The sequence below is a fragment of the Anabrus simplex genome, chromosome 4 (assembly GCF_040414725.1).
Source record: "Anabrus simplex isolate iqAnaSimp1 chromosome 4, ASM4041472v1, whole genome shotgun sequence".
NCBI lineage: Eukaryota > Metazoa > Arthropoda > Insecta > Orthoptera > Tettigoniidae > Anabrus > Anabrus simplex.
Window position 1 is genome coordinate 226058898 of NC_090268.1, and position 288358 is coordinate 226347255.

Below are 288358 nucleotides of genomic sequence, written 5' to 3' on the forward strand. Positions count from 1 at the left end.
CCGATGACCTTCGATGTTAGGCCCCTTAAAACAACAAGCAAAAATAATAATAATAAGAAGAAGAAGAAGAAGAAGAAGAAGAACAGTGTACAAGTAGAAGGTAGTGCGGGAAATTCATCACAAGTTATTGTGATAAAGCTTTTAGTGGTGGTGGTGCTGGTGGTTGTTATAAATCGTAACTACTGAATTATAAGAGGACTTCACCGTCGTGTTCACAATATCACGTTTATTATTCAACAACAATGCATATACGTCACAGAGTAAAGAAGGCAACTATACATATACAAAGAATACATAGATATTTCGATGTTGACGTAACCAATGTCAATCCGCGACATCCTCCCCACCCTGGTCTATCTCCAAAGGGATGACCAGCTGCACTGGCCGAGTAATGAGCGTGTTGTCAGGCTGCCGCAGAACGACCGTTCTTGCATGTCCGTCTCTTCCTGGGCGCATCTCTTCTATCCTCGCTTTCTTCCACATGTGGCGAGGTCTGACGTCTTCTTGGAGGAGGACGATGTCTCCGATATTGGGCAAATGTGTATTGGTCTTTTGATTTTTGACCTCATGGTGACTTCTCAGTTGAAGCAGATACTCCTTTTTCCAGCGTCGTGAAAAGTCCCCCAAGACCTTTTGTCGTAATCTGTATTCCTTTACGAGATTTTTCCTCGTGCTCGGTTCTGGCCCTTCTGGGATGGACGTTAGTTTTCTTCCAACTAAAAAATGGGATGGTGTCAGGAGATCTCCCGTGTCTGTGGCCTGGGTGATTGGCCTGCTATTGAGGGTGGCTTCAACACTTGTCAATACTGTATTGAGACTTTCTTCGTTCAGCTGGGAATGGCCGAGTACCTTTCTTAGACATCTTTTTACAGAGCCAACCATTCTCTCCCAAAAGCCTCCCCACCAAGCCGCCCTTGGTGCGATAAACTTCCAACGAATACCATTGTGAGCACAGTGGTGGTGCACCTTGGTGTCTGTCATAATCTTATTGAGTTCCATAAGTTCGTTATGAGCAGTGAGGAAGGTCTGAGCGTTGTCAGAATATATGGTGTGCGGCACACCTCGTCTGCTGACAAACCTCTGCATGGCCATCAAGAATCTATCCGTAGACATATCCGTAGATAGCTCGAGATGGATAGCACGGGTGGTGGCACAAGTGAAAAGAATGATGTACGATTTGTTAACATTGCTGCCACATCTAACGTACAGGGGTCCAGCGAAGTCGATCCCAATCACAGAGAAGGGTTGTGTCAACTGTAGGCGGTCTGCTGGTAGTGGCGCCTCAATCACCACTGGTCTGCTGTTGTGCGCTAATTTGCACGGTAGACAAGAATGCAGAATCTTCTTAGTTATTTGTCTAGCTCGCAGAATCCAGAATTCTTCACGTAGTTCTGCCAGTACTATGCGTACTCCAAGATGGTGAAGTTTGATGTGGGTCTCTTGAATGATTAACTCGGTGAACCTGTGACGGCCGTCCAGAATTGTTGGGTGTTTCTCAGTTTGAGACAAATTTGAGAATTGTAGTCTGCCACCAAGTCGGATGATACCTTCATGTAGAAATGGGTTAAATCTAGCAATCTGTGAAGTGCCTGGTAATTGTTCACCATTTCGCAATGCAGCTAGTTCAATAGTGAACCGTTCCTCTTGAACCCTTTTGATCCAGTATGTGCGTGACGCACGTAGCTCTTCAGCCGTTAGTGCATTGGGGTGTTTTGTGTTCTTGCTCAACATACTGACGAAACGAAGTACCCAAGCTGTGACATGTAGCAATTTCCAGTATGAGCTATACCTCGAGATATCCAGTAGAGGTTCCGCTATAGTGATCGTGAGAACTTGTTGCGTCTTCCTGGCTTCTGGCAACTGCGTGCAGGTGGGTGTTGGGTCACGTGGCCATGCGCCTCTGTCTTTGATGAGCCAGCGAGGACCATGCCACCATGTTTCTAAGGAGGCTAGCTGATCTGCGTATACTCCTCGAGTGAGGTGATCTGCAGGGTTCTGATCTCCAGGACAGTGTCTCCATTGACTGGGGTTTACGTGATTATGTATTTCTGTCACGCGGTTGCAGACAAAGGCCTTCCACTTATTCGGATCGTTGCGAATCCATCCAAGTGCAACAGTAGAATCGCTCCACAGCTGAGCCTTCGTGATGTCACAGCCAGTCTCTTGGCAGAAGTAGTGAAGAAGGCGTGTACCAGCAAGTGCGGCTAGCAGCTCTAGTCTTGGTAGAGTTAACTTCTTCACGGGTGCTAGTCTGTTTTTGCTGCAGACAAGTTTTGTGACCGGAGTGTCGTTAAGCGTTGACTTCGTGTAGACGACAAATGGATAATTATCTTGACGCAGTGTTGCCAGTTCCCTAAGACTAGCGGACAGAAGAAATGGACTCGAAGTAAGTCCAAATGGCAAACGTTTGAAACGGTAGGCTATGACCTCGTCAGTGAAATTGTACGCATCATCTCCTGTATTCTCGGTGCGATACCACAGGAACCGCGTGAGGTCTCTGTCGTTTTCGTCTAACGCTAACTGCAAAAATGCTTGGTGACCATCACATGCGATAGCCTTCGGATGGCTCCTGAAACGTAGCAGGGTTCCCAATATTTCAGGGAGCAAGTTAGGACCTATTTCCAGTGTGTCGTTCAGTGAAGGCAAGTCTGGTTCATGTGACGACGCGTCGAAGACAATTCTGTACTTTGTGATGTCACCCCTTTGTTTCTTTACAATGTGGTGTGGCATATAGTAAACATTATAAGGAGTGACGTCCTCGGGTGCAACTTCCACGTGCTCTTGCCTTATGTAGTCCCACATGTGATTGTAGTAGATGTGTTTCAAGTCTTTGTTTCTCTGCAGTTTAGCCTCTAACAGGGAGAATCGTTTTTCAGCGGTGGTGCGATTGTCAGTTAAGGGAATGCCCACCTTTCGAGGTAATGATACAACTCTCCGTCCATGTTCGATGTGGTAAGAGTCGCGAAACTCTTGAAAAATAGTGTTTTCTTTAATGGATAATTTTCGCTCTTGGTTATCCACAATTCCAATAGTTTCTAAGTCCCAGAACCGTCGCACGCTTTCATCAGTTATCTGATCCGTTGTGAGTGAGACATGATGGACCATTATTTGGTTGATCGTAGTGCCAGATCTACTTCCGCTGAGAACGTAACCGAAGATAGTAGGAAGAAGAACCAGTGATGTTGTTACTCGGATAGGTTCCTTCATTGTTACTATCCTCCAGTATGAATCCGCACCTATAAGTACCTCGATCGGAAGATCTTTGTCAAGCTCGTCACTCGGATCAGCCAGCTTCATCTTCCTTAGCGATGCTAGAGCGGTTATGTCTTGGGGTGCAGTTGGTTGAAAAGTGTAGGAGCTGTGACTTTCAAAGGCGGTAATCGAGACTTGAGCTCTGGTTGAGTAGCCCATAATGTCGAAACAAACCTTCCGTCTAATATCATACATAGTGGAAGGTGATTCAAACGTGCTTATCTCAAGAGTCTTGCGATCAGTAACATTAAGCTGCAGCGCATCAATCAGAGAATTGTGGATGAAGCTCGATTGACTCCCTGCATCCAGGATACAACGAGTTAGTCTTTTTCGCCCTGTCGGCCCCTTGATCCATACACGGGCCGTTTGCAGATGTGTGAAATCGGACGTGATGACCCCTATCTTGCCCACGGAAGTGTGTTGACTGCTGCCCTCGGTACAAATGGATACATGGTGTGACCCTCGACATTTGTTGCAGGATGCCTTCCCCTTCTTAAAACACTGTGTCTTGTTGTGCCCACGGCGTAGGCAAAGAAAGCACCGGTTTGTGGCTTTCAGTCTCTCAACTCTCACCTGGGGATCCTTCATCTGTTGACAGTCCTGACCCCAGTGACCACGGTTTTCGCAGTACACACAAAACGGGTCTGGTGGAGGTGTCTGCTTCCCCTTTTGTTTGTTTGGTTTTGTGTTTACGTGAAGAGTGGCTGCTGTGGGTAATGAAGAGGTCGTTAATGGGGCGTCACCCCGTATCTTTTGAGCGTTAAGAGCTCCTTCCACTTCTTCGTTAAGGAACGCCATTAGTCGGGTAGTGTCCCCTTCTTGTATGCCTAGTCTTTTAGAGTGGACGAGCCAACGGCGACAGATGTCCTCTGGAAAGGCTCGTAATAGTTTGGGTGCTAAAATTCGACCATATGCGTCGACGTCTTCCCCTAGTGCTCTCAATGCTTGTATCCGGCGATGGCATTCAATGTAGGTCGTGTTTAATACTTCGGGGGCCTCCGAGACTGCAACTTCGAGATTTTCCAAGTAATCGAGGTGAGACTGAATAATCCTGTTCTTATCACCATATCGTGCTATCAGAATTTGTTTAGTTTGTTCATATGTGTCTGCCGTTATAGATATACCGTCTACAAGACGCCTTGGTTCTCCCTCTAAGTACCCACGGAGAAATACGTGTTTGTTTACGACGGACACCGACGAATTTTTGTCAATGGAGGACTCGAACTGCTCCCAGAATCCCGGCCATTCTTCTACGTTCCCTGAGAATGACTGCAGTTTAATGGTAGGAAGCTTTATCTCCGCTGTAGTCGTGGGTTGAACAAGGACACTCGGATACGTAGTGGTAGAGTCGGCCTCATTCCTCGCGCTTTTTTGTTGTATGAGGCCCGTGGCCTTTCTAATCGCCCGTTTGGAGTTGTCCAGATATTCTTCACAGGCTGCCACGTCGTCTTCGTACTCCGCGTCATCGAGTAAATCTTGGATACTGTCATTTAACGTATTTAAGGACGCTAACGTTTCCCGTAGACGCTCGCGGATATGCTCTATTTCGTCTAAGTCCGTGGATTGATTGAACGAATGAATCTGATTAATAAAGCGCGTAGCGTTCGAACGTTGAGTTACTCGTCTACGTTTCAATTTCGTGAGCTGATTCGCTGTACTGCCTTCCATAATGTCTCCTACTAGTAAATTAATTCTTCACTGATCTGAAAAGTATTACTCCTTGAAATATTCAGACAAAAAAATAAACATGTGGAATGATTGCGCGGCTCAACGTTACGTCATACACTATTGTCAATGAATGGTTGCCAGAGATGTCTTATTAAAAGTTAAAGATCATAGCTTAGTTACTCCCTTTTTACAACAGACAGCGCTAGTGTTTTACTCGAGTGTTGCATGCATAGATATCTTTGGAATGGAAGCCATTACGGATATTTTGACGTAGGTGGGGTTATATTTCTTGTTACGAGCAATATTGAAATTCCGTCAAACTTCTATGCATTAAATGTTCAGAAAAAATTACCAGTCTACGGTCAACACTACGTATAGGTGTAATTGTGTTTCGTCTTATCTGTTGGTTTGAACTTGTAGCTAGTTCTGCGTTGGTAATCCTTTCTTCTCCTCAGAGATGCGTAGATAACCTATGTCGAGATTTAAGTCGCTCAACATACGTGTCCGTGGTGTGAAAATCCTCTTCTGTTCTCTCGTGTCGCGTTGAACTCGTAATATTCCCGGGTTTCGGCACCAAGATTTTGTGTTATAAATCGTAACTACTGAATTATAAGAGGACTTCACCGTCGTGTTCACAATATCACGTTTATTATTCAACAACAATACATATACGTCACAGAGTAAAGAAGGCAACTATACATATACAAAGAATACATAGATATTTCGATGTTGACGTAACCAATGTCAATCCGCGACAGTGGTGGTGGTGGTGATTATTGTTTCAAGAGGAAATACAACTAGGCAACCATCCTCCACATAACACTAATCAGAAGGAAAAATGGAAGGGATCCGACACTTCGAAAAATGAAGACATCAGCCAAAGAAAGACAAGGGCCACGGAGGAAATGAAAACGAGACTCCCTAGGCCTCGCATGCTCTAACACTGTCGGGGTCAAGAAAAGAACAAGTGTTGACCAAGGGAGGTCGGATAGGATAGATGAAAGTGGGGAGCCTGACACAAGTAAGTAGAAGCAATGCCAAGACTCAGTTGAGGGCCCCGTGGTCGCCACCCACGCTCCCAAGTTGAGAGCCCTAGGGCCCCTTCTAGTCGCCTCTTACAACAGACAGGGGAAACCGTGGGTGCCATTCTACCTCCCCACCCACAGGGGGAAAATAAACCGTTTACCGATATTGAACATGAATATTTCTGAAGCAAAAAAGTAGTATAATCTACTTCATCTTCAGTGCCGTGAAATGAAATTGTTACTTCAGCTAACTTTCAGTTCCGCGGAAAGGAAGAAAGACCATCAGAAGTTTAAAAAAAAAAAAACCTTCAGTGTGTATTTGATCCAGGAAATTGGCCAGAATTTGTCGATAAACATTTGAGAATAGCGTTAATTAAGGAAGATATCTGTGCTAAGAACGTGATATTTCCTACAGACAAAGAAACTAAACGTTGTTTTTGTGTATAGGCCCCCACCACTGGTTTCGCTGGCATCCAAATGATGAAACGGTAAAGCGTATTTACAGTACAAGGGTTATTAAGCTAAAATGTCCACCTCAAATAACTCGTGAACCGTTGAAGATATCGACATTTTGGTTTCACTTCCAGTGAGCTAGTTGTTGACAAAGAAATGTAAAATTTAACCCCTTTAATATCGCCATACGTAAAGGAAAAGCAGATATGCGATGGGTTTGTTTTCTATCCGGCTTCCCTTCTTCTTTTCTGATCCCGATCCAGATAGATTTCTTTTTCTGTACGGCTTTTAGTGCCGGGAATGTCCGAGGACAGGTTCGGCTCGCCAGGTGTAGGTCTTCTATTTGACCCCCATAGGCGACTTGCGCGTTTCGATGTGGGATGATGACGATACTAATAATAATGTAGTGAGAGGGTGAAACCCGGTGTCGGCACGTAGCCTACTCCTGTCGAATAACACCAGGGGGTCTGCTCAAAACTTTACGTCTCCATCCGACGGACGAATCACCATCAACAGCGTCATATACCTTCACTCCACATGAGCACTGAGGAGAGGTTTGGAATGTAATCCAGGCTTTTGGCACGTAATCTAGTGATTAGAAATTGTATGCTACCACCTCTTGCCGGCCAGCATTCTCATGGTGAAAATTTTTTCGACCAAAGGGACTTGAACCGGCTAACAACGCCTTGACGATCATGGCCACCAGGCGGGCTATCCCGACGGTATTAGGTTGGCGAAGCCTAGGGAGTCTTTCATTTTCACGGCCTTAGAGGCCGTTCTCTTCTTCTGTTCCCAATTCGAAGAATCGAACCACTTCTGATTACGGTGAAGAAGGGGTGATCGCCCAGTTGTAGGTCTACTACTTTTTAAAATCTATATATATAAAGTAATTTGTCCTGACTGACTGACTGCCTGACTGATTCATCATCGCCGAGCCAAAACTACTGGACATAAAGAAATGAAATTTTGAGGATATATTCATACTAAGATGTAGGTGCTCACTAAGAGAGGGTTTTTGGATATTCCGTCGCTAAGGGGGTGAAAAGGGGGGTTAACTTTTAAAATGAGTGTATCTATATCTCAAAACTTTAAAAGTTTACACATGTAAAAATTGGTATTTAGAATCTTCATTAAGAATAAGGAAACACGTATTTTTTTGTTTTCAGAAAATCCCAATAGGAGGGGTAAAAAAGGGTGAAAAATTGTTTGAATGCCTTTAATAAGGATTCCGGTTCTTATATCTCAGAAACTGAAGATATTACAGACCTGAAAATTGGTACTTTTGATCTCTTTTAAAAATAAAGAAACAAGTATCCTTTTGTTTTTGGAAAAACCAATTAATGGGAGGGTGAAAAGGGGGTGGAATTTTTAAAATGAGTGCATCTATATCTCAAAACTTTGAAAGTTTACAAATGTAAAAATTGGTATTTAGAATCTCCATTAAAAATTAAGAAACACGTATTTTTTTGTTTTCGAAAAATCTCAATAGGAGGGGTGAATAGGGGTGAAGAAGGGGTTGAATGTCCTTAATGCGGATACTTATATCTCAGAAACTGAAGATATAACAGACCTGAAAATTGGTGTTTGGGATTTCCTTTAAAAATAACGAAACACGTATTTTTTGTTTTTGGAAAATCCAATTAATGGGGGGTTGAAAAGGGGGTAAATTATTAAAATGAGTGTATCTATATCTCAAAACTTTTAAAGTATATAGATGTAAAAATTGGTATTTAGAATCTCCTTTAAAAATAAAGAGACATGTATTTTTTTGTTTTCGGAAAATCCCAATAGGAAGGGTGGAAAAGGGTGAAAAAGTGGTTGAATGCCTTTAATGAGGATACTTATATTTCAGAACCTGAAGATATTACAGACCTGAAAATTGGTGTTTGGGATCTCCTTTAAGAATAAAGAAACACGTACTTTTTGTTTTTGGAAAATCTAATTAATGGAGGGGTGAAAAGGGGGTGAATTTTTAAAATGAGTATATCTATATCTCAAAACTTTTAAAGATTATAGATGTAAGAATTGGTATTTAGAATCTCCTTTAAAAATAAAGAAACACGTTTTTTTTGTTTTCAGAAAATCCCAATAGGAAGGGTGGAAAAGGGTGAAAAATGGGTTGAATGCTTTTAATGAGGCTACTTATATTTCAGAACCTGAAGATATTACAGACCTGCAAATTGGTATTTTTGGGATCTACTTTAAAAATAAAGAAACAGGTATTTTTTTCATTTTTGGAAAATCCTAATAATGGGGGTTGAAAAGGGGGGTGAATTTTTAAAATGAGTGTGTCTACATCTTAAAACTTTAAAAGTTTACAGATGTAAAAAATTGGTATTTAGAATCTCCTTTAAAAATAAAGGAACACATATTTTTTTGTTTTCCGAAAATCGCAATAGGAGGGTTGTAAAAGTGTGAATAATGGGTTGAATGCATTTAATGAGGATACATACATCTCAGAAACTGAAGATATTACAGAACTGAAAATTTGAATATGGGATCTCCTTTCAAAATAAAGAAATACGTATTTTTTGTTTTTGGAAAATCCAATTAATGGCGGTTAAACAGGAGTGACAAATTGGGGTGAATTTTTTGAAAGACTATATCTACAGAATATCTGAGAAACGTAAAATGTTACAGACGTAAAAAGTGTGTATTTGGAATCTCCTGTAAATGTAAAGAAACATAGGCGATTTATTTTTGGAAACTCTATTTAAGGGGAACTAAAAAGGGGTGAAATTTTAAAATGAGAATTTCTACAGTATCTCAAAAAACTCAATACGTTACAGAAGTAAAGATATGGTATTTTTAATCTCTATTAAAAATAAAGAAACGTGTATTTTTAGTTTTTGGAAATAACACTTGGGTGGAGGGGGGGTTAACTGTGACTGAAAATGGTGATGAATTCTTTTAATTAGGCTACTGATATCTCAAAAATGAATATGTTACAGACGTGAAATTTGATATTTGGAATCTGCTTTAAAAGTAAAGAAACACGTATTCTCGGAAAATCCAATGAAAGGGGGGGGGGGGAGGGAGTGAAAGAATTGAAAGTTAATTGACTTAACTGTATAAGAATACATACATCTAATAAAAACTAAAGTTGTTACAGACGTGACCATTGGTATTTGGATCCCTCAAAACCCGTTTTGGGGGGAACCTATCTTGGGAGCGGGAGTGAGAAAAAAGTTGAATTCCTTTCATGACGACACATAAATCAAAAACTGAAGAAGAAGTTAGAGTCGTGATAATTGGTATTTAGAATATCCTTTACTATTAAAGAAACAAGTATTTTTTGCCGGTTAATTCACTTGGGGGGGGGGGGGGAGTGTGAAAGGAAGTGAAAGAAGGTGAATTATTTTTATGGGGATACTTATATCTCAAAACTGAAGGTAATAGACGTGATCATTGGTGTTTGGAATCTCCTTTAAACATAAAGAAACACGCCTTCTTTTAATTTTTTTTTGGGGGGGGGGGGGGGTGGCGGTGGGGTGTAAAAGGAGGTGACACCAATTCATTTTACTGTTCATAATGTACTTATGAGGAGCCTCCGTTGCTCAGGCGGCAGCGCGCCGGCCTATCACAGCTGGGTTCCATGGTTCAAATCCCGGTCACTCCATGTGACATTCGTGCTGGACAAAGCTGAGGCGGGACATTTTTCTCCGTTTACTCCGATGTTTCCTGTCATCATTCATTCCAGCAACACTGTCCAATATTTCATTTCATTTGTCATTCATCGATCATTGCTCCAGAGGAGTGCCTCGGCAGCCGGCACAATTCCTATTGTCGCCGCTAGATGGGGCTTTATCATTCCATTTCTGACTCTGTCGAATGACTGGAAACAGGCTGTAGATTTTCGATGTACTTATTCTGATGATAAATCGATCATTTTTAATCTTTCTTAGGTTCGTTTTCAACAGCCATCTTTTCCTTCGGAGAACGTTCTTAGATTACAGTAGATTCTCCTACCATATAAATAAAAATGTAAACACATTTGAAATAAACGATAGGAATGCGATTGACCGTCAAATTGTTCACCTCTATAATAAGGTCAATAATGCACGGAAGTCGGTCATTCGTATCGTCAGAAATTTCGCACACTTGCCTACCCGCGACAATGGTGCTGGTCACATTGTCAACAATGACAATGGCAGCAGATGTAATTTACCGCCAAGTAGCGGTCTTGCATCTTGAATAATAATAATAATAATAATAATAATAATAATAATAATAATAATAATAATAATAATAATAATAATAATAATAATAATAATAATAATAATGTTCTGGACCGTCGTCAAATGTGCTGACCGCGCTGGAAACGGGTCCTGGACGGGTAATGACTAAGAATGCAGTCCGGCTGCGGGTTCAGTACCGTCAATGCACCCAAGACGACACCACGCCGGATCTCCTGAAGGATTTGTTCCATATTAAAAATGCATATACGAAAAGATGGCAAAGATTTAGGGACCCAACTGACCGGGTGGAATACCTGGATCTAGCCCGAGAAGTACGAAATCGATTTCTGGAAAGAAAGATTGAAAAATGGGAGGAAACTTGCCGTAATCTATTAGAAAACGAGTCAGATCGAGAATTTTGGCCGATTAGCGCAGAAAACGAGTCAGATCGCGAATTTCGGCGGATTATATATCTAAAACAATAAGCATTTAGTTATAAATTTCAGTATAATACCGTAGCGAAGCACGGGTATCTTGCTAGTATTTTAATATTTAAATATTTTAAATATGACTTTCAGACATTCAGTGTAATGTTAACTAGGCCTTTCTTTCTTTTTGTTTATTAATGTTTCTCCTTTCTCTGCCACTCTTCCCACAGCCTGGTGGAGATGTGATTGCATGTGGATATGACCCAGTTTTACGGTCAGATGTCCTTTCTGACATGAACCACGCATGGTTCTCTTTTTTCTTCTTGTTGTTCACATTAACTCAGGTGGGATTTGGCGACGATAGGACGCTGTGAAGGCAGCGGCTATGGCCTAAATTAAAATACAACCTGGTGTGAAAATGACAAACCACGGAAAACCATTTTCAGGGCTACCAATGATGAGGTTCGAACCTACCATCTCCCGCACGTAAGCTATCAGCTACGCGGCGCGTGCCGCGTAGCTAGATCGTTCGGTCTTGTGTGGTTTAATGTCACGTCAGGGTAATAATATTGTCCCTTAGAAGCCGTTGCATATCCATTCTTCCTTTATCTCTTACCTATGGCGATATAAAAGATGTTAAATCATACAATTTATCATAGTGTGTGTATTTATGGGAACAGTAGAGCGAATACGCAACTGACAGAAGAAGGTAAAGGAATTCTGTATATCAACAGCTAGCAGAAGTTTCATACGTAGCGCGAATCAAACAGGGCAGGCCCTGGCTGGCAAAAGAAGCACATTTGAATACACTGTATTTTCTCGAGAAGTACTTGTCCAATTTTCAAAATAACTGCGGCGATATGTTCATAATATTCGTGTAGAAAATAGTGTAGTTACATTTGACAAAACAAAGTACTATTATCTCAGAAGCATGATCAGCATGAAACAGTTCTTTTATAATCTTTGTTAATTGTTACATTAAAAGAACATTCCGCCTCTGTAGTGTAGTGGTTAGTGTAATTAGCTGCCACCCCCAGATGTATCCAAATCCCGTGTCACCTCCCACAGTTGACTCACACCTGATTACCTGCTGCATTCACAGCTGCCTTATCACATGGGAGTTGCTCTTTTAATTCAAACACAATAGGTCCATTTCGTCCGAATTAAGAAATTTTCCCTTTCCGCTCACAGCAAGTGATCTCCTGAACGCTCTTTTTCTGAATAATTCTACATAGTTGTAATTCTTCATTATTCAGAAAGTTATTAAGATAAATCTTAAGACAAAATATCAAGTGGATTTCACGTGTAACATGCCTTTACGAACAAGAGATGTCTCATGCTCCAAGATGCATAGTTTTGCCTTTTCCACGATTTGGACAATATGTTCTTAACAATGTGTTGTTAATTGTGTGTATCTATGAAACCTGTACTTTGTGTGTATTTTAATCTTGAACTATGAACACGGCTGAAGATGTTTTCAAAAGAAAACGAAACATGTACCTTTTTTCTAAATAGAGTAATGTTCTTTTAATGTAAGAATAATCAAAGATTATTTAAGTGGTGGAAAGGTGGAATTTTTTTAACTTGTTGAGTTTATATATATGAAGTTTATAACATGTAACGTAGAGTAAGTCGGCACTATTACTGAAAGTGAAAAGAGAGTGCGGATATCTTTAATGGTTCACGAGTTAATTGTGGTGGACATCTTGCCTAAATAACCCTGTATAGGTACTTAGAAGAAAGGATGTAGTTTTTGAAACTAAGTTAATGGTGGCAACTTATGTAATGATCTGAACATTCAGTACTGTGATAGGTTCGGTTACATTGATCTAGGGTAAACAAATGTGGGCCCCAAAATTCCTTCAACCGGCCCTGATCACTAGTTACTTCAAACCACTGCCTTCGTGATGTACAGGCCGTACTGTACCTCCGATGACGTCACGCAAAGAGGCGAACTGTTTCTTCCGTCCAACCCGTGTAATGCAAGGACATGATGCGTCTGTACATGGTAATTATGAAATATTCACAAAAGTTGTATTAATATTGCAGGCAAGATCACTAAAACCTGAAATCGCATCATAACTCGTAAGTCAGGTCTATGTAATTTTGGGAGAAGTAGTTTTGAAGTGCGATCTACGCGGTTAAAGCTTCAGTGTTTTACTCGTCAATGTACCCAACAAATAATTAGCCTATTATGCATTAATACAAATATGGAGACAACAGACGTGCAATAATAAACTGTACTTTCATACCTCAAGATGGCCATAAATAGTTACCGGTACTTCCCACATTCACGGAAAATGCCGAGGAATGGCTTTTACTCGCATTCATTTTGGGGAGAAAAGGCAGCGTGTACTCAACATTACGAACCCAAGAAATAACGATATGTAGGTTCCATTGGTTACTGTCCACTTTTATACTTTTTCTGTCTCAACAAAAAATGTTCTGCTGTAAATCTGTGTAACAAGAAAGTCAAAAGCAGAACTCATCATCAGTTCCGGAAAATGACTGAAACATACACCTTTATTCTTCGTAACAGGTATTTTTGGTTGGTAGTTTCGTTTTTCATAAAGGTAACCTGCCCCCATACGAAGAAAATGAAAATATTAATGCATTTTTACTTGTATAGTTGTATTTCGGCGTGGTACGCACAAGTTCTTAGCATTGTGACAAATGTGAACTTTCACACACTGTATTTAAATTTGTAGCACATTATATTTCCGCAAAAACGTCTTATACGATAACAATTAAATGAATAAATTACACGAGAATTATTACGACCCTTGAATTTATAATACTCACCACGTCTAGATACCATGCCTAACCTAAACTATGAGGTCTCGTTATTTTAATAACAGCTGTTTACGTAAATCCCGATGTGATATATTAAAAAAAAACATGCAATATAATTAAATATAAATGTTTGTCTCTCAACGGTCATAATTATTCTAAGACTGCCCCCAATCCTTATGGATTACATTCACAACATTCACATGTACAATTTGTAACGTTCTCTTAGCTCGCCTCAATTGTTCAGCTGATTGGCTCGGCGCGCTTTCTACAGTACGGCCTCTACATTACGAAGGCAGTGTTCAAACCGTTGCCTACGCTACAATGCAAGGCCTTGAAACGCACTAATGGAAACGGGTGGCATCCTGATTCACCATTCAGCCGCAAGGATCGCGTTCTTGCCCCCTATTATTAGCATGGCCGCATATATGTCGATAAGTAAATTACATCCTAAATAAAAAGAACTGAATGTTTTTGCGAGTATTGGCAGTACTTTGTTTATAGAGCGGTGTTGCATTGGCTTGGATATGCCATTGAAGTTTCAAAACTTTCCTTTTGAGGGACTTCTTACCAAGTTTCAAAACTTTCTCTCTTCTACTTGAGTGGCTCGAAGCAATGTTACCTAAAAAAGGTCTCAGAAATTTTCATAGTAGAAAAAGAGGTGGTTTGTCGTCTTTATACTTTCTACATTTAATTTCACTGTTGAACTTGTCTTTCGAAAAGAAAAAGTGCACCTTTTAGTAACTCTCTTCGGGGCAAGTACTGCATAACGGAAGTGACAAATTCCGTCGTTCACTGCAGAAGTGCGACAGACGATGATTTTCGGTATCTGAGGGCTCCTCGACCTTGAAAACGAATAAGACACAATATTGGACTTTGAGTAGCTGGAGAAGGGATATGTTCTAAATAGCCTTTACAGTCTGCTTGTTCTTCTGCCACACGAACCATAATGCCATTTTATTCCGCTTGGCATCTTAGGTAGCTGACGAAGGGCTCTATGTCATTGCTTGTCAAGTTCCTCGTCAATGCATAATGCAAAATAATGTATACTTAAAGAGGTATTTTACGCAAGCCACAGTGGACTGGGTAGTCAAGATCTATGCCTAATACATTTCCCTCACGAATCTTTTTTACTTTCTCTGAATGCATTTGAATTTTCTTAATATATGGCAGGAAATCGTTAATTAACCAACTGAGGCGTTCATCTTCAGTACTAAAAGATGCTCGTTTGTTCTCGTTCCTGGAATATGTCCCATGTGAGGTGTTGCATCGAACAACTTCATAAAATGCTCCATAAAACAAATGGTTTATTTTAAACTGTATTTAATGCTCTCGGGACAAACCACCTCCATACTTTTCAAACTAGAGATTGTTTCAGGGGAAAATACAATATTTTTAGCTCTTGCTACATTCATTTTCTCCAAATTTGTTGGGCAAATTATTTTTCTGGTTGGTTTCTTAATTTAAGATTTCTGAGTTTGAAGAGGCCTCTCAAATGATCGCCGGTCACGGCAGCATTGTTTACAAAAATACCTAGTGAAAAATGTTGGGATCGCCCGATTCTTATGACGTAACTCAGATCAAATCTTAGGAACAGAGGCCTAATTTCATCAGCTTAAAGTCGTACCTCATGCGTAATACTTCCTTTGTATAATGTTTAGAACATTGAACATTCAATGGAAACTTGTGAAACGAAATTCCACTACCTTTAATTTCTCGTGAATAAACCATGAGTGGAAATGCGAAAGCTTAACATCAGACGAATACATAATACATTCACAACCAACTCAGTTAATAAACACGTTTAAAGGCGCGAACCTGGTACACGGGGGGCAAGAAAGCGATCCTAGCGGCCCGGCATTGAACTTCAGTGTGACCACTTCGATAGCGTTTTACGGGCTCTATTTCCAGGCCTTGTATTATAACGTAGGCAACGGTTCAAACACGTCCAGCATGGAACAGTCAAAATCGGCGCACGCCATGACTTCACGCTACGCGGCTTTCTGATTTTTTTACTGAATATGGCGTTGCCTACGCTATAATACAAGGCCTTGAAATGCACTTGTGGAAACGGGTTGCTTCCTAGTTCACCATTCAGCCGCTAGGATCGCGGTCTTGCCCCCTTGTATTCGCATGGCCGTATATGTCAATAAGAAAAGTATATCCTAAATAAACAGAACTGAATATTTTTGCGAGTATTGACAGTACTTTATTTATAGAGCGGTGCTGCATTGGCTTGGATATGTCATTGAAGTTTCAAAACTTTCCTTCTGAGGGGCTTCTTATCAAGTTTCAAAACTTTCCCTCTTCTACTTGAGTGGCTCAAAGCAATGTTGTCTAACAGAGGTCTCAGAAATTTTCATAGTAGAAAAAGAGGTGGTTTGTCGCCTTTACACTTTCCACACTTAATTTCACTCTTGAACATGTCTTTCGAAAAAATAAACGTACACCTTTTAGTAACTCCCTTCGGGACACGTACTGCGTAGCGGAAGTGACAAATTCCGTCGTTCACTGCAGAAGTGCCACAGACGATTTTCGGTATCTGAGGGCTCCTCGATCTTGAAAACGAATAAGACACAATGTTGGACTTTGAGTAGCTGGAGAACAGATATGTTCTACACAGCCTTCACAGCCTGTTTTTTTCTTTTGCCACACGAACCATGTCATTGTATTCCGCTTGGCGTCTTGGGTAGCTGAAGAAGAACCCGATGCCATAGCTCGTTAGGTTCCTCATCAATGCATAATGCAAATGTTTACTTATGAGGTATTTTACGCAGGCCACAGTGGACTGGGTAGTCAAGATCTATGCCTGATACATTTCTCTCATGATTCTTTTTTACTTTCTCTGAATGCATTTTAAGTTTCTTAATATATGACAGGAAATCATTAATTAACCAACTGAGGAGTACATCTTCAGTACTAAAATATGCTTTTTTTTTTTGCTAGTGACTTTACATCCCACCGACACAGATAGGTATTATGGCGACGATGGGATAGGAAAGTCCTAGGAGTTGGAAGGAAGCGGCCGTGGCCTTAATTAAGGTACAGCCCCAGCATTTGCCTGGTGTCAAAATGGGAAACCATGGAAAACCATCTTCAGGGCTGCCGACAGTGGGACTCGAACCCACTATCTCCCGGATGCAAGCTCACAGCCGCGCGCCCCTAACCGTACGACCAACTCACCCGGTTAAATGATGCTCGTTTGTTCTCGTTCCTGAATATGTCCCATGTGAGGTGTTGCAGACGTTATGCGCATTGAACAAAATAATTGAATAAGCATTGAATAAAATGCTCCGTAAAACAAATGGCTTCTTCTTCTTCTTCTTCTTCTTCCGAATTTGGCCAACTGTGGACCGCATAGAACTTAAGGCTTGTTGGCCTTTCTTCTCTTCTCTTCCCAGAACCTTTTCATTCTCTCGCTTCGTATTTTTCTCTCCTCCTCAGAGATTATCCGGTTGGGCTTCTTTTTAAGTGGTTTGTCCTCAAAAAATTTCTTTTTTTAAACTGTATTTAATGCTCTCGGGACAAACCACCTACATAGTTTACAAACCAGAGATTGTTTCAGGGGAAAATACAATATTTTTAGCTCTTGCTACATTCATTTTCGTGAAATTTGTTAGGCAAATTATTTTCCTCGTTGGTTTCCTAATTTAAGACTTCTGAGTTTGAAGATGCCTCTCAAATGATTGCCGATCACGGTAGCATAGTTTAAAAAAAGTCCAGTGACAAATTTTGGGATTGCCCGATTCTTATGACGTAACTCGGATCAAAACTTAGGAACAGAGGCCTACTTCGATCAGCTTGAAGTCGTATCTCATGCGTAATACTTCCTCTGTATAATGTTTCGAACATTGAACATTCACTGGAAACTTGTGAAACGAAATTCCACTACCATTGATTTCTCGTGAATAAACCATGACTGGAACTGCGAATGCTTAACATCAGACAAATACATAATACACTGACTGACAGAGCAAATGCAACACCAAGAAGGAGTGGTCAGAACTTTATGCCAATTGCAGGGTAGACTGACGTCACTGATGTATGCACATGATGTGAAATGCGCCGCTGTGCTGCGCACGTAGCGAACGATAAATGGGACACGGCGTTGGCGAATGGCCCACTTCGTACCGTGATTTCTCAGCCGACAGTCATTGTAGAACGTGTTGTCGTGTGCCACAGGACACGTGTATAGCTAAGAATGCCAGGCCGCCGTCAACGGAGGCATTTCCAGCAGACAGACGACTTTACGAGGGGTATGGTGATCGGGCTGAGAAGGGCAGGTTGGTCGCTTCGTCAAATCGCAGCCGATACCCATAGGGATGTGTCCACGGTGCAGCGCCTGTGGCGAAGATGGTTGGCGCAGGGACATGTGGCACGTGCGAGGGGTCCAGGCGCAGCCCGAGTGACGTCAGCACGCGAGGATCGGCGCATCCGCCGCCAAGCGGTGGCAGCCCCGCACGCCGCACGCCACGTCAACCGCCATTCTTCAGCATGTGCAAGACACTCTGGCTGTTCCAATATCGACCAGAACAATTTCCCGTCGATTGGTTGAAGGAGGCCTGCACTCCCGGCGTCCGCTCAGAAGACTACCATTGACTCCACAGCATAGACGTGCACGCCTGGCATGGTGCCGGGCTAGAGCGACTTGGATGAGGGAATGGCGGAACGTCGTGTTCTCCGATGAGTCACGCTTCTGTTCTGTCAGTGATAGTCACCGCAGACGAGTGTGGCGTCGGCGTGGAGAAAGGTCAAATCCGGCAGTAACTGTGGAGCGCCCTACCGCTAGACAACGCGGCATCATGGTTTGGGGCGCTATTGCGTATGATTCCACGTCACCTCTAGTGCGTATTCAAGGCACGTTAAATGCCCACCGCTACGTGCAGCATGTGCTGCGGCCGGTGGCACTCCCGTACTTTCAGGGGCTGCCCAATGCTCTGTTTCAGCAGGATAATGCCCGCCCACACACTGCTCGCATCTCCCAACAGGCTCTACGAGATGTACAGATGCTTCCGTGGCCAGCGTACTCTCCGGATCGCTCACCAATCGAACACGTGTGGGATCTCATTGGACGCCGTTTGCAAACTCTGCCCCAGCCTCGTACGGACGACCAACTGTGGCAAATGGTTGACAGAGAATGGAGAACCATCCCTCAGGACACCATCCGCACTCTTATTGACTCTGTACCTCGACGTGTTTCTGCGTGCATCGCCGCTCGCGGTGGTCCTACATCCTACTGAGTCGATGCCGTGCGCATTGTGTAACCTGCATATCGGTTTGAAATAAACATCAATTATTCGTCCGTGCCGTCTCTGTTTTTTCCCCAACTTTCATCCCTTTCGAACCACTCTTTCCTGGTGTTGCATTTGCTCTGTCAGTCAGTGTACATTCACAACCAACTCAGTTAATGAACACGTTTAAAGGCGAGCCTGGTAGACAGGGGGCAAGATAGCGATCCTAGCGGCCCGGCTGTAACCACTTCCATAGTGTTTTACGGGCTCTATTTCCAGGCCTTGTATTACAGCGTAGGCAACGGAATATGGCAACCCTCGACAGGAGACAATAGGAAAATAGTCATCAAAACAAGCCAATAACAACACAGAAAATGGCCGTATTGCTCATATTTACACAGTCCCTGTTTTAAGGACTTGTGGATCCCTGGCAGTCATACAGGAAGGACAATATCTCCTCTCTAATACTTCAGGTATCGTTTCACATCATTTGTCTATGTTTTTTCTCACGCGAATGTTCAACGGAAGTGTCACTGATAGAAAAAAATAAAAATAAAACTACGTCAACTGATGGTCGTTTCCTCATCAAAAGAAGAACCCAAGCTTACCGCTATGGACTGCCTCGCGAAGCGAGCAACAGGCGAGTAAATCTACACGTGGCTAATGTTCGTCGTAGGTCACTTTGAAACAGTGGTGCAACCAGGAATTAGATCCGGGGAGGGTTAACTGCTTCATATCATATGAAATCAAATAAGCTGTCACCTAGAAGCAGATGGAATATAGGTATGTTTATGATTTCTGGTGTTTTCAAGCCAATCCTATTCAAGCAATACTTATTATTAGCGATGGGGATGGACAATGCTCTCACTCGAGACTGACCTCATAGATCTCGAGCCTCTCGCAAGAATCTCGAGACCGATTCTCTTGTTCTGCGATCTGTGCGACGTCCCAGTAACTACGAGCGTAAGCTCGATAGTATATCATCAGCGGTTATTGCGTAAAATAGCATTCTCTTGTGGGAACGTGTGTGTCGATAAATTTTGTCAAAAGCCTGGAAAATACTGAATGTTCAACTATGAGTCCCTTAATACCATTAACGAAAGTAAAAACAGAATGTCAGTATCTTGAACGATTCACGAGTTATTTGAGGTGGACATCTTAGCTGAATAACCCTGCATAATTTATGAATAACTGTAGATAGGCTGTACACCTACCTGGATATCTCGCAATTGTTGTCGACAGGGTAGTTTCTTGTGATGCAGATCGTGCTGCAGGTGTTCTCTGTGACGACTCCCCTTCAGTGATATGTATCTTTAAGTGCCGGATCATCCCAGAAGTATTTCGGCTGACGTATTTCACTTCTTTTGAACAAACAACACAATGGACTGTGCTATGTGGCATCTCTTCAAAACAATGCCACGTTCACGACTTACGTTGCGATTCGGACATCGTCTTTAAGTTGTCACGTAAAATTAGACACAATTACGCCTACACATTGCACCGTCATATACAGAAGTACCTAATTATGACGCGAATACTTTATAACATCGTAACGAATTTCCTTCGTCACCATAATGTCGGTAAACACGAACACTGCTCAAACGGATATTACACGTGGAGCCTGATAAATTATGAGTGATAACGATGAACACCTATAATAGCCCTCAGTTTTTGTACTTAGCCTGCTCATTCGTGTATTTACCGCTGCATACAATGCCATAATACGTATCCTTCACAATTGTTATACTGCGTCAAATTAGACCTCGGTAAAAATGAAAGAAACGAACGCCCTAGTCGCTTGTTGACACGTCTTTGCGGAATGGAGAAGATCCGTGGTTTGCTATTCGCATACTCGGCACAAACAACGTTCAGCTCCGTCACCTTGTAGGCCTACGACACGCTGCACAATGCAGGGACAACGCTCTCCAGATCGTCTCAGACTGACGTTGTTCTTTTTTTCTCCTTATTCTACCACTTGTTCCCACACCTTCTGGGGTCGCGGGTGCTGAGTAGCACATGTAGATTTGGCCTTGTTTTACGGCCGGATGCCCTTCCTGACGCCAACCCGATATGGAGGGATGTAATCTATTGCGTGTTTCTGTGGTGGTGGTTGTTAGTGTGGTGTATTGTGTGAATATGAAGAGGAATGTGTTGGGACAGACACAGGCAGCCAGTCCCCAAGCCAGAATAATTAATCGAACCCGGGACCCTCTGAACCAAAGGGCAGTACGCTGACCATTCAGCCAACGAGTCGGGCCCTTCTTAGACTGACCATCACTACTAATTATAGCTATTCTTAAACAAGATCTCGTTCATATCAGATACGCTTAAAAATAATCGCATATTTAAAATCAACTACTGCATTAATGATACCGTAAACCACAGGCGGGTACAATTCGGCTCAATGAGCAGCATTCCAGTTCAGGCAGGTAAAGCAGCCGAGAGTAGCCTATCAGCTGCTTGCACGGCTCTCAGTTACAACTACTATAGGCTCCGTGCGCTGCTGGGAAAAATGCACCGCTGCGCTGCGAGTGGCGAACATTGTAAGTTAATGCGATCACCGCGCACATCTCTCTGTCGTTTCACAGCGTGTTGCTATGGCCGACTAAATAATAACAGTGGGATTTCAAAGTGTTTTATGCAACAACAATCGGCCAAATTATTCCAAACTTCAAGAAAGTGGTCATGTATTAAATTTACAAGAAAAACTGTTCGCAGGAAATACCAACAGAGCGAATAACTGCAAATATAAGAGAAAAACGTTGGTTCAGTAGAGAGACTACCATTTCACGATAGAGACAACATAGTACCGTAATGTATGTATTATTTGTGGTGATAACGAGATTAATTTTCATGTACACATTAACCAATGCTGTCTCCAGAAAAATATATTTGGCCTATCTCTAATACGATATCATGTTAGCGTAGGTTAATGTTGCGAGGGAGGCCTTGGTAAAATAATAACAATATTTCCATGAAATGTAAGCCTATTTCTGCTGTTATTTTACAGTTTACTCAGAACTTGTCACCTCGTGTACCGATCAACCCTGTGAATTGTCTGGACCTCGCAGCTAAATACAACAAGGAGAAGAGCTTATAGAGGAACTTTTTCCGATAAAAAGGCACAGGTTTGATGTTGGACCAGTTGAAAATATCAGAATATCTTAACGTTGCCAATAAATTATTGTGTCTGTATTTATAATATGATCGCGACCACCTCTGTAATATAACGGTTAGCGCTACTAGTTTCCTTCGTCGGGGGCCCGGACTGGATTCCCGATACAGACAGAAATTTAAGATTGACATGAGGTTACATGCAGCTCATGTTCATTAGGGGTTGCTTGAAAAGAGTTGCACCACCTCCGGGCGACAACAGAACTTGACGTATGTAAAATGCGGTATTTCTGTGAGCTATTGATATTGTGTAATGGAGGCCAATTTCTATAATTACAGTATATTTGTCCACTGTCTTTTTAAATCCATTTCGTGAGGTTGTGACAGAATACTCTAAAATTTCACATTGTGGTCTGTAGTACGGTATGTTATTATTATTATTATTATTATTATTATTATTTATTTTGCACACTTTCGTGGTAATGATAGTCAAGCAATTGTAGAGATTTTAGGAAATCAAAGCAGAATAAACCTTAATGTAAACTACAGTTTTACGTAGAATTTGAACCCATAAATTTCCGTACAATTCCAGTCGTGGCAATGACCACAGTCTTCTGCATGGTCTTGTAGATGTTGGTGTTGACGTCCAACTTCTTCAATAATTTGTTTGTAATTATTAACCTTTGCATTATGTTAAGAGTAACTGTGTATTAAATACTGTAAATGTACAAATCCGGAATAACTTCCTGCGATTTACTACTAAGATCCACCGTCTTTTCAAATCCATTTCGTGAGGTCGTGAATGAAAGCTCTGTATTACTGTATCTACTAATGCAGCCAAGAACAAGCACATCATTCTGTCAGAACGTTGTGACATTAAAAATCATCATCTGAAGACAGCACTGTAAAATAATTGAATAAATGCATGTAAACGTCACACACATTCCAGCTTCTTATGTTGATGAAGATGACTACGTAGTTCTCGTAGTATCCACCCGCAGCAGCACAGTGCTATACGCACGGAGCCTATAGTCTACGCTTCACAGATATTGCGCTGACTCCGTCAGACTGTGCCGTGAACTTCTGATTTCTGTTCGCTTCAAACAGCTGCACCGAGCGTAAATTAACAGAATAAATTAACACAATAACCAACGCACACATAAAAAAAAAGCTCGCATAGTGACTTTATAACCAAAAGAAATATTTTCTTTCCAGGTTAGATGCCAAATCAATGATTTGACCGCCGAAATAACACTTCAACCTGCGAGATGGGTTACCATTGGAAGGCTGGCTGTCTCGGAACTCGATATGAAACGACTCTTGGAGACAAAGTCACACGGGGTAGAAAATGTGAGAATTTCTTCATTTCACTTCCGAGTGATAATTCCAACCCATGGTGTATGTATCACCTGAAAGTGACGGTACCATAGCGGTACGGCAACTAGGGCAGAACTTAAAAGGTGTACGAAATTCTGTAAACAACCAAATGTTGGCTAGGCGACAAGCCAGATAAGTTAGTTAGGTGTAACATAACTGACGTAAAGGTAAAATTAGCTGATAGAACGAGACATTGGTCATAATAAAACAAAGTTTAAATCTCTAGATACGCGTATCTACTACTAAACAAGTTTTCATTCCGTCCCTGAAGGGGACAGCGTCCTCCTGGACGGTAACACCGTCTCTCAGGCCAGGGAAATTCGATACGGTTAAGAAGATGCTCCGAGCAAGTGAGAGGGTTGGCGGCGATGGCCTATACTAGGAACTTGCGCGGCATTCGCTTTAGTGCAGGAGAATGGAAAACCACTCTCAGGACAGCCGACAGTAGGGGACCACCACCTCTCCGACTCCCGAATACAGAGGCGTAGAACCACGGTAGAATCCTCTGCTCGGTTGGTCGGACGGAATGCAGAGCTGTCGGACCACGGACCAGCCGTGGCCCCTGGTGTAAGCGCAGATGGTAGGGGTGAAACTGCTGAGTATGCAATATCCGCAAAACAGACGCCCGGATGATATTCATCTCCTATGCAATGGCCCGTTGCTAGTGTGAGGGTTTTGACAGATAGCGTCTACTGTACAACCTCTTCATTGTGAGCAGACGTCATGGGACGATCTCAGACATGCAGTGTCCTTCCCACGAACGCAGTAGCCCGCATAAGTCTTTTCACACTCCAAAATATCATACCTGTCGGTTGTTGTCTATCTGGATAGCGTTCTTGATACCAGCACTGTGCCTAGTTTCTCCATAGATTAGTAACACATCCACATACTCGTCGCTGGAATACATCGCAGGCAGTTCGCATAGCTACATACCTACCTACCATCACATCGTTCCAATGGGGCACACTTTGCCCCACCTGTGGTCAATGAGGTTTGGAACATCTATGATGTAGCTAAACCATTGCCTCTCTCTTAGCCACAGACAATTATCTCCTCATCCTTGTCCAACCCAGCTCCATACCCTATGCAATTATACTTACGGCCCTTTACAGGGCCAAATAAACAAATCAGTCTGTGGAAGCTATCAAGTATGTAATGTTACCACCTTCCAGGCAATTAATGAAAAGAACTTGCGCAGGCTTGACACATAAGACCACAGTTCCCAGCCTATAAATACCTGCTCCTGGTCTGTGTGTGCACCTCCTGTTGTAAGCTGCGTGTTCTTAGTATCAGTGCTCGTTTTACAGGTTCATTCAAGGTACCCATAACGAATTAATAGTGGTGCTCACGATTTCTGCTATCTTCCAGCACGTAACCACATATCTTGTAATACCTTGGTTTAGGGAGAGAGATCAATGTATTTGAGAATTGTAAGAATGGCGGGATGCATACAACTGGATTGCAAGTGGCTAATACGGTGCGGGGATACATTTTTACATATTCATTATAGACTTATACCTTTCAGCACTCAGTCTGCAAGTCTCTATGAATTTACTAAACGCTGCCACAATCCTCTATTTGTAACTAGTTCTGTGGACTTGTTTAGTTCTATATTCCTTAAATCGGAAACTGAGTCTAACCATTGTCTTCTTGGTCTCCCTCTACTTCTCTTGCACTCAATTGTTTCCAAGCAGTCCCTCATCTGTCAAATGGGAGTGGGACTCTTGTTACTCCCATAGATCCAAGGCTTGCTTAAAACACTGAGTGTGCTCAGTAAGGAAATCTCCTCTAACGGGTTAAGGACTACCAGTGGATTGTATAGTCGTAGCTGCCTGAGCACAAGGAGGGCCATGACTCAGAATATGTCCGAGATGCCCACTTCCATTCCATAGTAACTGGTATCCTGACTCTCAGGACCACTTACTAGGCCACTCAGCCGTTGTCCATGGCTAATGAACTACGATGTGACTACAGTAACCTACACCACGAGCCATAAGGAGATAAATTTATATGGCATGTTTTTATGGCTGGATGCCCTTCCTGATGCCAACCTTAGTAGAGAGCTAATTCAGATCAGACTGATCATCAGAATGATGGTAAATGGAATTGGGTACGGGAGTGAAAGGAATTGGCTGTGGCCTATGAAAGGAACTGTCCCGGCATTTGCCTGGAAGTGAAAATGGGAACCACAGGAAACCATTCTAGGAGAGCCGACTTTGGGGCTTGAACCCACTCGTCTCCCGAATGCAGAGCTTAACTCCATAGCCGTAGCTCATTAAAGCGTGGCAACTCTACTCAATTCAACAACTGCACTATGTCGTGGCAAATTCACTTGCTATCCAGTAAGTGATTTCTGTGTAGTGTAAGGCTTGCTATCGCGAGAGTGCGCCAACAGTGAATGTGTAGGAGCAAAGCGGAGCATTGTTTGTAGGTGGAGGTGAGTTTCAGATACAAATAACGTAATCAAATAAAAAACTTTTTATTTTATTCTACATTTGTACAGATCTGATTCCTCTGCAAAAGAAGAATCAGTGACACCATTTCACTTATACACAGTATACACACACATCTCTGATTTGGTACAACCAAGCCATATCTTTTCTTTAAAGAAAATAACCTTTCCAAACCAAACACTTGCGACGAGTTACAAAAAAACTCACTAGGAACCTACAATTCTTAAACTATACTGACCAGAATAACTCAAGAACTCATTTGAATGTGGACGAGCGGAATAACGTGGCAACTTCATTTACGACAACAAGCCTCTCACACCGTCCGCTCACTATGTAACACTTAAACTTGCGAAGCAATCATTCCAAGATAATCTTGACCCTACTTCACTAGCTTCCTTGGAAGTGAACGTTTCTTCGATGCCTAGCCCAGTAAAAAGATAATAAAGAAATAAAAATAAATGTTCTACTATCACAAGTTGCATTAACATTCTCCGAACATCACAATGGACACTTGACGTTCCATATGTGGCAAACAAACAAAAACTAAACCAACATGTTTTCTAGAAGGAAATTTCCAAGTTAGAAAAACACAGGTTTAAAAGCTCAATGGTTCTACACTGTCTTAAATGCGTATGAAAAAATATATTAGTATAAATATTATTTTTGTGTCAAATCCTATGTACACCACGCATGCATACGCACACATAAAAGTGTGTTTACTATTTCAATTTACTTATATTATAAGTATATAATATTGCACGAATATATTTACAAAGCTCGGTTGCGGGAATCGATTAATATCAACACACAAAATTGCGCCAAGCTAGAAAACGATTAAAAAAATTCAACAGTTTAAGAAGACTTCATAATTCAAGTACAAAAATCTATATTTAATAAATGTGTACCCCACATATCAAGCAGAGGGGGCACTACTATCACACTAACTTACAATTACAATAACAAAGTAAGAAAGCCAACTAGATCATGACAAAATCACAGGCTTCAAAGAAAATAACACTACACTGTTGTTTTAATTCATCACAGCCCTACTAACTGCTTTCAATACACTCAGATAGATCCAGAATATATTATGTGTGATTCTACAAATAAGGGAGTCCATTCTTTTAAAAATATTTTATATAGAATAAGTCAGATCTTGGAATTACCGAGAGAAGAATAGGTACTTAGTGATGTGTCTTTTGTGATTGATCTTTCATTCAATGTTCCACTTTCAAGGCAACTGTGGCCATCTAGCTTGTCATTCATATCAAGTGTCAAATATTATAAAAATGCTGAAAATTTACCTCTAATGTTAAATATAAAACTACAATCTGATCTCTGTTGGGAATAATGGACCTTAAAACTTTAGAAAATAAGTCAGGGAAACCTTGTTAATTCATCTAATTGAAGACGGAGATTCTTAAACCATTGCCTGAAACATGCACAGCCATTCCCTAGCAATGGCTTAATTAAATCTGCTATTTGAGTGAAGAACACACACTCGCTGCCAAGCGTGGGCGTATAAATTCTTTGCAGGTTGTGTGTAGTGCTGAGTATCTGACAGGCACTGTGAATCTGTTAGAAACCTAGGCAACCAGTCAAATATTTCTCTTTCAGTTTAGTGTCATCATGGTTTAAAACCAGCTGATCAGCTCAAAAGTGTGGTAAATGAAATTTGTGCAGATGACAAAGGTGGTGATGAAATTATCATTTGCTGGGAGCTTACATTCAGGAGATCGTGAGTTCCAACCTCATCATCGGCAGCCCTGAAGATGGTTTTTCCTGGTTTCTCATCCTTTTTCTTTGCAGTCCATTTCACTTTCAACCTGTGTCCAAAAATCTTTTAAAAGTTTTTCTTCTTTCTCAAATGATTTCTTCTGGAATGTCACGCGGTAAACTTGCCTTTGATTTCCATTCCTGACATTACCAATTATTCTGAGTTTACCACTAACAAAATACAATACTCTTACCTTTTCTGAGACATCACGGCACATCCAGTGAATGCAAAGCCAAACACTTTGCGAATTTATGATAATGACTACTATTCTGTGTGTATGGTGTGAAACTGGCCAGGACAGATATAGAAACATCAAGTAGGTTCAAATACCTATGATCAATTATCCAACAAGGTGGCAGGCTGATGGAAGAGACTGATTGGTGCTGTGTGGCATGGTCGAGGTATTTCTATTTAACACCCTTGGGGGGCCTGCACATCTGGGTGTATGAGGAAGATCAAGGCTTTACATCCGCATCATCATCATCATCATCAACAGTGTCAAATGCCCTCACTCCATACGATCAATGCGGAGAAGTTTGAAATTTAATCCAGGTTTTTGGCATGCAATCTAGTGATTAGATATTGTACACCAACACCTGTCCTATCTTATGTCAGCCAACATTCTGATGTGACTTTTTTTTTTCCACCAATGGAATTTGAACCGGCTAACCACGGTGTCAGACCATATAAACTTGATGCCTTAACAATCATGGCCGAAAGAATACTAACAGGATGCCTGAACTGGAGTAAGTGCACCAAATGGTAGATCAGCAAAGACAAGGCAGTTAACAAAATGGGAAGTTAATTTGAAAGTAGCCAAGATAAGAATGTTACTAGTGGATGCACAACAATAGACAAAGTAAAAAATGAAGTGGTGAGAGAAAGGCTTAAGGTGGGCAAAAAATATTGCTGAAAGTAAAAGAAGCTCGGTTCAGGTGGTAGAAGTAAACACATGATGACCAAAGAGACTATGAATAGACAGTATAAGGGAACATAGGAAGCAAAGAGGCCTCAGAAGGCTGGATGATTGTTTCTTGTCAAGTCCATGAGGAGTAACTTGCAATATCTTGTTGTAACGTTATTACATACAGTATTTCATAGGTTCGATATAAATAATTTGGGTGCTAAGGAACTCACAATGTAAAACTCAATCAAGTCATAAAATAAATATGACGTGAGCAGCAACTTAAGCAAACACTGCACTCCAGGGGAAAAAAAAAAAAGGAACCTGACAATACTGCTTCCTTCTCTTCCCATCCCACTCACTTTGAGGTGCCAGTTGTTAAACTACAGAGAAGCACAATAATATACTGTACTGTATTGTAGACAATAGAGAACGAGTAGGGACACCACTACTCGTGTCGGCAAGAATTCTCAGAGAAGGCTATAAAAATGTTGGGCAATAGTTTATTTTTGGCTGCTTCTGTGAAAGCTCAGGAATATGGGTTTACAGTCCCCAAGGCTAATGTCCTAATCATACTCTGTTTCCTTGCGGTAGGGAATTTGAGCAGACAACAGAAATGCTGACCTACAGCATAGTGAAATAAGTTACTGAATCTCTACAATACGAATATCACTACTAAAGAGTTTCCTTTTCGAGGACGTGCCCTAAACTGGACTAAAGTGATGGGAAGAGAAATTTAACAAATTTGTATTTAAAACCAGTTAAACCAAATGAGTATGTCTGGTGATGAGCCAAGGATGTGAAGCAGTCAATTTAAGACTTGGACAGCATGAAACTGAAAAGGCTGAACACTTCAAGTACCTCAGTAACGTTCTGTCGACCAACAACAGAGTTGTGTATGAAATTAAAGCAGCTGCAGTCTTCTACAATTCTGTTTCCCAACTATTACGGGACAAAAGCTTTGGAGCGGTGAGAAGGTGATGGCTCGTTCATTGTCACACCCAGCCTGCTAGAGTGGGGTATCATCGACTCTTAGGATGTACCAAGTTATATCCTAATCTGCAGTATGTCTGTCTGCTTTTGTATTTAAACCTTATTACTCTATATTAACAAGGCTTCCCTGTTTCTCATTTGCAGAATATCACCTTTTTCAACTAGTAACAAAAGAATCATCTGCCAGTCAAGTCATTAAATATTTAGAAAACAATGTATGTGCACAGAAGTCTTATCCTGCTATACCGGGAAAAAGTGAGTTAACAGCTACGACAATACATGCCAGTACACCTAGTCTACACTTTAGAAGAGATTCTGCAAGATGCAAGAGACTTCGACATAAGATATATCCTATACTATGTGCAATCAAAAACGTCACACCTAGCTTAAACACTAAATATACCGAACGACCGCTTTCTAGAGATCGAAAAGAAGTCTTACATTATGATTGAGACAGTGGAAGGACTGAGTGAGGATCCAGCCTCGTTCTCATGACAGAGAAAGAGCACACTTATCTTACATTAAGAAAATACTTAAAAAAAATTATCACAACAGCAATCATAGTGGATGGAAATAAAATTACAATAACATGTGAAGACGCACAATATGTCTGCTGTATAAAACATGCGAATAAAATATTCCAGTACCAGAACAGTCAAGCTGGTATCAGTCCACAGAGAATGAAACAAAAGAAAGAACAAGGGAAACTGTACATCATTCCATCAAACTCTGAGACTGATGGAAATAGTAGGCACAGGATAAGTAAAAAGCTTACGCAGATAATTTAATACGAACACTGATTACAAAAGAAAGGTCTTCCACATTCTGTGCACATAACAATACAACCCTTCTTTCCTTGTTTCATTCTTTTTAAAATTAAATTTCAACAACATACTGATATGGTTTGAACTAAAAATTCATCCTTCCAATACATCATTTTTTCCTCTGTGAACACGCTAGCAATTTCTTGGAACAGGGTTTGATGTAGCACTGCTGGATGCTATAGGCTGCTGGTGCTGCTGCTGTTGTTGCTGCTGCTGCTGGTGGTGGTGGTGATGGTGGTGGTGCTGGCTGCGGAGAAGCAGCGACTCCTTCTGCAACGGCCGTACTTTGACACGATAGAACTTGGTCCCCTTCGGTACACGATAACGATTTCCAGGCTGCGAACAACGTATTACAAAATTTAGGTTAACAGAGAGAACATTTACACTGAAGTCAAACAAAGTAGGATGGCAGAGATGGAGCTACAAGTTAAGAGAGGAAAGCTGCTGGAATCGAAGAATTCGAAGTAGAAATGTTAAAAGCTGTTAATGTTAATAATAGTATTAATAAGAACAGTAGAAGTCAGAGAAAAATGTACTCGCTATAGTGGATCGTCGTTATATGAGAAATTTAGTAAAAGTCAGAGGGAAAAAACAATACAACTAATCGGTATGGAACGGCAATCGGTATGGAACGGCAATCAGTTTGTTCAAAACTCGTGTTTTCGCAGATGATTTCCATACTCTGGCTTACTCGTCAGTTACCATATTTACCCGAATAATCCCCGCCGCCAAATAATGCCCGCACCCTCATGTTAAGGCGGCTCATTTTGAAAAAAATGAAATGGACTAAAATTCCTTCCATCGAAAGAGTAACGTAGGCATAAACAAATATTTCGTATCACTCCGCGAGGTCCATGTGGTCTTTACGCAAATATCACTGCTACGAAATATATTTTCTAAGAAAATGAGCAAGTAAGCTTACTTGCATGACAGGTATTTCATTAACCTGAACTTGCAAGAGGCTCGATTCCCTGTAGATGGGAAGATTCGTTGTCTCTTGCATCACTAGAATCCTCTCCTAAATTACAAGTTCGTGGAGTTGGCTTTTATCTTAGTTTAATGCTACGTAATCCAAGATAACAGTTAAGTTTGTATTCACCAACAACATTATCTCGGATAACGAGTATTATCTCGGTTTAAAATTTTACCGGAGATTGGTTAGCAGGGAAAATGGGAAATCCAAGATGGCTACTCGTAGACGGCTGGAATGACTAATTGCTAGAGAAAATCACAGCGACAAGTAATATGATCAAGATTATGCAACGTCTTAGAGGGATGCAAGTATGTGCGGCATATTTTGAAGATTACGACGACCAGACACATTTTAGGTTATCTAAAGCTTCGACACTGTCAGTATGATCGAACACAAGATGGAATTCCCAACACAGATAAGCCTAAAATGAAGTCTTGATTATATCTTGTACGGTATGCGACTGGGTGACTTTTAAATAAAGAACGAAGAAATACTGCCTTATAATTTGAGTGAAATATACAATGGGTAGGCCATAATTTATTTCTTATTATCTTTGTTAATGCTTTCTGCCACCAGATTTAATAAGACGCGTTCTATTGTGACGCGGAGAAATTTTGAATTTAAATTACTCTGTAAAATACGGTACTATTAAAAAAAATATAAACTCAGTTTAGAATTAAAAGTCTGAATTGTTTTCCGTTTAAATATGACATACGGAGACAGTTTTCTTCCATCTACGGTTGCACAAAGCATAACTGTACACTCAGCATCAAAAACTAGATGAGCCAAGAGCGTGTTGGCAACCTTGACGCAAATAAAACCCGCACCCCAATTTCGTGCCTCAAAATTTTTTTAAAAATATGCGGGGATTACCATTAGACCATTTTTCACAAACTTAAAACTTACTCTGTTAGAATATCATAAAATACAGAATCTTTGGAGACATGCCTTAATTACATGTGCTTAATAGGAAAGATACATTAAAATTGTGGAAGAATGAGTTCTAAAATATTTAAAACAAGTAGCATGTCTAAAATCTTAGAAAGACATGAAAATCAATCTTAAGAGCTAAATTTGAAGATTTTCTTGGCAATGAGATCTGGTAAAAATGTTTTTTATCCCTTGTGGATAAGAGTCTATAAAGATTAAAAAATCTCGTCAATTTGAAAATTGAACTTGTGATGGGATGAATGTTGGTCTTCAAGAAATTTAAATGCTTGTTGTCATTTGACCTCGGTGAATGCTGTTGAATAAATATGCTCTTGTTGACGTCAGTGACCATACGTTGAAATAATGGATTTAATAAGGCATGATTAAATCGACGATCGTATTTAAAAGTTGTTGGGTAGTTTATCTTGTTGTATGCCCTCCAATTGCTGTTTGTCAGTTTGGTGTTATCCGAGGTTATGTGGTGTGCAGTCACAAAATTAACTAAAATTTGGCCATACTTCACCCAGCAGAGATTCAGTTTACCCTTCTATCCGGTGAAGTAAAATAATGTTGAAATTGATGAGCAGGTCACTTAAATAGTATCAGATACACATTCCTGCACAGAGTATCTAAAGCCATATAATTATTATTACTGTTGAGGTTGTATATATATAAATATATAAATAGAGAGAGAGAGAGAGAAGGAACACACAATAGGATGAAGACGAGTGTGGGAAGAGGGAGCGACAGATGAGGGAGACAAGGACAAATATGAAAACACAAAAGGACAAGGTCAATATCGAGATATTCATACACTGCAGTCTTTTAATAGATATTCTCTCTCCGTAGCAATCTCAGTTTTCGTACATCCATCTCTTCTCAGCCTCCGATGAACTCGTTTCTGCTTCCCCCTTGTTTGTTCCTTTCCAATACTGTAGAAGTCCGCTATAGCAAGGATGGCATATAGCAAGAACTCCGTTCTAATAACAGTATTTTTCTGACCGTTGAAAATTCCTATATCCAACTGTGTATTATCCTTTGGTTACAGCAAGAACCCTATCACTGATGCATCAGTTATTATGAGTGATTAAGCTCGAGTTATTTTTTCTGTTATTGATATTTTTTCACTCCCGCAATTATACTGAATGCAATTGATCATCTTTGGTATCGTTTCTCTCCACGTGCAGTAGCGAGCTCTTTCGTCGACATGCAAAGGTACGGTGGGTTCAAAAGCTATTTCATCACTATTTTTGTGGCGATTGGATCACTTTTCTCCACCAGACTTTCAAGTAACTGTGACTGACTCTGGGATCCAAGCAGTGTTTGATGACAACCCAAAAATAATTGATTTTTCTAAAAACTTTTGTGCCAGCGAGTCTGTGCAGCTGGTTGAATAAATCGGTATCACAACCGGTGGAAAACATTTAAGCTTCCACCACATTCCAGGTTTAGATAGTATTTTAAAATATCAACTTATGTACTTGTAAGGAGTTACATGTATTAGTTGCGTACAGATTTTAGGAAATAATTTTATTTCGGGCTCTTTACTGTGCATAAAGATGATGTACACACAGGCACAAAAGTGTAATTTTGTCTTCTCTCAAAGTAATATTGAACATAAGTGTAGGATTTTCTGTTTGCATTTTGATTGATAAGAATCAACATTAATAAACATTTTAAGGTAATCACCCCACTGATAAGTTAAAATTTGAGGATTCTACAATTTTTTTCACATACGAATAAAAAAAACTCAGCACTGAGGTACCAAACAGTCAACTGGTAACTCAGCACTTAACAGGTTAAGAGTGTATGAAAAAAAAAAAAAAAAAAAAAAAAAACAACTGTGTGTGTGTGTGTATATATATATATATATATATATGCTAATTTTAGGAGAATATTGGTTTTAATTTGTGTTTTATTTACAGTGAATTAATCCTACATAATTATGTCTCCAGAACTGAATAAAATATACATTTATTTTAAGAAACACATCATATCTTCACATGTTGTTGCACAAAGCATCCAGGATTCTACCTTCAATAGCACAAGTGATATAACATTTTAATCAATTTAATGAAATGTGTGCAATAAAATATTAAAGTCAATACAGTAACTGCATGCTCCCATACTTCTGCTCATCATAACAAGCAGAAGAATCACATATATCGCCGCCATCTTCCTATGGAGCGTCACTCTCAGCTCCGCCAAGTGAATAGTGCTGTCCAACCTCGGTCTGTGTGGCCCACGACACAGCACATTCATTACGCTGTCGCAAAGGTGGCAGATTTTCTATCAACTGTTTAACTAGTCTTTTCAAATAAGTCCTTTTCTTATGAATGAATATTTTCCCAATTAGTGCTCATGAATTCCAACTTCATCTTTTTCCACATGAACAGTACTAAAAGTCAATAAATACGAGACTGCATTAGGATCGTTATACAGCTCCTGGTGTTTTTAGCGAGCACATGTAGGAGCTATATATTGCTTGTTGCCACTCTAAGGCTTCATCATCATCCCACTCCAGTCACCCAGGTGTGGTTACTCCAAGGCTTAATGCTGAATAATTATATTAGTTTTATGTCCCACTAAATACCTTTTAAGATTTTTTGGAGATTCTGAAGTACCAGAATGTTGTCCCACAGGAGTTCTTTTGTGTGGCACATGTACCGGCACAAGGCTGATTTATCTAAGCACCTTCAAATACCACTGGACTGAAGTAGAACCAAATCCGCGAGCTTGAGTTCAGATGGCCAGTGTTCTACCATCTGAGTTACTCAGCCTGGCAGGGGAGGGTTAATATAACAGATCTCAATTTTCAGTTCTATTCAACAACTACACTGTATAGCTTCTGGATGTAGAAATAAACAACCTGAATCGGCGTTGCCAGCAGAGTGTTTCTGACATAAAATCATCTCGAGTTTTAAGTGCCTGGTACTGCTTTACAGTGACGAAGGATAAACACTAAAAACTTTTGCCAACACACCGACTGCAGTCCTTTGAAGTGCGGTTAGATTGCAGGATGTTCAAGATGACACGCATAGACCATGTCTTGCATGTAATGAACTTCCTGGTTCGCCCGTATTGAAAACTGTATATATAAATTTGAAACAATGAAGTTTATTGAAGTGGTCAACCTATTCAATACAATTATAAATAATTGTGGTTAACCCATTCAATACTATTATAAATAACTGTATTGAATAGGCTGACCACTTCAATAAACTTAGTTGTTTCAAATTTACAGACCATGTCTGTCGAGCCACGAAATCACGCAAAGTTAAAATGGACTACTCTCTGTCATGTCTTCCTAAATGACAAGCACAGTCTGATACAACTGATCACAGCATGGACAGAGAAGATTACCCTGGATGTGGGATCTGGACAACTCTGGTGTGGGACACACTTAATATGAAAACTTACTCCACGATGCCTGCCAAACCCAATCACTTCCTTTCAACACCAGTTACAGCAATCCTGAGTATCTCAAGATGTGTCCAACCAATGTCTCTCTTCCCCTTATCGTTGTCTCGCTAACTTCAATCAGTATCTCTTCACTTCTTCTGTAACACCACGTCTCAAAAGCTGCTATTCTTTTACTTTCTATGCCAGTAACTGTCCATAAAAAATGGCATGTAACCACCGAAGAGGCCTGGTGCAGGTCTTTCGAGCTGACTCCATAAAGGCGACCTGCACGTCTGTAAGGATGGGACCCTACCCAAGATGATTTATGATGTCAAAGATGGCAGCCCCCGAGCCACAGGAATTAACTAATGAAATTTTAAGTCCCCGACCTGGCCAGGAATCGAACCTGGGACACCTGTGACCAAAGACCAGAATACTAACCATTTAGCAACCCATTCTCCCAAGTTAAAAGCCCTTGCTTTTATTAATGTGATATTTAATGAAGTCGAAACATGGACAGTTACTGTATTATTTATATGGAGGTAGATTGTTTATTGCCTTAATTGAAGCAGTTGAGGTTAAATGGATAAAAATATATATATATATATATGGAAGATGTATCTCATATTGAAAGCATAGATATTGATCCGCAGGTTGAATTTACTGAAAGATGGGATGAATTGTGCGTCAATAGGAGTTATATTTAAATGTGTTTCGTCGGATATATGAGGTGAATAAGTGAATAGGAATGTGTGGTGATATACGGTGATATGAAGGAAAGGTTGAATAAATAATGATAATGTTGCAATGATATAGATAAAATGAAGGAAATGGTGATAGATAAAAGAATTTATTGACGCAGACATGGATCTATAATATGTTACTGAGGCAATAACAATACTTATATGGTGAATTATCCATAGTATGATAAAGGGCAGCATAAATATGATACTTAAGGAACAATGATAGGGCATTACCTACAATTATTTGATTTAAGGTACATTTCAATGACATATTCATACTCTTACCTTGTAGTAGTTGATTATAACAAGCAATGGAAGACAGTTATTGACATATATATATATATATGCTTTCAATATAATATGCCTTCAGAAACATTTCATGGCTGAATAACTTAGGATTTTCATCTATAATATTCCCTATACTTGATATTAACTGAGTTTCACAAAGTTACATGTTGGAATAATTATTCAATTGAGAAGCTACCCCAATCATTTTCCACGTAGCATTGACATTAATGTAATACTGTTAGATAATAATTAGTTAATTTTAAATAAACCGTAGCCATTGAAAGCTACACAGGGAGAAACTACTGTATTTTTATTTTTCATAATGTCTAACTTAAGAAAACTTTTCATTATCGTGATACAGAAAATAGATTATAATTACAATGAAAGACATTATCATCTACAACACCATATAATTAATTTAAATTATTCCTACCCATGAAAATCTGTAAATATTCATTAATTTATTCATTATTTCTTTTCATGGCAAGGCGAAATTAAATTAAATATCCTGCTCAAAGATGATTATGTAAAGTTATGCAATTTTAAAAGGATTACATATGAATAATTCAACAATAATTTTCAGATTTAATTAATTAATTTGGGATTTTTCAATTAAGACTAACAAATTTCTTTCTTAATCATATTAATTTATTTTTTCTCTTGAATAAACATTAGTTTTTAAGATAAACCTTGACATTATTTATAGATCGTTGGTATAGTATGCAAGTTTAGTTTAAGACAATTACATTTTGAATAATCATAGTTACATTTGGATATTGGTGGAGACGTCCATCAAATGCGTTTGAACTAAGGTGTGAGTAATTGTATCTCTCTCATATTTGGATCCACTTAAAAAAAATATGTATATATATATAAATCTGAAAAGTAATGGTGGAACAAAATCTGAACTGAAAAGTGCAAAGTTCATTCGTGGAACAGGCCCCAGGTTGATAGAATTCAAATGGTGAAAATATCTTTGGAATAGTTACTTTTAAACACCTGTACTGTCCCTGTAACCGCGATGTCCATTTCATATTGACTGAAAAATCTTAACCTAAAAGCAGCCTTTAAACATTATTGGGTGCGAATTTCAGTGTTCCGAATGTTCCTTCACGTTCCGTCCAGCTTTACGCTGACCGCAACTACACGCAGCACGTCCGGTACAGGCACATTCCTGCTGTCATGTAGCATGACATGTTGCCTCGCAAATTTATCTTTTCCGTGCAGTTACAATTCCATGTGTCGCGTGCCGGCACAGTGTACTGAAACACTCCACCTCAAGCTCCTAATATTTTGGAACAGCTGACTTAACGGTCTGCCCAACCCTTACTGGCGAGCAGAGGAATACCAACACATACTTCGTGATCTTGGCCTGTCTGGAAGAACCTTAACAGAATAAGAACTGGAATGCCTGGAACCAAAGCTACACTAAAAAGATGGGGTTATACACAGAATGCTGATTGTGACTGTGGTGCAACTCAAGATCCTGAACATCCATTTCACTGTCCAAACTGCCCTGTGGAAACTCAGCTTGAAGAATTCATTAGTCAGCGATAAAGCTATTGTGACTGCTTCCTACTGGAGAGCTTCCAACATTTGAGGATACTTGGATACGATCAACATAGTCACCTCAAAACTTTGCGAATACATCCGTGAGAATATTGACAAACAACATGATACAACTGAGGGCAGAGTCTGCAGGAAACTGCTAGTTCAAGCTAAATGCAATGGGGGACACCTGATGAAATCTAATGCAGATCATTGATTATGGAACACCACATACTGAATTAACAAAGATCCTCAACAATCTCCCATTAGCAACAAGCTCGGTGACCTCATTTAGTTCCATACCTCCCTCAGAGCAATGAACAAAAAGACCAGGAAAGGCAAGATTAAAAACGAAGCAAACAGGAAGGAGGCTGTGAAATCGGTCAGCGAAAGGAATGTCAAGTGGGAAGACGTAGAACAACAGAAACGAGGCCTATACTTTGACAGGAAGAAGTGGCAAGTGCTTGTACACCACACCCGGGGAAAATGGAGCTGGGAAATGATGACGACGACCTCCCTCTATCTGCCTTACACTTCATGGTCAAGTCCATTCTCCTCCATTCACCTTACATGACCAGCCTCTAAAGCTACCGTATTTACTCGCGTAGTTTTCCCTCCCAGATTTTTTTATTTTTTTTATTTTTGCTAGTTGCTTTACGTCGCACCGACACGGATAGGTCTTATGGCGACGATGGGACAGGAAAGGGCTAGGAGTGGAAAGGAAGCGGCCGTGGCCTTAATTAAGGTACAGCCCCCCCAGCATTTGCCTGGTGTGAAAATGGGAAACCACGGAAAACCATTTTCAGGGCTGCCGACAGTGGGGTTCAAACCTACTATCTCCCAAATACTGGATACTGGCCGCACTTAAGCGACTGCAGCTATCGAGCTCGGTCCTCCCAGATTTTTAGAACGAAAGTTTTGAAAATATACCTGCATATTTCCCCACCTTGTTTTATCTACGGTTTCCACTAGTTGCAAACCACAGACTTATCTAGTCTTTGTGATTCATGCCAATGTATGGAAATCGGGAACTCGTTTGGAAATTCCAGTTCATGTTTCCCATACTAGGAGAGTGAGGAAGTGACTGATTAACTCAACATTCCAGCGCACGGGACCAGAACACACCAGTGACTGCTAGCCATAACTCGCCCTTGTTATCAGCTGTAACTCGTACGCATACAGTAATCGCTTTCACAGTGTTGCTACGTGTGAATTGTTGTGCGAAGTGTTTGTTAGTGATGTGATGCGAAAGAAAAACAGTAATAGAATTTGCAAAAAAAAAAAAAGTAATCGTGCTGCATCTCGTGAATTTTCCGTAGCACCATCACATGTGCATTACTGGTGGAAGCAGAAAGAAGAATTACAGTGTACCAAGAAAGAAACTATCATTTTGGGGGACCAAAGACCTGGAAGCATCCAGAAATTGAAAAGGAAGTTGTTTCTTATGTAAATCAATTGAGAAATGATGGCTTTTCAGTTTCCCACGAGATGCTCCAGTTAAAGGTTGTAGAAGTAGTAAAAACCTTGAAAATTCCTGATTTTAAAGCAAGCTACTACTACTACTACTACTACTACTACAACTAGCTATTTGCTTTTATGTCACACCGACAGAGACAGGTCTTATGGTGATGATGAGAGAGGAAAGGCCTAGGAGTGGGAAGGAAGCGACCGTAGCCTTCTTTAAGGTATAGCCCCAGCATTTGCCTGGTGTGAAAATGGGAAATCATGGAAAACTAATCTTTAGGGCTGCCGACAGTGGGGTTCGAACCCACTATCTCCCGGCTGCAAGCTCAAAGCCACGCGCTCCTAACCGCACGGCCAACTCGCCCAGTTTTAAAGCAAGCAGAGGGTGGCTTTGTTGGTTCATGAAAAGGAACAATCTTTCTCTTCGAAGGAGGACATCTCTACCCCAGCGACTTCCGAAGGACCATAGTGAAAAAATGGTCCAGTTTCATAGATTTGCAGGATAGGGAGATGGAAGTGATTCATCGCAGACGATTTTGGAAGAAAGTGACGATGAGTGACATTGTAAGTCTATTTCTTTGAAGTGAAATAAATATTAGTGTAGGCAATTTTACAGATTTTACCCTAATACAGAATTCTCATTTATTTCAGGTATCTGGCGCCTATCTTAAGTGAATACTTGCGTGACATTAAAAGACGACGGTTTTCGTATAATTATTGCTAGGGAACGTATTATTGATTGGCTATGATTTTTTATTAAAATTAATTAGGACTAAATACATTTTGTAACTTAAGTCAATTATGTTTGAGTTTTTAATTTCCATTTTTAATTTACATTCACATAATTTTCCCCTCCCCATTTTTGAGGTAGAAGAAAAAGGGTGGGGGGAATTTCGTGAGTAAATATGGTAATCGAAAAAAGGGATACAATCGTTTCGGAAAAAAGCGGAATCAGAGAAGAGATATTCCGCCGTGGCTTAAACCTTTAATTGCTGAACACACTTCTGCTCCAACATTAACTGTGAAAGAATATTATGCAATTTTGCCTCAACTGAAGTTCTTTGTATTTCTATTCCATTTCAACTGTGTTCCACATATCACCTTTCTAAATTGGGTGTTCCATAGACATAAATGATTTTGAAATCATTCCATTAAACATAAAACACGTTTGAGAGTCCACTGCAGTATTCACTGCTTAGTGCAAGATGTGTCCACAATGAACCAGGCCTTCCTTTGGACACCTGTCATGTCGTCGCCTTTCCATCAGAAACTAACTGGGCACACTTATATCAGCACAGCATATTTCACTGCAATTTTTTGAGGCACATCCAACAAAATTGTGCCCATACAGTGTGCTGCAACATTGTGACCTATAATATTACAAGAAGCATTTACAGAGAGGCTGGAGGAAGAAGCATTGCACTTGCTATAAAAAATTCTGCATTCCTTTTTCCTTCACTTTGCTCTGGCTCACTTATTCATTCGTTCAAACTCCCATGTTCTGTTGTACATAACTCAGAAAAGAGAGGTTTGGCAACCACAAGCAACACAAGTCGAAAATCAGGTTTAACTCCATAGCAACCGCAGTGGGGTCCACCCACGTTTTTATGGTAACCATACCCCTACTCTCTTCTCCATACCCAGGCAAGCAGGACCTCTCCCTAAGAACTGCCAGAACACATCTTTCAATATTACAACTATAGTGTGGATGCGCCTTTAGATTACAGGAGGTTTTCAGCATAGTCTGCCTTTAGGACCATTATGTCACCATACGCTAAGCCGCTTGCTCCACCCAAGTGATTCCCTCCCTGCCATTTTATACCTTTCAGAAAAAGGTGCATATAAACTACTAGCAGTTACCCGTGGGCTCCGCTCACAATGCATCACATTGCGCTTGTTCCAAATTTGCAAAGTTTTGAGCTAACGGAATAATATGCACATAACGAGAACCCCATTGTAACAACAGCTTTTGTCTGTCCCTTCAAAATTCTTACATTAAACTGTGTATTATCCTTCCGTTACAGCGAGAGCCATATCACTGACGCATCCGTCATTACGAGCGATTAAGCGTGCAGATTTGTCCGTTACCGATATTTATCCACCCAGCGATTATATTGCATGCGATTGATAATCTTCAGCATCACTTCCTCGCTATGTCCACTAGCCAGCTTTCTCATTGACATTCAAAGGCGATGTTGGAGTCAATTAGTAATACCTGTCGGCTGCTGTTCCGTAAAGAAAAATGGAAATGAAAGGGAACATGTTTTCATAATAAATGAACTCATTAAAAATAAAGGCTGAGGCAAACGATCGCTTAATTTTAATGCTAAATACTGAAATTAAGTAAGAATAGGATACACCTCAAGATATGGCAGAATCCACCATTGATTTCAGAGGTTAGTTTATATTTTCTCGCATCTGGTTAAATTTCGGAAAGGCTTTTATCATGTAAATTTATAGCGAGAAGGTTGTCATTTCTCTACTGGCGCTTGAAATGTTTTTATGATATATACATAGTACATTTAGGTTAAATGTTGCTGTTTGAATAAGAAAGGAAATGTCTGCCACAAAATGCAATCGACCATCTTCGGTACGGTACCGTTTTCTTGCTATGTGCACTTGTGAGCTGTTGTCGACATTCCAAAGCGATTAGTAAAACCCGTGATCTGCTGTTTTAAAAAGAAAATCAGAAATGAAAGAGAACAACATGATTTCGTAATAAATATGTAATAACATGACTGATAGCAGTTTAACTTGTGAGAAATAAAGGCTAAGTAAATGATCGCTTAATTTTAAAATTCTACACTGAAATTAAGTAAGAATGCAGATATAGCAGAACGCATCACTGATTTCAGAGGTTGGATTATATTTTCTCGTGTCTGGTTATATTTCGGAGGGGTTACTCCCATGTAAATTTATAGCGAGAATGTTATCATTTCTTAACTGGTGCTTGGAATATGTTTTCATGATAAATATAGTACGGTTAAGTTAGGTTAGGTGACGCTATTTGAACAAGAAAACTGAAACATTTACTACAAAATGCAATCGATCATCTCTGATACTATATCAATTTTCTCGCTATGTACATTTGCGAGCTCTCTCTCGTCGATTTTCGAAGACAATGTCGGAGTCTATCAGTAATACCCGTCGACTGCTGTTTTCTAAAAGAAAATTCAAAATATATGAGAATAACACGTTTCCGTAATAAATGCATAAATAACATAACCCATAGCAGTTGTTAACTCGTTAGAAATAAAAGCTGAAGTAAATGATCGCTTAATTTTAATGTTATATACTGAAATTAAGTAAGAATACGATATATATATATATATATCTCAAGATATAGCAGAGTACATCACCGATTTCAGAGGACATTTTATATTTTCTCACATCTAGTTAAATTTTGGAAAAGCTATTCCGATGTAAATTTGTAGTGAGGGGGTTAATGTTTTCATGATTTGTACACGGTTAGGTTAGGTGACGCTGTTTGAAGAAGAAAACTGAGCCATTTGCCACAGCCACCTCCAAAGTAATACTATAATATTTTTAGAATGAAATTAATCATATACTTTCATGTAGTATCAGATTTTGAAAAATAACAAACAAGCCGTAGTGTGTATATCATCCGCAAAAACGCAAGTTTTGAACAAAATGATAGCCGTTTCATACCAATTTTAATATTTGTGCCCCCCACTTTTATAAAAAATTGGATATAACGTCAATCCGCTATAGCAAATAAATTTTTCACTATAACGGACTTCTAATGTATATCAAAAATGAAAATGGTATTGAATTTCTTTCTCTGCAGTTTTTGAAATTAACAGTATTGCAAATTATTGATATTTATTCATAATTTTATACATTTTTCCAGACTGTGAAATTATTAACCACTGCTGAATGATAACAAACATCATGTCTCGCAGTACTTGGAGTGTAAATGTATAAATTTCTTGGAGTTCCAACCCTGGAGCAAGCTACATATAATTGACCGTGAGAGAAACACTGAGTTTCCAATTTAATCCATGCTATGATTTCCCTTTATGATGGAGCTGAGGCAAAAGATTCAGATCAGACTTTCTAATTGTTGCCATGTACGGCTGTGGTAAAGATATTGTCAAGAGGAAATAATTGCAGGATTACTTTGAATGTTACTTACATGAGTTCAGAATTCAATTTTGAAGGTAATCTGGTTGCAAATCGGTTGATTTATTCACTTACAAATGACAATAAATTACAAAAGTATGATGCGCATAAGCAATCATCTGATACTCATTTATGGGATTGAGGTTAATTTTCCAGAGAATAAATCACTAGATTGTATCATAGACATTACTTGATATTTTAGGTTCAATGCTACTCATTTGTCCAGTCTATCTGTAAAAGAGTTTTGGTATAAAAAATGGTATTTTATTAAATCCATGATGATATAACTACCTCTATGGCCTGTTTGAATGCCTCATAAGCCTTGGTGCAAATTTTCCTACTGATTGCTGGAGGTGTGTAGATCTGTATAACAAACAAACTTACTTTTGATTTTATAGATATTGATGAAAAAAAAAAAAAAAAAAACCGGTGAAATATTACAGCCTTCCTCATCGTCGTCGGCGGCTGCAACTCATCTGAGTAAACATATTCTTCAGCATTTTACATATTCACACTGCGCCCGTTTTCAATACGAGCTCATTGAAAGCGTATCCTGGCATCAAGTATATTTATTCTCTAAAGAATAGACAAGGAAATAAATCTTATACAGCGAACAGAGAAAGAACCCTGGGTTGACGTGCAAGTGTTTTCGACAAGAGGTTAAAATGCCAACCCTGCCATAAATTCTCACGAGGACTGACCGGAAAGAACAACAGGGGGTTGGGAGCGAGGAAAAACAATTGACCAGGAGGAAACAATACACTCGATATCCAGCTTCACGGTAAAAAGTTGTGACGGAAGTGTCATAAAAACAATTGAAAAGTAACGCAATTGAGCCCAAGTGATACATTCACAACAGATCTGAACTAACGTCAAAAATACAAAGTGGAGGCCTAGAAAATATGACCAAGCTCGTACAATAGTAGAAAGTTTAACCCAAGCCTGCACAAACAGGGGAAGAATCGAATTCAGTGCAAGGAATCACCACGAACCAGCCAATGAGGAAAAGCGTCATGTAAATTATCCCTGTAGGATTGGTTAAAGGCAAGAGAAACCAAAATGAAGAATACACTGGAGGGAGAAAACCGAGTTGATAAATTTAGCCGCGCAAGACATGGAAAGGCACTCTTTAATCCTGAGTGGTATCGTAATCGCAGTTGTAGTCTTATCGACATCAGAATTCTTAGTAATATCGGTCTTAGCATCATTCGTCGAACAGTTTATTTCTCGTTCATAGATTGTCAGACTCTTGTACTTGTGAATCGGCACGCGAGTTCGTGTTACTTTGAACGTCTCACTGGTACACTCTACATATTGACTGGTGACGTTCGTATTTACAGACAGATGCATTGAGACACTGTTATGTCATAGTAATATTTAGATATCACTTTACCTCGTGTCAGAGAGTTGTCTAGGTACTCTGAATCAAAGTTAGGGAACGCAGTTATCTGAACTTATAAGAAAATAATAACCAGAGAAACAGTTATTTTAATCAGAGTTATCATTTTACAATCGAGTCCATTGGAACATGCGCGACGGTGGAAGGCTACTGTTCACCGCATAAAGTGACTAACGGGGCTTGACCGACGTCGAAGTCCAAATCGTGTCCCGGAAATACAGAACAGTGTTAATTGGCAGTGCGGGAAATGTTCTGTCGGGCGACCGCGCCGCGGATGAACGGGTAAACCCAAGAACTGTGAGCAGAGGGAGAGACAGACAATGTTAGCACCTCAATTTTATAACATTACAAATTCTAGGATGCTATAGTAGCCACACAAACTCAGGAGCTCAGTTACACATAGCTCATAAGGTGACTGTAATTTTATAGTGTCACTAGGCTACCGACAAGACAGCAGTGCACGAGATATTCTGGAGACGCAGCCTCAGGAGCGACCTATCCAGGACGAGGGCGCGACAATGAAGAACCGCAGCTGGACCACAGGGGAGACGGAACTGAGATCTGGACATCCTACGCCCACTACAATGATGGCTTAAACAGGATGGGGCCATCCGATCCGAAGCAAGGAGTGACCTGAAGGCTGAGTAGCAAACATACCATTTTAATCATGTAGCACTTTACGTAGATATTTAGAGGGATATGTAAATAGTAGTTTTAATTTGTAAAATTTTGTATTTTCAAAGAGGCAATCGCCAGTAACGTAAGAGTAAAAGCTAGAATTGGTAAATGAATCGACCCATTTCATCTCATTTCATCTTGTTTAGTGTGGGAGTTTAACGTAAGGATGCATGTCATTTGGAAATAAAATGTAAATAAGGGTCAAATTAAATATAATGTCAGGTCTAGTGTAATCTAGTAGTATGCATGCTTTGAAACGAATGAGGACATGCGTGGGTATGCGTGATTTTCTACGTATGCTAGAGAATGAATGTGATCGTTACATGCATGTTGTCAATTCTTCGATCCTAATTAAGAGGAGAATCATCGAGAGAATTCAAAGTGTTAAATTAAATTAGTGAAATGTTCGGCCGTCAAATGTGTGTTGAGGTGTGTTAAAATTCAGCATCTAGGAATGAACCAAGTACTCAGATGTAAATTTCAGGGAATGATTCCTGTTGTCGTAGGGAGAGTCCATATTTACAGGTATTCGTATTATAGAATGGTCTAACTAAACGTGGATAGAGTCTTCATTGTAATGACACGGTAGTCATGTGGAATCAGACTATAGTGTACAGACAGGCCTTGAGAAGTGTAATTCCTCAAGTTATAGAAATAGTGAGATTGAGAAGTGTAATTCCTCAAGCTATAGAGATAGTGAGATTGAGAAGTGTAATTCCTCAAGTTATAGAGATAGTGAGATTGAGAAGTGTAATTCCTCGAGTTATAGAGATTAGGGAGCGTGTGTGATCTCCCAGTGTGTAAATTCCGCCAGGGCTAGTGTGGTCGGGCGAAGCGAATAGTTAATACCCCAGGGATTGTCATAAACGAAGGCCCATGCGCATTCATCACCCACAGTTTTATTTAATGAGTTAGACAGTGCTTTCGGTAAGTGACCTGGGAAGGGCATATGCTAGGTTCATTTCAGAGATAATCATCGTTGGTATGAATGACAGGCGAACAGTGTTCATGGCTGAATGATATTATTATGTATTTTGGTTTGTATGTGAGACTGACATTATGTTTACAGGTGTTGTGAGTGCGTCGTGTGTTTAATTTATGTTGTGAATAATGTGTGTCCGTGGTAAATTGAAATCCACGTGAGGGATGATATAAGTGATTTGATAATACTGTTTGTGCATAAGTAATTGATCCTTGCGATTCATTTTACCAAGTTTTAGAGTTAGTGTTAGTCATCCCTTAAATATTTACGTAGAGGTCGGATAGGATTTCACCACAATGTTTGTGGGCATGAAATTTAGCTACTCACGCCATTCAACGAGAAATAAAATACAAGCACAGTTTCCTTTTGCGTCAACATTAAAGAATTAAATCCACGAGTGTAATGCGGTATATTCGTGTTCATTAGATATAGGACTTTGGACGTTCATATACGCAATGAATTTTACAGTTATTGAATCCAGGAATGTTTAATTTGTTTTGTTTAATTTGCCTTGCTATTTATGTGTTTATTTTGAATAAATTAGGATCTGTTTTAAATCAACTGTTGCCCATTATTCAGTAGATAGCTTCACCATTATACAATGTCTGTTTATCGAAGTATATGTTCCCAAAATCTGAAATAGCGGTGTGAGTTCGAATTTTTCATAGAGGGTTAGGACCGGACACGCCTGAGTGGCTGGCTAGTTGGGGCATCACCAGATTTTGGTGGCTATATGGGGACAACACTTGCAATGCTTTGTGAATATGTTTCATATGACTTAGTAGCTCCATCTTGGCATGAAACATACATCCACACCAATCACATGGAATGGCAAGGGGAAAGCAGGGCTAAGCTCAACGGATCTTTTGTGCTTGTTGTTTAGCCCTTTCATGTCTACGTCATCCCTCTTCAAAGACAGTAACTAATGTAGAAACAGTGTGGCGCCAAAGTGTACGATTTCCAGCAAGCATATCCCAGGTTGAGAGTTAATTCTAGCTCTCTTCATAGTATCCTTAAGGTGATTGTTGAAACACCTAAAAGGAGTTCCATGAAGTCTTGTGCCGGAGCAGAGTTTACCATACAGGAGTTAACGAGGAAGCTTGGTATCACTCATGCGACGCACGTAACCTACAGCTTTTGATATCCTGATGGTAGAGTGTCCCAAGTTTCACAACCGTACAGCAGAGTCGATATGACAATAGCATGGTAAATCATTATCTTGGATATACATTGTAAAGTCCTTATTCATGAAAACACGGCGGGATAAATGTCTGAATGCTGAGTAGGCAGCACCAATTCTCCCATCCAAATCTTCCGAGCAGTTAGCATTTGTTGAGAGGATACTTCCTATATATAAAAGGGGGTCGACCTGCTCCAGTGTAGTACCCGCAATGGAGATATTGAAAGCTGGGAGGTTCGAACCAAGTGCAAGCTGTGTGAGTACTTTGGTTTTCTGAACATTAATGGAGAGACCAAAACGGTCGGAAGCACAACTGACTGACTGTTGCAGCTCCTCAGGTATGAGCGCAGGTGGAGCAGTGTCATCTGCATATTGCCTTACTAAAGCACGCATAAATGTTAGAGACGGACCAGATCTGACCTAGAACACAGACAACTCAACTTACCTTCTTAGCATGACAATATTCTTTCTCGATCACTTCACCAGTAGTGTAGTGTTTCCGTGGGGAACCATCTGCAAAGGAAAAGAAGCAAATGCCAAGGTATAAGATGCACATAACTACAGCCAAAGTCAGTATTAAAGAAATTCATGGAGAAAAAAATAAAAATAAATACCGGAGCTTGGCCGCAGTCCCAAGGTGTCCAAACAGTCCGAATTTAAGAAGTAGAGTGTGGTTGTCTCCTGTAGGATGGTGTAGTTATGGTGCTCTTCATCCCAAACAACCAACACAGCGTCACCAATGTTGCACCTGCACAAGAAAACAGAGCCATGTTAAGAGCAGAATTGTTACAATATAAAAATAAGATTTTCCCCATTCTCCAGACACACAAATGCTTTTTGACAGCTCTTCAAGTTCAAATACTTAACGTGTCTAATGTCCAAATAGTAGTAACAGAGGCAAAAAATTAAGAAGTACAGTTGAAACTGGTTAAGATGTCCCTCTCTAGCGCGTTTCCCTGATTATTACACCATTATTTCAAAGTCCCAGGACCTGTCCTATTAAATACATGCTAAAGAAACCTGGATAGCACATTTACATCACTCTTCAGTACGTTCGTAACTCCCACCATAAGAAATTTAAATTAGCGTTCCCGGTCACCTGCGCACGACAGGTCAGCAATAACTGGGCTGGGTAAGGATTTGGTAGAGAACTTAATTTCATGGTGCCGGAGCGTGGTTGCGTGTCGCCCTACAGCTGCAGGGAGCGTCAGTCCCAAGCAAGTCTTATTATCTTTGCATCTGACATGTTGGTGCTTAAATTTAAGTTCGTGAGGCCTCTGTCGAACAGCGTGGGTTCAACCCACTTCCGCGCTTAGCTGCCGGTCTGCCTAGGTCTGAACTAAGAACTAACTGTTGAAAGAGAATCTTTCAGATGATGCGTAAGCAGAAAGAACAGTGCGAGGGATAAACGTTTGAGTGGGCAGCCCATGGTGAGTTGCGGTTCCACGCCCACAGTAACTTGTTATTGGACACAAGTTTTTATGTATATCATCATGCACAGCGGATCAGCCGTGCTCACGACATCAGTACTGCGATCTGTATCAGAACCCGACAGTTTACCTATAGGGAAGTAGAAATGGATTTAGACGATAAACACAAATAGGTCCGCTTTCACCCATTTGACATATTTCTCATTTTCAATTTAATGTGGTTTGTCTTCTCCTGTGTGATTTACAGTGGTTATTATGGAACCCAAAATAGACACTGAGAACTTAGCTTTAATGTCGGAAATACCAGTCGCCTGGTGTTTGAGAAAGCGTGACATTATTTAGAACCGTTATTGAAAGAGCATCCTCAAAATTGTACGAAATGTGAAGAATATAACATGCATGAACTATTTTTATATTTTCTTAAATGTAGAAGGTAAATGAAGACTATGATGGTCCATATTTATTACACACACTGAAAAGTGTGTTGAAAAGGATCTGCTGGAAAGTGCGGGGAGTTTTGCACTACTCATCCCGCTGTGTGTGTAAGAGTCAGCGGAAGCAGGTGAACCCGTGCATACAAGAGTGCATTTTACTCCTGAGCCGTCTGAAAGAGGCCCGAGTGTGTAACAACGTATGTAAATTAGGCCTATTGTTCTTACTTATACAGCTGTCATGTTGGTGCTTAATTTTATGTTCGTAAATGAATTTGTAACAACGTACATAATAGGCCTACTGTATTTACAGATAGTGGTTTGCAGGACATTCAGTTATGGAGAAGAAGAAAGCTAGGCAGTTTATAAATGATGAAAAATTAAAGTTTATTGAGAAAGTGGATGCTAAACCACACATGAAACGTGAAACATAGATTTTCCTGTTCATTGTCAGCAAAGTGTATAGTTTGCGTTTCGAAGAATGTTTTTCCTTGAAGTTTTACTAGATTAGTGTTCTTAAAATGTATTATTTTATGTTGGTGTTCTTAAAATGTATTATTTATTTATTTCATTAATTACAATTGTAAACACTTCTTTCTTTGATTTCATCGAAATGGTTTTTCAATTTTTAGCACGTTCCCTCTTTATGACTCTTTTTTCGGTCCCCATGAAAACGTCATAACCAGTTTTAACTGTACATAGGAACATACAATGTGATAAACACAATGACCGATTGGGCTACATTTCTCCTATGTTTTTAGTCTCTTAATATCAGTATTCATCTTTATCTTTCTCTTCTTCCTTCTCCCATGTTTATCCAGGTTTTTTCACACCCTATACACCCCCATGAAGACAAGCTCTGTCAAGATGAGCTGCCCACCATCCTCTCCTCCCCTGATGAAGCGGAGAAGCACAAAAGAGCTTGTCCGGGTCCGAGAAGATATGGATGTAGCAGAACTCTGATTGACAAAGAGAGAAAATCTATCTGAAGATGGCAATGAATGGGGAAGAGTGCCTGAGAATTTACAACTTAAATTTACTTTGGTTCAGAGAGGAACACAGAAGATCACACTGCAATTTTATCTTCTTCCTTTGTATACATAACTTGTTTTCATATGTTAGATATTGTAATAACAATATCAAAGGCCTGATTGATCAATTGTATGTGACCTCCAAAAAGGCTTGTTGTAAGTCTTTCTATATGACAATTTTTAATTTCGTGTGGCTATTTCTAGCTGAGTGCAGCCCTTGTAAGGCAGACCCTCCGATGAGGGTGGGCGGCATCTGCCATTTGTAGGTAACTGCATGTTATTGTGGTGGAGGTAGTGTTGTGTGTGGTGTGCGAGTTGCAGGGATGTTGGGGACAGCACAAACACCCAGCCCCCAGGCCATTGGAATTAACCGATGAAGGTTAAAATCCCCGACCCGGCCGGGAATCGAACCCGGGACCCTCTGAACCGAAGGCCAGTACGCTGACCATTCAGCCAACGAGTCGGACTATATGACAATGCAAAGGGTGTATTATGACGATTGTAAAGAGGTAAAAGGACGAAACCTGGTGTCAGCATGAAGGCTTAACTTGCCCGCTTGATAGAGGCATCACCATTAACAGTGTAATATGCACTTACTACACTGCGAAGAGATTTGGATTTGAACAATGCTTCTGCCACGCAATCTAGTGATCAGAAATTGTATACAACACACCTCCTATCCTGCCGGCCACTATTCTGACGGTGAAATTTTTATTCCACCAAAAGGACTTGAACGAGCTAACCACAGTGTCGGATCTTAAAGACATCATGCCATAACAATCATGGCCACCTGGTGGGTTATAATAATAATTTATTGCAGTTAAACAGGGCAGTCAAGCCCATGGCAGAAGACAAGGCATACAAAAATCGAGCAAATCGACGCAGGCCTTCTGAAGTAGTGCCATCTAGGCAGCTTGCTGATCAATTTCAACATTCCAATCATGCTGCTGTATAGCAACGGAAGCTGAATTCTACTGGAAAGGATACTACATCAGAATTAATGTAATTTTGTCAGGTGACACCGACTGCCAACAACATGAAGTGCTTCAAAAATGAGTACCTTAGCTGGGATCAATCCCAAACTTGATATCTACTGAAGTAGCTACACACTGTAAGAGCATCTCCCTACAAACCACTTTAATCCCATACAGACTGGTTCCTTGGATGGTCAGTGTTGCATTCAGAGGGCCCCGGATTTCATTCCTGGCCTGCTCAAGAATGTTAATTTTAAGCAATTACTATATCCGAATAATCCACACACCCTAATTTTAACAGATACTTTTTTTTAAACTGCCTATTATTTGCATTTTATTTACAAGAAATTAATCCTACGTAATGACATACTCCTAAATTGAATAAAATGAAGAGGTGGATTCCAAAATGCGCTAAGTGGTTTTCTGCAATTTTTCAGGAAATATAAAAAATAAACTAAGAAGGTAAATATAGTAACATGTTTACATTGCTTTAAAGATCTTAGGCAACTATTAATGTTATTTATTTGTTCATATGTAATAATCTAATTTTCAATAAATTATTTTGAATTGTTTTATTCAAAAGGGCACTAAGTCATTTGATTTAGCACTTCTTGGGAAAACACTTAAAAGGTTTCGTTAAGTTATTTAAAAGAAACTCAGTTTGTTTAAATACAAATATTTTTTAGTCAAGAAACATTTTAAACAATACATTTGCAATATTTAAAAAAACAGTATTTGAAGAATGTACCCTATGTCTATAAGCAATTTTAAAAAATTACCAGCTACCGTATAATGCCAAATACCACACGCACATTTTCCCCAAAAATATTGGTTCTGAATCTTGGGTGCGGGTCATATTCAAGCCGCTCATTACAAGATATTATAATCATTCCGTATTGACGGTTTTCACTTTACAAAGGTGAAAAATAAAAGGTGAAAAATTTTTCATCTTTGTAAAGCCGTTCATTCTCGTAAATATTTACTACGTTTACATGGAGTATTGAAATAGATTTGACTGCGGTTACCGTACTCAATATACCACATGTAAATGGGCATTCAGGTATTATTGTGTTTTAGTTGCGTTCTAGAAAACAAGATCAATTTTTTTTCTCAATGCGGTTGCAGTGGCATGTAAACGCAAAATGTAAGGTAATGAAACACGGTAAATCAGAGAATATGGGTAAATATGAAAGCCGCTGCTGCGGGTGCTCGACCGTCATTTGTTTCACAAGTGTTGCTGGCAAGCTGGGTGCGCGAATAGCTGATCTCGCGGGATATTGTACTTTGCGAGAGTCGAGTCTGTTGGTTACAGAAGTCTACCTCGCTCACATTCGAGTTCCTTATCTGACCCGTAAAAGTGCTGTCTCGATAGTAAATGATGGATTCAAAACTGCATCTGCGATCATTTACTGTGCGTGAGAAACTTGTTGTAAGCGAAGCTGAAATATGCGGAAATCGTGCCGTTGGCAGAAAGTACTTGATGAATCGTGTATTTGTGATTGGCAGAAGGAAAAACTTCTAAAAGTAACGGCGATCGCAGAGCGTTCCATGGGCGGAGTGCAGTGTTTCCAGAAATTGAAGGAAGACTCCAAAAATTTGTGATAGAAAAACGTGAGTTTGGATATGGTGTTTCGAGTGAAATGTGTCAATTGAAAGCACTAGAGATCTCAAAAGAACTTGAAACGCAGGGTTTTACTGCAAGCCGCAGATGGATCCAAAACTTTCATCGGAGAAAGGGATTATGCATTTGGAGATGTACGTCTATTTCACAACGTCTCCCTGGGGCATTAGAAGAAAAATTAACGGCCTTTCAGCGTCACATTATTCATTTGAGGAAGCAAAATTCTTATTTGCTGTCGCAAATTGGGAATGCTGACCAGACAGCTGTCTATTTCGAAATGCCGTTGGAAAATACAGTGGATGCGAAGGGTTCTAAAAGTGTAACCATCAGAACACCTGGTAACAAAAAGCAAGAATGCACGGTAATGTGTATATTAGGGGATGGAACCAAACTCCCTCCGTATGTGGTTCTGAAAAGGAAAACTCTCCTGAAAGGAAACTTGCCGTCGGGTGTTACTGTTAGAACACAAGAGTCCAGCTGGATGGACAGTGCGTTAGTTGAGGACTGGGTGAAGTGCGTTTGGCAACGTCGCCTGGGTGCTTTGTTACTAAAACGAAACATGCTTGTGTTAGACAGTTACCGAGGGCATAAAACTGATGCCTAAAAGATATGATGAGGAAAGGAAAAACCGATCTTGCGATAATTCCCGGAGGACTCACTTCTATTCTACAGCCGTTGGATGTGTGCATGAGCCAGCCTTTCCATAATGCAATGAAACAGTTGTACACCAAATGGATGTCTGATGGTGATCACGCGTTAACACCAACTGGACGAGTGAAGAGGCCTGAAGGGGGACTAATATGCAGCTGGATCAAGACCGCATGGGCGCACATTCCCAACGATCTAGTGTCCAAAAGCTTTAAGAAATGTGGAATTTCATATTCAGTCGGAGGTAGTGAGGACGACTATTTGTGGAAAGATACAAGCGACAAAAGTTCCTATGGTGACACTTCAGATTACGACGGTGAATTGTGAATTATATGAGTATTGGACCGATTTTATGATTTTTGTGATGATTTTATTAATTGTAAGTTGTTTGAATTTATATTTGTGGTATATTGGAAGAAAATTAAATAGGTATGCAAGTAATTATATTTTTTATTTTTTTCCGTATTTTACTGTCTCAAATTTAGGGTGTGGGTCTTATTCGGTGCGGGTGGCATTCGGGATTATACAGTATTATGTACAAAATCATTGATGGTTTTACAAAAAAGGTGTCATACAAACGTTCATTATCACCACCCTGTCCTGTTGGATATTTCAAGGCTTCTTCATAAAACTGACTTCTGGATTGTGACTGACAAATTTGAAGAGTTTGCTAACATCTTTCTGCTTTTCTTTGATGATGCAATTTTTGGATTGAACTCTTGAAATGTTTTTGTAGACGTCCACAAGATTACATTCCTTTTTTTTTTTTAACATCGTACCGAGGATAATCACCATTATATGTACATTTGCAACCTACCTTTTTGCATTGGCCTACTTTGGAAAATACAAAAACTGTTTGTTCTCTTAGTTTGAATGGAAATTCTTTTTTTGAACATGTTGGCTGAACACAACATATAGTCAAATACATACCAATCTTTAACCAACACTTTTACATTACCATATTTTTCATAAATTTCCAAGTTTTCTGCTGGGCTTTCAATAACTAGAAAAGCAGCTGGAATTGGTGAGGTTTTGGGGGATATACTAAAGACAAAAAGGTATTGGACAGGGATTAATAAAAATGATCATGGCAATGTATAAGGAATGTTGTAGTTGCGTGCAAACACAAGCTGGCAGGACAAGTTGGTTCAAAATAACTAGTGGGCTGAGACAGGGAAGTGTTCTGTCACCAATCCTGTTTACAATAGTACAGTAATGGATGACATCATGAGAACAGCAAAAGCAGCATATGGAGGAAGAGAAATGAACATGATGTTATTTGCAGAAGATATTGTGATTTGGGGAGAAGACGACAGGAAGGTTCAAGAACAGTTGAATGTGGTGAATGGGAAGATTGAAGAATGTGGATTGAAAATAAGTGTAGAAAAGAGTAAAACTCTTGTTATGACTAGAGGGGAGAAAGAAGGGAAAGGTCAGATTAGACTTGCAGACAAGCCCCTGGAAGTAGTGGAAACGTTTAAATACCTGGGGAGTGAATTAATGGAGAATGCTCGACTGGATGCTGAGATTAGTAAAAGGATTCAAGCTGGAAGTTGTTTCTATCATAGTGTAAGAAATATGTTATGGGACAAAGATGTGCCAATGGAAGCAAAGGATACTATGTACAAGATGTATTACGTACCCATAACAACTTACGGAGCAGAAACTTGGACAATGACAAAGAAGGATGAGAGTCGAATACAGGCAGCCGAAATGAAATTCTTGAGGAGTATGATACAGAAGAGTAGACGAGACAAAATAAGGAATGAGAAAATCCGGGAAGAAATTGGAGTGGAAAAAATGAATGATAAAATAGAGAAGAGCCGACTAAGATGGTTTGGGCACATAAAGCGAATGAGCGATGAAAGAATGCCAAAAAAGGTGATGGAAATGCAAATCCAAGGAAGGAGAGGCCGTGGACGACCACGATTGAGATGGAAGGATACCATCCAACGCAACATTATAGAAAGAAACCTGGACTGGGACACAGTGTTGGAGGAGGAGTGGTGGAAAGACCGAAGAAAGTGGAGAGGAACCATATTTGCCCCTACCCGGCTACAGCTGGATAAAGGGAAATGATGATGATGATGATGATGATGACGATGATGATGATGACTAAAGACAATAGGTTGGGGTAGTACCATATCTGAAGTACTTATTCGACTGTTTGCATGAAGGAGCTATACCAAATGAAGAGTTGCTATAGTAGCCCCTGTGTATGAAGGAAAGAGTGATGGACATAAAGCTGAAAATTACAGGCCAGTCAGTTTGACATGCATTGCATGTAAGCTTTCTTTCTGATATTAGACATGTTTGCAAAATTAATAACTGGTTTGATACAAGGCAATTTGGGTTTAGGAATGGTTATTCCACTGGAGCTCAACTTGTAGGATTCCAGCAAGATATAGCAGACATCCTGGATTGAGGTCAAATGGACTGTATCGTGATTGACCTAAGGTATTTGATAGGTTAGATCATGGGAGACTACTGGCAAAATTGAGTGCAATTGGACTTGACCAAAGAGTGACTGAATGAGTGGCTATGATTTTAGAAAATAGAACTCAGAGAATTAGAGTAGGCGAAGCTATATCTGCCCTGTAATAATTAAGAGGGGAATTCCTCACGGCAGTATTATTGGACCTTTATGTTTTCTTATATATCAATGATGTGTAAAAAAGTGTAATCAGAGATAAGGCTTTTTGCAGACGATGTTATTCTGCACAGAGTAATAAATAAATTACAAGATTGTGAGCAACTGCAAAATGACCTCGATAATGTTGTGAGATGGACAGTAGGCAATGGTATAATGATAAACAGGGTTAAAAGTCAGGATGTGAGTTTCACAAACAGGAAATGTCCTCTCAGTTTTATTTACTGTGTTGATGGGGTGAAAGTTCCCTTTGGGGATCACTGTAAGTACCTAGGTGTTAATATAAGGAAAGATCTTCATTTGGGTAATCACATAAATATGACTGTAAATAAAAGGTACAGATCTCTGCACATGGTTATGAGGGTATTTAGGGGTTGTAGTAAGGATGTAAAGGAGAGGGAATATAAGTCTCTGGTAAGACCCCAACAAGAGTATGGTTCCAGTGTATGGGACCCTCACCAGGATTACTTGGTTCAAGAACTGGAAAAAATCCAAAGAAAAGCAACTCGATTTGTTCTGGGTGATTTCCAACAAAAGAGTAGTGTTACAAAAATGTTGCAAAGTTTGGACTGGGAAGACTTGGGAGAAAGGACACAAGCTGCTCAACTAAGTGGTAGGTTAAAGTCAAAGTAATATTAATGCTTATTACTCCACTTGGAGTAATCAATAACACTTTTCTTCGTTATTATTCTAAAGATTAAGCTGTTTAAGCTCTAAGCTTATTTTTTACAGAACATCTTGCAACAAGGTTCAATTCAACGCAGCAATAATTGTGTTTTAGAACTACTAATATGCAACTTATCACATTTTTAGACAAGGACATTCATAAAAGTATATAAATTAAGACTGTTTGTACGGCTTTATTATATGAATATTTTAACTACTGTCACCCTTCTCGCTCATTTTTTGACGCATGTGCCTACAACATCATTCCTCACATTATAATTGTTCTTAATAAAGTACAATTAAGAGCATTCAGGGTCCTGATTTATTATCTTTCAGGTTTGATATTAAGGCTGAAGATGCCCTTACAAAAGGGTAAAACATGTCCCTATAGTTTACTTCATAAGTTTTAATTCTTAATTAAAATTACTCTATGTATTGAATAGGTGGAATTTAATAGACATTAATATTTCTTTGACTTTAATGTACAATTCAATACGGACCAAACTATGAGAATTATAACATGTTAAGTGGTATGTTCCGAGCTGTCAGTGGAGAGATGCTGTGGAATGACATCAGTAGACGAATAAGTTTTGAGTGGTGTCTTTAAAAGTAGGAAAGATCACAACATGAAGATAAAGTTGGAATTCAAGAGGACAAATTGGGGCAAATATTTGTTTATAGAAAGGGGAGTTACGGATTGAAGTAACTTACCAATGGCGATGTTGATAAATTTCCAAAATCTTTGCAATCATTTAAGAAAAGGCTAGGGAAACAACGGACAGGGAATCTGCCACCAGGGCTAAATGCAGATTAGTAGTGACTGATTGATGGAACTTGATTTTTTAGAAACTCTTGTTCCATCTGACCAACGACTGTCACGAAGCATGTAAGTATGACCATGAATCAGAAAATAATGCTCTACAGTAGAGAAAAATTATTGACATAATTGAACAAACTGCCCTTAACAGTTCGATTGTTGTTCTGGCCACAGAATGAATCCGAAAACAAGCTATTTGTTGGTTTGTCAGGATTTTCTTTAAATTTGTTTTCAAGAACTTCAATGAAGTTCATTAGTGCAGAACAAACTTCGTTCGAACCTCTAGGGGACTGGTTTGCGGTCCATGTGTAAATATACACATTTTCCTTATCGTTGGTAGTTCCATGAATAACAAGTCAAATTAAACGTACAAATTTGTCATGAATAGTAGACTTCACCAACAATTTCGGCAAGGGTTGATTTTGTTGCATATCAAAAGATACGCAAGCAGTATCAGGAACATCACTTCCTACTAATTCAAAAAACTTTTTGTCGTGCAATTTGTGTAACCTTAGTTTGGTCATGGTTTCAAGTTTAATTTTGGTACAAGTTGCCGATTTAACAGTATGTCTACATTCCTCACAAAATGAGCATACGTCTGTTTTTGGATTATCAAAGGCTAGATTGAAATGGAAATTGAATAATATATTTACTTAAATCTCTTAGTCTCTCTGTCCAACTTGTGATATAGAGCAAAATGTTTTGGTACACACTTTAACAATAGGCCCATTAGCTTTGCGGATGAAATATACCACAACATTACGGCACCTAGGATTTTCCTTTCTAGGTCGTCTTGTTTGAGGGTGAGAAGTATGAATATATTTCATGAAAAAATTATCTTGTACTGCTTGAGATTTAAATTTGTGTATCTTGTTGAAAAAATCAATAATGTCATCTTCTGATAAAGCAGCAGCTGAACTGCCATGTTTAAGGTTATGTTTACAATCAATAGTAGGCTTACGTTTAGAGGATGAACTGTTATTAGCATATTTGCGCCGACTTTTGTCCCAGTTTACGTCATCTCTGATTCTCTTCCTTCCTCTCTTATGGCACACTAATATTTGTATTGTTTTCTACTAATGATACTAAGCTGCTATCACACATTTTTATACACTTGAAATAACAAATGTGGAACCTCGATTCTCCCTTTTTGGAGGGACCATGGAAAAAAAACATACAGCACAGGAAAATGGAAAATCTGGGAATGAACCATCAACAATTTGACTAAGCATCACAAAAATGAAATACGGTATGTATAATAATAATCCTACAAACACTCCTAAACCAAACCAAACTACAGCCGCAGTGGGCCTTCCGCCTACCAAGCGACCGCTACTCAGCCTGAAGGCCTGCAGATTACAAGGTGACGCATGATCAGTGTGACAAATTCTCTCAGCCATTATTCCTGGCTCTCTAGACCGGGGTCACCATCTCATCATTCGATAGATCCTCAATTAAAGGTAAATGTAGAGTGAGTGAACCTGGAACCAGCCCTCATATCCTGGTAAAAATGCCTGACCTGGCCAGGAGTCGAACCCGGGCCCTCCGGGTGAGAGGCAGGCAAGTTAGACCGCGGGGATGGCTTCAAACACTAATTACTGGTACGGGACTTAAAACTCTCGAAACTTCACATTCAGTTTTACTGAATGCAATGCTAAGATGGTCTCTTATGCAAGTTCACCGCCGATCGCTTTTCCAGTACTGGTTACAGTTTCTTGAAAAATGCGTGATTGAGGATTTAAAGTTGATTGGACTGATATTTCCGGATGGATGATCAGGGAAATGGTTTCTTCGAGGAAGGATAAAGCAGGATTTTTACAACATGACTTAAATTAGGATGCTTGCGGAACCACGCAATTTAGACGAACAATACAGGAAAATGTAGTTTCCGGGAATGTATAATAGTGCAGATTGCTTGATTTTTTAAGCAATCAAACCTAGCAGTTTTTGGTATCAAAACAAATTTATATAAAAATTAGCATTTAATCATGAAATCAGAAACAATAGTTGATTGGATTATGGTGTTTACATATTTCACAAAAAGTTTTTTGTTTTACTAATTAACTGTGGCTATACAGCAAATAAATGTAAACTTAAAAAAGGTTTTCAGTCAGCCGAACACATAATTTCAATATAAATATTACACTATAACATACCCATAAAAAAACACATTATTAAACAAGGAATAAAGTAGTAGTAGTAGTAGTAAAGCAAAAGGAAAGATTCCAGCCTCAAACCCCTGTCCAAAACTGAAATAGAGTCAATGTATCTCCAGTGGCTAAATAAAGTAGTAAAGTAGTATTTTATTCCTTGTTTAATAATGTGTTCTTTTACAGATATGTTATAGTGCATTATTTATATTGTATGTACGGCAGATTAGAAAGCTTTTAAGTTTACATTTAAAGTGAGTACACACTGAAAAGTATGGCTTCATTCTTAAAAAAAAGAAAGCATAGAGCAAATATTAGAGCTTAGACAAGAGGGCTCTGATTCAGGTAAGGTACCACAATAAGACTGAGACAAATTGTTTGATTAGAACAAAATAGCAGATACTTACGAACCAATGCTGATCTTCCCTTGTTGGATTAGCGAAGTGGCACTCTTCGTCTGCAAGGAAAGGAAACATAAGTTTTATAAAATACTTCTAATGAGTAAAAAGAAATCTAAAAAAGAAAAAACACATACTGAATGATGGAAAATCACAGTGTGGAATTTTCACCAGGAACACCACATGGCATCAGGAAAGGTTCCAGCCTCAAACCCATGTCCAAAACTGAAATTGAGCCAATGTATCTCCAGTGACTAAATAACAGAGATAAGCTGAAGCAAGCTAAATTATGAGGGTCAGCTCAAAACTAACGCATGACATTCCTTTTACAAAGCCCTACACCTTAACTATTTATAGGGTATATAGAAGCACCCTTACCACCTGTATTCAAATTCAGTTCAACCAGTTCTCATGCAGCCGGGCTGAGTGGCTCAGGCGGTTAAGGCACTGGTCTTCTGACCCCAACTTGGCAGGTTCGATCCTGGCTCAGTCCGGTGGTATTTGAAGGTGCTCAAATACGTCAGCCTCGTGTCGGTAGATTTACTGGCACGTAAAAGAACTCCTGCGGGACTAAATTCCGGTACCTCGGCGTCTCCGAAAACCGTAAAAGAGTAGTTAGTGGGACGTAAAACAAATAGCATTATTATTAGTTCTCATGCACGGTGTAACCGTAACATTCACTCAAGATGATTATTGAGCTTGATGTCTGTCAATCGCAATGTGAGTTTCTCTGTTGTGAGAATTAGTCCAAGGTTCATTCACAACAGATTGAAACGAGAGTAACAGTGTCGACTGCAGCACAGAAAGTCACCGGGCAGACAGATTTAGTGGCCAACAAAAGAGTTACTGACGACAAACATGCAACAAAAAACGAAATGATACATCGACTGGGAACTGGGGGAAGCAAGTGTATGCAGAATATTATAACAGATGGGGTTGAAAAATCTTTGCTCTGGGTGGGGTCAGAGGATGTTGACAGCTGCTCATAAGGAAACAAGAAAGACTGTGCAACAAACTCTTCACTTTGTATGAGAATAGTGCAGATGAAACATGGCTGCAATATTCTGAACTGAAGACAAAGAGGCAATCAATGGAGTGATCTAAAAGAAACGTGTAACCTGACCAAATGTCACGCCAAGTTCTTATAGCGTGTGAAGTGTTAGACAAGCTCGGCTTGCAGTGCTACACTGCTTAGTATAAGAGCATGCAGTTCAAATCCTAACCCACAGATGTCCCCAGTATACATTCTGAAATTAATTGTGGACTTGCGATTATGGAAATTCCTGAACCAAACTCACACCCCACACATCCTGTTCAAACAACTAGAGTTTATTTGTGGCGTCTTCCTTCACATTCTTTCGTGACCACAGATGCCATCATGGCACCAAAAGGTGGTCATTTGCGCAAATGAACATGAGATAAGAAATCCCCTAGAAAGTGATTCTGAAGGCAGCAATTTCACTGAAGACACTTGTAAAGATAACTCTGATGATACAGGGAGGGAAGAAATCAAAGTAAACAATGGCAACGTACTGGATCCAGGGAAGTGCATTCGCATGGCGACACAAAGGTGAAAGAACGACTGAAACTGGATAAAAAATGACAATGATATTTACCAAGTATAGTGGAGGCTACTGAATAAAATTGAAATGGAAACACAATCCAAACATCAGATTTTTCTTAAATACATGAAACCACCTCCTTCTTCCCCTTCTTTCCTGGCCGTATACATACCTGTAAAGTGGGCAATCCATAGCTCACTTAGGGTTGGCTCATGTGACTCTGAGCCATGGGACCACCAGTTTTACGTGACTGACGATATTATGTTTATAGTCATGGGAACACAAGTTTTACATGGCTGTTGATACCGTGTTCACTGCGGTGGGACCACCAGTAATATGTGCCTATTGATATCATGATCATACCCATTGGACCACGACTTTTATGCGACTGTTCATATAGTTAATTTATAACCGTTAGGCTCTTCAGTTTGCGAAACTAACTTTGAGTAAATCAATTTATAAAACATAAGGTAACAGTATTTCACCGGCAAAAGAAACAACTTAATAAAAACAACTTAACTGAAATCTGGAACTTATCTTAATGATGTCCTACTTTGTCTCTACTCCAGCATGCAGCAGTACAGCAGATAAGTTCCAGATTTCAAATTCTTAAGTATTTAAACTGAAACAAACAAATATTTGAGTGTGATTTTATAGAATCTGATTATGATTTTTCAAGAACAAAACTTGTCATTCTATTTTAATTAAGCTGTTTCTTCGTCAGATGTAATACTGTTACCCTATGTTTTCTCCTTCTACTCAAAGTTAGTTTCGGCAAACTGAAGAGTCTGACAGTTATAAATTAACTGAGTCAAAACTTAAAAGAGATAGCTTCAGATATTACAAAATATTGACATTGTGATCACAGCTGTGAGAAGTCCCGTTTTATGAGGATTTGGAACTGCAGGTGCATGACTTACCATTTGAAAAGCCCCAGATACATTGGCCAGGATCCAAACTGCAGTTGCCTATGTGAGAAGCTAGGGACTGTGTCATTTTGCTCTCATGTCCTGTGATTCACAGAAAGCGAGGCAAAATCAATGTGTTCTTTAAAAAATGTAGTGAACGTTTTTACTAACCAGCTTCTCCCTCAAGTGTTCTTCATGCAGGCTGCGATGAAGTGGTTCTGGGCTCGTAGCAACATCACGACTAGTACCTGTGTCCCTGTAATAAGGTAATGATTATACTCACGAGTGCAAATACAGACGATAAAGATCAAAATGATAAGAAAAGAGTTATTAAACCAGAGTGGTTTCAGAGAACTCCTAATTTTGAAAGGTTAAACACACTGTCTATTTGCCTGTTGCCAAGATCAGTAACTCAGTAAAGACCTTACGAATTAACTGTTTGGTAAAGGAAAAACTGACAAACATTGATCCACTAAGTGATTTATGAAAGAAATTTTGGTTTAGTTTTTTTTTTTTCCCCCCCCTGGAAAAAGAGAAATATTATCTGCCAGTTAATGGACACTTCTTGACACATGAACTCCTCGATACAAGTATGACCATAATGAAGGAGCATACAACTGAGTAGATTTCAACTACGCAAGTTTTTTGGTAAAGTATGTTTTGGACAAATGTATATTGAAAGGTATGACAAATACCGTATTTAGTAGTGTATTAGACCCCCCTGGCTTTTTGAGATGACGAAAATGAAAAAATAAATCTTACATATAAGAACCCCCAACGTAATTAATCAGAGAAGAACAACAATTCTGCTTCGAAGCAGGTACAAGTCCTATCGCAGCTCTGATGACATCGCACAAATTTGTGAACTGTTTCGTCCGTACGACCCACACAAAGAAAACACACGTCAAAGTCATGCGGTACATCTGTGTTTCGTAGTTAAGAAATGTCCGCCTCTGTAGTGTAGGCCTACTACAGCTCTGATGACGTGGCACAAATAGGTGAATAGTTTCTTGTCTGATCCGCGCATTGCAAGCATGCATCAGTCATGTTATATGTCTGTGTTTTGTAGTTAAGAATGTCCGCCAGCGTAATGCCGTTCTCAGGAGTCTGAGTTAGAGTCCCGATAGCATAATGCCAGAGATTTATGAATGGCAGAAAGGTTGATATGCGGTAAAAATGGTACATGAATCTCCCCACCACAGGGGGTGTGTCTATAAAGAGCTGCACCATCTTGGAATGAGGAAACGAGTTTACTTTAGTTGAGAAATATTCACTGCCATTGCTATTAATATAGCAGGTGAGATCATTAACAAGGTGATTGTTTAATATCTCGAGACTTGGGCTAATATAGTGTAGGTAATTTTTTGAGAGAAGTAAATTTAAAACGTGATAAAAACTATCCAATCATAATGACTGTTTTACTCGCCAATGTACCTAAGAAATAACAATAATAATATTGATTTTATGTCCCCACTTTTAACAATTTTCGGAGACGCTAAACAAAACATACTAGGGTATGCGTTAATAAAATAATGGAGGCAATATACAAAATTAAACATTATGATAATAAAACGCATTAATGCATTACTGCCACACCCATACATATCCATGAATGCGGCAAACTTTCCTGTTATATATTTTTATTCTTTCCGTCGTGGAACGTTTGGCACTATCCAGGCGATAGCATACCTGCCCTAAACAACGCGGTCTCTCTTATCTCATTTACAGCTGTTTAGGTAAATCCTGATGTGATAAATGTAGAGATCAAGCATGAAATATACTTAAAAACAAGGGCCTGGCTTTCAACAGCCACAGTTATCAAAAGAATGCTTCCAGTTACTAAGTATTACATTCGGAAGTACCACTCGTAACATACGCTAGTTATCAGCTGGTGGTTTGGCATGCTTTCTACAGCATGGCTCTATTCGGAAGGAGTGGCTCCTGTTACACAAACACCAACTGGGAATAACAGAGACCATCTCCAGAAACTAATTGGGAACTGTTTCAGGAATGAAACTATTTTTGAAAGGTTAAAAAAGACGGGAACTTGAATGCTCTCGATTGCTGTGCATGGCTGACGAGATGGCGGTGAAGATGACGTCATTTGGAATGACGACATGCCAGTAGCAGGGAAATGACTGGCTGTTCTTTTGTATCAATATTGCATAACATGATAATAGGATAACCTTATCCCCTTTCTCTACGGAGTGAGTATGAAGTGACATGAATCTTTGTAGCGAGTTTTTGCGATCATATGCCCTTCCTCATGTCAACCTCATCAGAGGAATTAATGAGATGAAATGAATGACATGATATGAGTAACTAAAACTGACTATATTTACTTTATATGTAGTTCTAAATGTTATGTTCACCACTTGTCTTTTTACACTTAGAAATACTGCCTTCCAACGAAAATAGCCCAGTATAACTCAAATACATTCATAAGTTTGTTAAAGAATAGTGTAGAATGTTTAGATGTACAATTTATAGCTCTTTATAGCCCAGAAGTCGTGTTCACTGCACGAAATTTGAGGTTATCGCATACTGCACCCCCCTTTACTTTTTTTGGCTGTAAAAGTGGGGAAAAAAGGGGTCTAATACACGAGTAAATACAGTATTTTATTAACAAATAAGAAGTACTCAAGCTCTTAGGGTGGATCATTGATCAAATTACCAGCGTTTTGCTCCAGTGTGGCTTCGAGCTGTATGCCATTGACACTCCACTGCAAGCCTTCTTTGAAGCACACTGCAGTTACAGTGTGCTAGGAGAGCTGTGGATTTCTACTTGCCATAAATGCCTGCCTTTGGCTTTCATATCAAAAAATTAAGTTCCAGCAGTGAACCATAATTTAACTTCACCAATTGTAAATAAAATGCATGGAGATTCACTGTATCGACAAGGACAGAAATAAATTAAAATAGGTGTCGGGAAAAGCAAGACAATGGTATTCACCAGAGAAGAAAGAAGGAGAAGGTGCTAATAAAACTGTGTGAGAAATCCTTGCAATTGTGGAACGCATGAAGTACCGGTACTTGAAAAGTAAACTGATGCAGGATTTGACAATGAGATGAGTAAAAGGATACAACAAGGAAATCTATTTTACTGGAGTGTGAGGAAGACGGACTTACCAAGGAAGTGTAAAGAGGTGAGGAATATGTGTACTTTTTCCCTATGCAGCAGAGACCTAGACACTAACAAAAAGACAGGAGAGTGAAATTAACCAGGCTAGTGAGATTAAATTTTTAACAAGTATGATAGTAAAGGCAATAGAGGATGTCAGGAAGGAAATCAGAGTAGAAAAGCGTTCAGACACAATGAGATGATTGGACAAGCTAAAGGATGGAAGAAGGAAACATAACGAAGCAGATGAAGGCTAAGACTCAAGACCCAGACTAAGGTGGCTGGACTCGATCAAGAACAGCATAGTAAGAAAGAAATGGACTGGAACACAGTAAAGGAGCATTAATGGTCAATGGATAGAGGACAATGGAAAGGTGCCATTATGTTATTACCATCCTAGCCTAGCTGGAGATGAAAAAGAGAAACTGTTGATGAGAATGATGATGACGATGATGAAGGATCTGCAATGGAAAAGTTGTACCTGCTTACTTATCGCATGGCTTTTTAGTGATATAGATGTTTATTCCCATTGGGAACCTGAAATACTTTTTGTGCCAGGAGTGTTTGAGGACATGTTGGGCTCGCCTGGTGCAGATCCTTCTGACGTCCATACAAGACCTGTGCATCTGGATGTGGGATGATAATGACGAAATGAAGTAGGGAAATGGTGAAATCGAGTCGGCAAGTAGCCTACTCGTGTTGAGTAACACCAAGGGGTCTGCTTAAAGGTTTACGTTCCCATCCGACAGATGAATCACCATCAACAGCGTCATATGCCCTCACTCCATGCGAGCACTGTGGAGAGGTTCGGGATTAAATCCAGGCTTCTGGGACACAATCTAGTTATTAGAAATTGTATACCACCACCTCTCCTACCCTGCAGGCCAACATTCTGATTGTCAAAATCTTTTCGACCAACAGGACTCGAACTGGTTAACAATGGTGTCAGACCACATAGATGCCTTAACGATCATGACCACAAGGCGGGTGGAAAAGTTGGAATATCATTTAATATTGCTGAAAGCATGTCAGTTCGTATGTATCTTTATGCTGAGTAGGTGAAGATAGAGTTTCATGAACACCTCGCAAGAAGGATGACCAAAAATCAGCTTGCAAGGGCTGAATCTGCCAATCTGTCCTATTTGAGGAAAACAAGGAAACAGCAAATAACAGCAGGTTTGCGACAGAATAAAGATAAAATATACCAACAAGTGGGAAGAGATGGGGATATAGAAACTCTGATATCTAGTTAAGGGGCGAGATACAATATCGCAAATAGGACAGTTTCACAAAAAGCGATGAGCGGGTCTGCTCTAACCTTCTATGCTCTTGTGTTAATATTTTGGCTCTGCCATATTCCACTGTTTCAGTCATTTATAGGGCTGCTAGAAGGCACAGGATAGTGACAGTAACTTTAAGCATTAGTTTGTATTTTACTTACCAAATTAATCAAAGAGACATAAGAAGTATTTTCAACAAATGAAATCTGTTGCCTGTAAATGTGACACTTCAAAGTTGTCACTGTGTGGATCTGTTATTGTTTTGCTTACAAATATGTTAATTTGTTTTTTGTTATAGGTTTATTTTACTTCACTGATATTTCAAGGTTAAACTGTTCTCCCCCAAATATATGTTTATTCTTGCGCGCTTCTGTCTGTTCTTATTTAAATATTTGGACAAAGTTCAAGGCTGAATGATTCTGAAGGTCTTGAATATTTAGACGTTGTCGGCAATGATAGCAACTTTATTGCCAAAAGCAATTCCGACTATACGAAGTTATGTCCCTACTCCTGAATATACCCTTACAGCCGCAGCTGGTTACAGTGAAGAAGACTAGTCCGATGAAAGTGACCTGACCAATGAATATCATCCTCCTCCTTCCCAATTATCCAGCTCCTGCCTGTCAGGGCACTTATGGCACTTCTCCACCTTCCTCTCTCCTTTCACTATTCCTCCTCCATTTTGTACCTGCCCGGTTTCTTCTTGCACTCCTCTTTATTGAATCGATCCAACCTGGTTCTAAATATCTCTCTCTCTCTCTCCCACTCTTTTTTCCCCCCTCAAACATCATCTCCATCATCTGCTTTGATATTCTTTTGCTTGTTGTTTTAAGAGGCCTAACATTGAAGGTCATCGGCCCGGTATTCTTTTCTGCTCCATCCTCTTTACATGTAAAAACCATCTTAGTTCAGTCAATAGCTCATTTCTCTCATTTAGGTTTTCCATTCCAACCTTGTTTCTCATATCTTCATTTCTCAGTCTGTTTTTCTTTGCCCTTCCTATCATACTTTTTAGGTAATTCATTTTGCTGGCTTCAATTCTACTCACCTCTGTACTCATCATTGTCCACGTCTCAGCTGCATACATTTTGTACACTATCTCTTTACACTTTCTTGGTACTTCCTTATTCCAGACAAGGTTTCTTACACTCTGGTAGAATGCAATATCCTGTTGCACCCTCTTGCTAATCTCCATGACCACCTTGTATCCTGCATTAATTCACTCCGTAGGTATTTGAAACTGTCAACAATTTCAAGGCTTTGACCACCAATTTTCACGATGCCTGAGCAATGAATAACTTGAACTGCCATAATTCATGAGAGAACTGCAGAACACAAATCATAAAACCAAACCAAATCCCATGGTACAACACCCCTGAAGGGCCATACCCTGCCAAGCGTCAGCTTCTCAGCCTGAAGGCCTGCAGATTACGAGATCTCGTTTGGTCCGCACGGAGAATCCTCTCGGACATTATTCTTGACTATCACTATCTAGACTCGGACTGCTATCTCACTGCCAGGGCGCTCCTCAACTGAACACAAATCATACTGGTACCAAATTATTCATATTCTTTCTTTCAGATATGACAGACAAGAAATCTGACAAAATAATGAGTGATATTTCTGTCATTGAAAACAGACTTCTTTTCAAAACTTACTATTTTGTATCTGTCTGAGCTCCTTCAAGAGGATCCCTCCAGATTGACAGAGAACGTGAGCACACAAGACAGGAAAGCATCTTTGAACTCGCTGGTGATAAATGTATTTCAGAGGTCAAGAAATGCAAGTCAATTTTTAGAGATTTTGGGGTTCTGGTATTGTAAGAAATCAATATGAAAGCATACAGTGGTAAGCCATTAAAGGTTGTAAAAAGGAAGCCCTGCCTGTGATATCACTCAGTGGTATAGAATCATATAATTATACAAATATTAAGTCCTAACTATGAACCAGTTAATAAGCAGGCAACAAAGTGTTTTTTTCCTCTCCTAAAACGTCTGAGAATTGATTCTTGACCTCTGATGAACAGAAATAAAGTTTTGCTGCAACTGAGTTGCAAGCACATAACATCAAATAGATAATTAATTAACAATGAATACTAACTGCACAACAGCCACGGATGAGCTCATTTCAGCGCTGCTGCTGGGTTTCTGTTCGTCTCCGCCTTCTAAAGCAGCAGTCTCGGACAGAGTTCTAGACTTCCTGTTGCGCTCTTTCATCAACTCCACCTCCAGTCTCCTTCTCTCAGTCTCAAGTCGCTCCATGCGGTCCAGAAGAGGCCAAATTGTGGCACCAGCCACAGTGGAATCTAAACTTCTGAAAGAATAAATGACTCTTTAAAGGCCACCTTACATTACCTGACTAGAATTGACGACTGTATTGTAATTGTAAGTTGAAAAAATATTCAGTTACCTGAATTTGATTCCATATCCTTGCACACTGTCACAAACACAAAATTTATATTAGAAGATAACTCCAGCTACATGAACTAGCAATACCAAAACCTCACAATTATTCTAGGAAGTGCACACAAAGAATTTCAGGACATCTTTACACAAGAAATGTAACAAATACCATTGCTGCCAGAGGAAAAGCTCCTGTGTGACTGAGTAGCTCAGACAGTAGACAGCTGGCCTTTGGAACCAAAGTTGGTGGATTTGATCCTGAGTCAGTCCAGTGGGATTGAAGAGGACAGAGCCAATCTATCTGAAGATGGCAGTGAATGAAGTTGCACAGATTATCCTTCTCCCTTCAACTTTTCTTTTTATTGCTCATTTTTCCCACAATGCATTATCCTATAATGTGTTCCTTTTCTGTCTTCACATATTCGATACAAGTATCCAAATGAGTAACTTATTTCCAGCCATAAAGCAGTAATCTAGTTGTTTTACACGACTTGATATACTGACCATTGCAACAGAAGCTAGGACCTACAAGAAGCTATCTGAGTGCAAGATATGCAGACCTCGCAAGTCACTGTGACTGGTGACTTCTTATTTGTGTAGAGCTCTGTGCGACAAGTCTCGCCAGCTGCTCCCAGACTTACGAACTGTTTCAATTGGATTTCTTCTCGCGTGCGAGCAGGAATAATGTTGTCCTCAAAAACATGGTCCAAGGAGGAAACCATGGAGCTTATACAACCGTATGAGTGTTATGAAGAGTTGTGGGATGTGGTATCTGTCAGTTACAAAAATCGTCTGAAAAAAAATCGAGTGCAACAAGCATTCTTGCAAATCATTTTAAAACCAGTGATGAAATAATTAGGAAACTCTATAACATCACAAACCAAATGTGCCATGAATTAAAGAAGATAAAATCAGTGGCAGTTGAGCAGAAGACTTCTTCCTGAGGAGATGGGCTGCATTGCTATGAAGTTCATCACATCAGGAGTGGCCTGCTGATCAACAACGATGTGTTTAGTTGTTAGCCTGTACATCAGCATTCTTGGTTTAGATGTAATGATTATTTTATTAGTACCATTCCTCTGAATCATAACACACCAAATATTGTCTTACCTTATCTAATTACTGCAATACAGTACAAGTCCGTTATACCGAGTAAGGCATATAAAGAGAACCCTGTTATGTCATTTTTTGTCAGTCCCTTCAAAAATCCTAAATTAAACTGTGTATTATTCTTCAGTTACAACGACAGCCTTATCACTGACACATCCATTATTATGAGTGATGAAGCGTGCGCGATTATCTTCTGTTACCAATATTTATGCACCCGGTGATTATATTGCACGCGATCGATCATTTTCGGCAACGTTTCATCACTATGTCCACTGTGAGCTCTCTCATCAACATTCCAAGGCAATTTTGGAGTCTATTAGTACTGCCCGTCAACTGCTGTTCCGTAAAGAAAAATGGAAATGAAAGAGGAGAACAAGTTTTTGTAATAAATTCCGATAGCAGTTGTTAACTTGTTAAAAATAAAGGCTGAAGTAAACGATTGCTTAATTCTAATGCTAAATACTGCATTTAAGTAAGAATGGTATACATCTCAAAATATAGCAGAGTGCATCATTGATTTCAGAGGTTAGTTTATTTTTCTCATGTCTTGGTAAATTTCGGAAAAGCTATTATATTGTAAATTCAAAGTGAGAAAGTTATAATATCTGAACTGGCGCTTGAAATAGGTTTTCATGATGCATATAATTTGGTTAAGTTAGGTCAGGTGATGCTGTTTGAATAAGAAAACAAACATTTGCCACAAAATGTGATAAATCATCTTAGGTACAGTTGAGTTTTCTCGTTATGTGCACTTGCAAGCTCTCTCATTGACACTCGAAGGCGATGCTGGAGTCGATTAGCAATACCCGTCAGCTGATGTTCCGTAAAGAAAATCAGAAATGAATGAGATCATAAATACGTAAATAACGTGGCCGATAGCAGCTGTTAACTCGTTAGAAATAAAGGCAAAGTAAACGATAACTTAATTTTAATAATCTACACTGAAATTAAGTAAGAATGTCATACCTCAAGATATGGCAGAGCGCATCACTGATTTAGGAGGTTAGTTTATATTTTCTCATGTCCGGTTAAATTTCGGAGAGGTTATTCCCATTTAAATTTGTAGCAAGAATGTTATCATTTCTCTACTGTGCTTGGAATAAGTTTTCGTGATACATATAGTACGGTGATGCTGTTTGAATAACAAAATTGAAATATTTGCCACAAAAAGCGATATCATCTTTGGTACCACACTGCTTTCTTGCTATGTACAATTGTGAGCTATCTCATCAACATTCAAAGGCAAAGGCAATGTCAGAGTCGATTAGCAATAGCCGCCGTCTGCTGTTCTCTAAAAGAATATTCAAAATGAAAGAGGGCAACATGTTTTATATTTAAAAAAAAACCATGGCCAATAGCAATTGTTACTTCGAATTACACGATTTCAAATTAACCGCCAACACGTACTTCGGAAATGCCAACCCTTGCGGTGTCATAATATACTCTATGACCCATTAGTGCATGCATTTAACTCTTTGAAGCATGGTGGTATGAAATATATACCACCTTTTCAATTCATTCTGGGGACGTGGCATGATGGTAAATTTCCACTACCACCACATAGTGCTGTTCTGCTAGTTCTCTGCTTTGCGGATAGAGTGAGCGCTATGCTCCGTTGTTCTTATTGGCTGCAGAGAAATGAGCATCGGAGCGTCACCTGTTGTTATTTACCGGATTGTGGCTGTAGAAACCTACATTTGTGCGGTTGATTTCTGCTGAGCATTTCACTACATATTAGAGCTAAGGTATATGAAAATCACTTTACTGTACTTTTGAATGTCCATGTTCCTCGCTTGGGAATAGTAGCTGGTATGTTATATTTACCACCATGCCTTTATTGCCCAAGCATGGACCGTGAATGCTATAACCAAACTTACCCCTATTCTGTTGTCATGGATGTTATTTCAATGAGTTTTTAGGCTCCAACGTCAATTTCTAACGGAATTTCATATAATTCTGATTGAAGGATGAATGACGAAGCAAAAAGACAGTGAAATAGAGACAATTTTGTGTGAGGTTCTATCCGATAAAGAGTCTGTAGTGGACAACAAGTTCCGTTGTGCCTCAGTGAAAACAGAACGTTTCCATGATTTTCACAAACTTTAGGACAGTGTTGCTGGTAATTACAGAAGCAATGTAATGTTTCTGTAAGGACATTTTCTTTTGTTTGTTTTGATATTTTATTTGTGTGTTTTGTTTCTTTCCTTTTTTGCAATAAATGAACATAATTTTATCAAATTGATCATTGTGTTAATTAAATAAATACATAATAGTAAATAAGTAATAGTAAAATATGGTATATTTGTAATTTTTAGCATATATATAGGTTGAAATTTTTAGAGACCTACTGGCATGGTGGTATGCTATTTATACCACCTCATACCACTCACACCAAAACACTAAGAGTTTCAAAATCACTCTTATGATACTATTCTAAGTGCATAGAGAAGAAATAAACATGTTATGAACATTTTCATTACAAATGCACATATTGTGCTTCCAAGAGTTAACCTCGATTCACAGTTTAAAGCTCTCAAATGCCATGGAAAAAACTATTTCCAAAATGTATCCAACAAGGTGCATTTATAGTATCCAAATAATGCACTTGGATAACTCATCGCCAAACATAACCTCACGCAATTAAATCGAAAGAAAGAAAACATGATTCAAAGACGAGGAGAAATCTATACTGGCTCCCCTGTGCAAGTGCTTTATTCATTGGATTACCGTACTGTATGCATTTTAGATGCCTTGTGCTTGCACAATGTACCTGATGCCCTTAAAAGAACTTTCCTATGACGAGGGGAGAAAGTCTTTTACATCCGTCCACATTACAACAACAGTACAGTGACTATACTTGTACAATTTCCTGCCATGGCACTTCTACAACCCATTAATGCATCCAGTCACCTTGATTCCCAGTTTAAACTTTTCAAATGCCATGGAAAACACTATTTCAGAAATTTACCCAACAAGTTGCATTTACATTATTCAAACAATGATCTTGTATAAAACAATGACAAACATAACTTCACGCAATGAAAGGAAGAAAAAAACGATTCAAAGACGAGGAAAAATTATGCTGGCTCCCCTGTGTAAAAGCTTTATCTTTTGGATTACTGTACTGTCTGCATTTTTAGCTGCCTTGTACTGGCATGGGAAGTGCCCGACGCCCTTAAAACATCATGGCTTTTCAAACTTTCCTATGACAGGGGAATGAAGTCTCTCGCTTCCGTGTGCAGTGTGCACTGCATAGCAAAACAGTACATATCCCGGCTGGCAATTCTCTCCTTTAAAACCATACGTCCGTTTGGCCTCAGCATTACAAAAATTATAAAACAAACAAACAATGCAGTTTCATCGGCACTGACAATATTGTTTGGTGCGTAGGAATTGATTATAGGCTATACGCCACGCTTTTTCTCCAACTGTCAGCATCGCCAGTGTTTGCAAATTCTACCTCTCCGCACACTGCCTGCTACGTGATAGTGCGGCGTCCTAAAAACGCCGAATACAAAATAATTACGATTCCGCTCGAACATAGCAAATATGAAGCACACTGTAGACACGCCGAAGTAGGCGAAAGTGCGCAAAGTTACCCCTCCATATTCCGAAATACGCGTTCTTTCATGACACGGAGAAAATTCAATTTTAAATTACTCTGTAAAATACTATTTTTTTTTCCAAAATGTAAAGGCAGTTTCGAATTAAAAGTATGAATTTCAGTAACGGAACCGACATTGTTCTTCGAATTACGAATTATCTGTATTTCGAATTAAGCGATTTAAATAAATGCAAAACCGTACCTCATGTTTCCGGGAACGAGAGCTGCTTCGAATCAGGCAAGATTTTATATTAACCGATTTTGAATTATCAAGGTTTACTGTATACAGTTAGGTTACCCGACACTGTTTGAAGAAGAAAACTGAAACATTTGCGCCAGAGGCCTCTGAAGTGATACTATCTTTTTTTTTTTTTTTTTTTCAGAATGAAATTGAACACACTCTTTCACATAATATCGGATTTTGAAAAATATAACTAACGAGTAAGGCGTAGTGTGGATATTATCTGCAAAAATGCAAGTTTTGAAAAAACTGATCGCCGTTTTATACCGATTTTAATGTGCAAAGGTTGTTTTTTTTTCCATACTTCTACGAAAAAGTGGATATAACGATAATCCACTATAGAAAACAAATTTTTGGCCGTTATGAATTCTTGCTACAACGGACTTCTACTGTACAATATTTGTAATGTATGGGTTACACGACTTCTTGCATGTAACAACACACGCTTTATCTTGCTTATTTACAATACTGTAACAATATACTAACGTTTAATCCAGTAAACTAACAGATAAAATATTAATAGGATGGTTTTTTATTTGTTTATGACAATCTGTAACTTGTAAGGACATGAATGTGGTTATAGTAAAATAAACTAGTTAGAATGAGTATTTTGAATTCAAAGCTGTATTAGTTTCCTTTTCGATTTTCACATTTAGTTCTCATGCATTCTCAGTTGTCTCAGTCTAGTATTGCATGTGTTATTACGTTTATATGCCTATGTCATACTTGAGTAATTACCTCAAATTACAGGGGGTCTACTGAACATAAATATGGTAAAATATAAATATGGTAGGTTACAGCATTAACAGATCTTGAACAAACTAAGCACCTATTCAAGGTTTATGATCACTTTGACTTATAGGTCAAAAGTTGCAAAGTTCTTGAGGTATGGATTAAAACCACTGAAAAATAAGGCTGCAACTGTCTGAAGTTCACATAGTGACTTCTTAAATAACCACATCTTGGAGAAGGACAGCTTCGCCAATGGAGATATACCTGTGGCAGACCCTGGACCTGTCATATACTTCAGGCACTGCCATAGCACAAAATAGAATAAAATCAATACTTCACCTTTCATTAGTCCGATGTCTTTGAAGCAAAAGTATAAGGGAAAATAGGAATATGTTTTAAAATACAGCATACGGAAACACTTTTCCAAAATATTGAATCAACACATCACCAGTGAGCAAATGTAACAACCGGGTGAGTTGGCCATGCGGTTAGAGGTGCGCGGCTGTGAGCTTGCATCCGGGAGATAGTGGGTTCGAATCCCACTGTTGGCAGCCCTGAAGATGGCTTTCCGTGGTTTCCCATTTTCACACCATGCAAATGCTGGGGCTGTACCTTAATTAAGGCCACGGCCGCTTCCTTCCAACTCTAGGCCTTTCCTATCCCATCGTCGCCATAAGACCTATCTGTGTCGGTGCCACTAGCAAATGTAACAACATTAAAAACAAATTTCTACCAATATACAGTGATAAAATACAGATATTCAATAATAATTAAATAAGCTGCATCTTGTGATTTTTAGAGGAATTTCCTCTCTATTTCTGAGGTGAGGAAACAGATAACACACAAACCTCGGAGCGCCTACGGCGTCTCTGTCGTCAGTCAACCTGCGGATGGTATCCTGGTGTCTCTGACACTCTGCTACCAACGATGCTTCTCTTGCTCGCAAAGCCTCTACCTGGCGCTCCTTTTCGCCAACAACTCTGCGCATAGCTTCATTAAACCACACCTGCAAGAACAAAACAAGTGAAAGAATGAAAGCTGCAAAACAAATTGAATAACATCATGACTGCATTTATAACCAAAGAAAAATACCATAACATTTTCCGTAACTTGTGATGTCAGTATCTTCTTCCAGTGTCATGAGTAACCATTGTGTTAGTTCCCAGGTTGTTGCTTGGTGATGCCTGTTGATTCGTTTTGTGAAATGAACGTTCAATGACAATTAAGAATTTTGAAATTTTTCATTTGAAACACTATCATAAGGGGTATACGAAGGTCCAATTATTCAATACCAATTAGATTGATTTTATCTTCTATGACGTTATATGCTCTTTTTTCCTTTCTATTCTTCCAGTATTTCTTCATTCTACCTGATTTTCATTTTCGTTCTTCTTCTGAAAATACTCTTTTAGTTGTTTCTCTTTTAACAACTTTTGGTAGGAATCTAATTTTACTATTCTTCAATTTATTTACTTCGTTTGATTTAGTCTTGAAATCTTCCATGTCTTCTTTTATTTCTTTTATCCAGACAGGTTGCTGTTTTTGTTTCGAAAGCTTCTCAAAAATTCTGTGCATTAACCTGTCTTGAGGTGTTCTCAACAGATGACCAAAGAATATTATTCTCTTCTTTCTTATGAGATCTGTTATAGGTTCTATTTCCTGATATAATGCTGCATTTGGAATGATACACCAGTCTCCTCCATTTCAATACTTCTTATTAATGCACGTTCTTGCTATTCTTCTTCTTCTTCTTCTTCTTCTTCTTCTTCTTATTATTATTATTATTATTTTCAAAGTTTTGTCTATGTTTTTCTTTTGCCTTAGTTTAAATAATGTTTGACTTCCATAAGTTGTTTTAGGTTGAACTACAGTCTTAGGTTTCAAGTTTGTATTTATTGACAAACATTTCTTGTTGTATGTATTTCTGGTTACTTTCTGGGCTCTGGATAATTTATTCGTTGTCTCTGCCCAAGAAATATTTTCATTTAAATTGTATGTTATCTTTATTAAATACTGGAACTAGTTTCAACCCTATTATATTGGGTCATCTACAGTCATAATCATATAATAGAAAAAAATAACATGCAGATACAATCACCAATAAAATATTACAGTTGGTATGTCTTGAACTTTTTGACATGTTCAGAAACACATGAGTCTTAATTAAGTTGACGTTCTACAAATGCATCCAGCATTTAATGGGGTAACTTGACCTCGCTGGAAACTAGAGTCTTAATATAAAGCAATATAGAAGAATGCAAACACTGCACAAGTAAAAATGAAGTTAAAATAACACATTAAACAAACTGTTTCTTCTGATATTGCATAATTATTAAGATGTCCCTTGAAATGGTTTCTAAGTCTTAAATTTGTCTGGGTTTTAGATAACATGTATGTGGTGGATGTATTTGATTCAAAAGGTGTGTCTTAATGGATAAAGTATACAAGCTAACAATTTTCTATAGCGCTCAAGGGGATATTTACAACTTGAATATGTGGCCTTCCGATCAGATGAAGTGATCTGTCAAAACATTTGGTGTGAAGTGAATATCTGGAAAATAAAAATAAAAGGAAGTGAAAATTTGAAGGAAAAAAGAAAAGGAAGGTCTCATGCTCAACATTTTTGAGAAATGTTAGATTCATCTTGAACAGAATTTCAACCCTAATTTTAACATTAACAAAATTAATGAGAAACCCAAAATTCTTTTTGACATAATCATCCCCTATGGGAATCAACATATCATCTGATGGCCAAGCAGGCATCAATTTTTGGTAATGAAGCAAAGTCTCCTCTAGTGCATTGGCACTGCCAGTGGTTCCAATTAGCCTAGGGAGTGGCCTCCACGGTGTGCACTATCCATGCTTCTTGGTGGGTGTGCTAAGTACCAATTGATGAGCCCAACTTAGCACACAGGGGCGAAACGCTGGCAACCAGGAATGAGTTAGCTGGAAAATTTATAATGTCCAATGACGGACCATTTATATTGGTATTATAAATTTACTCATTCGGGACATTCTGGTGATGCACCAGGGAATGGACGGTGGCCCATTCCCGTGGAAGTTTTTGATGAAGTTGGTGCAGCACATACCTCAAATTCTGTAAGCAGTGCTTGAATTGTGACGTGAATTGTCTCCGCTGCTCAAGAGTTTGCAAGATTTTGTGATGAATTTTAGGCTGGTATGTCTGTAAAATTCACACTGTGCATCAATTGTAACCCCTAGATATTCCACAATGCCATGCGTTTGCCCTTCAGTTTTAGGCAAGCATGGAAGTGGAGAACATCTAGTCCTGGAATATTCTGTGCCTGACAAGGAACATTTTACTCTAGACGGTGCAATGAACAAACACAACTGTCGAATATGGGGTTCAACTTATCCACGTGTTGCAGGAACAACCATTGCACTCAGCTGTGACTGACGTACTGGTGTGGCTTCACAAGCTCCCTCATTCTTGGTCCATTTTTCTTTGAGGAGATGACATATTGCGGGACTGTTGGGTGTACAGTGAACTCTGCACTTTAGGATTTCCTTGTGATTTCACCTTTGCAAGAATCCAACTGTGACCACACTATTATTTTCATGCAAGATGGGGAAACACAACGTTGCTTGTCAGAAGTGAAAGATTTGCTATAAGAAACCTTCAGTGATGACTGCATCATCTCTAGACAATTTCCACCTAAATCCATGTGACTTCTGGTTGTGGGGATATTTGAAAGAACGTGTCTATCAAGGACATATTCGGTCTCTGCCTGATGTAACGGCTACCATATGACATGATACTCTTATTTCACTAGATATGCTGCGAGCAATTGCCAACCATGCCGTGTTACGGATGCAGCAAGTTGCCGAGTTGGGAGGCCATATTCAACAGCTGTTGTAACCACAGTTCCTAATAAACGTGCCAGAACCACATTCACACGTATTTGATTTTTCCTGCCTTTTTCCTGTGGCTATAACACATTGTAACTGCTTGCAGCACCACATTTTTTTCTGGTGGCAGAAATCGGAACTAATTATTTGTTTTGCATAATGTGGGAGCACATTAATTGATTAACATATCAACGACATTTCAGACTACTACGATCAATGCAACCCGTCCTGTACCACTCAATTTAATTATAACAGGGTGTCCACCAAATCCAGATTTTAAAATTCCCTGACATTTCCCTGTTTTCCAGACATTAAAACCAGTTTTTTCCCTGACACAAAATGACAAAAAACAAAATTATAAAGGAAGTATCAGTAATATTAAAATACATTTTAAAAAAGCAATTAATGTGCATATTAAATTTCAAAACTTGGAAGTTTAATTTAGTCTAATTAAATTAAGTTTGTTTTAATGTACTACCATTACTGCTTCAGCGAAGAAATTTCTTCATAGCCACCAATGGCTGTCGAGCTTCTGCCATCACCCTCCGCTTTTTTTCTTCTAATTCTTTCAGCAACAAAGCGGCCTTTCTCTTATTATTATTATTATTATTATTAATTTTTTTGCAAAGAATCTTCTACTTCCAATGCTTCACATTTCTTCTTTGGATTTTGAACATACAAAGCATGAGCACTCTTGTTCTTATTAATGGAGACATTTTCAATTCCACCAAGGTTTGGGATAGCATCATATATTATTCTTTGTGCTACAAGGGATACTTGTAGCATGTTCTCGACTATAATTTCCTTATTAAAAGGAAAACCATGTTCAAGTGAAGCATTTCCATGAAACAATATTAGTATCATTTTGAGAAATGAAGCCCACTTTACTGTTTTCAAGTTTACTGTTGGAAAAACAGTGCGAAGCCAAACATGATCTAACCTCTCGTCTTTAGAAGTCAAAGAATTCACTTCTTCATTCAAAGTATCATTCTCACAAACAGAAGTGAACCCCCTTTGTACATAATCGGCTTCATTATCCGAAATCCATTTGTTTTCAACAAAGGCATTTAACTCTCTTGGTGCCAGACGGAAGTGCGAGCATCCACCCTTAAAATTGCCAGAGCCGATCTGGTCGGCCGTTAACAATCCAGTCGGAAGTTGCCAGAGCCGATTACATCGGCCGGCTTAAAATTCTGTGATATACGTAATTTTGAGGCAACCTATAGTGAAGTGCATACTTTTGTTACAACCTGTAGTAAAGGGGCTACACGTCATTGTGTGCCTGGCCTTGCTTTGGCAGTTCTAAGAGGGTGTTATACCTTTCACAAGAGTCGTTTCCTGTGTTTACAAATACCGCTAACCGGTCAGTAAGAGATTGCTCCTTGCAGTGAGTGGTTTTTTGACAGGAAAATGGCATGTTATTCACGTGATAATTTTTCAGCAGGTATTGATGACAATAAATTAATGCAGTATTTAGAACAGTGTGAAGTTATCGCTGATGATTTATCGGATAGCGATAGGGAATTTAGTTCAGAGAGTAGCGGCGAAATTATACCGGACACGTCCGCGGAATCACCGCAGCTAAAGGAGAGACGTTTAATTATGTCTAAGAGCACTAAAGCTGCTCTGAATATGGTGGTAGATGAAACTAGTGATAACGAATATGATGATGATGATGATGATGATGTCTCTGGAGAACATTTTGTGGAAATTTGTCCCAATGAACCCGACAACATTCTTCAACCTCCTGTCTCCTTCAAGAAAGTTCTTTGACCTAAACATGCCCTACCGTCTGATTCTCCGCCCGTATCACACTTCTATTTACTTTTCACTTACTCTCTGCTAAACCTTATAGTCACATATAGTCCTCTATCATTACCTAAATGCCGGACTCCGCGGGCGAAGTGTAGCGTGCCTGCCTCTCACCCGGAGGTCATGGGTTCGATTCCCGCCCAGGTCAAGAATTTTCGCCTGGTCCTGAGGGTTGGTTCGAGGTTCACTCAATCTAAGCGACCCTAGGTGATTGCAATTGAGGAGATATCTGAGGGTAGGCGACCCCGGTCTGGAAAACCAAGAATAATTACTGAGAGGATCTGTCTCACTGACCATGATTCACCTCGTAAAGTGCAGGTACCGAACTGAGCAGCGGTCGCTTAGTAGTTCAAAGCAAATCACGGCTTTAGTGCCATACATTTCTTAATTTCGTAAATTCTGTTGTATTGTAAAATTATTTTTCTAATATATACTACAACCGAAAACTAGAAACTACTTTTTCTGAAAACAAAAAACTATAATATCAACTACTATTTTTTACTTATTTAATAATTCAGAATTATTTTAATACTGTGTTGTCCACACGTAGAAAATTTGTTGTCAGTATTTGCCAAACATCGATACATACACGCGAATTTTATCGGTGAGTAAAATCGTCTTGTTTTTATTAGTGACATATGTTTGAATTTTTATTTTTTACGTTTTTATTTTTCTAGTTCAAATTAGTTATTGTATAGAATTGTATTTAGAAATACATTATACATAATTACGTATACTCTTTTGTATCGTAAATTATTTTTTCAAAGTAGATATTGAGAGAGAAAGTGCGAAAATATTTTTCTCTTCCTAAAAATAAACGTTTTCGACAACTATAAATCAACAATAAAAAGTTTTTGACTCTTTATATCACTCCAAACCAGTTTCTTATTCTGCGTAGTCGATATGTAGAAAATTTCATGCCGGTATTTGCTATACACCGGTAGATATACGCGAATTTTAAAATACATGTATTTCCACTGAAAACGGCCTGGCACTTTACAGGAGTAGAGTGGAGGCGGAGCTCTGGCCTCTTCCAGCTGATGGGGAGCGGCCGACTAGATCGGCTCTTGGCTCCAAGAGGGTTAAAGCTATCCTTAGCAGCCTGCTGCTTACAGGCTACTTGGCTACACTTAGATCGAAAGAAGAAAATCATTTAGTCGGTTTATATGCCAGCGGTGAGCAGACCCAGCCAACAGCTGGAAACTGCAGATGATGATGACTATGATATGCCAGCGGTGACCTTTCCTGTAACTTCTGGCATAAAGCTACCATTCCTCTTAGACAATCTGTGCGAAACACTAACATATCTCTATCATTTAATCCAGGAGTGCCATGAAGTGCTGGTTTAGCAGCAGAACCTATGTAAATTTTAGATGTACCGGGCGAGTTGGCCGTGCGCATAGAGGCGCGCGGCTGTGAGCTTGCATCCGGGAGATAGTAGGTTCGAATCCCACTATCGGCAGCCCTGAAGATGGTTTTCCGTGGTTTCCCATTTTCACACCAGGCAAATGCTGGGGCTGTACCTTAATTAAGGCCACGGCCGCTTCCTTCCAACTCCTAGGCCTTTCCTATCCCATCGTCGCCATAAGACCTATCTGTGTCGGTGCGACGTAAAGCCCCTAGCTAGCAAAAAAAAAAATTAGATGCAGGCAGAAGATTTTCTTTACTGTCTAAATTCGTTTTAGACATTGTCTGAAGACTGCAGCAACTCAGACTTAACAAACCTTGTCATGACATTTATCATCAATAAAAGATTCACAAAGGAGTGATGCAAATGGAAGATCTGTACGATACTTTTAGGATTTCTTTTACTGCCATTTTATATGAATTGTGCACAGTATGGAAGCCACAAGATCCGATGTTCAACAAAATAGGAGCATCTAGATCATCATTTAATAAATTACCAAAATTCTGAAGGAACTTTTTATTAACATTTGGACCATCCATTGAAATTTGTAAGTTTTTTTTAGATAGAGACCTTGCTGTGCTTACAAAAAAAACCATTTAACAAATTTGAGGAGGTAGAGTGACCAAGAAGCATGGAATCAAGAAGTTCATACTTCATTAGTATCAGGATTGAAACTATGAACTACAAGATCCATTTGGTCCATCTGAGAAACTTTATTCAGTGACTCGTCACACCCAACGGTGAAATGTATGCACTTACTCAAGAACTTGTTTATGGAAATAGAGCGCTAAACCATGAGTGATTCTATACGCAACTTTTGTTCTGTGCAGTTGAACTTTCGAAGTTGTTTCAGAGTCTGGAAACATTACTGGAAACCAACGTACACTAGCTTCACTGGCACGTAAAGCATGGTGTTGCAAGACAGTATCCATGCACCATATAATCTCAGCTTTGGTTACTTGCTCTCTTGAAAGATAATTCTGTAGACATCTCGTCTCTGGTGAACCTTCTTTAATGGAAGAAGAAGTGAAGTCATATGTGATAAAGTTCGTTGTGGCAGCTGTGGCAGGCAGAGGGCAACTTGTGCGTGGCCAGGTATTATCTACTGAGTTTAAGTTTCTTGTTACTTCACTATCCGAATGTTCCTTTTTAAAATAACTTGAAAGGGATGACGAGGAGTTGCCCTCAAGGAGAACTGCTTAGGATCAAACGCCATAACATCATCAGAACCCTGATTGCTAATGCTCATCGTCACAAAAATCTAGAAGTGTACGAAGAAGTCCACTGCCTCGCCGAAGGAGGCAGCACTCGCAGGATTGATATTATAGCGATTGACAGACGGAGGAACGAAGCAGAAATTATTGATCCTACGGTACGCTTTGAATCTTCAGCCTCTCAGCCGACTGACGTAGACAATGAGAAAAAGGATATCTATAATCCAACCATCCCTTTCTTTCTTGAGTCGTATAACCTTAAAAAAATTACGGTGACTGGACTTTTCTTTGGCGCGAGGGGAACAATTCCCAAATCTTTCGTCACATGGCGACAAAAATATAAACTAGCGAGAAGCCTACAAGATGAGATAGTCGTCTCACTCATCAAGTACTCCGTTTCGATTCTTCGTCACCATTTATATGGAGTTCATGCCATTTAACATGGTTAATTGTAACCTATCATTTTTTTAAACATTAATCTTTATCTTCCCTCAAAATTGTTATTGTGTATTATTCTGTGTCTTATGGCAAATCTAGGGTGTCCTGGATCAGACTAAATAAATAAATAAATATACTAACCAACACACGGATGTAAATACAATTCCATCTACACTGAACACTATTAAACCTATACCACACACACAGAGTGAGGTAGCTTAACCACATGATGATATAGACAATACAATTGTCAGCCAGGTTTCGAAATTGCACTCAACCGATATAAATCGATATGAATGGCAGCTTGGGATTGGCTGGATCAAGACCGAATACATCCAAACATACTTCACAAACTCAAAATCTCTTAACCAACAAACAACCTTCATCCTTTTTTTTTTTTTTTTTTTACGTTGCACCGACACAGATAGGTCTTATGGCGACGATGGGACAGGAAATTCCTAGGAATGGGAAGGAAGCAGCTGTGGTCTTAATTAAGGTACAGCCCCAGCATTTGCCTGGAGTGAAAATGAGAAACCACGGAAAACCATCTTCAGGGCTGCCGACAGTGGGATTCGAACCCACTATCTCCCGAATGCGAGCTCACAGCTGCGAGCTCCTAACCGCACGGCTAACTCGCCCGGTAACCTTCATCTCACAATGTGATGTCACTATTTCAAATCTTGCTCTGTATTCACAAAATTTCACATGATATTACAAGCTACTAGTCGTGCCTCAAAACTTCCGAACCCCTCACACGAAAGACAGGTTGGAAACTCAACGTAGCGCAGCCCAAATGGTGTTACGATGCACTACACATTTACATAAGGCTTACCTACGTCAGCGCATTTAATAATAATAATAATAATAATAATAATAATAATAATAATAATAATAATAATAATAATAATGAGCACTCGAATGAGTATTTAAGAGAATTTCACACTTTTCTGCATTCAGTCAGTGTTTTGTGTCTGTTTTTACATTTTACGAGGTAGTAACTATCGCACAAGTCATTACATAGTAAACAAACACAGTCATCCGTTGGGTTGTGGAATTTTGTCTATATGCATATATTGTTGTGGAAGCCATGCATTTAAGCGATTAGAAAAACTGAGAATGCAATACAGGCCAAATTCATCAAGCTCGCCATTCCTCAACAACACAGAATATTCAATAGTAAGCAGATCAAAACATTGAAAATTCGATCAATCTATCATATAGGCCTAGCTATTGATATTATTGCTTACTTCACATTCGAGATCACACTTTATTAACTTTTCATTACGATTTATTCCTGGCATAAAAGACATGCCCTAGAGTAATGTTATAAAAACTGAAAAATGTGTTTATATTACATGGATCTGGCAGAAGAATGAATTTCCAGAATTTTTCCTGAATTCCCTGACATTTCCAGGTTTTCCAGTTATTTATTGAATTCTCTGACATTTCCCCGTTTTCCAGGTTTTCCATACGGGTGGACACCCTGTATAACCACCTGACACCTTGAGTCTGGCAGCATATCAGTTCATTTCCTCAAACAAGTGGATATTACCAATACAAAAAAATGATAAAAAACACAATTTCCAGATTCATCAATATATTTCACAACATTCCGAAGGTCCATCTCATTTTACCTGTCTCTCGGCCTCTGATCTTGATCTGGCTTGCTTTAGCTCCTGCTCCAGACGAGCTTCCCACAGCTGCCTTTCCTTCTCCAAGGCTTCTTTCATAGCAGTCTCGTGCTGTGCATTCATGTCTTCACGCATCTGAAGCAGGATAGCCTCGTGATTCACAAGCTCAATCACGCCCAGTCTCTGGAAGTACAAAGGAACAGTGTGAGACAGACAGGAAGTGGGAGGGAATTGTAGTGAATGACAAGATGGTTCAACATAGCTGAGAACAAATATCTGTAGCAGGTACGTTCATAGGGATAGGTGGAAAAGTACTACTGCTTTTACAGTTTAATCACATGTACTTGAATATTAGTTACAACACCCGCCATGGTTATAGGACTGTTCGTAGTTTCGTGAGTGTTTTTGTCATTTTCTTCGGTGATAATTGGTGGTATTGGGGAACTGCTAGTAAAGTTACACAGCTGATTTTAAAGTTTGTATAATTCTATATGCAGAAGAAAACAAGAAACAACCTGCAGAGAGAGAATTTGGTGTTTCAGAAGCACATCTTCGGTACTGGCAAGAACAAAAAATAGTTGTTGAAAATGAAAATCATCGACAGCCTGTTTCTAGTCATTCGACCAGGTCAGGAATGCAAAGAATGGTGGTTAATAGCCACAAAAGGTGGAAAAATGTTTCATGACACCAGTTTCGCCGACTGGGTCGCTGCTGCCACTGATGATGCACGAATAGAGGAGTCTGAGCTGAAGAAAAGTGACGACAATGAAATCTAAGATATTTTTAATAAACTGTTTAAATAATTTTTATATGGTACGTAAAATTGCAATGAAAACTAAGGTTAATGTATTGTATTAACTGTTTCAGGTTACCGAACACTGCACGATTGCCGATGAAACTTCTTAACTCTTAGAGCGCTGTGCGCTATTACAATTTTCCTAATGCTGAACGCCCAAGGCCAGTATAAGTTTTTCTGCCAGCTTTTGTTTGATCACTAACAGTTCTTAATTCTTCTAAATCATTCATGATCTCTGTGAACCAAGTGTTCTTTGTTTTATTTTTCCAGAAGCAACTAAATAACTGCTTCACTAGTCTGGTTTCTAGCAGTCTGAATACATGACAAAAAAAAAGGGCAATCCTCCATTTCTGCATTGTATCTATTATCGATTTACTTTCATGATATACCACTTCATTAGGTAATAATCTTCATCGGCCATCAACTTTGTGTTTCCTATTGACGATTGTCCTGACGATTCTTCTATCTACAGTAAAATCTTGTTAATTCAAAGTCGTTGGGACATAACAATAGGACTTTGAGTTACGTGATTTCGAATTAACTGCCAGCTCGTAATTCAGAAATGCCAACTCTTGCCGTGTCACAAAATATTCTAAGACCCATTATTGCATGTAGTTAACTTTGATTTACAGTTTAAAGCTTTCAAATGCCGCCAGTCCCAATGCTTCAAACTACTGTTACCAAGTTTAGTGTGGCTCTCTTCCTTACAGTGTTAAGACACAGAGTACTGCTTTTTGTTCCCGTGTTTTGAGAGTGTGCGAGTGAAATGGCATCGAAGTGAAAGAAATAAATGGACAAAAATTTGGAGGCAGTAAGCAGAATAGATAAAGGAGAACTGCTGAAAAACATAGCTCCAAAATTTGGATTAGGGACATTGACTGTGTCAGACTGGAAAACCCGAAAAGAAATTGAACTGGTAATGGCATGATGACCGATGACAAAATGATTGCTGTCTGTGTTACAGAGGAGGACAGTGATGGATTGGAAAATGAAAGTGATGTTTTAGGGGAAGAAGTAATGTCTCATGCGGAGGCAACAGCACAAATGGAAAAATGAATGCTTTATCAAAAATGTCAGATGGAAACTACTCTAGCTGAACTGATGTTTGTGAAATGTCTATGCATTATAAGAAATAAATTGACACGAGGGTCCTCCTTCTCAATACAATATAGATATATCAAGTAAATGATATTACATCAGTCTTGGGACTAGTTTCAGCCACTTCAGCCAAATAAAAATTAAACAGATTATGTGATAACTAAAACATATGTATACCAGACAAAGACAATGATACAGGAATAATTATAACATTAAAATACAGTAAAACCTCGATAATTCGAAGTCGTTGGGACTAAAAAATCGGACTTCGAATTACGTGATTTCAAATTAACCGCCAATTTGCAATTCAGAAGTACCAACCCTTGCCGCTTTACAAAATATTCTAAGGCCCGTGACTGCATGCACTTAACCTTGATTCACAGTTTATACCTTTCAAATGCCATGAAAAAAGAACTATTTCCAAAATGTATCCAAGAAAGTGCATTTACAGTATTCAAATAATGCACTTGGATATCTCACTGGCAAATATAACCTCACACAACGAAAGAGAGAGAAAAAAAAAAAAAAAGCACGATTCAAAGACGAGGAGAAATCTAAGCTGGCTCCCATGTGCAAGTGCTTTATTCATTGGATTACTATACTGTATACATTTTAGAAGCCTTGTATTTACACAGAAAGTACCCGATGCCCTTAAAATCGAACTTTCCTATGACTCTATTCTTGTACATTTTCCCGCCATGGTACTTCTCTCGTACTTCAGAAATGTAAACACTTGCCGCATCACAAAGTATTCTAAGACCCATTAATACATGGAAGCAGTTCGATTCACAGTTTAAACCTTTCAAATGCCATGGAAAAAAAACTATTTCTGAAATGTATCCAACAAGGTGCATTTACAATGTTCAAATAATGCACTTGGATAAATCACTGACAAACATGACCTCATGCAACGAAAGAAAATCACACAATTCAAAGACGAGGATAAATTATGCTGGTTCCCCTGTGCAAATGCATTATTTTTCGGATTTTTGTACTGTTTGCATTTTTAGATGCTCTGTACTGCCACGGAAAGTGCCCGATGTCCTTAAAACATTGTGGCTTATCGAACTTTCCTATGACGAGGGGATAAAGTTTCTCGCTACCATGTGCACAACAACACACTACAATGACCTCCATCCTCCACCCGTGTACGATTCCCCGACTGGCATTTTCTCCTTTAAAACCACAAGACCGTTTGGGCTCGCATTAAAATAAAGCAATGCAGTTTCATCGGCAATGACAATATTGTTTGGTGCCTACGAATGTGTTATATGAGCCACGTTTTTTTGTCAACTGTCGGCATCGCCAGTGTTCGCGGATTCTGTTTTTCTGCACACTGCTTCCACCGAAGTCCTAGTCTCATCCATGGCTATGACAATATGGAAGCTGCTGGGGTATGGATGGTGCTGAGTAATGACATTCAGAGCACGACTAGTGCATCTGAGTGTTATGAAAGGTGTTTCTCATAGGGTCAGTCGTGCTGCAATAGCACTTCCTGACCCAGTGAGGAAAGCAATGGCAAACTACCTCACTCCTCGTCTTGCCTAGTACGCCTCATTTTGGTGCTGCCATTGGTTTTTGCGGTTTCCTTATAACCGCATAACCTTTGGTGGTGCTATTTAAGGATCCAACCAGCCTCTGGGCTGCTGACCTAACAGACACCTGTTGCGTGATATTACGGCGTTCCTTAAAAGGGTGAATACAAAAGAAATCCGATTTCATTCAACTTAGCAGTCACAAAGCACACTGTAGACCCTCCGAAGTGAGTGTACGTGCGGAAAGCTACCCCTCCACGTTCCGGAACACGCGTTCTATTATGACGCGGATAAATTTTGAGTTGAAATTACTCTGTAACATACTATTGTTTTAAAATGTAAAGGCAGTTTCGAATTAATAGTCTGAATTTCGGTAATAGGGCCAACATTGTACTTCGAATTAAGAATTATCCGTATTTCGAATTAAACAATTTAAATAACATGCAAAACTGTACCTCATGTTTGCGGGAATGAGAGCTTCTTCGAATTAGGCGGGATTTTGAATTAACCGATTTCGAATTATCAAGGTCTACTGTATATATAATAAAAATTATGGTTATGATCTTTTCCTAATATGATGTGTGTAAGTTGACTTAGGACCTCAGGCAAAGAAGTAAATCTCTAATGTTTGATGTAGAACAAGCACTAACTTGCTGGAGGAAGCAGGTAGACCATGTAAACAAAGTAGTGGATAGGGAGGAAGCAGCGCAGCTGCTGAAATGTTGTCTTCTTCCGACAACGTTTTGCCACAGTTTATTTATATGCTCTTGTGCCTAATCATAGCTTCTTGTCATGATGAAATAGCAAACAAATCTCTGCACAACTATTTGAACATTACTTTCAACAGCAAGATGCACAGTGGAACACACATAAGTTAGCAGAAAAGCTTGAGTAAGAGCCAGACATTATTGTCAACAGGAAGGAGTAAAAGGTGGAACAAGCAGCAAAGCAAAGCATGGACATTTCCATGCACAGTTCGGTAAAAGCAAACGAGTCAGGAAGGCGGGAATTGTGCTAGGATTCGTTGTGACACATCGGTCTCACGCAGCCTTTACAGTGGTCGCACGAGACCAATGTGACACCACAATTTCAACACAATTTTATAACCACAATCTGGGCTCAAGATGACTAAAAGATAAGTTTCTGTAACAAGTTGGACTACTTTTTATTAACAGTAAAAAATAAAAAAATGGCTTTGATTTTTTTTTACAGCACATGTGGCACATAAGGTGTAAAATTTAATTAATACCCTCTTCTCAGCTTCCTAACAAATAAACTAACTAATCCATTGTGTACTCCATTTCATGGTTGTGCTATCAATAAGTTAATACTCTTGAGAATTATTAAAAGTCATTACCTCTATTTTTTCCAAACTACTATCACTGGGGCTTCTGTCCATAGAAGCATTTGCCATGCGACGAAATCTGGACCTCAATCCCTCGATCTCTGCCTTGTACTCTTCGGTTAGACGATCTTGGACGTCCTTTACAGCCCGCAGCTTGTCTTCCTCGGCCATGTCTAGCCGCCGTTGCAACTCGCTGCACTGCTGCCGAGTATCGCTCAGCTGACCCTCGAGAGCATGAGCGACCTCGCGACGTTCTTGAACTTCTTCCTCGAGACGGCGTTCCATGTCAGCACGGAGAACAGCCAGTTCTCGTTCCTTCATCTCAACACCCTGCAAACAATTATTAGTTCAAGTTTGTTCAGCCCAGACCAAATTAATGAAGTTCAGGAAAGAGACTGAAAGATCCAATTATGGATAATAAGCGTTCACAAAACACAATTTTTTTCTTCTATTAACACTGACGATTTCACGGCCCGTGCTTGTAGACATGATACGGACTTTTGGGCTTATGCCATCTCAAGAAAACATTTTACAGAGAACTTAACTCCGCGTCTTCACAAGAAAATCTCAACTGTTCACGGGGAAGACTTCTAAAATAACGAGGGTTTGAATTTAAGAATACTTTACCATTGGAGCTGTAGTGGTACGCTCATTCGTCACCAGGTAGCTTGCTGTATTCCAAGCGGGAGCTGACGACAACAGTAAGCTCCAATTAAGATGTTCTATCACACCATGTGTGAGTGAGAAGTAACAGAGAGGACGTAAGATGAATCAGGGGCGAATGTGATAGAAGAAATAAATAGAAACTAATAAAATGCAATGAAAGACACAGAACAGAATAGGACAAAGTGTGTGGAGAAAACTAGAGGATGATGATGATGCGAGATGGTGTGGGAGGGCAAAACCGGTGAACACAAGTTATGAAAAGTATGACAACACACAACACATAGCTTGGAATTAACCATCTGGTGATGACAAATGTATGAATTTGGAAAACACCAAAACAAGATAAAAACAGAGGAAGGACAGAAAAGAGAACTACCTACATAAATCCTTAATGGCTGGTAACCACATATTACTTAATTGATAGCCAGTGTCCCTGTTGATATCGTTAGGATTTTTACGTATTTCCATAGCTTCCTGTATAATCTTGGACCTGAAGTTTTCAGAGTGGGCAAAAGCTCGAACATCTTGGAATATGACATCATGAGCCGACGATAAGGCGTACCTAGCTGAGTTCTGGCTCTGCAAAATGTAAAGATTTTCACCTTGTTTTCCTGAATGGCATAAATTCAAAAGCCCATATCATGTCTACAACTTTTTCTTCTTCCTCTTCTACTGCTTTTCCCACACCTGTTGAGTTGGGGGTGCAAACAATAACAATGGAAATTTAAAGGACTGTTCCTCCTAATAAACACAACAATATTTTTAAAAGAATTATCTTTTAATCAGAACTAATTTTGGTCCTTATCATTGGGCCATCTTCAGCTGTATAGACTAATGTATAGGTAATCTCAAAAAGCAAATTAGCACACATTAAAAATGTTGTTTAACATATAAAAAGAAATCAATTACAAATGATAAAAAATTAAACATAGATTTCGACATGTTGTCCATGAGGAGTTAGTAAATATTTGTAATAAGCCTAAAAATTCGTATCAGTACTGATCTATGTTAAAATACCTATGTGTTGAACTCTAGTCTATATGACTTACTTAAAAAGTTATGTAAATAACAAAATAAACAGCCTGTAATTTCATTGTAGTTTGTGTTGAACCCTATAGAAATTTTAATTGAACTATTCAAAATATACTGCCCACTCTAATATACACTGAATATATCAGAAGTACATCTGAGCTTCTGATAATTACAAGAAGTTGAAATATTTCAACTTCCATTGTCACTGCGAATTGTCAACATGGAGATGAAACTAATAAGGTGCAAACAGTGTCACAGATGTGGATTTGGCCCTATTTTACGACCGGATGCCCCTCCCTGACGCTAACTATACATGGAGGGATGTAATCACTATTGCGTGTTTCTGTGGTGGATTGTCTGAATATGGAAAGAATACTGTATATTGAGACAAACGCAAACATCCAGCCCTAAGCCAGTACAATTAATCAGACTGGATGAAAATCCCCGACTAGCTGGGAAATGTACCCGGGACCCTCAGAACTGAATTCACATGAATCTGATGACTATGCATTAGCTTTCAACATCGCATCTTTGTACGATCTGTTTTTCATGTCGTACATGAAGGGATGATTCTAATAAATTGCGACTAGCCTTTCATCCGACGACACCATTGTGCAACTATGAACATTTTAACAGCAGTACATTCTGATTGGCTGATTTCCCATATTCTGCAAAAACTTCAGCATAGAAGCTTGGAAACACATTGACACTACTTATAGATGGGAAATCTGGTGGATGTATTACAGTAACAGGTTCCTTATTCAGACCTGGACATTAATGCCCGAGTCACTGCTATAACCTAAGCCAGAGTTACTACTCAGACATCCCGAGTCAGAGTTTACTTGGGGTACGATGGCCAGTTCCTTTCCACACCATCATGTGGGCTACACATCCACTGTTGTTAAACTTCCAATATATTACAGGATCTGAAGATGCAACATCGGTATGTCACTGGAAGAAATGGAATAAGAAAACAAATGAAAAGCAGGAAAAGAAGGGACATTGGAAGAAAGTTCAGTCCAATGCTGTATGCAGACCCAAAAACTGCATCATGTGCAGACATCACCCAAGCCCACCTTCAATTGTCATTAAATTTTCAATTTGCTTCTACCTCCAAATGTCATCATTCTAATAATTTTGAAGGTTAAGGAAATTTTATGCATTTTATTTTTCATAGACATTAAAAAATAAGGCATTCAAGGACGAGAAATTTTAAGTCTTCGACTCAATGCTTTTCTTGATGAGCTAGCATTTAGAAACGCTATTCCATTATTTCCACACTACAATTACTGGTTTTATTTAGCGTATGGCTTATACAGACATAATCAGTAATATATATATTTATAGCTGAGAAAGTAATGTGTGCTTCACAATTGAATATCAAGTTTTTCAATCCAACGTACAGCATCTGGAGATACCAGCAGGAAGTCATCTTCATCACCATGATAAGCTTGAATCTTACATTCCCTGACGATAATATTTGGACAACACAGATAATGGAATGTTTCCTGACATAATGCATTCACAAACAAATATTTATACAACCAACACACGTCCAACAAGTCATGAGTATTTAGCCCACATATCGCAACAAGATTAAATGTAAAGTGAATTGGTGAAGTGTTCTGATAGTGATAGAAAAAGAAATAATGAGATACTGCAGACCACTTCATTATTTCGGACACATCGTGGTTACTACATATGCATGTGACTACCTTACACTATTATGGCAAGGGTGAAACATAAGAAGTAAGATACGTGTCTCTGAACTTCACTGCAGTGAGCCACGCTGTACAGAACGACAAGGATTAGTCTGCACATACAATGGGGCGCAAAGGCAGAAACACAACGTTTTAACAGCGCCAACAGGTTATTTTTCACAACAAATTCCTACAGTTGACCCGTTTGCGGTATAGACGCAATCCTGTCCTCTTCTTTAAATCGCAGTTGCAGAAATATTGTCCAAATGTTGTGTACGAGTAAGAATATTGTCAATGACATTGTACGAAAAAGCTAACTGATCGTGAAGAGAGACTTCTCTTAAGAAAAATAGGGAATGATCCTAAACTGAGTGCGCCACAACTTAAACGGGAGTTATAAGAGGAAGCTGGTAAATCAGTGCACCCTGAAACCATGCGCAGGACTCTTCGAAAGGCTGGATTTAACGGGAGGGTGTCGAGGAAAACATCATTTATCAGTAAAGTGAACCGAAGGAAAAGACTGAAGTTTGCCTTGCATTATGTACACAAGGACACAGAATGGTGGAAATATGTGTTATTTTGTGTTGAGAGCAAATTCAATATTTATGGATCAGATGGGAGGAGAATGGTTTGGCGCCCAAGTGACGAATTAAAACTGAAACATTTGCAACCAACTGTCAAACATGGAGGCGGGAATGCAATGGTATAGATACGCTTTTTGTCTGGTGGAGTAGGTCAAATGCTGTTTATTGAACATACATTCAACCATAAACAGGATCTAGCCATCCTGAAGCAGAATTTACACCAAGGTGCAACAAAGCTTGAAATCAAGGACACATTTAATTTGTATCAAGATAATGATCACAAGCATAAAGTATGGAATGTCTGAATGTGGCTGCCCAAAGGTGCTTGAAACTCCACCCCAGAGACCGGATCTCAATCCCACTGAAAATTTATGGAGTGAACTTGACAAGAGAGTGAGGAAGTCCAAAATAATGTCAAAGAAGGAACTGCAATGAAGACTGATACAATAATGGGCTAATATTAGCCCTAAGGACAGGGAAAATTTCGTTTGTTCTATGCCACAATGACTGAAAGCCGTCATAAAACAAAGTGGCAGTGCCACGAAGTACCAGATTGATACGAGTTTCATGTTGCGCTACAGTTTCGGTCATTACAATCCTTGTGTCCGAATATTAAAGTGGTTTTGTTATGTGATGAAGTGACTAAGTATTTTTTATCTACATGTCATTTTTGTTCTGAAACACATGTATTATTATGTAATCATATTGGGATCATTGGAGTTTTGTATTGTCAAACTTTCTTTTCTGTATGTATAAAAAAAATACACAAATATAATGTTCAGTTTGTCACATGGCATATGGTGTCCGAATATTAAGGTTACTCACTGTATATTAAACTGTGTATTATCCTTCGGTTACAGCGAGAGTGCTATCACTGACGCATCCATTACTACAAGCGATTAAGCGTGCGCGATTTTTTCCATTGCCAATATTTATGCACCCAGTGATTATATATTGCATGCGATCGATCAACTCTGGTATAGTTTCCTCGCTATGACCACTAGCAAGCCCTCTCATCGGCATTGATTAGTAATACCCGTCGACTGCTGTTCCGTAAAGAAAAACTGAAATGAAAGAGAGAAGCACGTTTTCATAATAAGTGCAGAAATAACATGTCCGATAGCATTTGTTTTTAATATTGTCAATCTTCTTATGTTAATTTTAAGGACACTTCCTGTAAAGCATCGATACTTTGTCATTATATGAATTTTTCATCTAAACTGTGTTTTGTGGCTGAAGATGTTTACAATATACGAAACATGTACCACTTTTAATCAATAAGTTGCCTTAAGCAATTTAGTGTATCGACAAGATGGAAAACAAAAAATACTTAGTTGTGAATCTGTGTAAGTGCAATACGGACCATGAACCTAATTTTATGTAAGCAGTTGTTAACTCGTTAAAAATACAGGCTGAAGTAAATTATCGCTTAATTTTAATGCTAAATACTGCAATTAAGTAAGAATGGGATACACCTCAAGATATGGCAGAGTGCATCATTGATTTTACAGGTTAGTTTCATATTTTCTCGCGTCTGGTTACATTCTGGAAAAGCTATTATCTTGTAAATTTATAGCGAGAAGGTTATCATTTCTCTACCGCGCTTTAAATATGTTTTCATGATACATATAGTACGTTTAAGTTAGGTTACGTGACACTGTGAATAAGAAAACTGAAATGTTTGCCACAAAATATAACTGATCATCTTCGGTACGGTATCGTTTTTTCTCTATGTGCACTTGTGAGCTTTCTCGTCGACATTCGAAGGCGATGTTGGAGTCAATTAGTAATACCCGTCAAATGCTGTTCCGTAAAGAAAATCAGAAATGTGATCGTTTACTTAGTCTTAATTTCTAACAAGTTAACAACTGCTATCGACCACTTTATTTATGTATTTATTACGAAAACATGTTCTCCTCTTTCATTTGTGTTTGTGGGCTTTAAAAAGATATTTCCAGAATCTTCTGCAGATGAAAGGATGTTTGTGTTTCTCTAGGATGATGTTCCCTACATGATCAAAGCAGGAAAAGCCCTCCAAGCATTTTACACGATAATGATTCATGTGACGTGCTTCGCTCACGGAGTACATTGCCTCACTGATGAAGTACGATGCACGTTTGGGAATGTAAACAAACTGATTTCATCAACAGAGAAAGTGTATCTTAGGGCACCTCCTCGCATCAAGACCTACAAAGAAAAACTACAAATGTGATACACCTCAAGATATGGCAGAGTATATCACTGCTTTCAGAGGATAGTCTATATTTTCTAGCATCTAATTAAATTTTGGAAAGGCTGCTCTCATATAAATTTGTAGGAGGAGGTTATCATTTCTCTACGTGCGCCTGAAATATGTTTTCATGATACATATACAGTTAGGTTAGGTGATTCTGTTCGAAGAAAATTAGAACATTTGCAACAGAGACCTCTGGAATGATACTATAATTTTTTCAGAATGAAATTAAACACACACGTTCACATAGTATCAGATTTCAAAAAATAACTAACGAGTAAGCTGTAGTGCGGATATAATCCGTGCAAACGCAAGATTTAACAAACTGACTGCTGTTTCATACAGATTTTAGTGTGTATGAACCATTTCCCAACTTACGAAAAATCAGAAATAACGTCAATCTGTTATAGCGAGTAAATTCTTGCTATAATGGACTTGTCAATTAATCAATCTATCTAAAGTACTTGTGGTGAAGTTAGGGCTCAAGGCCCTCTCTTGCAGTTAATCTCCATTAGAACAGTATTTGCCGACATATTAATACAAACTAGCTGTTACTCACGGCTTTGCTCGCGAGGATTTCGTAAGTTGATAAAAAATAATTGTTCCTTGGTACTGCACTAAGACATTATCTGAAAATATAAAAAGTATAAAAACTCACCAAAAAATTGCATTTCATTTACCCCAGAACCTCTTTGTAAACCATGTTTGTAGCATTGCCTTTTGGGGCTAAGATGACCAAGCTACTGGCAGAGCTAAATCTGGAAAATGCGACATGGAACTCTATGTTGGGGATTCAGTATGAAAAGATAAAGACTATACTACTTTCAAGAGTGACATATCTTTGTACATCCTGTTCTCTGGGCGGTAGCCATCTTGTAAATAATGTAGTTGAATAAAACAGTGTGCAACGCAAGGTATACGTAACTTATTCCCCATCTATTCACAACATTTATTTTGGTGCCGAAACCCGGGAGCATTTCAGTTCAATATACGGACCACATACTCACGAGAAGACAGGTATTGCGCAGTATTACACGAAAATACGATGCGAAGTGCAGTGAACTGAAGTGCCCTTGGAAACCATCACTAGACCTCACGAAAGAAGACGGCCATTGACGGAAATTACCAACGGATGAGTATACTTTTTACACTACAACACTTAGGAAATATTTTGAGGAATACGGAATATTGGCATGAATATTTTGAAGTTTTCGCATGACCGATAGAAATTGTTTGTTAACTATAAACTTCATAACCTATCGTCATAACGGATAGTCATTTCGCATGTCATTTGTTACCAAATAACTACCACACTAGGCACTTCCAACAACATGCTTGTGACACGTGCTGCCATCTAGCAGCAAAAACTCAACTATGTTGTATTACACGACGAGACTCTTTGGACTTCAAGAGAAGGACGCACTCTGCGGGCCACTACAGTGTACTACTCACGTAAACAACAGCCCCAGCGACCGAGCAGCTGTCAATCAGGATTTACTACACGGCCATTATGGCAACTACAGAAGGGACCGCCACTCGACCTGCTGACTCGACCGCGACAATTCACAACTTGAAAAGAAAGAGAACTAGAGAAAGGAATAACGTTACTCGGTTCCTCACGGCTATTGACAGCTTCACGAGAGACACATCCCTTAATGATTACCAGTATTACCGAGACCGACTCCAGGAATCTTTATCACATTTAACGCAACTGGACGACTCAATTCATGATCTTCTGTCAGATTCGGAGTTTAATTCTGACGTACCTACTTGCGATGATTATAGTGACAAAGCAAAACGTGGAATTCAAAAGGCTAGTTTGGAGATAGAAAATAAACTTTCCACTGCCACTGCGGAACTGGCATTGAACAGTACCCCAACTCCTACGTCTGACGGAACAATGACTCACACTGTTAAGCTTCCAACTATTAAACTACAACCCTTCGCAGGCGACGTAGAAACTTGGATGCCCTTCTGGGAACAATTTGAATCGTCTGTAGATAAAAACCCTACCCTCTCGACAATAAGCAAGCACATTTTCCTTCGCAGCTACCTCGAAGGAGAGCCTAAGATGGTTGTCGACGGTATCGCTGTGACTGCATCTACGTACGAAGACACGAAAAAAATACTAATGGCACGGTACGGAAATAAAAGCAGAATTATTCAGGCGCACATCGATTATTTGGAAGAAATTAAACCCATAACAATTGTTTCACCTGAATCACTGAATTCTACCTACATAGAATGTAACCGGCGCATCCGTTCATTACAGGCCCTAGGCGAAAATGTCAACGGATATGGACGAATGCTAGCTCCAAAAATTCTCCGAGCCTTTCCTGACGACATTTGTACTCTGTGGATAATTCATTCCAAACGAAAAGAGATCCCGGAGTCTGACATCATGCAATTAATGGATTTTCTAGGAGAAGAAGTGGAAGGCGATCTTGTTACACAGAAGATTCGAGGAGAGCCCCAAAACTCTAGTAGTGTCTTACCAACTACAGCCGCATTTCAAGTTCATTCTAGAACAAAGGGGCCCACGAAAAACACTAAACAATCTAATGATCCATTCTGCGTATTCTGTGAACAACGGGGTCATTGGGGTCAAGACTGCAGAACGATAACTACTATACACGATCGTATCCAGAAACTGAAGTCAACTAACCGTTGTTTTCTTTGTTTAAATCGTGGGCACACCATTTCAAAGTGCAGCAAGAAAGGTAAAGCACAGTGTACCAACTGTAAGAAATCACACCATAGGGCAATCTGTGACGAGAATGAGAAGACTGTATCTACTCCGCCTTCTCACACTGCCGTAGGAAGAGTAAATGTTACGTCCCCTGGTTTTACTTATTTGCAAACAGCTCAGGTGTGGATTACTGGTCCAACGGGTTTAAACAGACTCACTCGCTGTGTTCTCGATGCAGGCAGTCAGTCAAGCTTTATCGCCAAATCGCTGGTAGATGATCTTCAACTGGAGGTAATCAGGCAACAAGAACTAACTGTATGTGCATTTGAGTCAAACCCAATGACTTCAAACAAGCTGAAACTTGTTCGATTTAATTTGAAAGGAGTCTGGACGAACACTACCATTTCTCTTTCTGGTTTCGAAAGTTCTCACGTTCTCTTGCCGCAGCCATGTGTTCCACAAGACGTCACGGTATTGGCACACGCTCGGAAGCTACAGTTGGCAGATCCTAAAACCCCCTCACATGAAGACCTCCCCGTCGAAATCCTTATCGGTAGTGATCACTACTGGAAAATAATTAGAGACAGTCCACCACTGCGTATCTCCCCATCACTTGTACTGGTTCCTTCCACAGTTGGCTGGATCCTCAGCGGGGACAGATCTGGAATGCACGCGTACCCAGCCGCTGTCAAAAATATCAACTTGAAGCAGTCGTCTCTCCACTCGGATGACGAGTTCAGAAGATTTTGGGACCTGGAGACTACTGGCATCACTGCTGAACAAGAACGCCCACTGAACAACAAGGAGTCAAGAATTCTTGAGGAATTCAGATCATCTTTTCACATCAGAGATAAGCGATGTGTAGTCTGTTTACCGAAGAAGCAAGATATCCTTGAACTACCCCATAACCTACAGAATGCAGAAGCTCGCTTGAAGAACCTTCAGAGGAGACTACAAAACAATGACGACTTCAACCAGATGTACTGCCTCCAGATGTTGAGCTACATTCAGAAACAACAAGTGGAAGAAGTGGATACGACGAGAGCGACTGACGTCATGTACTACCTCCCACATCAAGCCGTAAAGAAAGAGAAGTGTGGGACGACCAAGTGGAGAATAGTATTCGACGCCTCGGCTCATCAGGCTAACGCACCCTCTCTGAATGACATGCTCGAAATGGGACCTAATCTCTTGCCAGAGACCCTCGCCATTCTCCTGCGTTTCAGACTTTACCGACGTGCAGTCACCGCGGATATACAACAGGCATTCCTTCAGCTAGTCCTCGATGAGAAAGACAGAGACCTTACCAGATTTCTGTGGTATAGAATGACTCAGGACGAAGGAGGACACTATCACACTACGAATGACATCGTTACGTACCGTTTCGCTCGGCTTCCCTTTGGGCTAATGTGCAGCCCATTCCTACTCTCTGCAACTATCAGGGAACATGCTGACAAACACCGACTAGCATTTCCAAACACTGCACCATTGATCAACAGCAACACCTTCATGGACGACATCCTTATTGGAACGGGTGATGACATCAAAGTGATCACGATTTACTATGAACTCACCGCCTTGATGAAGATCATTAGCCTTCCCCTCGCAAAATGGGCTACCAATTCGGGTGAGCTGCGGGACATCCAGAAGGCAGAAGGAAGAGACAGTATACTACAGACCCAAGTGTTAGGCATGAACTGGTGCACTTCAAGCGATTGTTTTTCGATAAATGCGGACGAAATCCTGCGCAAAGTTTCAGATGGACCAACGACCAAACGACAGATTTTGAAGATCGCAAGCAGCTTTTACGACCCACTTGGCTTGTTAACGCCGGTATCTCTCATCGGGAAGCGAATATTCCAGGATACTTGGTGTCGAGGTGTTCACTGGAATGAACTGTTACCTTCCGATCTTGCTGCTCAGTGGCAAATATGGATATCAACTCTCTCTTCTCTTTCACAAGTACGCATACCTCGTTGGGTTCATATCTCAAGCGAGGTAGATACCCAGATCCACGTTTTTTGTGACGCTTCTCAGCGAGCCTACGGGGCAGCCCTGTACATTCGTACATCTAATGAGGCTGCTGTACAAGTTCACTTAGCCTGCAGTAAATCAAGACTAGCTCCAGTGAAGAAAGTAACCCTACCACGCCTTGAACTCCTAGCAGCGTTAGTAGGAGCACGACTTCTACGATATTACAGCAAAGCAACTGACTGTGACGTCTCTCAAGCAATCTTATGGACAGATTCTACTGTGACCTTAGGTTGGATACGTGGTAATCCAAATCAATGGAAGACCTTCGTCTGTAACCGCGTGACGGAGATCCAATCTTATACAACACCATCGCAATGGCGACACTGCCCAGGATCTGACAACCCTGCAGATCACCTATCTCGTGGAGTTTCTGCAGATCAGATACAGTCCCTAAACGTATGGTGGCATGGGCCATCTTGGTTAGCAAAGGCAGATTCTTACTGGCCACGAAATCTGCTGTTAACTTCATCACTTCCAGAGACAAAGAGCACTGCCCAACAGGTCCTCCACGTGGATTTGCCATTGCCCATAATTAACTGCACAAGATTCAGTTCTTATGTACGCCTCTTGCGGGTCACTGCTTGGGTACTTCGCCTGGCACGTGTCTTTTGTCACAAAGACCATGAAACTGGAGAACTTACTGCTAAAGAACTTAATGCCGCATGGAACTACTGGATACAGGCCACCCAAATCGATTGCTTTCCTGCTGAACTGCGAGCTCTACAAACCAACGCCCCTCTTCCAGAAGGATCCAAACTACGTTGCTACAATCCCTTTCTGGAAAATGGAATCTTGAGGCTTGGTGGACGACTAGAAAATGCTGAACTTACCCACGAGCAGCGTCATCCCATAATTCTTGAAGGCGATCACCACTTTACGCAATTGCTGATTAGGGATACGCACATTTGCCTCCATCATCTGGGAGTGCGAATAGTTCTGTCAGAACTCCGAACGAACTTCTGGATACTACGAGCACGCAGCGCCATTAAGAAGATCCTACACCGCTGCCTACCTTGCAAAATGGCCCGAGGCATCGCTGGACAAGCAATTGAGGCACAAATTCCACCGCAGCGAGTCATTCCACAGAAAGCATTTGCGGTAACAGGTATTGATTTTGCCGGACCATTATACGTAAAGGAAGCGCACGCCGCACAAAAATGCTACATTGTCCTCTTCACATGTGCAACAACAAGAGCACTTCATTTAGAATTATGCCGAGATCTCAGCACCGATAAGTTTATACAGGCACTACAGAGGTTTGTGGCAAGACGTGGCATTCCGCACACTATCTACTCGGACAACGCCCAGACGTTTCAGTGTGCAAACAGAGAACTGTCAGATCTATGGACAACGATCTCGCATGCAAAGACTCACCAGTATCTATCACAGCGTAGCATCGTGTGGAAGTTTACTGCACCACGCGCGGCTTGGTGGGGAGGCTGGTGGGAAAGAATGATTGGCTCCACCAAGCGATGTCTGAGGAAGACACTGGGACGATCCTCAGTAGATCAAGACAGTTTGCAGACGGTACTGACATCTATAGAAGCCGCGCTGAACTCCAGACCACTGACCAAGGATGACGACATAGATGTTCTCACTCCAGCACATTTCCTCGTCGGCGGAAAACTCACGGCACTACCCTCTGGACCTGAACCCCAGGCAAACTCTCCCATTAAAGAATTCAGGCTCCAGCAGCAACTGGCGGATCATTTCTGGAAACGATGGAACAAAGAGTACCTGCTGCAACTGCAAAATTTCCACGAAGTAAGACGCCCAAGAGGAACATGCCCTGTCGTCAGAGTAGGAGACATCGTCCTTTTACAGGAAGATCACCGACCACGTCACATGTGGAATAAGGCCCGTGTCGTGGAGTTACGTCATGGACGAGATGGACACGCCCGGACAGTTGTGCTCTCCAAGACGAACGGGGCTCGCATTGTAAGGCCTCTTCAGCTGGTCATACCTCTGGAGGTTGACCAGGGTGGGGAGGATGTTGGGGATTCAGTATGAAAAGATAAAGACTATACTACTTTCAAGAGTGACATATCTTTGTACATCCTGTTCTCTGAGCGGTAGCCATCTTGTAAATAATGTAGTTGAATAAAACAGTGTGCAACGCAAGGTATACGTAACTTATTCCCCATCTATTCACAACACTCTAGATGTGAGAAACGGTCCCCCTTTGAATCTAAAAAAAAAGGGTTTCTTTATTTCTAAAGGAGATTCCAAATACCAATTTCCACGTCTGTAACATGTTAAGTTTATGAGATATACTCATTTTAAAAACTGGCTCACTCCTTGGCTGAGTAGTCAGCGTTGAGGTCTTCGGTTCACAGGTTCCAGGTTAGATTCGGCGCTGAGTCGAGGAATTAAATCGCATGTGATTAATTCTTCTGGCTCGGGACAGGTTGTGTTTGTCCCAACACTTTCCTCTTCATATTCACTCAACACACCATTTTACCAACCACAACAAGGAAACGCAATAGTAATTACATCCCTACACATAGGGTTGGCATCAGGAAGGGCATCCAGCCGCAAAACAGGGTCAAATCCACATTTGCGACACAGTTCACACCCGCGACCCCACAGGTGTGGGAAAAGCGGTAGAAGAAGAACATACTCATTTTAAAAATTCACCCGCTTTTATTATTATTTCACCCCCTTAAGTGGATTTTCCAAAAACATGTGTTCATTTATTTTTAAAGGCGATTCCAAGTACCAATTTTAACATCTGAAACATCTTCAGTTTCTGAGATATATGTATCCTCACTTTTTTTCACCCCCTCCCCATCACACCTTAAGTGGATTTTCTGAAAACAAAATTTGTGTTCTTTTGTTTTTAAATGAGATTCTAAATACCAGTTTTCATATCTGTAACATGTTAGGTTTTTGTGATATATTGTAGATAATCTCGCTGCTGTAGAATCTTGGAGCTGATGTTGCCATGGTTACAGCAGTTTATTTCTTTATCCGATTCCAAGAGCAAGGGTAGTGTGGTGCCAATATCTCCATAATAGTTGGTTTTAGGGCCTTAAAACATGGTTTTCGGGCCCATAGGGCTTACCGAGTTTTGTTCTTTGCATCAAGGGGCTTAAAGTGAGCTTTGTCTCGTCTCCCCTGTGACCCCCCTCAAACTGTATTGAAAATAAAATACAGCCCATGTCCCTCAGGGGTAATGAATATTTACATTAGTAAAATAATTTTTAGAATCGGTCCGGTGGTTCCTGAGATTAGCCACTACATACAATGCACCATTTTACCTCTTTATATATTAAGTATATAGATAATGCAGTCAACCTTAATAGTAATCTTGTTAACTCTTACAGTGCCAAGATGCCGATGCATCGGCACTTACATTCTGTACGAAAAATGCCAGGATGCCGATTCCATCGGCACCCTCTTATAAGTGGTGTAGTTATGTAGTACGGCGCTAGATTGCGTCACAAATCAAGTAGAAAGAAGGTAGAATGTTTGTAATTCCTTTTTATGTCATTAGATGGCATTGACATAGCTTCATTTTTGCTAGTTTACTTGTCGATTGCGAGTGTATGATCTGTGAGCGCTTGACATCTATGATCCAATATGGCGGCCTCCTTGTTTGTTTAAGTCCGCTTGTTGTGACTTGTTTTCAATAATTTTACGTTCTAATTGACGCATTTGAGTTATGTATCGTAATATATTAAGTTTATTATTATTTATACTGCAGTTATAATTACCTAGCAATTTATTTAGGTCGTAGTAAAGTTGTAAATAGTAAAATTATCACAACAAGGCATGTCGTCACGTAGGCCTAATTCGGGAGAAGAAATTGAGGAACTTTTGGGTTGCTTTGAAGATGTAAGCGACTCTAATTTTATCGAAAGTGATGATTATGATATTTTTGGGGTGTTCAGGTAGCGCACCAGAGAATGATGGAGCCGTGCCATTGGCTAATGGGCTTACAACATTTCGTGCAATGTCAAAGAGTTATAGTGACAGTGCTAATGAAAATGGCAGTGACAGTGAATTAGATGATTCTTGGACTGAATGCATATTCTCTGAAAGTAATGTTGTCCATCCCCACCATTTTTATCAAATCCCAGGGCCTAAACACGTAGGCCTACCTCAATCTGATGCTCCGCCCATTTAATATTTCAATCTGTTCTTTACACTTTCATTTCTGACACTGTTAGTTGATTTTGTATGTTGTTCTGATCTTCTGAACTGTTCTGTAGTAACAAATTCTGCTACTAGACACAGTTCTCTCAAATGATAACTATTACTCTCTCAAAATTCATAAAATATTCAGTCGACAGGTTGCACTGTTCGTGTCTTTCTCTCAACATGTTCAATGTTTTTGGAAATTAGTTTATAAATTGTAAAGTAGACCTACATTAACAACATAAATTGGTATATATGATCCCAGATATGAGTTAAGATTAAGTATCTTCACTTAGTCACTTTGAGTTTAGTGTAAAATGTGCTAATTAATTTCAAATTATGTTTTTCCTTTTTTTAAATAAAAAATAATAATATTTTTGTGCACATTGTTCCACGAAATTTTGTTTTTTGAAATGCAAGTCACATGTTTATATTCCTTGGAGTATATCAAGCTCACATACCAAATTTTACCTCCATATCTTTTAAACTGAGACGTAAATAAAATATTTTATACAGTGATGCAAAATCCATTGAAACATGCTTTGCATTCTATGCATATGATGACCTATTATGGGTCGGCATCCAAAGGGTTAATGTATTTTTCTAAGACAATCATCATAAATCGTAAGGGATAAACTGGAGATATTAATTGCCACTCCACTTCTGAAAGTTCGTAAATAATTAAAGATACTAAACACTTTGTGCATTGGCACTGCCGGAGGCTCCAAGTAGCCTACGCAGTGGCCTCCACGGTATGCACTAGCCATGAGTCTTGGTAGGTGTGCTATTTACCAACTGATGAGCCCAACTTAGCACACTGGGGCGAAATGCTGGCAACCAGGAATGAGTTAGCTGGAGAATTTCTAATGACCAATAACTGACCAACTATATTGGTATTATCACCTTAGAATGTCGACGAGAGAGCTCGCAAGTGCACATAGCGAGAAAGCGATATCGAGGTTTGCATTTTGTGGCAAATTCTTCAGTTTTCGTATTCAAACAGCGTCACGCAACCTAACTTAACCGCTTATGTACCATGAAAACATATCAAGCACCAGTAGAAAAGTGATAACCTTCTCGCTATAAATTTACATCTGAATAGCCTTACCGAAATTTAACCAGACACAAGAATATATAAAATTTTTTTTTTGCTAGTTGTTTTATGTCGCAAGGACACAGATAGGTCTTACGGCGACAATGGGACAGGAAAGGGCTAGGAGTGGAAAGGAAGCGGCCGTGGCCTTAATTAAGGTACAGCCCCAGCATTTGCCTGGTGTGAAAATGGGAAACCACTTTTTTTTTTTTTTTAAATCAGTGATGCACTCCGCCATATCTTGAGGTGAATCACATTCTTGATTAATTTCAGTGTAGAGTATTAAAATTAAGCGTTCAATTACTTAGCCTTTATTTCTAACGAGTTAACAATTGCTATCGACCACATTATTTACGTTATTTATTATGAAAACATGTTTCCTCTTTCATTTCTCTGATTTTCTTTACGGAACAGCAGTTGTTGGGTATTACTAAACAACTCCAACATCACCTGCGAATGTTGACGAGAGAGCTCAAAAATGCACATAGTGAGAAAATGATACCGTACCGAAGAGGATTGATCGCATTTTGTAGCAAACTTTTCAGTTTTCTTATTCAAATAGAATCACATAACCTAACTTAATAGTACTACACATATCATGAAAACATATTTGAAGCGTCAGTAGAGAAATCATAACCTCCCCGCTATAAATTTACTTGATAGCCTTTGCTAAATTCAACCAGACGCGAGGAAATATAAACTAACCTCTGAAATCAATGATGCACTCTGCCATATCTTGGGGTGTATCCCTTCTTTCTTAATTGCAGTATTTAGCATTACAATTAAGGGATCGTTTACTTCAGCCATTATTTTAAACTCTAGTACTGCTGCAGAATTTTACCCTCAAATGCTGAGGGGAAAGTTACTGCATTACAGACATTTCTTAAAAAAATATTTGTAGTCACTAATAAAATCATAATATACATGTATTGTATATCATTTTAAAGCTTAGAAATAGCAATAAACGTTGATGCAAGAAACAGAAAGATTAATAACAGGTAATACTCTGAAAAATATATAAACAAGTTTTACCAATTACAAAATTGTTTAAAAATCCTGGCCTAAAAGTGGCTGAAATAATTGGTTGATGTGACTGAAAATATTATTTATGTAATTTGTGCACTATAAGCTTATGACGGACATCCATAATTTTAAGCCATTAGTACCCTTTTGAAAAAAAAAAAAATAACAGATTTACCTCAACATTTTTCAGGAATACCAGCATGGTGGACTAAGATCTTCTCACCCTCCTCTTTTTGCAAGTCCTTGTAACAGTTCACACATACACCAACATCACATCCAAAGCAGCCATAGCTGGACCTTTTCATTTTTTTATTTCCAGGAGAATTGCATACAACACACCCGCGTTGACGATTACTGGGAAGTTTCTCTATAGTGTGAGAGGTGCTGACAGAAGCTGGCAAGTTTTGAACTTCTTCAGAACCACAGAGAGACTCCACAATGTTCACAATAAAGTCGTACCTTGATATTAGTTATCTTCATCTGTATTCTGTGTACATAGAATATAGGCATAGAGAGAGGATGGCCATGTCAACAATATGAAAAAAAAAAAAGTTTGTACCAGTTCCTATTGCTAGCTCGTTCAGCTGACACGTGATCAATTTTCTGATCAGACATATCAATGCACCTCATCCCCTTCGTATACTCTGTCACTACAACTGGCACAACAATTTCCCTCTCCTTTGAAGATCTATGTTTCACCTTGTGACTGATAGCTGGGCATGCAGTAGAGAGAACTGATAACTTTTTCTGAGATTTTTCTCTCCATGCAGCGAACAGTAGTGAACCAATTCTTTTATATACAGTTTGTTCAGGCTCTAATTTTGAAGAGTTTATTCCTGGATGTAGATTTTTAAAATGTATATTACTGCAAACAGTACCAGTGAAAAGAGTGTTCTTTTCCCAAAGAGCTAATGCCAAGTCAACAGAAGTAAACCAGTTGTCCACTACAATATGGTACGCCTTCCCAAATATACTTCCAATACTGTTCAGTAAACTGGAAACTACATCAAACCCCAATCCTTTACCACTTGGTGCAGAACCTCCAGACTTTCCAAGTGATCAACCCCGTCGGTGGCGGGTTTTGGCAGACCTCCTGTGCCAGAAAAGTGAGGTTTTTTCGGAGGAATTTATTTATTTTTAGGAAGCAAGGAATGAGTAACAATTATTAAGGGAACACATTCATATATTATTCAAAGTTAATAAAAACTTACTTTACACTATTTACACTTTTTAGAGTAGGCCTGTGATATAGTTTCATAAAATATTGGTGTTTTGAGTAGGGCCTATACTGTCCTGTGAGCAATGCATTTTTATTTCAGGCTTTTGTATTATTCCCGTCAGCAATACTAACGCAATAAATTGCCAAATTTTGTAAGAGCTTCTTTTTCCAAAACTGTACCCTTCCATGCGGAGATTTATTTACAAGGTTTTCAATGCACTTTTAGCATAGGGCCAACGAATTTTTTTCGGTCACTGTCAAATTTACAACTTCATCTGTTAGAATCAGTTCAAAACAGTCAATCGCACTCACCTCTGGCGATAAGCTAAGCCTCACACCAGGATTTCCCGTAAATGGAATAATATTAGGTCGCACACTATCCCCAGGCTTACACTTTTTCCAAACGAATGTATATTCAACATCTACCATCACTTTAGCGTCTGAGGTAATATCTTCTTCACTTTCACTAGAATTACTAAGGTCATCATCTGAAGAATCAATAGAATCATTATAGCTACTATCAGAAATACTAATGTCACTTAGTGATTCATCTTTGATGTAGTTCCTTATTTTGTCTTCAGACAAACTTCTCTTCCGTTTCGCGCTCGTCATTTCTGTTTACCTCGTCAGCTGGCCAGAGGTTGTATATGTAAAGTAGAGAAGATAAGGCATATTTTAAGCCAGACGCTACGTGAATACAGCTGGAAATCCTCCCGCCATCTGTTGAGAATACTTGAAAACATTTTCCCAAACGATTAGAGTACCCGAGAAATTATTGGACGATCGCGAAATGAACACTGCAGCTAAACGAGAATTTCTCGGGCGGTGACGTTATGGGCAGGCGTGCGCCACCCGAGAATTTCTCGGGCGTGCCACCGAAGGGGTTAAACACTGAACTGCATTGTATATGAGGAAACTGGTTCACACACCTTGAAAAGTTTAATTCCCCCCACTGGTGGTGGTGCTTATTTGGCAGATACTGAATCAGATGAGTTCTGTTTTTAGTACCAACTATTGTCTCATCAATACTGAGTGTTTTCTCTGGAACATAATGATTTTTAAAACAAGAAGTGAAGTGGTCAATGGCTGGCCTAACCTTGAAGAGGGGATCATAGTTCGGGTCACCTGGTTTCTTGCAGCGTGTGTTGTTCACAATATGGAAGAATCTGCTTATTGGTAAGAAAGTATCCCTTGCCATCACTTTTCTAAAGAAAGGTGTGTCTTGACTAGGGTGCTGAGCTGACCAATAACTTGACAGTTTCTTTTTCTTCACAAGACCCATATTTATGACCATGCCAATAAAACGTTTTAAATCTGTCATCCCAATACCACCATCTGGCCATAGACAAAATCTACTATGCTTCTGTAGAGCACCTAACTTATGAATATATTGTCTGGCATAACGATTAGTCTCTTGCACTAAAAATCTCCAGAAACCAAGGGTAAAAGACAGAAAGAAGTACAAGATTGGGGCTGCATTGCATGGAGGCATATTTCTGGGTCCTGGATGGTGAACAGTAAATGAGACACTTATTCTGGGGAATTCACTTTCTGGAGTTTCCAGATCACACCAATTCACACTCATGCTTTCAATAATTACATTACCAGTCGCCTGAAAACCTGCTGTTTATTTATTTATTCGTATCAGAAGCATTAATACTATAAATACATATACATATATACTCTTACTGAATTAAATACATTATATACAAAGTCAATCTTATCAAAAAACAAAGGTCTATACTACTTTTGACCAGAAATTGGCGACATCCAGTGCATTTTCTGTTGCCTGAAGTAGATCTTGTAGTGTGCATGTTTTAGGGCACTTACTACACTGCAACAAATGAGACGTCGTCTGGATTGCACCACACTCACACAATGATGACTCGATGTTGAAACCCCACTTCTGCAGGTTGCTTTTACATCTAGTCACGCCTGCCCTTAATCTGTTCAGTGATCTCCAGGTACTCCATTTCTCCATGTGACCAGGTGGTAATTCTTCACTTGGTGTCAACCATTCTTCGGAGCGAGTGCAGCTTGCGCGCCACATAGCAGTTCGGGATTGCTGAGGTGTCCCATTAAGAGCCTCTGTTGTTCTGAGGAAACTTTTCCTTGATTTGAGTCTTGGAGTAACTGGCCTGTATCCATACAGAGGGTGAGCTTCAGAAGTTTCCGCCTTTTTCCTCTCGTTTTTTGCTGCAACCTCTCGACGGATATCAGGAGGGGCAATACCAGCAAGACTATACAATTTGTTCAACGGAGTTGGTTTTAGACAGCCGGTAATGATGCGACAGGTATCGTTTAGAGCAACATCTACCTTCCTGGCATGACTTGACTTGTACCATACTGGGGATGCATATTCCGCTGCAGAGTAACATAGAGCAATGGAAGAGGTTCTCACAGTATTGGGATGTGCCCCCCAGGTAGTACCTGTTATCTTCCTTATAATATTGTTTCTGGCAGCCACTTTTTGCTTGGTGTTCGAGCAATGTTTCTGGTAAGTTAGAGCACGATCAAGGGTAACTCCAAGATATTTTGGTGTGCTGCAATGTTCTAATGTGGTTCCTTCCCAAGTGATTTTGAGAGTTCTGTTTGCCATTTTATTTTTGAGGTGGAAGGCACAAGTCTGGGTTTTATTGGGGTTCGGTCTCAGCTGATTCTCCTTGTAGTAAGTAGACAGCACTGAAAGTGCATTAGATAATTTCTCCTCAATAGCGTCAAAGCAGGTGTCTTGAGTGGTAATGGCACAGTCATCTGCATAGATAAAGCTCTGTGTTCCTTCGGGTAGCGGCTGGTCATTGGTGTAGATGTTGAACAATGATGGAGAGAGTACACTTCCCTGAGGTAATCCATTCCTCTGTGATCTCCACCTGCTTCTTTTCCCCTGAAATTCAACAAAAAATCTTCTATTTTCAAGGAGATTCCTAACGAAGCAGGTAAGCTGGTAGTCATTAGTTGCATTATATAGTTTCATAAGGAGTCGTCTATGGTTGACGGTATCATATGCAGCTGTAAGGTCGACAAATACAGCTCCAGTGATCTGTTTCCTTTCGAAACCATCTTCGATATGCTGCGTTAGCTTCAACACTTGAGATGTACAGCTCTTCCCAGTTCTGAATCCAGCTTGCTGCGGTATGAAGATTGCCTCTAACTTCTCCGTTAGCCTATGGAGTATGAGTCTTTCAAGGATCTTGTACAGATGACAAAGGAGCGAGATAGGCCGATAACTCTTTGGATCATTTGAGTCCTTACCTGGCTTGCGAATAGCTATAACTCTGGCTTTCCTCCATAATTTCGGGATCTTGCATGATTGGATGCAGTTGTTCATCAGCTCGATTAGCCAGTGCTTTGTGGCTGGACCAAAGTTCTTAATTTGCTCAACTCTTATATCGTCAAGGCCAGCAGCTTTACCATTCTTGGTTTTGCTCAATGCATAATCAAGCTCAGCCTGAGTGAAAGGTTGATATAGAATGCTGGATTCTTGATCAGGTTTTCTCTCAAATGTCTTCTTACTAGTCTTGATGGTTCTAGTAGTTTTACCATTTTCAATGAGCTGGTGTGCAATTTCATCAGCTTTGACATTTGCATGTGTACTTGTTCGAGAACGGTCATTATTTAGGCGCTGTAGCAATCTCCAAGCCTCTTGGCTGCTCCTACTCATATCACACTCTGCCATCAGTTTCTCCCATTGGTCTCTCTTTGCCTCAGAGATTGAAGAGAGGATACGTGTTGCAACGTTGGAGGTTTCCTCACTAAATGGGTTTTCGTTGTATGATTTGTAATATTCATCTAGTAATACTGCTGTCTCTGAAGTTACCCCTTGGAGATAGTTAGTCCTACAGCCTCTTGGGATACATGTCCGAGAGCATAGATTCACAACATCAACAAAACGTTCATATTCTTCAGGTACAGCTGGGATAGTCCGAACTTTCTCATCCAGCATTTCGGAAAACTTAGACCAATTAGCCTTTCTAAAGTTGTATCGTCGCCTGAAGCGAGTTTCTTGAGGTCTAATTACAGGAAGTAGCTGACACATTATTGGTCTATGTTGTGTTTTGGGGATCGGTGAGCACACAGATTTCTGACAGTGTTGTGCTATACTCTCACTTACGAAAAGGAGGTCTGGGTTAAATCCTCGTTGCCATCTTCCACAATTGAAGGATGGAGGTAGTTTGCTGTCATGGATGAGAGAGAGGTGGTTACTTTCAGCCCAGGAAAGAACAGCTTCACCATTTTCATCTTCATGTGTGTATCCCCACACGTGGCTATGACTATTGAAATCTCCTATTACCACAGATGTCTTCTCTGAATAGAAATTTTTAGGTGGGGCAAAGGAGAATCTTTCTGAAGGAGGCTTATAGACGGAGGTGATTACACAATTCTGGAAGCTCACTAACATATAAGTCACTGGATTTTGGGACACCGTGAAAATTACCCGCTGCACTCACAATTTCATTTTCAATTTTGTCATCGGATGAACTCTCCACATTATCCTCCACACAATAATCATCATCACTACCCATATCACCATAAAAACGTTTTTCATTTTCATTATCGTCAACATAAACAGACACTATATCGCTTAACCGATAACTTGAAGTGTAAAGATAAAATAGTGTCTGCCTTCCAAACAAATGATATTTGTAACTCACAAATAGTTTCAAAAGAAAAATAAACCTTCCAACTAGCAGCTAAACATACTTCTCCTGCCATCTCTTGAGATTCTTACGAACTATGAAGATTTTCCCGACCGTCTGCCAGACGATCGCAGTTGAGAAAGTCACACTGTCTGTCACACAGACGGTCCACAGTTCTTGGGTTAAGTATTCAACAACTGACATCGGACACATTATTTACGCCCTTATTACGAAAACATGTTCTCCTCTTTCATTTCCAATTCAATTTATGGTACAGCAGTCGACGGGTATTACTAATTTACTCCAACATCGCCTTTGAATGTCAATGAGAGAGCTTGCTAGTGGATATAGCTAGGAAATGATAACAAAGCTGTTCAATCGCATGCAATATAATCGTTGAGTGCATAAATATCGGTGACTGAAAAAATCACGCACTCTTAATCGCCCATAATAATGGATGCGTCAGTGATAGGACTCTTGCTGTAACCAAAGGATAATACATAGTTTAATATAGGAATTTTGAAGGGACAGACAAAAACTGTCGTTATAACAGGGTTCTCGTTATATGCTGTACTCGCTAGAGCAGACTTCTACTGTGCATCAAAAGTTATTACAATATTATTGCTTACCCTAGGATTACAAAAAAATAAAAACCGCCAATGAAAATCCTGTGATTTCTGGACGGGAGCAGGTTAAATTATGGCCGCATCGAATGTGTTAAGGTAAGTTCTGACAATCAACTGATATGTAGAAGGGTATAAACAGAATTTGATCATTAATATTCTTATAAATCCATAATTAAAAAAAAAAAGTGGTATGACAAAATCTCACAATGTTCTTTCTAAATTATTGGCACTGTTTTCAGGAATAATATGTTATAAATGTTTCCTTTCTCAGGTATTTTCTAAATTCCTGTTATACTGAATTAGTTTTGACACTTCATCCTGAGCGTTACCAAGGTTTTCCTGCGAGAAAGCGACATCTCCAACATATTAAGGTAAATGTCATATACGGAAGAAGAACCTCACAGTCATAAATTTAAAAAAATAAACAAGAGTCAAGAGTGAACAAGTACAAGTTAAGCAACATAAGACTGGGGTGTGGAAGTAAATAAAGACAACAGTAAAACCAAGGTGGTCACTACCCTTACCTGTTTCAGTTTCTTAATTTCATCGTCCTTTGACTCGGCAGCTACTTTAACTTCCTGTTTCAGAGCCTCCATCTCGAGCTCGTGATCAACAGTGAGCCGGTGGAGAAGTTCCTGCTCGTGCTTTTGAAGCAGGTCTCGTTCGCGAGATCGCCGAATCTCCTCCGCTGCTTGTGCTGCAGCCCAATGCCGGTCGAGGATAGTGCTCAATTCCTGGAACTTACTCTGCATAGACTCCAGTTCTCTTATAGTGAGGGTACGCACTGCCGACACATCATCCCGTAGTTGCATCGCAGATTCCAGCACGGAGTGGCTGGTGCTGGACAAGAATTTGCGAAGGCGTTCGACTTCATCCCGAGTGTTACCAAGGTTCTCCTGTAAGTAAACAACATCTCTAACACATTAAGATAAATGTCATAGACCAAGGATATAACTATGAAGGTACTGGATGTCACTAATCAATTGAATACAAATAAAAATGGGAAAAGTACAAAAACACAGTAACAAAATATTACTTTTAAATGTATAACAATCATATAATATGTGCAATCCAGATACATTTCCCACGAAATACTAGTAAGATGCGTCAGTAATCAAGTAAACGTGTACATATTTTAGAAAAACTGAACCTACACAGCACAAGTGTAACAACACAATGAATTTCCAGAAACAAGATAGATATATTCACAGTACTCAACAAAAAAAGTCCATTCAGAAATCTTCCTGTAAAGAAGAACGACAATAAAGATAATGAATTACACTGCAACAAATAAATTGCCTGCTTAAACAGGAAAAAAAAAAGAAGACAATATGGTGTAAGCTCTGAAATGCATTGGGGAATACAAATTAATAAACATTGTGACTGGTATCAGTATTAATTATTTCATAATAAAAAAAAGAGGGTCATAACATAACTGTTTAAAGGTCAGATGCAGCAAATAACCACTGACTACTGGCTAAACACAAGTATATATAATATCCACTGCCATTCTCTGCCACGATAGTAAGTTAGAAGTTACAGTGACAAGCTCTGAAGAATAGCTGTACTTAATAGAGTGAATGTGGACCTCTTCAACTGAGTTTATTCTTGATTTTGGATTAAGTACTGTATTATAGAATAAATGGACTATAAGAACTACATGTGAACTGCTCTTTGTTCATAGGTGTAGACTCCTTTTGTGTTTGTCTTGTGTTCCTGATCTCTCACTGCCGGTATTTATCTTTGCCATATGTTTCTTCCCTTTTCCTGCAATCAGAGAAACCAACATTCAAAGGTTATTGTCCATAGTGGCATGGTCTTCTGCTGATAAGAGAAGGTTAAGTTAAACCAAAAAACGTTCATTCAGTCTGAATAACACTATTACTGTCACTTCATGTTGTAGATTGCATGCCAAAAGCTTGAATTAAATTCCAAACCTCACTACAGTGCTCATATGGAGTGAGGGCATATGATGCTGTTGATGGTGATTTGTCCATTGGATGGGGACGTTAAGACTTGAGCAGACCCCTTGGTGCCATTCCACAAAAGTAGGCTATGGGCTGGCACCGGGTTTCACCTTCTCCCTTCCTATTATATATTATGTCATTCTTTCCATTTCATTATGTCCTCTGATGTGGTTGACGTCAGGAGGGGAATCCGGTCATAAAAACCCGCCATGACAGAATGGAACAGGGGTTGGACAAACAGTCACTTTATGTTGTAAAAAGAAGACTAGAACATCTTGCACTGCCCTTCGATGCATCCATACTCTTGATGGTTTTCTTTGTTTTTCCCCCCACAGCTTGGACAGTCATTGTTTTCTCTGTGTTTAATTGAAAAATCACATTTGCATGTTCCAAAGAACACTTGTTTCAATGAAAACTCTTCTGTGTACTGCTTTCTGTAATACTGATTCGCTGCAGAACGTCTTTCTCCACGATCATTCAGTTCTTCGTTGTTCTTACATTTGCAAAACAACTTCTTATTGATGAAACTTGTTGTTTAAAGGGGCCACACATCTAAAGTCATCGACCCCAACTTATTGTTTTAGTTCATGTTGTCCTTAACTTTACCGAAATAAATACTTGAACTAAACAAGATAAAGTTGCAGCCATTTTTTTTTCTAGTTGCCTTATGGCGACGATGGGACAGGAAAGGCCTAGGAGTGGGAAGGAAACGGCCGTGGCCTTAATTAAGGTACAGCCCCAGCATATGCCTGGTGTGAAAATGGGAAACCACGGAAAACCATTTTCAGGGCTGCTGATAGTGGGGTTCGAACCTACTATCTTCCGAATACTGGATATTGGCCGCACTGAAATGACTGCAGCTATCGAGCTCGGTAAGTTGCAGTCAAAGCAAGCAACAGAAGTAATACTCAGTGTAGGCAACTTTACTGAAATCGCAGATATACCGAAACCTAGCACATAAGTTGGGCTGTTAAATGTGCACTTGTTGGTATTTAGTAATTTTTCCATTAACTAATTTCTAATGCAGAGTCTCCAACAAATGAAACTTTTTTCATGTTCATACGAGAAAAGGAGAATTTATAAAGAGCATTTCGATTTTGTGTGATCAATAATAATCACAGTACTGCTTCCGTACTGCCATTGTATATGAGAGAAAATTGTAGAAACTATGGAAAATCCATAGTACTTGGCAACTTTGTGTACTTATCTGGCTTTCTTCTTATCCTACACTTCTCGCATCAAGGCTGAGGATTTGTTGAGATGGCCCCTCAACGAGTGTTGATGCCCGCCCTCCTGATGAAGCTGGTAAGCAGAAACGAGCTCGTCGGGGAACTGAGAAGAGAGGAATGTAGAAGAAATGGGACTGATGAAGAGAGAGACTAATCTATTTGAACACAGCAGTGTATGGAGACTGTCCTTGTTCATGTGTGTTTTCATGTTTTTCTGTGTGTCCTCTTTCTGCCCCTCCTTCTTCCCACACCGACTTGCTATTTTGTTTGTCCTCTTAATGTGTTCCTATCTCTCTACTATATGATTCATTTCCTCATCGGTATATAACAACTTACTAGCTATAGTGCGAGGCAAAACCCCGGACTGAAAGAAGAACAGCAACATTCATAGTCAGTAAGAAAGTTAACTTGGAAGAAAATACAACCTGTTGAGGCACGTACGTAACAGACATACAACACAACATTGAAGGAACAAGAAAACACGGCTGTGTTACTGTATTATCATTCACCAATGCTCCTAATATTCCAAAATGCATTTTAATATTAATCTAAGGTAGGTAACCCTAAGTTCACCACCATTAATTTACAGATACAATATTCAGATGAAAGATGGCAGCATCAACTGGTGTATAGTGTTTAGAAACATTGTAGGTATATTGAAGGTGTGAGAGTAGTACTGCTTTGGACACTGATCATATACATTGTGGTGAGCGCATTTTATACATCATAACCAATATTGGATATTTTGTGCACTTCCTACCAGCATCGTTAGAATTTTAATTCAATGATGATAATGTTATTGGCTTTACATCACACTAACTACTTTTTAAGGTTTTCAGAGAAGGCGAGGTGTCAGAATTCAGTCCTGTGGGCGGGACTTTTTATGTGCCAGTAAATCTATGGTCACGAGGCTGATGTATATAAGAACCTTCAAATACCACCTGACTGAGCCAGCATCGAACCTGCCAAGTTGGTGTAAGAAGGCCAGCGCCTCAACTGTCTGAGCCACTCAGCCTGGCTTAATTCGATGATGTCCAGCATTGTGAAATGCTTTCTATAGTTCGTAAGTTTGCTAATTGCTTTACGTCGCATCGACACAGATAGGTCTTATGGCGACGATGGGACAGGGAAGGGCTAGGAGTGGGAAGGAAGCGGCCGTGTCCTTAATTAAGGTACAGCCCCAGCATTTGCCTGGTGTGAAAATGGGAAACCACGGAAAATCATCTTCAGGGCTGCTGACAGTGGGGTTCGAACCTACTATCTCCCGAATACTGGATACTGGCCGCACTTAAGCGGCTGCAGCTATCGAGCTCGGTTTTGTAAGTTTGACACTACAGGTTTTCTCATTGCAAACTTACAAATATCCACCCAATAATGTGCAAAACAAAACCTCATCTTGATGATAGGTGAGACTACTGTATTTACTCACGTAATTTTGCTGCCTTTTTAAAACCTAAATAACGGGGAGGAAGGAAAATTATGTTAATTTTGAAACAAATACAGTAAAACATCATTAAGACATTTCCGTAAGGGTCAACAAAAATTAACATATTAAGTGAGAAAATGTACTACTGAATATACGAATAAAAACTATCCAACAGGGATATGGAAACACTCGATACGATTTTTTCAGACATGAAGGCAATTTACGTTGTGTATCCACGAGTACAGTGAAAACTATATGTACCAATTCTCAAGATGAGAGGAAAGTATTAAAAGGTGTGAAAAACACGAGAACAAATATGAAAACCTTTTCTGCTGGGGCTTATAAAATAACGAGTGCATTGAACGGTGTGAAAAACGCCAAACAACAAATATGAAAACATATGCACAGGGGCCAATAAAAATATCCAAGTATTATTGCAGGTTACACTTTTTCTAAAACAAATGTTAGCAGAAGCCTTTTACTTCGGAGGAGTGGGTTATAAAACATTATTACCTGGTCACACTCTAAGACAATGAATTGGAGGTTAGGAAATGATGATGATGATGATGATTCGGCGATATGCGACTGCGACAGAATGACACTGGCCACCATTTTGAGAAACTGTGACCAAGTCAAATCGATCAAGTCGAAAGTCGAAGGTGGGAGTTCAACATTTGTAGCCTCTGCGCGCTTCAAGATGCAGATGTCAGTCCACTTTCTGAAATATTTTAATGTTGTCTTCATTAGAAAGGAATTTAACTTTTTCCACAGCCATACCTAGGCTATCACAAGACAAATATGCACCACGGTAGTCAATTCCACACGATTATGTTCGTAATCCCAATACAGGCTCCCAAATCACGCGAAAAAACTTCACTGTACCACTCAACAAAAAATAAATTTCTAACTTTGTGGATGGAACACAAGCACAAATAGGCTCACTTTTTCCATAATCATGCAACTACTGTATAGCGACGGCTCTTACCCAAGTTGTAAATGACGTTTCTTTCACAAGGGATGACAAATAACATTTTCAGGGCTAGTAAAAGAGTGATCGTACTCATAGTAAGCGGTAATAGCGAAAATGTGATGCGATAGGTATATTTATATGTTCCTGATCCTGATATAGGCTACCATATCACGCGACAAACATTCGCTACACTTCACTGTACCACTCAACACAAAATAAATTTACTTCTGAATGGAATACAAAATACAAGCACAAATAGACTCACTGTATTATTCAACAATCTTGCTGCTAACCGGCAAGCAAAACTGAACATTCCTGAGGCTACCAGCTTGCTCCCCGAATGTGTAACTTATCTTGTAAAGTTCAGGAATTTAAGGCCTTTTTCCATAATCATGCAACTGTGGTGACAGAACTTATCCGAGTTGGAAATCCGGTTTGTTTCACAAGGGATGACAAACAACATTTTTGAGGATAGGAAAAATGTGACCGTACTAAGCGGCAAAAGCGAAAATTCGTGATGCGATAAGAGAGATATTTTTATATAGATTTAATACGATGAGAATCGGGACTTTGAATTTACAACGCGCTAAGCAGGAAAACATGATAATGAGGAACGCACTAACAAGGTTTCACTGTATACCAATGGAATTCCATCACTTTTTTTAGTATGGCCCTGGGCAATCGCTGGCAGAAAGACGACCTCCTTCGAAGAGAAAGGTTGTTCCCCTTCAAGAATCTACACAGCCGCCTTCTGTTTGCTCTCAACAGAGAGACTCCTATATCAATATCCTCTGTGATCTCCATCACCTTTAACTGCAGCATTTTGTGTGAAAATATATAGTCATAGTTTTTTAACTCGGTTAAATATTTTTAACAGTTCTTTTTCAATTTCTGGACAATGGCCTGATTTTGGTCTCCAAAATGATCATGCTGTCTTTTTGGTACGCTGCAGATGTTCCTTTCGTTTATGGCAGCAGGAGTATGTGATGGCTGTACGCAAAATTGGTGTGCTGCAGCATGATTGGCGATTATTTGCTGTGAATGCAATCCCTGTTAATTTAAACTGTGCATTGCAACTCGTTTTTCTTACACATCAAGCCATCACGTACATAAAAATAAAATTGGTCAACAATGATGTTAGTTCTCAAAAGCAAATAGCTGGCCTAGATGAATTTCATTTTATAAACGGTGAAGTCAGAAATGCAATTGTATTTTTCTATCACATACATATAGGCAGACATTTTCAAAAATTTGGTATTAAATATTAGCTGCTTTGTAAGTAGGAACAGGTTCCTCAAGTTTGTTCATAAATTGTCACCCTGTCCAGAGTAACTCTAGTTTTGCCCTATAAAGTTGTCAGCAGAGTTTTATTTAACAAATGGTAACAGATGAAAGCAACTACATAACAGTCCTGACTCAATGTTTCCTTTCTTGCAGTAATATGAACTTTCCATTGTGTACCGCATTTCTTTGCGTATTAGACCCCCTTTTTGTTCATTTTTATAGCCACAAAAAGTAGGAGGGGGGGGGGGGGGGGTTTGTCCAATATGCGATAGTCTCCAATTTCGTGCAATGAACACATGACTTCTGGCTATAAAAAAAACTAAAAATTGTACACATGTGGATTCTACACTATTCTTTCCAGCTACCTTTGTTGAAAGGCAGTTTTCCTAAATTAAAAAAAGATAAAGATAACAATAAATGGTAATACATACTGCATGTAAATACAATCAATCGGATTTATTTATATCACATCATTCCTTTCACCTCGTTAACTCCTCTGATACGGTTGACGTCAGCAAAGGCATCCGGTTGTGAAAGCTAGCTATGAAGATTCATCTCACTTCATAACGACCCATTATGAAAATAGTGTACATGTTAGACATACAATAATTATACATTTCTTTAAAAATACATTTTCCTGAAGGTGGCGATCTTTGGGTTACCTACAATCCAATCTAACATCACTAGCATGCTCCCCATACTAATCCACTATCCATATCTACATTCACAGCGATAACCACTCTTCTTCTTGCACACAGAGAGCCTAAAAGAAATTTGGAAGCACAATTACAGGGCAGCATTAAATACTTGCACAATGTGAATATCTGAAAACAGAAATGACAGTGTTCAACAAAGACAAGAGCAAATCCTGAAACTATGAAGAGAGATCAGTGTTGACATCCATCATCTACAAACTATATTTTCTGACAGTAACTGAAGGGATGGATATGGTGTAAGGAACCAGGGGAACCAAAACACCAGAGGAAATGACCAAGGCCCATGGCTAGCAAACTCAAACTACTTTTACCTGACAGCTAAAAATTGAACTAAATGTAAAAGAGCTAACTTTTATAACAAAAGAAGGGGGAATGAAAAAGAAGAAAAAGAAAAACAGAACTAATGAGCAATGCAAAACTAAAAGATATAGGAAACAAGAAAATACAACACTACATGATCTAGCGCAGTAACAATGTCAACCACCAAAACAGCTGAGCAAGTTGAAGACAACTGCTTGCGATTTGGGGCCTGGTAATCTGTACCTGAAGGAGAGCAATCAGAGCGTGCATATCTTCGATCTGTCGCTGCAGCTCAGGGGCGGACTGGTGATGGCACTTGATACTGTTACTCTCCGTGTAGCTTGATGGCATCGACTCGTCTATGTAAAAGTCTGCGGTGGTGAACTCCTGCTGTTGCGACTGGTGGGACGGGCCGGGCGAATACATGGAACAGGAGGAGGACGGGGAACAGGACGGGATGGCTTTCCTTCCACTGTCACAGTTGACACCAACCTCCAGCGTGGCGACCACAGATGACGACACTCCCTCCTTAGTGGCCGGTGGCTGCTCGTCCCCGGTCTCGCCGCTCGACTGCTTGACGGGACTCTGGCCGACCTTCTCAAACTCCTCAGTGTCTGTCTCAGACTCGAAGCCTCTGGAAAGAGAAATAGCACTAGCTGCAGAATACGCAAGTGATGAGAGTCAGGAAGTTATGGAGGATAAACACAATGACAAGTCAGTGTGGGCAGAGGCAGCAACAAAAGGAGAGGGAAGAACAAATATAAATACACATAATTCTTGGGTGGTGAAAAATGAAGGCCTTTCCATTTCTAAAAAGAATGACATGTTAAAAGATTACAGCTACACGGTTGTATCAGTACATTCTCATCCTGGGCACACAAATGGTACAGGCCCCTGAAGGCACTGCACAAGTGAGTATGAAACCTTGGTAATTTCGTGATAAATTTTTAAAACAGATTTTAAACAGCTTTGGAAGTAACTTACCACGAGACAGGTATAGGTACCTGTAGAGAATGCATACATGTACAATTTATAGTTCTTTATATCCAGAAGTCACTGGACAAAAGAGGAGGCTATCGCATATTGGACCCGCCTTTACTTTTTGCAGCTATAAAAGTAGAAAAAAGACGGACTCATACGCGAGGAAATACAGTATAACTGGAACAAAACCTTAAATTTGTGGAAGAGCTTCACGTACTTGAGAAGCGAACTGAGCAGGATGCAGGGCTGGACGTAGGGATAAATAAAAGAATTCAACAGAGAAATGCATTCTATCAGAGTGTGAGAAACATGTGGAGGAAGGAAGTACCAATGAAGTGTAAAGAGGTGATCTATAAAGTATACTACTGCCCAATGCAGTATGGATATGTACGCATATGCATAGTACGTATATAAGATACAGTACATTGAGTATTCAACAATTAACTATGCATATGCAGCAGAGACTTGGACACAAAAAAAGAGAGAATAAAATCCAGCAAGTGAAATGAAATTTTTTAAAATTATGATAGGAAAGATAAGTAGGACAAAGTGAGAAATGTGGACGTCAGGAAGGAAATCAGAATGGAATTTTTTTCTGACAGAATGGTAACAGGTATACTTAGATAGTTTGGATGGGAGGATAGAAGAGGGAAGGATGCCGAAGATGATAAGAAACCAGGCAAGACTAAGATGGCTGAAAACTATCAAGAAACCTGGACTGAAACATAGTTGAGGAGGAACAATGGTGGTTGGATAGAGGAAGACGGAAAGGTCCATAAACATGCCAACCTGGCATGAGATGGACAAGGGAAATGGATGATTGTTTAGTACTGAATGTACAGTACTGTATCTTATGTACATACTGGTAATATTTAGGGTAATAACTAATAAATATACACAGATTACAAATATTTACAAAACACTGGAATAAACAAAACATTGCACACTGAATTTCAGGGAAAGAAAGTGATAGTGGTGGTGGTGCTTGTTGTTTAAAGGGGCCTAACATCAAGGTCAACGGCCCATAATGGTACAAAATGAGGCGAAATGTAATAACAAGTTAAAAGTCCAAAATGATCCACTGATCAGAATTCAAAACGTGATGACGAAGAATGAATGGATGGATTTGAATTTAAAACAATATGTGGATCCGACCTGCAATGCCCCACATTCCAAGAAACTAGCGTCAAACAATCTTATTACAGACCAAGGGACTGCTTCTAAAGCACAGCCCTGAATCGATGATGCTTGTAGTCTAAAGGGGTCCAAAATCCAGGTCATCGGCCCCTCAGAATGGTACTTATCACCAGGAAAGTAGAACAATGGTATTTGTCATGTTGCAGTACTAATCAAAAGCAGCGTAGACTTGCGGTATTCCACACATTATGGTACTACTCACAGGTAATTTAATATGCGCATGTAATGCAGTCCTATGGTGGTTCTCACACTGCGGTGCCATTTACAGGTAACACAAATCTATGGTGTTCCTCATACAGGTGTACTAATCACAGGGACTCTCACTATACCAAGGTGTTCTTCATATAATGGGCAAGGCAGACCCACGGTGTTGCTCATATAGTGGTACTAATCACAGGTACTGTAAAACCCACACCCTGATTCACACACTGTCGCTACTAATCACAAACCTATTGTGTACCTAACATAGTGGTACTACTCGTAAGTAAAGGCGACTCATGCTGTTCCCCGCGTGATGGTACTAATTACAAGTAATCTTAATTTGATCATCCCTTGGTTGCCCCATTTAGTCGCCTCTTACAACAGGCAGGGGATACTGTGGGTGTATTCTTCGTCTGCGTCCACCACCCACAGAGGGCAGAGGAAGGAAAGTAGCCATCCCATCATTATTTTCAGTAAGAAAGCTGACAGTTGTAATTTGTTTCCTTACATGAAGAACATGAAGGCCTGGAAGAACAACTACAGACCTTATCTTTGCTGCCAGGATGCTGGGAAAATAAACCACTTTTTCTACTACTCCTAAGACATCAAAAAGGCTTATGATAGTGTACAATGGGAGCATATCTGGAAATGCCTAAAAGAGCTGGGAGTTTGTGACAGTCCTATTGCAAAAGGGAAGATGCTGTACGATAAAACCGGAAGTTGTGTGCAAGTGGGTTGCAGGCTGTCAAATGGTTTGAAACTAAGAGCGGAGTGCAGCAAGGCAGTTCTTTGTCACCCCTCTTATTTATCACTCCGATGGATGCCGTAATAAAGGTTCTAGAAAGGAAGGAGCAGCAGAAATTGCAAGCTTTCATCTTTGCAGACAATGTGGTGATCCGGGGTGAAATTGATGTGGAGAAAAAGCTGTAGAAATGGAGTCAAGAGTTTTAAGAGGTATGACTTAAATATCAACAAGGCTAAGACGGTGGTGATGAAGTTACAGAAGGGAGATGACAAACCACAAATCAGAATAAATGACATCAAACTGGACGGTGTTCCAACGTTTAAGTAATTGTGTAGTATAGTATCAAAAGACAACCATGCAAAGTACGAGGTGGACAGTCGAATTAGCAAGACAACTCAATTTTACCACCAAGACAACTGCTGTGGGATAAACAAGTACCATTAAAAGCAAAGATGACATTACATAAATCATATTATACACCCATCCTCGCGTATAGCTAAAAAACAACCATGGTAACGAGAGAAGACAACTCAAAACACCAAGCTGCAGAAATGAAGTTCCTATGCACCATGATACAGAAGACCAGGAAGGACAAGTTCAGGAATGGAAAAGTCTGAGAGGAAGTGGGAATAGGAGACTCTACTACAGAGGACGCAGAAAGCAAGACTGAAGTGGTTTGGCCATGTAAGAAGGATGGGTGCAAGCAGGACTGCAAGAAGAGAATATGAAAGAGGTAAAAGGAAAAAGGCTAGTGGGCAGACCCAGAGGAAAATGGACAGACCTGGTGAAGAAAAATGTCGAGGAGACAGAACAAGATTGGGAGAAGATTATGAGAGAACAATGGTTCAGGGACAGACAAAGATGGAGGGGCCTCGTACACCACACTCGGGCAACAGGAGATGGTCAAGGATGATGATGATTATATGAGATGAGATATTTTGAGTGATTTTTCTTGTAATCTCTTCAGAATAGAAAGAAAAATTATAATCCAGATCTTTCAACAACATATGCTAAGTCGGGTTGGAGAAAAAAAAAAAAAAAAAAGGGGCAGATCACAGGATGTGCTGGATTGCTGACCAACTGGATTGTTGAGATTGTGCAGTACATCAGTAAAAGACGTTGGGTTCAGGATATTTCTAAGAGAAACTTGTCCTGTGTGTTGTAAATTACGAAAATAAGTACAGTGTGCCCAGATGAGGAAACATGTATTCACTTGAATGTAATTCACTTAGCTTTCAGACTGCACTAACCTGTCTTGTTCCTTGGGTGCTGGGCTAGGGCTGGGTTCCACAGGCACAGCAGCTTGCAGCAGTGTCGTAGTTTCCATCTACCAACATATTACACACAAATTAAACATCTTCAAGGTTACACAAGAAGAATAGTCAGTCTCACCAACACCATAAGGCCAACAGCTAACACTAGCATGCGACAAAGGCACATAGTTTTATGGGCACCTTCTGAGATTAGACAACGGCAGGCTTAAGAAGATGATCATCTCCCTCATCACGAGCTACATTACCGGAAACATGTGGGAAAATGAAGTAAAAAGAGCGTTAGCTTCTGCTGGGATTCCTGATACTGATGTCTGAGACTGCCCTAAATTTTGTAAATTGGAAAATTCCTCTGACAAAGGTTGTTAAATCTTACAAACCTCTTTTACAGGAATTAATAGGATGACCAACATTAAAGAAGCCCCAAGATACATAGTAACAACAAACAATGATAAGATAGATAAAGTTGTTAAATTCAAATACCTTGGTGAGATTATACAACCTAATGGGCTTGATAAAGAAGCAAACCGCGAAAGAGCCAGAAAAATGGAGCTTGCATTCCACCTTACAAAAAACACATAACAAGAAAGCGATCTCCATTAGGACAAAACTACGCCACTATCAGGCAGTAATTCAACCAGAGTGCTTATATGCTTCAGAATGCCTGGGATTAACAACCAGGAAAGACATTGAAGAAATCGAGAAGAAGGAAAGAAAGATTCTAAGAAAAATCCTCGGTCCAAAGAAATGTACGGACACATATCGATTACGCAGTAACAAAGAAATATATAAAACGTGCAGTAGGATTTCAGATGTCATTCGAAAGCGAAGAGTTAAATTTTTTGGACATATTTCAAGAATGCCTGATAACAGACTTGCCAAGAAAATCTTTAACCACTTCAATAAGCCCAATAGGAAAGGCAGCTCTTATGAAAAATGGTTTGTTAACACGAAGAAGGATTTGCAAGAAATGAACATCACACATCAAGACATCCACAATAGAACCACCTTCAGAAACAAGTTACACACATTTAAGGGTTTCCTAGAGCCAGAAACAGCGACCAAGAAGAAACAACAATGGACGGCTGAAAGAAAAGAAGCAGCAAGCAGGAGGATGAAGGAGTACTGGCGCCAAAGAAAGTTTAAATTATGAGGAGTTATTTACGTGGTCCACAGCTGGCCAAAATCGATAGAAGAAGAAGAAAGAAGAAGAAATAATAATAATAATAATAATAATAATAATAATAATAGAGAATGTGCTACAAAAATACCTAGTAGCACATAGAAAAATATATGATGTTATTTCAACCTTGGTGGAGTTGAAAAGGTCTTCATTAATAAGAACATGTTCCATGGTGCAAGGAATGCTCATGCTTTGTATGTTCAAAATCTAAAGGAGAAATCTGAAGTATCAGAAGTAGAAAATTCTTTGCAAAAAAAAACGAAGAGAAAGGCCACTTTATTGCTGAAGGAATTACAAGATCAATAGTCCAACTCACTTTACCCACTTTCGAGACAAACACATACGCGCGGAATGACTGTCGTTTGTTTACTTCTCGCAGCTTTCTCACAGAGGACGTAGTCGAGCGGTGCACAAGCTCGCTACTCCCCAACAACACAGAATATTCAATAGTAAGCAGAACAAAACATTACAAATTCGATCGACTGTAGTCGCTACTGCCTGCTATAAGCTATCCACATAGCTACTGATGCTATCGGTTACCGTATTTCACGGCATCATCGTCGCCACCGCGTAATCGTCGCATCCTTTATTTTCAATACAAAAATCGGACTTTAAACCTTTAATTACATAATCGTCGCACGTCCAAATTTTGTTCACTAATCTGGTTAAAAAGGTAAATGGAACTGCAACGTAAGTTGCACATGAATGCGCAATTTAAATACGTGTATGGTTTATGGGCAATTTGGCAACACAGTCACGTTTGCGACATGTTGCACAACGTATAAATAAATAATACCGGTATATGTACGACGCATGGCTTACCGGTAGACTATCGGCAGTTTGACAACGTGGTCGCGAGACAGTGTACTATTTATTCACCACCTACATATTATGCTTACCGGTAGGCTATCGGCAGTTTGACAACGTGGTCGCGAGACAGTGTACTATTTATTCACCACCTACATATTATGAGTTCCCATTTGAAATACGTAAGGCTGTAAGTTATCGCTTATCGGCAACGTCGCCAGGAAATACCGGCTAGGTAGGTTGAATGGACCTCGAACCAGCCCTCAGATACAGGTAAAATTCCCTGACCCGGCCGTGAATTGAACCCGAGGTCTCCGTGTAAGAGGCAAGCACGCTACCCCTACACCATGGGGCCGGCTCCTGTGTTATTGCGCACGAAGTGAAATCCAAGACGATAACGCAGATTTCCACGGAATTATTCAGCCGAATTATTTACGATGTCTCAGTTGTCATCGCTAGACTCTTATCTTACTACTACGTCATAAGTGTCCGGGCATGGGATGAAAACTTTTATCCAAGCAGTCAAGATAATTATTACCGGTATCCAATGCTATTAAAGTTTTATTTTATAAACTCGTCAGTAATGTAATGTAAAATCATCAATAACTGGGAAGAAATATTAACCTAATTACCGTATGTTTAAAAGAAATTGAAAAAAATGAATGTTTGTTACTGACGTCTCGGAATACAGTCAACTATACAGTAGATCTACACCGCGCTAGCTAGAGCTCCGGTTTGCGAGCTTTGCGCAAGCGCAGTAGTGTGTCGCAACCAACGAGCTAAACTGATAAATTGTTGCATGCTTCCTTGCTGCCTAACAGTATTGGCTGCTCTGGAATGGACAGATCACAGATGCATTTATTTGTTTCAGATTTACGTGATTACTGTAGACATGTGTGCGTGAGAATTTAAGTTTTTAATTTGTGTTTTGGGTGTTTGCAGAAATAATTTGTTTTAATAGTGAACAATTACGGAAAGTCATTTATATCGCAAAACATTAACGTGTGAAGCATTTATAAGCGATTATGGGTAAATATAGAAACTATTCTGCGGGCTTCAAGCTAAGCGTAATTGCCTTCGCTGAACAGCACGGGAACAGAGCTGCAGAAAGAAAATTTTCTGTGAGTGAAAAGTTGGTGCGTGACTGGCGGAAAGTAAAAAACAAGCTAAAAAGCACAAACCCTTCTAGACGCGCGTTTAGAGGTCCTAAAACAGGGAAATTTCCTATAATTGACGAAGAAGTGTTTAGGTACGTCAGTGAAATACGTAACAATGGCTGCAGTGTATCATATGAAATGTTACAAATTAAGGGACAGGAGGTAGCGCGCAAACACAACATACCGGTAACTCAGTTTAAGGCGACTCGTGGGTGGATTAAGGGGTTCATGCGACGACACAATCTGTCAGTGCAAAGGAGAACAACACTAAGCCAAAAGTTGCCTGCTGATTACACGGACAAGATTGTAAATTTTCACCGATTTGTCATACGTTTGCGCAAGGAAACTTCGTACTTGCTTTCTCAAATCGGTAATGCCGATCAGACTCCAATCTTTTTTGATATGCCTCGCAACAGCACTATTGCGCTAAAAGGATCACGGAGTGTATTAATGAAAACCAGCGGTACTGAGAAGTTGCGATGCACGGCAATGCTAGCCATTACAGCTGACGGGAGAAAGTTGCCGCCTTACATCATTTTCAAGAGGAAAACGATGCCTAAGAATATACAGTTTCCCCGTGGAATTCATGTACGAGTGCAACCAAAGGGTTGGATGGACGTAGAACTCATGCTGGACTGGGTTAAAACTGTGTGGAATAGAAGACCTGGTGCACTACTAAAACAACCAGCTCTGCTTGTTTTAGATAGTTTCCGAGGTCACCTCGTGAACGAAGTGAAGCAAATTCTCACTACAAATAAGACACGACAGATAGTCATTCCTGGTGGCCTAACATCTGCTTTGCAGCCACTAGACGTATGTGTTAATAAACCCTTTAAAGACCATTTACGTCGATTTTACAACGAGTGGATGATGAGCGGCGATCAGCAATTGACGCCCGCCGGAAATATCAGGCGTCCACCCTTGGACCTGTTATGCTCGTGGGTGAAGAAGAGTTGGGATCTTATACCACCTGAACTAGTCTCCAAGAGCTTCAAAAGGACTGGGATTTCGAATGCACTAGACGGTTCCGAAGTTGACGCAGTGTGGCAGGGAGACGAAGAATCGGATACTGGTATTAACAGAGGCGAGGACGGCGCATCAGATAGCGAAACCTGCGATAGCGACACCGAAGATTTGGAATAAATTGCGTACCGGTAAGTCCGCATTTCACAACAAAGCGATAATTTTTTGCAAGTGTAATATTTTAACTTTAATACCCAAATTAATGACAAATTAACTTAATACGTTCATTTTTATTTTCAGGTTGGAAAAACGTTCGCCGAATTGTTGCGAAAAATTATGAATTTTGTTTTAGACTATTTTAATTATTTTGATGTATAAACGCGAGTATTACGTGCATCTTAAATTTGTATCAAATACAATTTAGTTATAAATACATTTTTGAGTAATACAAATACTGGTATTAAATATTCATCGTATAATGGTCGCACCCTACAATTTTTTCGAAAATTTTGGTATAAAAAGTGCGACGATTATGCCGTGAAATACGGTACTTCACATTTGATATCACATTTGTTTTTTTCTGTTTATTAAGTTTTCTTTACAATTTCCTGGCATAAAAGACATGCCCTAGATTCAGGTTATAAAAACTGGAAAAAAATGTGGTATGTCCATTTTATCTGGCAGAAGAATAAATTTCCAGACTTTTTTCTGAATTCCCTGACATTTACTGGTTTTCCTGTAATTTACCAAAACCCTGACATTTCCTTGTTTCCCTGGTCTTTCATACTGGTGGACATCCTGTTATATTATGCATAAGTTCCACATAACGCATGTCATTGTCTTTCCATTGGTACAAATATAAACAGCGGCCTAGTGCCCAAATCATCCTGCTCAGCATATCACCTGAGCAGGTTTGGATTTTGTTGGCTGGTGATGACACACTCATCATCATTTCCCTTTATCCATCTGTAACTGGGTAGGGGCAAATATGGTTCTTCTCCACTTTCTGCGGTAGGGGACGCCCTAAAATTTTCCGAGGCACCCTATCTTGCTTTATCCATATAGGCTATTGTTATGATGGGCTCGCCATACCCAAAGGCATTTTAACCTACTGCCATGTTCAAAATTAAGCCCCCCCCCAAACATGGAGGCAGACACCTTTCATAGCCGCTCCTCTGGAGTACAGATGCTACAGGTTTGCACTTACACCATCTCCATCATACCGAAGTCCACCTTCTCCGCCGAAGATGCCGTTGAGGTCTTCAATCGTAACCCTGAGCTAGGACCCATACCAGATGTTACACATTGGGTCAGTGAGCTCTGGGACTCTCATATGCAGGGGCGCCACTCCCTATACACTATTCAGCCAATTGAGATAATGAACATTAATGCCTTTAGAAGTCAATAGTCATGTTCGATATACCAATATATGGAAGAGCATAATCGATTATTTATATCACTCACAAATTTTCATTACAAAAATATACAGGTTTTGAAATTAATGCAAAATCTGTTCCTCTAAAGTGTAGTTTTCTGCAAAGTGGAATTAATTAAAAGCAGGTTTAAACAGCATTTTCCCCGGACTTCCAAAACTGTTCGCTAAAATTGGGGTTTCGTTACAAGGAGTAATGTTAAAAAAGGAGTTGTACTATATGTTTAAAGGTTCATCTGTACATATGTGCTACCATTAGATAGATAGATACATAGATAATAACCAGCTGGGTGAAAGAAATACTGTATGTTGAAATCCTTTTAAATATGGAATCATTCATCTTTATGAAAGAAGTCATTCAAATCCCCTACACCAAAGTGACATTACTAACCATTGTATGGGTACTTGCAACTGCAGCATCCTTTTCAGTCTTTGAAGTTCCAGAAATGGATCTGACGAGGAAGAACTGTGTGATAGCTCCCAGGTCAGGAAGAGAGACAGTCATGTTGAACTCGGGCAGCTCACTACGCAACTGCTCCAGGTCTTCTATAGACAGCTGTAAATACACAAAATGGTACCAAACTGGTTGATTTCAGGGGAAGGAAAAACAGACAATAGAGGGGATAAAAATACACACACATATCATAGAAGAAATTACAGGGAGCTACCAGCAATCATAGAAAACTACTTGCAGGTTGGCTGGGACTGGAATTATAACCCGTGATCTCTTTTGAAATGTGTTAGTAGATGCTGAGTACACCCTGGTCTAAGCTCTCAAATGAGTTTTTCACTCACAGCAGGGCAAGAAAGTAAACCCAGGCCAAGTGGTCAGGAAGATACCTCAAAACTACAATGCACAAACCATATCCTGATATGTATGTTCTAATGGCCAGGTATTTAGATACTATTGTAGTACATTTGCTATGATGATAGGCAACTTGTGACATTTATTTATTTATTTATGTATTTATTCATTTATTTATTTATTTATTTATTTATTAATTTGTGGGCCCTATCTTTGCCTCACGTAAATAGTTAAGTGTGTGTGTGTGTGGTTTTTTTTTCCCTGTCCAGTGTGACGACAGCATGTGTACTGGGACTGTATTTTCATGACTTTCATAAATTATTATAAACTTAAGACTTTTGTTTACTTCTCTGACTTTTCATTGTGGTGGAGGTCCACAGGGCCACTGAAAACATTAATTTGATTAGCTCCAAAGAGTCACATTAATTGCACACAACATCATTGAATACTTTTACTGATAACTTTGTATTTGTAGAGTAGGAGAAGCTCAATAAAAAGAGAGCCAAGAATACAGGAAGTACCACTAGATGCTACCAACAGAAAAATTGTTGGAAACACTACATAAGTACTGTATTTCATTTGAATCAGAGGAAGAGCTATTAAATAATAATAATAATAATAATAATAATAATAATAATAATAATAATAATAATAATAATAATAATAATAATAATAATAATAATAATATTATTATTATTTTAAAAACCACAACAAACCCCATAGCACTACAGCACTGACAGGCCTTGGCCTACCAAACAACAGCTGCTTAGCCTGATGGCCTGCTGACAAAGCGTGTTCAGGAAGATGAATTATATCTACGGCTATTCTTCGTTTTCACGACCAAGTCATGATCTCGCTGTCAGATTGCTCTCAAATTGTTCTCACTTAGCTGAGTGGACGTTGAACCAACCCTCAGATCCAGGTAAAAATCCCTGACCTGGACAGGTATTGAACACGAGGCTTCTGGGCAAGAGGCAGGCTTGCTGGTACCACAACTACATTTTAGTGGTGATGACGGTAAGAACGCAATTGTTTTTACATGCAAATAATTACTTTCATAACTGCGGGAAGACAGCAGTGGGAATTCATTGGGACTCTCATTTTAGTGTATAAAAAAATTTATTTCGATTTTGTATAAAATTTTATTCTGTTGGATTAGATTTTTGCACTTTCAGAATATTTTAATTTGACTGTTTAAAAAAAAAAAGGATCCTGCTCATTTGATTGTATAATGAAAATTTACTTCGATCTTGAACAAAATTTATCTGTTGTAGTGATGGGCCGTTCATGAACAAACCGACTCTTTTTGAACGACTCATTGGAGAGAGCTAGCTCTCTCATTGAGAGTCGACTCTTGAAGAAGCTAGCTCCCTCCTTGCTCCTTGAGAGCTAGTCATTGAATTAGGAGTCGACTCTAGTATGAGCTAACTCCCTCCTTGCTCCTTGAGAGCTAGTCGTTTATTTAGGAGCCAACTCTTATCAACTGCGACTCCAAGAGCGAGCTAGCTCGTTACATCAACTCTCGTTCATTTCTAGCCAATACCATGCTTCAGATAATCACGTCACATACAGATGCCGCTTTCTTTTTTTATAGACTACCCAGACTAGCCTCTTCCCGCACTCAGTCCAACAGTGGTTGTGGTCTGTCTGCCATGTATGTTATTTGTGCCATAGTTCTGGCAGCCTGCTACCTGACAAAATAAAATGAAATAAACATAGTTTTAAATCTAAATAAGGAAAATATAAAATAACGCTAGTTTTGGCTTTAAAACATAGGCTAAATAACTCATGCCAATGTGTATACCGCAGTATATTTTGGAATACCATAATTATCAACATGAAGTTGTGTAAGGAGCCCGACTCCTTAGCTGGATGGTCAGCTTTGAGGCCTTCAGTGCAGAGGGTTCCAGATTCGATTCCCAGCAGAGTCGGAGATTTTAATCTCTTCTGATTATTCTTTTGGCTCGGGAACTGGGTGTCTGTGTTTGTCCCAACACTTTCCTATTCATATTCAGAAAACACACCCCACTGCCAATCACCACAGAAATACGCAATAGTGATTACATCCCTCCACATAGGGTTGGCGTCAGGAAGGACATCCAGCCATAAAACAGGGCCAAATCCACATATGTGAAGCACTTCGCACTCACGACCCCACAAGTGTAGGAAAAGTGGTAGAAAAAGAAGAAGTAGTGTAATCGTGTAAGGAGTGCCAATATATTAAACATATACATCTCCTACGGTGTAACTGTTCTTGAAAAAATATTAGAAGAGTGTGTAACATACTGTACGCAAAAAAAAACATACAGTATGTGGTATAGATGCTATACGTGGTTATATGTACAGTACATTTATGCTGATAGCGTTTTCCATTATTTTCGTTAACAATCGCATTTAATCAGCATGTTTCCTAAGTTGCGTTATTGCATGAAAGAATCTGTTGTTCCAACGTGGAGAGTGAAACGAGAAACTTTCTGTATCTTCAGTCGAAACAGAATATTCTGATGTCATCTGTTGAGTGAAATGTGAACTTTGTGAACGGGAATGGAGACTCGTCTCATGCTCATCTGGAAAAAATTCCAGTAGATTAATGCGACCGAATGGAAGTAGTGCCACTACTCGAACGGTGCATGCAATCTTGAAAGACATCATTTTAAGCAGAATGGAACTTAGGCAAAGTAATATTAGATGTCACCCATTAATAATGTATATTTGTGATACATTTCTTCGTTATTGTATATAAATCTTTATCATTGGATTATTTGCCAATTTTGCCAGCAGTGCATATATTAATTATTGTTTCATTCCAAGAGTAGCTTGCCAAACTGGACATGTGTTGCCATCTGTTGTGAGAAACATGAACTATTTCGTGCTACCTCGTTCCTTCAAATAAAAACGTGAGTCATGAGCAGTCTGTAAACTGTAAAATAACACTATTTTGGGCTCTAATTAATAAACAACTCATGCCTTAGTATCTACTATAGTAACTTACATCACATTATATTTAAAAATAATTTATTAACGTGTAAGTAATGTCAATATCTCGAATATACATCTTGTACGGTGCATTCGGCCTTGAAAGATATAATTTAAGAAGAATGGAATTTAGGCAAAGTAATATTAGATGTCATCCATTAATACTGTATATTTGTGATACATTTCTTGGTTACTCTATATAAATCATTGGATTAATTGCCAATGTTGCCAGGAGTGTATATATTAATTGTTCATTTGTTTCATTCCAAGAGTAGCATGATAAACTGGACATTGTGTTGCTATCTGTTGTGGGAAATGTAAACTATTTGCGATATCTCATTTGTTCCCGGAAGTCATAAAGAGCCGCCTACCCTAAACCGGATGAATGAATGAACAAATGAACCTGGAGGCAGAGAGTGGCCTGACTTCCTTGACTCGCTCCAACCTTCCTGCTCCCAAGAGTCGATTCTTTTGAATGACTCTCAGCTGGGAGCGGGAGCGAATGAGCTAGCTCCCTCGAAAGAGCTAGTTCGACCCATCACTAATCTGTTGATTTGGACTTACGGAACACAGTGTAGTCTGGTAAGAGTTGCTTCTAGTTTCATAAGCCTAGAACACTTATTCTCATTGTATCAGCAAAGAAAGAAGAGACCTTTCATTGGTCAGAATAACAATGTTTTTAATTGATGAATGTTAGATCCAAAAGTGAATTCTGCATTTTGACTATTTTCCTTTTGTGCCTGCAACATTTCCTGTTCCTCGAAACTTCCCCGCTCCTTTGGTGGGAGGTGCGAAGCATCCGTGCCTTTATTGTCCGATCACCTTAGCGAGCAGAAGTACTCGTACCGTGGTCTCCATTGAGAAACTGGCTGTCTCAGGGTAAGCACTGTTCTTTCCCTTTTGGTTGTAACTTAAGATTTAAATGTAGAATTACTTTAACTATGCAGGGGATAGCCCCTGGATCTCATGTTCATCACTAATTTTTTATGTCACCATGACTTAGCTTCTCTGCTAAGATCAGGACTTAGCTTCTCTGCTAAGACCATTCACATCTCTGTTCAAGGCAAACGTTCATTTTTAAAAATCTTTTCACTTGTCTGAATTTATCCATCTGGTTTGCCATCTTTTAGCCTCCCTTAACCCAACTCATGTAATTATTACCTTGCATCATCGACATGAAGTGTTTCAGCGATGATGCAATTCCTTTTACTGCCAAGTCAGTGTAAAATTACATAATGACTTTGGTTTGTGTAGCCTTAAGATTAATCGATGTATATTGTCGAAATAGGTTTCGATATGTTTAAATTTAGTGCCAAAGAACTTGTAATATGTGAAACTTTCTTTTAGCGCACTATGCATGTCTCAAGGTATGACAAAGTACATAATTTGTTTCATTTCTATTATGCTATTAGAGTTCTATCAAGATTTACCGGGCGAGTTGGCCAGGCGGTTAGAGGGGCGCGGCTGTGAGCTTGCATTCAGGAGATAGTGGGTTCGAATCCCACTGTCGGCAGCCCTGAAGATGGTTTTCCGTGGTTTCCCATTTTCACACCAGGCAAATGCTGGGCCTGTACCTTAATTAAGGCCACGGCCGCTTCCTTCCAACTCCTAAGCCTTACCTATTCCACCGTCGCCATAAGACCTATCTGTGTCAGTGCGACATAAAGCCAACAGCAAAAAAAAAAGATTTTCTTGTGTTTTGAATGTTTATTAAAATAAATGTTGTTCTCCTAGAGAAATTACGTTAGCTATCTTTAGCTATAAAAGAACATACGTTACACTACCTTGCAGCGTTCCATGCTATTTTCCTTATCCGATCAGTAGTTGTAATGATACTTAACCCTGCTTTAATATTTTATGTTGTGATGTACAGTAGAAGTCCGTTATAGCGAGAATTCATAACAGCGAAAAATTTACTCACTATAACGGATTGTCGTTATATCCGATTTTTGTATAAAAGTCGGAAAACCCTTCATGCACTTTAAAATCAGCATGAAAAGGCAATCAGTTTGTTCAAAACTTGCATTTCCGTAGATGATATCCACACTACGGCTTACTTGTTTGTTATTTTTCGTAATCCAATACAACGTGAAAGTGTGTGTTTAATTTCATTCTGAAAAAAATATAGTACCGTATATCTCCGAATCCAAGATGAACCCCACTTTTTCCTTCAAAAAATTTAAATCAGGCTTAAAAAGAAGTTTGTAAAATCATATGAATGCCTTGTCTTACAGTAGGCCTACGCATTTTTAGACTATTTTTTGGCGCTGAACATTGACTTTCGTCACGCCGTATTTCTTTATTTTTGGCGGCTGCACAATTATTTATTTCCGCGGGTGTAAGGACCATTAACTCAACATTGGCATCATAATACCGAAGAGAACTCGTTGAAAATTTTCCGGCAATACCTATTCCATGCATCTCTACAATACAACGATCCATCAGGAAATTATTCTTGCTATCTATAAAACTGTTACTTTTACGCAGCGTCAGATATAACCGGCTGCCGCTACACGCACGTCTCGCCTGTCGGGTTCGGCCAAATTCAGCGGCTAGCAATGTACTGGCCTAATCGCGAATGTTGAAAGTCAACGAACGAGTTTATTGCGCCACGGTATGGCCATTCCGCCCTTGCGTTTTTCGTGCACATACCTCACAATTTCATCTTCGACTTCTTTAAAGCGTCCTTGCTGTGGGCCACTGAATGCATTTTTTGTACAGTGCGCATTTTTTTAGCTCTTTGTCTTCACGCTAACGCCAAATATTGGTTTCAGTTAGGCCTAAGCCGTATTTTCTTGCGGCTGCACAATTATTCTACATTTCCGTGTGTTTAATAAACATTAACTTATAACTGGCATCATAATATCGACTAGAACCCGTTGATAATTTGCCGGCAATACCTTTTCCACGTTTCTTTACAATACGGCTATCCATCACGAAAATATTCCTGCTGTCTATAAACCTTAATTTTACTAAGCGTCAAGTTATGACTCTGCCACTGAGTAGCCATGGCTTTTCTAAGAATTCGAAGGGTCTCATGCTTTGATGTCATTCTGCAGATTTGAGAAACACACAGGCTCTGTACAACCGGTTGTCGCGGCTAACGATGTGTGGTGAAAGAGGCGGTCGTTTATTGTCAACGAGTTCTGTGCGCGTGTGAAAAGAAGCAGTGTGGTTACCGCGGCAGTTGCCAGTGGTATCCATTAACTTACTGTTAGGCCGCGAATCCAACAACCCTTGAGTTTTCGCATGAGATTCTGAGAGAAAAAAGTCTTGGATTCGGAGAAATACGGTATCACTCCAGAGATTTCTGTGGCAAACACCTCAGCTTTCTTCTTCAAACAGCATCACCTAACCCAACCGTATATGTAGCCTATCGTGAAAACATATTTGAAACTCATGTAGAGAAATAACCTCGTCGCGAAAAATTTACATGTAAATAGTCGCAACTAGACGCGACAAGATATGAAATATCCTCTGAAATCAGTGATGTACTCTGCCATATCTTGAGGTGTATCACATGCTTACTTAATTTCCGTATATAACATTAAAATTAAGATATCGTTTACTTCAGTCTTTATTTTTAACGAGTTAACAACTGTTATCGGCCACGTTATTTACGCATTTATTAAGAAAAGGTGTTTTCCTCTTTCATTTCGAATTTTCTTTAGAGAACAGCAGTCAATGGGTATTACTAATAAACTCCAACATCGCTTTTGAATGTCAACAAGAGAGTTCGCAAATGCACAAAGTGAGAAAACTGTACCATACCGAAGATGATCGATAGCATTTTGTTGCAAACGTTTCAGTTTTCTTATTCAAACAGCGTCACGTATCCTAACTTAACCGTACTATACGTATGATGAAAACACAGTTCAAGCGCCAGTAGAGAAATTATACCTTTCTCGCTATAAATTTTCATAATAGCCTTTCCGTAATTTAACCAGACGCGACAAAATATAAACTAACCTCTGAAATCAATTAAGCACTCTGCCATATCTCAAGGTGTATCCCATTCTTACTTAATTGCAGTATTGAGCCTCAAAATTATGCGGTCGTTTAGTCAGCCTTAGTTTTAACGAGTTAACAACCATTATCGGACATGTTATTTACGCACTTATTACGAAAATATGTTCTCTTTCATTTCGAATTTTCTTTACGGAACAACTGTCGACGGATATTACTAATCGACTCCGACATCGCCTTCGAATGTCGACGAGAGAAATTGCTAGTGCACATAGCGAGGATACGATGCCGAAGGTAATCGATCGCATGCAATATCATCGCTGGGGTGCATAAATATCGGCAACGGAAAAAATCATGCGCGCTTAATCGCTCGTAATAACGGATGCGCCACTGATGGGGTTCTCGCTGTAACCGAAGGACGATACACAGTTTAATATAGGAATTTTGAAGGGACAGAAAAATGTAGTCGCTATAACGGAGTTCTCGTTATATGCCGTACTCGCTATAGCGGACTTCTACTGTATTTTGAAAATACATACTTTGCATATTTTAAATTTCTTCCCTTAATAATCTTATGTGTTAATCGCCCATTAAAGGTTACAACTTTTAGTTTTACAGACACACTGTTGTGCTGGAAATATGTCCTGCAGGACTTCTTTAACGTGCTAGTAAATCTACCGACATGAGGCTGACTTAATTTAGCACCTTCAAATACCACTGGATTGCAGGATCAAACCAATCAACTTTAGCTCATTAGGCCAGTGTCCTACCACCTGAACTACTAAGCTTGGCAACAATAATAACAATGAGAGGCTTTTTGATTTAACACTATTTAGGATGCCTGATGGCGTATCTGCTTCACTCTACCAGATGGCAGGATAAACAGACCTCTATTCGGTGATCAGCCAAGTTTTAATCAATTTTGGACGGTAAATACCGAACGTATCACCAGAGATCTTTTACATGCTGACAGGTTACGATGTGGAGTGCCGAACAAACTCTTTTCTACCCTTCAAAAATCCAATCCTTCAAAAATTACCACATAGGTAACGTTGGATAGATCTTGGAGGATCCAGAGACTGATTGACACACCCACAATCATCATACATCAGTCAATTTAATTTAATGTAATACTCACCTTTGGAAGTTTGGAATCAAATAATGATGGAGCTTGAGTGGCATAAGGTGGTGGACAATCCTCCATGCCAGGGAACAGGGTATTGAGGAAATGGCCTTCAAATTGCGTCTGGAATTCTTTCCGCTTTGCCACTTCTTCATTGTGAATTGCCAAAAGTTGTGATGCAAACTCATTAGCCCACTACAAAGAAATATAAGTACATTAGAATCATGAGAGTACATTGCCATAAACCACGTGCAGTATAACACAAATTCCTTATTCCACACATCACTTCCTCCTTTTACCCTTCCCTCACTGTTGTACTATTATTTAAGAGCTTCAGTTCTGCAGCAACTCACTTCGTTCATACATTATAGGTGACTGAAAAATTGAGTGGAATAATAATAATAGTCTTATTAGCAAAATCAACAAGGGGACTGGCAGGCAGATGGACTCTTGCCTCCACTCATCTGCATAATCAAAAGTCATCTATCACTGGCACAAAAAAAAGAGTAACGAAGGTGTTTAAAACAGGCTCAGACTGGCCTACGGAAGCATGAATCTGATGTCTTGCCTTTGCAGATGTCACAAAGCTTTTGGATTCCCTATGATCAGCTGCAAAACAAATCAACCATCTCAAGACACAAGCTGGAAAGGTGCAATGACCATCAAGAAAGCACAGTATCTAGAGATACAGAGGTAGGGCAAAGGAAAATCAAGGAGGCAGAGACATTTTAAAACCTAGGCAAGTAGATAAAATCAAACATATCCTGGAAAGAAGCTTTCGTATCACAGAACTACAAAATGGAAATGGCGTACCAGGCAACCAAAGGTGTTTTCAACAAAAGACCCATATACGCAGGGCCTACACACAGCAGAATGATAAATAAGAAAGGTCTGACTGAGAAATCAGCAACTATAGAAAATGGCACAACTACAAACTACACTCATGTGAAAAGTCTTCTATAAACACACGATACAATATTATAATGTTATTGGCTTTAAGCCCCACTAACTACTTTTGCAGTTTTTGGAGACGCCAAGGTGCCGGAATTTAGTCATGCAGGAGTTCTTTTATGTGCCAGTAAATCTACTGACACGAGGCTGACGTATTTGAGCACCTTCAAACACCACCGGACTGAGATTGGATCAAACCTGCCAAATTGGGGTACTAAACATAGGCAACGAAGACCCACGGTGTCGCTTGTATTGTGTTACTAACCAGAGGCAATGCCCAGACCCGTGGTGTTGTTCACAAGGGTACGACTCACGGGTACTGGAAACCCACAGTGTACCCCGCTGGACTGCTACGAATCACAAAACTATTGAGTACCTAACAGAGTGGTACTACTTGCAAGTAAAAGCGACCCATGGTGTTCCCCGCGTAGTGGTACTAATCATAAGTAGTTTCATGGTTCTAATTTGATCATCCCTTGGTCGCCCCTTTTAGTCGCCTCTTACAACAGGCAGGGGATACCTCGGGTGTATTCTACATGTGCATCCCCCACCCGCAGGGTGTGTAGATGTAAAAGAGGGATGGGAAGGAAAGGGGGGAATTGTAGAAGACTAAAGTGCGCCACGAGGAAAGCAACGGGAAACTACCTCACTCCTCATTTCCCTAGTACGCCTCTTCAGTGACGCCTAGGCTATTTATGACAGCTGTTGGCGGAGCTGCAGAGGATCAAACCAGCCTTCGGGCTGAATACCCAACATACATACAACATAAAGTGCGCCAAATGGCAACAATATGGATATACTGGAACATGGAATGTGAGAAGTATCTTTCAGGCTGGGGCTAGTAGAAAACTGGAGGAGAAATATCAGACAGATGTGGCAACATTACAAGAGATAAGATGGAAGACAATCAGGGTGGCAGATCTAGAGCACTACATTTTGCTCAATGACAAAGAAGTGGGTAAGGTTCTGGAAGAGAGAAATCTGGCCCGACAAAGAATGCTACAGAGACCCACTCGAAATAATATGGCAGTTTTTAAAGAGAAACGGAGAATAGCAAAGACATTGATAAGGAACAAGAAAAGAATAGAAGAAAGGGAGTGTGTGGAAGAAATGCAGAAGAATTTTGAAAACAAACAAGGTAGAAAATTCTTCCATGGGGTTGGGCAAGTAAAGAAGCGATATTAACCTAGAGTGAATATGCTTAAGGATCAGACTGACAGACTAATTGTTGGGAAAGAACGAATTCTGGAAAAATGGGCAAAACATTTCGAAATATTACTTTCTGTCAGACCAATAAATGAAGAAAGAGAAGGAGCATGTTGTATGGAAACTTCAGAGAGAGATGAAAAGGGGCAATGTGGAGATGAATGTGAGGGGGAAGAGAGGAATGAGGAGAATGGAGATGAGGAGGAAGACGATATGGGATCACCATCAACTGAAGAAATAAGAGAAATTATAAAACAATTGAAGAACAGTAAAGCCCCAGGGAATGACCTCATAATGGCAGAAATGGTAAAATTTGGAGAAGTGTTGGTGAGGAGAATACATGAGATGATTAAAAAAGGTATGGGAAACGGGCAAAATGCCAGAGGACTGGACACTAGCAAATATATGCCCTATACATAAGAAGGGGTCAAGCATGCATTGCAAGAATTATCGAGGTATATCCATACTGAGTATAGTGTACAAAATCCTGTCTACAGCCATAACAAAGAGAGTAATAGAGCAGAAAGAATTATAAGGAAGTAGCAAGATGGTTTCAGACCTGGAAGATCAACGATGGACCATATTTTCACTATGAGAATGACTCAAGAAAAGACATATGAATACAACGTTCGACTAGGATGTCTTTTTTTTGGCTAGTTGCTTTACGTCGCACAGACACAGATAGGTCTTATGGCGACAATGGGACGGGAAAGGGCTAGGAGTAGGAAGGAAGCGGACGTGGCCTTAATTAAGGTGCAGCCTGGTGTGAAAATGGGAAACCACGGAAAACCATTTTCAGGGCTGCCGACAGTGGGGTTCGAAACTACTATCTTCCAAATACTGGATACTGGCCGCACTTAAGCGACTGCAGCTATTGAGCTCGGTCATCTTCATATAGATTTTAAACAAGCCTATGATAAAGTAACAAGATCGACATTATGGGAAACAATGAAGAAGTTTAAATTTCTACAGAAATTAATAAAATTGACTAAGATGACCCTGGAGAACAGCAGAAGTCAGGTAAAAGTGCAGGGAAGTCTGTCAAGATCTTCCAGAACCGAAGAAGGCCTAAGGCAAGGAGATCCCTTACCACCAGTGTTATTTAATATAGTGCTGGAGAAGTCTGTAAGATCAATAACTACTAATCTGTGTGGTAATATTTACAACAGACTGATCCAAGTCTTGGCTTATTCAGATGATGAGGCGATATCTGCTAAAAGTAATGAGGCACTTACAACTGCCTTAAGGGAGCTGAAAGATGCAGCTGGGACTTTGGGTTTGGAGATAAGTGAGGCTAAATCTAAATACCGTATTTACGCGAATAATCCCCGCACCCTAACTTTAGGTAGGCTTATTTTGAAGAAAAAAAAAAGCCAACTTTGATGCAAAAAACCACATCCCAATTTCGTGCCTCAAATTAAAAAAAAAATGTGCAGGTATTATTCGCGTAAATCCCCGCCACCATATTTACGCGAATAATACCTGCCACCGAATAATCCACACCCTAAATTTAGGAAGGCTGATTTAGAAAAAATAATGCCAACATTGACGCAAATAAAACCCGCGCCCCAATTTCATGCCCCAATTTTTTTTAAAAAAATGTGCGGGTATTATTCCCGTAAATACGGTATATGGTAACTGAGAGAAGTGGAAGGAACACCAAAAAAACTCCAAGTGTATGACTACACCTTTGAAGCAGTAGATAGCTTCACATATGTTGGCTCAGTAATAACATCAGAAAATAAAGTTGAGACAGGTATTGGAAATCGCATTAAGACTGCCAACAGATCCTACACAGCACTGTACCCTCTTCTGAGCAGTAAAAACTTAAACAGAAAATTGAAACTGACTCTCTACAAAACAATAATTAAACCAGTATTTATATATGGGAGTGAAGCATGGGTATTGACTGAGACTACAGATAGGAGATTAAATGTGTGGGAAAGGAAAGTACTGAGGAAGATATTTGGACCGGTAAAGGAGGGAGATTTATGGAGAATTAGAACAAATAAAGAAATAAGTTTTTTGTATAAGGAGCCAGACTTGGTGACCTCAGTCAAAATGAAACGAATTGGATGGCTGGGGCATGTGTAATGGATGGAAGAGAGAAGACTTCCAAGGAAGGCAATGACAGGTCTCCTTGGGGGCAGGAGAAGGAGAGGTCGGCTCCGGATGAGATGGCTGGAGGATGTGGAAACTGATCTGAGGACCATTGGAGTCAGGAGGTGGCGTAGGCGTGCTGAAGACCAGGACAACTGGATAGCTGTGATCAAGGAGGCCAAGGTCCTTAAAGGACTGTAGAGCCATGGAGTAAGTAAGTAAGTAAGTAAAACAAATACACCTGGTCTTCTGAATTTCTTTGGTGCAAACCAACAACAAATCTGTGGAAATTCACAATGTTTTCTTCATAACAGGCTGGAAGACATGCTAAGCAAGAAAATGTGTTAAAGAGGAACACACTAACGAGGTTTCAGTGTATTAGGGTTACTTTAATAGTTAATGTTTTTTTTTACTACTATAATTTTCATTATATTATTATTAGTAGTTTAATTTTATAGCATATTAGTAAAATTATGAAAGAGTAATTAGGCAAAAGAGCCCATAGCCCTAACTTTGCCACCAATAAATATGATATCTATCCATCCATATTTGTACGATGAAAAGTAAGGTTGTAAATAAATTTTATAATAGGCATGCCAATTTTCGTGTTCATGACTGTATCTAGATTTTAAAATCATACTGGTTGCTTACCGTAAGGAATGCCTGCGAAAACGTTCTCCGTCGCACCACTTCTCCGACAGCAGTGACATACATCTGGGGAGTAAGATGGATCTGCTGCACCACCTCCAGAGACCTCCTAAGCCTCCTCAGACTCTCGTGGTAAATCATCAGCTTGCTGTCCATCTCGCACATGCAGTTCTCCACGTACATGACCCATCTCAATCTTGTGTGAAGGTTGGTGCTCAACTCCTCCTTCGCACGGGTGCAACGCCGACGGATATCTCTTAACTGGTGGTGGTTTTTGAGCATCACCAGCAACTGACGCCGATGAGAAGCACAGAGATCAGGAAGAATGGAAGCATCACCGAGATTGCTGGCTCGATTTTGATTTTGAAGAAATGCCTATAATTGAAGAAAAAAGTTACACGTATCATCCCGAAGTAAGCCAAGTATAAAAGTTACCTTTTACAGACTAACCTCAAAGATGCTGCACATATTTGTTCATTCTTGATAATCATGATCTTTTGTTTTAAGAAGCATAAATGAACTCAAGTGACAGTGGAAAATATATTTTTAAAATCTTATCCCTGAATCTAACTGTGCTTAGTGTTAAAACAATTTTTTTTATCCTTCGCTTTTGCTAATCCTTAAAAAGAGTCAAAGACATTACAAAGTAACCTACCTGAGCTAAATCACCCTGTTCTTGTACAATTCTTTTAGCTTCAAACATAAGTTGCTCCAATCCAAACAGTCTCTCTCCTAATCCTTTAATTTCCTTCATGCCTTGATTGTTAGCTGCAAGCAATGCTTGATCCACGTCATTCTTGAGGGCTTCAAATACTCTGCTGTCAAACTGAAATTAAAAACACAATACAGATGAGAGCATGTAACTGGGAAGATATTAAAAACTTACTTTTTTAAGGAGTGTATGAGGTAAAAGTACAAGTGTTTTTGGAAACCCTCCTAACACACAAACCTCCAGTGATGGGAAAGTTATTGGTCTGAATTCATTTACACGTGAAATACACAGTTCAAAAAAATTGGGGGAACATGTTTTTGAACGTATGCCACGCTCCACAAAACAATACCTCACACCCAGGTATACTACCAACTAAACCTTTATTCTTTACCACTGAAGTATACAAAAGAACATCAATGGATTCGCGTTCATTTTCAGAACACAAACTGAAATGTCCAAATAGGGGCAAAAACAAAGTGATAACAGTCCTCCAGGGTGGATTTTTATCACAGTTGGAGAGCTTCACTATGGTGTATGTCCTCCATGAGCATTTATCAGAGCTTGGCACCTATGTGGCATGCTCCGTGTAAGTCAACGGAGGTCACGTTGCAAGTATCAGGTCCCAATCTTCAATGAGAGCCTGTTCGAGGTCTTGGAGAGTCTGTGGTGGAACAGGACACCCAAAAACACTTCTGTCAAGCTTATCCCACACATGCTCTATGGGATGAAGGTTGGGACTCACTGCTCTTGAATGTCCAGTTCTCGCAAAACAGCTCTGGTGATGCGCACTACGAGCCCTAACATTGTCGAGCATGAGTACGAATTCAGGGCCATGCAGCAACTACACATGCTGCAGCAGTATCTGCTCGATGTACCCCGCAGCGGCAAGATTACCACGGACAACGACAAGATTCGTACGGCCATCAATACTGATGCCACCCCACACCATCACAGAACGTTGTAAGTTATGAATCTCATTATAAAACCGTATTGGATTTCAGAATAAGAAGTTATTATATTAATAAAAACCATCTTTCCAATACATGACAGTCCTTTATATTTAGGATAAAACCATTAATAGATATTATAATTAGGACATGCTTTTTGAGCATCATCAGCTAGAAGTAACTTAATCCAAGGTAGGTCAGGGCTCTGATCCCGGTATATATAATGAAAAAGTCTAATAATACATTGATAAAATACGAATTTTAACAATTTAAAAATAATCAGCAAGATTATATTATGTCTATTGAAACAAATAGTGACCATTAAAATTGCTTAAAATGTAAGTGGAATGAATGACATGAAGATGTTACAATAATTTGCTGTGAGTGTTTGTTCGTATAAATCGATGATCATAATCATCTTCGCTCAATGACAGACTGCTTATAATTTAAAAAAGTTTTTCACATTAGGAGTGACCTCTTGTAATGAATTATGATTTTGTTTCATAGATTAAACATGATGAGGTGTGTTAAAATCACATGTACTTGTTGAAAAACAAACTGCACAGATGGATAAAATGTCGCCTGGATCGGCATAAACAACCTTATGAGACTCCCTCACGTTGTATTTCAAACATTATTATGTATAGATAGTGTATTATTATTGGGCTCCAAATTGAGAACTACTGATCTCGTAGGTGAAAAACATAAAGCGGGTATGCCCTGTAAAAGAGAAGAAAAAGAAGAAAATTATGTGTGTCAATTCCAACAATTAATCCAGCAATTAATTTGCAATAAGAGAACTGGCCTTGAAGGCTTTCTAATTACACCGAGATGTAAGTAAAAGTGAAATGAAACGGTGTAAAAGTTGCGGGTTTTTTCATCGTGTATATCATGATTGCAATGGCTTGATACCGTTGTGTTATAGTGTGAACATGTCCGACTCCATGGTTAAATGGTTAGCACATGTTGGCCTTCAGTTCAAGAGGTCACGATCGGGTCGGCGATTTTAACTTTCGTTGGTTAATTCCGACAGTTCGGGTACTGTGTGTGTGCGCCAACCGACTCATTAGGATACATCTTAGGTAGAGCCACATTTACGTAAGCGCGTAGATCACCTATCACGCGACAACTCGAAAGATCTGCACCCAGCATCGGAGGCCACACGCCATTATTATTATTATTATTATTATTATTATTATTATTACATGAAGAAAAATGCCCAAATACAGTACCCATATTTTATTATTTTGCTTTCCCCCTGTTTTATGTCGCGCGCATTTATCGTTTTCCCGCATCCATCGTCATTTTTCCCTCCCCCTTGAAAAACTATGCATTCAGGTTTTACTGAGTATGGTACAGAGACGTACGTAATAATAAAGAAGTCCAGGGTTCATCAGTCTTAAAATTTACATACATAAATAGACTGGCCCACTCTTCCTGAATGTTCAGAACACACCTATCGATTATTTTTGTTACTTTTTCGTAAATACGAAACAAACTGAAGTGACAATACTATTGTCAATCACCTACTACTGGCAGTAAGGATGTGCGACTCTAGCGAATTCCATTACAGTAAAACCTCGTTAATTCAAAGTCGTCGGTACTAAAAAATCGGACTTCGAATTACGTGATTTCGAATTAACCGCCAATTCGCAATTCATAAGTACCAACCCTTGCCGCGTTACAAAATATTCTAAGGCCCGTTACCGCATGCAGTTAACCTTGATTCACAGTTTATACCTTTCAAATGTCAAGGAAAAAGAACCTTGATTCACAGTTTATACCTTTCAAATGTCAAGGAAAAAGAACTATTTCCAAAATGTATCCAAGAAGGTGCATTTACAGTATTCAAATAATGCACTCGGATATCACACTGGTAAACATAACCTCACACAATGAAAGAAAGAAAAAAAAAGAAAAAGCATGATTCAAAGATGAGGAGAAATCTATGCTGGCTCCCATGTGCAAGTGCTTTATTAATTGGATTACTATACTGTATGCATTTTTGATGCCTTGTATTTTCACAGAAAGTACCCAATGCCCTTAAAATCGAACTTTCCTATGACTCTATCCTTGTACGATTTCCCGCCATGGCACTTCTCTCGTACTTCAGAAATGTAAACACTTGCCGCGTCACAAAGTATTCTAAGACCCATTAATACATGCAATCACTTCGATTCACAGTTTAAACCTTTCAAATGCCATGGAAAAAGCTATTTCCGAAATGTATCCAACAAGGTGCATTTACAATGTTCAAATAATGCACTTGAATAAATCACTGACAAACATAACCTCACGCAACAAAAGGAAAAAATCGCACAATTCAAAGACGAGGATAAATTATGCCGGTTCCCCTGTGCAAATGCATTATTTTTTGGATTTCTGTACAGTTTTCATTTTTAGATGCTTTGTACTGGCATGGAAAGTGCCCGACATTGTAGTTTATCGAACTTTCCTATGACGAGGGGATAAAGTATCTCGTTTCCATGTGCATTGCAACGCACTACTATGACCCCCATCCCTCACCCTTGTACGATTTCCCAGTTGACAATTTCTCCTTTAAAACAATAAGAGCGTTTGGGCTCGCATTAAAATAAAGCAATGCAGTTTCACCGGCAATGACAATATTGTTCGGTGCCTACGAATTTATTATATGAGCCACGTTTTTTCGCCAACTGTCGGCATCGCCAGTATTCGCGGATTCTGTTTTCCCGCACACTGCCTGTTACGTGATATTACGGCGTTCCTTAAAAGGTTGAATACAAAAGAATTCCGATTTCATTCAACTTAACAATCATGAAGCGCACTGTAGACCCACCAAAGTGGGTGTAAGAGCGGAAAGCTACCCCTCCACGTTCCGGAACGCGCGTTCTATCGTGACGCGGAGCGGATAAATTTTGAGTTGAAATTACTCTAACATACTATTGTTTTTAAAATGTAAAGGCAGTTTCGAATTAAAAGTCTGAATTTCGGTAATGGGGCCGACATTGTACTTCGAATTATGAATTATTCGTATTTCGAATTAAACAATTTAAATAACATGCAAAACTGTATCTCATGTTTCCGGGAACGAGAGCTGCTTCGAATTAGGCGGGATTTTGAATTAACGGATTTCGAATTATCGAGGTTCTACTGTACATGGTTTGAAACAACTCACAGGCAGTGTCTACAACCATGAAAAGAATACAGTAATAAAAAGTGGATGCAGCAAGAACTTTGAAATTGACGAGTTATGCAAGGTTCACAGACCAGAAATTGGGTTAAGTGCGCCACAAAATCGTTTCCGGTCTGTGGTACTTTACATCCACCGGGCGGGTTGGCCGTGCGCGTAGAGGCGCGCGGCTGTGAGCTTGCATCCGGGAGATAGTAGGTTCGAATCCCACTATCGGCAGCCCTGAAGATGGTTTTCCGTGGTTTCCCATTTTCACACCAGGCAAATGCTGGGGCTGTACCTTAATTAAGGCCACGGACGCTTCCTTCCAACTCCTAGGCCTTTCCTATCCCATCGTCGCCATAAGACCTATCTGTGTCGGTGCGACGTAAAGCCCCTAGCAAAAAAGAAAGAAAAAAAAAAACAACCTTTATATCCGATACTGACAAAGAAAAAGAAATCCTGCAGTTATCTATGGTAAGAGGTACTCGCATAACTTTCATATTTACATCCTGATACAATGCACACTCGATATTCTATTTGACTTCATTTGAAACCATCGATACCGCGATGTTCAAAACACACGAAAACAAATGAAAGCGCAAAAAATCTATGTATGACAGGGTGGCCAATAAAAAGTTATTCTAAAATGGTAACCAACAGAGAAATCAAGTTCCAACAATAATGCATTTCAACATCTTACTAGTTAGGCAAACACTGAAAAACAATGTCATTCTTTTCTGAAATATGAGTCAATGGTACGCAGCATAAGTGAGTTTCTGTAAGTTGTCGAAATCTATTACATCCATTGCATTCACAACATTTTCTGGGGCATTGCGGGTAGAGATGACACTGTCCAGAATCAATAAGACTGTCACTTTGTGTCTTAAGCCGGCGGGCACGTGAGAAGACTCCGTTTCCGATGTTTCGTCTGCTTGCGATTCCATTATAAACAAATTTAGACTCTACGAAACTTGAACAAAAATAACTCTGCGACCATTTCACACGTGTACCTCATGACAATAATAAGGCTCGTTGACAATGCGATAAACAAAGTAACAAAGAAGCAGCAATAAAAGCTTTAATTCCTCAAAAACTGAAGTAGGACCAACCTACTATTATGGAGCATATGCGACAATGAGGGATACGAGACAGTCGTTAATTGTCATCTACAATGACAATTTGTTAACTGCTCTACAGCAGCCAGGTTACTGTACTGATTTCAAATGACATAGTTTAGGGGCCTGATGAGAACTTAGAATTACATATTAACCATATTTCGAATTAACCGATCAAAGTAACGTCAAAAACTTCATAATTGGTCCGTATTGAAAAAAGATTTACATTCAAAGATAAAGGGTAGGATTCTCCACCTGTTCAATACTACTTAAAATGTGATATAATTAAAATATCACATTTTTATTGTCAATTTTTAGGTACCGGTTTCGGCATTTTTTATGCCATCATCAGCCTAGGGTTAAGCAAACAAGGACATTGAGTAAATTACATATATACCGTATTTCACGGCATAATCGTCGCCACCGCGTAATCGTCGCATCCTTTATTTTCAATACAAAAATCGGACTTTAAACCTTTAATTACATAATCGTCGCACGTCCAAATTTTGTTCACTAATCTGGTTAAAAGGTAAATGGAACTGCAACGTAAGTTGCACATGAATGCGCAATTTAAATACGTGTATGGTTTATGGGCAATTTGGCAACACAGTCACGTTTGCGACATGTTGCACAACGTATAAATAAATAATACCGGTATATGTACGACGCAGGGCTTACCGGTAGACTATCGGCAGTTTGACAACGTGGTCGCGAGACAGTGTACTATTTATTCACCCCCTACATATTATGAGTTCCCATTTGAAATACGTAAGGCTGTAAGTTATCGCTTATCGGCAACGTCGCCAGGAAATACTGGCTAGGTAGGTTGAATGGACCTCGAACCAGCCCTCAGATACAGGTAAAATTCCCTGACCCGGCCGTGAATTGAACCCGAGGCCTCCGTGTAAGAGGCAAGCACGCTACCCCTACACCATGGGGCCGGCTCCTGTGTTATTGCGCACGAATTGAAATCCAAGACGATAACGCAGATTTCCACGGAATTATTCAGCCGAATTATTTACGATGTATCAGTTGTCATCGCTAGACTCTTATCTTACTACTACGTCATAAGTGTCCGGGCATGGGATGAAAACTTTTATCCAAGCAGTCAAGATAATTATTATCCAATGCTATTAAAGTTTTATTTTATAAACTCGTCAGTAATGTAATGTAAAATCATCAATTACTGGGAAGAAATATTAACCTAATTACCGTATGTTTAAAAGAAATTGAAAAAAATGAATGTTTGTTACTGACGTCTCGGAATACAGTCAACTATACAGTAGATCTACACCGCGCTAGCTAGAGCTCCGGTTTGCGAGCTTTGCGCAAGCGCAGTAGTGTGTCGCAACCAACGAGCTAAACTGATAAATTGTTGCATGCTTCCTTGCTGCCTAACAGTATTGGCTGCTCTGGAATGGACAGATCACAGATGCATTTATTTGTTTCAGATTTACGTGATTACTGTAGACATGTGTGCGTGAGAATTTAAGTTTTTAATTTGTGTTTTGGATGTTTGCAGAAATAATTTGTTTTAATAGTGAACAATTACGGAAAGTCATTTATATCGCAAAACATTAACGTGTGAAGCATGTATAAGCGATTATGGGTAAATATAGAAACTATTCTGCGGGCTTCAAGCTAAGCGTAATTGCCTTCGCTGAACAGCACGGGAACAGAGCTGCAGAAAGAAAATTTTCTGTGAGTGAAAAGTTGGTGCGTGACTGGCGTAAAGTAAAAAACAAGCTAAAAAGCACAAACCCTTCTAGACGCGCATTTAGAGGTCCTAAAACAGGGAAGTTTCCTATAATTGACGAAGAAGTGTTTAGGTACGTCAGTGAAATACGTAACAATGGCTGCAGTGTATCATATGAAATGTTACAAATTAAGGGACAGGAGGTAGCGCGCAAACACAACATACCGGTAACTCAGTTTAAGGCGACTCGTGGGTGGATTAAGGGGTTAATGCGACGACACAATCTGTCAGTGCGAAGGAGAACAACACTAAGCCAAAAGTTGCCAGCTGACTACACGGACAAGATTGTAAATTTTCACCGATTTGTCATACGTTTGCGCAAGGAAACTTCGTACTTGCTTTCTCAAATCGGTAATGCCGATCAGACTCCAATCTTTTTTGATATGCCTCGCAACAGCACTATTGCGCTAAAAGGATCACGGAGTGTATTAATGAAAACCAGCGGTACTGAGAAGTTGCGATGCACGGCAATGCTAGCCATTACAGCTGACGGGAGAAAGTTGCCGCCTTACATCATTTTCAAGAGGAAAACGATGCCTAAGAATATACAGTTTCCCCGTGGAATTCATGTACGAGTGCAACCAAAGGGTTGGATGGACGTAGAACTCATGCTGGACTGGGTTAAAACTGTGTGGAATAGAAGACCTGGTGCACTACTAAAACAACCAGCTCTGCTTGTTTTAGATAGTTTCCGAGGTCACCTCGTGAACGAAGTGAAGCAAATTCTCAATACAAATAAGACACGACAGATAGTCATTCCTGGTGGCCTAACATCTGCTTTGCAGCCACTAGACGTATGTGTTAATAAACCCTTTAAAGACCACTTACGTCGATTTTACAACGAGTGGATGATGAGCGGCGATCAGCAATTGACGCCCGCCGGAAATATCAGGCGTCCACCCTTGGACTTGTTATGCTCGTGGGTGAAGAAGAGCTGGGATCATATACCACCTGAACTAGTCTCCAAGAGCTTCAAAAGGACAGGGATTTCGAATGCACTACACGGTTCCGAAGATGACGCAGTGTGGCAGGGAGACGAAGAATCTGATACTGGTATTAACAGAGGCGAGGACGCCGCATCAGATAGCGAAACCTGCGATAGTGACACCGAAGATTTGGAATAAATTGCGTACCGGTAAGTCCGCATTTCACAACAAAGCGATAATTTTTTGCAAGTGTAATATTTTAACTTTAATACTCAAATTAATGACAAATTAACTTAATACGTTCATTTTTATTTTCAGGTTGGAAAAACGTTCGCCAAATTGTTGCGAAAAATTATGAATTTTCTTTTAGACTATTTTAATTATTTTGATGTATAAATGCGAGTATTACGTGCATCTTAAATTTGTATCAAATACAATTTAGTTATAAATACATTTTTTGAGTAATACGAATACTGATATTAAATATTCATCGTATAATGGTCGCAACCTACAATTTTTTTCGAAAATTTTGGTATAAAAAGTGCGACGATTATGCCGTGAAATACGGTATGTACACAGATACCTTCTAAAATACTACAACCCCAATTTTAATCTTAATGAACTGTCCGAAAAACCTACTATCCTATTTGATATACTCATTTCAGTTATTAGCAAGCTTAAAATTCCAAAAGATCAACCAATATATAAAACAGTTTGCAATACGCTGGCGTATTACCCCTACCGGAATCCACGCCCCCCCCCCGACTCTTACTCACCTGTTCCTGCGACCTCCCCTCCCCGTCCCCCTACCGGGCACGCTCCCATTCCCCGCTGATGCGTGCGGCTTGTTGCCTGACACTCTGCTCGGCAGTTTCGCTCGCCAGTTCCTCTTTAACTTCTCGCCGGTAACGTGGTGCTTGAGGTGAGTTTCTATCTTAAAATTGCCTAATACCTTCTTGATCCGTTTACGTCATACTTACACAGTGTTCAATTTCTTTTAGGTCCCTTTGAATTGAGATCTCTCCAGAGTTACGTTTGACCGCCTGAAAACATTGTTTTTCATGAAATCTCACCTATCAACTTACGGCCTCAGTCCACTCACATTTTTTAATATACTACTGAAATATATGTTCAAAAACCATGTTATACCCTACTAAGTCAAGCTATTTCAGTAAGATTTAAGCAAGATACATGTCATGAAAGTTTTTCACTTGATTCTAAAAATCCGACCATTTTATGATGGCTATCTGATTATAATCCATGAGGAACTATTTTTTACAAACATCGGACAATAAAATGGTCTTCCCTTTTATACTATATAGTAATACTATGTAAAAAGAAAAAAATAGCTAATAATGTATATATGCTAAAATCTCTAAAGATAGAACGTTCAAAAAGATTTTATATATTGCTCTAAGGTCAATAGTCTAATTTTAATCAGCTGTTTAGATAGTCAAGAAAGAAGATTTTACACAAACTTGTTGGCTACTATAATTTTATACACAATTGCAGCATTTAACATTACCAGGTGATAGGAATGTACAGAGCTGTATATAGAATAATTTTACTTCTTTTCTAGAACTTTGTTATGATATATATAGGAGATATTTGTGCAGTCAAATGTTTTATGTTGTGATGCAATTATAAATTGCTAGGTATTTTAGAAGGTATCTGTGTACATATGTATGTAATTTACTCAATGTCCTTGTTTGCTTAACCCTAGGCTGATGATGGCATAAAAAATGCCGAAACCGGTACCTAAATATTGACAATAAAAATGTAACATTTTAATTATTTCACATTTTAAGTAGTATTGAACAGGTGGAAAATCCTACCCTTTATCTTTGAATGATGATCAAAGTAACACATGAAGACAAATATTTGAATTCGGGAATGACATTTACTTCAAAATATGCGTATTTCGAATTAGCCGACTTTGAATTAAACAAAGTCACTGCCCCAGTACATATCAAATAGGGAGAATTTTCCACCGAGGACATTTTTATGAAGTAAAAAAATGTTCTGGCCTGGCACAAGCAATAATTAATGCTGTGAAATTTTCTACCGAGTGCAACGCACTAAGAGGGTGGGATAACGTGAACTACGTACCAGCCCCTTGGTTAGACAATTCAAATAATAATAATAATGTTATTTGCTTTACATCCCACTAACTACTCTTTTATGGTTTTCCGGAGACGCCGAGGTGCCAAAATTTAGTCCCGCAGGAGGTTAGACAATTCTGAGAACCCTTTTGAGGCCAAAATGATTCCCATTTGACACAGACTCTAACAAGAAAGTTATATTTGACATAAAATAAAAGTCGAACACACAATAATCAGACCACTTACCCCTCGTCAAACTGAATGCTAGACTACAACAGAAGGAGCAGCCACTGAATGCAATATAATTTTATTTTTTGCTAGTATGGTAGTTATACATCGCACTAACACACCAAAGGTTTCCAGTAACATACAGATGGGAAGGGATGGCCCTAATTAAGACACAACCACAGTATTTGTCTCGTGTGAAAATGGGAAACCGCTGGGATGGCTAGCTCAGGCGACAGAGCACTGACCTGAGCTCTAGGTGGTAGGTTCGATCCCAAGCTCAGCCCAGATGTATTTGGAACTCCTCAAACACATCAACCTCATGCCAGTATATTTACCAACACATAAAAAGAACTTCTGCGGGACAAAATTCCGGCACCACAGCATCTCCGAACACCATAAAAAAAATAAAAAGTAGTTAGTGGGACATTAAACAAATTTAAAATTTAAAAATGTGGAACTATAGAAAACCTTCTTCAAGGCTGCAAACAGTGGGATTCAAACCCACTATCTCCCAAATACAAGCTTACAGCTGCGCAATCTGAATTACGGACCCAACTTGCTTAATGGTAGAAATTAAGATATTTCAATGGTTTGACCCAATTAGACCACATACGAAAACACTTAAGGTTATTCCAATAGCAGAGAAAATGAGGGAATTATGTCTGTGATGGTATGGATATGTGATTCATAGCACTGATATTTCAAGTGCAAGAGAGGAGAATGAAACAGGTTTAACAGTACCTGGGATACCAATGAAGATGATGATGAAATGGGATTGTCAGGACCAGATTTTCAGTATGCTTTAAGTAAATGAGGAACAGAAAGATTAATAGATCAAGAAGCCAGTTCTGGCATTACCTGCTCTAAGCCACGATTGCACATCTCTGCCACTTGTTCCAAGCTGCTCTGATTGTCCTTGGCAGAGATCCATTGCAGAAGAGTCTTGGCATCAACATTCAGGTCTGAAGTGGACTGAACTAGGTCTCCTCCACCTTCTTTGACCTCTGTTAAACTACTCGACTCCTTGGTAGCCACAGTTTCCTCCTGGCCCAGCTCCTTGTCAGGTTCAGACTTCTTTTCTTCCTTACAGATGAGAAGGGCCGGGATCATAGGGATCTTAGACAGCACTGCCAGGTCATCCTTGAAGCTGTAAAGATACTTTACACAATAATGCAAGTTCTCTATGAAATTCTTAGGTATTCCCCAGGCTGGATAAAGGCAGGAGAAGGAGAAAAAGAAATAATGATTAAGGAGATGGTAAAAGTCTAGAAACACAGAACAAACTGCTGTCAAAAGAATGAGAACATTATGAACATTTTCACAATTGTATCAATTTGTATCATGCATCGGGGGTGTGAAGTTCAAGTGACATTTCACACATACACTGGAACTTCTGTGATATGACCATGATATCAACAGTCACATAAATTATAGGCTTGGTAGCTTATTTACAAAAAAAATTAGCTACCGTAAGTATATGCTGTAACAAAATTTCCTCTTGACTCTTTAGGAGACATTATAATGAATTCAACAAGTTCAGAGTATGAACTCCACTGAAAATGCATCTAAATCCTCCTGGTCATCTACAGGAGTGCAATGTCATTTAGCTGGAATAGCTATCTTTGAAAAGATCCTAATACAGAGTACTTGTAGCTCCCTTTGTGAATCAGTGGTAGAATGTCAGTCTCCGGGTTCAAACATAGCAGAGCTTGTCGAAGTTTTGAATGGTGGAAAGAAGTCCATTCAACACTCCATGTTGTTTAATGTCAGCACGTAAAAGATCTCTGGAGACACATATGGTGTTTACCTGACAAATTCATTAAAATGCCATAGATGCCTAAGACAGATTTGGTTTACTCTGCTGTCTACTAGGCCTAAAGTAAAACACAACGTCGACACTGACAAGCAATCAGCCGGATGGCGTAAATTAAAATGCTTGCGCTCTCTCTCTCCCCATGTACCCTTCACAGGGTGTAATGGCAGGTCGTGTGGTTGATGAGTTTTCGTCATGCTCTTCTATCCTGCACTAGATGCACCGCTTGATATAGAGACCTCCCAACCAACTCCGTCTGGTCAATCCACCTTGCTGGAACTCTTCCTTGGCTTCCTTTCTCTTGTAGCCGAGGCCAAACAATTCAAGATTCATGTGGAGTATCTTTTCTCTGCTGTTCTGTTGTATCAGGCTGTATTTGTCATTTTGGAAGATGTTACCAAAATGGTCGCTTTGCTCAATTTTGTTAAGAGTTAAGATTTCACGGCCCAACTTGGTACATCCTCCTTAATACCAAATGAAATATATGAGGTGTTGCTAATAATAAATGGGACTGTTCTCCTTCTGCGGATGTAGCGGGATGGAGAGGGGAAGTTGCTCACCTAGAAACTCTAAAACACAGTGAAGGTGTCTTGCTATCTGTCAGTCTGCTTTTGAGCTCAGTTTGAAGTGAACGCCATCTCGTCCAGCTGCCAGAAATCATGCCCGATCAAGCAACATGTGAATTCACAATCCCTAGAAATACACCTATACAGTACTTTAATTTGATGAAAGAGGTGTAGGGGGATTCTTCTATGACACATTCATGAGTTTTAGTGTGGCACAAACAGTTTACTGAGGGTCGGGAGGAGGTAGAAGACCTGAACATCCAGGTCAGTCTTCCAATTACATAAAAAACTAATAATATTCAAGAGTCCTGGTTGTCCAAAAATGAACAAGTTGAAATGCAAGGTGATACTGATGGGTTTTTCTGTGTATTTTTCTTTGATATTCACGTTACTGTTAAGATTACACGAGTGCCTGAAGGTTGAACAGTTAAACTGTATTATATTGAGGCTTTGGGAAGATTGCAGGTATGAGAGAGGGAGAAGTGGCCAGGTCTCTGGGAAAACAACACATGGATTTGGTATAAGAACAACAAAACAGCTCACAAAGCTCTTTCTGTAAATACAGTAGAACCTCGATAATTCAAAATGCCACCTAATTAGAAGAATCTCTCGTTCCCTGAAACAAGAGGTATGGTTTAGCATGTTATTTAAGTTGTTTAATTCGAAACACAGACAATTCGTAATTCAAAGAACAGTGTCGGTCCCACTATCGAAATTCAGACTATTAATTCAAAATTGTCTTTCTTTTTTAAAAAATATTATTTTACGGCATAATTTAAATTTAAAAATTCTCTGTTTCACGATAGAACACATCTTCTGGAACGTGCAGGGGTATCTTTCTGAACTTTGACTTTGATGTGCCTACAGCGTGCTTCAGAGTTGCTACGTTCTAGTGAAATCATAGTTCTGTATTCTTGTAGTTACTCATTATAATTTGAATTTTAGTGTGCGATTATAAACTTTGAAGTTATGATATTTTATTTACATCGTATTTTAGTTGTATTGTTATGGTATTTTAGTTTAGGGCACGTGTGTTCCTATTTTGTGTTGCGAGATGGCTTAGCGCCAGTATTCTTCCAAGACACTGAGCGAGAAAATGAAAAGTATACGGGAGGTCGACAAAGGACAAGTGACAGTTGCCTGGGACGCTATTCCTTCATCGACAATCAAGAACTGCTTCATCCAGTGTGGTTTTGGTTCATTATATGAAGTAGAAGGAGAAGACGACAATGAAGATGAATGGGAGGAGTTACGGCAGAAGTCCAATGTCTGTATAACTTTCGTTAAATACATCGTCGTAGGCCATGCGGAGACTACTTCAGAAGAGCGGGATCCTGCCATGATGAAGGTGAAAATGAGAAACTATGGAAGACCATCTTCAGAGCTGCCAACAGTGGGGTTCATTCCCACTATCTCCCGAATGCAAGTTGATAGCTATAAGCCTCGAGTCATGTAGCAAGTTCACATGGTATACAGCGTAATATCTAACAATGAAACCTATAAAAGACAATTATTGCACGCTTTAAAAATATAAATATGAAGTAAGATTATGATTTACATCTATAACCACTGTCATTCTACAAACAGGTGTAATGACAAGAAAATGAAAATAATTTAATGAAAGATAAATATACAAGATATACAAGACATTAAAAGGAGGAATGAACATGATGGAAGAGCTTTTGATGTATGTACAAGAACAGGAGCTTGTGAACATAGACGTCGTATGAGTGTCAGGCTGTAAAAATTTGTAGTATATATATATATCCTCATGGATTATTTGGGATTCATCTGAAGAACTTATTACTTACTTCTGCAACAGCTGCATGAACTCCGAACGCGTCTGCAGGTATTGGTTGAAACTCTGCTCAAAAATTTCAGCTCTGTTGCGGAATGCTGTTGTGATATCTTCCAGATTGGCGACCACAGCTGCCCACCCTGCAAAAGATATAATATGTTAGACACATCTTTACAGGTTTCCTGTATCTGTCCCTACCCCCTCATCCTATTTCAAACATTTCAATAACAACAAATATCCATTTCAAATACCAGGGTTAGCCGGACATCAATTGCTCTCCCCTCTTCATAGATCTCAAAAGTGTAGGATAAGAAATTCTTTGATGATGATGCTTGTTTCAAGGGGCCTAATATTTAGGTCATCCGTCCCTAATGGTACGGAATGTGATGACAATTTTAAAGTTCATAATCATCCACTGATCAGAATAAAAAATGTGATGAAGGAATGGATGGATACGAATTTAAAACAATCAGTGGTTCCGACCCAGAAACTATCATAAACAATAGCATTACTGACCAAGGGACTGCTTTTAATGCACAATCCTGAATCGAGGATGCTCGTTGTCTAAAGGGGTCCCAAATCCAGGTCAACGGCCCCTCATAATGGTACTTACTGCTAGCAGAGTCATGTTGCGGCACTAATCAAAAGTAGCGTAGACTCACGGTGTTCCACACATTATGGTACTAGTCACAAGTATTGTACGTCGCACAGGTCACGCAGACCTATGGTGTTTCACACATAATTGCGCCACACATACGCAACGCAAACCCATAGTGTTCCTCACCTAGGTGTACTAAGCACGGGCGCCAGTATTCCCGTGGTGTTCCTCATATAGTGGGTACTAATCATAGGCAACGCAGACCCACGGTGTCGCTCATATAGTGGTACTAACCACAGACAACGCCCAGATCCATGGTGTTTCTCACAATGGTACTAATCACAGGTATTGGAAACCCACTGTAAACCACTCTCTGCTGCTACTAATCACAAATCTATTGTATACCTAACATAGTGGTACTACCCGCAAGTAAAGGCGACCCATGGTGTTCATCACGTGATGGTAATAATCACAAGTAGTTTCATAGTTCTAATACAACCATCCCTTGGTTGCCCCTTTTAGTCGCCTCTGACAACAGGCAGGGGATATCATAGGTGTATTCTTCATCTGCGTCCCCCACCCACAGGGGGGTAAGAAATTCTTTTACCACCTGTATTCGACTTAATATTTTTGTGCCTTCCCATTCCTATGTTTGTCCAGCCTTCTTCTAATCTTACATTTCCAACTTCAAAACTGAAGATCTGTTACGATAACCCCTCAATGAGTTTTGAAGCCCGCCCTCTTGATGAAGCTGGGAAGCGGAAACCAACTTGTTAGAGCATGAAAGAAAATGGAGCAAGATGAACTGAAATTGATGAGGAGAGAGCCTAGAGGTTGGTAGGGTCCTCAGAATGCATCACCAATTTTTATGCTGTTACAGGGAAACCGTGGAAACTGATGGCGGCGCAATAATAAGACCTACAAGGCATAATGAGGATTGAGGGGGTTTGCCTTTATCTTCTTCAAAATTCCTCAGTATGACCAACATATTTTCCCTAGGTTTTCTAGATTTACAAAACATAAGCATAACTGGGATGATAATATAGCTTTTAGGCTTTTGCCATGTCAAGAAAACAAGGTGAAAATCTTTATGTTCTTCTATTATATTCAATTTTAATTAATTTGATGACCTTGCTGTTTGTTTTGCAACCCACAAACGTATTAAACGCTAAACATCTTAATTCGAGCTACGATGGCGTCACCACTTCCCACTCAGATGGCTAGTGCACAGTGAGCCATCTGGTGAAGAACGTGAGTACCACTTACAATAGACCAACTGTAGGGTATTGTCAAATTCAAACCATCGTTATTAGAGAAGTCTTCCTTGGGAATGGACAAGATTTTCTTCTGAAGATGTGGAGCAAATCTCTCTGAAACATAAATAAACTGGAGAATTGGGAATGGGGAAAGGATCTGATCATGACATTCACATATCTAATAAAGGCATCCGAAAGTGTTCCCAGGGAAAAGGTTTGGGAAACGATGGTTAAAAAGAGACTGGATACACAACTGAACAAATGGTGCAAGCAATGTACAACTACTGCATCAGCAGCGTACAGACTCTGTATGGAAAGACTGAATGGTTTAGAAATGAAACTGGGCAGGGGAGTGCGCTGTTTCCAATGGTTGTGGACAAAGGAGGCATATGAGAATAGGAAGGTGAAGTTACTATTTGCCGACCGTATTGTGGTCTGGAAAATTAATAGCAAAGTAGTACAAGACCAACTTGATGCAGTGAACAAGAAAACTGAAAAATATGGTATGAAAATCAGTGCAGAGAAAAACAAGACCACGGTGATATCAAGAGGAGAAAGATAAGAAAAAGGCATTATGAAAAATGGTGGTCAAAGCCTTGAAATTGTTGACAGTTTCAAATGCCTAGGGAGTGAATTAATGCAGAATACAAGGCTGGGTATGGAGATTAGCAAGAGGGTGCAAAAAGGGCAATGCATTCTACCAGAGTGTAAGAAACCTTGTCTGAAATACGGAAGTACCAAGGAAGTGTAAAGAGAGGGTAAACAAAATGTAATATGCACCCATACTGACCTACGCAGCTGAGACTGAACAATGACAAGTAGGGAGGAGAGTAGAATTCAAGTTAGTGAAATGAAATGCCTAAGTAGTATGATAAGAAAAACAAGGAAAGACAGACTAGAAATGAAGATGTGAGAAAGGAGGTTGAAATGGAAAACCTAAATGAGAGAACTGATAGGAGTGAACTAAGATGGTGTGGACATGTAAAGAGGATGGAGGAGAAAAGAAACAGATGATGGAGATGAAGTTTGAGGGAAAGAGAGTGAGAAAGAGAGATCTAGAACACGGTTGATTCAATAAAGAGGAGTGCAAGAATATTTTTTTTTTTTTTTTTTTTTTTACAATTTGTTTTACTTCGCACCAACACAGATAGGTCTTATGGTGACAAGATAGGAAGGACCTGGACCTGGGAGTGGGAAGGAAGCGGCCATGGCCTCAATTAAGGTACAGCCCAGCATTTGCCTGGTGTGAAAATGGGAAACCACGGAAAACCATCTTCAGGGCTGCCGACAGTGGGGTTCGAACCCACTATTTCCCGGATGCAAGCTCACAGCTGCGCGCCCCGAACCGCACAGCTAAACTCACCTGGTGCAAGAAGAAGAAACCTGTAATGGGATAAAATGACAGAAGAGGAATGGTGGAAGGAGAGAGGAAGGTAGAGAAGCACCATAAATGCCCCGACCTGGCAAGACCTGGATAAAGGTCTATTTTCCAAGGTGCGACTGTAGCTGCACAGCAGTCGCCATCTCCGCCCATGCGCAGTTTGAATTTGGTCTGCGACTCGCTGCGATTGCAGCTTGAAACGCCACACTGGTGCAGTGAGCAGTGCTGGCGACCGCAGTCTATTGCTCAACACCTCCTCCACAAGCACTCTCCTCTGTCAATCAAGGGCCGATAAAAGCCGAGCCGTGCTCAGATGTAAACAGTCTTGATATCATGTCAAGATTACTGGGTCATAATTTATAGGAATGAATATACAGTGTAATATGTACTTTTAAATAAAATGCAAATCCCAGGCTGCATTATCACTTTTATGCGTTTTTATTGATTCCTTCATTCCCTAGATTGAATGGCATGTAAATAATTGACATATTGGTGCAATTAATGTTGTGTCACTCAATTAAGTTGCAGTTTGTTAAACTTGAAGTTTACCGGGCCAGTTGACTGTGCTGCTAGGGGCGCGCAGCTGTGAGCTTGCATCCGGGAGATAGTGGGATTGAATTCCACTATCAGCAGTCCTGAAGATGGTTTTCCGTGATTTTCCATTTTTACACCAGGCAAATGCTGGGGCTGTACCTTAATGAAGCCACGGCCGCTTCCTTCTAGCTCCTAGGCCTTTCCTTTGCCATCGTCGCCATAAGATCTATCTGTTTCGGTGCGACATAAAGCCACTAGCAAAAAAATCTTGAAATCTATTACGACCACAGATTTACTGATCGTTATGTCTTACTGTAAAAACACTTATTCAGCTGAACTAAACACTGTTAAAATAAGATTAAAATATCCGTACCTGAGAGTGAGTGTAATTTTCTCAGCTGGGCTGTTAGGCTTCTTGAACCGACCGATTGCACGGGGTTTTCAAAATTTCACTTTTTAAAAGGTAGAGAATATAACTAAACACTCAGTCTGAAATACTTCCTGAATTTTGTCTCATCGCTTAAAAGATGCCTGTTAGTTAAATTGTTATAGCATCCTTCCTCATAGTGCGATGCAAATATACTGTTGACTTTCCTCCTTTCGGGCCGAGATACCACATTAACAATTCTTCTTCTTATTCTTATTCTATTCAAATGTCAAGGATAGCCCTGCCACTAACGAAATCGCCCGTGTTCTCGTCCATTTCTGACGGAATGGACTGCGCGACTGGCGGCTGGAGTCGTGTCTAAGAAAACACCCCACGTGCCCGTCGCTTACGGATGCTGTCGCCAACGTATATGGCGACCCCAGTCTTGCACCTTGGAAAACGCACCTTAAAGAGAAAGGAGGAGGAGGACGAATCGATTACGCAGTGAACTCTCATCATGACAGACTATTTTGTCGCTTACCTTGCTGTTGAAGATGCTGATCATGAACCAGGCGCTCGCATATTCGTGTCTGGTCACGAGCCAGCTCATGGAACTGCTGGGCAAGCTGCGCTCTCACTACCACGGTGTTGTAGGTGGCAGGCATGCTAAGGGAGCCGTCCACTTGCTCCTTTAGGTCCATATCTGGGAAGAATACTTATAAAGCATAAAACTATTAAAGTTATAGCCATGACATGAAAAATACTAAACCCCTCCACTAGCTGGGGTACAGAACACATTGACAGTCAAGTCCAGCTACTCAGTAACGACATGCCGAATATCACATCAAAACGTGCGAACAATCACACCTATATTACTTCAGGGGACCCTAGATATGAAGAGCAGGCAAGATGAACAACAACAACAAACATAATGAATTCACCTGGTACCTACTGTACTTCGATGAGCTGAATATTTCAGCAACTTTGAGAATCAAATCAAAGTCTTCCAAAATATAAATTACAGGTAAAATAAGAATTGCTGCATGCTACAGCACCACTGGGAAAGGATGTACCATCTGATGAACTGTTGCATCCTGACAATGAGAAAATAGTGAATGAAACTCCTCCACAAATGACCAGCTACATCACATTTTAATCTTTTCTCACAAGTACTTAACATTCAGAATGAGTTAAAGTCTGAAGCTGATTCCATTGATTCTGCTCCAGTCCCTAACTCTCCTTTGCTATGCTGCAGACTGATAACCAAAGCTGTTTCTTTCTTGTGTTAATAGGAATAGATACACAAAGTTTGAGTTTATTCATGAACCGAGATTTGGACTTGGATGGGTCAAGTAGATCATACCCGTGGAGTCTTCTACCGCGGGTGAATTTGTGTCCACAGTGTGGGCTTCTAAATCTGGGCCACTGGGATGTTTTTCCTTCTCATGGCAGTTTCAACTGTTTGCCACCACATTGTTCTAGGTCTCTCCTTGGTTCTGCAACAGCAACACATTTCTGTACAGAATGATCTTTGTCTAGCTGTCTGATGTGTATGTACCACCAGTTTCTCACTGATAATGATGATATGGGAGGATCATTGCACTAGCTCATTGCGCATTCAGTCACTCAGACTAATGCCTGCAGATCACCACAGCATTTTTATTTCTGGGTGAGCTGCCTCTGCCCTGCTCAACATGAGAGATCTGATGATCACCTTGTAGGAATTTCTCCTTAAGCTTTATGGACATCCATTTGTTGCACAAGACACCTACCTATCACTACGGTAGGGGGATGATTACACATATCCTGAATCAGCCTAACATACTCCTCAGGGATATTCTGGTATGGCAGTGCTGCCCAGTTGAACTCTGCAAGAACACGGTCAACAGCTTTCTCCAGATTGATTAACACCGTAAGGAGTTCCTTATGCAGTACACGGTGCTTCACCAAGAGATCCAGAGAATCTGAACTGCACTGTTAGTTGACATACCATATGTGAAATGTTGACAATATTCTTGGTGCAATTTATAGTGACATGCTCCCATACTTGCGGAGGGTGTGAAATGAGTTGGATGCCTCTGTTGAGTCACTTCACAAAATATCCGTGGATTGTAGACATGATAGGGGCTTTTGTGCTTATGCCAGAAAACAAGATGAAATTCTTTAGGTTTTGAAGACTGATGATTATACATATCTTGAATCAGCCTGCAAATCTTAAGGAATTTCACCTTGTTTTCTTCACATGGTATAAGCCCAAAAGCCTATATCATGTCTACCAGTACAGGCCATGAAAGCATCAGTGTTAACATTCCAGTGGATTGTAAATGTTCTAAGAAGACATGTATTTAATATCAGTGTTAAGTTATGCACAAGAAAGTCTCAAAGTAGACATCATTACATATGGTGTTCAAATCAAATTTTAGAGCAACAATCATGGGTCAAAGCAATTCCCTATCATCATTCTGCCTTATCGCACACAGATTTTGAATCTTTATGAATGGCTTCAATGTAAAGTTTCAGACAAAGAACACAGGCCAATACAATCCCTATTACCCTGCTGCCCTAAAACGTACTTTTCCATTTCCTCACAAGATCAATGTTTCTAATTAATTTCAAAATTGTTTATTTTAACTTTGGGTCCCACATGTCTAAACATATTTTGTCAATTTTACTTTTTCTTAATTAAAGGCTGTTATGCGAGTGATGGGCGAGACAAAGAAAGCTCAACTAGTAAATGCACATCACGGAGATGCGGGTGTTATGATAGTCGGAGAAAATTTTCTGCAAGTTCCAGGGCATAATGACACCTATGACGATCCTGAAAAGTCACTCCTATTAGCGATAAGATGGAGGAGAAACAACTATGCTTTTATGGGCACATTCAGAGAAACACAGGCAGAAGTATAGGAGAAAATGGCAGTGTCAGGAACAAGCAGGGGTCTATGGACGGAAGACAAACAAATTCAAAAATCAACCTGGAGGGAATCAAATTAGAATCAGCCTCCCACTTCAAGTACCTCAGAAGCACAATCTCAAAGGAGAACTTAGTGAAGCAGGAAATACTCAACAGGACCCAGAAAGCATCTAACTTTTACAGTATAATCAAGTCAGACACCTACTTTGGGACAGCACAATACCCCACAAAGCTAAAACAACTATGTACTAACTCTCACTTACAGTATGGAGACACACACTCTCCTACAGAAAGACCTCAGCAGAATTCAAGAAAGAGAAACGTAAGACAAGGAACAAATCAGAAATGAGAACAGGAAGGAAGCTGGCACCAAGGTTATTATTGGGTAGACTTCAACGGTATGGAGATATAATGAGAATGGACAACAAGAGAACTGCAAAAAAGTATTTCAGTCTCAAAGTACAAGGAAAAAGACCATGGGACACTGAAGGAAACATTAGATAGACAGTGAAATTGGAGGTGGAGGAAACATAGGAAGAAGTGGCAAGTGCTTGTCTACTACACTCAGAAAAAAAAGTTTGGGAACGATGATATACTGACGATGACGACAGGAGACACAGTGAGGTGGAGAACATCCAAAAACTATGAGGAGATGAACAGTAAGTCTTGAGGAAAAATGAATCACCACAGGTCCTAACACAAGAATGCTGAGCATACATTCAGAGCCTGAAGAATAAACTCAGGAGTGCTCCCAATGCGGGAAGGAAAAAAAAAGTCCTTCCAGGAAGTGATGTACGTTTGTGGCAGAGGATGGTTTCTGAGATATGTGGTTATGGGAATTACTCCATTTCACGGAACCCTGGTGCTTGTAAGGAATTTTATTCCTTTCACAAAACTCAGGCTTTTTACTGTGCAATAAGAAATATTTCATGTATGGAAACTGACATAGCTTGGTGGTGGTGGTTATTATTGTTTTAAGAGGAAGTACAACTAGGCAAACATCCTTCAAACTGATAGAGATCAGCGACTAACAGTTAAGCATGTGTTGATGGAGTATGCAGGCTACACACACAAAATATTCTTCTGAAAAGTTCCACAGTCAAAGGCGCACACAAAACTAAAAGCTATGAACCACACTAACCCCCACTCTATTTTAGCTTTTCCTTCTGTGAGCACAACCGCTGCAAGACCTGCCATCTACATATAACCAGCTCCAAAAGTGTCATGACTGCACTTCATCCAACATCTACAAACTTCAGTCCAGAATGTACCCACCTTTCTATACAGACTTAACTACCAATACTCTAGCTAAATGGGGTTGTGGCCACTGCAGTACCCGGATTTTCCCATCCATCAAACTACATTTGATGGATTGTTTCTCAGATGAAGTTCTTCCCACCCTCTTGCCGAAATTGGGCATCAACTGGCACTCAGGTCTAGGGAAGCACCCAACTTTCTTCCTGGGCCTTTTCCATTATGTTGGGTGGGCAGTTAGTACAGCCAGATGCCCTTCCCAATGCCAACCCAACAATAGTATTCACTATTGTGTGTTTCTGTGGGGTTTGTCACATGGTGTGTTGTACATAAATTAACACTGGTATTAGGACAAACACAAACGCCCAGCCCACGAAGTTGGAGAACTTAACCAAGCGCAGTTAACATCTCTGACCTGGCCAGGAATCGAACCTGGCGCACTCAGAGCTATGGAAACAAATGGAAGCACCCGGCCTTATCGTTAGATAACCACCCTTTCATTTCCATTCTTTACTTCACACCAATGATCACCATTCTTATTCCATTCTCCACGTGTGCTTATGCAGGAAGTTGCTGTTGTCTATCTTGTTTCCTACACTTACATACTCTGCACTTTGTGGTTTTCTTAGCTGAGCATCAACAAAGAACTGATTTCAACAGTGGCTTGCTTAAAAAGAGTCCAAATTACTTTAATTCAACTGTTCAACAGATTCTATCACGGAAGAAGAATTTCTACATTCTCATACAATATTAGATGCAAAAGAGGTAGAAAATCTCTTGTACACAGAAAGTTCAGAAAACGCTTAACTAGAATGAAACAGTTTTAACAAAACCGAACTGGTTGTTGGCAAACTTTCCTTCAAAATACCTAAAGATGAGCCCAAATTTTGTCCAGACTAATGACTATCAATGTGTTACCAATTTAAATCAGTACCAACCAGTCGATGGACATTCAGGGGATCATATTTTTCACGTCTTAGCTTATGCCACAGTTGCTAGGTTAAGTACAGTTGACATAATAACAAAAGATTCATTTTCTTAAATCAACCCCATGCAAGGATTCAAAACGCTTAGTAAAGCTGGATAATACACAAACCACTATGCTTTCAATACACAACAACAACATCAACATAAGTTTTAAATTTGACATTCACTAAATATTATTTTTTTCAAGTTACCATGCACATTAAAGACGAATTTAATAGAAGCATGGTAGCTACTTTAGACATACGAGGCCTGTTAAACAATAAACTTTGAAAATATTGTACTCCTTAGGGCAGATATGCACAGAGTACAGTGCGTACATGTGCACGGGATAGAACAGCCTGGCCCAGCTTGGGTGAACTTGAACCTAACTTGTTGGAATGTGTTCTGCCGACCACGATTACTTTCTGTTCTAAAACGTACCAAGACATATCGACTGAGTTTATCAGATGCAAATCTTAAAATCATTTTAAGATTGCCAGCAAGTCAGACTATATTCCAGGCATCAGCATAAGAGTCAAAGCAAAACTAACAGAGAGAGAAAGAGAGAAAATCCACAACAGATAACTGCCCTAAAACACAGGGTAGCATATGGTAGCAGCATCCAAGTTATAGTAATCTACTGTATTGACATTCAAATTTCCATATACTATTTATAGGGATAATATGAGCTTATATATTTTTAATTCTGAAATTTGCCTGCTGTGCAACTATCCTCAATGAGCAATACTTTTTTTTTTCTTCCATATACCGTAAAGATGGCGATTTACTATCAATACTGAATTATGTAAAACATCTACACAAATATCTTTTAAACACGAAACAGGGATACGAAAATGAAGGAAGAATTATGCGAAAATTATGTGACAGGACCTTGCACACCAAAGAGCAACGCCATCACCTACCAGCAACTGGCGGGTATGATATACTTTTCTTAAAAATACTTAAAACAGGGTTCATAGTGTCTTTTTTTCAGAATCAACATCCTTGGCCTGTGGACTTTTACTTTTTGTTGGTTCAATAACAAAGCTGGTGTTTTGTTTTCTGTCAATTACCACAATATGTGCGCACTTACTGGATCCATCAATAGAGATACAGTACACTTCTTCATAGTCTTCAAATCTCCCAGATGTTTTGAGAAGTTCTGCAATACTACTCCTCACCCTGGGGTGCCAGTCATTTCTCAATCATTCCCCTTTGAGTCAGAAACCAAGAACATGAGGGAGGGTTTCTAACTCGCTGCAGTGACAGCAACAGTTTCCTTGGCTTATGCTGGGAATGCTTCGAAATGCTATCACATTACAGTTCATTTTGATGGCATTAGTCTATTGGGAAGATGGAATTATAAAACTTTCAGCAACTTTATAATTATGCAGAAAATGATGTTTTGAAGGAATTGATGATTTTACAATACTGTCATTCCAAAGCTGTGCTCGGTTAAATAACAATAAAGAATTTTCTGTTTTGGAAGTCAGACTGTAATGCCTGGCATTTTCCAACTTCGTTGCAGCAGATAAAAATTAATTTAAAACATGAACTGATATGAACCTTCATATTTTGAAAGAATCATAATAACAAAATAAAACAAATCATAAATGTGTGCAATTCTGCATATTTTAGTTAAAAAAGCACTTGAAAAATGGATAATTGTAACATTGCAATTTATTTTTTCATCAGTTATGAAATGGAAGACATTTGCAGGTGCACATTTTAACTCCATAACCAATGAAGTATCATGAGAGAACTCGTCAGCATTTGGAGGAAAATAGGAATGGAGAGATGATATGCCTGCTTTGGGACCCATCCACAGTGTATTTTACATGTGCAAGAATCCTGCACAACTCTACTTTAGGGGCCTAATCAGCTTTCTACTCCTGTCCTCTTTCCACATAGTGTTCGCAATGACACAGTTTCCATTTATGGAAGCTCCTGGCAGGGAATTTGGGATCATGCGCAGTTCCATCTGTGATTTCAGTTTGATCTCTTCAATTTACGTTTGGGCAATAGAAAGAGGTCTATCAAGGCTAGGTAAGGTGAGAAATGTGGATGGGAAAGCACTAATAATTGTCTATTAGTTTGTTAAAAATTCATAAGGAAAACTCTGCCATTTAGTAGGCTTGAAGTAAATCAGATGGTCAAAATTTACAAGCAGACAGCCAGATAGTGTCAAATTTAAATGCCTGCACACCATGGCTGAGGGCATGAGATTATTATTATTAATTTTAAAATTATTTTTAAATAATAATATTAACTACAGATATGGAATTAAAAACAGATACGACAGAAAACAGAACAAGTTTCAGAGAAGTAACACAAAAGGCAGGATTTCAGGAGAGAAAGAAATTAACAACTGGAAGAAAATAGACTCAAGAGGAAAAGGAACAACATTCTCAGAAAATGAAGGAAGTTTGGAAACAAAGAAAGTTAAATGCAAAGAAAAGGTAAATAAAGTTGATTTATCATACCCTCAAAAGGGACAAGGAAATGGGTTGTCCCCTTTATTGTTTAATCTTGTTTTGGAAAAAGTGATTAGGACTTAGGAAAAAGAAGTTAAAGGAATAACCCTTGGCAGATTACGTGAAAACAAAATTAATTTACAGTGAGTGTTTGGCCTTCGCTGATGACTTAGCAGTGTTATCCAATAACAGACAGGAAGAGATTGCATTCATTGAAAAACTCAAATTGCATCCAGAACAGGACTCCAGATCTCACTACATGGAAGGATCTCTTCGGTACTTAGATGGACAACCAATGGAAACCTTTAGGACTCAATTGTGAAGCAAACAAAAAAAAAGGGTCTCTAAACTACAAAGAGCATGCAGGTTCACTTGAAGCAGATGTAATAAAAAATCTATATCCCAAAATGCAAAATTAAGACATTATAACTCTGTAATCAAGCCTGAAGCACTATATGCATCTGAAACATTGATCATTGATTAAACATGTAGAAAAGCAAGAAAGAAAAATCTTAAGGAAAATTTTTGGACCAGACTGTACAGGGGAAAATTGGGTAAGGAAATCTCATGACCTGTACCAACACTCAGACAAAATCTCAAGACACATTTGGGAAAAGACGTTTGAAATTTTATGGACATATTCTCAGAATGAGTAATCAGAGACTGATCAAAATAATTCTGAACCTAGCCCTATCACTGAAAGTAAAAAACAACTGGCTGCTTGAAATCGGAAAAGATCTTCAGGAAATAGGCATCACAGACGACATTGTGTTAGACAGATCTAAGTTCAGAACATTAGCCGACAATTACCACTTTAAACATCATCCATGCAATACCACCAACAAAACCTGGTCAGAAGATCGCAAGAAATGCCACAGTGAGAAAATGAAGAGATTTTGGGAGAAGAAAAAGGCAACAACATCAGCTAAGTAAGTTTAATCATGCTCCTTAGTTGGGCATAACAAAGAATAATAATAATAGAGAAACAACTAGGTTGAAATTATTCTTTATTTTTTCAGTTAAATATTTGTGAAGAACTTGGGCAATTGTGCACTACTGTGAATATTTAAGTGTTACAGTATTAGTGGGATATAAATGTAAAAGACTGCACTTTTTAGATGCCGTATCACAAGTTAAAAATGTTTTGAAAATCACTAAAATCACTTGGATTCTAGGGATAACTACAAAATATGGGCTTGGTCCCAAGACCGTTAAGAGCAATGCATAAGGTGCCATACTACTGTCGTCGTCCTTGTTGTTGTTGTTAAGGTCCCAGTAGTTGAGTCTCACAAGTATGCCCCCCCCCAAGCACTGACATTTTCTCTCAAAGGTCTAACAGTTTGAGAGAATACCAGCGGTTTGGTGGCTGAGAGAGAGAGAGAGAGAGAGAGAGAGAGAGAAGAAAAAAAAACCAGGAGACCCTCAAGTTTTGTTTCACGCTTGGCCTCACCAACCGTGCTTTCTTCGGTCTTAGCAAAAATTTCTACACCACTGTATGTCTCTGTACAATTTTTTCTGCAGTTTAAAGCAGAAGTGAATGCTGATCCACTGCCTGCAACATTCAAACATGTCAATAACTGCAACACTTGCAGATTACAGCTGCTGAACAAAAAACAACTGTTTCAGAAAAAATTGTAAATGGCTAGTTCCTAATAAAGGATACTACTATACAGTGCCACTTACCAGAAACTTTGCATTTACATGGTATTTTCAAACTACTGTTAATTACTGAACAGGCCTCGTATGGACATTAAGGTTCAACTAAACACTGAATATTTAGGATTTTAAAAAAAATAGTTTTTTCGTCAGTAACCATGCATATTAAAGATGAAAAAGTTACTCCAACAAGTATCCTACATAGTACAATAGTTTATTTTAGACATAAATCAAGAAAACTCACATCAAAACAAGCCTGTCTGGTGGCCATGGTCATTAAGGCACCAATCCGTAATTAATCCCTAATGGTGTTAAATGAGGGTTAAGACCCGGAAACAAAATTCCAAATGTCAGTATATATTTTTAAATCCTAGCTGTAAAATAGGAAATATTTTAGAACACTGCAATCCTAGGGGATTAGCTCAAGAAACAAAATTATTCATCCCTCCAAAACCGCTTGACGTACGAAGGTGTCAAATTTGATGTACTTCAAAATGCTTTTAATAATAATGATATTGGTTTTACATAACATGAACTACTTTTGTGGTTATAGGAGACACCGTGGTAGCGGAATTTTGTCCCGAGGGAGTTCTTTTACGTGCGGGTAAATCTACCAACAAGGGGCTGACGTATTTGAGCACCTTCAAATTGCACCGAACTGAGCCAGGGTTGAACCTGACAAGCTGAGCTCAGAAAGCCAGCGCCGTAACCATTTGAGCCATTCAGAATGGCAAGTTTCTTCCCTAAGGAGTTTAGATTGGGGTTTACTATCACAATATTCGTTTTTCCGAAAACTTTCCACGAACGAACTTAAAATTTTACCTGAAGTTTCGTCCTCTATGTCCTAGATGTTAAATAAGTAATATTTTGAAAACATTCTATCCCTAAACAAAACATTCATTCCTCCATTACGGCTCAACGTACAAAGTCAAAATTTTACAGGTTGGTCGCATCTACTGTATGCTCTAGATGTTATATAACATACTGTTTTAAAACATCCCATTTGTATGGTGCTCAAATGAGTGTAAGATCCTAAAATAAATAATAATTCCTCTAAAACCATTTGACGTACGAACTGAGGGTGTATTTTATAGGCTAGCTGTCAGTGGACTATCCAAAATTTAGAACTTTCGAAGATAACTTTCAATTTAAAACCACAGCAAAGCACGGGTATCTTGCTAGTACTGTATATGAGGAAACAGAAGAAAAGTTTTAACCAATAAATCTTCATATCTCTAATTTACAATACATCTTCATATCCCTAATTTGGTAAAATATGTGTTTACTTGTACCTAAATCAAAACTGAACAAATTTCAAAATTCATTTGTAATTCCCCTTAATATTTTTCGCAAGAAAGAATTTGGATTTATTTGCAGCAAGAGTGAAATCTGGAATCAGCACAAAATTAATTATCAGATTATATGAATTTAGTGTTATAATAAACAAGGACAAGGAACTTATTAGATGTTATTAATGTCTGCATTAATAATGACTAACACCAATGTCATTCTCAAGGCGTCAATTATGTACAAATTATACTTCTGGTATTATTTCGCGATACTAATTTCATTTGGTTCATTGCTAGTATCAATTTTTGTCTTCTTTCCTTTTTTGTACTGAACACGAAAAACTTTACATTAGGATTGCTATAACATTCTGAATTATGGCAGTTCACGACACAACAGTGTCATTTAGCATGACGAGGATGTTCCATACTGCCCCTGTACATAAATTACATGTTACAATATACTATTATACAGACAAATAACAAATGTATCCGTCAATCAATACCACAGTTGTGCATTAGTTAAACCAGCATGGCCTGCTTGCTACCGCACTGTTTCGCCACCTTTAGTGCTAGCAGTTACTTGCATGTTCCCTATTTACCACAATTAGCCACTCAGCCAAACTATACTTCTGGTATTATTTCGCGATACTAATTTCATTTGGTTCATTGCTAGTATCAATTTTTGTCTTCTTTCCTTTTTTGTACTGAACACGAAAAACTTTACATTAGGATTGCTATAACATTCTGAATTATGGCAGTTCACGACACAACAGTGTCATTTAGCATGACGAGGATGTTCCATACTGCCCCTGTACATAAATTACATGTTACAATATACTATTATACAGACAAATAACAAATGTATCCGTCAATCAATACCACAGTTGTGCATTAGTTAAACCAGCATGGCCTGCTTGCTACCGCACTGTTTCGCCACCTTTAGTGCTAGCAGTTACTTGCATGTTCCCTATTTACCACAATTAGCCACTCAGCCAAACTATTCCATTAGGATACACAGAGTAGAAGACCAAGAGCTAAACATTCACGACAGCCTGTCACACACCACACAGTTATGAGTTTCTCAGATAATTTTATTAAACAAAGAGTCATGATGGAATTCCTCATAGAGGAAGAAATTGGTCCAACTGAGATCTGTACTAGACTCAAAAATGTGTATGAAAAGAATGCTGTTTAAATCCTTTGGTCAGGAGATGAGCAAAGTACCTCCAGGGTGGGAAAAACATCATCACTGACAAGTCTCAAAGCAGCCACGACAGAAGAAAACTGTGGTCAAATAGAAATGTTCATCGCTAGATCAAAACAATTAAACTTGGGTGACACAGTGCACTTGTTTATGGAAAGGTATAATGCTGCGGTTCTTGAAATTGTTGATGGATGACCGTGAATTTCTTACACAGTACACAAACGAGGAGGAAAATTTACTGTTGTACATAGGACAACATACATAGTCATTGGGAAACAAAGAGAAAGTCACAATGGAACCCTAAGACATCACCACCCAAGAACAAATTCAAGAGGACGTCTTCAGCAGGTAAGATGATGGTGATGGTGTTCCAGGATAAAGATGGAGTGTTGCCTGGCAATTTTATGGAGAGGGATAGCACAATTAACTCTGAGAAGAGCAATACGTGCAGACACTGAAGAAGCTGAAAGCACCCATTAACATAGATGATATCCTGCTTTTCCAGAACGCAAAGATCTCGTAAGAGAAGCCAGTGCACAGCAGGGATGGACTGTTCTTTCTCATCCTGGGAATAACCCAAATATGGCAACTTCAGATTATCATCTCTTTGGTCTCTTAAAAGTTGAACTCTGTCATTTTACTGATGATAAAAAAATGGAAAGACAGTGTTCATGCTGATCTACAAAACCACAGTAAGGAATTCCATGAGGTCAGGATACAGTGTCTTGCTCACAGGTGGTGTAAATGCAAACAAACTAAAACAGCAACCAAGTAAAAATTTGATAGAATATTAAGGAAAGGTGCACTATTTCTGGTAAATGCTATACAATTAGCCATCAGAGTTTTTGAAGGATTTCATTCACTAGTGCTACAGTCTTACACAATGGACTACAAAAAATAGGAATTACACAAATCATATTTACCCTTCTATGCTGCTGACCAGCAGTTAAAAACCCGCTATTACCACAACCTTGTCGTAGGGCTTACGACATTACCTTTCATACTAGTTCATGTACTACTACACAGCTATATGAATGCAATGACGTGTGAACTCATCAGCCTACTCCTATTTATTCAACATAAACTGTCTCTTCAACAGACAGTATGAATGGGAACTGCTTACAAAACCACACAGGGGAGATACTTGTGAAGAATATACAGGTCACAGATTAATCATGCAGTGAATCATTCATTTAATTTATTTAGAATGTGGCATAACTATCCTCTCAGCACATGCACCATCATCTGTTCTGATCCTGTTCAGCATCGACATGTACTGTGAGGCAAATTTAGAGCATCATGTTCAATTCTGCCCGAAGAGCTGCTGACCCGTTCTTGCTTCCAAGCCAGACTGTCTGTGACACAGCTTGTCATAAATGTCCTTTGGGTGGTAGTAAAGAAAAGTCACTTCAAACCAAACAACCGAAGCTTAGAAGATAAAGATAGCCAGATAATCCATGCGATATCATTCAGGCCTCTCAGGACCATGGTTAACACTAGTTAGCCTTTCTGGATGTGCAGTACTCCATCATCTTGATGGAGAATGCAGTTCTTTGCACTTTGGACCACTTTGCACCAGGTCATCTCCTCACTCTTCCCGGAAAATCCTTTGACCTGTGTACCCAGGTTCCAAACCTATGTCTTTCTTGATCCAATGTCCCCCTCCACTGCAGTTGGCCGGTACACTTACAAGTCATGAGAAGATCATGAGATATTCTGGTATTAGGCAGTCAAGACAGATGACAACAAACTGGCGCTTCCTCATAACAAGCACGACATTTTAAAATTTAGAGTACAGCGCTGCATTTGAACTTGTGCAAAATTCGCCTTCAGAATTTTAACGTGGGCCGAAGGATCTTTCTTAACCCCTTGACGCTGGCCTCCATACATTGTATAGATCTCCTTTTCTTCACATGCTGCCAACTTCCCTGCAGGCCTAACATCATTTTGTTCTAGCGTGTAAACTTTTAAAGTTGTCAACATGGAAATGGTATATCTTTGAAGGTGACTATCTCTGCCCAGTGTTGCCAACTTAGCGGATTTTCCACTAAATTTAGCGGAATTAGAAGACTGTCGGCGGAGAAATATACCATTTAGCTGACAGTGGATTTTTTGGCGGAATTCCAGATTTATTATAGCGGAATTTAGCGTTTTATCCATTTTACTTTTTAAAAAAAATTGTACTCCGGTCTGCTCCTGAGCTATTCCGTATTTTTTTGCCAGGAGCTAGCAGTCACATGATAAAAACATGTTATTTGGATTTGATGTTATGAGATCGTGGTATCAAATTTGTAATGCGTGGAGAAAGGTTACTTATCTCTTAGTTGACAAATGACGACAGATAATGAGACCGTGAGAGAGTAGCATTTATATTTATGCTATGAAGGAAGGCCGTTTAATGAAATGGCCTATTCTGTGTGTGGCCCTTGAGGTAGAAGATACACCTAGTTTGCACCCGGCAGTAAAACGCCTACAAGTTTTAGCGCGCCGGCTCGCAGGCAGGGGATTAATCCCAGTGGAACTCACAGATCAGGTGAGTACAGACACTTTTTATTATTATTATTATATTTTTTTTTTTTGCTATTTGTTTTACGTCGCACCGACACAGATAGGTCTTATGGCAACGATGGGACAGGAAAGGGCTAGGAGTGGGAAGGAAGCGGCCGTGGCCTTAATTAAGGTACAGCCCCAGCATTTGCCTGGTGTGAAAATGGGAAACCACGGAAAACCATCTTCAGGGCTGCCGACAGTGGGATTCGAACCCACTATCTCCCGAATACTGGACACACTTAAGCAACTGCAGCTATCGCGCTTGGTGGCATTATTATTATTATTATTATTATTATTATTATTATGTGCGTATGGACCCAATGGATCACGCAAAGCTCTAACGATTCTGTTTTCTGAGTTGCCAAACAGCTCTCATCCCTTTTCTGTGGATCCTTTTTCGTTCTTCTGTCCACTTTGCTCCAGTCTTCTTTTTCAGTTCGTTCTCTAGTTGCACTTTCCATCCATTAATTTTTTTTCCTATAGAGGTTTCTGTCTGCGGTGTCATTTGAGTTCATCTGGGCTTTTTCCAGATCCTTCTTCACTTCCAGTACCCATGGAATATTTTTTAGATGTTCTATGTAGGTGAGAATCTTGTGTGTCAGTCTCAGTCTGCGGACGTGCCCATAAAATTTCAGACGTCTTTTGCGGATGTCTGCTGCAATGTTGGAAAGCTCTTCCGTCACTTTGCGTGACCTCAGTCTATATCCATCTTCTGTTTTTCGGGGGCCGAGAATTTTCCTCAGATTATTATTATTATTATTATTATTATTATTATTATTATTATTATTATTATTGCCTATGATTTGAGATTGGATTTCTTGGCGGAATTTTAGTGGATTTTTAGTAGTATTTAGCGGATCTTGAAAATATAAGTTGGCAACACTGACTCTGCCTTTCTTGTATGTATGAATCAGCCCAAATCAGCGTCTTTTTTTTCTTTTTAGAATCGGCCCAAATCAGTGTTTCTTTTTTTCTTTCTAAAGAGTTTGAAACAGTTTTCTTCTTGCTTGGGAGCAATAAGACTTCAATTTCTGCTGCATTCTAGCAGATGTATGTATCATTATACAACATTTCCTTATGTAGATAGATAGTATAAATCACAATCTTTCCACAGATATGCATGTTGACATCATCTGGTGAAAAATCCTATAATTCTTTCAATGCCTTGAAACCTTTTACGACTCGGTGCAATGTGAATAAAAGAAAAGTAAGTAATTTTTAATAAATCAGACAATAACAGCATTACACTAAACTGAACTGAGCGAAGTGAGAATGGACGCATAACATAAGAAATGGGAGCATATTGTGCCTGCAACCAAGTAACGAACAACAAAACACACCACAGTATATGCCGTCTTTTTCATGAACTAATCGTCACATTAACCTGGGAGTTATGCTAAATGAGTCTAAACTATTGTTCCCGGCTCTTCCACTCAAAGTTTCCAAGGCACTGATTATCCTAGTTTCCATTGCATTGTGAAAAAATTCATGCAAATACACAAGAACGCCACTTCAATTCCTTATAAAATATGGAAGGTCTCGTCCCCATAAGTAGATAAGGCAAATATGTCAATTAACGTGAACTACATTCTTTTCAGTCTCTACCGTTAATGTTTGAAAATAATCCGAGCTAAACTGTAGTTATAGTGAATTTTTAAAGATATCCCTGCATTTTCTGTGTCTGACTCGTTGGCTGAATAATCAGTATACTGGCCTTCGGTTCAGAGGGTCCCAGATTTTAACCTTCAATGGTTAATTCCAATGGCTGTCGCCAACATCCCTGCAACTCACACACCACACATAACACTATCCTCCACCACAATAACACGCCGTTACCTACACATGGCAGATGCCGCTCAGCCTCACTGGAGGGTATGCCTTACAAGGGCTACACTTGGCTAGAAATAGCTACATGAAATTATATTATTTTCAGTGTTCACACCTGAATTGCCTCCGTCCTCTGGGCAAAGCGGCACTCAAATGTTCCCCATCACTGAGGAGTTAACACACATGTGCTGGGCCCCAAGAAATCTCGTTTTTATGCGTCTCACGTTTCCTTGATCGCTGCCACATTCTGGTGGTGATATAAGTTTTAAATTATGTAGTCATGGAATACAGAGTGTAAGGCAGTTAGCTACTGCTGCACCTTTCTTTCTTTATACTTTACTTTCAGGTAGTTAATGGAATAATATCGGAAATCTAGAACGATTCCTGTGTCAACATGGTGAGGCATATGCAGCTGCTCACGTATACCGATATTTGTGATGAATTATGTGCAGACCAGTAATCAGATGTAACGAGTGACAGTGAATCGGGTATTTCTAATTATGTTAATGACTCCAAACCTGATTTTGGGCCGGGCTAAGTGGCTCAGACAGTTGAGGTGCTGGCCTTCTGACTCCAACAGGTTGGATCCTAGCTCAGTCCACTGGTATTTGAAGGAGCTCAAATACATCAGTCTCGTGTTGGTAGATTTACCGGCAGTTAAAAGAATCCTGCGGGACTAAATCCCGACACCTTGGCATCTCTGAAAACCGTAAACGTAGTTAGTGGGACGTAAAGCTAATAACATTATTATTAGTGATTTTGGAACTTCTATATCAACAAACGTGGTTTGAACGACTTTACCACTGTGACGGGCACATTATCACTCCCATCTCTGTTCACACACAGCAGAATGGTTAGTCGATCTTTCAAAATTTTTCTCCCAATGTCAAGATTCACCTTTCAGCGCCGTGGTATGTCCACGAAGACATTGTAAAGAATAGTCCGGTCTCGTCGAAGTTTTCTATATACTGCATATATCTGTAAGGCTGCTCGTACCCTTCCAGCAGCGATGGCAGTCTCTCGAAGCACAGCTCCTTACCTTCCGTGTCCAAAGAAGCACTTTCTCCGAAAACCTTCTTGAAGGCTCGTCCATGTCACTCTTTAAATCGAGCTATCCATCCATTCGATGCAGCAAAATTATCAATATTCAATCTTGCAGTTATCTTCTTGGCTTTTTCTCATAATATGGTTCCATCTGTAGGGATAAAAGAAGCCCTTGCTTGCTGGTATCAAGTAAACAGGATACTGTCCAGCTCAGCGAATATAGATTCTCTCCTGATTTTCCTTTTTCTTTTTACTTGAACTGCCAAATTTATCAATTTGCTCTCTTATCTCATTCTTCTAGTTAAATATGGAGTTTAAATTTGAAGACATTAACCCAAGACGTTTAGCGATATCTACTCTTGTTTCAAACGAATTTGATTCGGCTTCTTCTATAATTTTCAATCGCTCTTCAAGAGATCTTACTTTTTTCACATTGTGACATTATGAATAACATAATATACAGCAACAAAAGTGAGAAGAACAATGTAATAATGAACAATAGATGATATTGTAACCACCACACACAACCCAAACACAGCACCGGACAACTCAGAATGAAATGAAACTGTACAAGGATGCCTTGAAGCTTCGAACAGAAGCCTTGGCATCAGGAGGCTCGTAGGCATGGTATGGCGTGTGGCCTCTGGAAAGGCCTGGTGCAGGTCTTTTAATTTGACACCCACGGGCGACCTGCACATCATGATGAAGATGAAATGATAATGAAGGACGACACGTACCTCTAGTCCCCGCGCCAGCGAAATCAACCAATTATGGTTAAAATTCCCGACCCTGCCGGGAATCGAACCCAGGCCAGTGACCAAAGGCCAGCACGCTAACCATTTAGCCATACAGCAGGACGTTGGCATGGTTATATAGTGTGGTTGCGCACGAATAATCTACGAACTGCAGTCCAGCTTGCACGATTCTTGCTCCAGCCGAGACATTTGCTCAAGTCTAGTAACTCGGAATTGCACATGCATTGCCGTGTAACAGGTTGCCGCTGTTCTGTGCTACAGTATTGAGCTTTCGCTTTAAATTTAAACAAATAACTTTTGCGTATATTCTTCTCGAAAACAATCAATGCAGGAAAATTGTAGCCGAGGACAAATATCTTTTCAAGGATTGATGTGTTAGAATGATAGTTCGAGGACGGATAGATGCAGGAAAATTGAACACTAGTTTATATGGAACATTTTCGGGACCAAATAAATTGAACGATGAAAACGGGAAAATGACAGTTCCAGGAACGATGGATGCATCATCTGAAAATTCCACAAAGTGCCTGGATTAATATTTGTGACAAAATACCACGAGATGAAGAAATGCGTCTTGCATATTCAGTTAGTGGGTATACAACAGGGGCATTAATGAATAACGCATGATTTAAGAATGTATTTTTCTCTTGTTCTTAGGAGCATTCTCCCGATCGCATGCTCTTCACTTTCAATTAACAACAATACACGACTCTCAGGTTCTCGCCTTCACAAGACAACACCACTAAACATAAAACATATTACAACTACAAATACGAACCCTCAAATAGCAACGGTGCTGCCTCTCTAAAGGACAACTCACCGCAGACCCTACACTGGCCAACAATAAACAACTTAGGAGCTCACACTTTCTCGTCTATTCTCCATGCCAGAATATCAAGAGGGGGGAAAAAAAACTTTTAAAATTAAAAAAATAGAACTGCAATGGGCCAAAGAGATCCAGGAAGCAAAGCCGCATGCCCACCTACGTGGCTCAGAATCTTGGGAATAACTTGAGGGGTCAACAAAAATGTAATCATGCACATGCCAAGTGATAGATAGACCTGTCAATGACGGGTACAACAGTTATTGTGAAATAAAGCAACTGGTAAAATGTCTGCAAGTTAACGGCTATATATGCTGCTGTATTATCATCAACTAATATTGATCAGGTTATGTATAAACAAGCAATAATGCCTGCAACAACGGGCGCTAGGAAGAAGTGTTTCTAGCAATTTCTACAACTGAAAACTGAGATTGCGTAGGTAGTTTCAGGTTTTCCTAGGATGGAAAGATACCATTTTCCCAATTTTAAAGGAATTTATGTGATTTTAGTTAAATTTTTGTCTGTTCTATTGTTTCTTAACTCTCTAAACTGTAGTACATGAAAATTTCATACTCCTCGAAGCACACCGCACACCATACTGACTGAGCAAAGCTTCGAATCAGCCATTACAGATTCAAGATACTTTTAAAAATAACATCTCTATAGTTTTCTGGGTCATGGAATGGAATTTTTAAAAAGCTCCCGTTTCACAACATTAATGGTTAAGAAGTTAGATGTTCTACACTTTTCCAGAGGATTTTTCTGAAAACCTACCACTTCAAGATATGTTCTGGGATCTATTCAGCTGAAGCTTTCATATGACAAATACCATGTAAATCTGCTTGGTAGAACTCTAGAAATGCCGTAAGCATTAACGTACGATACGAAGTCTTAACCTTTTACATACAGATGTTACACCAAAATAATTTCTAATTAATTGGAGATATCAATATCCTGTCTTCATGTTCTAAAACAGTATTAAAGTCCGACTCCATAGCATAACGGTTAGCATTATTAGCTGCCGTCCTCGGAGGCCCGGGTTCGATTCCCGGTACTGCCAGAAATTTAAGAATGACAGGAGGGCTGGTATGTGGTTTAATGGAGCTCACCTCCATTGGGGATATGCCTGAAAAAGAGAGCTGCATCAGCTCAGGATGAGCACATGAGTTTACTTTTGTTAGACTCCATGGCTAAATGGCTGGCATGCTGGCCTTTGGTCTGAGGGTCCCCAGGTTCGATTCCTGGCAGGATTGGGGATTTTAACTTTCATTAGTTAATTCATCTGCCTTGGGGGCTGGGTGTTTGTGCTGTCTTCATTATTAGAATTCATACTCGGCAGGGCCCCATTCTCAGAAACACGGACGTCGCTTATATGGAGTCTCTGCAGGCCACACATTATTATTATTATTATTATTATTATTATTATTATTATTATTATGTATTAAAGGGTTCATAACGCATTAAGCTACGTTTTTCTGTGGGGAGTGTTAATAACGGAGATGCTGACACCAACTATTTTTTTAAATGGAACTATAGCAATTTCTGACACTAACAGAAAAGTGTGTCCTATTATGACTTCAGACATGTAATTAATTCATACATCAAACAATTACTTTTTGAAAGTATCAATAATACTTGAACTTGCCATTCTAGTAGTTTCGGGCAGGCACTCTTCTTGCTGTAAGACACAGCATTTTCTGGCGCAAGCTGATTCCTTGTTGTGACCCCAGCCACACAACTGGTACTCTTCCGTACACACAAACTTGTCTCGTAAATACAATGTGACGTATCCCTTGGGTTTGCAAAGCGTTCATGATATGTGAACTAAAGACGGAATAGGGATGTTCATGTTTTTGAAATAAAATAATAGTATTGGTTACAAAGGATTGTAAATGAAGCTTTATTTTTTCTATTTTGAGAAGTGAATTGAAAAATGAAAATAAAAACAGCAAAACTGAACAGTTCCTTTTAAGAAAATGAAATGAATAATGCCCGAGTCAAACATCACTGTCAACGATGGTGGTGGTCTGGGCACAAGAACATAATAAGGTAATGTCTGATTGTTGTGACACTAAAAGGAGTTTTGCATTTAGAGATGATGTAGGAAACAAGGTCTTTGTTCCTTTATGCAATAAAGCCACTACACAGATTCTCTGCTCAGGGTCAATTGCTAGTTGACCATAGCGGGAATTATCACCAAATAAATGAATTAGAAAATTTTTGAAACAGAGCTCCTCAATTAGTTTGATATATCTATTTATCTATTACAATTTGACCAACGGCAATGCACATTTGCAGTCTTTGCTCAAGAGATAATATCGCAGGCCAAGGAGCTTCCCTTGATATTGCAGAACATGCTGCGGTTCATCATCATCATTTCCCCTTTTCCAGTTGACACCAGGTGGAGGCGTATATGGTCCCACTCCACTTCGTCCTGTCTCTCCTCTGTGTTCAAGTGCAGGATCTGTTGTCCTATACTGTTTTTCACAGAGTCGACCCAGCATAATCTTAGTTTTCCTTGTCCTCTCTTCCATGTCATCTGTCTTTCTAGTGCTTGTGTAGGCAGTATTTTTTTTTTTTCCTCCCCATCTCCTTGACATGTCCAAACCACCTCAATCTGTTGTTCAGTTTTTGCACATTTAGCTGCCCATGTTGACTATATGCATATCAATATAATGTGTATACTGCTCTAAAAAATGATAACATTAATGCAACCATAGTTATCCATGATCATGCAACCAGTTTATTAAATAATCCAATTTCACCTATTAAATTCAAAGAAGCGACTCAACTTCTTGTTTCCGAACGATTTTGCGTCTAAGTATTTTGACCTTTTCGAAATTTCTGGATTTTATTTCTTCTTTACTGTATTTCAAAGTTTATCTCTTCGTTTTCTTCAATATTACCGACCTCTGAGCTTAAAATTCACGTTAGATACTGCAAATCTTGCTTATTTTTTTAGAGCGATGTTCAGGAAGTCTTATCCTTACGAGGTCAATTTTTTAAGTCAGTTTTTATAATAATCCGATTGACCCTTCTTATTTTTTTAAAACAATTCTATCGATTCTACACCATTGTACACCGCCTTCATAGTGGTAGGTTTAAGTTAGTCATGGCCTTCTGACATATATAAGTACCGATATCCTACTACACATTTCTTTGCCTTGGCTGGCCTCTACCTTCCGTAGGCGCCATTTTGTAATACGTCCAGTAAATGCATCGGGTACAATAGATATTACTACCTTCATCTTTAGGGTCTGGTCCTCCAGGTTGGGGGTTGGGGGTTGGGCGTGGGGCCAACACCCCCACACCATAAAAAACAAATTGTTACGAAACGCCAAGATATAGCCTCGGATTCAAAACGGGACAATAATGACTGGAAAGTCAATGGTTAATGAGAGGTCACAAAACAATCACAGGCTGAATGGAATGTAAGATCACTGCACACTCATGGAGCGGTTAAGGTGTTGGATGAAAAACTGAACAGGTATAATCTAGACATAGTGGGACTGCAAGAGATGAAATGGCCTGGAGAAGGGATACATAAAGATAATTTTTATAGCTTCTTCTATAGTGGAAATGCGGAAGACAAAAATCAATCTGGAGTTGGTTTTGCAGTAGCCAATAGAATGAGAGCGAACATTATGGACTTCAAGGCAATCAATGAAAGGATATGCTGGTAAAGAATGAAAGGAAAGTTTTACAACCTAACAACGATATCATTCCATGCACCTACAGAAGAAAAAGAAGATGATGACAGCTTCTAGGAAAATCTAGAATCAGTATACGAAGGTGCACAATCTTACGATGTAAAGGTGTTCCTTGCTGACGCCAATGCCAAAGTAGGAAGAGAGACTTTTTCAAGACCCTATAACCCTTTCAGACCGTGTACGCACAATTGTGCGGGTTCGTATTTTATTTATGTCTGAGCTTATTTGACGTTTTCTTGGCACTAGACCGGACTGCAGTGCTTGTGCGGGACATGTAGCATGTACTTCAGCTGTTTTCATTTAGTACTTGACCACCAGGGGGAAGGAAGAGGAGTTTAAAAATACAGTTCATTAGCAATATGGCGGGAAGCAGTAATGCCTAAAGTAAGTATTTATTTATTGCATTCTTATTAATGTAGACGCTCTACTGAATATCAGAATATAATCTATGAAGTGTGTAGATTGTGTAGCAAACGTAAATTGTGAACTTTCAACATCGTACGTAATACCATGAGGTTTTGAATGTTGATACGCACATATGTGCGGGCTAGGTTTCCTTACAGCCAATGTATGCAGGAGTGCTGGGTGCTGTAGCAAAAAGGACCGAGAAAAAAAACCTCGTACTCTACATGAGAAATGTAATGTATAAGATTTTAACTGTTTAAAATCGTTCCACACTGTAAAATAGAACATCTGATCATGTACATGTGCATACTCACATGTACTGAGATGAATTTTTTAATTTTTAATTTTTTGCAAGTAGTGAATGAAGTCCTGACACGCGCAATTGTGTGGGTTCTGTTTTTCAGCCGATAGTTCTTATTTTGTAAAATAAACTGTAAAAACATGTATTTGAGAACATTTTAGTAAGTTTTTGACGTTCTGACACCTCCAGATTTCATTCAGGTCTGACGACAAGCTGCTGCTGCCAAAAGGGCAGTAATGTCAAAACTCCTCCTCAATGTCGAAAAGGTAACGTTTACTTGTGTTTGAACGAAGAGTTAATTGTTTTAAATTATTCCCCACTGGAAAATAGAACATTTGATCATGTACATATGTATATTCACATGCATTGAGGTAATTTTTCCTTTTTGTAAGTAGTGAAGTAAGTCCTGACACGCACAATTGTGCGGGTGCTTTTTTTTCAGATGTTAATTTTTATTTTGTAGAATAAACTAAAAATATATGTATTTAAGAGCATTTTAGTCAGTTTTTGACGTACAAACAAAAATTCACACCGCCAGTTTTCTTTCAGGTTTGAAAGGGATATTGGCCCAAATAGTCTACACGACTCCTCCAAAGACAACGGAATGAGACTAATCAATCTGGCAACTTCAAAAAACTTTTAAAGATTATGAGCACCTATTTTCCTCGCAAAAACATTTATAAAGTAACCTGGAAGTCACCTGATGGAAAGATTCAGAACCAAATAGACTATATACTAGTGGATGATAGACACAGAAATATTATTGAGAATGTAAAATCTCAAAGTGGTGCAGAAATAGGATCAGACCACTATCTCGACTGTCCGCGAAAGAATAGAATGCGATAGAAGCAGAAGAAGAGAAGCAGACCGGAAAATTAATCCAGATCTAATGAGGGAAGATAATATTAAGGAAAGATACGCTCTTGAAATCAGAAACAGGTTTGCCACATTAAAAGATGAAGAAGATGATCTAGATGAACTATGGTCCAAACTCAAGACCGGAGTCCAACATGCTGCAGAAGAGGTGCTGAAACCGTTGGAGAACAGGAGGAAGAGCAGAGGATGGTTTAACAATAGGTGCAAAGATACTATCAAGAAGAGAAGAGCGACCAAAATGTTGTGGCTGAAAATCAAAGAAGATGAAAGAATGAGGTTGGAATCGATGGATGCAGCCAGAGAAGCAAGAAAAGTCCTCCGAATAGAAAAGCGTGAGTATATAAACAGAAAGATAACCCTAGCAGAACAGGACAAAATGTTAAGTAATACAAGAGACTTTTAGAGAACAGTCAGATACTTCAAGAAAGGATATACCGCAAGGGTAGAAATCATCAAAGATCAAGCACGACAAATGATAACAGATGAGACGAAAGCTACGGAGGAATGGAAAAACTATTTCGAAAAATTCCTGAATGTGGAGGAAAACATCAATAATGCTACAAGAATAGAAGAAGATGCATAAGAAGAAATATACAGAGAAATTAGAGCGACGATACAAACAGGGGAGAATGAATTGCCTAGTAGGGAAGAAGTATGAGAAACCATAAAGATGCTAAAGAAAGGGAAGGCTCCAGGAACAGATGAAATACTTGCAGAGATGTTGAAAGAGGGAAGATATCTTACAAGACAGAATGCACCACCTGATCTGTGTAATTTGGAGATAAAGATACCGGCAGAATGGAAACAGTCTATCATCTGCCTGATATTTAAGAAAGGAGACCCAATGAGTTGCAGCAATTACAGAGGAATCACCTTACTATGTACAGCATATAAAATCTTGAGCATGTTACTACTAAAACTATGAACACCATACGTCGAGGGAGTACCTGGATTCCAGCAAGCAGGGTTCAGAAAGGGAAATTCAACCATTGACCAACTGCATATAATAAGGCAAGTATTATCAAAGAGCTCGGAATTTCGCAGAGATGCACACTGTCTATTTGCGGACTTCCAAAAAGCATATGATAGGGTGAACAGGCAACCGATATGGCAGGAACTGGAAAGGGCACAAGTTCCCAGGAAACTAATAAAACTACCACAAGCATGTAGACAAGAAGCAACATGCTCAGTGCAAGTGAATGGAAAGAGGTCGGAGAAGTTCGAAGCAAGGACTGGAGTGCGACAGGGAGACTGCCTCTCCCACCTTCTGTTTAATCAGGTATTAGAAAGAGCACTGATAGACAGGAATTAAACTGGGTAGAAGAATCAACACCCTGGCATACGCAGACGATGTAGTCTTGATAGCACAGAATGAGCAAGATCTCGTTAAAATGACCAGAGTTTCAAGGGAAAAAGCAATTAGTGTGGGCTTAAAGATGAATATGGAAAAGACCAAATACCTTGGAGTGAGCAGAGAAAACAATAACAAACCCTTAGATGTGGATGGAGAAATCTTTGAAAGAGTAAAAGCATTTAAATATCTTGGGGCAGTATTCAGTGATAGGAATGCAATAGACCAAGAAATAATGGCTAGAATTCAAGGAGGAAACAGGTCACAGTTTGCAGTCGGAAAGCTGCTCAAGTCCCGGCTTCTATCAAGACACACAAAGATAAGGATCTACCGGACTGTATAACAACCCAGGGTCCTATATGGAGCAGAGACCTGCACTCTGACACAAAAGACAGAAAGAAAACTCGTGACATTCGAGAATGCTGTACTGAGACAGATTTTTGGACCAGTGAAGGATAGAGGAGAATGCAGGAAAAGGAAACACCTAGAACTTCAGGAATTGTACAAATTGCTGGACATTGTGGCAGTGATTAAAGAGAGGATGAAGTGGTATGGACACGTAATGCGTCGAGAAGGTGAGATAACCAGGCAGGCGGTGGAAGAAAACATCAGAGGCAAAAGACCAAAGGGAAGACCACGATTGAGATGGATAGATGGGGTCAGAGAGGATATGAGCAGAATGGGACAAATCGAAGAAGAATTCATGGGTCGAAAAAGGTGGAGGAGGCTAATTGGTGAGGCCAAAAACAGACTACGGTTTGTGTGGCCAAGTAAGTAAGCTCTTTTTGTATGTCTATTTCTCATTCCATCCCTCTTTGACTTGTGTACCATACTCCTCCAAAATTTCATTTTAACTGTATTTACTCTACTCTCATCTCTCCGAGTCATTGTTCAGGTTTCTGCTGCATATGCCATTATAGATAAATAATATCCCTACTACATTACTTCTTTAGCCTTTATTGGTAAATCTCCATTCCATATTAGTCTCCGTACCTAGTGGTAAAAGGCACTCTCCAGTTGTATCCTATTATTAATCACGTGTATGCTGAGAATATTTCTTTTAAATACACATACCTATCCTATCTTTAGCTTGCCTGTCATAGACAGGTTGCAAACACAAGAGGTACATCACACTATACTGTATTTACGAGACGTATGGCCGGGGTCACAAGGAAACAGCTTGGCGCCAGTGAATGCCATCTGATACGACAAGATGAGTGCCTGCTCTGATCCACTAGAACCACAAGTTGAAATATTATTCATATTTAAACAAGTAACTGTCTGATGAATGAATTAATCACGTCTGAAGTAATAATTCAAACTTTTCTGTTAAAGTCAGAAATTACTATAGTTTAATTTTTAAAACAAAGTTGGTGGCAATATCTCTGTTATTAATAATCCCACAGAAGAACTAGCACAATGTTTTATAAGCCAGATAATACCATTTAAGAATGTGAAAACAAAATGTCAATATTCTTAGAGGATTAGAAGTAATTTTGGTGTAAAATTAGGTGAATAATCCTGTATATTAGAAGTACTGACTGGCTGGTTGATTGTTAAGATTAACTGGTCAATACTGTTTAATACGACTTTCCTCATCTTTTACTACACACGATTGCCCTCAGCTTAAGAATGTTATTGACACAAAGGATTCCTATCTCACCAACATAACCCATCAGAGACAATGACATGCTAAATGATGATGACTATTTACACCAAGAAGTAAAAGCAAGAATGAGTTCAAGGGATGGGATTGAGTGGATGACTCCATGCAAGGGAAGATATTCCAGACAAAGGTAAAATATTAGCAGTTAACCTACCTGATCCATAGTCGATGCTGGGCGATGGTGGCGTCTTGCTTTCGATAGTGCACTTGCTGAAGAGGTAAATGGGATTGGTGTCCGTCCCAGCAGAGTAGCTGCATACTCGTGATGTGGGTTCCAGGCTCTCCCCTCCACTCACGAGCAGGACCTGCTTCTCTGCCGGAATACGGCATGCTCTTTCGATCACATCTTTCAGCTGCGCAACACTGTAAGAGACACACTCAATTACCTAAACAGTTACACTCACTCAGCAAGAGAATGCTAACTACTCCCTGAGGGTGGGAGTAGCATGGTATTATCTGCCTTTTATAAGAGGAGACTAAAAAGGGGTAATCCCAAAAGGCCTCCAAATTGGAAAAGTGGGCTAGTAACCATAGGGCCTCACTGAGTCTCACATTGTTTCCACTTGCTGAGTAACTTGAACAAGGTTCTGTTTATTTTTAAAAATAATGTTCCCAATATTGTTGGCAAGAATTTGCTACACTCTGCTTAATATTAGATCCTGTGCTTTTTATCCACTGCTTGTTCATTGACTGAATAGTAACTGTTCTGTGCTATACCAGTTTTAGGTTGAAAGTATATTTATTTGCAAGTGTTTGAGGTATTTTGATGTTTCCTTAAGAGATCTGTAATATCTGCCTTCAAGGGATATGAATCCCAGGAAGTATACTGTGATCATGGCATTATCGCAGAATATTTCTATGATGCAATGAATGATAATTTTGTGCTGGTGTAGACACTGTAAATCAAGTTATTAAGCAGCACAAACAGATTGGCCCAATTTCACCCCGCAATATAAGGGAAAATTGTGGCGAGAGAAATAAAACTATTCCAACTGATGACTGCTTTCTCATCAAAAGCAGGTAAACCCCAGGCTCACCAGCGTGGACTTGGCTTGCAAATTAGGTGAGAGGGGAGTGAATCCGCACAAACTGAAGTTTGTTATAGACTTCTAGCAGGTGGAAGGAAGGCCTGCAAACATTCAAAGAAACACCTTCTAACAGGAGAAATGCATGGGGAACATATTTTGCAGGCACAAAGTCATCAGGACTCGACAACAGAAGAGTGGAAGAAAGTACTTTTCTACAATGAAAGTCCCAAGTCATGTAGAAGTGCACAGGAAAAGGGTTCAATATGGGCGCCAAGAAGAATAATTAACAAACTCGGGACATCTGCAACAGACCATACACTACAACAGTGCATTTTCACACAGGTCTCGAACCCTTAGTGTCAGCTGGTGGCATGATGAAAAGGGATGTATACAGGAATGGAGAGTTCAACAGGAGCAACAGAAAAAGTTTTTGGAAGGTGATGGAATTTTTCAAGAAAACTTGACTCATTGCCACACTTCAACGAAAGTGAAGAAATCCTTTAGTGATAATATCTATGTGCTAGAGTGGCCTGGGAACTCCCCACTGAAGTATGCATGATATACTCTAATTGAGTTTGAAATCAGCTTAAAAAGTATATGCTCGAATTCGTGGTGTTTATGCCAAACTGTGTAATAAAACTAATAACAAAGAAAGAGGGATATATTAGCTATTAAGAAAGATTAAAAGGTATAGGCCCCTATAACAGATTAATAAGAACCATATTAGCATTCATTGTATGCTATTTAGGGTTGCCAATCCCATCTGCTAGCAGGTTTAAGCTAGTCCGCTCCTGGCATGGAGAACACGCTGCACAATAGGTTCTGATAGCATTTCCAACAGCCAGCTAAAGAGGCTCGAAAGTTGAGTTAATTTACTCGACACTCGGCACCGGAGTTGCTGGCTGTATGATCTACTACATTACCATAGCAGGGATGACCCGGCCAGTCTTACCCCTAGGAAACAGAAACGAGGTTGTTGGGGTCTGAGAGAGCTGATCTATATGAAAATGTGGAGAATGCCCTTTCTCTTTTGTGTTTTCTTTCTTCCCACTGTTCCATCTTCCAACACTAATCTGTCACTGAGTTTGATGATGACGATTGTTGTTTAAAAGGGCCTAACAGCTAGGTCATCGGCCCTGTCACTGAGTTTATCCTATCACGTGTTCCTATCCCTCTATATGCCTTTGATGCAAGTCTATTACAGCTTGTCATTTCAATACATGAAGGCACAGTAGGATTCAAATGGTGTATTGTGACATTTAGGTCTATTGTAATTGGCAGTGAATTTTATGTGACGGGACTATACGCCACGTGTTCCACGCAGAGTGCTCACCGGTGCAATCAAAGGAGTAACTTTCTTTTTTCTTTTTATATAACCTGCTGAGGGGTGAAGACTAACGTTATCATCGCAAAAAGACGGATATATTTATTAATACTGCTGGACTCTTCATCCACGAGAAACATTACAATTAAAACTTCCCGCAATATCAAAACTACAGATTTGGCATCTTAACAAACATTCTCCAACGAATGTGTATAAAAGATTTGATAACATATTTTAGGAAGGTATAAATAATATTAGGAAATAAAATTAATTATGGAATTAATTAACTAATTAATAAGGAACCATGGGACATGTTATTTACAACATTGAAGAATTTAGGACGTCAATTGAACCACAAGGTACGCTGGATGTCAGAGCTCAGAATATGTGTGGTGTACACAGTGAAGGACACACTCACTCACTACACGTCATTCATTTGCTCACCTGCTGTCAGACTCAGCTGACCTGCATCATTCAGTACGCAAAGAGGAGGTCTTGTAGACCTGGACAGCTGTTGCTCGCCACCACGAGAACAGTCTCATTTCTTGATTGTTTAACACACCCTCTAGATTCATAGCAGACGTCAATAGTGTTCATGAAGAAAGTACGTATCATTACGTGTCAATTGTGAAACCACGAGTTGAGAATCCCTACTAACATTTTCATGTAAGTTTCAGTGAACATCAAGAGGTACCAGTTCGTAACCAGACGAGGCAATGAAGACCAGCATTAGGAAATTTATTTACCCCGAAGACATCACCCATCTCATCATGCAGCACTAAGGAGGAGGACCAATGCCAACAGCGTCCTAATACCAGGAATCCAGCCTAGAAGGAAACCAGAGTCATCAAGACATCCAAGTTAAGTTGACAATTCATTTATACTGGATATTATCCGTTCTATGTAATAAGTAGTTAACTTTCTTCTTGAAGGGATTATTAGTTGAACAGTAGTTTGATTAGATTTTTAGCAACTTTGCCATGTCATTTTCTTGCATTATACGATGTCGAGTCTGTATTTTCTTCAATTACTGTATACGACTTTAATGAGCGTGATGACTGAATATTAAGATCATCGACTGTGCGGGTTTGAGTAAGTCATGCCATCGGACGAGAATCTGGTTTAAATATCAGCCATCGGCTAACCTTTAGTGAATATTGCTTTTTCATTCAATTATTATAATATTGAGGAATGTGTACATGTAATATTTTTATTCTTTGGAGTTTATTTCTCCTATATTTTTCCTAAAAGTGCTTGCTACATTTTCATAAGGGAGTAAGCTCATCTGACGTACGAATGATGTGCTAGTGATACGGACAGATTTCTTTTGAATCCAATTTCATACTTTTAAGAGAGGACATTGATTATTACATTCATGTGTGGTTCAGGTCATTTATGTAATTTTATCCATTATATTTTAGAAGGATGTTGCAAATTATATTGATATTTTTCCTCTCACATTGTGGCACGTGGAGAGATGTTGTATTGGATTATGATAATTTTATGTGTGATTTAGGAACGAATTTTCGCGTCATTATGATAAGCACATGTAGTCTATTTTCTGCGATGCTGTGTATAAAGATGAATGAATATTTAGAGATAATTTATCATCATTTGATATATCTGCAAGTAGTTGTTTTTCGTGAGAGAACCATAGACGGTAGCGTCTTCACAAAGTATTATCGAACCACGAGGTAAACTACATGTCTTCGTATAAAATAAAATTGAGCGTATGAAATCATTAGAGCCTCTTGTCATAGTGGATGAGCGTCATCACAATGATATTAAATCGTAGCTGTCGATAGTACCCAATTCCTCAATATTCGACAGATATTAAATCGTAGCTGTCGATAGTACCCAATTCCTCAATATTCGACTGATTTTCGCAACGACTTGCATTCGTTGTAGGTATTGACAACCTTATCAGTCACCATTACCAAGACCATTTCCATCAGATTAATTACTGTTGTTCCAGGCCATCATTTATGGGATTATTTCATCTCCATTAAAATGGATAAAAAACGTGTGGACACGTGTTGTGATATTTGTAAAATAGTATTTCTAGTCGTAGTTGGTTGCATTTCTTTCCTTGGTAGATGATGGTAACGGGAGATTTATTACGTGCATTTCTTTTTTATTATTTCCACAGGTTGAGTGATTTTTATTTTTATTGTAACTTATTGATGTGTGTGTCACCATCGTTGCTCTAAGTTTCGGCATTGTGTTAAGGTCATTACACATGGTTAAAGATTTAATTTTAATTTTTTTTTTAACCTTGTCACGCAAAGTCACGTGTATTCTGAGGTTACGCTGAACAGATAATAACCGAACTGTGGAGTTAAATTGGAGGGACATTTAATCAAGCAAATTTAAGCGAAACTTAAAAAATTTTCTTTGTATTTTCATATACTGACCAGTCATGTAACTTAAACATCTAAAATCTTGTTCCAGATTTTCCGGCATGATGACATGCGTACGAGCATCATTCTCTTAGCAAATAAAATTTAACATTCATTAGATTCGAAAATGATGATTCAATATAAAATTTTGTCAGAATTAGTAGGAATTCATTAACATGTACCATCCCGTTTTTTATTTTTTAGTGATCATATTACATGATCATAATTTTCAGGATGACAAAAATTTTGTAATAAATCATCTACCATCGATTTGTATTTGAAGGTTCGTTATTTGCCGATATCTGCCCATTTCCTTGGATCCACACCATTTTTTTTTTTTTTGGAACATGTCAATCCCTTACTGATTACCCCTGAGGGTGTCTTGTGTTTCTGATGTAGTTAGTCACGGCATAAACGGGCAGAGTATATATTTTAAGTGCTATTACCCTAAAAAACTCTCCAAGAAGGAACTTTGATTTGTTGCAGCTGACTCAAGACACAGCTACGAGGACGGTTTGAAAAGTTCTCTGAATCACCTCTAGATGTCAGTGCTAGAGCAACGAGGTTTCCGCGCAATAATCACACATCCTTTGTGAGTGAACACGTGGCGTGTCAGTGCTCTAGCTGCAGGAGTGTGGTAGTGACGACTCTTTGTTGTTGTTCCCGTGTAGTGATTTGTGACAATGGAAAAAACTGAGATTCGAGCAGTGATTAAATACTTTGTAAAGAAAGATATTAAAGTAAAGGAAATTCATGCCGACGTTCAGAACACACTGGGGGACTCGAAAGTGCGGGAGATTGCTGAAGCTGAACGGGTATATTATATTTTAACCGAAGAATTGGGTATGAAAAAATTATCCGCAAGATGGGTGCCGCAGCTCTTGACATTGGACAATAAACGCACCAGATTGGAAATGTCTGAACAAAGTCTGGCCCGTTTTCAGTGCAACCAACAAGATTTTTTGCGCCGGTTTGCGACTACAGATGAAACTTGGGTCCACTACTATACCCCAGAGACAAAACAGCAGTCAAAGCAGTGGAAACATGCTGATTCACCACCACCAAAGAAAGCAAAGGCAGTGTTCGGCCGGAAAGGACATGGCCTCAGTTTTCTGGGATGCAAAAGGTATTCTGCTGATAGATTATCTTCCTACTGGCCAAACAATTACAGGGCAATACTATGCAAACCTCCTAGACCAATTACAGGAAAAGATACACGAAACAAGGCCTGGTTTGGCAAGGAAAAAGGTCATCTTTCATCAGGACAACGCTCTGCCGCATACAAGTGTTACTGCCATGGCAAAACTTCATGAACTGGGGTACGAATTGTTGCCACATCCTCCTTATTCACCTGATTTGGCACCATCAGACTTTCATCTATTCCTCAAGCTGAAAATTTTCCTCGGTGGACGGAGATTTTCTACAAGGGAAGAACTGACAGCCGAAATGGAGAGGTATTTTGCAGGCCTGGAGGAATCTCATTTTCGAGATGGGATCAAGGCATTGGAACATCGCTGGACCAAATGCATTAGTCAAAGGGAGACTATGTTGAAAAATAAAAGCAGCTCCACCGAGGTAAGATACTTAATTCTAGTACATTCCGAGAACTTTTCAAACCGCCTACGTATTGTGATGTAACTGCTACGAAATGCTATGGATAAACTCGCTGCCCGTGTAACTCCTAATCATTTAACACCACAAATAAGACAGAAGTAGCTCAGGGGGATACCATGAACATGAGCAAATCTGTTTACACGATCCTTCCAGCAGCACCTCAAGAACTCAGCTCAGAGCATGCAGAAACACCCTCCATAAAGCTCTCTGGAACCACCCAGTGATCTTCAGCCTTGGATCTAGTTTATTCAAGTAACAATGAAACGTTATCAAACAAGGTATGCTGGGACAGAATTGAATATCACCATGTGTATAATATTTGGTGCATTAATATCCACACCCGTGCATTGACTCCCACTGCTCACAGGAATATTACATCCTGATTTGTGCAGATCTACTGAGAGTTCATCCTTATCTCCTCTTTCCGTAGCTCTCTCATCCCACAATGATGCGTCTTTATGTGCTCCCTTTTTGTGGAACCTTATTTGGTAGTTATTCATTCCCTTCCAATACAACTACAGTGAAATCCCGCTAACTCAACTCCCCCAATAACTCGACAAGCATTAATTTTCCATCGTCTTTAATCGCTAAATGATTTTTGCCAATCAAGATATAAGAGTCACGTTTCTCCCTCCTAACGTGACTTTGGCGTGTCCAACAATAGACCAAGGCATTTTGGAAACAATGAAGAAGTGATAGGCCTACAGGAAAACTTCTTTCTTCTCTTGTCTAAGCCATGGGGGAACTAAACTAAAGAAATTAAGATATGTTGGATGTAGTGGGGTGGATATCTGAATCTTGAAATAAAATTGAGTATATAAGTCTTGTTTGTCCCTGGATAAAGTTGCTGAACCATTCAGGAGTTTCAAGAAAAGAGGGAAGAGTCAGCAAAATTGTAAAATTGTGAAATAATGGACTTACTGAAAAAAAAAAATTCCAGGCTGCAAAAATGTTACTGGTAGTGATGTTGAGGAATGGATGGGGCAGGATGAAAATTGTGAACTTTCAGAGAGTGAAAGAGAACCAATCAATATTCTAAAGGCTAATGCCTTGTCGATGCAATCACTCTTTTCTTTCATTGACCGTTTGTTTCAGTTCCATGTAACTGACACAACCTAACCTCATCTTGATGTCGTCCAAATACTTCATCCTAGGTCTTCCTCTGCCTTTCTTCCCAGCACTTTCTCTTCAAGTATGTTAGTCATGAAAGCATTGTGTCTGATGACATGTCCAATAAATTTTAATTTTCTGTTATCCATTTCATTTAAAAATCTTCTCTCTTCTTTAACTTCCCTTAAGACTTCCAGGAAGTTAAAAATAAGGATGAATCGGAAGATGAAGAGATGGAGGACAATGAATGGCAAAGGCTGATTCCATAGTCCACCCAGGTAGGAAAAAGTAAAGTTTAAAATAAAACTAGACAATTTGTTTTTATGATAGATAAAACATGACTTTTTTTTCTATTTGCTTTACGCCGCACGGACACAGTAAGGTCTTATGGCGACGATGGGATAGGAAAGGTCTAGGAATGGGAAAGGAAGCGTCCATAGCCTTAATTAAGGTACAGCCCCAGCATTTGCCTGGTGTAAAAATGGGAAACCACGGAAAACCATATTCAGGGCTGCTGACAGTGGGGTTCGAACCCACTATCTCCCGGATAGCCAACTCGCCCGGTAAACATGACATTTTATTAACTTTAAGATATGTATTAATTTATTGATGTCTTTCAGTTTTTAATTGTGTGCTTGATTGAACCTGTATGTAGAGGCTAAATTCATTTGATATTTCTCAATAGTTTTAGGAATTCCTGTTTATTATAACGATAAGGTATGAAAATTATAGTAAAGTTAATTCTAATGCTCTTTCTCTTTGCAGTATTTATTTAGGTTATTAGCAGTTTATATAAGGTGTGATAAAGCGACTAATTTATTGCTGCAGGTCGTGTAAACACGCGACGAAAAAGGTATAAAAGTTTCTGTAGATGAAAAGTGCAGGGCTCAATTTGAATAAAGCTTAGTATGAAATGCCAATACTGCACACCTTTTCAAGCTGCTATATCATTCGTTTAAAATTTCAAATGGATTCATACGAAGCTTATATAAAGTACGTCGCGAGTTTACGGCGTTCTTGCAAGCAGGCGACCGGGAAGTTCCCCGCTGCCGCAACACGCTGCCGACACGATTCAGGTTTCTGCGCCACACACACTTCTAAAGGACGTATTTTAGAATAGCAATCGGTGTTCACACTGAGGTGATATTTAACAATGCTGCTTACAAGGAATGTTGTAAACAGTATCACAAGAAGAAAGGTGACACCTGCCCAGTTATGCATACGCTGCCAACAGGTACAAAAATCGGTGAAGAAAGACAGAGCTCAGAAAAAACTTCAGGGCTTATCAACAGTTACTTCCTGTTCGACAAGTCCAACAACACAACCATCAACATTGATTGCGGAGCAGAGTACGCTAACGTTTGGTTATAAATGCAAACAAACATTGGGGAAAGCTGTAACCAGTGAGTCCATGGAAGAAACTGCAAGTTGTTTCTGTGTTGAGTATAAAATTTTGTGCAAGTTCATCTACCTCCGGCAAGCGCAGGAAGTCTTCAAGAAGTTCTTATATTTCTCAATCCAGATGATATCAACTGGCCACCTCCTCGAGCAAGAGATTTTATCTCCGTGAAGGACAGTTCTGAAGAAATTTTTTAAAAAACAAACGAGTCATGTGCATCACAATGCAAGACATATACAAAGTTTTTAAACAAGAATACCCACATCCGCAATCGGTCGATCTCCTTTGTGTGGACTTCGACCAAAATACTTTTCTGTGCACTACCAGCAACACACGATATTCATTATGTGGAGCCATTCAAAAATATATAGTTCAGGCAAGAAAATATTATTCTGAAACTACTACCACACACTCTTTACATCCAGATTACAAGATCGAAGCAGATGACAAAAATCCAACCCCGTGATATGGCTTTTGAAGTGGATAACTTCGTACTTGGAAAATACAGTGAAAAGAAACATTCAAAACAATATGTTTATACCATAACTGAAAGTAATGGTGACATTTATTTTGCAACCAATTTTTGCAAGTGGAACAATGAAGCTGAACTGTTTTGTGAACCACCGACGAAAGAAGAGTCCTTTTAAAATGTAAGTGAAATCGAAAGAAAATTACCAGTGACTCGTTTCACTCGTGGGAAATGGTATTTTGGTGAGTCTATACCAGAAGCAGAATGAACAAATTTTTTTCATTTTATATTTTTTTCTGACCAAGCTTTCATTCAAATTGTAGGCTACTGAAGCGTTGAATGTTCAGTTGTTTTTAAATATTTTACTTCATTTTACATTCACTGCTATTAGTGCTAAATAAATGTGTGACAATTCATAAAAACACTTTATTAAGTAGGCCACATGTCAGTACCAGTATCTGTAGTTATACACATTATTATTACTATTATTAGGAGGAATGAAGCTTGTAGTTTTATGTGACCGATAATTTCAGTATCATAAGACACGGGACCTCATCTTTTTACGCAAAATCCAAACCACTGGACGCGACTCTCACCTCAAAAATCACACATGCATTAATCGGGACTCGAACCCAGTCCGTCTTGATGGTTCCAAGCACCTTGACCACTGCGCCATCACAAACCTCCTTTATTATTACTTACTGCAATATTAAATATACATTTTATCATTCAGTGATCGTATTTGATGCAGAGTTTAAGATTTATTAGCCCCTCATGCTATGTCGCCATAGCACTGATTTGAGTGTGTAATCCCGCGACGCTGACAGGTAAACAAGCGACGATCGCCTTTAACTATATTACGCACACATTATGCAACTTACACATTTTGTTTTCTTCACAAAATGTACCTTTGTCCTTCTTGTAAACAATATCTTGACACTATCGATAAAAGTTGCCGCAATTCGCGGGATTTAAGAAAAACGTAAAGGTATGTAAAGTCAAAGTCCGCTCCATGTTAACACCAATCGCTACGTTTAAAAGTATTATAAAATAGCATACATCAGGTTTACAACAATGAAATTTGTGGAGGTTGTTAAGTACCATCTAGACATTATGCATAAATCTCAATTTGTTTAGATGGGTTTCATATATATGTTAAAAAGAAATGTACAATAATATAATTGGCCCAAAGTCAGTTTTGTATGCAAGTTTTTCCTTTAAATTTTAACAATAACTTTAGGGTATGTTGAATTTTCGTGTTCTGTACTGTGCTAGAATTTTCATTAGAGTAATATGCAGCAAAATATCATGAGTTACGAATAATCTACCCCTAATTCCATAAAACTAGACATTTCAGAAAATCGACACCATCTCAGTCCACATTAGGTCGAATTTCCTGGACTCTACTGTTTCAGAATATTGTTGACCTTATTTCCCTTTCAACTTTCTCTCTTTTGGCTATCATTGTCATTTATCTGCATACAAAACAATTCCACACACATTTTTGAGGATACTAAAAAATTGGAAGATACATTACAACATAAAAAGTAGAGATAATATTATGCAACACGTTTTTCCTATTGTAAGTGTTTCTTTGCACAAACAACCATATGTTTTATCACTGGAATAGTACAAATGTTCCTCTTAAAGCTACATAAGTCTTGACCCATATTACTATTGAACAAACATGAATGTCAGTCATGTTGCTCATCTACACAGATACCAACTCCCAAATCAACTCAAAAACTCATTCCTGGGTGCCGGTGTTTTGCCCAGCTGGGCTCATCAGTTGGTAAATAACACACCTACCAAGACGCATGGCTTGTGCATACCGTGTAGGCCACTGCGTAGGGTGGAAAATTTATAATGTCCAATAATGGATCAACTATATTGGTATAATAAATTTACTCATTTGGAACAAATATTTCAGGTTCCCTATGGGAATCGACATCTTTATCATCTGATGGCCAGGCAGGCATCAATATTTGAAAATGAAAAAGCTCTCATAGTGCACTGACACTGCCGGTGGCTCCAAGTAGCCTACGCAGTGGCCTACACGGTATGCACTAGCCATGCGTCTTGGTAGGTGTGCTATTTACCAACCGATGAGCCCAACTTAACACACTGAGGCGAAACGCTAGCAACCAGGAATAAGTTAGCTGGAAAATTTATAATGTCCAATAACGGACCAACTATATTGGTATTATAAATTTACTCATTCGGAACAAATATTTCAGGTTCCCTATGGGAATCAACATCTTTATCAACACAAGTTTTATGTCGTGCCTGAAAATAAAACATTTTTTTTAGAAAGAAGAGCCTATTGCGAGTTCAGATTAATGAAATACTTGTCACATAAGAAGGCCTACTTGCTAATTTTCATGACAATTGTATTTTATAGCAGTGATAATGCATTTTTATCACAAATTTGTTCAGGCTAAGTAACTATATCCGTCATGTTCATATTTCCATAAAGATCACGTGGAACTCAAGGAGTAATATGAAATGTTTGTTTATGCCTACGTTACTTTCTCCCTGGAAGGAATTTTCGTTCTTTTCTTTTTTTCAAAATTATTGATCCTAAAATTAGGGTGCGGGGATTATTCGCGTAATTATGGTACTCTCATAGTGTAATTGCTGCCTGGGAGACTGATTACCTTGGATTGAGTAGGGGCATTTCAGTCGCCCTGACAAAGAATACTGCAATATATTTGATATGTCGGCAAACTGAACGGAATGTACAAAAAACAATATCACGGTTCAACCCGAAGAAAAACCAAATAATTCTACACACCATAGAAGCTTCACTTCTACGATATTTATAAGTTCAGTGAAAGGAGAACTAACAAAGAATTTGTCTTTTCTTTCAGATGTAATTACGGCTTGGATTTCAGAAGCTATGGAATCATCCTAAGTAACTATGTCATGTATCATGACAGCAAATGGCTGCCACAAAGCTGGTAGAGTTTTATGGATCGTAAAAAATAATTTTTAATTTAAACCTAGTGTAGGGCAGATTTTATGAAAAAGCCAGTTTGTAAAATATGCTAAGTCGTAGCTACGCGAAATCTGTGAAGTGGTGTGAGAGGCAATGTCACAGATGGCTAGTCCAAGGAGCACTCAGCGTAAAGGAAATAAGGAACATAACTCATTGATGATACACATTTGACTGAAGGTCTTGAAGCAGAGAACTTATCAAAATGTAAAATAAAAAGAAGCATACTAATATTTTTAAATATTGGCAACCTAAGAGAAGTCAGGTGCATCATATCACATTGGTACATATTCGGCACATCTGCATCATACATGAAACAATACACAGGACCCTTAGAGAGATCTGAACACGCCTGCTCCCTTCTCGAAGCTAGCTGGGAGAAGTCTCTCTTAGGCTCCGCCCTCTTCGAAGCGACACTGTGCACAAAAATACTTCACTGATTCACTGATCTGGACTGGGAGTGTTTAAATACAAAATTTGATTTTTTCATAAGCATTAAAAACCTTTAGACTGATTTATCTCTACAGTGCTTTTGGACTTAGTACATTTTCCTTGCAAGTCGACAAAATTATGTTAACATGTTAGTCTGCAACTAGATTATAAGAGTGCTGTTCTCTCTCTACATGAAGTAAACTTAAGGACATAGGCACATACCTCTCTAATGCTAAGTTCATCTCGAACGTCATCATCGTCCCAGTATCAACATGGAATACGTACAACATCCTGCCCACTCGACTCACTCCCGTAGGAGGAATCGCTAAGAGCTGGGATCTTGCTTATTGCACTTCATAAGTGGGGCCCCGGCCTGCCTGCAGCATGTAGAGGCCCGCGTTCTGCAAAGAGAGACAACACAACTCATCAAAGTAAGTTAACAAGCAGACATTTAAAACAGCAGGACAATAAGAGATGGTGCAGTGAGCTCTCAGTTGTGGTTAATGATATTCTGAAAGGAAGAAGCGAGTTCTTGGATCAGTCTGTTTTCAGACAGACTACGCTGGAAGGGAGTGAAAACTGGGTGGACTCAGGTTATTTCATTCAGAAGTTAGAAGTTGAAGTTGTTGTTGATGATGCTTGTTGTTTTAAGGGGCCTAACATCGAAAGTCATCTGCCCCTAATGGAACGAGATGGACGACATGATATATGATAGTTAAAATTTTAAAATGTATTCACTTAGAGTTAAAAAATGGTGATGAAGGAAAATGAGTATGAGATTAAAACAATCAGTGGATCTAATACGCAATGCCTTATTTTCTAATAAAATAAGAGAAAATACAGGAAACAAAGGAATAAGGCATTGCCCGGTAGTATAGAGAGATATATATAAATATATAAAATTTATGTTAGATGTCAAAATACATTAAAATATGCAACACAAACTAAACTGAAGTCAATGGGATAAAAGCGCAATTGACACAAAAACAATAGGACAAAGGACATCATCACACACAATAAAACAGACCACTATCCCTCATAAAGCGGATGACAAGGTCTGCTGACCGCTTGTCATCTCGCAAATAAGGGAGATTGTACTCGGGAGGTTAAGACTACGGCGCAGATCGACCAGGTCCACGCACTCCGTAAGAATGTGTACCACGGTAAGATGATCACCGCAAGTACACACCTGAGGGGGTTCTCCTTTCAATAGATGGGAGTGAGTCAGGATACCGCGGCCGATCCGAAGACGACATAATACCACTGCTTCCCTCCGAGAGGCCTGAAGTGAAGTCCTCCATAGCTTCGTAGTACCTTTAACCGCTCTCAGCTTATTTGGAAGAGAAGTGGCCTGCCACTCTATCTCCCAATGGGACATAACCAGATGTCTCAGCTGATAGCGAAAATCACTTGCTGGAACCTTGAAAGGCAACGGGAGGGCAGTTACACTGTCTCGTTGGCAGCCTTATCTGCTAATTCGTTTTCCTCTACACCCATGTGCCTTGGGCGCCACAGAAATGCGATTCTGGTGCCGGCATCCGAACACCCGGTCAGCAGGTCCTGGATCCGCTACACCAGAGGGTGCTGAGAGAAATAGGTATCAATAGACTGTAGGGAACTCAAGGAGTCAGTACACACAAGAAAGTGTTGGAGCTCATTGGACAGTGCGTACTGCAGAGCTTCACAGATAGCATAGAGCTCTGCTGTGTACGCACTACAGGTTTGCGGGAGAGCAAAAAGAAACCTATCAGTGTCGACAACGAACGCACAGCCCACTTAAGTGTCTGTTCTCGAGCCATCCGTGTAAACGACGACTGAGCCTGGATACCGGCCAACAACGGACACAAAGACCCTTCGATAAATCGAAGGGTGCATGTCTACCTTCGGGCCAGTGAGCAGATCCAGGATTGTTTCAGGACGTCGTACTATCCACGGAGGTACCCCACTTGGTTGTCTGACAAGGCAAGGAACTGAAGGTACATGAAACAATCTGTGACTGCTATCCAGGCGTATTCCAATCGGTCGCATTGCTCGAGGATAAGCGGTATACAACCAACGGTTTCTATTGTTGAATACGCAAGGATAGCTTGGGTGAAGTGGCATCTGTCGCAAATTAGCACCTTACGCCAGAAGGAGCTCGGCACACCAGACTCAGAGAGCAGGCTAGCTATCGGGCTTGTTCAAAAAGCTCCCGTCGCCACCCGAACCCTGCTGTGGTGGATCCTGTTTAGTTTTGAAAGGACACTTGGTCTTGCTGAGCCATATGCTGCACTGCCATAGTCTAACCGCGATAAAATATGTGCCAGATAGAATCGTAGGAGCGCCGTGCTATCCGCTCTCCAATTAGTGCTGCTAAGAAACTTCAAGATATTAAGCCTCTGGGTGCATTGCACTTTTAGCTCTCCTACGTGTGGCTCCCACGATAATTTACTATCGAAAAGGAGCCCAAGAAATTGGTAAGTGTCAACTATGGGAATAGCGACATTTCCTAGATGAAGTTCAGGAGGAGGATGACGAGTACGTTGATGACAAAAGTGGACAACAGAGGTCTCGGCGGTGGAAAATCGAAAGCCACGTTCTAAGACCTACTGCTCCACTCTCCTAATAGCTTGCTGTAATTGTAACTCTGCGACTGCCATATTGCGCGAACTATAGTACAGAGCAAAATCGTCAACATATAGCGACGGTATTACTGCTGAGCCAGCAGCAGCAACAATACCGTTTATGGCAATCGCCAAAAGAGTGACACTAAGAACAGATCCCTGTGGGACTCTATTTTCCTGAACGTGGTATTGCGAATATGTCCTCCCTACTCAGACACGGAATAGACGGAGGGACAAAAAATTCACAATAAATACCGGCAAGTTACCTCGGAATCTCCATTGATGCAGGACTGAAAGGATGCCATATCGCCATGTGGTATCGCAGGCCTTCTCTAAGTCAAAGAAAACAGCTAACAAATGCTGTTTGCGGAGAAACGCATCCTGGATAGAGCTCTCCAGGCGTACCAAGTGGTCAGTGGTCAAGCGAGCGTTTCGAAAACCACACTGGTACTCGGACAAGAGTCCTTGTTTCTCCAGACACCACACAAGTCGGCGATTTATCATCCTCTCAAATAGCTTACATAGGCAGTTTGTAAGACAAATCGGCCTGTAACTTCTTGCATACATAGGATCTTTGTCAGGCTTGAGGACAGGAATGACTATGCCCTCTCGCCACTGAGACAGAAAATCACCCTCTATCCAGATTCGGTTGAACACACGAAGGAGATATATTAGACTATCCTCACTAAGGTGTTTCAGCATTTGGTTATGGATGTTGTCTGGTCCAGGAGACGTGTCCTTGTAAAGCGCTAAGGCGCTGTGGAGTTCCCACTCCGTAAAGCGCACGTTGTCGTCCTCTGAAGTTTGAGTGGCAAAACTAAGGTGATGACGTTCTGCCTCCCGCTTCAGAGCGAGGAAATTACGATGGTAATTCCCTGAGCCAGATACATCCGCGAAATGACTAGCTAGATGGTTAGCAATCGGAGGGGTTCAGTGACGATATTGCCTGCAATGGAAATTCCCGGTACAGAAGATGATCCTTGGATACCCGAAATACGTCAAAGTTCAGTCCACACTTGTAATGTTTCCAGCTCTCTTCCCCGGGGGCAAGGCATCTCAAGAGCACGATATGGGGTGGTGGGCGTTAAAATCACCGAATAAGAGGAAGGGAGGCAGAGGCTGATCTATAAGATCAGTGACATCATTTATGTTAAGAGGCTTGCCTGGTGGAAAATAAACATTACACATTGTTGCTATGACAGGCAGCGGAACGCGAACAGCTACAGCCTCAAGCGGGGTTCTTAAAGGAACCTCTTCGCTGTAGGTATCAGAACGTACAAAAATGCCAACGCCGCCGGAAGCTCGGAGGGCATAATGTCATTCTGTCGAGTATAGTCGATAATTTCTCAGGACCGCTGGATGACCTGGTCTGAAATTTGTTTCTTGAATACAGACCATACGCTGAATACTCGCAGCTCAGCAAGATGCCTATCATAACCATTACAATTCAACTGTAACAGTACCATATTGTTGGTGTGGACTTCTGAGGTTTAGGGTAGGAGCAGCGTAGTGCTACCTAACCTAAACTAACCTACACTCACATCCCCATCCAAAGATGGAGATAAATGCTCCATGCCTTGAATTTCTTCGACGCAGTCCAGGGGCGGGGTTTCTTCCTACGAGGGGAGCATGCAGGATTCCCAAGAGGAAATCAGGAAATCAGGCGCAGAATCAGGCCCTCCAGGTGGAGGGCATGAGGCCCCATTTGTAGGAGATGTGGAAGAACACCTGCTAAGGGCGCTCCTCTTCCCCGCCGTCGATTCTTGTTTAGACGGGCTGGGAGGCGATTTCCCAGCCCTGGTCGACTATGCCGCCTCTGCCGGCTTTCGCCGACCTCGTGGGGGAAGGAGATGTCTTCTCTCACTTCTGTGCTGGCATAGGTTTCTTAGCCAGCACAGGTTTATTGGTGGTCGAAGGCCGGGATGGACCCGCCTTCGAGCTTGTTCACTTTGCGGCGTTGCTCGCAGGAACAACCGCCGCCTTGGGCACAGTGATCTTCTGGAAAGGTGTTCTAATTGAAAATGAGGAACCTGGGAGAGATTGTGCTATAATGCTGAATCTAGTGTCTTGGCCAGTGCATTCAGAGAATTAAACTTACGGCGCGCTTCCTGCTAGGAAAGACCATCGAGGGTCTTGATCTCCTGGATCTTCTTCTCACTCAGATAGGTCGGACAGTTCCGATCCCGAGGAGAATGAAGACCAGAGCAGTTAGTGCACTTGTACGGAGGTGTGCACTCCTCTGCGCCGTGAGCTACTCTCCAACATGTACCACAAACAGACTGATTCGAAAAACGAGATACCATGTGTCCGAATCTCTGGCATTGATAGCACCGCATAGCGGGATGTACGGCCTCACATCGCAACGATAGGTTGTTACCTTGACTTTCTCTGGCAACACCGACAATTTGAAGGAGACTATGAACGCACCTGTGGCAACCTCTTCACTGTTGACTTTGTGCATAATGCGCCGGACGTGTGTCATGCTACGGTGCTTCATGTCTTCCATCAATTCATCATCTGTGTTCAGAATAAGGTCACGGTGGAAAATAACTCCACGAACCAGATTCAAGGTTTTGTGCTCTTCTACTTTGATGGGGATTTTGCCAAAGTGGTCGCACTTAAGCAACTGATCGGCTTGGAGCGCAGTGCTCGTCTTCAGAAGCAAACCACCATTGCGCATTTTCTTTAGATCTTCAAGTTCACCGTATACACCTTCAATATATCGACTGAAAAGCATCGATTTAACCAACTTGTAATCGTGCCCATCGGTTCTGGTAGCAACCAGGAACCTACCTAAGCTGGAATCCAGACTAATATGCTGCGCTTGTTCCCAAGGTGTTGCCCCCCCCCCTTAAGGAATCAAAATTTAAAGACTTCGGTAGCAAACTACCCGAGGTGGTAGGCGGAAGTTGTTTCGACGCCATACCCAAAATCATCCTCACCGAATGCCACCCACTCCGATCAGGGGTTTCTGTAGCCGAACCAAGCAGCCAAGGCAATACCCACCTGGTCACTGCTGGTAATGCCCGGGGTCCGATGTTGGACGATGCCTTATACGGGAGGACTGTCCAAGGCAATGAGTACTAAGACTCCCTTCCTCCAGTCACCCGCAACAGCATGTACAGAGCACTAAATACAGGGAAAAATAAATAAAAATAATCAATAAGCATATGTCCTTCTGGTATTCGGCTGTGTGGGGAGCTGTGTTGTTAGGCGGATACTACTGCCCGGGTACACAACACTACCACCCGCTGCTTCCTGGGTGGTTGCTGACACGGGCTTTCGAGCGTAGTCGCACACGTAGAGAGCTCCCACTCCGAGCAGCACGCACATCAAAAATTTTGAAATGGTCTACAACTAACCCTCAAAAAAAAGAGGGGACCATGGCCTCATGACCCTTTAAGTCACCTACGACAGGCAGGGATTACCTGTGAATGTATTCAGCCCCTCCCATCCACAGGAGGTCCAACACCTTATACCAAACCGCAATCCATGTCTGTGCGTAGGTCGCCCCTTCTAGTCGCAGGGGATACCGTGGGTGTATTCTTCATCTGTGTCCCCCACCCACAGGGGGTAGTGTGTTTGGTCTGTGAGAGGTATTTTATTTCCCTCAAGTCCGCCGGCAAGCTGGTTAGGACCCCCCTATCCGCCACTTGGGACGCGCCACGTGGGAGTATCACCTCTCCCCCTGCTACGCTAGCGTAGTAGGTTCGTGGAGAAGTAGTTGTTATTTGTGTCATCAGTGCAGAGACTGGTTTGATGGAGTTCACCATGGCACCCTCTTCCTCCGATCCCTAGTTTGTGACTGGTAGCGGGGACTAAGCCCTGTAGCCAGTGCACTGCAGTCTGGTCGCCAGGTCCTCTGCACCCATTTATGTATAAAGTGTAACTCTTCTGGTAAAAAAACTTAGAGCCCATCAAGATTGTAGAGCTATGGGGTTTGTTTGGTTTAAGAAAGGCTTACTGGTGAGGCCATTTATCAAATTCACATATTAAATTATTTAAAAGGAATATAATTATCAAAGTCAGATTATGTTAAAATAACTTGAACTTGTATGAAGTAGTAACAGGTTAAAGAAGAAGTGTTGCCGTGGATACAATTGCAAGCAGAACTTGCAGTGAGGAAAATGATTACAAGATATATTCATTAAAAGTTTTTAACCACTAGCTACTACATTTACAAACAATCACTCGAGTTGATTGTCTGATGATGATCAGTGTTGCCAACACTGTAAGAGAGAAATCCGCTAATTGACAGCGCCAATTCCGCTAGAAATCCGCTAATTATTCAGCATTTAATTTAATAATTGCTTACCGAGCTCAGAACAGTTTAAGCAAGCCTCGGACCTATGGGAGTAATGGAGTCCCACTCCCATTTGACAGGCGAGGGACTCCTTGGAAACAACTTGGCGAACGAAATGGAATTCGATGGGGAGCTATCAATATTAATGGGACTTATGGAAGAAAGAAGGTAGAACTGGCTGAGTCAGCAAAGAGGATGCATCTGGATGTGCTAGGAGTAAGTGATATTCGGGTAAGGGTAGATAACGAGGAAGAGATAGGAGATTATAAAGTGCACTTGACGGGTGTTAGAAATGGAAGGGCAGAGTCTGGGTTAGGGCTCTTTATCAGGAATACTATTGCACACAACACAGTTTCTGTTAGGCACGTAAATGAGCGAATTATGTGGGTAGATTTGTCAGTTGGAGGAATAAGGACCAGAATTGTGTCCGTGTATTCACCATGTGAGGGTGCAGATGAGGATGAAGTTGACAAGTTTTATGAAGCATTGAGTGAAATCGTGGTCAGGATCAACAGGAAAGATAGAATAGTGCTAATGGGCGATTTCAATGCGAGAGTGGGGAATAGAACTGAAGGATACGAAAGGGTGATTGGTAAATGTGGGGAAGATATGGAAGCTAATGGGAATGGGAAGCGTTTGCTGGACTTCTGTGCTAGTATGGGTTTAGCTGTTACGAATACATTCTTCAAGCATAAGGCTATTCACCGCTACACAAGGGAGGCTAGGGGTACGAGATCCATAATAGACTATATCTTAACAGACTTTGAATTCAGGAAATCTGTTAGGAATGTACGAGTTTTTCGCTGATTTTTCGATGATACAGACCACCATCTGATCTGTAGTGAACTAAGTATCTCTAGGCCTAGGGTAGAGAAAGTGAAATCTGTCTGCAAATGAATAAGGGTAGAAAATCTCCAGGACGAGGAAATTAGACAGAAGTACATGGATATGATTAGTGAGAAGTTTCAAACAGTAGACAGTAAGTAGGTTCAGGATATAGAAAGTGAATGGGTGGCATACAGGGATGCTGTAGTAGAAACAGCAAGGGAATGCCTAGGAACAACTGTGTGTAAAGATGGGAAAAGGTGAACATCTTGGTGGAATGATAAAGTGAGAGCAGCGTGTAAACGTAAAAAGAAGGCTTATCAGAAATGGCTCCAAACAAGGGCCGAGGCAGACAGGGATTTGTACGTAGATGAAAGAAACAGAGCGAAACAAATAGTTGTTGAATCCAGAAAGAAGTCCTGGGAAGATTTTGGTAATAACCTGGAAAGGCTAGGTCAAGCAGCAGGGAAACCTTTCTGGACAGTAATAAAGAAAGAATGGGAGGGAAAAAGGAAATGAACTGTGTTTTGAGTAATTCAGGTGAACTCATAATCGATCCCATGGAATCACTGGAGAGGTTGAGGGAATATTTTGAACATCTTCTCAATGTAAAAGGAAATTATCCTGGTGGTGTTGCAAACAGTCAAGCTCATGGGGAGGAGGAAAATGATGTTGGTGAAATTATCCTTGAGGAAGAGGAAAGGCTGGTAAATAAATTCCATTGTCATAAGGCAGCAGGAATAGATAAAATTAGACCTGAAATGGTGAAGTATAGTGGGAAGGCAGGAATGAAATGGCTTCATAAGAGTAGTAAAATTAGCGTGGAGTGTTGGTAAGGTACCTTCAGATTGGACAAAAGCAGTAACTGCACCTATCTATAAGCAAGGGAACAGGAAGGATTGCAACAACTATCGAGGTATCTCACTGATTAGTATACCAGGCAAATTATTCACTGGCATCTTGGAAGGGAGGGTGCAATCAGTCGTTGAGAGGAAGTTGGATGAAAACCAGTGTGGTTTCAGACCACAGAGAGGCTTTCAGGATCAGATTTTCAGTATGCGCCAGGTAATTGAAAAATGCTACGAGAGGAATAGGCAGTTGTGTTTATGTTTCGTAGATCTAGAGAAAGCATATGACAGGGTACCGAGGTAAAAGTTGTTCACTATACTGGGGGACTATGGAATTAAAGGTAGATTATTAAAATCAATCAAAGGCATTTATGTTGACAACTGGGCTTCAGTGAGAATTGATGACAGAATGAGTTCTTGGTTCAGGGTACTTACAGAGGTTAGACAAGGCTGTAATCTTTCACCTTTGCTGTTCGTAGTTTACATGGATCATCTGCTGAAAGGTATAAAATGGCAGGGAGGGATTCAGTTAGGTGGAAATGTAGTAAGCAGTTTGGCCTATGCTGATGACTTGGTCTTAATGGCAGACTGTGCCGAAAACCTGCAGTCTAATATCTTGGAACTTGAAAATAGGTGCAATGAGTATGGTATGAAAATTAGTCTCTCGAAGCCTAAATTGATGTCAGTAGGTAAGAAATTCAACAGAACTGAATGTCAGATTGGTGATACAAAGCTAGATCAGGTCGATAATTTCAAGTATTTAGGTTGTGTGTTCTCCCAGGATGGTAATATAAGCGAGATTGAATCAAGGTGTAGTAAAGCTAATGCAGTGAGCTCGCAGATGAGATCAGCAGTATTCTGTAAGAAGGAAGTCAGCTCACAGACGAAACTATCTTTACATCGGTCTGTTTTCAGACCAACTTTGCTTCATGGGAGTGAAAGTTGGGTGGACTCAGGGTATCGTATTCATAAGTTAGAAGTAACGGACATGAAAGTAGCAAGAATGATTGCTGGTACAAACAGGTGGGAACAATGGCAGGAGGGTACTCGGAATGAGGAGATAAAGGTTAATTTAGGAATGAACTCGATGGATGAAGCTGTACGCATAAACCGGCTTCGGTGATGGGGTCATGTGAGGCGAATGGAGGAGAATAGGTTACCTAGGAGAATAATGGACTCTGCTATGGAGGGTAAGAGAAGTAGAGGGAAACCAAGACAACGATGGTTAGACTCTGTTTCTAACGACATAAAGATAAGAGGTATAGAACTAAATGAGGCCACGACACTAGTTGCAAATCGAGGATTGTGGCGACGTTTGGTAAATTCACAGAGGCTTGCAGAAAGGCATAACAGTCTATAATGATAATGTATGTATGTTGCTTAAATAAAATGTGTAACCTTGCATATTTGTTTCCCGTGTTGGAACAAAGCTTAATAGGGCAGAGAATTGGGAATGGTTGTAATAGCACCGTTTAGTTAAAAAAGAATATGGTTTATTAAATTTAAACTAATCTAGTCTTAATCTAACAGCTTACCCTTGCTGACAAGCCCCACCCTCTTAATCAACTTAATGTAAATACGGTATCACAATCAACAGGCATTAGGATGCTCTTACACCGTAAAATGTTCTGCGGAATTTTAAGACTTAAACATCTGTTGATTCGTCAATGATAATACTGTAAGGGCTCTCACCTATTTAAGTTTTCAATTCAATTATAAAATGAGGGTCAAGTGAGTTTCTAATTATTGCAGTACACTTAGTTACATGCATCTGAAAATCTCTGGCAACAACCGAGTCTGTAAACATCGTCTTGCAAACTTCGGCAAAGTGATTAGTGGATAATAAACTACAGTGTTCTGGAATAAATACACTTGATATTTAAACATACGCACACAGTAAGTACTGTACAATGAGTCATTAAAGCATAGGTAATAACGAATTGATAAAGTAAATTGTTTAAATATTTAAAAAAAGGAAACAGAAAATGCACGCACAACGCACAGATGAAGTCACTAAAATATTTTGAAAAGTGAGTCCTGTGGTGCTGCAGTAAGACGACTCTCTCATGCGCCAATGATCAACCAAACCAATGTACACACTCACAAAGTAAAACAGTAAAATCAAACGGTATTTCCCAATTACATGAAGGTGATTTACAGGTTTCGGCCCGACGCAACTGAGAAACAACTTTAATGGTACTCCCACCGGGAACGAGGTACATTCTAATTTTTCCCACTAATGTGACTCAGTAATATTTATGCCATAAATGTGTGACATTATGTTATACAAAGCCAATAGACACATCAAAATTCCGCCAAAAATTCAGCTAGCCGCTAAATGCAATTTTTTGCCACTAGAAGGATTTAGAATCCGCCAGATTTAACGGGAAATCCGCTAAGTTGGAAACACTGATGATGATGATGCTTGTTGTTTAAAGCGGCCAAACATCTAGGTCATCAGACCTTAATGGTACGAAATGTGATGATAATTTAAAATTCCAAAAGTCTTCCACTGACCAGAATTCAAAACTTGATGAGAATGAAAGAATCAATATGAATGTAAAATAATCAGCAGATCAAACTGTATTAAAGGTTAAAAATAATTCCAAAGTTAGTCCACTGACTAGAATCCAAAAAGACAACAATGAACAATGATTGTTAAGTTAAAGCAATCAGTGGATCCAACCCGCAATGTCCCACCTTCCCAGAAACTAACTTAAAACAATGGTATATACTGACCAACAGGCTGCTTCCAAAGCACAATCCTGAATCGATTATGCTTGTTGTCTAAATGGGGCCAATATCTGGGTCAACAGCCACTCAAATTGATATTTATTGCTAGTATTGCACAGGTAATGCAGACCTATGGTGTCTCTCACATAATGGCACCACTCATAGGCAACGCAAACCCATGATGTTTCTCACATAGTGTTACAAATCACAGGGAGATGTTCTATCCTGTGGTATTCCTCACATAGTGGGTAATAATAATAATAATAATAATAATAATAATAATAATAATAATAATAATAATAATAATAATAATCATCATATGGCCTCAGCTACCGTGAGAAGACATTTCAATATGACGCCATCTGGCTGTCTGCTCGTCAATTTTGACATTCCGTGATACTCTAGGCCCACTAGACGGCAGATCGAATAAACGGAAACTCTCTTGGGCATCTATGGCCGAGATTTAATGAATTTTGTTGGGTAAACACCAAATGTGTCACCAGAGATCTTTTAGATACCGACATCATACGACATGCAGTGTCGAATAGACTTTTTCCACCCTTCAAAAATCTGACTACCTCTGCCGGGTTTGAACCCGCTATCTTGGGATCCGTAGGCCGACACTACCACTGATCCACAGAGGAAGCAAGTGGTTACTAACCACAGGCAACACTGATCCACGGCATCACTCGCATAGTGGTACTAATCACAGGCAACACCCAGAGCTGTGGTGTTCCTCGAAACGCAGACCCTTGATGTCCACAACCAGATGCTGAAACACCCCAGTGAGTTTAGCATTTTTATCTCCTTGGGGTGTTGCAACTGAACCTGGACAGAGGGGAGCCTCCGTAAACCCATAGTGATCCACCCACAGACCCATGGTATTCCTCACATAGTGGTACTAATCGCAAGAAGTCGACTCGTGGTGTTCCTCGCGTGATTGTACTAATCACAGGTAATCTCATGGTTCAACATTCAGCATCCCTTAGTCGCCTCTTTTAGCTACCTCTTATGGCAGGCAGAGGATACCGTGGGATTATTCTTCGTCTGCGTCCCCTGCCCACAGGGGGTTGTGTGTTTGGTCTGCGAGTGCTATTTTATTTTGCTCAAGTCTGCCAGCGAGCCGATTAGGACCTCCCTATCCACCACCTGGGACATGCCTCGTGGGAGTATCATCACTGCCCCTGCTACAACATTGTAGTAGGTTCGTGGTGAGATCTTCTTCAAAGATATCGAAATGAAGGGATGTTTTTCAAGGAGTATTGTAAAAGGAATTCATCATAGACGTGTAGCCCAGTGGGTATATTACTAATGTTAGGCGTCAAAATGGGTGTCCATTCGGTTTCAGAATTGAGTCCTCTGTTCTTAAACACAGTCATGAACTACTTGACAGTACACTTTCAAAAGCCAGCCCCTTAGAATATTCTCTATTTAGATGACATGATGTTAACAGCAGAAAATGTTGAAGAAAAGCACAAAAATCTGGAACATGGAAAAGAATACCTGAGCAAAATGGCCTGCGCATAAGTGGAACGAAGACAATATATACACACACCATACAATTTCGATACCCCATTTTACAAGTAAGAACACCCAATGTTACCTGAGATGGTCTAAAACTGCCAACGGTAACGTGCTCTATCAACAGATGCAGAACAGAGAATGAATGCTACCAGGGGTAAATGACGAAGTCATAGTGGGGTGGTGTTACACAAGAATGCTCATGAGAACAAGACTGCTCTATGGCAGTGAATGCCAGGCTCCTAAGAAAGCTCATGATAAAAAGATCCACAGTACTGAGATGCGATGCTGCGGTTGTCAGGAGTTTCAATCACAGTGAAACGAGTATCTGAGAAGAAGTTTCAAAGTTAGACCCATCACAGAAAAATTAGTTGAGAACAGGTTATGGCTATGTGGAACACTGCCAAGACGAGTATGTAGTCGGAAAGTGCCTGTCCATCAGATGCCCTGGAAGACTTCTGGCTACCTGGGACATGAAGAATCTTGGACTAAAGGTAGACATGACAATGAACACACACAAATGGCATTTCCTGATTAGGAAAGCTGACTAGTGACAAGAGATGACGGCAGGTTCCATCATTATTAGGGCCTGAATGCATATTTTAAGTAGTCTACATATTCCATATTTCAGCATGTAAGTAAACATGCTATTTTCAACTCTGCGTAATGGCAATTTCCATTTACTACTTACAAGCAGGCAACTCTGCAAAAGGAAGGAGGTGGATTTTCCTGCATTCCTTTCATCATGCGAGTCTTTACTTAAAGCAGTCTGTATCTCATTTTTAAGCAGTAATTTGCTGAAAACACCTTAAGAGCAGCACAAGATATGTATTAAATCAGCAGGTGTCTGGTAATAGTGATTGTTCAAACAGATGGTGCAATCGTGTTCAAAGGCTGTGAAACGTGAAAAGAAATTTCAGCTAGAACAACACTGAAGAACTGTGCATACTATGACAAAGGAACAACTTCTAATATAGATCAAACCCAAGTCATTTGTTAATACATTTTCAGTCAACCTTTGTAAAGCTTTGAACATTCCATGGAATAAACTGAGTATTCAAGTTCTGGGATCAATGCTGGAGAAATATTGCTCTTATCGAAACATCACAAATGAATCAACACACTGAAAATGATTTCAGGTGCACATTTTTTTTCCTTTTGTCCAAATTTTCTACATTTTATTTGAAGCATCCTTCGTGCATGAAATGCCTTTGCTGGCGGACCTAGTGTTTACAGTGCACTATGTCTTCTGGTATGGGCTAGAGCAATTTTGTTACTTTCATTGATCTGTCTCAGCTTTATCCTTGGCTTTGACAAAATGAAAGTGACTGAGGTATGAGTGATGCTAGTAATGCCATTCCTTCTGCAGCCAGTCCCTGCTATGAATGGCATGAAAATATTGCTCATAGGGTTGGTTAGTGCTTGCATTTGAGTGGGCTTGGCAGACATATGTAATAGCAACTTCTGGCTCGGTGAGGAAAGCAACGGGAAACTACCTCACTCCTCATTTCCCTAGTACGCCTCTTCAGTGATGCCTAGGCCATCTATGACAGCTGATGGCAGAGCTGTTGAGGATCCAACCAGCCTTCGGGCTGAGGACTAAACAAACATAGTGCATGAAGATCTGGGCCCTTAGTCATTATGAACTGGAAACAAACACCAGAGCACTGACCAATGAAAAAAGAAAGCAAAGACAGTGCAATCTGCTGGGAAATTTATGGGCACTGTCTTCGACGATGCAGGGTGTGCATTGTGGTCAAATTTCTTGCACCCAGGCAAACCATAAATGTTTGCCTTATGTCCTAACATTTCACAAGCTCCGTATTCCACTAAACAGTAAATTCAACTTTAGACCACTTCCGAGGAAATATAATTCACTTTAACAATGATAAACTTCGACAAAAGTCACGGAGTTCCAGGGAAAGGCTCAACCGATCGACTGTGACTTTAACAACACCAAAAACTGCCTGATTGAGGCTGCAAAAGAAGTTGCTGAAATCAAAAGAAGCAACAAACATGCCTGGTGGAATGATACCTCTGTTTCAGTTCTCAAGGAAAGGCTCGATGCATGAAAATATTATTCAACAAAATCGCAAACTGACTGGGAAACCTACAAAGCCCAGACAGATAAAGTGATCCGAGCTGAGAAACGTAAATATGAAGTCACTTATTGAGAAGACCAACCAAGACTTTAAGAGAAATGAAACCAGAGAGTTGTATAGAACGTTCACAAGGAAACGTACGGGCTATAAACCTCTGTCGCTATGCTTTCAGCGAAAGGACGGTACGCTGGCGACCCCAAACGAAGAAATATGTACCGTCCTCGCTGACTACTTTAAGAACTTACTAAATTGTGATCAACCCAAAAATCCCATCAAGACCGAAGAACCCATTCTCAGATGCCCATAATCGAGACCACCCGACAAAGAAGAAATAAAGCGTCACATTGCCTGGCTCAAAACAACAAAAGCGCCTGGAGAAGACTCTTGTCGTTGCAGAACTTTGGAAATATGCCCCTGAAGAAGCAGTTGAAATCTTGCAGAAACAAATAGAACAAATTTGGAAAGAAGAAATCCTACCCGAAGACTGGAAAACTGCGTTGATCCATCCGTTACACAAAAAAGGCATATCCATACTACCAGTAACGTACAAAATTCTCTCACTTGCTATCCTGGAGCGTTTAGAAGCCCAAGTCAAACATCAAATAGGCGAATACCAAAGGGGCTTTAGGAAGGGTCGTTCAACTGCTGAACAGATCCACAACTTCAAAACGATAATCAAGCATTGTAAGATACTTTAAGAAGGCCTACAATTCGATAGACATGAGGTTCTGCTGAACATCCTCAATGAATTCAGGGTTGACCTGAAACTGCTGGCTTTAATTAGAGCAATCCTGACTGACACAAAATCCAAAGTAAATTTCCTAGGATGCCTATCAGATTCCTTCGAGGTCAAAACAGGAGTCAGACAAGGTGATGGGCTCTCTCCGATGCTTTTCAACTACGAGCTCGAAAATATCATTGGGACCTGGCGAACAAAATTATTAGAAGCTGATTATAGTCCTCTGAGAATGGGAACAAAATCTAAGGGGATCATGATCGACTGTCTAGCGTTTACTGATGACATCACCATTCTGTCAAACGGTGCAGGAATTGCTAGGATGCAAATCAACCTTCTAAAATAAATTGCTGAACAAAGTGGCTTGCAGACATCTTTTAAAAAAAAACGAACATCAAAGATGCCCCAGCAAAACTCCAGACAAAATACAGGAAGATCAACCGAGTAGAAAAATATAAGTATCTGGGTGAGATCATAATGAAAAAGGACGTTACACTCGGCATGCGACCTCTCGCGGGATACTTGAGGAGTAAAAGGATTAATCGACACAAATCAAACAAGTAATATACAGGAAGGGACATGAAAAGGAACACCCAATCAATATCACAAACACAATACAATTTGCTTTACGTCGCACCGACACAGATAGGTCTTATGGCGACGATGGGATAGAAAATGGCTAGGAGTGGGAAGGCAGTGGTCATAACCTTAATTAATGTACAGCCTCTGCATTTGCCTAATGTGAAAAATGGGAAACCATAGAAAACTATCTTCAAGGCTGCTGACAGTGGACTTTGGACCCACTACCTCCTGAATGCAAGCCACGTGACCCAAACCACACAGCCACTTGCTCCGTACAAACACAATAACAGGTCAACGTGAGAAGAGGGAGCAACAGAAAGAGGTGACGGGGAAAAACATGAAAACACAGAAGGACAAGTGCAAACTCAGGACTGTCTGATCCTCCAACAAATTCAAGGAGATCCAACTATCAATGCCCACCATCCAGGCACAGGTAACACCACATTACAGGCCCGTGTTTGCCTGATCCATTTCCAGGTACAGTAGCCTACATGGCTGAACAAAATTTAGATTCACAGTTCCCATTACACATTCTGCCACACACCCCCACCCATTCATCATCATCTCCATTTCCAGTAGTGTCGTACATGAAAATCCAGGACACTTACAGACTGGAACTGTGTTGTCTGCAGTTGACGAATCCAGGTTTTCTTTGTGCATTGACAATGGTCATGTTCATGCCTGGAGGCCTCCTGGAGAACACCTTAATCCTACCATTACTGTGGCGTGACATATCGCCCCCATTTCTGGTGTGCTGGTCTGTAAGGCCATCGCATACGACAGTCACCCCAGAGGTAATACGAAGGACAACGACAGCACAGCACAGCACAACAGTACTACAGGAATGCCACTATGTCATATGGAAACATTATATATTGGTGAGTGTAGCATTTTTGATATTCGGAGGGTCTAGTACCAAATCTGCCAAATATTTTACTGGTATTAGGTAACTATATGCTTTATTTAGCATATATCTTTTAGTGCCAGGTATGTCCGAGGCCGAAGATTAATGATCATGGTCGCCAAGCGAATCAGCATCATTCTTATTTATGAATAAGTTAATCTTTCAGTTTAACTTATAAGTTGCACTTTTAATTACTTTGGTATAGAAGAAAGAGCATATTTCCTCATCTATCCTTGAAAACCAAATGTAGCAGTGTGACCAAATGACTTGTTTTCACCAGGATAGTCTGGTTATTTTATGCTGTCCTGCCCATCCCATCAGTTTTCCATTTGTTTAAAATACAACATTAGACCAACTTTGCTTTACAGGAGTGAAAGCTGGGTGGACTCAGGATATCTTATTCATAAGTTAGAAGTAACAGACACGAAAGTAGCAAGAATGATTGCTGGTACAAACAGGTGGGAACAATGGCAGGAGGTACTCAGAATGAGGAGATAAAGGTTAATTTAGGAATGGACTCGATGGATGAAGCTGTACGCATAAACCGGCTTCGGTGGTGGGGTCATGTGAGGCGAATGGAGGATGGGTTACCTAGGAGTATAATGGACTCTGTTATGGAGGGTAAAAGAAGTAAAGGTAGACCAAGACGACGATGGTTAGACTCGGTTTCTAACGATTTAAAGATAAGAGGTGTAGAACTAAATGAGGCCACAACACTAGTTGCAAATCAAGGATTGTGGCGACGTTTAGTAAATTCACAGAGGCTTGCAGACTGAACGCTGAAAGGCATAACAGTCTATAATGATTATGTATGTAGGTAAAGTTTCATGACCTTGAACGTATACACATAAACTCATCGTAAAAGAAAGAAGAGTCTTTTCATTTTCTTCAGCAACATTTTTCTAGACATCCTATTATGTTTTAGGTTGTGACGCACAAAGGGAAAAATATTACTTCATCATACCAATTTTTAGTTTAATGGTTTCTTGCTATTGAGAAAAGAAATGTTGATATTTAACTTATTTCAGAACGCTCAATAATTTATTTTTTGTTGTTGAGTAAATTTAAAAAAATGTATGACGACTTCAGCTTTTTGCAGTTGCAAATGCAATATTAAAAGATGAAAAATTATTTAGGCTGTTTTCATGGTACCACATTAAAAATTATTTTGAGACTTGATGTCCCATTTTTTATCATGAGGAATATGGTCATCCTGAATGTACCAGTACATGGCAGACCTTGGTACCTACCAGGTGTGATATCTTCTAGAACTTTCATTGTATGTTTGTCGAATAATAATGTGACAGTTTTTTTTTTTAATTTTTTTAAAATATTTATTATTAAATCTGTTTAGCATCGCACTGACACATCGTAGGTCTTGGCAACGGAGGGATGGAAAAGGGCTAGGTTTGGGAAGGAAGCACCTATGGCCTTAATTAGTGTACAGCCCCAGCATTTTGCCTTGTGTAAAAATAGGAAACCACAGAAAACCATCTTCAAGGTTACCAACATCTGGATTCGACCCCACTATCTCCTGAATGCAAGTTCACAGCTGCACGATCCTAACCGCATGGCCAACTGGATCGGTGATTGTTGTTTTACTCTGTGTAAAATGGTGATAGATTATATAAATCAGTTTTTCCTGGTTTTTGTGGAGAACCACACAATAACGAGACCTTCAATATAACAAGCAAATTACCAGTAGTCACTTCTTTACATAAGATAAGCACAAAAATTGTGCAACTTCCATTTGGGCCTAGTTTCTTTATGGTACCTTCAAATCACAACACAATGACAGAGGTTAATTGTTGAGCTTTTGAAAGTTTGATCAACATGGGTACAAAATTAACATCTACTTGGAAATTCTCTTCAAAGTGCTTTAGAATTTCAATTTCCAAAAACCAGTTATATGCCAGTATTCAGGGAAGTGTTCTTATAGCATAGTGGTCAAGGTGCTGATTTCATAATGTAAGGTGTACGGGTTCGGGTCCCCTTCATGCCTTCCATTTTTTCCTCATTCTTTAGTTTCTCTGCATTTCCTTTACACTAGAAAGACTGAGGGGTCATTTTTAACCCTTTCATGAATTCAACACTCTGCTGTTGCCATAATTTATCTTAGATTTTGTTCAGACTGTGTGACATTTCATCACTTAGGCTTTATTTGCTGTCGTTAAAATTTGGATGCCCCAGCCCTAACAGCATGGCCCCTATAATTCAATTACCCTAGAAGGACGGAAGGGTCATTTTTGACCTTTATAAGATTTTACAAGAACTTGCATCGTATTTCCATAACTTTGCTTCTAATTTGTTTCCTATGTGTGATGCAGACTGTTAGCTTCTTCCCCCACTCCACTTCAACTGCTACCTTTACCTATTTACCCCCTCCCCACTCCACCAACGCGAGTCAAGGTTAGAACAAACCCACCATCCCGCCATTCGCAGTAAAGAGCTTGTGAAAACTGTATTATAAACAGTTTGTTGTAGTTTGTTTATAGAGCTACTTGTTGAGGTAGTTTTACGAATGATTCCTCAAATATGGAGCAGAGAAGGTGTTTGAGACCAGACTATATAATAGTTTCTCTCCAGGAACTAAGTGAGGATAACTCTGGGTCCTAGTCAGGTCCAGCACCACATGGAAAACAAAATATTGTTGATGGGTGCAACACAATCGCATAGAGACTCTTCATGGATGAATTTATCCTCAAAAACATACAGAAATGTATGGAAACAGAGGCTGAAAGGCAGCTACAATGTAAGGACTGGGACCTGTTTCATAAAACTAACTAATAATATTAGAACTCATAAAAATAATTATTAGTCAACCAAATTCTGTTTCTTAAAGATTTACACATGACTAATAAAATATCTTCACTAATAATATTAGTTCATTAGTCAGCTGATACAAATGGAGGTTAAAATCGGTCTGTTGCATATGTTCTTGGTTTGGGTTTATTCCTAGCAGTAGGCTAATGCTTGACTACAACCGACTATTAATCCACATGTTTAAAGGCTCACTTGAGATTTTCGTTGTTGTGACTTCAATACATATGAAAATGGATAAAAGAAGTGAAAATAATGAGAGAGAAGAAAATTTCTTTGCAGAAAGTGATTGAGAAAAGCGTCAACTATTCGCAGCCTTTTTCACACTATAACTCTCCTTGTTTCTTTTACTTTTTATTTCATGTGCTCTTAAAAATCTCTGTCGAGATGGACTAACAAAATCGTTTTTACTACCCCTGTTGGTGGGGGCAGTAGAATAACAGCCACGGTATCCTCTGCCTGTCGTAAGAGGCGACTAAAAGGGGTCCCAGGGCTCTCAACTTGGGAGCGTGTGTTGGTGAACATGGGGCACTGAGATGAGTCCTGCCATTGCTTCAACTTACTTCTGACAGGCTCATTTTCATCTACCCTTCTGACCTCCCTTGTTCAACTCTTCTTCTTTTCCCACCCCGACAGTAATAGGTTGCGAGACTGAGAGAGTCCTTCATTATCACGCCCTTCGCGGCCCTTCTCTTTCTTCAGCAGATACCTTCATTTTAAAAATGTCGGATCCTTTCCATTTTTCTATCTGATTAGTGTTATTATAGATGATGGTTGCCTAGTTGTAGCCTTCCTCTTAAAACAATCACCAGCATCATCTTTGTTTACTGGTGATATAAGCCAAGATTTTAAAAGATACTTTGAGTGTCCGAGCAGAACTGCACAAGAGAAACACAATGATACTGTGCATCACTACCAACCGGTGGAGTGCAATGCGAAGCTGCTATTTTAAGGTTATGCTTCATTCCTTGCAGTGGAACGTTCTATTACCTACCAATCCTATCAAGCAAATACTCAAAAGTTATGTAATCTAACCTAAATCTCCCATTGTACCAGTATTCATATGTTTGTTACATGTCAGTACAGGCTGTTTTTGACATAACATTTATTGAACGGTGAATACCTACACTCGTTCCTTATCACTATTTGAATCAGAGTCGACCATTTCATGATTTCATGCCAAAATATTAAAATACTGCTCACTTTGGTTTCACTAATAATATGAATTATGAGTCAAAATACACTCATGGAAATAATCCTAATAATATGAGTAACTTTTATTAGTCATGTTGTCTATGAAACAATTTACTAATATTATTAGGAACATCTACTAATAATTTGGACTTGTAAACTAATAACTAATATTAACTAATAATTTTTTGAAACATACCATACCGTACTAATATTATTGGTTTCTTACTAATAATATTAGTGAAAGATGTTTCATGAAACAAGGCCCTGGTCTGTGACTATGGATGAACTTGATGCATTTCTAGGTATATGGTATGTTCGTGGGGGCAACTTGTGCGAGAACCCTGGATATGAAATCACTCTGGTCCAAAAAGTGGGGACTTGAATTATGTAAGAATGCTATGTCCCGAGATCTTTTTATAGAAATTTTGAGATTCGATATCAGATCCTCAAGGCCAGAGAAATGTAAAACCGATAAGATTGCCCTGGTATCCGAAATAAGTTTGCCCTGATATCCGAAGTATGGGAAAGGTTTATTTCAAATCGTCAGATTTACCACAAACCTGGAGCTTGGATTATAGTTGATAAGCAGCTGTTCTCCAGGAAAACACGCTGACGCTTTTTGCAATTTATGGCATCAAAACCCGACAAATATGGGCAGAAATTCTGGACGGCCACGGATAAAAAAATCGAAATAAATCTTGAATGTATTTCCTTATCTAGGAAAGGATGAACAGCGCCCTAAAAATGTACGTTTGAGTGATTATGTTGTTGAGAAGTTAATAGCCCCTTTCATAAACAAGGGTAGGAATGTCACTTGCAACATTTTTTTTTTTTTGCATCACTGCAGTTAGCTGTAAAACTGAAATCCCAGGGAACGAGTCTTCTTGGTACAATAAATCGGGTTTAATGGGAGGTTCGGCCAGAGGTGAAAACTTCCCGAGCACAAGTTCTAAAAAGGAACAACATAACTTCCGAATATTTATCAAGGCAAGTTCTGTAAGAATGTACATGTGCTCAGTTCACTTCATCCAGATGTCCACGTGGGAATGGACAGAAAGAAGAGACCCAACACCGTAACATGTTACAACGGAACTAAGTATGGAGTCGACGTTGTGGACAAAACGGCCAGAAAGTATACCGTCAAGCCAGCGGCACGTAGGTGGCCGTTACGCACATTCAGTAATGTTCTAGAATTAGCAGGAATAAACACTTGGGTGTTGTACAAGTAGGTTACAAATATCAAGATCTCGCGAAGAAACTTTCTCCTAAAACTTGCCGAGGAATTTACTGCAGCAAACACCCAGAGTAGAAATAAAAAGACCGATACTGCAGATGATGATAGTGATATAGAACCTTAATCTGGCTGATGACAAAGGAAATGCCAAGTGTGCAACAAATGCAAGAAAGACATGAAGGGTGGTCATGTGTGTAAGGCATGCAATAAGGTGGTCTGCAAGAGATGTACTAGGCAACAGAAAATCGTCACCTGTGTAGATTGTAAACTTCGGGGTTGACAATACACTCATTCACAGACATACTGTACTTTATCACATGTTCTTCAGACCACTGAAGGATGTGCTTAGTACAGATACAGAAGTTCATGAAAATAAACTAATCACACAAGAGACTTTCATTTTTTTTCCATATAATATCTGATTGTGACTTTTAGTTGATTTTACATCCATTTATAACTGAATTTTTGATATGACTGTATGGTTAAGAATAATATTTAATATACTATTCAATCAGGAAGATCATTTATATTTATTTTCATTGTAGAAAAGATATCCCCACATCTGTATTCACAAATACACAGTTCAAAAAAATTAGGGGAACATGTTTTGTAACGTCTGGTATGTGAACGTTTATTTGGTAATGGGATTCCAATGGTCATACAGCATACCTTGAGACCTTAGCTATGCAGGGTATGTCAAATCAAAGTTATACTCCATCTGTAGGGTAGCCATGCATTAAACTATCAGGTGACCCCTCAAAACAAAGTGAATAGCGGTGCATCCGTGTGTCGTTGCGATCATTTGAGCACAACCCATGAGACAGGGCCGCCACTTTGATCCAGGAAGGATGGACTTTTCGTTGTGTTGCTGTCGATCTCAATGTCTCTCCATCAGTTATTCAAGGCTTGTGGAACTGCTACAATGAGACAGGCCAGTTCACAAGGAGGGTGGGACAAGGTCATGGACACATGACAACTCCACAGGATGACCGATATCCGAACATCTGTGCATTACGGTGTCGTTCAGCAACTGCCAAAGAACTGCAACAAGACCTCAGGAGGGTCACTGGGGTCACTGGAGTCACAGTGTCTGACCAGATAGTAAGGAACAGGTTAAGAGAAGTGTCCTTACGACCCAGACATTCTGTTCGAGTGCCCTGTTTAACGCAGCAACATCGCGCAGCTTGCCTTCTGTCTGCCCATACCCACGTCAACTGGCAACTTCACCAATGGAGATCTGTGTTGTTCACAGACAAGTCCAGATTTCCCCTGACACAGCGTGATGGACGTCAACGTGTATGGAGATGCTGTCGTGAGCAGTACATGCCAAATGTTGTGCAGGAAGGTGACCAATTCGGACAAGGTTCTGTGATGGTGTGGGGTGGCATCAGTAGCGATGGCCGTACGGATCTTGTCGCCGTCCGTGGCAATCTTACCGCTGTGGGGTACATCGAGCAGATACTGCTACGGCATGTGATGGTTGCTGCATACAGTGTTGGCCCTGAATTCGTACTCATGCACGACAATGCCAGGGCTCATGTAGCGCGCATCACCAGAAAACTGTCTTGCGAGAACAGGACATTCAAGACATGGAATGGCCAGCAGCGAGTCCCAACCTTAATCTCATCGAGTATGTGTGGGATAGGCTTGACAGAAGTGTTCGTGGGCGTCCTGTTCCACCAAAGACTCTCCAAGACCTCGAAAAGGCTCTCTTTGAAGAATGGGACCCGATACCGCAACATGACCTCTGTCGACTTATACGGAGCAAGGCACGTAGGTGCCAAGCTGTGATAAATGCTCATGGAGGACATACACCATACTGAAGCTCTCCAACTGTGATAAAAAAAACACCCTGGAGGACTGTTATCACTATATGGACAATTCTGTTTGTGTTCTGAAAATGAATGTGAATCCATCGATGTTCATTTGTATACTTTAACGGTAAAGAATAAGGGTTTAGTTGGTAATATACCTGGGTGTGTGGTATTGTTTTGTGGAGCATGGCATACGTTCAAAAACATGTTCCCCTAATTTTTTTTGAACTGTGTAGAATAAAACATATATCACTCGAGGGTCATTTTTGACCCCTCCGTCTTTCTAGGTGGTGCGTTTCATTCCGTCTTTCTAGTCTTCTTTAATAAAAATAATATGCTATGAAACAGGCCTATACTGTTCCAGAAAACTAAGAACTATGAAAAAAGATAAAACAGAACCAAAAAAAAGAGAAAAATAAATGAAACAAGGACAGTTCAATGGCAAATTTAATCTATGCTCCTTACACTACAGAGCCAGGCCTTGACCAGTTTGCTGAATGCTGGCTTACACGACAGCTTATAACTAGAGTTCAAAAACTGAAAATATAAGTCCATTCAAGAAAATTTCTGAACAGACGTTGATTGTGTATCGATGCAGATTAACCTTGCCTACTTGACAAGATCAATGTCCATTACACTACCCTCTTGAAAGAGTTCTTTGGCGACACATGTAAATAAACTACACTGTACTTACTTTCCTGGCAGGCATTGTTCTTACCTCAATGAAAGATGTTTTGTTTTATTGATCTGAACTCTCCCCCTCAAGCTACATTCTAACAAATGCTTACTATATGACTAATGTCACCTAAATTTGTCCTTAAAAGGCAATGTCATATTAAACACCAGGTAAAAAGAAATTCTTGTCTAGTACAGTGAGACAGAAGAAATCTACTTTCAAATGGTGACACATTACTGTAATTTCAAATAATATTCATCAACACACACTAAGGAAAAATTAAGTGAACTCCCAGTCAAACGTTTTCTGTACACAGAGTACACTCACAAGAGCTTCCGTAAACCGGGCGAGTTGGCCGTGCGCGTAGAGGCGCGCGGCTGTGAGCTTGCATCCGGGAGATAGTAGGTTCGAATCCCACTATCGGCAGCCCTGAAGATGGTTTTCCGTGGTTTCCCATTTTCACACCAGGCAAATGCTGGGGCTGTACCTTAATTAAGGCCACGGCCGCTTCCTTCCAACTCCTAGGCCTTTCCTATCCCATCGTCGCCATAAGACCTATCTGCGTCGGTGCGACGTAAAACCCCTAGCAAAAAAAAAGAGCTTCCGTAAAGCCACCCTCTTCCAGACTATTTCATGGATCAAGTTATTTGATGCAAGCAGAAGACACTCGCTCTTATATTTCACTGTAATGTATACATACAACTACCGAGTAAATCTAGTAGGCCTATGCAACATAGTGACTGCCAACCAAACGTTAGGGGTTCAGTTAAAATACAAAGAATGATTATAACTTAAGCGTAGTTTTCCTACAATGGACGCTGCACACAAACTCTGCTGATGAATTGCTGCTATCCGATGCCATGGAAAGAAGTTTTGGTCAGTATGCCACAGCCGAGTGAATCTTTCAATACCAGCTTCAGTTGGCAGCAGTGCATGACGTTGGAGTTCCCACTATATACAGTATTTTTTCTTTTCAAGTAAGAGCATAATGATTTGGAATCATTGTAGCACTTAGTGTTTGCATTAAATAAGTCACAGTGCTCCATGAGACAAGTATAAATATCACATTGGAATGTCAGAGTCAACAGAATTGTGCACTAAGAACTGTTTTTCTTTTCAACTGAGGACAAAACATGTACTATTAGGGATGTAACTTGTTTATTTTCTCATGAAAATATAATGTTTAGTATTGAAAAGGTAGGCTCTCATCGAAGTTTTTCATAATAAACCACTCTAAAATGTTATTCAACGTGTATGAATAGCCATTTACTTACTATTTTCTGCCAAGCTGTCAGCGTTTCCGCAAGGTTCAGTTACATATTTCTATGGTTCCTCAAAACAAACAAAGGTCAGGAAACACTGGCCAAAGAGAAATCTAAAACCAGTGGGGCTCAAACCACACTGTATGATTCTGAAAACAAGAGATGAAAACAGGGACGACAACTACCTGCCCTTCATAGGTAACCACCTGATACACACATATATATATATATATATATATATTGTTTTTCAAGCACTGGTGTACAAATTTCCCTCTATCAGCTATGGTCCTTCCTTATCACCATCTGATCCATATCTACTTGCTGACAGCTATATCAATGATGTTTTATACTGGTATGAGCTCACGAGTCTTGAAACAATACCATAACCCAAAGATAAGGAATGCTAAAGCACAGCTGATTTGTCTAGCTATTTCTTTTGTCCTCCTTGATGCAGTGATGGACAACGGAGAAGAAGACGTCCATTGTCTATGTGGTCTGATATAGGCAAATTGTGGATGAGAAATGCCCAGGTCAAAGGAAACTAGAAAGAGATGGAACAGGCCTTTGCTCTAAAAGGGGGTTGATCAGGCTCTGATGATTATACACTGGTGTCCAAACTCCCTTTTGTTTGGCAACAGCAACAAAAACATTTTTTAATTCAGTTGCAAAGCGCTACATTTGTCTCAATTATTGTACAATTTGCAGTAATAGGTCTAAATCAGTAGCTCTATGAAAGGCAAGCTGCTCCCTTACTCCAGTGTGAAATGTGCACATTGGTGTTATTTATAATTCATAATTTGAAAACAATAGAGATTTCTCAGAAAAAAGTGAAGTAATTACACAAATACAGAGAAAACGCTCATTTACGGAAAATGTGCCTGCATCTCTACGGCTTTGAATGAAATTTATTACCTTAATTCTAAATTTCATACTTAGAGAGAGAGAGAGAGAGAGAGAGAGAGAGAGAGAGAGAGTACACATGAGCTTTGAAAACAATTAACTATGTTTCACTTGGAATTTCTCCAAACAACAATTCGAAGCTTACAATTCTATATAACCAAGTTACTTTTCTGCTTCCTTCATCTTCTCTTGAATAATAGGATCAGAAATGGAAATGTTCATAGGCCTACTTCTTGCAGCTGAAAACTACTTACACACACCATTATAAACAACAAAACTTTTTCTTTTGGTAATTTACTTTTCCTCTTTTCATCATGGTTACACTTCGCTGCCAAAATATATGTGTCTTTCTATTGCAAAACTGTTGTTACCTGTTATCTTTATCTGCAAATACACAAATATGGCATTTACAGTAGTTTTTCCACAGCACACTTGATAACTTCATCATTTCTGCAAATTGACAGTTAATCTTTATGTTTAGATGTTGTAGCACTCAAGACAAAACAAATTACAAACATGTGAAGAGGATAAATAATTGCTATGTGTTGTTTTTAGCGCAGTAAGTGGAATTTGGACCTATCAATGAGGCAACATTTAATGTCATCCTATAGTCACACGCGATTCCAGCGAACAGCACTGGAGAGCTCGCAGGTACTCTACTGCCTTCTTGTCAGTACTGGATATTTTTATAGTACAGTCCTCAAAACCTAACGTTTCCATTTTTACGTCACAAAATCCCAGTCCTGTCAGTAGTCAAGAGATATAGCAAGCTTTACAACTTGCTAACAACTGCCAGTGTCTAATGAGAGGTTGTGTTGTAGCCTGTTTAAAAAAGGATATCCTTTTAAAGCATGATGCCATCTCTTGATCAATGTAGCGTTTTTTCCTATATGTTTAATATGGGTAGCTTTCAGTGATATTGGCTGAGAAAGGCTTAGCTGATGAGAGTGGTGCCAGCTAATGACAGGAAAAATCATTATGTTGAGGGGGTGGTGTTTATTATTTTAAGAACAAGTACAGCTGGGCAATACTAATCAGAGGGAAAAGTGGAAGAGATCCAACACTCCAAAAAATTATGGTATCACCCAAAGAAAGACAAGGCCCACAAAGGGTGTGAAAATGAAAGACTCCTTAGGCTTTGAATGCTCTAACAATATTGAGGTTGGAAAAGAACGAAAGTTGACCAAGGGAGGTCGGATAGGATAAATGAAAGTGAGGAGCCTGGCACAAGTAAGTGGAAGCAGTGCCAGGACTCAGCTAAGGGGCCATTGGTCCCAAGTTAAGAACACTAGAGCACAATGTATGTTGATGCTATGAAAGGCATTAGTCACAAAATTATTGGCCTGTATTGCCACTTTCTTGCTCAGTGTGGAAAGGAACAAGAACCAACCTCACACCTCACAGCAGGGCTGAGTGGCTCAGATGGTTGAAGATCTAGCCTTCTGACCCCAACTTAGCAGGTTCGACCCTGGCTGAGTCTGGTGGTATTTGAAGATGCTCAAATACGCCAGATTTACTGGCATGTAAAAGAACTGCAGGACTAAATTCCGGCACCTCGGGTCTCCCAATACAGGAAAAGCCAACATTATTATTATTATTATTATTATTATATTATTATTATTATTCACTCCTCACACAGCCTAGCTCAACTTCACTGTCTTGGGTATTTGGAATATCCCTGTGTAAAACTTTTTTTTTAAAAGGATCAAATTAGCCTCAAACCCCCTCCCCCTCAAGAACACCATACATCTTCTCTGCAAGCCTCTCTGAATTAACTAAGTGTGGAAAGAACTGCACTTGAAAAAGCATTCAGTGTGGTTATGTGCACAGTAGTTTTCCTTAGCAAATTCATTCAACAATTCTGCCCTATTTTTTCACACTGTAAAGTGATAGAGCTCACATTCCTGTCCACAATATATTTACACACTCAGTTACAAATCTAGTTGGTGGAATTTTCTATTCTGACACAGTTTGTGATGGTATCTACAGATTGCTAGTCTGACTATGGTTATGACTATCACTTTGTGATCCCATCCATGCTGAAAACTGGTACTTCACTTTTCTTCCCTGACCTACGACTTCCTTGTACAGCCGATTACATGAGGGCTCCTAGATCTTCTGGCCAACAGAAATACCAGCCTATTTGGTGCGTATTTACTTGCTCCTAGCAGTCTCTTCAGAAATCAACCATCTAATTGCAACTCTCTCAGTGGCTTTTATCTCATCTTGAACTCATTAAGAACTGATTCCAACCATCATTGCCTTGGTCTACTTCTGCTTCTCTCGCCCTCCATGGCAGAGTCCATTTATTCTTCGTCCTTCTTCATTTGCCTTACATGATCCTAACCACCAAAAACAATTTATGCATACCACTCCATCCGAAGAGTTAATTCCTAACTTAGCCCTTAGCTCTTCATTTTGAGTACTTTCCAAGTTTGTACCAAAAATCATTCTCACTAAGTGTGGAAAGTTACACTTGAAAGAGTATTTAATGTGCCTCTGTGCACAGGGTTTTTTCCTAGCAATTTCATTCAACAATTTTGCCCTACTACTTCCAACTTATGAATAAGTTACGCTGTATACAGCGAAGTCAGTTTGAAAATAGATTGATGCACAGATAGTTTTGTCAAGTACAGTTTACAGACATTCCCTCCCAAAATCTCTGTCCTGTGTGCAGCATGTAGAAGAGAAATATTAGTCATAGCCTCTTAGATATTGAGAAGGTAATAAGCATCATGCAATTTCATACTACTTGAAAAGGTATAAATAGGCCTATTCAATGTCCAATGAAAAGCATAACAGTTGGCTTCTATCAAAACAAACACACTTTCATGTTTTCAACAACCTGTAAACAAATATGATGAGTTTGGAAATTTAAATATCATTTGAGATCTACCTATAATGAGAGGATAGATTCTTTGGAACACTCTTTCAACACTAATTTAAATATATCCAAACAAAAAAAATCACAAAATCACTTCCAGAATCTTACTCTTATTTTGTATGAAAGGGGTCTTTAAAAGGAAATCGACTGAACTTCTATCAAATGCAGGACCTCAATTAAAATATATGAAAGATAATAGTAAAATAAGTTAATTCAACGCACGGTAAAAACGTTTAGCATACATAAGAATGAGAAAATGAATCGACCCACCTACAACAGAAATTACAAATGTGAACAACAGACTGATAATGCACTTAAAATCCAAATAAATCGGAAGAATCACGACTACGAATGACGTAACGAAAGATAACATTTCACAAATCTAATGAGGCTATTTAAATGTCCAACCGCCTTTGTGTCACATATTACGTCTATCATGGTGACAGAAAAAACATGTTAATTGCACTTAACTTCATTGTTCTTCTTCAGGGGTTTAACCAATAACTTGAACGCATCACAATGACTCATACATCGATTAAAATACACACAACAAATTTCAGTAAATAACAACAACAAATATCACGTCATTCAAACAACAAGAAAAACATACAGGGTTAAATTCAAACCTCGATAACCAGTGACACTTGTGTCTCCACAAACACATCAACAAAAATAAACGGAAAATGATAACGCAACTATTTGTAAGAATCGAAATCACTAGCAAAACACCATCCACATGTAAAGTCTGGCAATAACATGGGACTGAAATATTACTGACGATTCAATTCTCTATCAAATGACGTATTCCTATTGAAACTCCTCTTACGTTCTCGTTGACTAAACAAAACAACGAATTCGTAGAACAAAGAGAATATCTGTTTTCTGCTCTCAGCACTCATAACACACACAATATAACAATAGTTGCAACATATTACGACAAAGAAATCACTTTCATATATGTAAAGTACTACTCTGTGGGTTAACGCAATGATTACATACCCTTTCTCAATCCTTTTTGCAGACGTTCTTCCATATTATGAGCTGCCATTAGTGGCAGGTCCACAGCTGTTTACAGCAAGGTATGACGGGAGATGGAAGGGGAAAATCGTTCCAAAGATATTCCACTTCACCGAGTAGGAAATGATATCTCACTGTGAATTGGCCGTTCACTTTGTAGTAGATTTGCACACTATTAAGACGAGACCGCTTGCTAATATTCCACTACACTATAATTGATTATACTGTTAATCCTTCATTTTCGTAAAATTGAGAGCTGAAGGATCTTCAGAAAATCAATTACAGTAGAATATCTTATTTTCGACTCTGACCGGAAACAGCTGAAGGTCCTTCTGAGTCCCGCGAAGCCTGTAATCATGGACCAAGTGCGTGAATTTTAAAACAAGGTCATATTTTGGCACGTGACGTGTGAGCAACATAAACACTAACGCAGTTCGTGTATTTACCGCGAATTTATTCTGAGAACTTGAAATTAAATATTCAGTCTAACTAGTTTATATTTTATTTGGTAGTAAATAAGGCCTATTGCGCATTACGCGCAAGTCGTGTGTGTGTATACCTGTCCTTCAGTCTATTTAAAATGTGTCTGGTGCGGGCAAAGGACAAAAGTCTTGTTGGCATCAGTTCAGATCAGTGTTTGAAACCAGATACACTTATGGGCCGGTGCAAAATGCATTTCATGTTACGTTTTACCATCGTTTGCTCGAACCGCGATGTCTGCACAATTTGTTTGTAATGCTGTATAAACAAAGAACAATCACGGATATGTAAAAGCGCTCTCTCAGCTGAGCACTCTTCCTTTACGAACTGGATTGTTTCCGAGTAGTTTAGGTGTGATGTGGGGGAAGAAAAAGTTCAGAAGGAAGATACGCGTCATGAGTTGTTGAAGTATAATTGCTTAAACTAGTGTCCATGTTATGATTAACATCCAAGTAGTCTAAAGAGTAATGGTGGTATTTGTCTTGACGGTCTGGTTCGTTGACTGAATTGTTATCGTCCAGTACGTTGGTTCAGCCTCTACTCGGACGGAAGAAAAAACATGATAGTACTTTTTAAGCAGAAAAAAATACATTATCTGCCACTCGTGACTAAACCGTCAACATGAACCGAGACACATACAGTATATCCCCAGTGGATGGGTGAGGTAGAATAAATCCATATAGTATCCCCTCTCTGTCGTAAGAAGTGACTGAAACAGGACACCAGGGGCTTTCAATTTGTGAGGATGTGTTGGCGACCACGGAGTCCTAGCTGAGTCTAGCATTACTCCCACGATGTCAGTCTTCTCTCTTTCACTTCTCCTATTCGACGTTCCTTGGTCGACTCTTGTTCTCTTTCAACTTCAATCCTCCTGTGGGTGGGGGCGGTAGAATAACACCCACGGTATCCCCTGCCGTCCTAAGAGGTAACTAAAAGGGGCCCCAGGGGCTCTGAACTTTAGAGAGTGGGTTGGCGACCACGTGACCCTTAGCTGAGTCCTGGCATAGCTTCCACTTGTGCTAGGCTCCTCACTTTCATCATATCCGACCTCCCTTGGTCAACTCTTGTTCTTTTCCGACCCCGACGATATTAGCTTTGCGAGACCTAGGGAGCTAGGGAGTCTTTCATTTTTACGCACTTCGTGGCCCTTGCCTTTCTTTGGCAGATACGTTCATTTTTCGAAGTGTCGGATCCCTTCCATTTTTCTCACTGTTTAGTGTTATATAGAGGATGGTTGCCTAGTTGTACTTCCTGTTAAAACAACAATCACCGCCACCTCACCTTGGGAGCGTGGGTTGACGACGACGGTTCCCGAGTTGAGAGTGGTATTTCTTCCACTTGTGCCACTTTAAATTGTCCCTTTGGTCAACTTTTGTTCTTTTCCGACCCCAAGAGTATCAGGTTTACGATGCCTTGGGAGTCTTCCGTTTTCACAACCTTCGTAGCCCTTCCCTTTATTTTGCTGATGTCTTCATTGCTCGAAGTGTCGAACCTCTTCAATTTTCTTTCTGATTAGTGTTAATAGAAAATGTTGTCCAGTTGTACTTCATTTTAAAACAATAATCACCACCACTATCTTCGGGTGGATTAGTTTGGCAAAACCTAGGGTTCGTTTTTTTTTTCCTTTTTTTTTTTCGAAACCTTAATTTTGCGAAGCGTCTTACGTCTTACGATTAGTGCTTACGAGGTTGATAATCGCGTTGTTTTTCTTAAAATTGGGTGACAGTGTCATCATTAATAATACTGAGAATACAGCAAATTGTTTCTCTGCTTGCAAGTTCCAAACAAAGGATTGCGCTCATTCACGAAAACGGTGAGTGCAGAAGTTTATTTATAGCTTTCTTATCATTAGGAACCATGTCCTACTTATGAGAACTGCTTGAGCTGAGATAAGGAGATACATAGACGACATTGTGAGAATTTGCTTACTTAAGGAATTGTTTAATGGGGAGAACTAGGTAGCGCAAATAACTAGGTCTGCTGTAAATTCCCCGGAACTAAGATCCACGATGCATGTGAGGTGATTCAGACAGTCAGTCGGAGTGATTTAACTCCTCCAGAGACTAGTTCATTAGATCTGTGTGGCAATCACGAGATGTGAGCTGAGTCTGGCATGACTTCTACTTACTTTTATCCTGCGTATACTCTTTCCAGCTTACCTTCTCCTGGGACCGCGGTATGGAATTCACAAAACATGTGGAATTTTAACCTGTGTAGGGAATATATATGCCTGCATCTTACCCGGAGGCTCCGGGTTTGATTCCCGGCCAGGTCAGGGATTTTTACCTGGTCCTGAGGGCTAGTTCGAGATCCACTCAGCCTACGTGATTAGAATTGAGGAGCTATCTGACGGTGAGATAGCGACCCCGGTCTAGAAAGCCAAGAATAACGGCCGAGAGGATTCATCGTGCTGACCACATGACACCTGGCAATCTGCAGGCCTTCGAGCTAAGCAGCGGTCGCTTGGTATGCCAAAGCCCTTCAAGGACTGTAGTGCCATGGGATTTGGTTTGGTTTGTAGGGAATATATAGCAGCCAGTGGCGATTCCTGAAGTAGGCCTATCATATAGGAGGTCATGTTATGGTTTAAATACAGATAAGTCTAAAATATACACACATATTTACACATGCATGCACAGTATAAACATTAAAAGACAATATGTCAAAACACACCTGGGCTTACCTTATCATTAATATTTATGTCAGATCCCCCCTTTTTTCTTTAGCTCTAGCAAATCTCTCGATCACAGCCAGCAAAATTTTTACCTCTCAATTGCCTTTGGACTTCTCTAGAATATCTTCATTCTATTTGATGTAGAGAATCACTTTTCTCTTTCCACAGTAGTCATTTGTACGGTTATAGTGTTATTTTCAACAATAGCACACTTGGAAATACTTTCCAGAGAACTACGGTACTTGCTACCCTTCTCGGTCACAGTTTCCTTGTGGCGGAGGCTCTTTCATTACAGCAGGCATCTTCTCCAAGAAACATAGCCACCAGCAACGTTTGGAGACCATATACTTTAAACGTCTGCTCTACGGCCACATGGGGTTGTGGCCGGGAGCTGATATATACAATTTGACACACTATCCTGAAGCCAGATTTCGCAGTTTAGATAGTCACCTTCCTTAAGAACTCAAAAATCTATGTCCTGAATTATTTATTGAGAAGTAAATACATTTTTTATTTATTGGGAGGGCACGTGACCATCTGACCTTATGGGCCGGCCGCCACTGATGGCAGCGTAGACTTAAAAGGATTTGTTCCAATAATAATAATAATAATAATAATAATAATAATAATAATAACTAGCAAATGTACCCGTGCTTCGCTACGATATTCTACATTGTATACGGATGTCGAAGTAAATTACTGTACATACAGTGAATAAGATTCGTTTAAATTGCATGTCCCTTAGCGTTATCCAGAAATAGCAGCGGGAGGTTCCCATACGTTGTTTCCAATGTAAAGTGCGAGTTGCGGAGTTGTGATGATAACGGCAGGCTCACTTGCCTACTGCCATTCACAATCGAGTAGGTAAGTTTTCATTATAATGGGAGGCCACATTACCTACTGCGCGGTCACAATCGATTTGGGGAATTTTCGTTACAATGGCAGGTTGCCCTTTCCTACTTCCAGACAGATTACAGTTGAGGAGATTTTATTTTTTATTATAATTTCTTACTATAATAGCAGGCACCTTCCCTATTGCCAGTCAAAATTGAGTTGTGCTGTTATCATTATAATGACAGGCCCTTTTTCTTAATGCCAGTCACACCGAGTTGGTGAGTTTCCATTATAATAGCAAGGCCACTATGCCTAATGCCAGTCACATTTTAGATGGGTAAATTTGTTTATAATGGCGGGCGCACTTGCCTACTCCCAAACACAATCGGCTAGGGGAGTTTTGAACAAAATTGCATGCTCCCTTGACTTCTGCCAGTCAAATCGAGAAGGGAATTATTAATTACAATGGTAGTCCCTCCTTACTAATGCTAGTTACGAAGGAGTTGGAGGAGGATCCCATTCCTACTGCCAATCAAAGTCGATGTGGAGAGTAATGATTACAATAGCAGACGTCCTCCAGCTGAGAGACACTATCGATGTAAAATATTAATTATAATGGCAGACACACCCATTCTACATCGCTACAAATCGACTTCAATGAATATATATATAGATCGACATACGAACTATATGCAGTAGTGGCGATTGGGAATTAGAAGTAGGGGGCAAAAAAAATAATAAAAGACAACAAGTACCCGGGTTTGTGGGATATAGCGGGGTTGGATGGGGGGGGGGGGAGGAGGAAGAAGGGGATGTATATAAATGAAAACAACAAAAAACAAAAACAAAACTACGAAATGGAATTTCGACAGAGGTGAAGGTTGACAGCCTACCAACTTAACTTCTTCTTCTACTACAACGTGTCCCACATCTGTGGGATCACGGGTGCGAACTGCGTCGCACATGTGAATTCGGCCCTGTTTTACGGCCGGTTGCCCTTTCTGACGCCAACCCTATATGGAGGGATGTAATCACTATTGCGTGTTTGTGAGGTGGTTGGTAGTGTGGTGTGTTGTCTGAATATGAAGAGGAAAGTGTTGGGACAAACACAAATGCCCAGTCTTCGAGCCAGAAGAATAAATCAGACACGAATAAAATCCCCTTCCCGGTCGGGAATCGAACCCGGGACCCTCTGAACCGAAGGCCTCAACGCTGAGCATTCAGTCAATGAGTCGGACAGCCTACCAACTTAACTGTGGTGATAATATCTAGTTGGGATTTTGATTTAATACTATACAATAAAACTTCCACCAAAGGAACAAAAACCATTTATTACACTTGCATAGAAGTACGGCGTGATTATACAATTAAAAATCATTTAGTATTTGCGTGTAGAAACTGAAAGAAACTAACAGACACTAGGCCTAAAGAGAGTGCCAAACTAACGAATGCGCGCGGCAAGCAGGTGAATCATACCGAAAGAGGATAAAATCATCATAGGATCATACCTCAGTGTCCATGTCTTTGGTAAAAAGTATACCCCCGTTACCCTTCCTTCAAAGTCTCCACTACTTGCTGTGGCACTATACAAATCGGTCAGCCGTTGAACGACTTTTTTTCCCCGCGTATTTCCGCTAATAATTTCGTTGTTAATTAAAGAAAATAAAGGTAATAGTTAGCTGATGAGACAATAGGGCTTGTACAAATTACTTGTTTTAATAATTGCTATAACTCCTTGTTTCAGCCAGCTAGGGAATACAAATGTAATGATTTCTCCGCAAAGTGTGTAGGAGGGGTGGGGGGAGTTGTAAACCTTCATTTACAGATTAACTGCTGTTAAACGATACATCAATCTTGCTTTGGGGGAGGGGTGGGTTGGGGGGTTAAAAACTTTCAGGAATCTAAAGCTAACAAATATGCAGGTTATTACCCCCTTAAACGGATAACTGTACGAAAATTTCGCCACAATAGTTAACGTACAGACACACGGTCATTACGATTTTAGTTATATAGATTAGGAATCTCCTCTACGTACAACACCTTTTGGGCAACCGGTATGTCCGCTGGACTTAGCCTGCAAAACCGCCCGTTAATTATATCTCCCTTATTAATCCTCCTATCGAAAAAATGCACATGAGAAAAAGTTTTAGAAATGGATTTCCATCAATATTGGTCGATTTCCAGTCAGGTTGGTCATGTGTATATTGTGGGGGAGTAAAAGCACTGTTCCGGTTCCCTATAAACTTCCAGTCCATTCCGGGAATTTGACATGGTATTGACCTAAAAATTTACCTTTGGACAGGTGGGTGCTAAATATGAAGTTTGGTTGAAATATCTCCAGTAGTTTTCAAGTTATAAGAAATAACGCTTTACACACACCCCTCTAGAGTTAAGTCCGGTGGGACTTGTACAGAAAAACGGTCAGTTAATGATATGTCTCTTATTAATCCTCGTATCGAAATGATGCATATCAGAAAAAAGGTTTAGAAATTGATTTCCGTTAAGGCAGGTAGATTTTCATTAAGTTTGGTTGTGTATATTTTGTGGGACTGCAAAATCACGGTATCGGTTTCGTATAAACCCCCAGTCAGTTCAGGTATTTAAAAACAATATTGGTCCAAAAACCTATCCAAGGACATGTGGATTCTAAATATGAAGTTTGGTAGAAATATATCCAGTAGATTCCCCCTGTGGGTGGGGGCGGTAGAATAACACCCACGGTATCCCCTGCCTGTCGTAAGAGGCGACTAAAAGGGGCCCCAGGGGCTCTGAACTTTGGAGCGTGGGTTGGCAACCACGGAGCCACTAGCTGAGTCCTGGCATTGCTTCCACTTACTTGTGCCAGGCTCCTCACTTTCATCTATCCTATCCGACCTCCGTTGGTCAACTCTTGTTCTTTTCCAACCCCGACGCTATTAGGTTTGCGAGGGCTAGGGAGTCTTTCATTTTCACGCCCTTCGTGGCCCTTGTCTTCCTTTGGCCGATATCTTCATTTTTCGAAGTGTCGGATCCCTTCCATTTTTTCCCTCTGATTAGTGTTATATAGAGGATGGTTGCCTAGTTGTACTTCCTCTTAAAACAATAATCACCACCACCACCTATCCAGTAGTTTTCAAGTTATAGACAAACAAACAAACATCAAACCTAAAAAGTATGCAGATGCTCATTATTATAACTTAAACGGATAACTGTACGGAAATTTTGCCGAAATAGTCAATGTACAGAGACACGGTCGTTACGATTTTATATAAATAATAATAATAATAATAATAATAATAATAATAGTTTCCATTTATTATAATAAATATTATACTATAATATATAAATATATATATATAATATACAGGGTGATTTTTTCCACCGTGTACAAACTCTAGGGATTTATCGAGGAGAGGATACGGAACAGAAAAAATCTAATGAACGTATGTCCGGAAATGCATGGTTTGTACCATGCAGCCACAGTTACAGTATGTGTTGGAAATGGTTTCAATATACCTCCACGCATGCGTGTGCGCGCCGTAGCATGTTGTGTCTCACACGTTCACATCGGCCAGGCTGCATCCGAACAGTGTCAAAGGCAGCATGAATTCGCTGCTCCAGTGTCTCCTCATCTGGACTGGGCTCTGCATACACGATACTGTTGATATGGCCCCATAACCAGAAATCGCACTGATTGAGATCTGGTGAACGAGCAGGCCATGCAAGGGGATCTCCTCGACCTATCCATCGACCAGGGAAGACACGATTGAGATGTGTCCGGACGTTCACGGCGAAGTGGGCTGAGCACCATCATGTAGCAGCCACATAACCCTGCGAATCATCAATGGTACATCTTCCAGCAGCGGATGCAAAGTCACCCGCAAGAAACGCCGATAGTTACGGCCTGTTAGGCGACGTGGAAGGAAGACTGGTCCCAAAACAGGGTCGCCAATTATCCCAGCGCACACATTCCGGCTGAACCTCTGCTGATGATTCGCTGGCACCCAACCATGGGGATTCGGCATGCAGTCCCACAGATGACTGTTATGAAAGTTGAAGATACCATTCCGCGTAAAGGTGGCCTCATCTGTGAATAGGATGGATGACACAAATCCCGGAATCGTGGTTGTCTGGTGAGTAAACCAGTGACAAAACTGCTCCCGATGTGGAAAGTATGTCGCTAGTAAGCCCTGCGCACGCTGTAAGTGATAAGGGTAGTAACAATTGCCATGGAGAATGTTCCACGCGGTAGTCTGGCTTACCATGTACTGGTAGGCCAACTGCCTGGTACTGACACGGTGGTCGCCTTCCACAGTGTTAATCACATTTTCCTCCACGTCTGGTGTCCGAACAGGGCAGGTACGCCCTTCATGATTTCCTTCTTCCTTAAACGACCCTGTATCAGACAAACGGCGAAACACTGTTGCAAACATTGAATGCTGTGGTTGTTGTCGACGGGGATAGGTCTCCCGATACAACCGTGCTGCCCGCCTCCCGTTGCCATTTGCCTTGCCGTAAGTAATACCATGTCGGCAAGCTCTCGGGTCGAATACGGAACCATTGTACAACGCTGTAATACGTCCAATACCCGGTGATTCAGCACGAGAAGTGACTCGATCACAACCAGACACCAGTCCGCGATAGGCCCGTTACATCGGGTGAAACAGAATAGGCCGTTTTGAAGTCAGCTCGTAATAATCCACACATCAGTACAAGGGCGATTGCATGACAGGTGAACACCAGCCAGCCGTCAGTCTGGAGAATACTGCATGAACATAAATTTCACCCATACCATCTTGAGCTACACGATGAGCTGCATGGGCGGGATTTCGAAGTTCGAATGGAGTTCTGTCGGTGGCTTTTTGGCAGGCTGGAGAATGATGCAGCATTCGTATCGCATATCTTGTTTTCGGACCTGATTGGGCCTTATTTCTTAGAGGGCCATTGGACGGCCCCACGCTACCTGTACATTATGCGTCAGAAACTCCTACGGCTGCTGGAGGATGTGCCCTTGCACGAACATTTGACGATGTGGTTGCAACAAGATGGAGCTCCACCACATTCGACTTTGCCCGTTCGTAACCATCTGAAACGAGGAACTGCCAAAGAAATGGGTAGGACGAGCAGGCCCTGTTTCTTGGCCCGCCAGATCACCGGATTTAACGCCGTTAGACTTTTTCTTGTGGAGACATATGAAGAACGCCGTTTACCCTCAAGGGCCGGAAAACCCCGACCAGCTCCAGTAACTCATCACGGACGCCTGCCGAGCAATTACACCTGGAGTGCTTCAGTACGTAAGACGATCTATTGGGCATCGGACCCCGAATGTGCATAAACCAAAACGGTTATCACATCGAGCATTTGATGCGATAAAACATTGTCAGGGCAGTTGTATTCCTATATCTCCGGTCTGAATGTGTCCGGGCTGCTAACTAATCGACCCTTCTTAGGGTCACAAACACATTTACTCACACACAATTTGCATGAAAGCGGGTATTGAACTTACATTGCGTGTGGCACCTATTAAACAAATATTTCAAAATTTTGTAATCTTCGCCTCCGACTCGTAAACCCCCACCTGGCATGCAAGCCCGCTCAGCCGCGTCTTTACCAACTACACTACGGTTCCGTACGGCACAGTGCGCAGCTTATAGCAAGTATTTGGTTTACTGCGGTCACAATATCAATTTAGTGTTTCGCCAGCGTGTCCGATTCATATGATCTAGAGGGAACACGCATGTCTTCCAGTGTTTAATTCGCGTATAACATTATGGCGTCCTATCATAGTGAGGCGGTAAATACCAAGACATCCGGTTGTGTTTGAGCATATCGGCAGGGCAGTTTTCAGGACGGAATAAATATTGTAGGTTGCATAAAACTACATTGGAAGGGGCGGCTGAATCACGCTGTATATATAAGAAAATATAAAGGTCCAATAATACTGCCATACCGGGCTGAGTGGCTCAAAAGGTTGAGGCGCTAGCCTTCTGACCCCGCAGGTTCGATCCTGGCTCAGTCCGGTGGTATTTGAAGGTGCTCAAATACAGCAGCCTTGTGTCGGTATGTGGCACGTAAAAGAACTCCTGCGGGACAAAATTCCGGCACCTCGGCGTCTCCAAACACCGTAAAAGTAGTTATTGGGACGTAAAGCAAATAACATCATTATCATTATTAATTCCGCCTTGAGGAATTCCCCTCTTAATTATTACAGGGTTCTTTTCCGACCCCGACGGTATTAGGTGCCGAGGCGTAGGGAGTCTGTCATTTTCACGCTCTTCATGGCCCTTGTCTTTCTTTGGCCGATACTTTCATTGTTCGAATTTTCCCTTCCATTTTTCTCCCTGATTAGTGTTATATAGAGGATTAGTGCCTAGTTGTACTTCCTCTTGATACAATAATCACCACCAGCAGCAGCCGCTAGAGAGTCTTTCATTTCCATGCCCTTAGTGCCTTTCTTTTGCCTAATTTTGTGAAATATCGAGCTTCTTCCTTCTTTCCCTTGGATTAGTGTTAATAGAGGATGTCTGCCCATATGTACTTACTCTTAAACCAATAATCACAACCACATCGATCTAACAGAAGTCTAGGGGTAGACGGTAGAGGGCTTGATATTCCTGAAGACCGCATCTCTTCCCTAGCGCCAAGTCTCTACTTCGTACGCTTTTGGGCCACGTATAACAAAGTAGGGTCTGAGCAAGAGAGACAGTTGGCTGAATAGCCGAGTGTTGAGTTCCTCCACCAGTTCTGAACAATCATTTTGAAGCAGGAGACATCTTGGAATGCACCCACTTAACGCCACCTCTGACCTCATGCTGATGACAGTACGTTCACATTCTCGACATGTAACGAACCTCCGCAGTCTTCTCCCTATGGGTGGGGGGCGGTAAAATACACTCACGGTAGCCCCAGGAGCTCTGATCTTAAGAAAATGGGTCGTTAACCACGATTTCCCTCGCTCAGTGCGTCTTTGCTTCCACTTATGTCAGGCTCCTCACTTTCATCTATCCTATCCGACCACTCTTGGTTAACTGTTGATCTCTTCCGATCCCCATTCGTATTAGGTTCGCTAGGCCTAGGGAGTATTTTTCATTTACATGCGCTTCGTGACCCTTGTCCTCCTCTAGCCGATACCTTCATTTTTCGAAATATTCGATCGCTTTCATTTTTTTCTCTCTGATCAGTGTTAATAGATGACGGTTGCCCAGTTGTACTTTACTTCTTCATAAAGCAATGATCACCACCACTACTTATTGCGTAATACATGTCATGTCGACACAAACAATTGGAATGAGAACGAATGATGTGGAAACTATTATTCGTCGAATGAACCACGCGAGAATGAATCAGAACTAAACTCAACAACTCTTGAGAAGTACTCACCATTAATATGTAATTGGAACTTTGACAATTCCACATGCATTAATGTATGATCGTTTTTGTAACCTCTGAACTATGTTTATTAATGACTGTAGTTGTGAAAGGCCGTCTGATATCCGGCCATTCAACACAGCCTCTGGTGATTCAGGAATAGGAAAAAGACGACGAAAAGTTAACTAGCAGAACTATAAAGCTCAGAGGCTCCTCTCGCTCATTATGTCAAAAGGATATGTTACGTAAGTCTAGCATTACTTCCATTTACTCTCGCCCGGCTCCTCAGTTTCACCCTTCCTATCCGACTTTCCTTAGCCTGTCTTCCGACCATTTTTCCTAACAACGTTTCTCCTAATCATTAAAAGATCCATTTTCGTAAAACTAATATTGCTAATGAACATGTAAGATCATCTGCATGGAGCCTCAAAAAACACTTTGTGAAACGTTTCAAATGAAGTGTTATAAGGCTATGACTCTGAAACATGTACCATGAAAAAAGCGCAAGTGATGAAACTCAAGGCCTTCGAGATGTGGTGCTGGAGTCTACTGTTAAGAATACCTTGGACTGAGAGTCACAAATCAGAACATTCTCAAAGAGCAAATGAGACATGTATCGTAGTTGAAACTTCAATCGAACAAAAGAATAAATATCTTCGTTTACCACTTCTTTCATTATTCTGACTGGTGCACCACCCTAATTGAAGGGAAAATGGTTGGTAGAAGGACCAAAGGAAGACCTAGAGTGCAATTTATAGACAACATTAAAGGTAAGCACACTTTTGCCCCTTGAAGCAGCTGGCCAAAGAACGGAAACGCTTGGATGCATATTACCCACCAACTTTAGAGTTGAGGAGAATAAGAATATTGCTAATGATTATTTTCCCTAACAGGCATTTTCCTAACAAAATATTCCTAATGAGTACCTTTCGGAAATAATAATTCACAAACCCTGAAGGAACGCAAAAGAGAAGTGTTTACTGAGTACTTCATTTACAGAGTTGTATTGTGTACCAATGATTTAAGACAATTCAGACCTTTATTTTCAACTTCCTGTGGGTGGGGGCGGTAGAGAAACACGGTATCCCCAGCCTGTGGTAAAGGGGACTAAAAGGGGTTCCGAGGTTTTTTAACTTGGGAGCATATGTTGGCGACCACGGGTCCCTTAGCTGCGTCCTAGCATTGTTTCCACTTACTTGTGCCAGGCTCCTCACTTTCAGTTATCCCATCTGACTCCTCTTGGTCGATTATTGTACTTTTCCGACCCCGATGACATTAGAGCATTCGAGGCCTAGGAACTCTTTCATTTTCACGCCCTTCGTGGCCCTTGCCTTACTTTGGCCGATATCTTCATTTTTCGAAGTGTCAGATCCCTTCCGTTTTCTCTCTCTTATTAGTGTTATATAGAGGATGGTTGCCTAGCTATACTTCCTCTTAAAACAATAATCACCACCACCACCAACATCCGTTGGTCAACTCTTGTTCTTTTCCGACCCCGACAGTATTCGAGCACTCGAGGTCTAGGGAGTCATTTTCACGCCATTCATGGCTCTTGTCTTTCTTTGGCCGATGCCTTCATTTTTAGAAGTGGTGGATCCCTTACATTTTCTTCTCTCTGATTAGTGTTATATAGAGGATGGTTGCCTAGTTGTACTTCCTCTTAAAACAACAATCACCACCATCACCACTTTCACGCCCTCCGTGGTCCTTGTCTTTCTTTGGTCGGTACCTTCATTTATCGAAGTGTCAGACCCCTCCCCCTGTGGGTGGGGGTGCTAGAATAACACCCACGATATCTCCTGCCTGTCGTAAGAGGCGACTAAAAGGGGCCCCAGGGGCTCTGAACTTGGGAGCGTGGGTTGGGGTCCATGGGGCCCTTAGTTGAGACCTAGTATTGCTTCTACTTAGTTGTGCCAGGCTCCTTACCTTTCAATCCTATCCGACCTCCCTTGGTCAACTCTTGTTCTTTTCTGACCCCGACGGTATTAGAGCACTCGAGGCCTAGGAACTCTTTTTTTCACGCCCTTCATGGCCCTTGTCTTTCTTTGGCCGATACCTTCATTTTTCGAAATGTTGGATCCCTTCCATTTTTTCCTCTCTGATTAATGTTATATAGAGGATGGTTGCCAAGTCGTACTTCCTCTTATACCCCCCTGTGGGTGGGGGCGGTAGAATAACACCCACGGTATCCCCTGCCTGTCGTAAGAGGCGACTAAAAGGGGCCCCAGGGGCTCTGAACTTTGGAGCGTGGATTGGCGACCACGGGGCCCTTATCTGAGTCCTGACATTGCTTCCACTTACTTGTACCAGGCTCCTCACTTTCATCTATCCTATCTGACCTCCCTTGGTCAACTCTTGTTCTTTTCCGACCCCGACGCTATTAGGTTTGCGAGGGCTAGGGAGTATTTCATTTTCACGCCCTTCGTGGTCCTTGTCTTTCTTTGACCGATAACATTTTTCGAAGTGTCGGATCCCTTCCAATTTTCCCTCTGATTAGTGTTATATAGAGGATGGTTGCCTAGTTGCACTTCCTCTTAAAACAATCACCACCACCACCACCACCACCACCACCACTGTCAGACCCCTTCCATTTGTTCTCTCTGGTTAGTGTTATATAGAGGATGGTTGCCTAGTTGTACTTCCTCTTAAAACAATAATCACAATCACCACTCAGTTTTCAATTATTTTTTCGCTCTGATTACTGTTCATAGAGGATGGTTGCCCAATAATCACCTCCACCACTGTCTAGTTGATGTAAGTTTTATCGAAACAATCGAAGACGCCCGTCGTCTCTTCTTCCACCTCATGTTCAAAAAATGTAGGAACTCCTCTTGTGGCAAAAAAGCCAAAGAAGTGAGGATATGGTCTGATGTTTTTATGGACATGTTAGGATCTTTGTAGTCTGTCCGAAGTCCTTCGGTTTGATTAGCCCAAATGAAATAAACACCATTTTAGATGACCTCAGGAGAACTTTCCTTTACGCTGTTAATTATAGCCTACATCTCTCAATGTTTTTCACGGGGAGTGACATTTTCACGCGCTTTAGGTACAACTTCGGGCAGTACAAATTTATTCATCACTCCTTTTGATTCCGTCAGTTGGTGGAGGCCGAAAAAAATACATGTAATGTACCTATGTAAACTAGTAGTATTTCTTGTAATATTTTATTCCGTGGGATTGCTTGTTATTCTCTTATTGTAGTAGTTCTTGTTTTTGTTGGGTAATTATATTTTAACTTTATCATCACAGTACCATAAGTGATCCACCGGAATATTTCCCAGTCGCGATGTATTTGTTAATAATAATAATAATTAAAAAATAAATAAATAATATCGCAAAAAAGACCAAAAGACAAACTAGGGGCTTTCGCCTTGTGAGTGTAGATTGGTGACCACGGGTCCCTTAGTTGAGTCCTCGCATTGTTTCCACTTGTGTCAGGCTTCTCGTCTTCATCTTTCTTACCCGAACTCTCTTGGTCAACTCTTGTTCTTCTCCTATCCGGACGGTATTAGGTTTTCTATGTCGAGGAAGTCTTTCATATTTACGCCCTTCGTGGCCCTTGTCTTTCTTTGTCGATACCTTCATTTTTTGAAGTGTCGGACCTCTTCCATTTTTTCTCTCTGATTAGCGTTATATAGAGAATGGTTGCCTAGTTGTACTTCCTCTTAAAACAATAATCACCACCACCACCACCACCATTTTACTTCTGATTGGTGTTAATAGAGGATGGTTGCCCAGTTGTACTTACTCTTAAAACAATCACCATCACCACCACCACCACCACCACTCCCCGCCCATCGTGGCATTTCCCTTATTTTTGTGGCAACACAAGAAATATATGTTTAATTCTTCGAAGTGTCGGACCTCGTCCATTTCCCATCTGATTGGTGTGAATAGAGGATGGTTGCCAAGTTGTACTTACTCGTAAAACCACCATCACCACCACGACCACCACCATACTACCACTCCACGCCCTTCGTGGCATTTCCCTTATTTTTGTAGCAACACAAGAAATATATGTTGTTTTTTTTTTGTTAGGGGCTTTACGTCGCACCGACACAGATAGGTCTTATGGCGACGATGGGATCGGAAAGGCCTAGGGGTTGGAAGGAAGCGGCCGTGGCCTTAATTAAGGTACAGCCCCAGCATTTGCCTGGTGTGAAAATGGGAAACCACGGAAAACCATCTTCAGGGCTGCCGATAGTGGGATTCGAACCTACTATCTCCCGGATGCAAGCTCACAGCCGCGCGCCTCTACGCGCACGGCCAACTCGCCCGGTAAATATATGTTTAATTCTTCGAAGTGTCGGACCTCGCCCATTTCCCATCTGATTGGTGTGAATAGAGGATGGTTGCCCAGTTGTACTTCCTATTAAAATAATAAGACCACAACCACCTTATTCATCGTACTGACACTTTTTTTTCTTGCATATGCAGCTGAGACTTGGTTAACGTTCAAGAAGACAAGGAGGGATACAGTAAAATGAAATGAAATGAAATGAAATGAAATGAAATGAAATGGCGTATGGCTTTTAGTGCCTGGAGTGTCCGAGGACATATTCGGCTCGCCAGGTGCAGGTCTTTATTGATTTGATACCCGTAGGCGACCTGCGCGTCGTGATGAGGATGAAATGATGATGAAGACGACACATACACCCAGCCCCCGTGCCAGCGAAATTAACCAATGATGGTTAAAATTCCGACCCTGCCGGGAATCGAACCTGGGACCCCTGTGATAAAAGGCCAGCACGCTAACCATTTAGCCATGGAGCCGGACAGGGATACAGTTATAGATGTTAACAAGGTGCAGGATGTAGCTAAAGCGAACTGTTGTAAGCTCCGGCAAGCTGACTAACTGCAGTGGTCTCGCTCATTTTCTCAACATTCTGACACAACGTGCTGTTGGCCTCCGTCTTACGGAATAGGCTACTGGAAGTCTGTGCGAGAGCTTCTAATAGTGAGGTGCGTGACGGCTGGAATAATACTAAGAACAACCGGTTTAAAGTAACTTTGTCTACAGATACGACGTCCACTTTTTTCTTCTACAAGAAAGATGTGTTCAATGAATATGGTCGAGAGTTTGTTTTTAATGAGTAGTTAGTGGTCGTTGTAATTTTGTAGATTTTTTTAAAATATTTAAGTAGGCATCTTGTCCGACTCGTTGGCTGAATGGTCAGCGTACTGGCCTTCGGTTCAGAGGGTCCCGGGTTCGATTCCCGGCCGGGTCGGGGATTTTAATCGCTTCTGATTAATTCTTCTGGCTCGGGGACTGGGTGTATATGTCCGTCCCAACACTCTCCTCATCATATTCAGACAACACACTACACTACCAATCACCACAGAAACACGCAATAGTGCTTACATCCCTCCATAGAGGGTTGGCGTCAGGAAGGGCATCCGGCCGTAAAAACAGGGCCAAATCCACATGTGCGATGCAGTTCGCACCCGCGACCCCACAGGTGTGGGAAAAAGCGGCAGGAAAAGAAGAAGAAGAAGATTTAAGTAGGCATCTTCTCATACGTCATCAGAGTATAGCAAGCATCCGTAGCGGAGTGGATAACGTAGCGATGTTCCGTTCAGAAATCCATTGTTAGATCTTACCCCAGGGGTGGGGGCGGTAGAATACACCCACGGCATCCCCTGCTTATCATAAAAGAGGACTAAAAAGGGGACCAAACGGTTTTCATCTTTGGACCCCCTGTGGGTGGGGGCAGTAGAATAACACCTATGGTATCCCCTCCCTGTCGTAAGAGGCAAACAGGGGGCTCTAGGGGCTCTTACCTTGAGAGAGAGAGAGAGAGAGAGAGAGAGAGAGAGAGAGAGAGTGGTTTGACGACCACGGGGCCTTCAGCCGAGTCCTGGCATTGTTTCCACTTATGCCAGGCTCCTCACTTTCATCTATCCTATCCCACCTCCCTTCGTCAACACTTGTTCTTTTTCGACCCCAACGGTATTAGAGCACTCGAGGCCGAGGGAGTCTTTCGTTTTCACGCCCTTCGTGGCCCTTGTTTTTCTTTGACCGATGCCTTCATTTTCGAAGTGTCGGATCCCTTCCATTCTTTCTCTCTGATAAGTGTTGTATAGAGGATGGTTGCCTAGTTGTACTTCCTCTTAAAACAATACTCACCACAACCACTTTAACCTTGCGAGCGTGGGTTGGCGATCACGTGGCTCTTAGCTGAGTCCTGGCATTGCCTTCACTTACTTGTGCCAGATTTCTTACTTTCATCTATCCTATCTGGCCTCCCTTGGTCAAGTCTTGTTCTTTTCCCACCCCGAAGGTATTAGAGCACTCGAGGCCTGGGGAGTCTTTCATTTTCACGTCCTTCGTGACCCTTGTCTTCCGATACATTCATTTTCGAAGTGTCAGATCCTTTCCACATTTTCTCTCTGATTAGTGTTATATAGAGGATGGTTGCCTAATTGTACTTCCTCTTAAAACAATAATCACCACCACCACCACCACTCCCTGAGGACTGGAGGATTGGTTACCACCTGGGGTAGATTTTACGATTGAGTTGTCCATCATGCTTGAAGGTGAGCAGTTGAGAAACGTGCTTAGGGTTTGGGGAAAAAGCAAGGTCCTCCCGATAGTACAACTGAGGTTGTTAGCCACAGAGGGTCTTGATAGCCTTGGCAATTGTTTTACGACCGAATACTCTTCCTTATGCCAACCCTCCTCCTTTATCCGGGCTTGGGACTGGCAACAGCACCATTAGGCTACTCAATCCACCCAATGGATCTGCAGGCGGAGTTATTATTTACATCCTTATGCCCGACAAACAACTCATTTAGCTCAAGTTTTTGCTTTCTTCTTCTTCTTCTTCTTCCAATATCTCTCCATCGTTTCTCTAACTTTCTTCGTGCGGTTTTCTGTCCAGATGTTAGTGGTTCTGGTGTTTTGGTGATTATTGATTAGTGCTCGGAATTCACAGCCATCCCATATAATTTCCACGGTGATGTAGATTCTCTCGAGGTTTGCTTTGGTTTCACTAAGCTACCTGTTCGTGGTTGTTAATGAAAGGGCAAGGTTGAATATTCATTTAGTCATTCTATTGTCGCTCATTCTGAGAATATGTCCAGATAAATTCAATCGCTTTTTTCTGAATGTGTGTGAGATTTTCTCGACATTAAATTATATTTCCTGAGATTTCCTTTCCATCAGATTCCATCTCTACAAACTGGGCCGAAGATTTTCCACAGATTTTTTCTTTCTTTCTTTTCTATGTCTTTGATTAATGACCTACCACCCGTTTCCAGTGCATATAGTTCTTCGAATGTGATTACTGTATCCCCCTGTCGGTGGGGGCGGTAGAATAACATCCACGGTATACCCTGCCTGTCGTAAGAGGCGACTAAAAGGAGCCCGAGGGGCTCTGAACTTTGGAGCGCGGGTTGGCGACCACAGGACCCTTAGCTGCGCCCTGGCATTGGTTCCGCTTATTTATGCCAGACTCCTCATTTTCACCTATTATATCCGACGTCCCTTTGTCAATACCCCAACGGTATTAGAGCACTCGAGGCCTAGGGAGTCTTTCATTTTCAGCCCTTCGTCGCCCTTGTCTTTCTTTGGCCGATACCTTCATTTTTCGAAGTTTCGGATCCCTTCCATTTTCCTCTAATTAATGTTAATAGAGGATGGTTGGCTAGTTGTACTTCCTCTTAAAACAATGATCATCACAACCACTTTGATTACTGTATAATAACGCCTTAGTTTTGCTTTCCTAGGTACTGATTTTTTGTTATATGTATTGCAGGTGACTCGGTAGGCTTTTTGTAATTTAGAGTTTCTCTCTTTATTTGCCTCACGATGTAGCCTAGAGGACTGAATAACTTCTCCTAGGTATTTGAACTTGATACTTGAGAAATGTTGGCGAATTTAGTTATTAAAGGTTGTCCATCTAAATATGTGTGACCGGGCGAGTTGGCCGTGCGGTTAGGGGGGCGCAGCAGAGAGCTTGCATCCGGGAGATAGTGAGTTCAAACCCCGATGATCTTCCGTGGTTTCCCATTTTCTTGCCTTAATTAAGGCCACGGCCGCTTCCTTCCCACTCCTAGGCCTTTCCTTTCCCATCGCCACCATAAGACCTATCTGTGTCGGTGCGACGTAAAACATATTGTAAAAAAAAAAGTATAAATATGTGTGTGGTTCCTTTCACGTACTGAATTTTCTCGAACGAGATTTAAAGTCCGATTTTTATGGCAATTTCATGGAGATTTTCAACTGAATGAATTGCTTGTTGCCTGTTATTGGAAATGACTGCTAAGTCATCTGCAAAGGCCAAACGCATCACTTGAATTCTATCTTTGAGTAGTCTGCCAAGAGTATCTCTTTTATTTTCCTTTTCCCAGGTTCTGGTTATTATTTCAAGTACACGATTGAATAAGAGAGGAAATAGTCCATCTCCTTGTCCGACAGCTTCAGATATTTCACCTAGGAATTTAACTTTTGAAGCGATGTCAGTTCATGTTTGTTTGATCATATCACTTGTTTCCTTATTATTATTATTATTATTATTATTATTATTATTATTATTATTATTATTATTATTATTATTATTATTTCGGGGATTTCGTAGAACGCAGAGGTGTAAGAAGGTGCCGGGGTGAATGACCAGAACGTAAGTTAAAGCACTAAATTCCGAAATTTTACTTATTTCCTTTTTTATTTTAAAATTTGGTAAGTAGAAAATATGAACAAGCAACAACAAATAACAGTTAAATGGAATAACAATGATCTCGTCAGCTCTGACAACAACTGTAGACTATAAGTCCAAAAATCAGGTATAATAGAGAAAATTATCGACACAATAGTATACAAGGGATGAGCGTAATCGCTCTGAACCAGTACACTTTTATAAGAACATGCTTGCTCAACTCATTTGCATTTTAGGGGACTTAGCCCCGAAAGTTTACTGTAGTCCAGATTCTAAGAGGCACAAGCTTCTTATAAAATTATGTCTTACAACTTTCAAAACCTGTGTTTACAGTCATTTCTGCTCAACAATCTGTTACACTCGTTTATCAACAATTACCAAAATAACAGGGGCAATGAGTGCCCATTCTAAATGACCTTAATGTAAAAATAAAAAAGTTTAGCACGAACGGCTATGTGCAAAAGTCTAGGAGGCGAAACACTTGCACTCCTTTTAGAAAAACACTTACAATCCTAAATGGGCTAATGGCCCGAAGATACAGAGGCTAAGCCTATATTACAGAGCGGTGACTAAACGAAAAATATTACAATGCTGAAGGCGAGTGAAGAATTTAGAGGTTTAGAACATTTTAGTCACCCCATACTAAGTTGAATGGGAATCAAGAGAGGGTGAACACTCTTTGTTCCCTTAATTTACATGTTCTCCGTCAGGGATTTAAACAGAGTGTTCAGACTTGCCGAAAATTTACATTTAAACAATGACTTTAGAACTTTACATTAAGAAAATAAGTTTGAAACCTTCCTCTCAGGTTATCTGCTTGGAGCTAACACATGTTAATTAATTACTGCCATTACCTTCCGAGCGACGGCAGGCAATCCCTGCTTCCTTATTACGCCGCAAACACACTGGACCGGAGCGATGAAGAGGACAATACGGCCCTAAAGCGCCCAGGCAGAATGTCTGAACACACCTCGAATTATAATTGGCTAGAGAAATATACACAAAATTCCTGATTTATTAATAACTTAAGGAAGAAGAAAGCCGTAGGAGTGTTGACAACATTGATGCATTAAAAAAAAACTACAAACACTTGAGGTTTGCCACCTCCAACAAATGTATATTCCCTTCAGAATTAATTGTTTTTACTCCCGCCAGAGGGGGCACATACGCCGATAGTAGAGACATCTAATGGTTAAAAGTTTAAGTATCTTGAGTTACACAACTTTGAGATTCCTAGCACAGGTGGCCTTCTAGAAGGCGCGCAGTTCAACGGGACGGAGAAGGTGCGCCTCCGGTACAATTATTATTATTATTATTATTATTATTATTATTATTATTATTATTATTATTATTATTATTTACAATTTGCTTTACTTCACACCGACAGAGATAGGTCTTATCGCGACGATGGGATAGGAAAGCGGTAGGAGTGGGAAGGAAGAGGCCGTGTGCTTAATAAAATAACGTAAAGCCCCAGCATTTGGTGGTGTGAAAATGGGGAACCACGGAAAAACATCTTAAAGGCTGCCGACAGAGGGGTTCGAAGCCACTATTTTCCGAATGCAAGATTACAGCTGCGCGCCCCTAACCACACGGTGAACTCTCTCGGTATATTTATTATTATTATTATTATTATTATTATTATTATTATTATTATTATTATTATTATTATTATTATTATTATTATTGAGCCTCCGTGGCTCAGGCGGCAGCGCGCCGGCCTCTCACCGCTGGATACCGTGGTTCAAATCCCGGTCACTCCATGTGAGATTTGTGCTGGACAAAGGGGAGGAGGGATAGGTTTCTCTCGGGCACTCCGGTTTTCCCTCTCATCTTTCATTCCAGCAACACTCTCCATTAACATTTCATTTCATCTGTCAGTCATTTCTCATTGCCCTAGAGGAGTGTGACGGGTTTCGGCCTGCAGCACGTTTCCTATCCTCGCCGCTGGATGGTGTCTTCATTCATTCCATTCCTGACCCGATCGAATGACTGGAAACAGGCTGTGGATTTTCATTATCATCATCATTACCTTTATTATTATTATTATTATTATTATTATTATTATTATTATTATTACTATTATCATTATTAAGCTACGGACATATGTAAGCTACTTGGTGGCAAATTTATGAAGAAATAAAGGTCGAAAATATTTTTCTCTGGGTATGGGCGCCAAGTAGCTAAATTCGCTCGTGCTACTATCACTAATGGTGCGAATCCCATAAAAGCGATAGCGCTGTTTGTGCTATTGATGAACCTACTTCCAATCAAACGGGAGCAACAGCGATAAACATCGAGCCTTATCAGACAATGTAGATACTAAGTTGTACGTTAACCTAGAAATGAATACAAGATGTTGATATGACGTGGCACGTACCAACCCAAACAACGAACTCTCTGGCACTGTGACGAACACGTGCCCCATGTTCTTCGTTCTTATTCCAGCAGTTATCAGATTTGAACTCTTATTCTTTCCCGACAATGTCCCCACCCCGTTTCCATCTCCTATTAAGAGAGGCCGATTATCAGACTTACACTATTGTTATTTCCCGACAATGTCCCCACCCCGTTTCCATCTCCTATTAAGAGAGGCCGATTATCAGACTTACACTATTGTTATTTCCCGACAATGTTCCCAGCCCGTTTTCATCTCCTATTAAGAGAGGCCGATTATCAGACTTACACTATTGTTATTTCCCGACAATGTCCCTACCCCGTTTCCATCTCCTATTAAGAGAGGCCGATTATCAGACTTACACTATTGTTATTTCCCGACAATGTCCCCACCCCGTTTCCATCTCCTATTAAGAGAGGCCGATTATCAGACTTACACTATTGTTATTTCCCGACAATGTTCCCAGCCCGTTTTCATCTCCTATTAAGAGAGGCCGATTATCAGACTTACACTATTGTTATTTCCCGACAATGTCCCCACCCCGTTTCCATCTCCTATTAAGAGAGGCCGATTATCAGACTTACACTATTGTGATTTCCCGACAATGTCCCCACCCCGTTTCCACCTCCTATTAAGTGAGGCCGTTTATCAGACTTACACTATTGTTATTTCCCGACAATGTTCCCAGCCCGTTTTCATCTCCTATTAAGAGAGGCCTAGTATCCCAATGTGGGTAGGGGCGGTAGAATAACACACACGGTATCTCTTGTCTGTCGTAAGAGGCGACTAGGCGGTGCCCCAGGAGCTCTTAACGTGGGAGGGTGAGTTGGTGAACCACGGGGCCCTTAGTTGAGTCCTGACATTGCTTCCACTTACTTGTGTGGTCTATCCTATCCGACTCACCTGGTGAACTCTAGTTCTTTTCCGACCCCGACGGCAATAAGTTTGCGAGGCCTAGGGAGTCTGTAATTTTCATGCCCTTTGTGGCCCTTATCTTCATTTTTCAGATACCTTCATTTTTCGAAGTGTCGGACCCTTCCATTTTTTTTCTCCGATTAGTATTATATACAGTAGATAATGGTTGCCTAGTTGTACTTCCTCTTAAAGCAATAGTCAGCACCACCACCATGTCAGAATAACCCCTGTGTGTGTGTGGGGGGGGGGTAGTGGAATAACACCAACGGTATCCCCTACCTTTCGTAAGAAGGGACCAAAAGGGGCCCCAGGGGCTCTTAACTTGGGAGCGAGAGTCTTCCATTTTCTCGCCCTTCGTGGCCCTTGTCTTTCTTTGGCCGATATCTTCAATGAAGTGTCGGATCCCTTCCATTTTTCTCTCTGATTAGTGTTGTATAGAGGATGGTTGCCAAGTTGTACTTCCTCCTAAAACAATAATCACTACCAGAATAATCACCATCGTCTTAAAACGATAATCACCACCACCAGCATGTCAGAATACGGGAGAGCGGTACTCCCTGTGGGTGGGGGCGATATAATAACACCCACGGTATCTTCTGGCTGTGGTAAGAGGCGACTAAAAGGGGCGCTAAAGGCTCTCAACTTGGGAGCGTGGGTTGGCGATCACGGGATTCTTAGCTGAGTCCTGACACTTCTTACAGTTTCCTGTGCCAGGCCACTCACTTTCATGCATCATTTGGATCTCCCTTGGTCAACACTTGTTCTTTTCCGACCCCGTAGTAGAGAACTCGAGGCTAGGTAGCCTTTCATTTTCACACCCTTCGTGGCCCTTGTCTTTCTTTGGCCGATACCTTCATTTTTTGAAGTGTCGGATCCCTTCCATTTTTCTCTCTGATTAATGTTGTATAGAGGATGATTGCCTTGTACTTTTTCTCTAAACAATAACCACCACCACCTCTTAGGGCTGGAGGTCATCCGAAAATTGGCGTCAAAAAACGTGTGACGCGATGTCTTTTATATCAGGTATCAATTGTTATTATTATAATAATATTATAAAATGTTTATTGCTAAAAGCTAGACAGGCGCTATACCGGTCTCTACGGAATGATGCAAATAAATAGTTAGTGAATTTCATGTGTTTAGACATTTTGTAAAAATAATTAAACAACTTAACACACGCACTTGATCAGCAACTTTATATATATTTCTAAATAACTTTTTAGTTACCTAGTTTCATTTTTGAACGAACGATTTGTCATTCGAAAACATAGTATGCTTCAATGCTTCTCTGTGTAGTAGAGGAACTATGCCATTTTTACTTGTTGTTATTATTATTATTATTATTATTATTATTATTATTATTATTATTATTATTATTATTATTATTATTATTATTATTATTATTATTTAACATTAGGAAATTTGATAGTTTACCTCACATATTTTTTTTTCCCGCCGAGGATTCAAGAATGTTTGAAACCGGCTTTATTATAGTTTGCCAACCAAAGAACTCCGCAGCAGACCCCAACAAGAGGTAGAGCAGCACGTCCTGTACTGGGAGAGATCACTGTTCATGAACCAAGCCCTTGCTAGTAACGCCTCCTGACTGTTACATCACGGCTATCTTAATCCAGACAGAGAGAGAGAGAGAGAGTGCGAGATGGACGCTCCTGATACCCACTCCGCTAGTTTGAATTCATTTTGATGGCTCTGATAGGCTCAGTAATTTAAAATTCACCGGCTCTGTGCTTAAAATGCGCAGCTTCATCCGGATTGATACGGCCGAATTAACATTTTCATGAGTCCTCGTCGAGAAGAGATGCCACATTTCCCAACATACAACAACAACAATAATAATAATAATAATAATAATAATAATAATAATAATAATAATAATAATAATAATAATAATAATAATAATAATAATAATAATAATAATAATAATAATATATTCGCCGATTTCGAAGTCCCAGCTAATTCCATTGCTGGATGTGTAGCTCCCCTGTGGGTGGGAGCGGTAAAATAACACCCACGGTATCCCCTGCCTGTCGTAGTATGAGACTAGAAGGCGTCCCAAGGGCTCTTAACTTGGGAGCGTGTGTTGGCGACTACGGAGCCCTTACCTGAGTCTTGGTATTGTTTCCACTTACTTGTACCAGGTTCTGACTTTCATTTATCCTATCAGACCTCCCTTGGTCAACTCTCGTCCTTTTCCTACCCTGACGGCATTAGGTATCGACACCTAGGGAGGCTTTCATTTTTACGCCCTTCGTGTCCATTGTATTTCTTTGCCCGATACCTTATTTTTTCGAAGTATCGGCACCCTTCCATTTTTCCCTACGATTAGAGGATATTTGCCCAGATATGCTTCCACTTAAAACAATAATCATCACCACCACTCAAAGAACTTCTCCACATTCCTCATACTCAGCTCCCCCTGTGGGTGGGGGCGGTCAAATAACACCCACGATATCCCCTGCCAGTCGTAAGATGAGACTAGAAGGGGTTCCAGGGGCTCTTAACTTGGTAGCGTGGGCTGGCGACCACGGGGCCATGAGCCGAGTCATGGTATCGCTTCTAATTACTTGTGCCAGACTCCTCTTTTTCTTGTATCTTATCCGAACACCCTTGGTTAACTTTTGTACTTTTCCGACCCCGAAGGCCTAGGAAGTCCTTCATTTTCACGCCCTTCGCGGCCCGTGTCTTTCTTTGGCCGATACTTTCATTTTTCGAAGTGTTGGCTCCCTCCCATTTTTCTCTCTCTGATGAATGTTACTAGAGAATGGTTGCGTAGTTATACTTCCTCTTAAAACAATAATTATCACCACCACCACCTTCGTCTTAAAACTGTAACACCACAACCAGCACCACTATTTTAGGGATATGTCCCTGCGTTTGGCTACTCTTACCTGGGAGAAGAACCCAGAATATGTAGGGTATCTCTGACAGAGGAAACAAAAGGGGATCGATGGACTTAAGAGGCACTGTAAGCGTGTGGACAAGATGTAGATGTTGAACATGATATTGGTTGTTAGCATGCAGTCCACAAAGACTCAGCTCGAATGAGAAACATACTGTAGAGGAAATATACTTACCTTAATTCTCATAATAAATAAAGATTGAAAAAAACCTGTATTTTTCTTTTAACAGTGATGTGTTAGCAGATATGGTTAGCAAGGTACTATCGTACGGAAGAAAGTGTAAATAATACAGGTTGTGATTAATATGTCTTATTGTAGTAATCTAGGTAGCACAGAAACTCTGCAATTTAATTTTTTCATCCACTGACGTATAAAGTAGGCTTTTCTTGGTAGCATTTTGGATACACTATATAACCTCATTTACTACAAAACAGTGTCCTTGTCACATCATCCGTCTCTGTTCACTTCCTAATGCAATAAAATCTTCAGGATCATTCAGTGTCGCATTTAAAATTTCTAGGATTTATACATCATCGATACTCTTCGTTATTAGTTACAAAACCAGCTATGATTATTTATCAAGGAAAGTAACACTCGAAAGTGATCAGACTATAAGGGTTGTTGTACATACACTGGTGTCTAGAAACTTGCACTATAAGTATTGGACAATATACACTGTATCAAAACGACAGTACACTGATGATAGTTTGAGATAGTCTACGGATAATACACTGGCAGGAAATGAAATCCCATCACCAAGAAGGAGTTGTGCTAGATAAACGAAATTCCGGAGGGGTGTTTGCACATCTGAAAGATGCATGCTAATCGACGGAACAGTGGTGCTGAAATGAAACGGTGTATGGCTTTTAGTGCCGGGAGTGTCCGAAGACAAGTTCGGTTTGCCGGGTACAGGTCTTTTGAATTGACTCCCGTAGGTACATGCGCGTCGTGATGAAGATGAAATTATGTCCCCGCACCAGCGGAATTAACGCTGCCGGGAATCGAACCCGGGACCCCTGTGACCAAAGGCCAGCACGCTAAGCATTTAGCCATGAAGCCGGACTAGAGTGGTGCTAGTACCGCCGCTATAATCTTGCAAAGTAAGTTTGCTTTAAATACGCGCTAGCGTTAGTCATCGTCCGATGATGACGTTGTGAGGTAGGTGTGGGTCAAACGAAGCAGCTGACTGAGTGTGAACGAGGCCGTGTAATAGAGTTACAAGAAGGTGGATGCTCTTTTCGCGATATTACAGAAAGTCTTAGCATCGGTGCTGGCAGCAATGGTCAAGGGAAGGCATTGTCTCAAGAAGACCGGGATCCGGCCGCACAGTGCCACTGCAGAGAGCGAAGACCGCCATATTGGACGCATGGCTTTGCAGCAGCCTTTAGAGCTCCAGTTGGCACCAGAGTGACACAACAAACTGTTACAAATCGCTTTCTAGAGAGACAGTTCCGATCCACACGTTCTGTAGCGGTCATGCCACTAACACCGAATCACTGCCATCTGCGACTCAGTGGTGTCAAGCTAGAGCCCATTGGAGGGCAGAGTGGAAAACTATTGTTTTCTCAGATGAGATCTCCCCCCTGTGGGTGGCGGCGGTATTCCCTGCCTGTCGTAAGAGGCCAGGGGCTCTCAACTTAGGAGCGTGGTTTGGCGACCACGGGGCCCTCAGATGAGTCCTGGCATTGCTTTCACTTCTGCCAGGCTCTTTACTTTCATTTATCCTATCCGACCTCCTTGGTCAACTCTTGTTATTTCCGATCCTGACGGTATTAGAGCTTTCGATGCCTAGGGGGGTCTTTCATTTTCACTCCCCCTGTGGGTGGGGGTGGTAGAATAACACCCACGGTATCCCCTGCCTGTCGTAAGAGTTGACTAAAAGGGGCCCCAGGGGCTCTGAACTTTGGAGCGTGGGATGGCGACCACGGGGCCCTTAGCTGAGTCCTGGCATTGCTTCTACTTACTTGTGCCAGGCTCCTCACTTTCATCTATCCTATCCGACCTCCCTTGGTTAACTCTTGTTCTTTTCCGACCCCGACGCTATTAGGTTTGCGAGGGCTAGGGAGTCTTTCATTTTTCACGGCCTTCGTGGCCCTTGTCTTTCTTTGGCCGATATCTTCATTTTTCGAAGTGTCGGACCCCTTCCTTTTTTTCCTTCTGATTAGTGTTATATAGAGGATGGTTGCCTAGTTGTACTTCCTCTTAAAACAATAATCACCACCACATCTTTCATTTTCATGCCCTTCATAGCCCTTGTCTTTCTTTGGCTGATACCTTTATTTTTCGAAGTATCGGACCCCTTCCATTTTTCTTTCTGATTAGTGTTATATATAGGACGGTTGTCCACTTGTAATTCTTCTTAAAACAATAATCACCACCACCACCTCTCAGATGAGAGTTCTGTCTTGGTGCCATTGATGGCCGTAGTTTGGTAAGAAAGAGGTCTGGTGAGCGCCAGGAACCATGCTGTCTGCGTCGTCTCCCTTCTGTGGGTGGGGGGCGGTATAGTACATCCACGGTATGTCATACCTGTTGTAGGAGGTACTAAAAGGGGTCCCAGGAGTTCTTAACTTAGGAAAGTGTGTTGGCGACTATCTGAGTCCTCGCACTGCTTCCACTTACTTGTGCTAGATTCCTCAGTTTCATCTATCCTATCTAAATTTCCTTGGTCAACTCTTATTCTTTTCCGATCCCGACGGTATTAGAGCATTCGAGGCACAAAGTGTCTTTAATTTTCATGCCTTTCGTAGCCTTTGGCTTTCTTTGACCGATACCTTCGTTTGTCGAAGTCTCGGACCCCTTCCTTTTTCCCTCCGATTAGAATTGAGGATGGTTGCCTAGTTGTACGACCACCACCTGTTTGCGGCATCGAGATACTGGACCTACATCAAGAATTATGGTCTGGGGAGCGAATTTTTATGACAGCAGGAACACTCTCACCATTATTTCAAGAATCTTGACAGTAGATTTGTACATCAGATTGGTAATTGAACTGATTGTGCTGTCATTCATCCGCAACATTCGACGGGGTGTTTTTAACAGGATGACGCTCGTACTCATACCACTGCTGTCCCCCAACGTGCTCTACAGAGTGTCGACCAGTTGCCTTGGCCTGCGAGATCACCAGATCTTTCGCCCATTGAGCACATATGGAACATTATGGGACAGCAAATCCACCGTCATCCAATTCAGTATTAACGGCCGCTAATTTGACTGACCAAGTGCAACAGGTGGGGAACTCGATCCCGCAAATTGACATACAGCACCTGTACGACGCAATGCATGCACGTTGACGTGTTTGCATTCAAAACCGTGGCGAGTACAGCGGTTATTAATGTACCACCATGTCACATGTCTTCTCGCGCATACTTGAAACTGTATGAAATGAAATGACGTATGGTTTTTAGTGCCGGGAGTGTCCGAGGACAAGTTCGGCTCGCCAGATGCAATTCTTTTGATTTGACTCCCGTAGGCGACCTGCGCGCGTGATGAGGATGAAATGCTGATGAAGACGACACATACACCCAGCCCCCGTGCCAGCGAAATTAACCAATTATGGTTAAAATTCCTGACCCTGCCGGGAATTGAACCTGGGACCTCTGTGACCAAAGGCCAGCACGCTAACCATTTAGCCATGGAGCCGGACTTTGAAACTGTGACCTGGAAACTTTAATCAAATAAATGTTACCTAAACAATTGCTTAGCCTAAATTGCATTCATCTTATCTAACGTTTTCATGGTGTTGGGATTTCATTTTCCGCCAGTGTTTAAGGGTTGTTAAACAGACTGGCATCTAGACACTGTCACTATAAGTATACATACACTCTATCAAAACGACAACACACTGATGATATTTTGAGAAAGTTTACTCATAATCACTCTCACCGTTCAGGCACTTGTCCCAACGCTGAACAATTAAGGACCCAGGTTGCTGGTTGAAACACTTTTCCACGGTATCAGAAACTGCTTGGTTCGTGGTGAGAGGTTTACTCTTCAGGACTTTCTTCAGAAAACCAAACACATGACACATCTATGCTGTAAGGCGGGTGATGCATAAGACGCCAACAAAAAAGCGCCAACTATCCACAGCTTTGTTTTCAACGATTTGATGCGCGATAATGCGGGGCACGAGCATCGCGACCACTTCCCCGGTCAAAGCCCCTTCTTTGAACAGCATGCTGTATACGTTTGGACGTAACCAATTAACACGAATGTTTTTTCACCTCCTATGCGTATAGCTGGTATGCCCTGTCTGTAGTAGGAGGTGACATAGGAACATGGAGCGTCGGTTGGCGACCGTGGTTCTCTTAATTGAGTCTGGCATTGCTTCTACTTTCTTGTGTCAGGCTCCTAAATTTCATCTTTTCTGTTCGACCTGCCTTGGTAAATTCTTGTTCTGTTCCGACCCCGGTGTCATTGCGTTTGTGAGGCCTAGGGAGTGTTACTGTGTCATGGCCTTCATGGTTATTCCTGTTTTTGCAACCCTGTGGGTAGAATAACACCTAGCCAATCCTACCGTAAGAGGCGACTAAAAGGGCACCAGGGGCTCTTAACTTTGGAGCGTGGGTTGGCGATCACGTGGCTCTTAGCTGAGTCCTGGCATTGCTTCCAATTACTTGTGCCAGGCTCCTCATTTTCATCTGTCCTATCCGACCTCCTTTCGTCAACACTCCTTCTTTCCGACCCCGGGGACTTTCATTTTCACGCCCTTTGTTGCTCTTCTTTTTTCTTTGGCTGATACCTGCATTTTTCGAAGTGTTAGACCTCTCCCACTCTTTCCCTCTGATTAATGTTAATAGGTTGTACTTCGTCTTAAAACAATCACAATCACCACCATTGTTGGCTGTCCCGTAAATTCTTTACAGCGTTGCCAGCTTTGTCTATGTTTCAGTTGAGCAGCCCTTATACGACGCCATCTGAACAGAAGGAGCATACACATCGGCTTCTCAGACAAGAAATAGAAAAGCCAATCTTCTCTCAGTTCTCTTGCACCTCTGTGTTAACATTTACGGATTGATGTTTAAGATGTGCACTGAGTGTGAGCAGAAGAAAATTGGTGACAATAGATCCTATGAAGCGCGGCAGTAAAGCGGCTTCCAATCGCAGCACTCCGCAGGTCGAGAAGCGAACTTTGTGTAATAAGAGTTGTTGTGAGAAAAGACAGAGTTCGTCGAGAGACTGTCGAGCTGTTAGTAGTCCTTGGTTAACAACCATAGCGGTCTTCTTTGCCTGGCCCATTGTTCTTTCACAACAAAGGACCACAGATGCGAGCAGAAATACTGCCTTCACCACGAAGCACAGCATTTTAGGGGCTTGTTCTTCCATCACTCTGGATGAGAGCATCTGAACTACAGTGAAACACGACAGAACTATGTGTAGGAGGCTAGTGGCAAACAAGGCCAGCAGCTGAGGTCCAAAGTACGAGCTCAGCATTGCAGCCACCTGACACAGCATTTGATGGACTTCGCGCAACTCGGCAACACTGCCATGTTTACCTCGTCGTACTTGCTGATGTTGTTCCAGAGAATTTGCAGACAGCCGTAAAAGAACCAACTCCTCACGATAGTTGTTCTCTTTTTCTCTGGAAATAGCCTTCAACAGCTGTTCATTGAGGATCGCAAACCTGTTCTCGAGGTAGAAAACAACGTTAATGAACTGCACTGCCATTATGGAGTTGCACACATTGAAGATGAAGTCGTGAACTGTTTGCAGCAGCTCCGTGACCGAGAACAGGAGAACGAGAAACACCGAGGACAAGATGAGCTCCACGGCAATCACTAACGAGATTTTTGCCACTACGAAATGTCTCACATACATGTATATGTCTTTGTCTTGGGAGTTGAGAACTCTGTCACACTCGCTTAGTTTCAGCAGCAATCTCTGTATCGTTCGCCGGTTTGTGAAACTGCGCAGGATCGACACCAGAGTGATGAGAGACGGGAGTGCAGCACTTGTTATGAACGGTATGGATATTGTGAGTTGTACTTCCTGCAAGGCTCTAATTTGATGGAACAGCAAGTAGACCAGTTCTGCCAGCAGGAAACAGAAGAGACTGAAGGAGTAAGCCATGTTCCACATGGTCGTATGGAAGCTCTGTTTGTCACAGGAGAATGGCGCTAGTCCTAAAACTCGTGCTACTTGGTACAGCGGCTGTGTGGCAGTGAAGAGGTCCGTAGGAGGGCTGCGGGGACACATGTTGCTACATAACTGAGACTGACTGCTGCGGCGAGGCGCCCACTGCTTATCTAACTATTCTACCATCTGCCGTTTCCCTTACCTGACATGAAACATCAATCAATCGACTTGTTTTCTCATCACTTATTTAATAACTTCACAGCTAACACTGGGAACCGCACCCACACTCCTAACAGATAAACCTCCGGTTCTAATAATCTTTCTTCAGGCATTTAAAAGAGGCTTAATTTCCATGAAAAAGAAGGTTCTAAAAACCTGAGGAAATAGGATTTTAAAGCTTCGATATCAAGTGAAATGTTATTCAAGATGTAGCACATATAATTATAATCCAATAGAAAAATAACATTGGTAATACAATATTTCTGGAAATGTAAAATTTACAGATCTCTGCGAATGAAAAGCATTACATTTTGTGTCCGACTCGTTGGCTGAACGGTCAGCGTACTGGCCTTCGGTTCAGAGGGTCCCGGGTTCGATTCCCGGTCGGGTCGGGGATTTTAACCTTAATTGGTTAATTCCAATGGCACGGGGGCTGGGTGTATGTGTTGTCTTCATCATCAGTTCATCCTCATCACGACGCGCAGGTCACCTACGGGAGTCAAATAGAAAGACCTGCAACTGGCGAGCCGAACCCGTCCTGGGATATCCCGGCATTAAAAGCCATACGACATTTCATTTCATTACATTTTGTGATTATTTAATATAAATGAATGACAAACCAAAGCCATCACCGTGCAAGCCATGAAGGCCCTTGGAGTAGCGGAAGTTAAAGGCTTCCAGTATCCATAACCTTGGCACTAAGCTGGATAGAGTGGTTAGCTCTATGCTCACCTGCCGCTGTCCTCAGGAATTCCTTTGTGGATGGGTATGGGGGGAGAGCGCTGGTATGCATCCACGGAAGCTGGGAGTAATTAAGAGATGACTGCCGTGTGGCGGCCCTCTTTCCAGCCTTCACAGAGAGAGGCCGTAGTTTTGTGTGTGGCTGAGGATAGGTCATGCAAGTTCTACGGACTCTGATCTCCTGAAGACAGAATACCCCCCGGTGTGTTCTTGTGGTGCCGACTTCTCAGAGTTGTCTGGTCTGAGACAGTACTTCGGCCTGCAGGGGAGTGGTGGTGGTGGTGGTGGTGATTATTGTTTTAAGAGGAAATACCACTAGGCAACCATCCTCTATGTAACTAACACTAATCAGAGAGAGCACTTGAACTCATACTAGCCGGTGACGCGACTACTGCTAAGCATGTCATTCATTCGCTTTATGAGTGATAGTGGGCTAATCAAGGCCGTTTAAATTTGAAGTGTCCTGTTACTCAGAGTGCGTTTGTGACCTTTTCGTCTTAATAGAATAATTTTTGTTTTACTTTTAAATTCATTTTCATATTCCTTGAATAAATAGATCTGTTTTATTTTAATTTCCTTTTACACTTAATTTGTCCTCGTAAAACAAAAATCACCTCCACCACCACCACCCCCCAGCTGGGGAGTGTTTCATTTTCACGCCCTTCCTGGCCCATGGCGTTATTTTGCCGATATCTTCATTTTTCGAAATGTCGGACCTCCTCTTCCGTTTTCCTTCTTATTGGTATTAACAGATCACATTTGTCCGCTTCTACTTCCTCTTAAAATCACCCTTCACTTTCATCTATCCTGTCCGACCTCCCTCGGTCAATTCTTGTTCTTTTCCGACCCCGACGGCATTAGAGCATTCGAGGCCTAGGGAGACTTTTATTTTCACGCCCTTCGTGGCCCTTGTCTTTCTTTGACCGATATCTTCATTTTTCAAAGTGTCGGACCCTTTTCACATTTTCCCTCTGATTATTGTAATATAGAAGATGTTGCCTAGTTGTACTTCCTTCACCACCACCACCAGCTTAACTTGTGAGCGTGGTTTGGTGACTACGGGGCCCTTTGCTTTTATTTACTTCTGGCGGGCCTCTTACTTTAATCCATCGTATCCGAGCATGACGGTATTAAAACATTCGAGGCCTAGGAGTCTTTCATTTTCACGCCCTTCGTGGCTCTTGTGTTTCTTTGGCCGGTAGTTTCATTTTTCGAAGTGTCGGGCCCCTTCAATTTTTTTTATCTCTGATTAGTGTTATATAGAGTATGGTTGCCTAGTTGTACTTCCTCTTAAAACAATAAACACCAGCACCACAACCACCACACGCAGGTTTTTAAGTAGTAATAGTTTTGAACGCAAACTTAACTAGTATATACTGTATACACTGTATTTCAGTGGTATTCAAACTTTTTGGTTGGCGTGCCCCAAAAATCCGATCGTTTCTACCTTCGTACCCCCGGAATACGACTATCTTGCGATTATACCAGAAATAACAAATGATAGTTAATGGATGCCGAATAATATTAACTATAAGCATCATCATCATCATCATCATCATCATCATCATCATCATCATCATCATTATCGTCGTTATCGTCGACGTCGTCGTCTTCCGCAGCTGATCCCAATTGTTCAGTGTTCTCTCTGATTAGTGTTATATAGCGGATGATTGCCTACTTGTTCTTCCTATTAAAACAATGATCATGACCACCACCACCGATCTTTTAGCCTCTGTTGTGAGTAGTGTGCTATTTGTTTGTCAATGATTATGGCAATTCCTTCTACAAGTCCTGATTCCCCTTTACTACCGTCGATGTATATATCGAGTTTATGGTTTATATTTTCTTGCTTTTTTCTTATGATGTATTTGTCGGCGGGATGTGGCTACATCGAGGAATGTCTTGGAATGCCTATTGTTATTTTCAAATGGTTTCCTTTTTTAATTCCGTAGAAAGTTACTAATTTTTGAATTTCAAAATTATTGGGGCATGTTTATTAGAATTGATCTGACCGAGCTCGATAGCTGCAGTCGCTTAAGTGCGGCCAGTATCCGGTAATCGGGATATAGTGGGTTCGAGCCCCACTACCGGTAGCCCTGAAGATGGTTTTGCGTGGTATCCCATTTTCACACGAGGCAAATGCCGTGGCTGTACCTTAATTAAGGCCACGGCCGCTTCCTTCCACTTCCTAGGCCTTTCCTATCCCATCGTCGCCATAAGACCTATCCGTGTCGGTCCGACGTAAAACAAATAGCATAGTAGAATTGATCTGGTTCGGAATGCTTTTGCTATTCTCATGTTTCAACTTATAAGTCTCAATGTTGTCCCGTATTGGCATCAACTCAACTAAGGTTAGCTCGAAGGAAGAATCTCACCTTCCAATACTTAGTTTTTTACTGCTAGTCTATCTAATTATAAAACATATCCAGCTTAAAAGCAAGTTACATTATTTAAAAACGTACCTGTACAAGTACAAATAAGTATTGGAAGGTGGGATACTTTCTTCGACCTAACCTTAGTTGATTCTGATGTTTATTAATCTCTGTACTCGTTTCAATTTTGCTGCCTTATATTGTTTATTAATGGCTTCAATCCAAACCGGAGCTCAGTGTGATATAATTCGCAGGATAAATCTTATAAACTTCTTAAATAAATCCCATTACGACATCGCTAAGTCCCCAATATATTTTCGCCTATTTAGCCAATACGTATAGTAGATTAGTACGTGTTACTTGGTCTATATGTTCGTGAAAGTAAAACTTGTTGTCAGTTATTATATCAAGGTATTTTATACTCTCCGATTGTAACAGTTATTTTTGTTGTTCAGGAATATTATCATATTTTGTGCTGTCCGTGACCTTCAATCACTACTGATCTGCATTTAGGGCATTCGCCCAAGTGGCAGATTCCCTATCTGTTGTTTTCCTAGCCTTTTCTTAAATGCTTGCAAAGAAATTGGAAATTTATTGAACATCTCCCTTGGTAAGTTATTCCAATCCCTAACTCCCTTTCCTATAAACGACTATTTGCCCCAATTTGTCCTCTTGAATTCCAACTTTATCTTCATAATGTGATCTTTCCTACTTTTAAAGAAACCATCCAAACTTATTCGTCTACTGATGTCCTCCCACACCATATCTCCACTGACAGCTCGGAACATACCACTTAGTCGAGCAGCTCGTCTCCTTTCTCCCAAGTCTTCCCAGCCCAAAATTTGCAACATTTTTGTAACGCTAATCTTTTGTCGGAAATCGCCCAGAACAAATCGAGCTGCTTTTCTTTGAATTTTTCCAGTTCCTGAATTAAGTAATCCTGGTAAGGGTCCCATACACAGGAACCATACTCTAGTTGGGGTCTCACCAGAGATAAATATGCTCTCTCCTTGACATCCTTACTACAACCCCTAAATACTCTCAAAACCATGTACAGAGATCTGTACCCTTTATTTACAATCATATTTATGTGATTATCCCAATGAAGATCTTTCCTTATATTAATACCTAGGTATTTACAATGATCCCCAAAGGGAACTTTCATCCCATCAACACAGTAATTAAAAATGAGAGGACTTTTCCTATTTGTGAAACTCACAACCTGACTTTTATCCCCGTTTATCATCATACCATTGCCTACTGTCCATCTCACAACATTATCGAGGTCACGTTGCAGTTGCTCACAATCTTGTAACTTATTTATTACTCTGTACAGAATAACATCATCTGCGAAAAGCCTTATCTCTGATTCCACTTCTTTACACATATCATTCATATATATAAGAAAACATAAAGGTCCAATAATACTGCCTTGAGGAATTCCCCTCTTAATTTTTACAGGGACAGATAAAGCTTCACCTACTCTAATTCTCTGAGTTCTATTTTCTAGAAACAGAGCCACCCATTCAGTCACTCTTTTGTCAAGTCCAATTGCACTCATTTTTGCCAGTAGTCTCCCATGATCTATCCTATCAAATGCCTTAGATAAGTCAATCGCAATACAATCCAGTTGACCTCCTGAATCCAGGATATCTGCTATATCTTGCTGGAATCCTACAAGTTGGGCTTCAGTGGAATAACCTTTCCTAAACCCAAACTGCCTTCTATCAAACCAGTTATTAATTTTGCAAACATGTCTTATATAATCAGAAAGAATGCTTTCCCAAAGCTTACATACAATGCATGTCAAACTGACTGGCCTGTAATTTTCAGCTTTATGTCTATCACCCTTTCCTTTATATACAGGGGCTACTATAGCAACTCTCCATTCATTTGGTAAAGTTCCTTCATGCAAACAATAATCAAACAAGTACTTCAGATATGGTACTATATCCCATCCCATTGTCTTTAGTATATCCCCAGAAATCTGATCAATTCCAGCCGCTTTTATAGTTTTCAACTTTTGTATCTTATTGTAAATGTCATTGTTATCATATGTAAATTTTAATACTTCTTTGGCCTTAGTCTCCTCCTCTATCTCGACATTATCCTTGTAACCAACAATACATACTGCTGGCTGAATACTTCTGCCTTTTGAAGATCCTCGCATACACACTCCCCTTGTTCGTTAATTATTCCTGGAATGTCCTTCTTGGAACCTGTTTCTGCCTTAAAGTACCTATACATACTCTTCCATTTTTCACTAAAATTAGCATGGCCACCAATTATGCTTGCCATCATGTTATCCTTAGCTGACTTCTTTGCTAGATTCAATTTCCTAGTAAGTTCCTTCAATTTCTCCTTACTTCCACAGCCATTTCTAATTCTATTTCTTTCCAACCTGCACCTCCTTCTTAGTCTCTTAACTTCCCTGTTATAATATAGTGAATATAGTGGATCTTTACCATTCCTTACCACCTTTAAAGGTACAAACCTATTTTCACATTCCTCAACAATTGCTTTAAACCCATCCCAGAGTCTGTTTACATTTTTATTTACCGTTTTCCACCGATCATAGTTACTTATTAAAAACTCCCTCATGCCTGTTTTATCATCCATATGGTACCTACTGCCTAACAGTCCTAATTTTAATCTCTTCCTTTCTTTCACATTTATTTTTAATTACCACAAAACAGCTTTGTGATCACTAATACCATCTATTACTTCGGTTTCTCTATAGAGCTCATCTGGATTTACCAGCATCACATCCAGAATATTCTTCCCTCTAGTTGGTTCCATCACTTTCTGAATCAGCTGCCCTTCCCATATTAACTTATTTGCCACTTGGTCATGCTTCCTGTCGTTCGCATTACCTTCCCAATTGACATTTGGTAAATTGAGATCACCCGCTACGATCACGTTTCTTTCCTTATCATTTCCCACATAGCTGATTATCTTATCAAATAATTCTGAATCAGCATCTGCGCTACCCTTTCCTGGTCTGTACACTCCAAAGACATCAAGTTGCTTGTTATCCTTAGAAATGAGCCTTACCCCTAGAATTTCGTGCTTGTCATCTTTAACTTTTTCGTAGCTTACAAATTCTTTTTTCACGAGAATGAATACTCCCCCTCCTACCATTCCTATCCTATCTCTACGATACACCCTCCAGTTCCGTGAGAAAATTTCCGCATCCATTATATCATTTCTCAGCCATGATTCAACTCCTATTACAATATCTGGTAAGTATACATCTATTAAATTAATTAATTCTATTCCTTTCTTTACAATACTTCTACAATTGAGCACTAACAGTTTTATGTCATCCCTACATGATTTCCAGTTCCCTGTTCCCTTAACACCGCTCCCTAGCGCACCCTGTTTCCCTGAATGTACCTGCCTATAACCCTTCTAAACAAATTTCCTAACTTATATGTACCATTGCGGTTTAAGTGAAGGCCATCTGAGCGCAGATCCCTATCTCCTACCCACCCATTAGGATCTAGAAATTTCACTCCCATTTTCCCTTGTTATAACCAACATTATTGATTTTTGCGCAATAATTGGATTTTGTGGTTCTTAGCCCATTTATTCAACTTATTAAATCGATGTTGGCGTGGTTTTCAAACTCCAGTAGGCCTCATCCTTTGACTATCATCAGACAATCATCCGTGAATGTTATGACCTTCAAAGTGTCGAACCCCTTCCATTTTATCTCTCTGATTAGTGTTAACAGAGTTGTACTTCCTCTTAAAACAATAATCACCACCGCATACCTTCCATTTTTTCCCCTTCTGATTAGTGTTAATAGAGTTGAATTTCCTCTTAAAACAATAATCACCACCAGTACCACCTGCCATGTTTTTATATATATATATATATTACAATTATTTGCTTTACATCGCATGGGCAGTGATGGGATAGAATAGGGCTAGGAGTTTTACCTGTGCCATACTCCTCACTTTCTTCTATCCTATCCGACCTTCCTTGGTCAACTCTTGTTCTTTTCTGACCCCGACAGTATTAGAGCACGCCCTTAGCGGCCCTTGCCTTTCTTTTGCCGATACTTTCATTTTTCGAAGTGCCGGATCCCTTCCAGTTTTCTCTCTGATTAGTGTTATATAGAGGATGGTTCCCAATTGTACTTCCCCTTAAAACAATAATCACCACCACCACCACCACCACCAGGGTTAGGAATAGGAAGAAAGCAGTCGTAGCCTTAATTTCCGGGGCTGCCGATAGTGGGGTGCGAACCATTGTCCAAATGCAAGCTCATAACTGAGTGACCCTAACCGCACGGCCAACTCGCTCGGTTCTATTTTTATAATATGCTAATAGTATAACTAATGGTGGCAAAAGTAGGAGAACATGAAAACATTCATACTAGCACAAGCAAGGAAAGCCCTTCTTAAGAAAAGAAATTTGCTCACTTAAGACATTGATGTAGGAATTAGAAAGATGTGTCTGAAGACTTTCGTCTGGAGTGTGGCATTGTATGAAAGTGGATCATGATCGATAAGTAGCTCAGAAAGAAAGAGAATAGAAGCTTTTGAAATGTGGTGTTACAGGAGAGTGCTGAAGGTGAGACGGGCAGATCGAATCACGAATCAAAAGGTACTGAATCGAATTGGTGAGAAGAGAACGATTTGGCGAAATTTGACGAGAAGAAGAGACAGAATGATAGGACACATCTTAAGGCACCCAGGACTTGTTCAGTTGATTTTTGATAAAAGTGTAGACGATAAAAACGACATGGTATAATATCTCAGGGAAACAGGGAATTGCAATATCGGAGGAACAGATGAGTCTCGTTAGTTTCATTTTACTAGAACTGATTCCATTTTTGGAGGCATTAACTCCAAAACGCCAACGGCCGTAGCCGTGTTGAAACACCGGATCCCGTGAGATCTCCGAAGTTAAGCAACATTGGGCGTGGTCGGGAGTTGGATGGGTTGCCACGTGCTGTTAGTGGGGTTGGGGGGTAAGGGAATGGAGGAGCGGAAAGGAACTGGCCACCCTACCGCACGTAAACTCCGGCTCAGGAACACCTCTGCGGAGGTTCGGACCTGCCTTCGGGCAGAATAACCCTTACCTACTCCAAAACGAAGCCTCTATTTGAATTCATTTTGGTTATAGAAGAGGAATGGGTCCATAATATTTCATAAATACCATTTTGGAACACAAATTTCATATCGTTTAATAATGTTTTCGATCATTTTCTCTAAAATAATCCATTTTCTAGGTTATAGCGTGGCTTTCGACGTTAAAACTCTAGAAATAATAATTTTAAAAAGCAACAACAACGTGGATAAAAATAAAATAATTCAAGGGTCTCCCTAACTTGATAAAATTTAACTTATTTCATTAAATAACTAGCACTTTAAATGACAATGAATTGCAATAAATTCATCATCATCATCATCATCTGTTTACCCTCCAGGTTCGGCTTTTCCCTCGGACTCAGCGAGGGATCCCACCTCTACCGCCTCAAGGGCAGTGTCCTGGAGCTTCAGACTCTTGGTCGGGGGATACAACTGGGGAGAATGACCAGTACCTCGACCAGGTGGCCTCACCTGCTATGCTGAACAGGGGCCTTGTGTAGGGATGGGAAGATTGGAAGGGATAGACAAGGAAGAGGGAAGAAAGCGGCCGTGGCCTTAAGTTAGGTACCATCCCGGCATTCGCATGGAGGAGAAGTGGGAAACCACGGAAAACCTCTTCGAGGATGGCTGAGGTGGGAATCGAACCCATCTCTACTCAGTTGACCTCCCGAGGCTGAGTGGACCCCGTTCCAGCCCTCGTACCACTTTTCAAATTTCGTGGGAGAGCTGGGAATCGAACCCGGACCTCCGGGGCTGGCAGCTAATCACGCTAACCACTACACCACAGAGGCGGACGCAATAAATTCAGCTTCATAAAATTGGACTTTGTAGTACATCCCTATTATGCACGACTCATTTGCCCCGGAGTCTAGAACAAAGTTGAGATTTAAGTTAGAGCTGAACATAAGTATTATTTAATGCGAGTAAGAATACCGGCTGTAGTTTGTTATTGCTGTCTGCAGAGCAACGGAGAACCTAAAAACATGGACTTAAAAATTCCAATTACACTCTGTATACAGTAAGTCCCCTTCACTTATCCACTCTCAAGTTTCTCCTTCCTATCCGACTTCCTTTGGTCAACTCTTTTTCTTTTCAGACCACGACGATATTACGTTTCCGAGGCCTACGGAGTCTCGTTTTTTCGCCTTTCGTGGCCCTTGCCTTCCTTTGCCCAACATCATCACTTTTGGAAGTGTCGGACCTCTTCAATTTTTTACTCTGACTAGTATTCATAGTCTTCTGTCTAGTGTTGGAAGTCGTATTTCCTCTTAAAACAATAATCTTCACAACCACCGTTAACATGAACATGTTTTTGTGCTAGGCATGTATCTGAAGTTAGCGTCATCAATATTAATTTCCCGACACCATTGTAACCATGACAACCAGTGTTCGTCGTCTATGTATAATGTGCATATTCTTCCTATAAGTAGGAGCTTGGGAAAATGTCGTATCCAGCGAACCCCGTTCTATTCCTCAGTCCCAGGACCTTGAAATAAGACACAGGCACGCTACCTCTAGACCAAATGGCTGGATAATAATAATAATAATAATAATAATAATAATAATAATAATAATAATAATAATAATAATAATAATATAATGAAATGGCGTATGGCTTTTAGTGCTGGCAGTGTCCGAGGACAGGTTCGGCTTGCGAGGTGCAAGTCATTCGATTTGACCCCCATAGGCGACCTGCGCGTCGTGATGAGGACGAAATGATGATGAAGACAACACATACACCCAGCCCCCGTGCCAACGAAATTAACCAATGATGGTTAAAATTCCCGACTCTGCCGTGAATCGAACCCGGGACCCCTGTGGCCAAAGGCCAGCACGCTAACTATTTAGCCATGGAGCCGGACATCATAATAATAATAATAATAATAATAATAATAATAATAATAATAATAATAATAATAATAATAATAATAATAATAATAATAATAATAATAATAATAATTGTTACGGGAATATCGTGGTTCACAGAGGTGTAAAAAGGTGTCGGAGTGAATGGGTGGACAAGGAAATGACCAGAACATAAGTTAAAGCACTAAATTTTGAAATTTTATATCTTTCCCTCCTTTTTTTAAACTTTAAAATTCGATAAATAGAAGATCTGAATAAACAGAAATAATATAATAATGAGCTCGTCAGCTCCACAACAGTGACTTAAAGTCCAAAAACAGGTACAGAACTCGAGAAAATTATCAACATGATAACATACAGGGAAAGAACATAATAGTTCTGAACAGGTATACTATCTTGTAAGAGCATGTTTGCTCCGCTATAATAGTTAACATAGCCTAGGACTCTGAGTTCCCAAAGTTAATACAGTCCAGCCTCTCACAGGCATAAGTTTCTGACAGGATACAAGGTTATACTTGAAAATCTTCAAAATAGATTATTTACAGTCATTTAGCCCTGTTTTGGGCTTAGCTTCTGCTCAACAGTTTTTAACTTTCTTTTACAGGAACATAAACAGGGGCAATAAGTGCCCATACTAAGTGACCTTAATGTAAAAAGGAAAAGGTTGAAAATGATTGGCCATGAACAAAAGGATAGGAGGCGATACACTTGCATTTCTTCTAGAAGTTTCTAAAACCCTAAGTGGGCTTACGGCCCTATGGCACAGAGGCTAAACCTTTTCTACGCCGGGGTGACTAAATGAAAAACATTCCATTCCAAGAGAGTGTTAAGAAATTTGATGATTAGAAACTTCAGTCACTCCATACCAATTGAATGGGAATCAACAGAGGGAAATCATTCTTTGTTCCCTTACATTACCATATGTTTCCCAGCAGGGATTTGAACAGAGGCCTCAGACTTGCCGAACATCTACATTTAAACCATGAAATTAGAACTTTACGCGAATAAAAGAAGTTTTAAACCTTCCCCTCAAGCTACCTGCCGGTGCTATCGCATGTCAAAAAAATTCTGCCATTACCTTGAGTTGCTGGGCCTTCCGAACGGTGACGTGCGGCCCCTGCCTCCTTAGTTACATGCCGCACACAATCACTTGGAGCGAAACAGATGACGACATAGCCCTAAGGTACTCAGATTTTATAGCATTTCGAGGGGAAGTTTCCAGATCTCTTTACAGATAGGCTGGATGCCTGTACACACCCCCAATTTTAATTAGATAAAGAAAATATTCCCAAAATTCCTGATTGGTTGGTAACTATAGAAGAAAGAAGCAGTAGGAGTGTTAACAACTTTGATATATGAACATGGCAATCTTCAAAAACTAAGGTTATCCAACATTAAAAATTCGACTTTCCCTTAAGAAGTGATTGTCCTTAAACCCGCTAAAAGGGGCACTTAGGCCGATGGTAGAGACATCTAACAGTTGCAAACCCAGTAACTTGCATAACATTAGTTCATGTTCACTTTCATAGATGGCCTTATAGAAGGCGCGCAGTTTAACTGGACGGAGAAGGTGTACCCCCGGGAGAATAATAAAATAATAATATTAATAATATATTATATTTACTATATATTTTTTATTTCGTGTGGCTATTTCTAGCCGAGTGCAGCTCTTGTAAGGCAGACCCTCCGATGAGGGTGGGCGGCATCTGCCATGTATATAGAACTGCGTGTTATTGTGGTGGAGGACAGTGTTATGTGTGGTGTGTGAGTTGTAGGATTGTTGGAGACAGCACAAACACCCAGCCCCCGGGCCATTGGAATTAACGAATGAAGATTAAAATCCCCGACCCGGCCGGGAATCGAACCCGAGACCCTCTGAACCGAAGGCCAGTACGCTGACACTTCAGCCAACGAGTCGGACTATATTTACGATGTCAAGAATGTATTTCATTTTCTCACAGTTCATGATCCTTACCATTCCTTTGTGGATACACTCATTTTTCTTGTGATTTATCGGAACACTCTTTCTCCTCTGAGGGTGGAGGCTGTACCTCTACATTACGTAAAATGCTTCTAAGAGGGGTATAACCAAAGAATTGTACTTGCTCTCTCGTCTTCTAAGCCACAAATCATATTCATGATTATATGCTTTTCCGCGTGGCGGAGAAAAATGTTTTAAAAAATATTTGCCTTCCTGTATATTTTAGTTGTATGAAAACTGCAACTTTTCTTTTTGCTAGTGGCTTTACGTCGTATCGACACAGATAGGTCTTATGGCGACGATGGGATAGGAAAGGCCTAGGAGTTGGAAGGAAGTGGCCTTGGTCTTAATTAAGGTACAGCCCCAGCATTTGCCTGGTGTGAAAAGGGGAAACCACGGAAAGCCATCCTTAGGGCTGCCGACAGTGGGATTTGGGCCCACTATCTCCCGGATGCAAGCTCACAGCCGCGTGCCCCAACTGCACGGCCAACTCGCCCGGCACTCCAACAATTAATGTACGATATGAGATAAATAATATTTACCACGTAGATAACATTGTATGGTACCCGAAATTCTGCCCTTGTCCTTATTATTTAGAGATTGTACTTTCTTCAAATCGCCGCTGCTTGTTCAGCAGTAATACCGTCGCTATATGTGGACGATTTTGCTCTGCATTTTAGCTCGCATAATATGGCAGTTGCAGAGCGACAATTACAGCAAGCTATTAGGAGAGTGGAACAGTGGACTGTAGAACATGGTTTTCGGTTTTCAACCGCAAAGACCTCTGTTGTCCACTTTTGCCGGCAGCGCACTCTTCACTCGCATCCTGAGCTTTATTTAGAAAATGTAGCTCTTCCCGTAGTTGACACCGATTTCTTGGGCTCCTTTTCCATAGCAAATTATCGTGGGAGCCACATCTGCGGCAATCAAAAGTGCAATGCTCCTACGATTTTACAGGGCACATATTTTATCCAGGTTAGGCTATGGCAGTGCAGCATATGGATCAGCAAGGCAAAACGTCCTTGCGAAACTGAATAGCATCCACCACATCGCGGTTAGGTTGGCGACGGGAGCTTTTCGTACAAGCCCCATTGCTAGCCTCCTTGCTGTATCTGGTGTGTCGCCTTTACGCCTGAGGCGCAGGCAAATGCTTCTGTCCTATGCTGCAAATTTGCGACAGATACCACTTCACCCAAGCTATCCTTGCGTATTCCACAATGAAAACCGTCGGCTGTACGCTGCTTATCCTCGAGCAAAGCGGCCGGCTGGAATACGCTTGGATAGCAGTCACAGATTGTTTGATGTACCTTCGGTCCCCTGCCTTGTCAGACAACCAAGTGGGGTACCTTCATGGATAATACGCCGACCTGAAATAATCCTGGATCTGCACACTAGCCCGAAGAAAAACACGGACCCTTCGATTTATCGGAAGCTCTTTCTGTTGTTTGTTGGCCGGTATCCAGGTTCAGTCGTCGTTTACACGGATAGTTCGAGGACAGAAACGAAGGAGGGCTGTGCGTTCGTTGTCGACAATGATGGGTTTACTTTTGCTCTCCCAAAAACCTGTAGTGTGTACACAGCAGAACTCTTTGCTATCTGTGAAGCGCTGCGTTACGCACTGTCCGATGAACGCCGACACTTTCTTCTGTGTACTGACTCCTTGAGCTTGCTGCAGTCTATTGATACCTGTGTCCTTCGGTACCCTTTGGTGCAGCGGATCAGGATCTGCTGGCCGGGTGTTCGGATGCCGGCACCAGGATCACTTTTATGTGGCTCCCAAGCCACATGGGTGTAGAGGGAAACGAGTTAGCAGATAAGGCTGCCAAGAAGGCAGTAACACTGCCCCCGTTGCCTTGCAAGGTTCCAGCAAGTGATGTTCGCTCTCAGCTGAGACATTTGGTTATGTCTCATTGGGAGATGGATTGGCAGGCCACTTTACTTGCAAATAAGCTGAGAGCGATAAAAGGTACAACGAAGGTATGGAGGACTTCCCTTTGGGCTTCTCGGAGGGAAGCAGTGGTATTATGTCGTCTTCGGATCGGCCACGGTATAGTAACGCACTCCTATTTACTGAAAAGGGAACCCCCTCCGGTGTGTCCTTGCGGCGATCATCTTACCGTGGTACACATCCTTACGGAGTGCGTGGACCTGGTCGATCTTCGCCGCAGTCTAAAACTCCCGAGTACCATCTCCCTCATCCTGCGAGATGACGAACAGTCAGCAGACTTCGTCATCTGTTGTATGAGCGGTAATGATTTTTTTTATCGTGTGTGATCATGTCCTTTGTCTTAGTGTATTTGTGTTAACTGCGCTTTTATCCCATTGACTCTATTTTAGTTCTTGTTTGCGTATTTTAATGTGTTATTTTAACTTGTAACATTAATTATATATACATCTGTACTTTCAGGCAATGCCTTATTCCTTTGTTACCTGTATTTTCTATTATTTCATTAGAAAATAAGGCATTGCGAATTAGATCCACTGATTGTTTTAAGATTAAAATCATTTTTATAATCATTTTTCATCACCATTTATCATCATCATCATCCTTCGAATGTTTTCTGGTCACTTTTGATGACAGTCTTTTCATTTTTTCATTTACAATTTGCTTTACGTCCCAACGACTTAGTTACGTCTTATGGCAATGATGGGATAGGAAATGACTGGCGGTGGGAAGGAAGTAATAATAATGGCGTATGGCCTCCGGAGAGGCCTGGTGCAGGTCATTTCCTAGTAGACGGCCTATTAGGCGACCTGCATGTCTGTGAAGATGAGGGCCCTACCTAGGATGTATTCTATTGTTGAATACGCCACACACACCCAGCCCCCGAGCCATTGAAATTAACCAATTAAGGTTAAAATCCCCGACCCGGCCGGGAATCGAACCCGGGACCCTCTGAACCAAAGACCAGTACGCTGACCATTCAGCCAACGAGTCGGACGGGAAGGAAGTGACCATGGCTTTTGTACCAGGAAGTACACCTCTACGCCGCACGTTTAAATCTTGCGCCAATTGGAACTCCTCTACTGGAGAAACACTGAACTTAAACTGGACCTACTTAAACCCTTCCCCTGAAGATGTCACTGTGTGAATTTCGACTTCTTTTGTTTACTATTTATCAAGAAGTTTGGACATTCTCTCATAGATGTCACTGCCGAAAAACTATGATCATGCACCCTGGTGCGAAGTGAAGGAACCTTATTTGAAGAAATTTTGTATTCATAAGTTTGTTCTTTACTAAATTTCGTTCATTCATTTGTGGGTTGGCAATATTTATCATCTTTCCGCCAGTTTCGAATTTAGCCAACCCAGCATTTCTGTAATTAATTATCAGCCAATCACCGGCTTCTTCTTCGATTTGGTGTGTAACTGTAAGGTATCCAATAAAATTGAGAGGGTGTGGCTTAATTATTCACGGAAGGTCTCGAACCTTCCCCGAGGGTTTATAAACTGCTGATTTTCACATCTCTTGGCCACTCGATTAACATCTAACTAAGTGTGTGGACGTAAAGTGGGAGGCGGGAAGCGCCTCTTTAATCAGGCAGCAGGTCTTCTGTAAGGTAATGGCCCTTTAACATCTTTATTTCTTGCTAGCTCAGCAGTTCAACTCGCCGGAAAGGTCCGAAACCTTTACAATGTAACCTAATTTCCTAAATATGTAATTTTCTGCATGCTTATGTAAAAACTTAAATTTGTAACTGAAATTCGGGGATAGAGAGTGATTTACACTCTCGAGCTCCCCTTCATTTTGGTTTGAGGTGACTACGTTTTGGTAACTGAATTTTTCTCTTCCGTAATGTTTAAATTTCCTTCTTATACGGGTCACCTCCATAGGTTGGGAATAGCCCCTGTGTCATCGCCCTAGTGCCTTTTAGGTTTTAAGAATGCATGTGTAGGAGTGCAAATACTCGCCTCCATTCCTTTTGGTTTTTTGGGCAATTTACTTTACCTGTTCTTTTTCTACTAAGGCCCAGTAGGTTGGGTACGAGGTATTCCCGTTTCATTTTTGTAAGTTGTGCCTTGATGGAAAGCAATTGTAAAGTCCGCTATTGCCTTGAAGAGGCTTGAAAAACTGAGAGCGTGTCAGCTCTTTTCTTGTGTGGTAAAAGTGCCTCTGGGAGGCCTGATATGGTAATCGGGAGCAAGTGCTCCATGTATTAGGGGTTTTCTGCCCTTTTGAACAAATTGTTGCTTGGTTAAAATCGAACTAGGAGCTCTGAATTGTAAAATTAGGGCTCGCAGCCCCGAGAGTGTTTAAAGGTTGTAATCTTGGATCCTTATAAGTATTGGTTCTAAATTGCCATACCGTTGTTGTATCACCTAGTGATATGTTGTTAAAGTTTTGTTATTCTTGCTGGTTAAAATTCAGAAAAATATAACCTTGTTAAAGTTTTATATTAACTTTGATTTGGTAGTTAGACCCATTCACCCCGACACCTTCTTTCACCTCTGCGTTCCACAGATAACCCCTGAACAGCTTTAATTAAGGTACAGCCTCAAGTATTTGCCTGGTGTGAAATTGGGAAATCATGGAAAAACATCTTCTGGACTGTCGGCAGTGGGATTCGAATCTGCTATGTCCTGAATTGAAATCGACATCTACGTGACTCCAACCACGCAACCACTCGCTCGGTTGTTGAAAGTCTTAACAATGAAGTTTGGAGTTCACATACGCTTTAATTACTGACTTCGTCATAATGCTGGAGCACTTGAGCCTGCTGTGAGTCTATTTACTTCATTACGTTATATGTTTCCCACGTTTAACATTTGTATAAATGTAGGGACAGCCAACACCGTGTCAATGAACTTCTTCATTATTCTTTTTGTTCTTTAGAAAAGAAAATGTACTCCCATAATTTTTCCGCAGTGCTATTGTCATCGTATCGAATATTCAGATCAGGCGCAGCACAAATCATCAATTTAAAAAAGCTCGTTTCATCGATTATGTTCGATATCAAGAGTTATTATCTATCGATTAAGGAACTATTAATCGATAACATGAACTCCAGAGATGATTAAAAACATTGTCGAAATAATAATCTGCTTTATTTCTCTTGGTCTATTTCATAGGCTATGTTGTGTCAGGTTTAGTGACTTTTTGAGTAAAATACATAAGGATGTGGACTGTTTAATTTACTCAGGGTTAACATTATGGATAAAGGATATATGGTTAAAAGTGAAAATATTTCATAGAGATTTGCCCACAAACACAAACGGGGTAGTTTCTAAAGTTACCGTGGTTCACTTAACCATTCGGCAGTGCTTGAAGCTGAATCTCAGTAACATCAGCACTACAAATAACTGAAGGCACAGCTTAGAAGTAAATTAAAACGACATGCCTATAGGGAAACGTGAGCTAGAAAGGGATAAGTTGGAAACGTCCAAATATTGGGAAATCCCGCCAAAGCCACCCTGCTTCACCACCATCACCAAGCAACTCGGGTGAGGGTCGGATGATCAGAGGAGGAAGGCACTTGGCAGTAGGACAAGTTACCTACTGTTGGGCTCGGCTCGACAGACCTTGACAAGCATGGGAGTGACGTGCTTTAAGGTCAGGGAGTGAACAACACCTCCATTGTTACTGTAAGAGTACAGTAGACGGCAGTTGATACACTGAACCTTCGGTTCCAAGAGGTGCTTCTATATTTCCACAACTAAGAAAACTTCGTAGTTTTACGGGAGATCGACCACCTTCTTAGACAGCCGGAACAGAAACTCATACTACTGTATAAAGCCTAGAGAAAATTACATTAAATGTTCAGTATTAAATAGGACTTCGTTGGCGAGATGTAGTGTTTGCAGTGCACTGTGTCTTCTGGTATGGGCTAGTAAATTTGTTACTTTCATTGACCTGTCTCATCCTTGGCTTTGACAACATGAAAGTGACCGAGGTATGAGGTCCCTGTTATGAATGGTGTAAAAATATCGCTCATAGGGTCGGGTGGTGCATGCATTTTAGTGAGCTTGGCAGACTGATTTGTAATAGCAACTCCTGGCCCAGTGAGGAAAATAACGGGAAACTACCTCATTCCTCATTTCCCTAGTATGTCTCTTCAGTGACACCTAGGCTATATATGACAGCTGTTGGCGGAGCTGTGGAGGATCTAACCAGCCTTCGGGTTGAATACCCAACATACGTACAAACAAACAAACAAACAAACAAACAAACAAACAAACAAACAAACAAACAAACACAAGGGAAAGGAATGCTGAACCCACTCAAGCAATCCTATAACATGATCAAAATAAAACCTAATGGAGCAGAAAGCCCGGTGGTGCATCGTACCATTTCACTGAGCAAAGGGAAATTGTCGACCGAAAATGCTAGAAATGAAAATAATAATTTAGAAAACTTCAGTCACAAGAAATCTAAATGAACAAGGGAAACGATGGTCTACACTCGTGCTTCCTCATGACATGATACCCACTTGGGTGGTTACTTCCGTGCCTAGAAAAGTAGAAAGCCTACATATTAATAAATTAATTTAGAAAACCCTACATTAAAATTAAGTAAACGCGACACAATCTTAACCGTTACATGATAGAGGGGAACACGGGCATCTCCCCGTCGCCATTCCCCCTGTAGTGGGGGCGGTAGAGCATCCCCTGCCTGTCGTAAGAGGTGACTAAAAAAAGGCCCCAGGGGCTCTCAACTTGGGAGAGTTGGTTGGCGACTGCAGGGAGCTGAGCCGCGTCCTGACATTGCTTCCACTTATTTGTGCCAGGCTCCTCAGTTTCATCTGTAATATACGACCTTGGTCAACGCTTATTCTTTTCCGACCCCGACGGTATTAGAGGACTCGAGGCCTAGGGAGGCTTTCATTTTCACGCCTTCGTGGCCATTATCTTTCTTTGGCCGATATTTTCATTTATCAAAGTGTCGGGTCCCTTCCAATCTTTATCTCTGATTAGTGTTAATAGAGGATGGTTGCCTAGTTGTACCTCGTCTTAAAACAATAATCACCATCACCACCACCACCTCCACCTTCCTATGAAGAGTTAATTGTAGTGCCTGATCATATAAGTGCCATCGTTTTCTCTTATGGGTCCTAGTAACCTCTTCCCTACGGTATCCCCTGCCAGTCGTAAGAAGCGACTCTAAGGGTCCCAGTGGCCCTTAACTTGCGAGCGTGGGTTGGTGACCACGGGACCCTAGCTGAGTCCTGAATTGTTTCCACTTACTGTACTTGCGCCAGGCTCCTCACTTTCATCTATCCTATGCGACATCCCTTGGTCAACACTTGTTGTTTTCTAACCCCGACGGTATTACGTATGGATGCCTGGGAAGTCTGTCACTTTCACGCCGTTCATGGTCCTTGTCTTTATTTG

General features: G+C 40.2%; 1 protein-coding gene across 3 annotated transcripts; it reads right to left on the reverse strand.

The window, feature by feature from the left end:
- Window positions 1–25979: 25979 nt before the first annotated feature.
- Atg17 (autophagy-related 17) lies at window positions 25980–236564 on the reverse strand. 3 transcript variants are annotated; one of them, XM_067145389.2, is made up of 22 exons: window positions 236429–236564; window positions 205711–205889; window positions 192873–193081; window positions 166195–166356; window positions 161531–161657; window positions 158199–158487; window positions 147056–147226; window positions 146404–146775; window positions 141511–141690; window positions 133017–133181; window positions 127063–127139; window positions 122932–123322; window positions 115321–115692; window positions 91133–91450; window positions 86350–86529; window positions 76822–76979; window positions 69985–70197; window positions 63655–63739; window positions 61023–61072; window positions 48812–48945; window positions 48643–48710; window positions 25980–30803 (listed from the first exon to the last, which is right to left on the reverse strand). In XM_067145389.2, the coding sequence occupies exons 2-22, from the start codon at window positions 205776–205778 to the stop codon at window positions 30600–30602; spliced, it is 3993 nt and encodes a 1330-aa protein (XP_067001490.2). In that variant the 5' UTR covers window positions 205779–205889; window positions 236429–236564; the 3' UTR covers window positions 25980–30599. The 3 variants fall into 3 exon arrangements, with proteins under 3 accessions (XP_067001490.2, XP_067001491.2, XP_067001489.2); XM_067145390.2 differs by having other exon boundaries at window positions 123181–123322; window positions 166195–166368; XM_067145388.2 differs by having other exon boundaries at window positions 166195–166368.
- Window positions 236565–288358: the final 51794 nt, after the last annotated feature.

Bases quoted from the DNA above. Each gene is read 5' to 3' on its own strand.
- Atg17 (XM_067145388.2), bottom strand. From the start codon at position 205,778: ATGTTGTACGTATTCCATGTTGATACTGGGACGATGATGACGTTCGAG. The intron at 86,530-91,132 runs GTAATGACTTTT...TTGTACTTCCAG, and splicing joins GTAGTTTGGAAAAAATAGAG to AGACTGGGCGTGATTGAGCT. The intron at 70,198-76,821 runs GTTTGTGTGTTA...TTATTCTTTCAG, and splicing joins GACGCCGTAGGCGCTCCGAG to AAGTTTAGATTCCACTGTGG.